The sequence below is a fragment of the Lagenorhynchus albirostris genome, chromosome X (assembly GCF_949774975.1).
Source record: "Lagenorhynchus albirostris chromosome X, mLagAlb1.1, whole genome shotgun sequence".
NCBI classification, from domain to species: Eukaryota; Metazoa; Chordata; class Mammalia; order Artiodactyla; family Delphinidae; genus Lagenorhynchus; species Lagenorhynchus albirostris.
Genome location: NC_083116.1, coordinates 88,624,569 through 88,912,926, shown reverse-complemented (window position 1 = coordinate 88,912,926; position 288,358 = coordinate 88,624,569). Strand labels below are relative to the sequence as shown.

Sequence of the window (288,358 nt, the reverse complement as noted above, 5' to 3'; positions counted from 1 at the left end):
GGGGTTAAAGGAGCCGCTGATTCGGGGCCTCTGGCTCACTCATGCCCGGGGTGGGGCGGGGGGGAGGGAGGGGCGCGGAGTGCGGGGTGAGCCTGCGGCGGTAGAGGCCCTCGTGACGTTGCACCAGCCTGGGGCTCGCCGTGCGTTCTCCAGGTGAAGTTGTCCCTGGAACCTGGGAACCTGGCAGTGGCGGGCTGCACAGGCTTCCCGGAAGAGGGGTGTGGATAGTGACCTGTGCTCGCACACAGGTCCCTTGGTGGCGGCAGCAGCAGCCTTAGCGTCTCCCGCCCGTCTCTGGGGTCCGTGCTTTTAGCCGCGGCTCGTGCCCTTCTCTGGGGTCCGCACTTTTAGCCGCGGCTCCTGCCGGTCTCTGGAGTTCCTTTAAGCAGCGCTCTTAATCCCCTCTCCTCGTGCACCAGGAAACAAAGAGGGAAGAAAAAGTCTCTTCCCTCTTCGGCAGCTCCAGACCTTTTCCCGGACTCCCTCCCGGCTAGCCATGGTGCGCTAACCCCTTCAGACTGTGTTCACTCAGTCAACCCCAGTCCCCTCCCTGCGCTCCGACCAAAGCCCTAGCCTCAGCTCGTAGCCCCGCCCGCCCCGGCGGGTGAGCAGACAAGCCTCTCGGGCTGGTGAGTGCTGGTCGGCACCGATCCTCTGTGCGGGAATCTCTCCGCTTTGCCCTCCGCACCCCTGTTGCTGTGCTCTCCTCCGCGGCTCCGAAGCTCCCCCCTCCGCCACCCGCAGTCTCCGCCACCCGCAGTCTCCGCCACCCGCAGTCTCCGCCCGCGAAGGGGCTTCCTAGTGTGTGGAAACTTTTCCTCCTTCACAGCTCCCTCCCACTGGTGCAGGTCCCGTCCCTATTCTTTTGTCTCTGTTTTTTCTTTTTTCTTTTTGCCCTACCCAGGTACATGGGGAGTTTCTTGCCTTTTGGGAGGTCTGAGGTCTTCTGCGAGCATTCAGTAGGTGTTCTGTAGGAGTTGTTCCACGTGTAGATGTATTTCTGGTGTATCAGTGGGGAGGAAGGTGATCTCCGCGTCTTACTCTTCCACCATCTTCCTTCTTTTTTCTACTACACATTCTTGCTTACCATATAGGAAATCTTAAAATCAGGCATTGTGATTCCTCTAACTTTATTATTCTATTTCAATATTGTTTTAGCTATTCTAGTTCCTTTGCCTTTTCATATAAGTTTTAGAATAACTTTCCCTACATCTGTAAAAAAAATCTTGCTGGGATCTTCATAGGAATTACATTAAAAATGCTGTATATAAATTTGAGGGAGAATTGACATCTTTATATGTTGAGTCTTCCATCCCATCAACACAGTACATCTCTCCACCTATTTAGAAAGAGAGAACTTTTTCTCTAGGTATTACACATACATAACTTATCATAGTCTACTGGTATCAACATTTTCCCAGTTTGGATGAAATGTAGAAACCTTATTCTAGTTCATTTATAATATAATTGTCTTATATATATCCACTGCATACATTGAAGACCACATCAGATAGTATTTACAATTTTTGCTTCAACCATCAAACATAATTTAGAAAAGTCAATTGGAGAAGGAAAACCTGTTGTATTTATCCATATTTTTACTCTTTCTGTTATGCTTTTTCTCCCTCCTGATGTTCTAAGATTCCCTCTTTGATAATTTCTTTTCTGTTTAGACAACTACTTTTAGCCATCCTTTCAGGGCAGGTTTGCTGGTGGCAAATTCTCTTAGTTTTCCTTTATCTGAGAATGTCTTGATTACCCCTTCATACCTGAAGGATATTTTCACTGGGCATAGAGTTCTCGATTGATAGTTCTTTCCTTCACCTCTTGAAAAATATTGTATCTGTTTCTTCTGAGCTCCATGGTTTCTGATGAGAAATCCTCTGTGATTCAAGTTGTTTTTCCCCTAAAGGCAAGGCATCATCTCCCTTGCTGCCTTTTTATTTATTTATTTATTTTTATTTTTTTGGGTACGCGGGCCTCTCACTGTTGTGGCCTCTCCCGTTGCAGAGCACAGGCTCTGGACGCGCAGGCTCAGCGGCCATGGCTCACGGGCCCAACCGCTCCGCGGCATGTGGGATCTTCCCGGACCGGGGCACAAACCTGTGTCCCCTGCATTGGCAGGCGGACTCTCAACCACTGCGCCACCAGGGAAGCCCTGTGTGGATTTCTTTATGTGTATACAGTTTGGAGTTTGTTCAGCTTCTTGAATTTATTGGTTTACGTCTTTTGGGAATTTTTCAGCCATTATTTCTTTGAATACTTCTTCAGCTCTTTTTCCTCCTCTCCTTTTCTAACTGTGATGACACAGATGTCCAAACTTTTGTTATAGTCCCACACATTCCTTAGGATCTGTTCATTCCATCCTTTCCTGCCCCCAGTCTATTTTCTTTCCATTGTTCACACCGGATAATTTCTATTGTTCTATCTTCAAGTTCACTAATTTTTTTTAACATCTTTATTAGAGTATAATTGCTTTACAATGGCATGTCAGTTTCTGCTTTATAACAAAGTGAATCAGTTATACCTATACATATGTCCCCATATCTCTTCCCTCCTGCATCTCTCTCCCTCCCACCCTCCCTATCCCGCCCCTCTAGGTGGTCACAAAGCACCAAGCTGATCTCCCTGTGCTATGCGGCCGCTTCCCACTAGTTACCTTTTTTACGTTTGGTAGTGTATATATGTCCATGCCATTCTCTCACTTTGTCCCAGCTTACTCTTCCCCCTCCCTGTATCCTCAAGTCCATTCTCTAGTAGGTCTGCATCTTTATTCCTGTCTTGCCCCTAGGTTCTTCTGACCATTTTCTTTCTTTCTTTTTTTTTTTAGATTCCATATATATGTGTTAGCATACAGTATTTGTTTTTCTCTTTCTGACTTACTTCACTCTGTATGAGAGTCTCTAGGTCCATCCAACTCACTACAAATAACTCAGTTTCGTTCCTTTTTATGGCTGAGTAATATTCCATTGTATATATGTGCCACATCTTCTTTACCCATTCATCTGATGATGGACACTTAGGTTGCTTCCATGTCCTGGCTATTGTAAATAGAGCTTCAATGAACATTTTGGTACATGTCTCTTTTTGAATTATGGTTTTCTCAGGGTATATGCCCAGTAGTGGGATTGCTGGGTCGCATAGTAGTTCTCTTTTTAGTTTTTTAAGGAACCTCCATACTGTTCTCCATAGTGGCTGTATCAATTTACATTCCCACCAACAGTGCAAGTGTTCCCTTTTCTCCACACCTTCTCCAGCATTTATTGTTTGTAGATTTTTTGCTGATGGCCATTCTGACCACTGTGAGATGATATCTCATTGTAGTTTTGCTTTGCATTTCTCTAATGATTAATGATGTTGAGCATTCTTTCATGTGCTTGTTGGCAATGTGTATATCTATCTTCTTTGGAGAAATGTCTATTTAGGTCTTCTGCCCATTTTTGGATTGCGTTGTTAGTTTTTTTGACATTGAGGTGCATGTGTTGCTTGTATATTTTGGAGATTAATCCTTTGTCAGTTGCTTCATTTGCAAATATTTTCTCCCATTCTGAGGGTTGTCTTTTCATCTTGTTTATGGTTTCCTTTGCTGTGCAAAAGCTTTTAAATTTCATTAGTTTCCATTTGTTTATTTTTGTTTTTATTTCCATTTCTCTAGGAGGTGGGTCAAAAAGTATCTTGCTGTGATTTATGTCATAGAGTGTTCTGCCTATGTTTTCCTCAAAGAGTTTGATGGTGTCTGGCCTTACACTTAGATCTTTAATCCATTTTGAGTTTATTTTTGTGTATGGTGTTAGGGAGTGTTCTAATTTCATACTTTTACATGTACCTGTCCAGTTTTCCCAGCACCACTTATTGAAGAGGCTGTATTTTCTCCATTGTATATTCTTGTCTCCTTTATCAAAGATAAGGTGACCATATGTGCGTGGGCTTATCTCTGGGCTTTCTTTCCTGTTCCATTGATCTATCTTTCTGTTTTTGTGCCAGTACCATACTGTCTTGATTACTGTAGCTTTGTAGTATAGTCTGAAGTCAGGGAGCCTGATTCTTCCAGCTCCGTTTTTTGTTCTCAAGATTGCTTTGGCTATTCGGGGTCTTTTGTGTTTCCATACAAATTGTGAAATTTTTTGTTCTAGTTCTCTGAAAGTTCACTAATTCTTTCCTCTGTCTCTTCTATTCTGCTGCTGAGCCCATCTACTAATTTCTAAAATTTCAGTTATTGCATTTTTTAGTTTTACAAATTCAATTTACTTCTTTTTTATACATTCTATTTCTTTGATGAGACTTTCTTTTTAAAAATTTGTTTCTATTATGTTTGTAATTGCTTATTGAAGCATCTTAATGAACATCTATGTCATATTGTTTCTGTCTTTTAGTTGTCATTTCTCATCAAGCAGAGATTTTCCTGGCTTTTGATATGATGACTGATTTTTGATTGAAATCTTGACATTTTGGATAATATTTTATGAGACTCTGGATAGCATTTAAATCTCTTATTTTTTTATGCTTCTGACACTGCTCTGGCAGGGGTAGGGGAATGCCACTTCATTGCTGCCAGGTGGAGTGGAGTCCAGGTTCCTAATTCTGCCTCCATTGACACCTGGGGGTGAGGATCTCCTCATTAATACCTGGCAAGGTGGGAGTTCTGGCTCTCCCCTATGCCTCTGCTGATACTCTCTCACCCTGGCTGAGAGGAGCAGGAATGCCTTGTTGTAGCTCTCATGACCGCCACTGGCACCACGGTGGGGGAGTGATACTAGTTACTGCTAGATGGCGGTAAAAGTGCTGATTCTCTACTGGGACTCCTCTGATAGCACTCCAGTGAGGAGAAGAGGAGGGGCCCCTTGTTATCACCAGGTGGGCATGAAGTCCTGGCTTTCCATGTAGTCTCCACAGACACTGCATCAAAGGGGCCTTTTTACTGCCCAGTAGGAATGAACGTTCAGGCTCCCAACTTGTCTTTCTCTGACACCATCCTAGCATATTACAGCCTGCCAAGGGTGGAAGTTTAACCTTTCCATTTGGCCTTTGTTGGCATGGATGGTGGCTCAATTTTTTCTGTGGGATTTGCTTGGAGTAGAGTGGTTATTATCTAAAACTTTTCTGTCTTGCAAGGTTGCCCCTTTCCTGGTCCTCTGCCTAGAGAGAGCAGGCTTTTTTTCTTTGCCTTGTCTTTTCTTTTCCTTTCATTTCCTCTCCTTTTCTTTTCTTTTTTTCCTATACCCATTGATGTTTCCAGGTTTTCAGCTTCTCCAGCACCCAGCATAGGATATATGAAGCAAAACAAAACAGAACAAAACCTCAGGGAACTCACTGCTTTGTCATTCCTTGGGTTCTGAGTTCTAAAGCCAGTCTGCCTTCTTGTCTACTTTTCAGACTCTTTTTACGTTTGTTTTATAACCAGTGTCCAGGGTTTTAAACTGTACTTAGCAGGAGAAATAGGGAGAAGTACACCTACCACATCTTTCTAGAAACAGAAGTCTCACTCGTTTTTTTTTTTTTTCGGTACGCGGGCCTCTCACTGTTGTGGCCTCTCCCGTTGTGAAGCAGAGGCACCGGACGCGCAGGCTCAGCGGCCATGGCTCACGGGCCCAGCCGCTCCACGGCATGTGGGATCTTCCCGGACCGGGGCATGAACCCGTGTCCCCTGCATTGGCAGGAGGACTCTCAGCCACTGCGCCACCAGGGAAGCCCTCACTCGGTTTGTTTTTAAACTTCATTTTATTATGGAAAAATTTAAACATACACAAAGGTAGAGAAATTAGTAGAATGAATCCCCTTTACTCAGCTTCAACAATTTTCAATGTTTTGCCAATCATGTTTTATTTATTTTCTCCACCCCAAGGTTTGTTGCAGTCTTTTAACTCAAATCCTAGATATAATATTACCTCATTCAATGTGAGTGTGTATCTATAACAGAAAATAGTTTTTTTACATAACCACAATGCCATTATCACAATTTACTAATAATAACTCCTTAATGTAATTAAATACTAATTCATATTCAAATTTTCCTGATTGTTTCAAGAAGTATTTTTAAAATTGATTTGTTTCAAAATAGGACCCAAACCAAATGTAATGTTGCATTTGGTCATTATCTCTCTTAAGTCTTTTTTAAAAATCTTTAAATTTCCTAAGCTAGGCACAGAAAGACAAATACTACATGGTGTCACTTATATGTGGAATCTAAAAAAGCCCAACTCATATAGCTGAGAGTAGAAGGGTGGTTTCCAGGGGTTGGAGGGTGGGCGAATGGGGACATGTTGGTCAAAGTGTACAAAGTTTTAATTATGTAGGATGAATAAGTTCTGGGGATCTAATGTACAGCATGGTCACTGTAGTTAATAATGCTGTACTGTATACTTGAAATTTGCTAAGAGAGTAGATCTTAACTGTTTTCACCATTAAAAAAAGGTAACTATGTGAGGTGATGAACATGTTGATTAGCTTCATTGTGGTAATCATTTCACAATGTATACATATATCAAAACATCACATTGTACACCTTAATATATACATTTTTTATTTGTAAATTATACCTCAATAAAGCTAGAAAAGAATTTGTAAGTCTCCCATCTTTCTTTTCCTCATTCTCTGTTATTTTCAATTAAAAATACACTTTAATTTTTAGAGCAGTTTTAAGTTTACAGCAAAATTGAGTGAAAGGTACAGAAAATTTCCATATACCCCCGTCCCTCACATATGCATAACCTCCCCCATTATCAACAACCCCCACCAGAGTGGTACATTTGTTATAATTGATGAACTTACCTTGACACATCATGATCACCCAGAGTTCATAGTTTACATTAAGGTTCATTCTTGGTATTGTACACACTTTGGGTTTGGATAAATTTATAATGACATGTATCCACCATTATAGTATCATACAGAGTATTTTCAGTGCTCTAAAATCCTCTGTGCTCAGCCTATTCATTCCTACCTCTCCCTAACCCCTGGCAACCACTGATATTTTTACTGTCTCCATAGTTTTTCCTTTTCCAGGATGTCATGTAGTGGAATCATACAGTATTAGTTTACCTTGTAGTTGTTTTATTTAAACATTTATTGTTTTCCTCATCTTCTTTTAAATGCCATTTATCATTTAAAAATGGGTCATTTTTCCTATAAAAAATTCCACATTCTGGATTTTGCTGATTGTTTCTTAGTGGTGAGACTGAACTTGTTCTTCTATTTCCCATATTCACCATCAACTGGGAATTAGAGCTAGATACTTGATTAGATTTAGGTTCAGTTTTTATATTTTTGGCATCAATATATAATAGATGATGCTGTATGATTCCTACTGCATCACATCAGAAGGCACATAATATCTAGCTGTCCCACTCTTAGTGATGCTAAAATTGATCAGTGGGTTCAGGTGGTATCAACCTGATCCCTCCATTGTAAAGTTCCCCATCATCATTTGCCTAATCTTTCTTTTCAATCCATTCATGATCATTGCCCTAGATTAGTGGCTCTCAATCAGAGATGATTTTGTCCCCCAGGGGACATTTAACGATGTCTGAAGACATTTTTGATTGTCACAAGTGGGGTTGTGTGTGTGGTACTAATAGCATCTAGGGAGTAGGGACCAGAGATGCTGCTAAAAATCCTACAATGCATAGATAGTCCCCAAATAAGGAATTATCTGGCCCCAAATGTCAATAGCACTGGGGACGAGAAACCATGGCCTAGATTTATTATTTCACTAGGGATTATAAATAGTGATATAGTAATTCTATCATTCCTTCTGCATTTGCTATCTGGAATTATTGCATAAAGAAGAATATCATTAACTATGGGAAAGGTGGGATAAGTTCTTAATTTTTATCTTTATTAATTTTTGCAACAATAATTTGGTGCCCTAGCATCACCCAAGGGTGACCAATGTTTTTTTTTGGTTTTTGGTTTTTTAAAGTTATTTTTGGCTGCGTTGGGTCTTCATTGCTGCATGTGAGATTTCTCTAGTTGCGGCGAGTGGGGGCTACCCTTTATTGCAGTGCGCTGGCTTCTCATTGTAGCAGCTTCTCTTGTTGCGGAGCATGGGCTCTAGGCACGCAGGCTTCAGTAGTTGCAGCACGTGGGCTCAGTAGTTGTGGCTCATGGTCTCTAGAGCGCAGGCTCAGTAATAGTGGTGCATGGGCTTAGTCGCTCCGCGGCATGTGGGATCCTCCCTGAGCAGGGATTGAACCCATGTCCCCTGGACTGGCAGGCAGATTCTTAACCACTGCACCACCAGGGAAGTCCCACCAATGTTTTTTTAATGTCATTATGAACTCATATTTTATACATTTGATGGTTGATTAATTGCAGATTTTTTTATGCTCTAATTGTCCAATATAGGCAAATAGGAACTCCCCTTCATCTTGGATCCTGTGTTCTTTTGACATGACTACTTTAGTCTTTGCTATCTTCCTTGCTCTTTGACAAAAAAAGATGTCCCAGGATCATTTTGTACATTTCCTGTTAAATACCTATAAACAATTATTTCTTCAAGGAAGATTGGTTCCTTTTGGTAGGAAATGAGATTTAGAGACCACAATCTAGGCATTAAATATACACACTGCTAGTAGGTTGTCATTGCTGCTATATCTTTTCAGTGGACAGAGCTAGGAAATATTTATTTTTAGAAAGAGAAAAATAAATAAATCATAAGTTCATAATGTTTCTGTAAATATTTGTATTTCCTCATCTTTCTTACACAAAAGCTAACATACTACTGTATATATAATATTCTATACTTTGCTTTTTCCACTTAACAATATATCCCAAATATTACTCCTAAATATTATATAGAAATCTATCTCATTCCATAGTATTCCATTTCATTTTATTAAAATTTTTTTGCAGCTTTCCATTTTATGGCTCCACTATAATTTATTCAACTGGTTCCCTAGTGGTGGACATTTGTTTTCTCCCAGTCTTTTGTTATTTCACATAGTGTTGCCCTGTGCATATGTCATTTTGCACTTTGTGCATAGTGTTGCACTTTGTGCATAGTGTTGCCTCGTGTATGTGTCATTGTACTTTTGCTGGTGTATGTTTGGTTTAGATTCCTAGAAGTGGGACTACTGAGTCAAATAGTGAGTGCATATGTAATCTTGCTAGACATTGCTAAACTCCCCTCTATTGAGGTTATATAATTTTGTCTATATTGCTTTTTGTGGTTTTAAAAACGAATAATACTTACTTGCAACTAGTAGATAAATAGATCTTGGTGATCTAATGCACAGTGTAGTGAATATAGACAACAATATTGTATTATAATCATCAAACTTTCTAAGAGACTAGATCTTAATTATTCCAACCACAAGAAAGAAATGATAATTATGTGATGTGATAGAGGTGCTAACTATCTCTACAATGGCAATCCTATTACAATATATAAATGCATCAGATCAACACATTGTATACCTCAAATTGACACAATGTGGTATGTCAAATATATTTCAATAAAAATAAATGAAATAAATAAGAATTTAAAAAATAAAAATAGGAATAAGGTTTTGAAAAAGAGGAGAAAGTGTGATTAAGATTTTAAGTACCAGTTTTGGTACAATACTACAAGATCTACCTTTCCCACCCTTTGAACTTGAAAGAGACATTTAGAACAAGCACAGAAAGTCAGATTCCACACTTTGGTGAATAAAATGGGAGAATATGTTCTTCATTGTGCCTCTGTCTAAACTCAGACGCAGGGCCATGCTATATTCCACAGGGCCAACCTCCAGCACTGGAAACAGATTTTGGGATTCCAGTGTTTTTCTAAAAGGCAGAGGTAAGATAGGTGGTTGGCCAGATGTGCACCAGCATGCAGGAGGCTGTTCAGAGCCCATGTTATGAAGCAGAGAGGTAAGGAATCAAAAGTGTAAGTCATTGCAGCAACACGGATGGACCTAGAGATTATCATAACAGGTGAAGTAAGTCAGACAGAGAAAGACAAATATCATATCACTTATATGTGGCACCTAAAAAAAATGATACAAATGAACTGATTTACAAAGCAGAAATAGATTCACAGACATAGAAACCAAATTTATGGTTACCAGAGAGGAGAGGGCAGGGGGAGGGATAATTTAGGAGTTTGGGATTAGTAGATACAAACTCATACAAACTACTATATATAAAATAGATAAATAACAAGGACCTACTGTACAGCACGAGGAACTCTACACAATACCTCATAATAACCTATAATGGAAAAGAATCTGAGAAAATAATACATTATATATATATATAACTGAATCACTTTGCTGTATGCCTGAAACTAACACAACATTGTAAATCAACTATAAATCAATACAAAAAAAGAAAGAAAAAACATATAAGTCAAATGGGGCAGCAGTCTGAAGAGGTATAGTCAGAGTTGCTGAAGACTGAGGGAAGCTAAGAAACAGACTACTGGAAGCAATATGTGGTGAAAACTGGGAAAATGGCTGGTTAGCATATGATGTAGTATATAACCTACATCTTTGCTGTCATCCCTCACACGCCTGACTTTGCTCTCTCTATGAGCCTTTCCTTTCTTTCAGCCAACAAAAGGCCTGGGCCATTGGAATCACATGGGTGAGGCTACCCAGGGCTCTATGTGTGCTTGAAGAAGGCCTTAACTTCCATTCTCTGCCCCCTTCCACACCACTAGGCCTGCTGCTTCCTTTTGTAGGGCTTGCATCTCCCGGAAGCCTGTGGTGGATCCTGATGAGCCCATCACTTAGTTCCCTGGTTGCTGGTATGGCTCTGGGGATGCAGGGTGCAAGGCCCTGTCCTGCTACAACGATGAGCAGGGCTGCTGAGCTGGCTACCTTGGTCATTATGACCAGGCCAGGAGGCTGGCTATTCCTGAACTTAGGGCAGCTTGGCATGGCCCAAATGGGATGGGAAGAGCCCAGCTGACCAGCTCCCAGACCTAAGGGCCTTAGTGCTGAGTGAACTTGCCTTTTTCCCTTTCTTTAGCCCAGTGAAGACTTGCGGACCACTAGTGGGACGTCAGGGGCCTGGACAAAGTAGGTTTCGGATATCTTATTGTTGATGGTAGATATATTCTGAATGGGAACAGGTATAGAAGCAGAGAGTAAGCATGAGCAAATTCAAGGTACTTATTGTTTTTGTGCCTTGGTTTCATTTGTACAGTGAGAATAATATTGGGACCTACCTCATCAGGGTGTTATGAAGTTTAAATAACTTAGTAAAGTACTTATCAAATAGGTGTGCCTGTAGTATCAGAAACAATAAATGTTAGTTACTTTTACTTGATTATAATTATTGTATGTAAATCATAAATTATATCATGTCATTCCCTTGCTAACCCCCCCAATGATTCCCATCATAATTGGGATAATATTCAAATCCTATACAATGGTCTATGAGGCTGCAGGTGATCTTGTCCCTGCCTACATCTCTATACTCATCATCTTGTACCACTCTCCGTCTTCCAAATTCAAGCCAATCTGGCCATATTTTCATTTCTTAAAATCATCAAGCTTCTTGTCTCAGGACCTTGCACTTGCTCTACATGTTTATACTCAGAAAAACAAAACAATACAACAACAAAAAACGTGAGAAACTAAAAATCCAGAATCCATAAAGTTTGTGAATCTTGACTACATAATAATATTAAACACCATATGTTTAATATCACCAAATGAAATAAAATATAATAGTTAAATGATAATTGGGAAAATAAACATATGACAGCCAAAGGACTAATACCTAGTAATCTAAACTCTAGATTCCAACTGCTGGGTTTGAATCCCAGGTACATCATTTACTAGCTGTGTCACCTTGGGTTTCATTCAATCTCTCTATGCCTCAGTTTCCTCATCTGTAAAATGGGGATTTTAACAACACCTACTTCTTAATATTGTAGTGAGGGTTAAGCAATTTAGTAGAATGACTCTTGGTATACTTCAAGCATCATGTAAGTTTTACTTATTATTAGGGTTACTAAGAAGCCAAAAGAAAACTAGGCAAAGGATGTAAGCAGGCATTTCACACAAAAAAAGGTAATACAAAATAATCAATAAACCTGAAAATATGGTTGACTTCACTCATGATGAAAAGCATTAATTTGTTTATTTCACATGTATTTACATATGTTTTAAGTGCCAAAGAGGCATTGGGAATAGAATAGTGAACATCTTACTCTCATGGAGTTTACATTATAGTAATTGTGTGTGTGTGTGTGTGTGTGTGTGTAATATTTAATACATCATGTGGTAATAGTGTTTTGAAGAAAAATAAAGCAGGGATGGGGTATCATTTTATATAGAGGCCAAGGAAGGGCTCTGAGATAAGGTGATAGTTAAGCAGTGATCTGAAGAAGTGAGGGAGAAAGCCATGAGGATTTCTAGGGCTAGAGCTTTCCAAGCAGAGTGAACAATAAGGGCACAGGCTTGGAAGCAGGAGCCAGCTTAGCTTATTCAAGGAACAACAGTACGCATAGTTTGTTTGAGGCAAGGCTGAGTTGATAGAAAATGAAGTCTAAGAGACTGAGGCCAGATTCTACAGGGCTTTACAGAACAGGATAAGGACTTGGGACTTCACTAAGAGTGAAATGGAAAGCCTGCTCACTTGGGAAATGTATTCAGCTACGCATAACAGGAATCCAAATAACAAAGGCTTAAATAGGATGATGTTTCAAGTGTTATATTGATTCCAGGACACATCATTATTTGATGTACCAAGAAAGAGGAAAAAAATGCTGGCAAATATAATCCACAAGCTGTCATTCAAAGATTTCAGAGATGTTGAAGCATGAAGAGATGTACCTTTTAGAGTTGGTAACATACGGCATTTTTTTCTCATGTAAGATTAGGTCCTGAGGTAATCAGTTTTTTGGTTGCAAGATGGCTACTCAGCTATAGCCATTAAATCCTCATTTCCAGGAGGAAGAAGGAGAAATGAAGAAAGGGGAAATGCCTTTTATTCTTCCATATTAATTTTGTAAAATTCTCCTCCAAAAATCTCATTGGAATTTTTATTGGCATTGCCTTGGTTGTGTAGATCAACTTAGAGAGTGCTGCCTAATGTCCAGCATATAGTGCTAAGTTGCTGGTCCATACGTATATTACAGTCTCATTTATTTTTCATAAAAAGGATAAATGTATAAAACATGCTTGTATTTGCATAGAAAATTTCCCAAAGGATACATGACAAACTGTTAATAAGTGGTTATTTTAGGGGAATAGAACTGGGTTTGATTGGCAGGGGAGAGAGGGGCTTTAACTTTTCATGTTATGCCTTCTTTTATCCCCCTTTTAAAAACCACAAATATTGTATATATTACTATATATATATATACAATAATATATACAATGTATATATTATTTTATAATAACAAATATAAACCAGCAACCTTAAAAGTGGAGTGTGGGGCTTCCCTGGTGGCGCAGCGGTTGGGAGTCCGCCTGCCGATGCAGGTGACACGGGTTCGTGCCCCGGTCCGGGAGGATTCCGCATGCCGCGGAGCGGCTGGGCCCGTGAGCCATGGCCGCTGAGCCTGCGCGTCCGGAGCCTGTGCTCCGCAACGGGAGTAGGCCACAACGGTGAGAGGCCCGCGTACCGCAAGAAACAAAAACAAAAACAAAAACAAAACAAAACAAAACAAAAAAAAGTGGAGTGTGTATTACCCTGGGGCTATAGGACTTTCCAAGGGGTAAATAAGCACTTACAGTTTTAAGGGGATCGATTTCTACATCCTCAAATTTCATTTTCATATTTCCTAAAATTGATCTGCCAGAGAACACACTAGCCGTGGAAGAATCAAGCTGGATCTCTTTTTCCATCTCCCTTTTCACAATAGTCCTTTTTGCACTTTACAAAAGAAAAGCATATCTTTGAAAAAATCCTCAGGGAACCAGAGAGACAGTTCCAAACACTGCTGCCGATGGTGAAGAAACAAATTGCTCTAACAAATGAATATATTGGTATCAAATCCTTTTGCAATTCAGATGGCTTCCAGTAAAATTGAAAGCGAACCCAATGGAGCTGTCAGCTGGCTAATCATGAAAAATAATTTTGAAGGTAAATCATTGTGTAATTTCCCCCCATATATCTTCAAAGGAGTTCAAATACTTGAGTGATACTGCTAAAACAAAATATTCATTCCCATTTACTTATTTATATAAAAGAGGTTTCTGTGTGCTAACGTTTAACCAAAAAAAAGTAGGAAGAGAATTGATACTGAATCCTGCCTCACTCTAAAAATAAGCAATATTTATCTATGGATACACCAACCTTTAAAAAAAAAGACTTATCTATCTTTAGTAAATTTTTGTTTTTATGTTTAATAATTACCCATCAAAATTTGTAATATGTTTACAATTTTTTGTAATATGTTTACAATTTTTTTGATCTATCATATTGCAATACTAATTGTTATGATAACTTGAGCAAAAGTAAATTCTGAACAACACTTAGAGCTTTAGGATCACAGCAACATTTAAAAAGCATTTAAATAGCAGAATATACACATATTTTTGCTGCAGGGAAGTACGATAGGATAATCAATAAAATCATTTCAAGTGCAAAAATATATATTATAAAGATAAAATTCTATTAGAAGAATAAAATGGAATTGAGAATCCAGGGAGAAAAGGGAAAATGTACACCTTCTAACTATCAAAGAAGAGCTCGGTTATGAATTTTTAAAACATGACGGTGGCTCTCAAATCACTAACGTATTTAGGCTTCACTGCTTTCACGTAAAACTGTCACGTTTTGTTTGTGAATGTTAATATCTGTCAGAAATCACATTATGTGCAGCTTGACATTTTGGATGCAAAATTTGAGATGTCAACCTAAATGTGTGTGAAGGAGCACAACGTTAAAAAGTATTTTAGAGAGCATTTTGATATAAACCAAGTTTTATATAAATATACAAAACAAATATCAGAGGGAGCATCATATACTCTTTTGCCACCTTGTGGCCAGAGTTGTATTCAACCCTAGGTATGGCAGCTGTAATGAGGAGGGGGGTCTCTTCTTAGGTCAGTCCCTCTGGCTAGCCTTCAGTCAGGTCTTTGTGAGGCAGAGATGGTGGCATTCGCCCAGGACTGAATCCAGACCCATACAAGCACGAAGCATTGAAAGGATTATGCTGACCCCCCCACCCGCCCCCGCATGTGATTCAGAGCAAAAGCAACATGCAATCAGGAAAGGAATGTAAGGAAGTACAATAAAATTCTGACTTTTCCCATGAGGACTGTTTAAAAAAAATTGAATGTCAAACTGTTTCTGATATTCTTTTCTTGATTCTTTTGTTTTTGGTGTCTCTTCTCTGCTGGTGACCTAGACACTTCCTCAGTCTGCCTTTTGGGGAACCCAGCCCTGATTCTGGCCCTGGAGCAAGTGTGTTTGGTACAGCTCCTAGTACAACACCTGGTCTGGGTTGGAGCTGAATAGACATTTGTCGAGTGAGTGAATGATGGCAGAGTCGCCCCCTTCCATTCCAGAACATGCTGGACGTGGGGGCTTCTGCAGGAAGATGATCCGTAAAGCAGTCAGGTTGCCATGGTTAGTCTTCAGTGGCAGATAGCCTTGGGTGCACTGAGATGTTTAGGTCTCTTTGACGTCTGTTACTCTGTGGAGGTGGGATGAGAGTATCTCCTGTGCTTCCCCGCCTCCACCCTTGCAGGAGCAGGATTCCTTCAGTGGGTGCTCTAGTTGCAGTTCCTCTTGTTGCAGGCCAAAAAGGGCAGGCATTTATTGGAAGGATGCTGAAAGGGGAGGCACCAGGGCAGCTCTGGGGACCTCAGGTGTATGGGAACCAGCATCCTATCCTCCTTAGGGGCTCCTGATTCCTGACAACCACCTCCTGCTGCTGACCCCAGGAGGCATAGGCGCGTCCCCCTACCTGGAGGAAGGGGCCAGGTGGAGGGGTGATATCCAGCGCTAACCAGGGAGAACTCTGCCACAACGTAATCAGGCAGCACAGCCCCACGGGCCGGGCCGGGCAGTGCAGTGTGTACTGGGCCAAGGCCGGCTTTCACCAGGACTCAGGGGCCAGACTCTTCCTGGAACAGTCTCCCTGGCTCTCGAGCATGGGCTATCTGCTTCTCCTGAGCCTTGTGCTGACGCCTGCCCTGGGCTGCACTCCCTGGGACCAGCACCTGCGGTCGCTTCCCAACATCCCCCAGCTGCCCAAGACCTAAGCCGCTTGTCCTGGGCTCAGTCTTCGTGGGCCCCTTGGTGCTGCTGCCCACTGCCAGCAGCTCTCAGCGCAGCAGCGCTTCCCAGACGCGTGGCCGCCCACTCCCCCCACCGGTAGCTCCACAGATGGAAGCTGCTTCCCCGCCCCTCCCACCTGCTGCCCGACCCGGGTCTCTGCTACGGCTTGAGGGTCTTGGGACAGTGTCCTGTAGTTCAGGCCCCTCTCTCAGCTGTAGGGGAGATGCCAGCAGCAGGCATGGCCTTGTTGTGCCTTGTTCCTCCCACTGCTCCCGGGGCGGCTCAGCGTCTGCTGGGACAAAAGGCTGGCTGCCAAACCCTCAGCCCACCCTTGGCCTTGGGAGCCCGAGGAAGAGGTGAAGAGGAGGCGAGGAGCAGGCACAGACTGTGCAGAGCACCAATAAGATGGGCGTGGGACATGCCTCTTCGGGCCCGGTGGCCTTGGGAGCTCTACCCCTCTGGATCTGGGGTCCAGGCCTGTCCCAGAATGGAGCTGGGGCTTCATCCTTATGGGGCAGAGCAGAACCTAGGGTGGGCGGAGAGCCTGGGACAGGGATGGGGACACGCTCAGTCTCAAAGATGATGGCCTATCACAGCTTCTGCCAGCGCTCCTCAGGACCCGGCCTCTGGGGGCCCATTGCCCAGCCCCAGGGGCGTTTCTGGACTTGGCTACCCTTCCGTCCCTGGCCCCGCAGGGCTGGGGGAGGATACATGGATGAAGGGAAGGACGAGGAGAGGGGAGGAGACGATGAAGGGGGTCAGAGCAGCGATTGGAGCCGAGAACTGGAAGCGCCTTAAAGAGACTGCGCGGTCCCCGCCCCCCTTCCCGCCAGCCTCAATGAATTAGAGCTGTGTTTCCCAAACTTGCCTGATCATAAGAATCCTCTCGGGCCCTAGTTAAAGATACAGGTTCCGGAGCACGTCCCTTCGAGACTCTGATTCAGTGGGGCTGCGGGTGGAGCCAAGGAATCTGTAATTTTAACACGCTCCCCACGTGATTCTCGTGAACAAGCAAGTTTGGGAAATATTGAATTAAAGGAAACGGGGCCTGGCTGCCGAGCGGCCTCCGCTAGAGGGCTACGGCGGGAGGATTCCCGGGGGCGTCGCCTGCTTCCGCCGCCGCCTCCTTCAGTGAAAGTCCCTTTTGGTTCCAGCTGCCACAGCCACCGCGCTCCCTCAGGCCGGGCGGGGGACACCCCAGGTCTGCGTGGCCCCCGCGCCACCACGCCCAGTGGCCGCCCGATCCCTGCGAGCAGGGGGAGGAGCCGCCGCCAGTGGAGGCGGAGGAGCAGAGGAGGCGGAGACGGCGGAGACGGCGGAGAAGGCGGAGAGGAAGGTGGAGGCGGAGGCGAAGGTGGAGGGGAAGGTGGAGGCGGCGGGGAAGGTGGAGGCGGCGGGGAAGGTGGACGCCACCGAGAAGGTGGAGACGGCAGGGAAGGTGGACGCTGCCGGGAAGGTGGAGACGGCGGAGGGTCCGGGCCGCCGGGTAGAGCTCAAGCTGGAGCCCGAACCCGAACCCGAGCCGGCACGGGAGGCGGAGCAGGGGCCGAAGGGGGAACCGAAGCAGGAGCCAGAGGATGAGAACCTGGCGCGGAGCGGCGGTGGCGGCGGCAGCGACGAGGTTCCTCTCCCCACCCTTCCCTCCGACCCCCCGCGGCCCCCCGATCCCTCCCCGCGGCGCAGCCGTGCCCCCCGCCGCCGACCCCGGCCGCGGCCGCAGACCCGGCTCCGTACCCCGCCGCAGCCTAGGCCACGGCCCCCGCCCCGGCCCCGGCCCCGGCGCGGCCCTGGGGGCGGATGCCTGGATGTGGATTTCGCTGTGGGTCCACCAGGCTGTTCCCACGTGAACAGCTTTAAGGTGGGAGAGAACTGGAGGCAGGAACTGCGGGTGATCTACCAGTGCTTCGTCTGGTGTGGAACCCCAGAGACCAGGAAAAGCAAGGCAAAGTCGTGCATCTGCCATGTGTGCGGCACCCATTTGAACAGACTCCACTCTTGCCTTTCCTGTGTCTTCTTTGGCTGCTTCACAGAGAAACACATTCATGAGCACGCCGAGACAAAACAACACAACTTAGCTGTAGACCTTTATTACGGAGGTATATACTGCTTTATGTGTAAGGATTATGTATATGACAAAGACATTGAGCAAATTGCCAAAGAAGAGCAAGGGGAAGCTTTGAAATTACAAGCTTCCACCTCAACCGAGGTTTCTCACCAGCAGTGTTCAATGCCAGGCCTCAGTGAGAAATATCCAACCTGGGAGACAACCAAACCCGAGTTAGAACTGCTGGGCCACAACCCAAGGAGAAGAAGAATTACCTCCAGCTTTACCATCGGTTTAAGAGGACTAATCAATCTTGGCAACACGTGCTTTATGAACTGCATTGTCCAGGCCCTTACCCACACTCCGATCCTGAGAGATTTCTTCCTCTCCGACAGGCACAGATGTGAAATGCCAAGTCCCGAGTTGTGTCTGGTCTGTGAGATGTCTTCGCTTTTTCGGGAGTTGTATTCTGGAAATCCATCTCCTCACGTTCCCTATAAATTACTGCACCTGGTGTGGATACACGCACGGCATTTAGCAGGGTACAGGCAACAGGATGCCCATGAGTTCCTCATCGCAGCATTAGATGTCCTGCACAGGCACTGCAAAGGTGATGATGCCGGGAAGGCAGCCAACAATCCCAACCACTGTAACTGCATCATTGACCAAATCTTCACAGGTGGCCTGCAATCTGATGTTACCTGTCAAGCCTGCCATGGTGTCTCCACCACGATAGACCCATGCTGGGACATCAGTTTGGACTTGCCTGGCTCTTGCACCTCCTTCTGGCCTATGAGCCCAGGGAGGGAGGGCAGTGTGAATGGGGAAAGCCACATACCAGGAATCACCACCCTCACGGACTGCCTGCGAAGGTTTACGAGGCCAGAGCACTTAGGAAGCAGTGCCAAAATCAAGTGCGGTAGTTGCCAAAGCTACCAGGAATCTACCAAACAGCTCACAATGAATAAATTACCTGTCGTTGCCTGTTTTCATTTCAAACGGTTTGAACACTCAGCCAAACAGAGGCGCAAGATCACTACATACATATCCTTTCCTCTGGAGCTGGATATGACACCATTCATGGCCTCGAGTAAAGAGAGCAGGATGAATGGACAGTTGCAGTTGCCAACCAATAGTGGAAACGACGAGAATAAGTATTCCTTGTTTGCTGTGGTTAATCACCAAGGAACCTTGGAGAGTGGCCACTACACCAGCTTCATCCGGCACCACAAGGACCAGTGGTTCAAGTGTGATGATGCCGTCATCACCAAGGCCAGTATTAAGGACGTTCTGGACAGTGAAGGGTATTTACTGTTCTATCACAAACAGGTCCTGGAACATGAGTCAGAAAAAGTGAAAGAAGTGAATACACAAGCCTACTGAAGTGACACACAGACCTACCTACCTGTAATGGAAGATGACAGCACCCATACTACAACTGGCATTGAGATTTAAAGGACCTACTTGCATGGCCCACGGGCCTGACAGAGTAAGAATTGAACAGTTCCCAGTGTCTAAAAGTCCTGATTGGAAGAGAAATAGAAGGGGCGGGAGAAGAGGCTCTAGTCTAAGCAGTCATTTAAAGGAAGATTAAATGGCAGGATGCTCTGGGTGGGGAAGGCAGGAGCAGGGAAATCCTGACACTGGTACATATCCTATATTCCTCCAAAAGATTGTGTGGGAAAGTGTGGGGTGGGAGGGGGGTGGTGTGGGGGGGGGTGTGTGCCCTTGTAACCATAAAACATCTTTCTCCATGGGTGTTTCAGCTTCAACTGACCAATCACATAACAGTTATATGTCTGGGGGGAAAAAGGAAAAGTTCATACAAATGTAGCCCATTACATATATGGGTATGAAAGCGGAAAAGTGGAGGAGGCAGGGATATCTCATTGACAAACACCTTTGCCAGTTTCTTTGTATTCGTGATTTTTTGTGCTATTAAATGCAGTATTAAACAAAGAAAAGCCCACATGGGCCTGTGAAACAAGAAAGAAGGGGGCTTTTGTATAAGGGGAGCAATTGCTCCAAAGGTAGAGAAGACAAGAGACACTGTAAGATAAGCAACCAACACAGACAGGCCTCAGCTAAGAGTATAGTGTGTGAGTGTTTTTTTTTTTAAAGCTGTATGATATACTTGAGCAAATCAATGAACCTCTTTGCGATTGTTTTCTCATCTGTACAATGCAGATAATTCCTACCTTAAAGGGTTACTGTTAAAGATTAAAGGATATAAAATGTGTCAAAGTATAAAGTAAAAAGGCTTGGAACTTTGTAGGGGCTCAGTAAGTGTTCGTTGGATCTGAAACTTCTTTGGACCAGGACCAGAATGCATTAGAGGTGAGGGTCAGCCCTACCTGAGACCCATGGACAGAAGGGACACACATTGTGTCACATGTAGACACACACACACACACACACACACACACACTCTTATAACTCCCTCCCTAGTACTGTCTACTTGGAGCCCCAAGGCAGTGGATCCCACTATTTTCCCTGTGTACAGGGCATCCCAGTCGGTTCCACACCTGGGACTGGGGGGAGAACCACAGCTGTCCCCCCAAAGTCATCATTCTGTCCATTTGGAAAACTGTCATGTTGTTATCATGACTCAGCACCCCAGTGATGGGACTCAGGGCCAGTAGACTGACAGGCTTCCACGTGAGGGTGTTGGTGGTCTTTGCCCTCCAAAAGCATTATGGGCATAGCTATGTTCACCTACAGGCATAGATCAGGAGAAAGACTGTTTTCCAAAGCTCACTGGTCCATCAGCCCAGAGGTAGTGGGGGAGTGGCATGTTGGCCTCCTCTCTTGATTCTCACGGAGGGCAGAGTGGCCTGTGGAGGGCTAAGCTCAAACAGATGGGATGTGCCCAGGATGGGTTAAGCACTGGTGGTGGTTCCTTCTTTTCTCCTCAGCATCAGATACAAAAGGACCTAGTACCTAGAAAATCCTGAGGGGGAGGAGGGGAACTGAATGTTTCAGACCCATGGGGCTTGGATTCACTGGCTCTGGTAAGAGGCTGGGCTCCCCCAGGGCTCCCCAAGTCTACTTCATGGTCAGCTCATTTGGAAATATATATTTATTTGTGTGGTTGTGGATGCATCCCCCGCTAGCTCATAGGCATTTTTAGGACAGGGGTTTTGTCCCCTCTTGTACCCCGGGCTATGTCCTCAGCCCCTAGCACAGACCCTGGCACATAGTATTTGAAACATTTTCCAGATGGATGAATTAACCGAATCACCTTCCTTTCATAACCAAATTTTCATCATCCCCCCACCCCAAGGCTCATAATCCTCAGGAGAAAATGTAAAAAGTGTTATTTTTGATATCTTGTAGGCTGGGGGAGAGCAAGAGGTAAGTGGCCTCAGGTGCCACTTGGCACCTTCATGCAGGTATCTGACTCCCCTTTGGGATGTGCAGGAGCCCTGCCTGGGAAGACCGCCATGTCCTCCTTCCTCATCTCTGCCACAGGAAGAGTTCAGTCGGGCATGTGCCACCAGATCCTGACTGCTTGCACAGATGCTGTCTTTTACATTTGTAAAACGTTTTCATTTGGAAATAATTTCAAACTTACAGGAAAGTTTCAAAAAAACCAAATAGTATAAAGAACAGATTTACCTATTGCTAACATTTTACCCCATTTGCTTTATCGTTTGCATGTATGCACTCCCGTGTGTGTGTGTGTGTCTGTGTGTGTGTGTGTGTGTGTGTGTGTGTGTGTGTGTTTGGACCGACTGAGGACAGATAACATCATGGCCCTTTATGCCCGAGTACCTCAGTGTGCACTTCCTAAGAATAGGCATGTTCCCTACATCACAGTATAGTTAACAGCTTCAGTAAGTTAAACATTGGTATAATACTATTGTTTACCATTTGTACTCCAGTTTTGTCTGGTGACCCAATAATGTCCTTAATAGCATTTTTCCTCTTCATCACAGGATCTGGTCCAGGATGAGGTATTGCTTTTAGCTGTCATGTCTCTTTAGCCTCCTTTAATCAGGAATATTTTCACAGCCTTTCTGCATCTTGTATGGCATTAGCATTTTTAATAGAATATTCTTCATTTTGGGTTTGTCTGATACAGAAACTGTCTTTTAAATACCCTGTACTCAGGAATAGTTCTAAGAGATATGAATGGCGCGAGACTGCTGAAGCTGATCTCCCTGTCTCCACCAGAGGGAGCAGCTGTACCTGGCAGTTCCTGATTGAAGCATTCACCTCTGTCTGGAAAACACCATTGTCCCTCAGCAACAGGGGAGCCATTCAAGCCCAGCCCTATGCCCCTACCCATCACCAACCCCCAAATTGAGCCATGGAGTGTAACAGCAGCAGGGCCTGCTTTCAGATCACATCACTGTGGGAACCAGGGCATCATGTATTTGGCAGGTATGTGGTACCTTGAGCTCAAATGCCATTCAGGCATGTTTGAGCATGTCTTGTACATGGGCGGGCACCTCCATGGTTGGGGCCTTTAGGGGGATCAGGAGGTAGCACCCTTGGCACCTTCATCAATATTCCCATGGTGGGCACAGCAGCAGTGGGGTGGCAGGGAGGGCGTAAATACTCCTGAAGGAGCTTCATGGGCAAAGCACATAAAAGTGGGGCCCAGAATAAGTGAGGAAGAACATGGGAGATGCCCAAAACAGATTGGTTTGTGACATACTGGGGACTTTCAGACACAATTGGGCTATTTTACATGGGGGTTGGAATTCCTGTGTGAGCAGATGTGGGCAAGAGCTGGTGAAATTTAAGCTAGTTCTTTAACTGAGACTCTCTACTTCCACAAGCTGATAAAGCCAGGGAAACCCAGTTCATATGTAGGTTTATGATCTGGGCCCAGAAGGGTACAGGCAAAAGATGGGTGCTCACAATTGGGGGCCTTATCCACCCATAGAGCTCAGGATGAGGGACCAAACAATGGGGTACTTACCTTTTACCCACTACACATGCTTCCCACAGTTTCTTGGCCTAAGAAATTGGAAATCCAATTTCCAATTGGATTTGGAAATCCAGAACCCTATCACTTCCCATTTCCTGGAGTAGCCAGGTGCTAAAACTTACTCTGGCCTATAGTTCACATTTGGTAACTGCCTCACTTCTTCCCCATCCACAGGGAATCCTGATCAGGGATGCCATCAACCAAGAGGTCTTTTCCAATCAAGAAAAAGCACTGTATAGCACATAGAATTCGACTCAACACACTGTAATCACTGTAAGAGAATATATAAGACTGGTAAGAATATGGAAAAGAATATATATATGTCTCTCTGTAAGTGAATCAAGTGGATGTACACCAGAAAGACACAGCATTGTAAATCAGCTTTACTCCGCTATAAAAATAAAGATAAATTACAAACAAACAAACAAACAAAAATGGACCCCATACTACTCATTGTCATAACGCAATAGACCTGGTGCCAGGAACCTATGTTTGCACCAAATGTGTATTTCACACCCAGAAGCAAAGGCCCTGGTCCTCTGAGAGTATGTATCCGAGCACCCACAGTAGTGTGTCATTTACACACTGACCTTCCCCTGCAGGTGACCTAATGCTACTTTTAAACTCTTGCATTGAAGCATATCAAATATACAGGAAATACACATATCATCAGGGTACAACTTCATGAATTTCTACAAAATGAACACACCTCTGTAAACAGCACTCAGATCAAGAAATAGAACATTACCCATAAGTCAGGCCCCCTTTCTGCTTCCTTATAGTCAATAACCCCGAAGGGTAATCCCTATTCTGACTTTTTTCACTGTAGATCAGTGTTGCCTTTAAAGTGCCATCTATAAAAGGAACTGTTCAGTATGTACACTTTTGTGTCTGGCTTCTTTTGCTCAACATTATTTTATGAGCTTCCGATCTGAAGTCTTGTTGTCAAGAAAAATTATGTAGAGTGTCATTATTTCTGCCTAATGAACTAAAAGTAAGGGTTTCCTACTCTTCCTAGTGATTTCTCACTTATTGAACCAATTCAAAGGGACCCAGGCCATTGCAAAGTTGGACCTTGAGAGGGTCTTTAATCACCTTCATGTACAAGAAAACAGTGGATGGAAAACAGCCTGCCAGATAAGTTTGGGCTTATTTAGGCACCCAGAAATGTTAATTTTGGGCAAATACTCCAACCCTGTTCCAATAGCTCCTGAATAGGCTACTCTATTCTAGTGAGGCCTCAAACTTAAACGTGCGTCAGAATCACCTAGAGGGCTTGTTAACATGCAGATGGCTGGGTCCCACCCCCAGAGTTTCTGATTTCAGTAGTCCTGGGATGGGGGCAGTATTGAGAATTTGCATTTCAAACACATTTCCAGTTGATGCTCATGCTTCTGGCTCTGGGACCACACTCTGAGGACCACATTCAATTTCTTTTCACACTGTGGTACTTGGTGCCCAAGGAATCTATGAAGATGGCCCTGGAGAACACCTTGGGGAGCTAGAGGAGGGGCAAATTGGTGAGAATCAGGAACTCTGAAATATAAAATCAATAAGAGGGAGTTATTGATTTTATATTTGGGGGTTCCAAGTAATATCTGAAGAAAGAGTTCTGCTACTAAAATTTTGTGAAGTTGAAAATCACTCTGCTAAGGAACTTTAGACCCCAGGGGAGTGATGTATTTAAACTACATAGGTGGTATATCCAGAGAATGATCCAACATGCTACAGAGACCTGGCCTCATATGTACCCTTAATCTACATGGTCCTGAGGGGGACTTAATTTCCTTGGAACTCAGAGAAGTGCATATTTATGAGGATGGATGTGATAAGAGAAAATGCTTAAGTATAACTACAGTGCAAAATCATATGTATAAAGTATGATTTTCTTCTGGCAATATAGCACACTAAGACGACATGAATAGCGCCCCCCTCAACTACAAACACATAATAACACTAGATAAACTGTAACAAAAATTTTAACTTATAGCTGAGCTTAAAAAAACAAAAGGTAAAATTCCCAGAGAAAAAAGAAAGAGCCAGTCTAGTAATTGTAAACGGACACTGCAATAACCTATTTGTGGTATTGGTTCTAGATATCAGGCCGTAGGGGCTGGGGCTCAGAGCTGCGAATCTAGTGCTCATGCAGGTACTGGCAACACAGCCTCAGGTCCACCAGAGGCAGAGAAGCTGTAATTAAAGCCTCTGGATAAAGCCTTTAGTAGCTTCTCTGTTCATTAAAAAGGGGTTTGGAGAGTAAGCCATGAAAAGTCTTATGCTCTCTCTGGAGCCACAAGAAGAAATAAAAATCCCAGGCCTATGTCATATGTGGATATGGGGTCTAAATTTACCCTACTGTGTATAATGGGAATCACATGCTGAAAAATTAAAACAGAAATTGGAGCAGAACAATTCAAACCTCTAGAACCTCAGCTAAAGCAAACACATTTTTACAATACTGGGCACATAGAATCCCACAGAAAAAGACAATATCTGCCCAAGATGTACTCAGAAACAAACAATAAAAAGATTGTACTTGCAAAGAAATGACATGCCACGAAGGTGAGTCACCAGTTGCCACAAGGAGGAGAATTAGTACTCCGAAGAAATACTGATGAGATGGACTTCTACTCTTTTTTTTTTGAGAGTGGAATAAGGACGTTTTCAGAAAAAATAAACCTAAGAAAGTTCAGCAATAATAGACAACTAAAATAACTACTGAAAGATGTACTTCAGGAAGAATGAAATTGAAATTGGAGAGGAGGAATGAATAGGAGGCAAGGAACAGTGAACAAAAATTGGTAAACATGGAGCAATCTAAATAAGCATTAAGTGCATAAAACAATAATGTTGAATCATATGGAGGTATAAAAAAACTGGCACTAGAGCACAAAAACCTGTAAAACAGCAGGGGGCTATTAACATTTAAAGCATTCTAAGGCTCTTGTATTGTTTGGGAGGAGAGTAGAGATATTGCCTGCGTTTGGACCTTGTTAAGTCAAGTATGAATGTTTAAACATTTAAGAGTGTGGACTTCTAGTTTCTGGCAATGGCAGGCTTGGTTATTTGATTCAACTTTCCTACTGAAATAATGAAATATACTGGATAAAAAGTTTCAAAACCACTGAAGAGCTGAGAGGACAAAGGGAAACTTTCAGGCCAAGTTTTGGATGAAAGCTTGTAACCAGACAGGTTAAGTAGAGTATTGGCACACCAAAGCCAATTTGCTCTGAGGGCATTTGCCTACATTGCCCACCTGAGCTTTGAACCAGTGGCCACACGGGGCTAGAGGGAGAGAAGTTAAGGCTCAGGGCCAGCCCATGGTAGGGGTTTAATAGGAGACCCTCTCCACATTAAGCTGAGACCCCAAAGAACTACATCAGCGGTGTAAGGGCCAACCAGAATGAAATCTGCCCCTGTTCCCAACAGTCCCAGAGAACTGTACAAAAGGCTGTCTAGGCACCAAGCAGAGCTCTCTTGCTAAAAATAAAGGGTATAAAAAAGGGGAGTGGGGGGGCTTCCCTGGTGGTGCAGTGGTTGAGAGTCCGCCTGCCGATGCAGGGGACATGGGTTCGTGCCCTGGTCCGGGAGGATCCCACATGCCGCGGAGCGGCTGGGCCCGTGGGCCATGGCCGCTGAGCCTGCGCGTCCGGAGCCTGTGCTCCACAACGGGAGAGGCCATGACAGTGAGAGGCCCGCGTACAGCAAAAAAAAAAAAATAAAAAAAAATAAAGAAAAAGGGGAAGTGGGATGGAGAACAGTATGGAGTTTCCTTAAGAAACTAAAAATAGAGTTACCACATGATTCAGTGATCCCACTCCTGGGCATATATCTGGGGAAAACTCTAATTCAAAAAGATACATGCACCCCAATATTCATAGCAACACTATTTACAGTAGCCAAGACATGGAAGCACCTAAATGTCCATCAACAGAGGAATGGATAAAGAAGATGTAGTACATATACACAATGGAATATTATTCAGCCATAAAAAGAATGAAATGATGCCATTTGCAGCAACATGACCTAGAGATTATCATACTAAGTGAAGTGAGCCAAACAGAGAAAGACAAATATCATATGATATAGTTTATATGTGGAATCTAAAAAAAAATGATGCAAATGAACTGATTTACAAAACTGATATAGACTCACAGACATAGAAAACAAACTTACGGTTATCAAAGGGGGAAGGGGAGGGATAAATTAGGAGTTTGGGATTAAAATATATACACTACTATATATAAAATAGATAACCAACAAGGGCCTACTGTATAGCACAGGGAACTATACTCAATATCTCATAGTAACCTATAATGGAAAAGAATCTAAAAAGAGAATATATTACATATATATATAGATGTATAACTGAATCACTTTGCTGTACAATTTGCTGTAACTAACACAACATTGTAAATCAACTATATTTCAATAAAAGTAAATAAATAGATTATAAAATTTTTTAAAAGGGGGGAGTGGGTAAAAAAAAGTCATCCCTGAGAAAATGAGGCCACACTCCAGTCCTCAGATTTGCACCCCTATCACCCATGGCCTGAATCAGCCAGGGAACTTCAAGCTATTACTTTGGATTTAAGTGGCTTCCAGACAGGTAGTACTCCATAGTACTCAGTAGAAACAAATACAAAGCCTCTGGAGGAGAATCTATCCATTCCAGGCCTCAGGGAACCCCCACAAATAAGTTTTCAAGGGCACAATGACCAGAAAACAGACTAAAATTGGCATACAAAGAAACAAGGCAACTTGAGTTAGAAACAGCAGGGATGAGAAATAACAGAAACAGACTCACACAGATTTCAGATAAGGGAATTACCAGACCCATATTTTAAAACAACTATGCGTACATGTTTAAAGAAACAAATTGTTAATTTGAAAATATGCACAGGGAAGAGAAATCTATAAAAAGTGATATCGCATATTGGGAAAAAATGAAAAATAACTTCTAGAAGTGAAAAATACCAACTCAGTAAATGTATCTGGCAGAAATGTGGACATAAGTGAAGAGAGCATTAATGAATTAGAAGATAAACCCGAAGACATGATCAAGAATGCTTTATGGAGAGACGAAATGAAATAGAAAATACAGGAAAGAGAGTAAGAGACGTGGAGGATACAATGAGAAAATCTAGCACACATCTGATTATAGTGTGAGAGAAAGAGAATATGAATATTGATAGGGCAGAGTCAATATTTGAAGAGATAAAGGCTGAGAATATTTCTCATCCTAATAAAAGAAATCAACCCACACATTCAAGAAGCCCAACAAATCCTAGGTAGGATAAATAAAAAGAGGTCTAACCCAGACTCTGCAAAAAAACAAAGAGAGAGAAAATGAAGTCAGAGAAAGATGACAGATCATGTCATAGGAACAGTCATTAGACTGACAGCTGACGTCTCAACAATCAGAAGATAGTGGAATGATCTTCAATTTGCTGATTGTTAACTTAGTATTCTATGCTCAGCAAAATTTTTTTTAAAGAATGAGAGTGAAATAAAGACATTTTCACACAAACATTGAGATAGTTCCTCACCAGCAGATACTCACTGAAGGAAATTCAAAGGAGTGTATTGTGAGTAAAAAGTAGAAGGAAAATTATCCCAGATGGAAGATATGGGATGAATGAAAGAATGAAAAGTAAAGATGATGGTAAACATGTGGACAAATGTAAATAAATATGAGGTATTAATAATCATTGGTAGTCTAGACTTGAAATACTAGACAATAATAAGCATGTGAGTTGGGACAGTCAATGGAGTTAAAATGTTCTAAACTCTTGTATTATGTGGAAGGAATTTTTTTTCATTTTAGACTTTTGTAAGTTAATTATGCATGTCATTATTTCTGAGGTAATCATTAAAAAATAGAAACATAGTGCAGTGCATAATTTCCTAATTTACACACTAAGGGAGGGAGAAAATGGAATAATTTTTTTTACTTTTTTTTTTTTTGAGGTAAGTGGGCGTCTCACTGTTGTGGCCTCTCCCGTTGCAGAGCACAGGCTCCGGATGCACAGGCTCAGCGGCCATGGCTCACGAGCCTAGCCGCTCCATGGCATGTGGGATCTTCCCAGACCGGGGCAAGAACCTGTGTCCCCTGCATTTGCAGGCGGACTCTTAACCACTGCACCACCAGGGAAGCCCTGGAATAATTTTTTAAAGACTATATAGGGCTTCCCTGGTGGCGGAGTGGTTAAGAATCTGTCTGCCAATGCAGGGGACATGGGTTCAAGCCCTGGTCCGGGAAGATCCCACATGTCGTGGAGTAACTAAGCCCACGTGCCACAACTACTGAAGCCCGCGTGCCTATAGCCCATGCTCTGCAACAAGAGAAGCCACCATGGTGAGAAGACTGCGCACTGTAACGAAGAGTAGCCCCCACTCACTGCAACTAGAGAAGGCCCGCGCACAGCAACAAAGACCCAACACGGCCAGAAACAGAAACAAAAACAAACAACAACAACAAAAACTATATAACTTCCAAGCTACTGAACGGGAAAAACCCCATCAATCAAATTGAAGGCAAGAAAGGAGAAGAAACATAAAGAAGTGCTGAAAAATTAGGGTAAATAGAAAGCGCAAATAAAAATGGTGGTAACAAATCCAAATACAATAATACAAGACAACAATAATCCACATGGATTAAATTCTCCAGTTAATAGTGTCAGATTAGATTTTGAAAAATCTAGCCATGTGCTCTTTAAAAGAGACACATCTAAAACAGAAGGTCACAGATTGGAAGTATTAAGGAATGAAAAAAGATATTCAGGAAAATCCTAAATGAAAGAAAGCTGGCGTAGCTCTGTTTATAACATACAAAATAGATTATAAGACCAAAACCATTATTAGTGATAGAGAGCATCAGTGTGTAATGATGAAAGAAACAGTTCAGTAGGAAGATATAAAAATTCTAAATTTTATATATTTTGTAACATAGCTTCAAAATATATAAAGGAAAAACGATCAGAATTATGAGGATAAACTGACAAATCTATAATCATAGTGGGAGATTTTAGCATACCTTCCTTAGAGACTGTTAGATTAATCAGACAAAAAAGCCAATAAGAACATATATCTGAACTGTACAATTATCAAGTTCAATCTAATGGATGGATATATATATATACACACACACAATAATATATATTACAGACATATATATATATACATACACAAACACACACACACTCACAAATACATTGCCATGCACATAAGAGGTAATACATACACTTTGTTTTCAAGCACACTTGGGATATTGACCACATTCTTGGCTATAAATTAAGTCTCAATAAATACCACAGAATTGGTTTCATCCAGATCACTTTCCCTGAACTAACTTAATTACAAATAAACAACAACAACAAGCTTTAAAAATTGTTTGGAATGTTTAAAAAACACTTTTAATTAGCTCATGGGTTAAAGAAAAATCATAATGTAAATTAGAAAGTATTTAGAACTGAATGATAACATTGATATTGAAACTTGTGAGAGATCGCTTAAGCAGAACTTAGGGGGAACTGTATGGCCTTTAATACTTTTTATTAGAAAGAAGGCTGAATTTTAAGGACTTAATCATCTAATTCAGGAAGTTAGAAAACTGACAACAAATTAAATGTAATGAAAGCACAACAAAGGTATAAGCTATGTAAGATCATAAATCAATGAAATAGAAAACAAGAAAGCAATAGAGAAGATCAATAAAACCCAAATCTGGTTCTTAGAAAAGATAAACCTCTAGCAAGACTGAACAAGAAAACAAGAGGCACAAGTGAATAATATTAAGAATGAATAGGGGGCTTCCCTGGTGGCGCAGTGGTTAAGAATACACCTGCCAATGCAGGGGACACGGGTTCGAGCCCTGGTCCGGGAAGATCCCACATGCCACAGAGGAACTAAGCCTGTGCGCCACAACTACTGAGCCTGTGCTCTAGAGCGCATGAGCCACAACTACTGCGCCTACGTGCCACAACTACTGAAGCCCGTGCACCTAGAGCCTGTGCTCCACAACAAGAGAAGCTACCGCAATGAGAAGCCCGCGCACCGCAACAAAGGGTGGGAGGGAGATGCAAGAGGGAGGAGATATGGGGATGTATGTTTATGTATAGCTGATTCACTTTGTTATACAGCAGAAACTAACACGCCATTGTAAAGCAATTTATACTCTAATAAAGATGTTAAAAAAAAGAAATAATAAAGAGTAGCCCCCACTCACAACTAGAGAAAGCCTGCATGCAGCAATGAAGACTCAATGCAGCCAAACATAAATACATGAATAAATTTATTTAAAAAAAAGAATGGAGTGACAAAATTACAGGTACAATGGATTTTAAAAATAATTTTAAAATACTACAAACAACTTTCTACCAATAAATGTAAAATTGTAGATGAAACGAGCAATCTTCTAAAAAAATATAACTTTGCAAAACTTATTTAAGGAGAATAGAAAGCCTAAAAGTTATATAAATATTTTAAAAATTTGAATCAATAGTTAGTAAAAATCTTCTCTCCCCTAAGCTAAATTAAAAAATATGTTTCTAAGGTGAGATCTATCAAATCTACCTAATAGAAACTGTTCCAGGAAATATAAAAGGACGGAATACTTTCACATCATTATGTGCAACAAATATATAATCTTTATGGATAATAACCAACTTCACTTAGAAACCTAGACACAAGAATCCCCAAAATGCTAGCAAACTAGCAATGTATAGCAATGTATATGAAAAAGGTATATCATGTCCAAAGGATGCAAGGATGGGTTAATACTAAAAAATCTATTGAGACATTTGGCTAAAGATGGAGGGTTGAATCCCGCATTAGCTCTTCCTCTCTCCCAAGACCCCACTAAATTAATAGTAAAGGAATTTTATTTATTTGTTTGTTTATTTAGTATTTATTTATTTTGGCTGCACCGGGTCTTAGTTGCGGCACGCAGGATCTTTTAGTTGCTGCACATGGGCTTCTTAGTCGCAGCATGTGGACTCTTGTGGCATGCATGCAGGATCTAGTCCCCTAACCAGGGATCAAACCCGGGACCCCTGCATTGGGAGTGCGGAGTCTTATCCACTGGACCACCAGGGAAATCCCTAAAGGAATTTTAAAAAGCAACAAATCCACAAAGATAAGGAGAATGAGAGAGTATATAACAGCAATAAAGTTGGGAGATCTAGAAAGTAGCTTTGGTTTCAGCTCCAATATGTAAAAAGCTTAGAAGTTATTACTCCCATTCTTACAACAAGAAAGCTGGGTGAACTGAAAATAGATTATTTTCTTATACCGTCAGAGAACTGAAGTCACAGGGCAAACTACCATCTTGAAATCTAGAGAGACAGGCAGATTCAAAGAGATTCAGCACCCAAGATGTGCTTACCTGGAATAGAAGCCAGTGGAAGCCATAGCAGTAAGGCCACTTACTTAACGAGTAATTTTGACATATTGCTGAAAACTGAGTTTGGAGAGGGAGAGAGAATATATATATATATATATATATATATATATATATATATATATATATATATACAGAAGAAATATTTGAAGCAATAATGGTCCAAAATTATTTACATACACAAAACTGCAGATCCAGGAAGCTCAGAGAACACCAAACAAAACAAAATAAAACATAAAAAAACCCACACCTAGGCATATTCAAACTTCAGAAAACCAAAGGCAGAGAAAGTCTTGAAAGAAGCCAGAGAAAGCAGATGGATGAATGACAACTGACTTAGCAGACCCAATGAAAGCTGAATCCTAAAATGGCAGTGGAGCAAATAGAGAGCCAACCCAATTTATGCCAAGAAATTCTCAAAACTCTCAGGAATTGATGTCGCCAAGAACCTCTGAAATTAGGGGTGATGGTGAGACCAAAAATAGAGGGCTTATTTGAAAATTTAAGAAGCAGTTAGTACTCAAAGAAAAGCCCAGGAGCAAATGGTTTCGCTGGTAAATTCTACCAAGTGTTTACAGTAGAATTAACAACAATCCTTCATAACTCTCCCCCAAAATACAGGAGGATGGAACACTTCCCAACTCATTCTATGAGGTCTGTATTACAACTCATACCAATGCCAGACAAAAATATTACAAAACTATAGACCAGTAATATACTTTATGAAAGTAGATGTGAAAATCCTCAACAAAATACTAGTAGACCAAGTCCAGCAGCATATAAAAAGGATTATACACCATGACAAAGTGGGATATATCCCATGATGCAAAGTTGGGTCGACATATGAAAATCAATCAATGTAATATACCCTATTAATAGAATGAAGGAAAACAGGTGATTCTCTCAATAGATGTAGAAAAAGGATTTGACAAGAAAAAAAAGACAATAACAAGAGTTGACAAGGATGTGGAGAAATTGGAACCCTCGTACATTGCTGGTGGGAATGTAAAATGATGCAGTTCCTTGGAAAACAGTTTGGCAGTTCCTCAAAAAGTTAAACACAGAGTTATCATATGACCCAGCAATTCCACCCCTAAGAATATACCCAAGAAAGGTGAAAACATATGTTCATACAAAAACTTGTACATGAGTGTTCAAGGCAGTATTATTCCTCATAGCCCAAATATAGAAACAAGCCAAATGACCCTAAACTGATGAATGGAAAAACAAAATGTGGTATACCTATAAAATAGTATATTATTTAGCTATAAAAAGAATGAAGTACCAATACCTGTTACAACATGGGTGAATCTTGAAAACATTATGCTAAGTGAAAGAAGCCAGACACAAAAGGTCACTTATTGTATGATTCCATTTATGTGAAATGTACAGAATAGGCAAATCCACAGAGACAGAGATTAATGATTGCTGGGGGCTGGGGGAGGGGAGAGTGGGAGTAACTGCTAGTGGTTGCAGGGTTTCATTTGGGGATGATGAAAATGTTCTGGAATTAGATAATGGTAATTGTTGCACACAATCCTGTGAATATAGTAAAACCCACCAAATTGTACACTTTAAAAGGGTAAATTTTATAGCCTGTGAATTGTACCTCAAATTTAAAATGTAGATTATAATAACAGAATATTTCTCAAAGAGTTGTTGTGAAGGTTCAAAGAGATAATGCATGTTTAGTCTTTAGCAGAATTCCTGGCACCATCACACTATCATAAGTATTCAATAAATTAAAGGTGCAATTCTTTCAAAAAAAAAAAAAAAGAAGCAGCAGCAGCAGTAGTGATACCAAGCAGGACCCTGTGGAGCTCCTTGGCACAAAAGCCTTCCTGTGTCCCCCATTTCTTTGATTACAGGAAATAGGCTTCATTCAGCCTCCATGAGCTTCCCTGAGTTCCAATGGGCAGGTTCAAACAGTTGCTAATTAGGGAAGGGAGGAGATGCAAAACCAAACAGAAATAGTCAAGAGAAACAATAGTGCAGGCTTGGGGCAACGTCTTGGTTCCCCACCGATGGAGACACACAACAATATCTTTGAGCCCTTTTGCAGATACTGAAACCTCCACCAGGTGAGAGAAGTTAACGGTTAACGATGGTATGCTGCCCAAAGCTGCCCACAAGCACGTAGACCCCTGACAGGTTGGAACCAAAAGGTTAATGATGCCGACTCCCACTTACCTCACCACCAACCAACCATAAGACTGCCCACGAGCTGATCATGCCCCCTTTGAACCATTACTATAAAACTTCTCACTACCCTTTCCAGGTTGGGACACACAGTTTTGAGGGCATTAGCTTGCCGTGGCCCCCTTTGCCTGGCAAAGCAATAAAGCTATCTTTTCTGCCTCATCCAAAACTCTGTGTCTGAGATTTAATTCGGTGTCGGGGTACAGAGGCCGGATTCGGCTTCGTTAGTTATACCCCAGAACCTGTCCCCTCTTCCTGTCTTCAACCATATAACTTCCTCTCTCCCATCTAAGCTGAGAAGGAGATTTATTCTTTGGAGAGGGTAAAAAAGGATCTCCATACCAGGGGACAAAAAACATAGTTGAAGATGGGGGTGATATCCTGAAAACAGGGGGTTAAGTGAAATTTTACAGAACAAATGACCCACCTAATTGCAAGGGAAGCTGCAGAAATGCTGTGTGCCCAGATAGATTTGGATGAACAAAACTAACAATCTCTGCCACAAGGTAAAAACTGACAAAGATTTTCTCCTTGACCAAACTTTAGTCAGGCTCCTCTGAGACCTCTTTTGGACTAGATCTCATCCTTGGGCCCTGTCATCTGCCTGCCTAGTCCAGTTTTACCAGGAATCCTGCTAAGTTATTTTAGAGAGAATCCCCCACTTTGATGTCTGATCACCCTGGCTTGCCTTCAGCAAGAATCCTGTTAGGTCAGTTTAACAAGAATCCCCCTACCGCGATGTCTCCTCTTAGTAATTTCTCATCCACTGACCCCCTTATTCTGCCCACTGGCTATAAATCCCCACTTATCCTTGTTGTATTCAGAGTTGAGTCCAATCTCTCTCCCCTATTGTGATAGTCTTGACACCTATCACAAAAGTCCTGAATACAGTCTTCCTTACCATTTTAACAAGTGTCAGAATATTCTTTTTAAAAATAATATCAAAATAAAATAACATGAGTTGGAAGTTGTTGCCTCTGGGGAGTGAGAAATGGGGGAAGGCTAGAGGGGAATGTAGTTTTTCATAAAAAGCCTTGTAGAATTATTTGACTCTAAATGCTTATGTAACTTTGATAAGATGCAAATCTAAATTTAAAAATTATTTAAAGGAAATCTATAAAATTTATCACATTAACAAATTAAAGAAAATGATATTAATAAATACATTTAAAACATTTAATAAAATACCCATTCATGATTTTTAAAATATTTCAAACTAAGAGTAGAGAAATTTTTCTTAACCTGATAGAGAACCAAAACTCTACAGCAGACATCATACTTGAAAATAAAATATTAGAAGCATTCCCTTTAATTTCAGAAATAAGACTAGGGTGCCTTTATCACTTGACTTTACATTCTATTTTATATTTAGTCTGTACTGGCGGTGGGGGAGTTCCTAACCAGTGTAAGACCAGGAGAAAAAGGTATAGGAATTGGAAAAGACTCATTATTTAAAGATGATAAGATTAACTAGATAAACCATTTATTTTAGTTAGGATTCTCCTAAGAGCAGACCCTTAGACAGTAGGATTTGGGGACAGGTAGTTTATTTGAGAGGTGATCCAAATAAGCACAAGTGAGGGAGTGAGGAAGTTATATGGGAATGGGAGAAAAAACAATACAAGATATATTAATGAGCTGGTTAGCACTATGCGTATCTGGGAATCAACCTCACTAGGACCCCCTGTGTGCCACACATGTGGCACATGTGTCAGAGCCACTCCGCTGAAGGACAGGGAGATAGGAGCATTTATCCACTGACTCTCCCCACCCCCATTGGTTGAATATTACCCCAGAGGTGTTAGCTCCCCCACAGCCTTCCCGGTGGTGTCTCCAAGCTCTTGTTTTGCTGGACAAAGCCCTCAAGGAAAGAAGCAGAGACACTCATGCCTTTTAGGAGGAAAGTAGTCAGCTTGACAAATACCTTCTACCACAGCTGTAGATGAACACAGAGATGAGTCAAGGGGTATGGGACAGGGCATCAACAGTACCCCATTCGAGAGAGTTTACAACAAACTATTAGAACCAACAAGAGAGTTCAGCTGTGTTGCTGGAGACAAGATCAGTGTACAGAAATCGAACATTCCTATGTGCCAGCAACAACCTATTAGAAAATGTTTTTTTAAAAAAACTTTCAGGGGCTTCCCTGGTGGCACAGTGGTTAAGAATCTGCCTGCGAGTGCAGGGGACACGGGTTCAAGACCTGGTCTGGAAAGATCCTACATGCTGTGGAGCAACTAAGCCCGTGCGCCACAACTACTGAGGCTGCGCTCTAGAGCCCGCGAGCCACAACTACTGAGCCCACGTGCCACAACTACTGAAGCCCGTGCGCCTAGAGCCCGTGCTCCGCAACAAGAGAAGCCACTGCAATGAGAAGCCTGCGCACGGCAACGAAGAGTAGCCCCTGATCTAGAGAAAGCCGGCGCGCAGCAACCAAGACCCAACGCAGCCAAAAATAAATTAATTAAATAAATAAATAAAAAATAAAAATAAAAGACTTTCACAATAGCAACTAAACATATAGTGTTCCTAGGAATATCTAACCAACAATGCAAAACTTACATGGAATATGTTAAAAATTTCATTGTAACACATAAATATGACCTAGATAAATGGAGAGATAGAGCATGTTCATGGAATTTTTAAAAATCTCACTAATTTAAAATTCAACACAAATCCAATTAAAATACCCAAAGATTTTTTCATGTAACTGGGAAAACAAATTTTAGAATTTATATGAAAAAACAAAGGGCCAAGGACAGCCAAAATAATTTTGAAGGAGAAGAAGGTATAGATAAATAGATCAATGGAGCAGAATAGAGAATCCAGAAAAAAAAATCCACACGCATATGGAAACTTTGTATTCAACAGAGGGAGCATTACAAATTAGTGGGTAAAGATAGAAAATTTAATAAATCTGCTGGGACAATTGATTACTCACATGGAAAAATTAAATTAAGCCAGTACTTGACATCGTAACCCTGAAAAAAATTTCAGATAGGTTAAAGTCTTATATGTGAAAAACAGAACTTTAAAACCTTCATAAGAAAATACAGGAGAATATAATAATTTCAGGATTTCTTATACAGAACATAAACAGCAAAAGGCATGAAGGAAAATATTCCAGATGTAACTTGAAGCCAAAAAAATTTGTTTTATATATTGAAATTCTATCAGTCCCTTGAAGAATAAAGTTTTATTTATTATTGCAAGAGCAAATTCTGCAATAATTAATGATTGGGCAAGCTGTTAATTTTATATCAAAAAGTGATTAAGAGATTTCAAATAGTTAAATAGGGACATAGGTTGACCTTTAATGCCAATATTAAGAGACAGTATGTTAGCTAGACAATTTTAGGAAAGGCATTATATGCTTTTTGAACTAACAGATGTTTATGTTATTTTATATAATAATCCAAGGCAGAGTAATAGATATTTGATTATACAATAATTTTATTGTTTGTAAGAGTTGTTTCCACACAGAGCATTCATAACGTTAAACAAAATAAAATTTAAGAATTACATTTAATTTTTAGTTGCTTAGTTCCATTTAGACTATAAGCCTTATTTGAGAATTCCTCATAGCTTGTGAAGATGGATTAAGAGCAATATGTCATCTTTTCCATGTCAAAATTTCGTGTGGTAGAAAAACTCCAAAATCATGTATAACAACATTTATTATAAATCACCTTTAGTTCAGACTTAAAGATTATAAAGAGTTCAAAAGAAAAAAGTTTTAGAGAAAAATGAGAAGTGCCCTAAGTATCTTATTCTTTTTTAAAAATTTTATTTTATTCAAATATAATTTGCATGTTGTGTTAATTTCTACTGTACAGCAAAGTGATTCATATATTCACAATATACATATATATATATACACATTCTTTTTCATATTCTTTTCCATTATGTTTTATCACGGGATATTGAATATAGTTCCCTGTGCTGTAGAGTAGGACCTTGTTGTTTATCCATCCTATATAAAATAGTTTGCATCTGCTAACCCCAAATTCCCAGTCCGTCCCTTCCCCTCCCCCGGCCCCTGGCAACCACAAGTCCGTTCCTACATCTGTGAGTCTGCTTCTGTTTCATAGATAAGTTCATTTGTGTCATATTTTAGATTCCACATATAAGTGTAAATATCTTATTTTTCCACTGATCTCAGTGGAAGGTGAGTAGTGTTTAGTACTAAAAATGTGCACTCTAGTAAGCACAGGAGGAGTCTAGCTGCTGACAGCACTGAGAAGTTCATATTCCTGCATTATAATGTCAAATTGTTAAAAGTTTGTTAATAAAATTGTAATTGTAAAAACACTTACTGATAAAATTTCAGAATTATTCTTGTAATTCAGGAGTTCATGCTATGATAATGATATTCAGCTTTGGCCTTGACTTTGACTGAACATGGACGTCATTCATGTGTGTTCCGTGTACCTCTATTATCCAGAATATAGAAATCACTCTTATAAAGCAATAAGAAGTATATACAAACCAATGGGAAAAACGAGCAAACAGATATGAACTGGCAATTCACAGAAGGGGAAACCCAGATGGATGACATTCAATTTGACTAGCAATTAGGAAATGCAAATTAAACAATATTGAGACACATTTTCATACTCATCAGACTGGAAAATTTTTAAAGTCTGAGAATATCAAGTTGGCATCAGCAAGGATGATAGAATAACTGGGATTTTCATATACTGCTGGCTGGAGTATATATTGGTACCACTTTAGAGAACAGTTTGGAGTTTGGTTGTTTTATTTTGTTTTCTCACAGGTTTTGAAAGGGACGTGGTACTAGCCAGCCACTGGGCTTCTAGGTATAAACCCTAGAGAACTCTTGCACACAGAGTGTTGCTTTTTTTTTTTTTTGTGGTACACTGGCCTCTCACTGTTGTGGCCTCTCCCGTTGCGGAGCACAGGCTCTGGACGCGCAGGCTCAGCGGCCATGGCTCACGGGCCCAGCCGCTCCGCGGCATGTGGGATCTTCCCAGACCGGGGCACGAACCCGCGTCCCCTGCATCAGCAGGCTACTCTCAACCACTGCGCTACCAGGGAAGCCCAGGGTGTTGCTTTTTATAGTAAAATTTCCACCAGTGAGAGATGAGATGACTAAATGTTGGTATATTAATATGTGGAATGCTTTATAAAAATAAAAATCAGTTAATTTGGTCTATATGTAGCCACAAGGATAAATCCTACAAACATAATATTGAGTAAAAAACAAACTTGAAAGTTATACATACAGTTTGATATTATTTATATAGAATTTAAAAAATACACCAAACAGTACTAAGTACTGTTTTTATGGACACATACCTATAAGTGAAAGTATAGAAACATTGATGGGAAGAATACAGATAAATTTCAGAATAGTAATTACCTTGGGGGAGGGAGAGAGGGGAGTGGATCTGGAAGGAGAACAAAAAGGGGCTTCATCTGTAGTATCTTATTTCTTTAAAAAGACAAATAGGGACTTCCCTGGCGGTCCAGTGGTTAAGATTCGATGCAGGGGATGCGGGTTTGATCCCTCGTTGGGGAACTAACATCCCACATGCCGCACAGTGAGGCCAAAAAAAAAAAAAGTATGTAAGCATGCCCAAATAACAAAATTTAGGGTACATGAGTATTTGATATATTATTCTGTGCACTTTTCCATATGTTTGTAATATTTTATAATAAAAGTGTGATTTATTGCTCTAACCCACCATAAGCAACACCAAAAGACTGATAACAAACTGTAAAAAATAGTTACAATTCATATCACACAAGGCTTATTTTCCTAAAATACAAAGAACTCCTAAAAATCCATATGAAAAAGACCACAGTAAAAAATGTGGGCAAAGAATATTGACAGTTCACAGAAAAAGAAATAAAAGTCTCCTACATGTAAATGTTTCTCAACTTCAGTCATAATAAGAGAAAGGCAAATTAAGACTAAGTTGAGTTGCCATATTTTCTATATTAGATTGGCAAGGATTAAAAAAGATTACTAACCCACCATAGTGGTGAGGATGACAGAGAGATATTGTTGGTAGCTATTAAATGGATACAGCCTCTGTGTAGAGCAATTAGTCAAAATCCATTGTCCTAATAACTGTAATTTATGGTAAGTCCTGAAGTCAGAAAATATAAGCACTCCAACTTTGTTCTTTTTTTTAAATATTTGTCCTGGCTGTTTTATATCATTTGTATTTCTACCTAAATTTTAGAATCAGGGAATTCCCTGGCAGTTCAGTGGTTAGGATTTGGTGCTTTCACTGCGGTGGCCCATGTTCAGTCCCTAGTTGGGGAACTAAGATCCCGCAAGCTGTGCAGGGCGGCCAAGAAAAAATTTTTTAGAATCAACTTGTCAATTTCTACCACAAGGGCTTCTGGGATTTTGATTGAGATTTCATTGAATCTATGAGAAAAAGTTTGAGGAAATTCCTTTCTATGCCTAATTTGATGAGAGTTTTTGGTTGTCGTTGTTGTTCCTGTGTAGGTGTTAAATTTTATCAAGTGCTTTTTCTGAATCTATTTAGAGAACCACGTGGATTTCCTTTTTTAGTTTGTTAACATGGTGAATTTCGTTGATTATTTTTAAAAGGTTAGACCAACTTTCTGTTACTGGGGTAAATCCCACTTGGTCATGATGCATTATCCTTTTTATATGTTGCTAAGTTAGATTTGATAATATTTCGTTAGGAACTTTTCCAAGTAGGCTCAGGAGAGAGATTGGTTTTTAATTTTCTTTTCTTGTGATAGCTATACTTTTGGTGTCAGAGTAATGGTAGACTCATGATAAGTTGAGAAGTATTCCCGCTATTTTCTGAAACTTTCTGTAAGACAACTATTATATCTTCCTCGAATGTTGGATAAAATTCACCAGTGAATGCATATGGAATTAGGGTATTTTTTGTTGGAAGATTTTAAGTTATTTCTTTTATTCAGATGATATAGGGCTATTCAGGTATTTAATGTTTTTTTTTTTTGCCGGTTTTGGTTTTGTAAATTTTTTTAACATCTTTATGGGAGTATAATTACTTTACAGTGGTGTGTTAGTTTCTGCGTTATAACAAAGTGAATCAGTTATGCATATACATATGTTCTCATATCTCTTCCCTCTTGCGTCTCCCTCCTACCCTCCCGATCCCACCCCTCTAGGTGGTCACAAAGCACCGAGCTGATCTCCCTGTGCTATGTGGCTGCTTCCCACTAGCTATCTATTTTACGTTTGGTAGTGTATATGTCCATGCCACTCTCTCACTTTGTCACAGCTTACCCTTCCCCCTCCCCATATCCTCAAGTCCATTCTCTAGTAGGTCTGTGTTTTTATTCCCGTCTTACCCCTAGGTTCTTCATGACCTTTTTTTTGTTTCCCTTAGATTCCATATATATGTATTAGCATACGGTATTTGTTTTTCTCCTTCTGACTTACTTCACTCTGTATGACAGACTCTAGGTCCATCCACCTTACTACAAATAACTCAATTTCGTTTCTTTATGGCTGAGTAATATTCCGTTGTACATATGTTTTGTTTTTGTTTTTTGGGTTTTTTTTTTTGCGGTACGCGGGCCTCTCTCTGTTGTGGCCTCTCCCGTTGCGGAGCACAGGCTCCGGACGCACATGCTCAGCGGCCATGGCTCACGGGCTCAGCCGCTCTGCGGCATGTGGAATCTTCCCGCACCGGGGCACGAACCTGTGTCCCCTGCATCGGCAGGCAGACTCTCAACCACTGCGCCACCAGGGAAACCCTCCATTGTATATATGTGCCACATCTTCTAGGACTTGGTCTGTTTCTTATAAGTTGTCAAATTTATTGCAATAAATATGTTTAAAACAAAACAAAACAAAAGCATATATTTATACTAAGCAAATTCACTTGTAGGAATTTATCCTATAGACATACTTGCATACAGGCAAAATGATATATAAGGTTATTTATTGCAATGTTGGAGACAACTAAACGTCTATCAATAGAGAACTGGTTAAATAAATTATGGTATCTCTAGGCAATGGACTAAAATGCAGATGTTAAAAAGACAACTCTTTATGTACTCAGATGGAATAATTGTCAAGATATGTTAAGTGAAAAAAAAGCAAAGTACAGAACAGTAAATATGAAATGCCACCATCACATGTGAATGTACTATCTATTCCAAAGATATGGTTTCAATTATGTTAGCTATATATATGTGTATGTAGTATTAACCTGTTGTCCACAAACTTGAGTGAAATAAATACAACTTTATTTCAATAATTCAACCTAATTTCTGCCCCTGAGCCCCCATTTCAGTTATACTATCTCAGACCTATCCCTATCTACCACCAAGTTGGTGCTATAATCCTGATATTTTATTTACTTGTTTGTTTGTTTATTTATTTAGAATTATTATTCTATTTTTTAGAGAACAAAAAGATCTATTTTTACTTTATACTTATTTTTCCAATAAAGGCAGAATTAATAATTAATACACTGTAAATAGAGAATGCTCATTTTATATATAGTAGTGTGTATATGGTAATCCCAACCTCCTAATTTATCCCTCCCTGCCTGATATTTTATTTATTTATTTATTTATTTTATTAATTAATTTATTTTTGCTCTGTTGGGTCTTCGTTTCTGTGTGAGGGCTTTCTCTGGTTGTGGCAAGCGGGGGCCACTCTTCATCGTGGTGCGCGGGCCTCTCACTGTCGTGGCCTCTCTTGTTGCAGAGCACAAGCTCCAGACGCGCGGGCTCAGTAGTTGTGGCTCACGGGCACAGTTGCTCCGCGGCATGTGGGATCCTCCCAGACCAGGGCTCGAACCCGTGTCCCCTGCATTGGCAGGCAGATTCTCAACCACTGCGCCACCAGGGAAGCCCCTCTGCCTGATATTTTAGACACTGCCAGGATATCGGAGATTGGCAGCTAGTCCTCAATCATCTGTCCCCATAGTTTGCTGCTGAGTAAATCTTGGACCTTACAGCCCCATGAAGTCTGGTGGCTATCTGATGAGTCCATACCACAGTGGGACATGTAAATCTTTCATAATGCTGCTTATTGTACCATCTGCTGAGATGCACCACACAGCAATACAGATAAACATATGACCATGGTCAAGTAGATAGATAGATGATAGATAGATAGATAATCACCTACTACATGTCAGGCACTTTACTGGACACTGGGAAAATAGCAGTGTCCCTGCTATCTGTGAACAAAACAGAAAAAAACCCCTGACTTCATGGAGCCCATATTCGAGTGGAAGAGGAGAAGCCTAACTCCAGAGTACTTCTTTTTTTTTTTTTTTTTTGCGGTACACGAGCTTCTCACTGTTGTGGCCTCTCCCCTTGCGGAGCACAGGCTCCAGACGTGCAGGCTCAGCGGCCATGGCTCACTGGCCTAGCCGCTCCGTGGCACGTGGGATCTTCCCAGACCGGGGCACAAACCCACGTCTCCTGCATTGGCAGGTGGATTCCCAACCACTGCGCCACCAGGGAAGCCCCCAGAGTACTTTTATGAGGATGCTGGAGTAGAGGTTGAAGCCCATCTTGCCAGTGGAGTCCTAGAGAGGATTTGGAGGTTTGTAGGAATGAGAAGTGGGACTGAAAACAGGGGAATAGAGTATAGATCTGCAATGGAAGTAAACATAAGCAGCCCAGCAAAAACTGGAAGGCCCCTTTGTGAAGATATTGTGTCACTAAAGGGCTTGACTCACATGGATCTGATGAATCAGAGGCATGGGCAGGGAGGGGAGCGGGGGGAGGGCCATGGGAGCATTCCCCGGGTGTTGGGGAGGAGTATTTTATCACTGATATTTATTTACAATTTCTGATGTTTGGTGATAATAAAAATCAGATTGAGTTTTAGTTGTTTTTTATTATTATTTTTAAATTATCTGAAGACAATACACTCCTTTATTGCCTTGCCACCCAGTGCAGAAAGCTGTTCCCACTACCCTTGCCCTTGGTAGGGCATGACAAAGATAGAGATGTTCTCCTAGAACAAATAAATTAATATGATTTGAGACAAGGTATTTGATACAATAAACCTATATCAAGGATGTGGACTGCTTTATAGTATTTTGCAACAGGTAGCTGACCCATCAAAATATGAGTGGTAACCAATTCAAGGCCTATGCATAGAAACTAGGGGGAAATGAGGAAAAGAGAAAGGAACATAAGCAAAAGGCAAATGAAGAGCATACACAGTGAGAAAGGGTACCAAAGAAACACTGGAAGTATTATAGATATCATGATGGTATATAGATACCATAGGTTATCATGATGGTATATAGTTATTATATATCATGGTATATGATGGCTATCATGGTATCATGATGGCTCTTTAAAAAGAGAACAACTGAAAAATACTAGGGTCAAAAGAAGATATTGAAGACGGTAGGAAATTAAGAAAACAAGCTTTAAATCTCAAAACAAAATAGAAAAGAAAAATAAATTACAAAGCCACATTAGAAGCAAACAAGAAAAGAAACCCCACAACTGAAAAGGTAGAAACACTGTGAAAAGGCACAAGGAAATCACACCAAACAAAACAGAAAAGATCAATAGCACAATGATTCTATATAGAGAGAACTACAGCTGATAAAGAAGATGAAGTTGGTGTGATATGTATCCCACTTCAGATACATAAATGCTGGATACATGTAATGGAAACAGAATACATATAGCCATGTTTAGAATCAAGAAAAGGAAATTCCCAAGCACCATAAACAAAGAGGGAAGGCCAAGTTAGATCAGTGACGCTGAGCTGAAGCTGAAAATGACCTAAGCAGGTAACAGATTTTGGCATACACTAGCAGTGATAATGAAAGGGAGGTCTAGGGACACCTCGGGGTCCCCAAGATCCTTTTAGGGGTCCACAAAGTCAAAAGTATTTTCACAGGAATGCTGAGATTCTCTTTGCATTTATCACTCTCATTTATCACTCTCTCCATCAAGTGTTTAGCAGTTTTCCCGAAGCTACATGACCTATGATACTGCAACAGATTGATGCAGAGCAGATATGAGAATCCAGCTGTCTTCTATTCAGCCAGACATGAAAGAGATTTGCAAAGATGTAAAACAATGAGATTACATTTTTTGCATATTTTGGAATATATAGTCACTTTTCATTACAAGTATGTTATTTATGTAACATGTATCCAGCATTGTTTTAAATGAATTAACAAATTAATATTTAATTTTTAAATCACTTGTAACTTCTATAATGGCAAATACTGATAGATATAAACCACATAAACAAAAGCTCTTTAGGATGTTCAATAATTTTTAATTTTTGTTTTTAAATGAATGTATAGTAAAATTGATTTTGTTGGCATACAGTTTGGTGAATTTTAACACTTGTATAGGGTCATTCAACGATCACCACAAACAGAATAATAAAAAAAAGTTCTATTACCCCCCAAACTCCCTTGTGCTATCCCTTTATCATACCATCCCCCCACCCCTAAGCCCTGACAACCACTGATCCGTTCTCTGTCACTATAGTTACATCCTTCTGATAATGTCATATAAATGAATCATACAATATATAACCTTTTGAGACTCGCTTCTTTCCTTCAGCATAATGCCTTTGAGATCCATTCCAGTTGTTGGGCGAATCAATAGTTCATTCCTTTTTATTGCTGAGTAGTACCACAGTTTGTTTATCCATTCACTCACTGAAGAACATTTGGGTTATTTCCACTTTGGGGCTGTTAAAAATAAAGCTACTGTGAACATTCCATGTACAGGTTTCATGTGAACATTTCTCTAAGGTAAATACCCAGGAATGGGATTGCTGGACCATATGGTAAGTGTATGTTTATAAGAAACTCTAAACTGTTTTCCAAAGTGGCTGCAACATTTTGCATTTAGAAGAGCAATGTAAAAGCATTCCAGGTGCTCTGCATCTTTGCTAGCAATTGGTTTTGTCTGTTTCATTTTAGCCATTCTAATATATATGTAGTGGTTTTAATGTATATTTTCCTAATGGTTAATGATGTTGAAAATCTTTTCATGTGTTTATTTTCATCCATAAATCCTCTTCGTTGATGTGATTGTTCAAGCGTTTTGGCCATTTTGTTTTTTGGGGGGGAATTTTTTTTTATTCAAACAAAAATTCACAAAAATTATAATCATCCTCATCAGTTCACTCAGTCCCATGTAATTAATTTTTTTTCATCTTGATCTTTTGTTAGCACTTTTATGAATTCATCAGTTTTCCATTAGAGTTCTGAAAATGCTTATTCATTCAGTTCAGCAGTATAGTCAGTTATCAGAAACCTGTACTTGTCAGAGTCTTTTCCATGAATTCCTTGAAGATGAAACCCTTTTATAGGAACATTTTTGCAAAAGCATCAGAGTACACCCAGAACTGTCTGTAAATGACAAAATACTTAAAAGTGACCACGGTTAAAGATTTGATGAACGTTCATAATAATGCAATTGACAAGGAAATTCAGTTATTTCTGATATACATTTTAAAGTAATAACTAGAATTGTGACTTATAACATTATACCAGAACATATAAGATTTTTAGAAATTTCATGTAATGTCTGAAATATTTATATTAACATATTTCCATACAATGGCCATTTTTTAATGGAGTTTTTATTTTCTATCTGTTGAGTTACGAAAGTTCTTTATGTGTGCTGGATACAAGTCCTTTGTCAGATGTGGGAATTGCAAATATTCTCTCCCAGTCTGTAGCTCCTCTTATCATTCCCTTAACAGTGTCTTTCACAGAACAAAAAGTTTCTGTTTTGACAAAGTCCAATTTAGCATTTTTTTCTTTTATGGATCATGTTTCAGTGTCATGTGAAAAAAGCTCTTTACCTAACCTCAGGTCATGAAGCTAGTTTTCCTACGTTTTCTGTTTAAAGTTTCATAGTTTTATGTTTTACATATAGATCTATTTTGATTTTGAGTTAATTTTTCTGTAAGGTATAAGGTTAAGGTTGAAATTCATTTTTTTGTACATCTAATTCCAGTTGTTCCAATGCCATTTATTGAAAAGACTACCTTTCCTCCATTTTAGGAAGGTATGAAGGTGCCTTTACACCTTTATAAAAAATCAATTGGTCATATTGGTGTGGTTCTGCTTCTGGACTCTCTATCCTGCATTGATCTATGTGTGTGTCCCTTCACCAATACCACACTGCCTTGATTTCTGTAAGTTCAAAGTAAAGTTCACAGTTAGTCTTAAAATCAGATAGTGTGATTACTTTGACTTTATTCTTTTCAAAATTGTTTTAACTATTTTCATTCCTTTGTCTTTTCATAGAAATTTTGGTATCAGCTTGTCAATATTTTTTTAATATCTTTTTTGGAGTATAATTGCTTTACAATGGTGTGTTAGTTTCTGCTTTATAACAAAGTGAATCAGCTATACATATACATATATCCGCATATCTCCTCCTTCTTGCATCTCCCTCCCACCCTCCCTATCCCACCCATCTAGGTCACAAAGCACCGAGCTGATCTCCCTGTGCTATGCGGCTGCTTCTCACTAGTTATTTATTTTACATTTGGTAGTATTTATAAGTCCATGCCACTCTCTCACTTCATCCCAGCTTACCCTTCCCCCTCCCTGTGTCCTCAAGTCCATTCTCTATGTCTGCGTCTTTATTGCTGTCCTGCCCCTAGGTTCTTCATAAAAATAGAACTACCATACGACCCAGCAATCCCACTCCTGGGCATATACCCTAAGAAAGCCATAATTCAAATAGAGTCATGTACCAAAATGTTCATTGCAGCTCTATTTACAATAGCCAGGACATGGAAGCAACCTTAAGTGTCCATCAACAGATGAATGGATAAAGAAGATGTGGCACATATATACAATGGAATCTTACTCAGCCATAAAAAGAAACGAAATTGAGTTATTTGTAGTGAGGCGGATGGACCTAGAGTCTGTCATACAGAGTGAAGTAAGTCAGAAAGAGAAAAACAAATACCGTATGCTAACACATATATGTGGAATCTAAAAAAAAAAAAAAAAAGCTTGTCAATATTGACAAAAAAATATTGCTGGGACTTTGATTGGAGTTGTGTTAAATGTATAGATTAATTTGGGGAGAACTGGCATATTTACTATGTCGAGTCTTCCAATCGATGAGCATGATATGTACCTCCATTTATTTAGGCCTTTTCTGATTTCTTCCATCAGCATTTAGTAATTTTCAGCATACACTTTTGGGTTTTGGACTTCCATGAGTCCAACCAGGTTACACCAGAAGAAATAAAATGGTAAACTTACTGATAATTCAATAATACTACAAAATCTAGTCTTCTTCCCCTATCTACTCTATTATTTACTTTCAGAGTACTCAAACAGCTGTTCCATGCATTCTGTCCAGGTTTTACAGCTATATTTAGTGGGAGAGACAGTTTGGAATTTGTTTACTCTAACTCAGCAAAACAGAACAATAATTTTTAAGTGTAAATAGGTTCTGAGATGAAAAAGTTTGAGAATCGCTGCATTTTAGGTACTGGAGTTATAATACCCTTCCAGAGATGGAAGATGTGGCCACAAAGCAGAAACTGAGTTCTATCCATTAAGCCCTGAGCCCTTTCACACAAAGGGAACTAGTAAAATTTCACCTACAGGGCCTGAAATACAGCAAAGAAGCTCATCATTTGTCCAAGACAATAGGTGGGAAATGGTCACCTATAAAAGAAAGGGCATATAGTGAATAACTTCAAAATCATTAGGGATTTTTAAAAAAGTGATTAATCCAAGAGAGGCAGGAAAAGAGGGGGAAAAAGAAGAAACTATGATTCAAAGATAACGCAGGGACTTTCTCTTCCAGTCATGATGGAGTAAAAGGAACTGGGCTTACCTTCTTGCCTTAAACAACTAAAAAGAATGGATAAATTAATAAAACAATGTTTTTCAGACATTGGACATAAGGCAGCAAAGGACACTGATCCTTGAGAGAAAGGAAACAAACAAAGTGAGCCCTATGATTACCTCAGCTTACTGCCTGGAGAGTTTTCAGGTCATAGCACAGGCAGGGGGAATCTAAACAGAGCTTGGCAGTCTTCCTGAGTCAAGAAGACTGAGCTGAAAATTCAAGGAGTACAAGGTGATTAGATTCACAGGGCATAGTATTGGGTTGGGGGGAAGGGGAGAGGGAGAGAGAGAGACAGAGACACAGAGAGAGAGACCAAGAGTGAGAGAGAGAGCATACTTGAGAGCTCTGGAAATATGCAGTGGGTTCTCCTAGAGTCTTCAGCTGAGTACTGATCAGCACATGTATGTGAGGAAACTACCCAAGGCCAGGAAACGAATTACAAGAAATGAGAATAGAGAACAAGTTTATGAGCTCAAACTGGATTGGGAAGATTTCATATCCCCAATATCCAGAGTAGAGAGATCTTGTAATACATAGAGTTTTGGGTAGAGTACTCAGAAGAATAGTGCCACAGTAGAGGACAATATTAGCCTTAAACTGCTGTCTGATCTGCTGGAGAAAAACTAAAAGTACAATTTTCTGCCAATCCAGGAAATCCTCTCCATGAATCTAGACAAGAGAGAAAAAGTTTTATTATTGAATAGGCATTAAACCAGACTGTGATGCATTACAGGCAGTCTGCTAATGAGATTGGAAAGAAAGAAATAAATCCCATTCTTATGTATGCCATGTATCTATTACATACATGTTTTTAAATTATAACGTGTCCTTATGTAAGAGGACTTGAAAGTACTGTTTGCTACACATTCTTTCATAGTTCATCCTAAGTTCACCTGGTAATTGGAGTAGCCCTCTGTGCTAGTTAATTGCCTTTATCTGAAGGAAAAATACAGCTTCTCATATCTCTGTAACAAGCAGGTGCTTACAGCTTAGGGCAAAGCACCTAGGCTAAACTCCCAGGATGCCAGAGAAATATAGGGGTGCTATCTTCCTTGATGTTTATTTATTTATTTATTATAAATTTATTTATTTATCTATTTATTTTTGGCTGTGTTGGGTCTTCGTTGCTGCCCACGGGCTTTCTTTAGTTGTGGTGAGTAAGGGCTACTCTTCGTTGCAGTGTGTGGGCTTCTCATTGAGGTGGCTTCTCTTGTTACAGAGCACGGGCTCTAGGTGTGGGCTTCAGTAGTTGTGGCATGTGGGCTCAGTAGTTGTGACTCGTGGGCTCTGGAGTGCAGGCTCAGTAGTTGTGGCACACTGGCTTAATTGCTCCACAGCATGTGGGATCTTCCCGGACCAGGGCTTGAACCCGTGTGCGCTGCATTGGCAGGTGGATTCTTAACCACTGTGCCACCAGGGAAGCCCCTTCCTTGATGTTTACATTTCAGAGAGATGGCTCCCAGTCCCTTCATAAAAACATTTCTGGATTATAAGGCTGGCAAGAAGCTTATTTAGTCCTTAAAAAAGATTTACATACATATCAAAGCAACAGAGGATGAATTCACAAATACAAATAGGTTTCTCAAGGAAAAAACTCTAAGAAAAGGGAGAGAAAAAAAGATATCTTTCCTTTTTGGCAATAGGGAAAGTTCAATTTTATTTTTATTTACTCTTCCAGATTTTACCTTACAAAGATTAAAAGCAACCCTCAAAAGGATCAAATTCTTTCCAAGTAAGTTAACTGTATCCCAGAGAAAGCTAAAAATCATTAAGAGAAATACAGAAAATTTAGTACCAAACAAGATAAAATTCACAATGTTTGGCATCCATTAAGAAATTACCAGGTATGCAAAGAAGTAGGAAAATATGACTCATATTAAGGAAAATATAATCAATAGTAACAGACCCAGAAATGGCACAGATGATATAGTTTCTAGATAAGGCCATTAGAACAACTGCTATAAATACATTCCATATATGTAGAGGAAAGTAGGGGTATGTTAAGGAGAGAAAAGGAAGATATAAATAAAGATCCATATTGAATTTGTAGATATGAAAATATATGTCTATGATATAAAATACAGTGGATGGGATTAAGAGCAGATTAGACATGACAATAAAAAAGACTAGTGAACTTGAGGACATAGCACTTAAAATGATTCAAAAAAGAAACACAAAAATGAAAAGTCTGAAAATAAATGAACAGAACACTAGTGAGCTATGGGATGACTGCAAGTAGCCTAATATATATATATGATTCCCAGGAGAGGAGAGGGAAGAGGGCAAAGAAAAATAATTAGGAGAAATAATGGCCCCAAATTTCCCCTAAATGATAACTCTATAAACCTATAAATCTAAGAAATTCAATAGACTGTGAGCACAGGAAACATAAAGAAAACTATATTAAGGCATATCAAAATCAAATATCTCAAAAAACAGTGATAAAGAAAAAAAATACTAAAACAGACCAGAGAAAAGACACATTATATACAGAGGAGTAAATATCAAAATTATACATATTTTTCACCAGAAACCATGAAAGGCAGGAAACAGTGAAGCAACATCTTTAAAGGATTGAAAGAAAAAACTGTCAACATTGAATTCTATACTCAGTAAAAATATTTTTAAAAATGAAGGAAAAATGAAGACCTCTGCTGACACATAGAAGCTGAAAGAATTAACCACCAGCAGACCAGTACTATGAGAAAGGCTAAAGGAAGTCTTTCAGGCAGAAAGAAAATACCCAGTGGAAACCTGGATCTACATAAAGAAATGAAGAGATTGAAAAAGGAAACTATGTGGGTAAATACTGTTTCTTGTCCATATATTACAAATTTCTAGAATAGATCATAGGTAGCTTAAAGCAAAAAGGATACAATGTATTATGAGGCTTATATGTAGAAACAAAATGTATGAAAACAATTGCACAAAGGCAAGGAGAGGGAAAGTGGAAGGATGTTGATGTAAGGTTCTTATACTGTACATGAACTGTTATTACCTCAAGGTTGATTGTGATAGGTTAAAGTATACTGTAAATCCTAATACAATCAGTAAAGTAACACAACAAAAAGTTATATTTAATAAGCCAAAAAGGAGATAATGTGGGATCCAAAAAAAAACTCATTAATCCAGAAAGAAGACAATAAAAGAATAAAAGCGGGGGGACTTCCCTGGTGGTACAGTGGTTAAAAATCTGCCTTCCAATGCAGGGGACACGGGTTCAAGCCCTGGTCCGGGATGATCCCACATGCCGTGGAGCAACTAAGCCCGTGCGCCACAACTACTGAGCCTGCGCTCTTGAGCCTGCAAGCCACAACTACTGAGCCCATGTGCCACAACCACTGAAGCCCACACCTAGAGCCCATGCTCTGCAACAAGAGAAGCCACTGCAGTGAGAAGCCCGTGCACTGCAACAAAGAGTAGACCCCACTTGCCGCAACTAGAGAAAGCCAGCACGCAGCAACAAAGACCCAACGGAGCCTAAATAAATAAATAAATAAATAAAAGAATAAAATGGGAACAAGAACAGATGGGATAAAGAGAAAATCAATAGCAAGATGGCAGAGTTAAATATGATTATATCAACAGTCACATTAAAGACGTGTGGTTTAAATACCCCAATTAAAAGGCAGAGATTGCCAGATTGGATGAAAAAGCATGACCCAAATATAGGCTGCCTACAAGATACTCACTTTAAATATAAAAAGATAGGACTTCCCTGGTGGTACAGTGGTAAAGAATGCACCTTACAATGCAGGGGACAGGGGGTTCGATCCTTGGTCAGGGAACTAAGATCCCACATGCTGCAGGGCAGCTGAGCCCACTTGCCACAACTATTGAGCTCACGCACCTCAACTAGCGCCCATAGGCTGCAAACTACAGAGCCCATGCACCCTGGAGCCTGCACACCACAACTAGAGAAGAGAAAACCCTGCATGCCTCAACTACAGAGAAGCCCGTGCACCACAACAAAGAGCCTGCATGCCTCAATGAAGATCCCACATGCTGCAACTAAGACCCGATGCAGCCAAAAATAAATAAAATAAATAAATAAGTAGTAAATAAATCTTAAAAAAATAAAACTGCTGCACACTTAAACAATAAATATAAAACCACAACTATATTAAAAATAAAGGGATAGAATATGATATTCTGTGCTAATCAGAAGGAAGCTGGAGTGGGTATATTAGTGCAGGACAAAATAGATTTCAGGGCAAAGAATTTTACCACAGATAGAGTGTCATTCATAATGATAAAATGGTCAATTCATCAAATAACTGAACTTCAAAATGCATGAAATAAAACCTGAGATCTTCAAGGAGAAACAGATAAATTCACAGGTATGAGATTCCAACATCCCTCTCTCAATAAATGATAGAGGGCTTCCCTGGTGGTGCAGTAGTTAAGAATCCACCTGCCAATGCAGGGGACCCGGGTTTGAGCCTTGGTCTGGGAAGACCCCACATGCCGCGGAGCAACTAAGCCCATGCGCCACAACTACTGAGCCTGCACTTTAGAGGTCGTGAGCCACAACTACTGAGGCCATGCACCTCATCTACTGAAGCCCACATACTTAGAGCCTGTGCTCCGCAACAAGAGAATCCACCACAATGAGAAGCCCGCACACCACAACAAAGAGTAGCCCCTGCTTGCTGCAACTAGAGATAGTCCGCACACTGCAACAAAGACCCAACACAGCCAAAAATAATAAATAAATAAAAATAAATTAATTTAAAGAAATGATAGAACAAGGAGACAGAAAATCAATAAAGGTATAGAAGACAAACAAAACTATCAACCAACATGACCTAATTAACATTTATAGAACACTTCACCCAAAACAGCAGAATATACATTATTAAGGGTCATACAGAATATGACCAAGACACCAAATTCTGAGCTATAAAAAGTATCAATAATTTTAAATGGCTTCAAGTAATACAAAGTATGTTCTCTGACCATAAAATAATTAAATTACAAATCAATAACAGAAAGATATCTGGAAAATCCCAAGATATCTGGAAACTAATTAATGCACCTATAAATAACCCATGGGTCAGAGAATAGGAATCACAGGGGGGACTAGAAAGCATTTTGGGCTGAATGAAAATGAAAATATGACTTACCAAATGTAAGGGCAACAACAAAGCAGTGCTTAGAGGGAAATTATAGCACTAAACATTTACATTATAAAAGAATAAAGGTCTCAAATAAATGACCCAGGCTTTCATCTTAGGAAACTGGAAAAAGAGAAGCAAATCAAACACACATTAAACAGAAGGATAAAAATAGTAAATATTAGATCAGAAATCACTGTAATATAAAATGGGAAAAAAATCAATAAAACCAAAAGCAGTTTCCTTGAGAAAAATCAATATAATAAATAAATATCCACTCAGACTGAGTAGGGAAAAAAAGAGAAGATACAATTTACTTGTATCAGATATAACACAAGGGAACATCACTACAGGTCCTAGACATATTAAAAGGATAATGAGGGAATATTATGGACAATATTATAGACATATTAAAAGGATAATGAGGGAATATTACGAACAATAGTTCACTCTAGAAGAAATAGATAACATACACAGACCCATAACTAATAAAGAAATTAAAATTTTATTTACAAACCTTCCCACAAAGTAAACTCGTGGCAAGATGGCTTCACTGACAAATTCTACCAAACATTTAAGATGAAGGAACACTTTCTAACTAATGCTATGTGGCCAGCATTACTCTGATACCCAAAGGAGACAAATAAATTTGAAAGAAAAGAAAACTACAGACCAATATCTCTAACAAACATAGATGCAAAAATTCTTAAGATTTTAGAAAATAATCTAAAATATCATGAACAAGTGACTTATTCCAAGACTACAAAGAGGATTTAATATCTGAAAACCAACCAATGTCTTTCACAATATTAAAAGATGAAAAAATAACAAACCATATGATCACTTCAGCAGATTCAGAAAAAGTACTTTACAAAATCCAAGATCCTTTCATGATAAAAATTCTCAGCAAACTAGGAAAAGAAAGGAATCTCTTCAATCCATTAAAGAAAACCCACAAAAAAACTCTATATGTAACATCATATTTATGGTGAAAGATGGAATGCTTTGAGTCCAATCAGGAACAAGGGAAGAATATCTACTCTCTGCTTATATTTGTTATTCTACTGGAGGTCCTAGCCAATACAATAGAGCAAGACAAAGAAATAAAAAGTATACAGAGTAGAAAGGAAGAGTTAAAATTCTATAGTCAGATGACATGATAGTCTACATAGAGAATGCTAAGGAATTCACAAAAGAAGCTACTAGGACTAATAAATGAGTTTAGCAACACTGTAGGGTACAAGATCAATAAACAAAAATCAATTGCATTTTTATATACAAGTTGCATACTATTGGAAGTTGAATTAAAAAACTATGCCATAAAATACTTGGAGATAAAAATCTAACAAAATATGTGCAAGATCTATGCATTGAAAACTAGAAAACATTGCTGAAAGAGATTACAAAAGATGTAAATAAATCAAGAGGTATATCCTCATCGTGGATCTGAAGACTCAATATTGTTATAATGTCAGTTGTCCTCAAATTGATTTAAAGATTCAATGTATTCTCAATAAAAACCCTAAAAGAATTTTGTACAAACTGACAAGCAAATTCTAAAATTCATGTTAATTCCAAGAAGTTAGAATAGTCAAATACAATTTTTTAAGGGGCATGCAATTGATTCCAGGGTCAGATTGTATCTTCATTTAAAATTTTATATTTTATTCAATATGGATTTTTACATTAATTTTGATTTTTTAAAATACTGAAATAAAGCACTATTTATTACTGAGTTATCTTGGTGTCTGCTTAAATTTATTTCCAACTTTTTTGAGATACAATTGACATATAACATTGTGTAAGTTTAAGGTGTACAATGTGATGATTTGATACACATATTCAAATACAATTTTGAAAAAGGAGAATAATGTTGGAATGCTTACAACAACTGACTTCAAGACTTATTATAAAGGTACAGTAATCAAGACAGTGTGGTATCGGCATGAATATTGGTAAATAGATCAATGGAACAGAATAGAGAGTCCAAAAATAGGCCCACAGGATTGATTTTTGACAAAGATGCAAAGGCAATTCATTTGGAAAGGATAGCATTTTCAACAACTGGTGCTCAAATGATTAGATATCCACCTGCAAAAAAGTAAACTTTGATGCATGCCTCTCCCCATTTATAAAAATTAACTCAAAATGGTCATAAATCTGAAGCTATAAAACTTCTGGGAAAAAACATAGTAGAAAATCTTTTTTTTAAACCTTGAGTTAGGCACATATTTCTCATAAATAATGCCGAAAGCATGGCCTATAAAATAATAAATTGGTAAATTGAACTTTATCAAATCGAAATCTGTTCTTAGAAAGATGTTGTTAAGAGAATGAAAAGACAAACATCAGATTGGGATAAAATATATGCAAATCCATACTTAACAAAGGACTTGTATCCAAAGTGTATATAGAACTTTCAAAAGCTGAATAGACCTTTAACAATTAAATAAGTCAAAATGGTAGTAAAAAATCCACTTAAGGAAAGGCATGAGGCCAAAATGACTTTACCATAGCTTTTTTTTTTAAAGCCAACCTTCAACAATTATATAACGTCAAATTTCCTGGTGAATAGGACACTCATTTTTTGAGGCTAGAATAACCTTAGTGTCCAAACCTGACCAAGACAGGGCATGAAAAAAATTTTAGAGGCCAATCTTGATTATAAACATAAATGAAAACCTAACTGAAATACAAGCAGATTTATTCCCTCATGTATATTTTAAAAATATGAACAAGTAGGGTTTTCCCATTGTTCAAAAGTGATTTAATTAGAGAAACTGTTAATATAATTCACCACACTAATAGTTAAAAAAGAGAAAAACCATATGATCATCTTAGTTGTAGAAAAAGTAACTGTTAAAATTGAACACCCATTCATTATTTAAAAACAAACAACAAAACATAAGAGATATAGAGTTGAAAAAGGATACCTGCCCAAAATCTACATGAAACCCAGTGCCATTATCATCCAACATTAAATTGGAGGTTCTAAGAATGCACTAAGATGATAAAAGGAAATAAAAACAGGAATAGAGACTGAAAAAGAAGATAAAATATATATAATTCACAGATGACATGGCTCTCTATGTAAAACAGCTACGAGGATCTATAAAACTATTAGAATAAGAGAATTCAACAAGGTTGCTAGATATAAGAATTTCTCATAAATGTCAATAGAGTTCCTGTATGGTAGCAATTAACAGTTAAAATGTAATTTTAAAGAAGGATTTCATTTGCAATATAAAAAAAACTTATAAGGTATCTAGGAATAAATCTAAAACCAGTATTTTACTTAAAATAACATATATACATATAATACCACTTAAAATTTATTTCTATCTATTTAATTATTTATACCTTTGTCTCCATTCAATCAAAATTTTGAGTACCTACTATGTACCAGGCACTGTTTTTAGGGCCGTAGATATAGTGATAAATGAGACAAAATTCTAGCCTTCATGAAACTTATATTCTAGTGGGAGGAAGTGATAATAAATGAAATGAGTAAAATATATAGCCTTGTAAAAAGTGCTTGAAGAAAAATAAATCAAGGGAATTGATGACAAAGGAGGTGGCATTTTAGGAGTGGTAGAAGGGAAGGATAAGACATGTGACTAGAGACCCAAATGAAGTGAGGAGCTTGCCAAGGGGATATCTGGTAGGGGTGAGGGTGAGGGTGAGGGTGAGGAAGGGCTTTCTAGGCAGAGAGAGCAGCAAGTGCAGAGGCCCTGTGGTTGAAGAGTATGGCAAATCCAAAACAGCAATACAAAGTTAGTGTGTCTAGAGGAGAGTTGTGCAGGGAACAGATCATAGGGCCTTTCTTGCATGCCATGATAAGGTGTATGGATTTTTGTTTGAGTAAGATGGGGAAGCTATTGGAGGGTTTTGAACACAGGAGTAGCACAATTTGATTTGTGTTATGAAAGGATCACCTTGACTTCTGTGTTGTGAACAGAATATAGGGTGGCAAGAGTAGAATCAAGGAGACCAGTCAGGAGAATATTATGGTAATCCAGGTGAGAGATCATGGTGTTTAGGAACGGTAAGGTAGTGGTGGAGAAGGTGAGAAGTGTATAATTCTGGGTACATTTTGAAGAGAAAACCAAAAGGATTTGCTAATACATTGGATGCGGGGTGTGAGAAAAAGAGACAAACCAAACAGAATTGGGGATACAATTAGAGTTAAAGCTATGGCCAATGTATTTTGGCCTGAGTAACTGGAAGGATAGTTTTCTATCAACTGAGATGAGGCATGGTGGGGGTGGAACATATTTTTAAGGAAAAAATCAGGGGTTCAGTGTTGAACATATTAAGTTTGAGACACCTATTAAACATCCAAGTTGAGATTTCAATAAGGCAGTTGTATGATCTGAGATTTAGGGGAGATATTAGGTCTAGAGTAATAAGTTTGAAAGTCATAAGCATATTTTTAAAATTTTATTTTATTGAAGTATAGTTGATTTACAATGTTGTGTTAGTTTCTGGTTACAGCAAAGTTATTCAGTTATATGTATATATAGTAGTTTGCATCTGCTAATCCCAAACTGCCAATCCATCCTCCCCAACCCCCATTCCTCTTGGCAACCACAAGTCTGTTCTCTATATCTGCGAGTCTGTTTCTGTTTTGTAGGTAAATTTATTTGTGCCATATTTTAGATTCCACATACAAGTGATATCATATGGTATTTGTCTTTGTCTTTCTGACTTACTTCACTTAGTATGATAACCTCTAGGTGTATCCATGTTGCTGCAAATGGCATTATTTCATTCTTTTTTATGACTGAGTAGTATTCCATTGTATATATATATATATATACCACATCTTTATCCATTCATCTGTTGATTGACATTTAAGTGGCTTCCATGTCTTGGCTATTGTAAATAGTGCTTCTATGAACATAGGGGTGCATGTATCATTTTGAATTATAGTTTTGTCCAGATATATGCCCAGGAGTGGGATTGCTGGATCATATGGCAACTTTATTTTTAGTTTCTGAGCAACCTCCATACTGTTTTCCATAGTGGCTGCACCAATCTACATTCCCACCAACAGTGTAGGAGGTTCCCTTTTCTCTACACCCTCTCCAGCATTTGGTATATGTAGGGAAGTCACCAGCATATTAATGGTAATTAAAACCATGAGACTAGATGAACTCACCTAGGGAATGAACATAGAAAAGAGGAATAAGAGACCTTATTAGCCATTAATAAGCAGCGTATTAGCCATTCTGTTCTTGTGCAGTTAGGTTTTTAGATCTAAGTGGTGGATTCTATATTTTTTCCTATTCAGCATGGTATTTTCTACTTTTGTCAACGTTAGTGTCTTTCCCTGTAGTTTCTGTTGGAAATACCACTGAGTACCTTGTCTCTCCCATCCTCACCTTTTCACAGCTAGGTCTATTAATTTCCTTAGCTGCAGTCAGTCCAGTCCCAGTTGCCCAAATAATTCATACTGGAAGCACAAAGAGTTTCAGAAATATCAAGGTATTCCTCAGTGGGGCTTAGGATCCAGCTGCTGTCTGGCTGGGAATAGAACTCCCGTATCCAGGACTCTATCTCCATTGGTAGGAGTGAAGGGCAGGCCCTGAACACCCACCCTTTTCTCCCTCTAAACACTCACAGACTTGCCACCACAATTTGCCTTAGTATCACCAGAACTAAGCTCTTTATGCCTTTCAACTTTGTTTATGTCAGTCATCACAAAAACCCTGGGACTCCTTGCTCACTATCTGAATATTTCATGTTCTATCCCCATCTCTTAGCCCTGAAATCCTTCCACTTTGTCCTCTAGAATCATGGTTCTGGTTTGCGCAGGACAATTCCAGTTTACACACGGTGTGCCACCATCCTGCCCAGTTTAACACTTGTCATTCTCATAAGTATCCCAGATTGGATGATAAATTATATAGTCATCTTAACTAGTACTCAAAGTCTTCAGCAAAATCCTCTATATTCTTTCCTGGTTTGCTGAATGCTTCCCTCACCTTCTTAATCTGATTGAAATCTAGATCTACCCAAGGACCTTACAGCCCTCTCGAGCAGTGGTTATTTTTATTGCCACAGCTTGAGGTCCCTCACTGCTATTTTCAAGTCATCCTCCCTTTCTCCTCCCTAAAAATCCCCATCTTTGAATTTCTGTCACAGAGTATGTTAAATATATTATACATGCTATATAATATTTTAGTTTCTGTCTCACTGTAACTCTCTGCAGTTAATCCTGTCTTAATTCTTTGTGATTTCAGTATCACAATACCTGATCCTTCTAACACCCTAGCCTCTCAGTCCCTTGAAATCCTCTCTTCCAGTTTTCTCCTCCACCTAATTGCAGTCTCTTGCCTCCATTTTGTCATTACCAATGACTCCTATCCCTCTCCTATATCACTGGAGCTGAACATGGCTGGAGAAAAACACAAAATGACACTCTCGCTTTAAATTCAAGACCACGAACCTCAAGTGGGCACTTAATGTTGCCAGGAAATCACATAATATTATCCCAGTCCATTTACTCTCCCTGTTTCCTAGACAACTATTTCATACCTTCTCCCTTTAAACCTCTAACACCTCCGCACCCGTCCTCACTCTCAGCTCATGACCTTGCTTCCAATTTCACTGAGAAAACAGAGGCAATCAGAAAACAGAGCTCACAAATTTCTACCACTGCATCTACTTACCTACCTAAATCTATGTATATATTCTACCCTTTCTCCTATGACTATGGATGAACTTTCCCTGCTCTTAGCTGAGGCCAACCCCTCCACTCCTCTTTTGGCAATTTTCTCCTCTCTTGCCCCTCAAGCATAATTTTTTTTCCTTCTATAGTGTCTTTCCCATTAGCTTCAACCATGCTGTTATTGCTCCCATTAAAAAATTTTAAACATCTTCTGTTGAGCCACCCTCCCTTGTTCTCTACCCACTTGATTTCTCTGTTCCCCTTTACAGCAAAATTCCTCATTAGAATTGTCTATACTCGATGTCTACAATTCCTCTCTTCCCATTCTTTAAAAAAACTTTTAATTTTGAAATAATTATAGATTCACCAGAAGTTGTGAAAATACTACGGAGGTCCTTTGTAAACTTCACCCAGATTTCCCCCACAGTTACATGTTACAAACTATAGTATAATATCCAGTCCAGGAAATTGACAGTGGTACAAGTGTGTGAATACTTCTATGCCATTTTTATCACATGTGTAGATTTGTGTAGCCACCACTGCAATCAAGATACAGAACTGTTCCATCACCATGGAGATCTCCTTCATGCTATTCCTTTCTAGTCACTCCCCTCCCTTCACTATTCCTGATCCATGGCAACCACTAATTTATTCTCCATCTCTACAATTTTCTCGTTTTGAAAATCTGAAGTAAATGGAATCCTATAATATGTGACCTTTTGAGATTGCTTTTGTACACTCACCATCCTTGAGATCCATTTAAGTTATTGCATGTATCAATCATTCCCCGCTTACCCATTTCCCCGTGTTTTATACAAAAAGGGGGTAGAAAGCAGTGCATGGGGACAGTGGCAGCGTCCCTGGGTCTAGAAGCGGGTGGTGATGCCATAGGTCTCAATCAGGTCATCCACGACAATGCCAGGCATGGTGCTGATCTTGGCCAGCTCACAGTGCTCCTCCGTTCTGAAGTGAAGACAGCAGTTGAGAAGCTGTGGTGAGGAAGGTCAACACCACATTCTGTAGGACATAGTCCACACGCTGCATCCACCCGTTGCAGGACTTGTGGCCAGCGCAGGTGTGGCAGCACAGTGGTCAGCCTGTTTTGCAGCTTCAGCAGCTGCTGAAGCCCGATGCCACTATCCAGTGTGACAAACCACGTGAAATGCTTGTTCTCCCACACTACTGACTTTTTGCTGGGCCCCTAGGTGACCCTCCACCTGGGGTCCTCCAGATCATGTTCACTTGGGTGCCCACGTGGACGTCTGCCCACTGCAGCAGGCATATGCCCCCAGAACTCTCCTTGGCTTTCAGCAGGTACAGGTAGACCATGAGCTTGTGGTCTTGGACAGACACGCTGAAGCCCAGCTGAGCATTGTCCACCATGAGGTCCACGTTGTACACTTTGAGGGGTCTTGTCATCCCAGAACCTGAGGCTTAGAGTCTTGCTGTCCTACTGGTAGCATAGCAGTGAGATGCTCTTCGGGACAGCCATGGCCAAGATGAAATGCTTCACAGTGATTACCTGGTGGAAGTACAGTTGGGCGCTAATGGAGACCATGCCCCTCAGCTTGCTGGCCCACAGGCTTCACAGGAAGCTCTTCTGGCTGATGGCTGATACCAGATGGCAGTTTCAGTGACACAGGGTGGTCATAGGCCTCTTCTGTTCCGTCTCATATAGCACCTTGAGCTTGTTCTTGGTTATATGCTAAGTATATATTTAGTTTATTAAGAAAATGCTAAACTGTTTTCCAGAGTGGCTGTACCGTTTTACATCCCCACCAGAAATTTATGAAACATCCAGTTTCTCCACATCCTTGCCAGCATTTAGTATTATCACTGTTTTTTTTTTTTAGCTTAGCAGTTCTAGGAAGTGTCTAGTGATATCTCACCATAGTCCTAATTTGCATTTCCTTAAACGCTAGTGACATTGAGCATCTTTTTAGGTGTTTATTTCCTTCCGTTTATCTTCTTCAGTGAAATGCTTCTTCATGTCTTTTGCTCATTTTCTAGTTGGATTATTTGTTTTATTTTACTGTTCAATTTCAAGTGTTCTTTATATATTCAATTCTTTTAGCCCTTGAAAAATGTTGTGCCATTTCATTCTGGCTTCCATGGTTTCTGATGAGAACCATGCCTTCATTCAAATAGTTCCCCTCCCCCTAAGTAAGGTGTCATTTCTCACTTGGTGCTTTCAAGATTTTTTCTTTGCCTTTAGTTTTCAAAAGTTTGATTATGATGTATCTTGGTGTGGATTTCTTTGCATTTATTCTGTTTGTGATTTGCTCAGCCATTGGATCTGTAGGTTCTTTCCCCAAATTTTGGAAAATTTCAGTCATTGTATTTTGCAGTTCTAAAATTTCCATTTGGCAGTCCCTATCAAAATACTCATGACATTTTGAGAAATCAATCTTGAGAAAAAAGAACAAATCTGGAGGTATAACCCTCCCAGACCTCAGATTATAGTACAAAGCTGCAGTAATCAAAACAGCGTGGTACTGGCACAAAACAGACACATAGCTTGATGGAACAGAATAGAGATCCCAGAAATAAAACCACACACCTATGGTCAACTAATCCATGACAAAAGAGGCAAGAATATACAATGGAGAAAAGACAGTCTCTTCAACAAGTGGTCCTGGGAAAACTGGACAGCTACGTGTAAAACAGCAAGAACATGTGCTCACATTATATACAAAAATAAACTCAAAATGGTTTAAAGACCTAAATGTAAGAATGGAAACCATAAAATGCCTAGAAGAAAACATAGGCAGAAATAAGAGCAAAAATAAATAAATGGGACCTAATTAAACTTAAAAGCTTTTGCACAGCAAAGGAAACCATCAACAAAACAAAAAGACAACATACTGAATGGGAGAAAATATTTGCAAATGATGTGACCGACAAGGGGTTAATATCCAAAATATACGAACAGCTTATACAACTCAATATAAAACAAACAATCCAATAAAAAAAAATGGGCAGAAGACCTGAATAGAAATTTTCCAAAAAAACATACAGATGGCTAACAGGCACATGAAAAATTGCTAATTGTTAGAGAAATGCAAATCAAAACAACAATGAGATGTCACCTCACACCTGTCAGAATGGCTATCACCAAAAAGTCTACAAATAAGAAATGTTGGAGAAGATATGCAGAAAAGGGAACTCTTATATACTGTTGGTGGGAATGTAAATTGTTGTAGCCACTATGGAAAACAGTATGGAGGTTCCTCAAAAAATTAAAACTAGAACTACCATATGATCCAGCAATTCCATTGCTGGGTATATATCCAGGAAAAAATGAAAATACTAATTTGAAAGGATACATGCACCCCAATGTTCATAGCAGCCCTGTTTACAATAGCCAAGACATGGAAGCAACCCAAGTGCCCATCAACAGACGATTGGATTAAGAAGATGTGGTGTGCGTGCATGTACTGTAATATTACTCAGCCATAAGAAAGAATGAAATTCTGCCATGTGCAGCAATGTGAATGGACCTAGAGAATATTATGCTTACTGAAATAAGTCAGACAAACACTGTATAATATCACTTATATGTGGAATCTAAAAAAATACAAATGCACGTATATGCGAAACAGGAACTGACTCACAGATGTAGAAAACAAACTTGTGGCTAGTAAAGGGAAGAGGGACGAGGGGAGTGACAAATGAGGGGTATGGGATTAACAGACACAAACTACTATTTATAAAATAGATAAGCAACAAGGGTATACTGTATAGCACGGGGAGTTATAGCCATTAGCTTGTAATAGCCTATAATGAAGTATAATCTGCAAAAATACTGAATCACTATGCTGTATACATGAAACTAATATAATATTGTAAATCAACTATATTTCTATTTAAAAAACTGTACTAAGGATACAATTTCCATTTGGTTCTCCTTTATGTCATCTATTTCTTTGCTGAGACTTTTTCATTCACTTCAAACCTGTTCAGAACTGCTCTTTGAAGCACTTTTATGTTGAATGTTTTAAAATCCTTGTCATATAATTCCAACATCTGTGTGACATAGGTCTTGGTATCTGTTGGTTGATTTTTCTTATTTGAGATTTTCCTGTTTCTTGTTATGACAAGTTATTTTCATTTGTATCCTGGACAGTTTTGACATTATGTGATGGGACTCTGGATCTTACTTAAATCGTCTGTTGAGCTGACCTCCTCTGATACCATGTCAGAAAGGGGATGCGGCCTTGTTACTACCAGTTAGAGGTGGAAGACCATATTTCCTACCTTGTTTTCACTGTGAGGCAGGAGAGGCACTTGTTACTATTGGGAAGGAGTAAAAAGAAAGACAAGAAGGGCACAGTTTACTGATCCCATTCTTAGCAGAGAGCAACGTTCTCTTCTCAGAGCCATGTTCTTTACTCCACCAGTAGATGGCGCACATTTCCACGTGATTAGATTACAGAGCGCGTCGTTCAATGGGGCCCTTCTAAACCGAGCCTGATTTTAATAATAACCATTCTTTCTGAACTATGTACCTGGCTATTTACATTCACCATTTAGTTCTTAGCGCAGCGTTGTGGAGAAGCTATCATTATCCCCACTTTAGAGATAAGGAGTCAGGCTCAGAGGTAAAATCTCTTGCTCAAGCCTGGATTCCAAACTACCTCTCTGATTCCAGAATCTCTGTTCTTTCCATCACACCATCACGCCAAGCGGTCTTTTGGAAAGCCTAAGGCAAGTTTTTCTAATTGGTGGAATTCTTGGGAGGCTCTCTTTGACTGGAGGGCTTTCTTAGTGCAGCTGCCGCAAAATGCAATAGGAGTCAGAGACTAATTTGGGCTGTTTCAGACCAGGCAAATCACTTAATCTGCATGCCTCATCTTCCTCATCTGTCAAATGGGAATGATAAAATCTGCTCTACTTAATTCCGAAGGTGGTGTTATGGTAGAAGCGGGAGAGAGATGTGAAAACACTCTGCAAAATAGGAAACACTAGAAGTATGATGTATTCAACAGTTTATTGCTGGTCCATGACAAGAAATTGAGATTAAATGTTTCAAAACCTTAACAGAAAATTGACAGAGTAATTTTATGTCTGTTGAATACAATCAGAAAAGAATTGGGCTTGTATTTCTCTTTTGTTTTGATTTCATTTTTCTAGTCATTCATTTTTATTGTGTTATATAAAATTATTGGTACACAATGGATTTGGGGGAAAAGGGTCCTTCACCATAAATGGTTTGAGAAGCTCTGCTGATGAATATAAAGGAAGTATAGGACATGGACCGTGTCCTCAAGGAGCTCTCACGGTAGTAGGTGAAAAGGCATCACAGTGGTTCTGAGAAAACACCACCACTACTCTGTGGGCTTGCACTGCTGCATGGAAAAGAAGGCAATACAGACCTGGATGGAATACAGAGTAGAGACCTGCACATCCTCAAAACCACTCTCTAAATGAACTCTCTTATTTGCGCCCTTAGAGCTTAGCAGCTCTAATCTAAATAGAATTGGACTTCTCTCAAATAGAGGGCAACCTGATATGGGATTTATACAAAGTAAAATTTCTCATGAAAACCATCTGTCAAAAATTCTGCTGGGCCCAATTAGAGAACTATAAAGACTGAGTTTTTGCACAACATAGACTTTCTAGTATATGCTCACAGGCTAACAGGATCTTTCTTTAGCTGACACTAAGGCAGGAAGCTGACCAACTCTCTCTTCAATCTAAATATCATCCTTGACAGGCTATTCAAAAATTTTTCTATATTACTTTTTAAGATACATAATTGAATAGGTAATACACTTCCATGGCACAAAATTGAGAAAGTACACAGCTCCACACCTTCCTTTTTTTCATAGAATTTTACATATAAGCACATAAAGAGCATATATAAAATAGAAACTGAATCACTGTGCTATACAGCTATACACCTGAAACTAACACAACATTGTGAACCAACTATACTTCAATAAAAAAGTTAAAAATTACGTTATTTGATCAATCCTCTTCTGATGGAGATCTTGTTGTTTTTTATTTTTATTACTACAAACAATTGCACACAATAGTTTACACCTATGCAAACATAACTGACAGAGAGATTCTTAGAAATGGAATTTTTGGATCAAAGCCTCATGTATTTAAAATTTTTATTGCTATTTCAAAGTTGCCCTCAATTGACTAATTGCACTCCCACCAGCAATTTGAGAGGACTCCTCCCACCTCCAGCTTTGTCAACACAGTATATTACCAACATTTTTATGCTTTACTGAGGGTAACTCACTGTGGTTTTCATTAGTGTTTCTCCAATCATGAGGTTAGCTACCATTATGTCCTAGAAACCATTTGTTAATTTTGATACTCAGCTCTCTAGGTACAAGGTGATTGGTTTTTTTGCTTTTTATTTTTTAATTAATTAATTAATTTATTTATTTTTGGCTGCGTTGGGTCTTCGTTGCTGCACACAGGCTTTCTCTAGTTGCAGTGAGTGGGGGCTACTCTTCGTTGTGGTGTGCGGGCTTCTCATTGTGGTGGCTTCTCGTGTTGCAGAGCATGGGCTCTAGGCGTGTGGGCTTCAGTAGTTGTGGTGCATGGGCTTAGTTGCTCCGTGGCATGTGGGATCTTCCTGGACCAGGGCTCAAACCCGTGTCCCCTGCATTGGCAGACGGATTCTTAACCACTGCACCACCAGGGAAGTCCAGTACAAGGTGACTGCAAATGATCTTAGATCACTCTATTTTCAGACTTAACCTACTGTCTTGATAGATTCCCTGAGCTACAGAACTTTGTTCATTTCCTTTTATTCTGCCCCATTTTTTTAGAACTATTCCAGGCATCCCTTGGGCACCCCAGATATTTTATTTTATTTATGCATGGTATTTTATTTTCTTTTTTAATTGAAGTATAGTTGATTTACAATGTTGTGTTACTTTCTGGAGTACAGCAAAGTGATTCAGTTATACATACATACATATATTTCATATTCTTTTCTATTATAGGTTATTACAAGATATTGAATATAGTTCCCTGTGCTATGCAGTAGGACCTTGTTTATCTATTTTATATATAGTAGCCTGTACCACTTATTTTATTTTAAAACTAGTATCCCTAGGGGCTAACACGTGCCTGGCACAATAGTAAAGACTCAAACAAAATGTGGAACAAATAAAGAACAATACCAGAAACATTCACTTACTACTTTACATGGCTATGTACTCATGTAACTATTTCACTCTGGATTTGCAATGACAATTTCAAAATTAAAGATAAAGCTGCTTTATTATTTACAATAGCCAAAACATGGAAGCAACCTAAATGTCCATCAACAGATGAATGGATAAAGAGGATGTGGTATGGAATACCACACACAATGGAATATTACTCAGCCATAAAAAAGAATAAAATAATGCCATTTGCAGCAACATGGATAGACCTAGAGATTATCATATTAAGTGAAGTAAGTCAGGCAGAGAAAGACAAATATTATATGATACCACTTATATGTGGACTCTAAAAAAAGATACACATGAACTTATTTACAAAACAGAAAAAAGACTCACAGACATAGATAACAAACTTATGGTTAACAAAGGGGAAACGGGGGGGGGAGATAAATTAGGAGTTTGCGATGAACATATATACACTACTATATATAAAATAAACAACAAGGATCTACTGTATAGCACAGGGAACTATATCCAACATCTTGTAATAATCCCTAATGGAAAAGAATCTGAAACATTATATATATATATATATATATATATATATATCTGAATCACTTTGCTGTTCACCTGAAACTAACACAACATTGTAAATTAACTGTACCTCAATTTTAAAAAATGGTTAAAAAAAGATAAAGCTGCTTTAGATATGACAGTTTAGGTGCCACTGTGACCTATTGCTCTAAAGGTTTTTCTTTTGCAAAATTAACTCTAAAATGCTACATTTTATTATACAGAGAAATCCACTGTTTTACTGTATCTTTATAATTAACTTTTAAGATCACATTGTGTTTACTCTTTACTTTGTAAGACCTGAAATGGCTCTTGACCGAAAGTCTGCTGACCACTGTGGGGGGTTGGGCGGGAACATTTTTTCAAGTTTTTCCAAGGATGGGGGAGGAGAACAGAGGGTCTCATTTATGTTGATCTATCTACACTCTTTTGGCCAGATCCACTTGTGACCGTGTACACACACTTGTGGGGCACCTGGCTAAGGTTCTCATGGGGAAGAGAACAGAGTTAACAGAATCCATACCTCCTGATTAAATTATTAACTTTGCCTCATTAGCACCACACTCTAACCATTTCACTTGGGAAGGTATTGTTGTATAGGCATTTATTACTCACCACATAAATAACTCCTGCAAAACTTGTGGATCCAAAGGAGGCTTATTAATCATCATCACCATTAATAGTAATACTAGCTCACATTTATTGAGCACTTAACATTTTCCAACTATTTAAAATCTATTAATACATTTTATCCTATTATTCATGTTACAGATAAGAAACCTGAAGGAGAGTGAAACTTGAACGACGTGACACAGCTAATAAGTGTCTGAGTCTGGTTGGTTCTGAGCCCAGGCAGTCTGGCTCCAGAGTCGATTCACGTAACTGGTTTTGTTTTGCAATTCGCAAAAGATAGAATGTTCTTTTATGAAGTGTACTCCTAAAACAGGAGCCCTCCGAGCTGTCAGCGGTCAGTGGCGACACCACGTGGTCATCTGGTTGTACTGCAGCCCTCATACTCTCCATAAATCACTCCTGCCCAAGCTCTCCCAAATAAACCCGTATTCCACGTAAAGCCAATATTTGCTCGCTCTACAGTGGTGGCTTCCAACCAGATTGCCATCCTGCAACCATCTTTTTCTTGTCTCATAGGGAAAGGCATCTTTTCCAAGCTTAGCTTGTATTTTGCATCTCATTTCTATTTCATGTATTTTACTCCACTATTTATCCCCTCCTTTTCTTGCCTCTTCAATTTCTGTTTCACTAGTGTCTTTTCCTGCTCAACCTACAGGTAAGCTCTGGTTTCTCCTATCCTGCAACGACAAAAGCCAAGCAACCAACCAACCTCTCCTTGAACAATTACTCCAAATTCACCTTCTTAAAGAAGAGTGACAGATATTAACTAGACTTATTGTGGTAATGATAGCGAGTCAGCACACCTGAAACTAATATAATGTTATATGTCAATTATACCTCAACTACAAAAAAAGAATTGTCTCAATAAAGGGATTACCTTGCTCAAAAACCTTCTTTTTCAATCATTTTCTGAATTAAGTACAAATCTCAGTCCAACATTCAGGATTCTCCAAAATTGGGCCTGAATTTACCTTCTGGTTACATCGCCTACAACTTCCATACACTTCTTTACCCTAAGCTTCAACCATGGAGGACTACTCACAGGTCCTCATATGTGATTTCTTGCCTGCATACCTTTGTACAAGGTGTTACCTCTGCTTGCATTTACCATCATCAGAGGACTCAGCACAACCTGCCCTGATTCTTTCTAGTCGCTTGTGGCTATCCCCCACCCATGCACCCACCCACCTATATACTGCCAGTGCCTGAAAGCAGAGAATAAATGTTCTCAGGTGAGAAAGTAAAAATTAGCTTGGACTGAGAAAGCAAAAACCTGGCCTTTCATCAGGCTGGAATAACAGACACAAACAAAACCAGCTGTAAATTTAATGGGGAACAATATTTCTCCCAGAGACATGCTGCAGCTGTAAGAGGATAACAGTCGCCTTATCTGAGTGACCACCATGTTTTTTACTCACTGAGAAACTTTGTTTTCTACAATCATAGACTATCAGGAACTTTGCTGCTTGAAATCATATCAGTGAGAATAAAACATTCCACATCTGTCTGGAGTACATACGTTTCTTGGATCCAGAGAAGCAGCCTCAATTTCCAATCCAGGTGCAGAGCTTCAGATAAGGGGTATCTGGACACAACATTCCACATCTATCTTTACTTTGTGGTTCCCAAGGAAACAGGACTCTGGGTTCACTTCGAAGTCCAGACCTGATGTTGACTCCCTCACACAGCCCTGCTTTGAGCTTACTAAAACAATGCTTCGTTTAAAATTCACTTAAACTCCACCCTTCCCCCCAACACCATAATGACTTTTTTTTTGTTTGGTAAGATGTCCCATGGTTTCTCTGGTGTGCCGTCTCCCTTGTTGCAATAGGTCCAAAAGCCGGACTTTTTTGATTATAGATTTGTCCTTGGTGGCCTAGTGCTGACTGGTCTAGGATACAGGTTTTGTATCCCACACCACTTAGCTTGCCCAAAGCAGGCGTTCAAAATTGTTCACTACAGTGGACTCTGAATTAGCGTACTGGGGTTCTACTTAGATTACCTGGATTGATTATATAAATTCTAGTCTCAGTTCTGCCAGTAAATAATTAGCTGGATCATGTTAAGTAGGTCAACAAACCCCAAGGGCCTGTTTTCTCTTTTGTAAAATGAGGGGCTGTTTCTTCCAAACCTAGGCCAAAGGGCTTTGGAGTCAGGTAGACCTAGGTTGGAATCCCAGTTCTACCCCTTACCAGTCCTGTAATTTTTGCTTTCCTGAGCCTCTGTTTTGTAATTATTAAAATGGAGACAATACCAAAAACCGCAGTGTAGATTTTCCAGTGTTAACTATGAGGATCGAGTTGGCTGTTACAAGCATCACTATATTTGATCACTATTCATACTACCACTATTATGTGAGCTCGGACAACCTTTCTGTGCCTCTGTTTTCTTATGAATAAAAGTGGAGAAATAATAGTACGTACCCCAGTGGGGTTATTGTGCACGTTAAATGAGATGAAAAAAGTAAAGGGCTTAGAACAGTACCCGGCATATAATTAGAGGCTCAAAATACGTGAGCTAATGTAATTAGTATTAGATTTCTACCACTAACTATTCTGTGGGCCAGAAGCTCAGGATAAACAGTTTCGTTTTAAGAACAAAACCAAAAAAACATACCGTAGGCTCGAAAGAGTGAAACATAAAGGAGCATTTCTTTTTCAAAAGCAATTGACACGCCCAGCACTGGGTTAGGACCCGCCCAGTCCTCATTAAATATGGCAGCGAGCAGGGCCGACCTATTGCGGCTGCGCGCGCGGAAACTCCTCTGAGCACCGCCTTCTCCGCGGATCTCCCCGCCCTGCTGCCTCCTGGGCGGGCATCACCTCCTCCGCGCTTCGGCAGAGGTGTGGGGAGAGGGCTGGACGGGGCGCGCACGCGCAGGCAGCGGCCGTGTTTGGCAGATCCTTGCGAGGCGTCTGTCACATGAGCCGCGCGCCCGCTCCGTTCCCCCTCCTCCCGGCTGGGCTGTGAATGAAGCTCTGCAGGCTACGTGGGGCGCTAGCTCAACTTAGTGTCCCGGACGCCAGAGCCGACTGAGCGCTCGGCCCGCCGGCGGCGGGCACGGGCTCTGCCGCTCCGGACCTCGGCGACAGGTAAAGACGAATGGGCTGTTCCTACCCCAGCAGGTCCTTGGCGGGCCGCTGGCCCCCGGCCCACCTCCGGAGCACTCCCTTGGGCTCAGCGACACAGGGGAAGCGCTCCCCCGCTGGCTCCGTACCCGGGAGATGGGGGTTCCCCGTGCCCGGCCGCTGCTGCTTGGCACTCGGAGGAGTTAGACCGGCCAGTTCTAGCCAGTGCAGGGCGGCATCTTCCAGGGAGCCCAGCCCTATTCTCCGAGCCAGGGTCCCTGCGCTGTCCCAGCGAAGTTTCCTAGCGGAGCCGCGCCAAGCCCGCCCCGCTTTTGAATGGGGGAGGTTAGCTGCAGGCGTCCCCTTTCCAGGACTGGGGCAGGGTGGCTTTGGCTGGTAAAGCCCTGTCGAGGCCCCGTTCTTATCCATCCTGCTCTGGACTGGCAGGTTCGTGTGGGTCGTAGCGAAGCCGAGTCCACACTCTCGGAAAAGTAGTTGCTCCGTTTTCCTTTTCCCACTTAACGCGGGGAGCTGGTTCTCTCTAGACTTTACAGGCTTGCGCTTGAGCGCCTTCACCCACCCCAAGGGCAAAACTTTACCTTCACATTGATGCGCGTGTACTTTATTAATATTTCAGAGCAAATCAGTTTCCAGGAGTGCCAAGTGAAGTTGTACGTGTGCCCGTGTGATAACGTCAGTGTAAGCTACCCCGAATAAGTGAGGGAAATCCAGAAGTGTGGAGTACAAAAAGCCAGTAAGAATCTGCTTTATGAACGCTTCATACATTTATTAGCAACTACCCGGGTTTGACTACGGAGATGTTAAATTCTCCTGGTCCCACGAGGCGCGGAGCAGTACTATTTAACTGCGCGCTAAATAAGAGGGAAAAAAAGGCAAACCAAAACAAACTGTCCTGGGTGCCAGATAAGTCATCAGAGCGCTTTTTCCTGGTGAATTCATCCTGGGACTTTGTGAGTTCCTAGTTTTCTTGGACTTCACAAGCCTTTCCTTATCCAAAGCGTTGTCTTTTCTCTATCGGCTTTTTGGGATTAGTGTACACATTCACACTTTAGTCCTTTAAAAAAAGGTATTTAAAAAAGGCCAAAATGATGGCTCTCAAGTTCGTATTAGTCTTCAGTATGTATACGTTAGCGTTTTCACTTAAGGGGTGGAGGTGTTGCTTGTATGAAAGCTATGGAAATAGCAATCTGCTTTGAAGTTCCCCAGGTCAAAAAGGTGAGGACTTTTTCTTAGAAAAAGCAGATTGGCTTGTATGCTACAAAAGGAAGACTTAATGAAGAACTTGTTTAAATGGACAAGAAAAGCATTTAATATATTCACCTTCTGAATCAAATGAAGTAGTCAGACCTTTCATTTTTTTCTCCCATTCCTAGCGCCTTTCATATCCTTCCAAGTAGTACTGTCCTAAGACTGAATTTGACATTTTAAAAATAGGAATTATCTGAATTAATTTGGTTTTACTTAAATTAGTATTTTTTTTTACATTTTTCTTTTCCTTTGGTTCTTTTCTTTCCTGATTTTAAAAGCAGTCTATGCTCTCTACAGGACATTGGCAAAATGTGGGAAAATATAATGAAGCGGAGAGGAAGCACCACGACCTCGAGGGCATCGCTCTTCAGTTTTTATTATGCCTTCTTTTCTTTTCCTATACGAGATCTGTTTTAAAACTTTTAGTCACAAAATTTCCTCTCCTTTCTACAAATTTTTTGTTGCAGAGTTGGGTGTTTTGGGGAGGTTGGGGAGGGCATCGGATATTATGCTGTTCTTCATTCCCCCAAAGTGTGGAACTTTGAGATAGGAGAGACACTTAATGGTTATCTCATCCAACCACCCATCCTTTGAGATTCTGAAACCCACTTACTGAAGATCCAGTGATTCATGCAGAATTGGACAGCACTCAAGGGCAATATTAACTGACTCCAGATCTCCCCATTTTTTTTTTTGGTGAGATCTTGTTGCTTAGGTGGAAACTTAACACTGTCCATGTCTGCTTATCTTTGAAAGAGAGGTCCAGAGAGGGACAGGAGATGATTTTCAAGGATTTGAATGTTTTTCATTTAGGTATTTGTTTTCCTGTTGATATTTTCAGGTTCTGGGCTTGAGCATCTTGCAGAAAACGAGACGACACAGCTGCTGTTCCATCTACATCCCAGTCGAGTCTCCCTACAAAACTGGGGGGTCCGGGAAACTCTGAGCCTGTGACCCCAGCGTGGGAGAGAATAGGATCAAGATGGCCATGTGGCAGGGTAAGAAGTTAGCACTTATGCCTTCAACTGGTTTTTCCTCCTCTATTCTCTATCCCAGCCCAACCCTCCAAGCCAGTGGCAGGCAGCCAGGCAGCGGTTTCTTTAATTTAACCCTTTGTCTTCGCCAGGACAAAGCATATTGGTTTAAAAGGAGTTGCTGCTAGCTGGAAGTTCAGATTATTTTAAAGTAGGGGTGGAGGGGGGTGTGTGTTTGGGGGGGTAGGAGTAGCAGGAAAATGTAGTGCCAGGAGCATTTTCAAAGAACTCCCTTCATTTTAACATGTGCTCGTGGGGGTTGTAGGTGAAGAGATGGAGGATATCTTTTCATATTTCTGTTTTTTATTTGGTTCCGGCAAATTTCTATCATAAGGTTTTCAAAGGTCAGGGAGACAGATGTCAGCACCTCCTTGACTTCCTCTTCGCAGTAAAGACTTGAAAGCATATTTAGCGTTGTAATGATTATATTTGGTGATAGAAGGGAAATGCCTATTTTAATATTATGGAACGACTTGAGAGCAAAGCTCAGTGATGTCTTGCCTGATAGACTATATCTCTTGTGAACCTGTGAATTCTTACCACATATAAAGTTACTTTTTATTTTGGTGGGGTTGGGGATGGTGCCCTTTGGGAGAGTATCAGAATCTCCAGGGGTGTGTGGGATTTTTATGTTTATCAGAAGGGAATGTGGGTTTAAGAAATGGTAGACAAACACTACCCAAATTGGTCTGTGACCCACAGAAGGTTAAGGGCCACTTATATGCAGTAGAATGAAAGGAGCTTGAATGTCCATAAATATTCAATAGGTAGGTTTGTTGGTGGTCTAATGTATCTTTTAAAACCGTCTCCAGTTGGTTACAGCCGTAAGAAGAATTTTTGATGTGTGAGGGTTGTCAATTTAAAGATACTTTTTGATGTGAGATTCGGCCTGTATCCCTGCTTTGACTCACACAATGGGCATTTATCAGGAGGAGTTTGAATATTCTTGTTTAAATCCTGAGACATTCTTTCATTCAACAAGTAGAATACAGAGATGAGTAAGATGCAGAACCCTAGAGGGTTCCTTGTCTTATGGGGGAGACAAACATACAAACAAATAATTGTGTCAGGTTGAATAAGTGTTATAATAGGGAGAGATGCAAAATGTGATGGACGTCCAGAGAAAAGCATGATGAACTGTGAGTTTTGAGCTGGGCTAAAAAAAATGAGTGGGAGTTTGCCAGATGGGCAACTGAGAGAATTGCATTCTGGGCAGACAGAGAAGCACTGTTTGGGAACTTCCAAGTTGCTCTGTTGGACTCGTGTGAGATGTGTGGGCCACAACCTCAGATGAAGCAGGGAAGGTAGTAGGAGGCTGGATAACAAAGAACCTTGTATGTCCTAGGAAGGATTTTACACTTTATCCCGAAGACAAAGATTCTAAACAGGGAAGTAACATAATCAGATTTTGTTTTAGAAAGATTACTTTGGCAGCAATGTTGAGGTGGGGTTGGAGCCGGAGAGAATGAAAGCCAAGAGGCAGTTGGGAGGTTTCTGTTATAGTGGTTTAGGGAAGAGATGGTGAGGGTCTGAGAAGAAGCAGGGGCAGCAAGGATAGAGAGAATGGGATGAATTCTAGAAACGTCCTGTGACTAGATGCAGGGAGACACCGAGCCTGGGTTGACAGCCAGTTTGGGTGCCTGAGGCCGGTGGTGCCGTTCACTGAGATGGGGAACATGGGAGGTAATGAGAGGGGCATGGGGACTGTGGGAAGTTACTGTGCAGCATTTGGTTTGGCCTGTTTTGTTTGAGACACCTGTGAGCTGTCGGGTCAATGTTTAAAAGACAGTCCTGAAAGTATAGAATTAGAGTTTGTGTTAAGTGGGGAGCTAAAGTTTCCTAATGATGCATAAAGAGCTTGGGTGTTTTCTCTCTTTTTGATGGAAATGTCATCAGTAGTTAATGATTTATAATAAAAACATTTTAATGGATAACAATTCTTAATAAAAATGTCATAATTTCTTAATAAGTAATATATTTTGCTATCTCAGGCCCTGAAATCCGATCTGCTTAAGATTACATTGGAGGAAAACAATTTTCCTAGCATTAGTGAAGAGGGGAGTATTCCACAGAAATAACTGCAATCATTCCTTGTTTTCTGCAACCTCTGAAGTGACAAGCATAGTACAATGATAGTTTGGGTGGCAGTATGGTAGAGTAGTTAAAAGTATGGGTCTAGGTTCAACTCCGTTGGTTCTGTCACTTGGTAGCTGTGAGACCTTGGGCAAGTCCCTTAATCTTTCTGTCTCAGTTTTCTCTTTTGTAAAATGGGGATAACAATAGAACTCACCTTATAAGGCTGTTGTGATGATTAGTTAATATTAAACAAAACACTTGGAACATAGTAAGTGTCATATAAATGTGTGCCATTATTATTAGTAGTAAGACATTTAGAATATTGTCTATCATATAAGTGCTTAGTAAAATTTAGCAATAGCTGTTATTGTTACTACTACTACTTCTACTGCTGTCATTATTATTTGCTATAGCCTGGAGTGGGCCTGGCACCCTGTTCTGTGGAGGGAATTTCAGGTTGTCCTTGGAAGGCCTGCCCTGTAGTCATCTGTTTGGGTCTTTATGTAGAGGTTTAGATATGAAGAGATCCTTAGAAAACATCTAGCCCAACCCCTAGAGGTTAAGTGACATACCCACAGTCAAACAGGTTAATAGTAGTGATAGGACTAAAACCCAGGCCTCCTGATTCCCTATTCCAATTTTCTTTCCATGGACTCGTGGAAGAGGGAATGTGTGGGTCTGTCCCCAGCTCAAGGGAGCTCTGAGTCAATCTCTGGATCTAGTAGAGGAACTCTAAAAGCTAGAGGAAGCCAAGTGTCGTTAGTCTCTTGGGTCAGTCCTGTCTAGTTCCTTCATGGAGAATTGGATCCGAATTCCCATGCCTCTTTAACATGGCCAACATTATTATTTTTGACTTCGTTTGATGGAGTCCTCTAAGACATTTCCTGGCCATTTTAAACAGAGTGTACTGGGCATAATTTAATATCTTTGATAACTCAGGGTCATCATTAATAACATCGGTTTCATTGGTCTAATGGTCAAGGAAATATTGAAGAGAATACTAGCCAGTTTAGGGCGGGATGAGAGTGGAGACTTGTGTTGTCAGATCTGATTTATTTATTCAACTAACATCAAGCACCAGTTGTGCACCAGGCACTGTGCTGAGCTCTAGAGATGCAGTGGTCAGTAAAAACAGGTATGGGCTCTGCTCTCACGGAACTTACCAACGAGGATAAAAGTAGAATTTCAAGCTTATGAAATGCTTTATTTAACAAATGTGCTGAAGTAACTTGGAAAAATGACACCAACGTAAATTTAGAAGGATTAAAATAGGGTTTCTTAATAAAGGAGGCTGGTGCATCGGAATTGCCTTTTAAAAATATTCCTGCTCAGCTCTATTTACAATAGCCAGGACATGGAAGCAACCTAAGTGTCCATCGACAGATGAATGGATAAAGAAGGTGTGGCACATATATACAATGGAATATTACTCAGCCATAAAAAGAAACGAAATTGAGTTATTTGTAGTGAGATGGATGGACCTAGAGTCTGTCATACAGAGTGAAGTAAGTCATAAAGAGAAAAACAAATACCGTATGCTGACACATATATATGGAATCTAAATAAATAAAAAATATATATATATATGGTTCTGAAGAACCTAGGGGCAGGACAGGAATAAAGACACAGACGTAGAGAATGGACTTGAGGACACAGGGAGGGGGAAGGGTAAGCTGGGACGAAGTGAGAGAGTGGCATGGGCATATATACACTACCAAGTGTAAAATAGATAGCTAGTGGGAAGCAGCCACATAGCACAGGGAGATCAGCTCGGTGCTTTGTGTCCACCTAGAGGGGTGGGATAGGGAGGGTGGGAGGGAGACGCAGCGGGAGGAGATATGGGGATATATGTATACGTATAGCGGATTCACTTTGTTATAAAGAAGAAACTAACACACCATTGTAAAGCAATTATACTCCAATAAAGATGTTAAAAAAAAATTCCTGCTCAGTTCTCATCCCCCCCAGTTGTGATTCAGTCTTAAGACCTGAGCATTTAAAGAAGTGCTGTAAGCAATTCTGATGTGTAATCCTGTTTGGGAACTGCTGCATTAAAGAATTAAAAGTTAAAAAAAAATTATAAAGAAACTGAAAAAATACAGAATACTCATATAATCGTGGGATAGGGAAGATCTTTGTATGCATAATATGAAAGGTAGAATAATACAGTTTTAACTGTGTGAAAATTTAAAATTTCTGCACAAAACCATAAAATTAATGAGAAAACTGGAAACAGTTGCAAAAAGACTCATTATCCTTAATATGTAAAGACTTAACAGCTCAGTGAGAAAAATACAAGTATTTTACTAGAAAAAATGTGCAAAGCATGGGAGTAGGAAAATACATACTCAGAAATCCAAATGGCCAATAAACATGAAAAAATGTTCTATCTCAGTAGTAGTCAAAGAAAGGGGGAATTAAAATAGCATACTATTTTCTCCAATATAATTTGCAGTGATTGAAAAGGAATGACAAAACGCAGCTTTGGCAAGGACCCGAGGGAGCAGGCATTTGCATACACTTCTGGTGGGGATGTCAATTTGGCAATATTCATCAAAAGCTTTAAAAACCGTGTTTACCTTTTCACCCTGCAATTCCTTTTCTTGGAACTCATCCTAAGGAAATAATGAAGGATGTGCACAAAGATGTATCAATAAGGATATCGATTGCAGCATTTTCTATACTAGGGAAAATTGATAACACTTGCATTCTGATGCATTGATACAATGCAATACTATAGTTACTAAAAATGATACTGTGGAGTTATTATACTTATTAACGTAGAAATAGGTTCATGATATGGTGTTAAATGGTGGAGTTGGGAAGCACATCCCAAATTATCAGTAGTTAACAGTGTGGCCTCTGGGCTTAAGAGCTGGATGGAAATCCCAGCTTTATGAGCTTCGTGATTTTGTGAAGTTACTTACCTTAGTGTTCCTCAAACTTCCACATCTGTTAAAAGAGGGATAAAATAGCAGCGAACCTAACAGTTCTTAACTTGTACGTCCATTAGGATCACCTGGGGATCTTTTAAGCCCACCCAAGCCCAGGCCTCACACAGGCCGATTAAATCTGAATCTCTGGGAATGAGATGCAGCACTCCGGGAATTTTGAAGCCCCTGGTGACTCCAGTGTGCAGACAAGTTAGGGAACTGCTGAGCTAATATATAGGATGGTTGAAAGGATTAAATCAGAAAATCACGGTGCCTGGCATGTGGTAAGTACTTAATACATGATAACTATTATTAGTAACTGTTACTTTTTCTTATTAATAGTATGGTCCCATATTAATATATGTGGTGTGTCCATGTATGTTTTGTACAAAGAAAAGTCTAAGAGGATAGACACACGAGTATTTTAAAAAGAAATTACGGTTGACTTTATTTTTACTTATTTGTATCTTCCATTTTTTCTGTACATAACATGGGTTCCTTGTTAATTTTTAAAGGTATAATTTCTGAAGGAAATATCAGATATATGTACACAGCTTTATATACTAAGGTATTTATAAGTGGTGAAAAACTGAAGACAATTTCCATAGTAGGGGAATGTTAGTAAATTATGGCAGGTCCACAGATTAAAAATCCAGACCAGTGCTGAGGAAAATCTTCATGACATAATGGAAGAGTATTGGGATTATTCCTTTTCTGTCTTCAATTTAAGTGGGGCTTTGTGTATATCTCTGTCTTTACATGTTATGTATATACCTGTGAATATATATATCCACCTTTGCCAGCGTGGATCCCTCAAGTTGGGACTGCATAACTAAAGCAGTTGCAGTTTTATTTTTTTACAGCTTTTTTTCCCCAAAATGATTTGTAGTTGTGTGTGTAGCACTTTGCCCTGCTATGTGTGCTCTGCAGTAAAAACCAAATCTAATATATTTCAAAAAAGAAAATACCTATGAATGTGACAATAAATACAGAATAGATGGGAATTATCCGAAGTTGTTGACATGGCTATCCCTAGGTAGTAGGATGCATTTATATTTTTCCCTTTTATTTTTACTTTCCAAATTTTATGTAATAAATGTATTACTTTTAATAATTTGGAAGTGAGGTATAAAATAGCAGTGCCTCCAACAAAGAGTGAATTGTGTGGGCTTCTGTACAACTGTTTCAGCCTCTCTGTGCCCCCCTGCCTCCAAATTAAAGGAAAAAAAACAACCAAACTCCTGAGGGTTTGGTTAGAGCAGTTTTTTGCTACTAATACTTCCTCAAGTACTCTTGTAACTTTTAGCTGTCTCTCCTACTGACTCCAAAAACTCTTTTGAGAGTGAGATTGGGGACAGGGAAAGTGTACAAAAATGGAGAAATTACACTTAATTTAGTGTGGAAGTTACATAATAAGGTGGAGTGGCAAAATATGTCAGGTAAGTGTGAAAATAAAACAGTTGCAATGAGAAACTGTTCTGTTGGCTTCAGATCCAAAGGAAGTAAGTTTCAACTTTGCAGTTTTTTTTTAAGCACATCACAGTGTATTTGTAAACACTCTGGTGATTTAGCTAACACTTGGGGGCCAAGGGGAGCATCACAAAGCAGTCAGTGAGTTGATAACAGAACTTCAGTGTGAAATCTAGATGGCTGTGTGGCTTGATAGTTGGACCACCATCACCTAGGAAAAGCCATCTGGTTCTGTTCTGTTGATCAAAACGTTAGTATCTGTGTGTCTCATCTCCGACAGGTACAAGAAATGACTTCTTTGTCTCTCTGCATTATTGCCCTTCCACAACTCCTCAGCGGGGCAGAAATGGGGCAGGGGAGAAGGATTATGATGAAAAACATTGAATAGGGGGTAACTAAAACCAGTCTTTCAGAAATTTTTTCTGTAAGAGCCAGTCATTCCTTCCCAAGCGTACACTGTGGAAGGAACATGGGCCTTGGAATCCGATACACCTGGATCTGAACCCAGCTCTGCCAGTTGGTAGCCAGAGTTCCCTAAGCTCCAAAAGCCTCAATTGTCTCCTCTGGGGTCAAGTGTAGTCTCTGGAGACAGACTCCCTGGGTTTGTATCCTGGCTGTGTCACTGATAGCTATGGGCAAGTTATTTCATCTGTGGGCCTCACCCTCTTCATCTGTAGAATGGGGTTAATAATAATCATACTTCATGGGGTATATGGCCTTACTCTGTACTATTTACAATTGCCTGTGAATCTACAAATAAAGTTTTTACCTCAATATAAAATTTTAATTAAAAAAAGAACAGGGGAACAAGGACTTTCTCCTACATAACAATAATAGTGTTCACACGCGGGGAATTATCATCTATACAATAATTTTATCTAGTTTATAGCCTATAATTACATTTTTCTCAATTATCCTAAAATATCTTTTATAGCATTTCTTGAGGGGGCATTTAGTATCCAATCAAGGAGGAGGTATTTGATTATCTCTCCCTTTAATCCCCTGTTCCTTTTCCTTTGTTTGTTTCAATACATTGACAGTTTTGAAGAGTCCAGGACAGTTGTCATGTAAAACATTCCTCAGTCTGGCTTTGTGTGATTGTTTTCTTGAGATTAGATTCCAGTTCTGTGCTTTTGGCAAGAAAATTACATAGATGATGTTGTGTATGTCCCACTGCATTACATTTTGGTTGAAGACATGTAATGTCAGTTTATCCCATTATTGGTGATGCTAAGGTAATCGCTTATTAAGGAGGTGTCTGCCATATCTCTTCATTGCTGAGGTTCTGTTTTTCATAGATAATTAATTAAAAAATCTATGGTATGGTACTTTAAGACCTTGTGAATATCCTGTTTCCCAAATCATTCATCCAGTAATTTTAGCATTAATTGGCAATCTTTACCTGAATTGTTGAAAAATGATAATTTTTCTAATTTTATCATCCCTCTTTTTTAAAGCTAGAATTCATTTATAATGAAAAGTTCCCCCACATTTTATTTTATTTTATTAAATTAATTAATTTATTTTTATTTTTGGCTGTGTTGGGTCTTCGTTGCCGCATGCAGGCTTTCTCTGGTTGCGGCGAGCGGGGGGCTACTCTTCGTTGCGGTGCACAGGCTTCCATTGCAGTGGCTTCTCTTATTGAAGAACACGGGCTCTAGGTGCGCAGGCTTCAGTAGTTGTGGCACGTGGGCTCAGTAGCTGTGGCATGTGGGCTCTAGAGTGCAGGCTCAGTAGTTGCGGTGCACAGGCTTAGTTGCTCCGCGGCATGTGGGATCTTTCCGGGCCAGGGCTTGAACCTGTGTCCCCTGCATTGGCAGGCGGATTCTTAACCACTGCGCCACCAGGGATGCCCCCCCACATTTTATTTTATTTTATTTTCTATTTAACTATAGTGGATTTACATTATTGTGTTAGTTTCAGGTATACAGCGTCAGATTCTTTTCCATTATAGGTTATTATAAGATATTGAATATAGTTCCTTGCACCATACGGTAAATCCTTATTGTTTATCTATTTTATATATAGTAGCATATATCTATTAATCCCATACTCCTAATTTATCCCCCCCTCTTTGGTAACTGTAAGTTTGTTTTCTGTGTCTGTGAGTCTGTTTTGTAAATAAGTTGATTTGTATTATTTTTTAGATTCCACGAATAAGTGATATCATATAATATTTGTCTTTGACTTACTTCACTTAGTATGATAATCTCTAGGTCCATCCATGTTGCTGCAAATGGCTTTATTTCATTCTTTTTTATGGCTGAGTAATATTTGTGTGTGTGTGTGTGTGTGTGTATTTCTTTATCCATGCATCTGTTGATGCACACTTACGTTACTTGTGTGTCTTGGCTATTGTAAACAGTGCTGCTATGAGCGTTGGGGTGCATGTATCTTTTTGAATTAGAGTTTTCATCTTTCAACTGGAAAGGATCTTTTGAGGTGATCTGTTTCCAGTGTCTCATCTTGCAAAGGAAGAAACTGAGGCCCAGGGAGACTCATTCTGGGTCATACAGCTGTCTCGTGGGAATGCCAGTCTGTTAGCTCTACTGCATTACACTGCCCCCCATTCCCCCAGGCTTGACTATTTTATAATTTTCTATAATTGTTAGTCTTTCCCTACTATTGCTTTTCCTACTTTATTGCTGCTTTGGAAAGTTTAGGGTTTTTTCCCCCAAAGCATTGTTTTGTCATTGAGGTTTCCAGGATGTGTTTTTCTTTTTCCTGTGCCTCTGTTAGCATTTTTGAAATAAACTATAGGTTCCTTAGGTTTTAACCGGGATTATGATTCAGAGCTTCCTGTTTCATGTAACGCTGTTCTGTGTGTGGTGGGGCAGGGGGAGGGGGGCACTATGGGTGGCAACAAATGCCAGATTCTTCTTCTTCCTACCTTCTGTTAACACGCAGGTATTTATAGCCCTGTGGTCAGACCAGAGAAGCTGTTGAGGAGTTAATAGGATGAAGTAACCCCCGTAGTAATGACATATTTTCATGCTTTTCAACCCAATACCATTCAGGGGTGAGGTAGCATTTTACTGTATTTATTTAGGATTTCTGCCCTGACTACTTCCATGAAGAGCATCACAGAAATTGCAACATAGAAATAAATCCAGGACAGGGACGATCTAGTGGCAATGAAATAGATGTTATCAGGTGTGTGAGATATTCTGGGCACTGAAAATTTTTTTTTCCTTTTTTCCCCACCTCTTCTTTTCTTCTTCTGGCCCCCACACAAAAAGATAAGCACACTAAATTACATCACTGACATCTCCTGGCCATAAAAAGTGTTCAGATATAGAGGAACCCCCTGGCCCTGTCTGTACTGGGTCTTATGGTCCTTCCACTGCCCTTCCTTGGCCTGGCCTGCTGTGTGGCCACCTATGACTAAGCACTGAATATTCCCAGGTTGAAATCATGATCTTTCCTGTTTAGTTTGAGAGTGATGAGAAGCAGGTTGGCAGGGGAATGGCCACCATCCAAATGCCCAACTCTGCCAAGGGCTTGTTTTCCTTGGGTTCTGGACCCTGGTAATAAATAATAATAGTAGAACCCCTCTTCTTACATTCGCTGTATTAATTGAACTACCATCTACCCAGATATCAAAGCCAAAATTCTGTGTGGCATCACATGGTTCTTGCTCTTCCCCACGTGCAGTCCACCTTTGGTGGCCTAGAGCATTTCAGTAGGTCACATTCCTGGCAAATGTCTACTTATCTTTCAGCTATCAGCTCAGAGGTCATCTCTTCTCTATAGCCTTTCCTGAAACCTTGCACATCCTCTGGTAAAATTCACCTTTCCTCTCTTTGTGTGTTTCCACACTATATTGTATATCCCTTGAAGACATTGACTATTTTTGTTTAGTACTTTTGTTTTTGTGTCTGCCATGTGCCAGGCACTGCGTTAGGTGGGTGCTGGGGGTATAGTAGTGGCCACAAAAGTCATGATTCTTGTTCTCCTAAGTCTTACAGTCATATGGGGGAGTTGGAATGCAAACAAATAAATACAGAAATATTTCATTGTGAAGTGTCATGAGTGCTATAATGTCCTCTGAAAAAGAATAATAAATGAGACATAATTTATTGGGAGGGAGGGTCTGGGAGGAAGTGACAAGTTCGGCTGAGACTGAAAGATAAGCAGCAGTCATCCAGGTGAAGAGTTGGGGGAAGAGCATCCCAGGCAGAGGAAACAAAGTGGAAATCCCTGAGGTGGAAAGAACCTGAATTCTTCCCTAGCATGGCCCAGTGGGGCTGTACCATAGTGAAGGAGGTATAAAGGGGCACGGGATGAAATTGGAAGAGTGGGGACTTCCTTGGTGGTCCAGTGGTTAAGACTCCACGATTCCACTGCAGGGAGCACAGGTTTGATCCCTGGTCAGGGAACTAAGATCTTGCAAGCCGCGTGGCACAGCCAAAGGGAAAAAGAAAGAAAGAAAGAAAGAAAGAAAGAAATTGGAAGGGTGGGCAGGGGCTGGTACACAGGGTTTTGTAGGCCATGTAACGAAGTATCCTAAGTGCAGTGTGGAGGCTTTGCAGATAGATTGGACAGGGCAGGATATCAGTGAAGGAGAGGGTAGTGTCTCGTTCACCTTTGCATACCAGCTGTCTAGTAGAGAGTGCCTGCCACATACTATGGGTTCATTGAGTCTTTGTTTAATGAGTAATACTTGCCTGGCCTTCCTGCCACGATTGCCATGAAGATTAAAGAAGGTAAGATATGCTAAAGTGCTTTGCAAAATGTAAAATGTTAAACAAGTGTTATTCTAGATGCGATTCACTAGATTCTGTGCAGTGATGCTTACAGATGTTCACTACCACTGGGGGAAAAAAACCCCAAATTGTTAAACTAGCAAAATCTCTCTGGTGTTAGAGATAATTGTGTTGCCAGGAGAAGTATAGGTTTCTCTTCTGTGCTGAATTCACTCAATAAAATCTCCGAGCCTAAAGAGCCTAAAGAATTCGTTATTGAAGAGCTGGATGAATTGTGAGGAACAGTACCTCTGAATTTGCATTTGGATGGGGCAAGGCTAATCAGGCTAATCACAGCAAGGTGTGGCTGCCACCAGCCATGGCACCTGGTTTTCTAGACTGTGTTAAATAAAGTAAAAGATGTAACAAAATCATCAGTGTGCTGCTATTTTTTTTTTTTTTTTTTTTTTTGCGGTACGCGGGCCTCTCACTGTTGTGGCCTCTCCCGTTATGGAGCACAGGCTCCGGATGCACAGGCCCAGCAGCCATGGCCCACGGGCCCAGCTGCTTCGCGGCATGTGGGACCCTCCTGGACTGGGGCACGAACCCGTGTCCCCTGCATCGGCAGGCGGACTCTCAACCACTGCGCCACCAGGGAAGCCCATTGTGCTTCTATTTTTGTGTTAAATATTTAGTTCCCTATTTGAGCTGCAGGAACTTCAGACCAGGTGATTGATTTTAAAAAGCCCACCCTCTGTGCAGTGTTGGTGGGAGTATAAATTGTTAGAGCCCATTTGGAGGGCAGCTTGGAAGTCCTTATCAAAATGTAAAATTCACCTTTTGTCCCGGTGAATGTAGTCTAAAAAGGAACTGCACAAAAGTATATGTTACAAAGATGTTAGTTGCCTCGTTGTTGCCATTTTTTCACTGTCGATAATCATGATGTCCATCATGAGAGACTGGTTATATTAATAATGGTGTATACGCACTATGGAATGTATTTCATTAAGAAGAGTGAGATAGCTCTCTATATAATGACAGAGGTTGATGTCCGAGATACATTTTAAGTGGGAAAAGAAAGGTGCAGAATGGTATTGTATGATCCCATCTGTACAGCATAAAGAAGGGGAGAGTTATAGGATAGATAGATCTAACTTTGTAAATATATATACTTACATATGCATAGACATTTTCTGGAATGATGCACATGAAACAATTATCAGTTGTTACTTGTGGATTAGGGATGGCTAGGGTTTTTTCATGTTCACTTGACACTTTTCTGTACTGCTTGACTTGCTTACAACAAGCTATAATGCCTTTAAATAATAAACTTTAAATAAAACCTGTATTCCACACAATTCTTTTCTTGACACTATTATACTAAGAAATAAAAGGTGTAATAGTGGTTGAGGTGAGAGGTCAGGTCTGAAGCACCAGAGGCAGAGTTTGGGCAAATCTAAGGCCTCAGAAAGCTACCAGGGAATCATCATGACCAGGAGGCTTGGGGGGTGGTGTGGGGTGGGTGTGGCTCTGTTTAAAGCTTAATGCTAAGAAAGTGAGATAAAAATCAGGATTTTGTTAGGGTTTTTTTTTTTTTTTTTTTTTTTGCGGGACATGGGCCTCTCACTGTTGTGGCCTCTCCTGTTGCGGAGCGCAGGCTCAGTGGCCATGACTCACGGGCCCAACCGCTCCGCGGCATGTGGGATCTTCCCGGACCGGGGCACGAACCCGTGTCCCCTGCATCGGCAGGCGGACTCTCAACCACTGCACCACCAGGGAAGCTCAGGTTTTTTGTTTTTTTTTTTTGATGAAGCAATTTTAATTATGTCATTAGTTTTGATCTGTGGGTATTTTAATACCTAAGTTGCATAGTAATTGTATTTTAGGACACAGTTAAACAATTACGTGTCTCAGTGTCTGGATAAATAGTTCTTGTTCTTGTTCAACTTGTTTAAATATTGTAAGTGAATGCTAGGCTACAGTTTCTCGAGCTTTTTGCTTAAGGACCCGAGGAGGAATGCAGGTATAGTCTTAAGTTTGAAGCGGAGAAGATTTAAGTTGACTATATTTACGTAATAAAGTTTTGATTAAATTAAATCCTCAAATGCTTCAGGTTCATTTTAGCCCACTCTCCCCCCACCAAAAGAAGGCTTTTGCCTGAGCTACAAGAGGTAAATGGAATTTCTAGCTGAATGTCCTCTTGATTTGGTGTAATGAATATTTCCTTCACTCAACTGTGTGCACGTAGAGGTGAGTCACTAGCCAGTCTTAACTGACCCTGGTTCTCTAATATTTGGAATTTTAGCCAGGTGATGGATGGTAGAAGACTTAAAAATGGGTTAAGAAGCAAGACATGTTTTACTCTAGGATGTATAATTGTATGTGTAATTGGGCAGGTGGCAGAGGCTGGAGTGAGAAAGGCTAAGCAATTTCAGGCTGTAGATTGGTGTAGAAGGACTGGAATCATAAAGAGTGCAACTTTTGAGAGATGTTTCTGGTTGGTGAAACCGTAGAGCATGAGGAGTTGCCTGGAGTGTGGCTTTAGACTGAACCTGAACCTGGACCTGGAAGTTATGCTTAGAGAACCAGACAGGAAGATTCTTGTCTTTGCTAGTGATCAGAGAAGCTGTAAGAAACAGCCCCACCTTGGACTAGGCATAAAGGAGGGGGAAACTGGGACAAGAAACAGAAATCCTAGAAAGACAGAGAAGGTCCTGAGCGACAAATGGGCTGAACTTTGTATCTGCTGAGAGCCAGAAGTTGACTGCCCTGTGTAGAAAATGTTGCTGAGAGGCCTAACTCCATAGTAAAGTGTTCTGATTTGACTGAGGTCGAGGAAGAGAAGAGAACAAATAATAACGGCTATCATTTATCCAGTACTTGCTGTGTGCTTCTTCCAAGTGCCTTACATGCATTAAAAAAATAAATTTATTTTATTTATTTATTTTTGGCTGCACTGGGTCTTCGTTGCTGCATATGGGCTTCCTATAGTTGTGGCGAGTGAGGGCTACTCTTCATTGCGGTGTGTGGGCTTCTCATTGTGGTGGCTTCTCTTGTTGCAGAACATGGGCTCTAGGCACGTGGGCTTCAGTAGTTGTGCTCATGGGCTCTAGAACGCAGGTTCAGTAGTTGTGGCGCATGGGCTTAGTTGCTCCACGGCATGTGGGATCTTCCTGGACCAGGGCTCGAACCCGTGTCCTCTGCCTCGGCAGGCGGATTCTTAACCACTGTGCCACCAGGGAAGTCCTGTTACATGCATTTTTAACTGGTAACTGATAGAGCCTAGATCCAAGGCAGTCTGGCTCTAATGACCTTGCTGTGGTACTAATGAGGAAGTGAAACGATCTCAAGGCAGTTAAGAAGGCAGAAGACTTGAATAAACAGTTGATGGATAAGTGAAATGGAATTTTGTGGCCAAAATTCTGGATTCTTCCTAAATTTAAGTAATTTAGTGAGTATCTTTTGTGTGAAAGACACTGCTAGGTGTCACAAGTGGGACTAAGAGGAATCAGAAGTAAACACTGTCCTCCCCACAGCTAATCTCTGAGTAAGTTAAAACGTGTAGAAATAACTGTGACCCAAGCTAGTGTTAGATACACATGATAAGAGAGGTTTAGAATACCATAGGGGTTAGGCAAAGGTGAGGAGGTGGCACCTGAGGTAGACCGGGTAGTATGGGGTAGGTTCTTCTATAGTTGTTGATGTTAGAGATATGATTTCAGGCAGCAAAGTACAAGGTACATTTGAGAAAATGAGAAAAAGTGTCATGCCAGGCCTGTTATATGCATTATATGCATTGTCTCATTAAATCCTCATAACAACCCTTTATTGACCAAATGATTTAATGTCAAAACCAGGACACTTTTAATCAAATGGCATTAGTCTAGACAGAGACTGATCCAGGAAAACCAAGACATATGAGGCAGTTGGTATCCTCATTTAACAAACAAGGAAAACGAGGCTCTTAAGTCACATAGCAGGACGTGGTAGAGCCAGGACTTGAATCCAGCTCTGGCTCACAAACTAAAAGGTCCATACTTCATTCTGCAAGCAGTGGGGGCGGGGGGGGCAATTGAAGGGCTTTTTGCAGAGAATGTCATGGTTAGAACTATGTAAGGCAGATGGGAAGGAGATACTGGAATTGCAGAGATTAGTTAGGAGATCGCTGAAAGAGATTCAGGTAGAACAGTGTGAGGGCCTGGATATAAGAAGTTAATTTGGGGGAATTAAAGGAAGGGATAAATGTGAGAGCCATCACAAAGGAAAACATGACAAAGCTTGATTACTGGTCAACTTTGGAGGGAGAAGAGTAAAGGACAACTCAGGATTTCAAATTATTTAGTGAAAACGTTGTTAACCAAAAGTAGCCATTGTAATGTAGAAAGGTAATGTGAGTTTTCATTAGCATTCTAGACTAAGAGGAAATCTGCTTCTCAGTACAGTTGACTTACTGGGTTATAATCAACAAATTATTTAACCCTCCTTTGCCAATATTTACTCACCTGTAAAATGTATTGTTATCTGTCACTAAAAAGCCCCTGAAATAGCACAGCTTGTCTGAATGGATTTTTTTACCTCCATCTTTTCAAAATTTGAGAGCTTGTGCTCAGTAATGTGAACTTGAATCCCAGTGTTGAATACATTCATTTTTATATTATATCAGCAAAACAATAATCATAATATTGATAATGATGTGTTGTCTCCCTCTTCTGAACTTCTGCTTCTGTTACCGCCTTTAACTAACTGCCAGATGAATTCTAATGCCCGCCTTATAATATCTTTTCTATCATTGTCTTAAACTGTTTCTTAAAATCTTTATTATGGTTTAACTTATTGAAATGTTTATCTTAGCTCCCCAGATAGAGTGTAAAATACTTGAGGGACAGGAACATACATGTTCCTAATGCCTTAAATAGAAGCACCCGGGAAATAGTTATTGATTTGATTTGACCAGTTCATATGGTACAATATGACTGCCCTCCTTTTGTTTTGTCCATTATACTTTATTAATATGGCCTCAAATAGTATTGAGTTTTTGGCAGCTACATCTTACTATGAGCTTGTAATGAGCCTAAGGCCTACTTCTTACTCCAAGTATGTCTATGTCTGTCTGTCTCTTTCTCTCTTTTTAATTATTTTTATTTACAAAAACCTTTCTATCTAGGCTTTTACTTAAACATTAATGTAGTTAAATTTTTATTTGTTTGTCTTGTTAGTTTTTGCATTATTATTATATATATTTTATGAATATCTTTATCCAAGTAATTAATAAAATTTTGCTTGGTGTATTAGTTTTCTATTGCTGCATAATAAATTACCACAAACTTCGCGGCTCAAAACAATACCCATTTATTATCTCACAGTTTCTGTGAGTCAAGTCTTTCATGGCTTGGCTGGGTCCTTTGCTCAGTCTCTCAGGCTGCAATCAGTGTGTTGGTTGGGACCACAAGTCTCATCTGAGGCCTTGGGGTTTTCTTCCAAGCCTACATGGCTGTTGGCAGAATTTAGTTCTTTAGTTGGTTGTAGGATTGAGGCCTTCAGATCCTAGGGGCCACCTGTAGTTCCCTGCCACATGGCGTCTCCAAAGGCACTTTACAAGATATCAGCTTAGTTCTTCAAGGCCAGCAAACCATAAAGTCTTTATGTCACCACAGCAAGAAGGAATTATAATAATCATGGGAGTGACATCCATCATCCTTGCTGTGTTCTGTTGGCTAGAAGCTACTCACAGGTCCCACCCACACTGAAGGCAAAGGCATGAACACCAGGAGGTACGAATGATTGGAGGTGGTCTACAAGTGACTGCTACACTTGGCATAGAGCTGAATGAGGCTAATTGAAGACGTGCAACTTACCATTAAGACATTAAGGGACACTTACTGAGTAAGGCTGCTCTAACAGCTGTGACTCTAACTTTATTGTCATCCAGTGAATGTTTTTTTTTTCATCTTGCTTACAAAGATATAATGAGAGGTGATGTTCAGTTATTCGCCTAATATCATTCATCATGTGGGGCCTTCCACTGAGGCAAAGAGCACTGGAGCAGGAGTAGACTTGTGGAGACAGAGATTCCGGTTTGGATGCCTATAGGTATCCAAGTAGAGATTCATCTCCCCCAGGTCTGGGCCTTACGAGAGGGTTTGGGCTGTGTAATAGAGATTTGGGAGTCTTTCATATAAAGATGGTAAATGGAGTCTAGGGTGTGTGTATAGTTTGAGAGGGGAAAGGTGCCAAGGGTGAAGTTCTGGGGAAACCCAAGTACTTTGAGTGAGTCCCCTGACCTCCCAATCTAACAACCCAAATGAAAAAGGAAACAAGTTATGCTGCTTCAGAGGAAAAGTTGTATTATTTTTGTTTGCTTCTGTCTTCAGTCCCGTCTCTTCCTGTCTATTCTAGGTAGCATGTATCCAATTATCCCCCCTTTTCTTCTGGTATCTTTTCTTTCTTTCCACTGGACCCATTCGCTAGACTATCCATAAATGTTGTGGTCTCCCTTTGCTGTGCCCTCTAGCTACTAATACCTATTTGGCAAGCAGCCTAACCTTTCTGGGCCTCAATTTTCTCAAAGATTGAGTGGCAAAATATAGGCAGAAGGTTATGATTTTTAAGAAGCCTCTTTCAGATCTAAATTCTGTTCTGCCATCTTATTTTTCTCCCCCTTTCCCTTTTTGGTCCTGTTGACAGTTCAGTTCCTTTTTGAAACTTCCCTCCCTTGGCCACAGAGTTGTTGTACCCTGCTAGTTCTCTTTCTGCCTGCCTCTCCTGCTGTTGCTTCCTTCTGCCCCCTAATTATATCCATATTTGGGAGTGTCCTTTGCCTTTTCTCCCTTTATATTCTCTCCCTGTGAAATTTTGTCTTCTCTTCTGGCTTTACCTCTTTTGGTTTTTAATTATAGAAGTAACACATGATTACATGTTTATCTTAAAAAAATAATACAGAAGCATCGTGAGTAAAAAGTGAAAGTTCTCTTTCAACCTCCTCCTTAGAGGTAACCACCATTATCATGTTGGTGTCCTACCTTCCAGGTGTTGAGTCACAAACCCATAAACTTAGCTCTAAACTCTACTTTTTCACCTATAACTGCAGTCTGAATACCCTTAACTTGAATGCTCTACTATCAGCCTATCAAATGAGTTAGCTGAATGACTTTGGGCATGTGGTTGATGTGATTCTTTCTGTGGTTGTTTCTATTCTGTGGTTCTTTCATTGTCTAATATGTATTTATTTTTGTGTCCCCATCGCATTAAAGATATTCCTTATATGTTTGGTTGATCCTATCATTTTATGGCTGATAAGCTCTCATTAGTACTCCTTCCCAGTTCTAATCCCAAAGAAGTAGAATAACCCTCTGTCAAAACTTTAGATGAAAAGGTGGATGACTGGGTATAGGGCCCAGTCACTGGGAACCAGAACTTGTGAGCGGTTAGGTGAGTAAGAGGAAGCATGGGGATTTGTTGGAGGAGAATAAAGTGATGGATAGTTTATTGGAAACTTGGATCAGTAAATTAAAGCCAGGGTTCTAACATTAAAGAAAAATATCATGGGCTCTAAAACTTAAATATCTTAATCTAAAATATTAGCTACCAGAATCACTATTTGTGTGAAAACATTGTTTTGGCTCTGAAAAAGATATATGGATAAGCTCTGCAGTGTAATGGGTCACTTTACAAAAGTATTTTCCGCTGTATGTTTATTAAACGCAAATTTACTGGTAAGGTCATGCCTTTTGAGAATCCAGATTGCCAGTGGAAGTTGATTACTCCATGTCATTTTTTTTTTTTTTTTTTTTTTTTTTTTTGCGGTACGCGGGCCTCTCACTGTTGTGGCCTCTCCCGTTGCGGAGCACAGGCTCTGGACGCACAGGCTCAGTGGCCATGGCTCACGGGCCTAGCCGCTCCGCGGCATGTGGGATCTTCCCAGACCGGGGCATGAACCCGTGTCCCCTGCATCGGCAGGCGGACTCTCAACCACTGTGCCACCAGGGAAGCCCACTCCATGTCATATTAATGAAGCTGTGTCATAAGCAGATGACACGCTGAAAATTGCAGGTCTCGGTATAAGCTTAATTACAAAGGAATTGAGGGTCACCTCAATGTCTGGAGGCATTTCTGGTTTTCACAACTGCGGGGGATGTTACTGGCATCTAGTGGGTAGAAGTCAGAAAAACTGCTAAATATCCTATAATGCCCCCCACAGCAAAGGTCAGCCCCCTACAACAAAGAATGATCTGACCCAAGATGTCAGCAGTGCTGAAGTTGAGAAACCAGGGAATTTGGGGTTGAGAGAGATCCATGGAGGTGGTCATTGATGCCCCTTTGTATTTATGCTGATGTCCTGTAATTCTTAACCTTGGAAGATAATGATGATTGTTTGGATTCCAGTGATAGTAGCATAAATATCAGATAAAAGACCCTTATTTGCTTTTCTAGCTATTCTAATTATTTGGATACTAAAGGAAATTATTCCCAAACTTTGTCAATACTCATTTTTTCAAGGGAAACTTATTGCCAGAACACTTAAAGAGAGGTAAACAAGAATGCTAAGACCTGATGCAGTTTTCAGTTATTGCTCTGGTGTTCTAATTCTTAATCCTGAATACTGCAGGTGACCTTATCTTAAACTGAGATATAGCTCAGGAGTTTAAGTTGCGTTGCCCAAGGTCACATAGTGATTTAATCAACCCTGGGCCAGAAATCAGGTCTCCTGATTTCTAGGCTATTGTTCCTTCAGTTCTGCCATCTCTTCTGTGTTGCTGCTTTTCCTGAAGAGCACAGTCAAGTATGTCAAGATTGGATAGTCTTAGGTGCTGGGCATTTTGCAGATTTTTGCAAGAATATTCAACCTCACCAACAAAAATAACCTAAAATACTGCAGAGTAAAACTCAAGGAGTTATACTTCTCCACCAATTAACATGGATGCAATATTACACAAATGGGGGGTGGAGCTTACAGGAAGTGGTAGGGTAAAAGGACTGTTAGTATAATATAGTTGGATGGCATTTCTCTAAGCTACCATTTTGAAAAATGTTGCCTTTTGGACTGACTCCCAAGCTCCATTTGGCTAGCACTTTGGAATTTTAAATGGGTAAAAAATATGATTTTCCATTGCTCCCAGCTGCCCTGCATGGTTTAATAGATGAGTATTTATTTATTTATTTATTTAACATCTTTATTGGAGTATAATTGCTTTACAAGTGTGTGTTAGTTTCTGCTTTATAACAAAGTGAATCAGTTATACATATACATATGTTCCCATATCTCTTCCCTCTTGCATCTCCCTCCCTCCCACCCTCCCTATCCCACCCCTCTAGGTGGTCACAAAGCACAGAGCTGATCTCCCTGTGCTATGGGGCTGCTTCCCCCTAGCTATCTATTTTACGTTTGGTAGTGTATATATGTCCATGCCACTCTCTCACTTTGTCACAGCTTAGCCTTCCCCCTCTCCATATCCTCAAGTCCATTCTCTAGTAGGTCTGTGTCTTTATTCCCATCTTGCCCCTAGGCTCTTCATGACCTTTTTTTCCCCCTTAGATTCCATATATATGTGTTAGCATACAGTATTTGTTTTTCTCTTTCTGACTTACTTCACTATGTATGACAGACTCTAGGTCCATCCACCTTACTACGAATAACTCAATTTCATTTCTTTTTATGGCTGAGTAATATTCCATTGTATATGTGTGCCACATCTTCTTTATCCATTCATCCGATGATGGGCACTTAGGTTGCTTCCATGTCCTGGCTATTGTAAATAGAGCTGCAATGAACATTTTGGTACATGACTCTTTTTGAATTATGGTTTTCTCAGGATATATGCCCAGTAGTGGGATTTCTGGGTCATATGGTAGTTCTATTTGTAGTTTTTTAAGGAACCTCCATACTGTTCTCCATAGTGGCTATATCAATTTACATTCCCACCAGCAAAGCAAGAGTGTTCCCTTTTCTCCACACCCTCTCCAACATTTATTGTTTCTAGATTTTTTGATGATGGCCATTCTGACCAGTGTGAGATGATATCTCATTGTAGTTTTGCTTTGCATTTCTCTAATGATTAATGATGTTGAGCATTCTTTCATGTGTTTGTTGGCAATCTGTATATCTTCTTTGGAGAAATGTCTATTTAGGTCTTCTGCCCATTTTTGGATTGGGTTGTTTGTTTTTTGATATTGAGCTGCATGAGCTGCTTGTAAATTTTGGAGATTAATCCTTTGTCAGTTGCTTCATTTGCAAATATTTTCTTCCATTCTGAGGGTTGTCTTTTGGTCTTGTTTATGGTTTCCTTTGCTGTGCAAAAGCTTTGAAGTTTCATTAGGTCCCATTTGTTTATTTTTGTTTTTATTTCCATTTCTCTAGGAGGTGGGTCAAAAAGGATCTTGCTGTGATTTATGTCGTAGAGTGTTCTGCCTGTTTTCCTCTAAGAGTTTGATAGTTTCTGGACTTACATTTAGATCTTTAATCCATTTTGAGCTTATTTTTGTGTATGGTGTTAGGGAGTGATCTAATCTCATACTTTTACATGTAGCTGTCCAGTTTTCCTAGCACCACTTATTGAAGAGGCTGTCTTTTCTCCACTGTTTATTCTTGCCTCCTTTATCAAAGATAAGGTGACCATGTGTGCATGGGTTTATCTCTGGGCTCTGTATCCTGTTCCATTGATCTATATTTCTGTTTTTGGGCCAGTACCATACTGTAATAGACGAGTATTTAAAAGGGAATAGGGCTTCCCTGGTGGCGCAGTGGTTGAGAGTCTGCCTGCCGATGCAGGGGACGTGGGTTCATGCCCCGGTCCGGGAGGATCCCACATGCTGCGAAGCGGCTGGGCCTGTGAGCCATGGCCGCTGAGCCTGCGTGTCCAGAGCCTGTGCTCCGCAACGGGAGGGGCCACAGCAGTGCGAGGCCCTCATACCACCAAAAAAAAAAAAAAAAAAAAAACGTAAAGGAATAGAACCAACATTGATTTGCATTATGAACTTAGGAAATATACTTAGTTTCTTCATATGCTCAGTTCCTTCATAAAGTAAATGGAGGATGTTAATGATAAAAGTAGTTAAGTTTTAAAAATATTACAGGTATCTTTTACTGAGGATTAAGAACATCCAAAGGTACAATGCTATTGATAGAACCACAAAGGTTGGAAGGGTATGAGGTTTGTAAATTGTCATAACAACAACAACATAAGAAGTTCTTTACACACATTATCTCAAATTATCATAATTACCTTACAAAGTGGGCCATGTTATGTTATTTTACAGATAAGAGAAATGAAACTCACAGAGTTATTCTGGGTGGAATGTAGAACTATTTATTTAACTTCCTACAGGTAGTTAATATTTATTGAGTCCTTACAATTTGCCAGGTACTGTTCTAAGCCCTTTACACATATTATTAAACTTCAGTACAGTACTATACATATTATTAAACTTCACATATTATTATTACATATTATTAAACTTCATATTATTAAAGTTCAGTACACATATTATTAAACATATTATTACACATATTATTAAACTTATTACACATATTATTAAACTTCAGTACAGTGCTATAAGGTGAATATTGTTATTCCCGTTTTGAAATTGAGGAACCTGAGGTAAAGAGAGGTTAAATAACTAGCTTTTATAGCTAATAAGAAGTGCCTGATACGGATCGAGATATGCTCTAAGTGGAAAATACCCACTGGATTTCAAAGAATTAGTATGATAAAAAAATATAAAGCATTTCAGTAATTTTTAATATTGATTACATGTTGAAGTGATAACATTTTGGATATATTGGGTTAAATAAAATCTATTATTAAAATTAACTTCATCCTATTTCTTTTTACTTTTCTTAACATGGCTTCTAGAAAATTTAAAGTTAACATATGTGGCTGGCATAAAGTTAAAATTTAAAGTTGACATAAAGTTAACATGTTTTTTTGTTTGGTTTTTTTTTTTTGCGATACGCAGGCCTCTCACTGCTGTGGCCTCTCCCGTTGCGGAGCACAGGCTCCGGACACGCAGGCTCAGAGGCCATGGCTCACGGGCCCAGCCGCTCTGCGGCATGTGGGATCTTCCTGGACCGGGTCACGAACCCGCGTCCCCTGCATCGGCAGGCGGACTCTCAACCACTGCGCCACCAGGGAAGCCCAACATATGTTTTTATATTTCTGTTAGATGACACTGCTCTAGAGAGTTTTATCAGGCTAGCTCCTGTGGGTGGGTGATATCTTACCCTATTATGTACATGAAGCTAAAAGCTGAGGAAGGCAAAAATATTAAATACCTTGGGCTAAAGTTTGCTGCGGTCACCAGTAAGTCTCTAAGGGGGAACTTCAGGGCTATTCTCTAATGCTTGCATTAAGGGGTGGGGAGGGAAGATGCTTTTAAACTTATGTAAGTTCTAAAGTTTTAGTCCTGTGCACATCTAATGAATAACTGTGGAAGACACTGTGTTGACAGTATGGCTCAGATAAAAATCAGTGACTTGGACCTTGCCACCAAGAAGCTTATTATCTACTGATAGTGAAAGAACCTGTACCCACGAGACTCTACATAAAGTCATATGTAATGAGTGGTAGAATAGAAACAAAGGGCTTAAAATCTTACGAGGACAAGAAGTAATTTGCAGCTGTGGTGAGGAAGAGGGAAGGCTCAGGAAGGAGGTGACATTTGAGCTGGTTGGAGAAAGATGGATAGGATTTTAATAGATGTCCCCTCTGTACTCCCAATGACATGCAGAAATTGGTGACAGTTCATTGAGCTGGCATGGTTTTCTGCTCACCAGACGGAAGCTCTGTGTGGCACAAGATGGAGAGAGGTCCTGTACATTGAAATGGGGATTTGTTAAGGACCCGTTTGTGTTGCTGTGCCTTCCTTTGGCAGATCCTTTTCTTGCACAGACATGGAAACTTCCGCTTACGGAACAGCCTACTTATCTAAGTCTTTTGATTTCTAATCTCCTGGATTAGCCAGAGAGCAAGTGTTGCTTAAGCACGTATCTCGTGCCCGTGCATATATTTTTAAGTATGTATAGATGGATGGGCAGGCAGATAAATTGTTTTTAAACTGTGGTTACAATGGACCAACCTTGAAATTTACATTTAACACCAATTTGTTCTTATAAATTGTTGTCTAATCTCTCAAGAAAATAATTGTAGCTCTTTCCATGGGGAGGAGTAAGTAAGGGGGTAGAAAGAGGCCAGAAATGTTATTCTAACAGAAGCTTCTCTACCTTGAAATGGAAGAAGTAGAAAATAAAATCATCCCCTCTCCCCCCACCAATACCACTGTGTTTAATTCTCTCCTGTCCTTCCACCTACCAATTGTGCATCATATTGACTGGTTTTGGTTTTGTGTGGAAGTCATTTGGCATTAAAAGACTGTAAAACTCTATAGCTTTAAGCGGTGGGGAGTCTCCACCCTATACTTGCAGGGCCTTTGTCTTCTAGGAAGGTTTTGTTTGTTTGTTTGTTTGTTTTATGCTAATAGAGTTTTGCTGCATTAATGTACAAGATGCTGCAGTGACCCCTTCCTGCTCTCCAGAGGATACCATACAGTTCATTAGTTTTTCCTTTCAGAGTCCAAAATGGTGAAGCTACAAAGGGATGCTGTTGTAGAATGTTAGTGTAACTAAGTCCCTTAAAAATGATAATCCATCTCTTCTCTTAAAAATATTAGTGTCATTCATTTTTATTGTAACCAGTTTTTAAAAACTAGAAAATACAAATAAGGGACAAAGAAAAATTTTAACATCCCAAATTTTAAAAAAAGAGAACATTTTTAACACCCATGTGTGTAGGCTTCTAGGTTGTGTGTATAACTTTAACAATAAAATGAATTGTACCACTTTATAAACCACCTTTTTTCGTTTTTACATCATGGACCTATTTCTCTATTGTCATCTCTTCATTTACAATAACACTTCTGAATGCCCCATTGTATTGTTGTACCATGATTGATTTAACCAATCCCTTGTACATTTGTTTCCAGTTGTTGTCTATCATTACCAGTGTCACCATGAACATCCTGAGAGTTAAATCGCTGGTCATGTCCTTCACTGATGAATACTTTTATTTTACAGAATTGGCATGGTTTTGTTTTTCTTAAGGCTTCTAATGAGCTATTCAGTCACCCCAGCCCTTAATTCCCTTGAAATGCTGTAAGCATAGCCATTGGCTGCTTCTGAATGCAGGTTGCTTATTGTGACGACCTTGGTTTATTTTTCTCTAACTTTTTTTCAGAAATTCATCTGGATTTGACTCAACTTTTTATCTTCTTTCTCTACTTTTAATCATATACTCCATACCCCAAAGACAGTTCAGCCTACCAACTATTAAACTGACTTTCAACACGGCAGGTTTCTTTCTTTTTTTAATCTTTAATGAAGGAAAACCCTACTTTTATTTCCCCAGAGATAGAAATCTCAATTTATGTTCAAGCAGAGAAAACTTGTTAATTAAAACTGTCAAAGTGGAGTGAGCTTTGCGAATTTAATATATGTTGCATCAGTTGATGGGGGCAGGGGTTGAAATAGGAAATAATTCCCAGGTACTTTTGTGATTCAGTTATGATGACACTAATCTTCTGTTAGATCTTCAAACTGCAGATTTTGATGAAACCAAAACTGATCTGAATGTGTGGAGAACTGTACCACTACTTCCAAGGTGTCTTAGCTCTTTGGGCCTTATCCTGTTGCCTTCACTCTCAGACAACCTGCTTTAGAGCTAGTATTTTTTTGTTTGCTTGTTTTGCTTTTTTTAAAAATATCTTTATTGGAGTATAATTGCTTTACAATGTTGTGTTAGTTTCTGTTGTACAACAGAGTGAATCAGCTATAAGTATACATATATCCCCATATCCCTTCCCTCTTGTTTTACTGTGTTTGTTTGTTTGTTTTCAGTTTAGGGGCAATGTGGACATAACACACAATAGCATTGCTCTTTTAGTTACTATGCACATTGCATTATGCTGTTTTCCTCACTCATAAATCTAGGATAAGACTGAAATTATAGAATTATGGTCAAAATACTCTGCAAAAAAACAAAGGAGAGCAGATGTATAAGGAAATAACATAAACAACCATTACAAGATTAAAAATATATGTGTAAGAAATATTTTGACAGCAATGTCCCTTACCTTCCTAGTAAACTATATATTTCTTTTAAAAATGTTACTTTTTTTTTTTTGTACTAGAGCCATACCACTTTCAGAAGGGCACCACTTTGTATTTCCAGTCCAAATTAGCCTGTCATCTAAGATTCCTAGAATCCTGTTGGCTTACATTTGATTTAGTCCAGCCTCTGACTCAGGCTAGCAGTCCACTCACCCTGCAGTGGCCTCAGCGGGTGATTGTTCCAAATACCCCACATGTAGTAGTTCTGGAGTGGGGCTGCCTGAATTTGAATTCTAGTTTTGATACTTCACTAGCTGTGGTTATAGCCTTGGGCAGATTATTTAACCCCTGTGTACATTACTTCTCTCATCTGTGACATGGGGATAATGGTACCTACCTCACGAGACTGTTGTGACAGTACTTATATCTTCTAGCACTTTCTTGTTGCTCTTACCGCTATTGGTATTTCACTGTCATGAAGATTGAAATGTTTGAAAATCCTTCTTTATTTTGATCTGAAATATCTATCTTTGTAATCTCTAACCACTGTGCTGCACAGAAAGAAAAAAATCTAACCCTTTCCCTACTTGCCAGACATTCAGATATTGGACAGGTAGGGACACAGTGTGAAAGCACGTTGTAAATTGTAAAATGCCATGCTACCTCCAAAGGAGTATTTAATATTATCATTATATCATGGTCTACACTATAATTATTACTTTAAAATTTATTTTATTTATTTATTTATGGCTTTGTTGGGTCTTCATTGATGTGCAGGGGATTTCTCTAGTTGCGGCGAGCGGGGGCTACTCTTCTTTGCGGTGTGCGGGCTTCTCATTATGGTGGCTTGTCTTTGTTGTGGAGCACTGGCTCTAGGCATGTGGGCTTCAGTAGTTATGGCACATGGGTTCAGTAGTTGTGGCTCGTGGGCTGTGGAGCGCAAGCTCAGTAGTTATGGCGCATGGGCTTATTTGCTCCACGTCATGTGGGGTCTTCCCAGACCAGGGCTCAAACCTGTGTCCCCTGCATTGGCAGGCAGATTCTTAACCACTGTGCTACTAGGGAATTCCCTACACTATAATTATTATCTAATGTGTCCCTTGCATCTGCCACATTGTATGTTCTCCAGGCTAAGTGTTTTGTGCTCCTTCTAGTGTTATTCCTATAACAAGATTTCTAGATATTTAATCATCTTAGTTGCCTTACTTGGGATATACTCTAGTTTATTCATGTGTCCTTTAAAACATGGCCCCTAGGACTTGAACTTGGTCCTCTATATGCAGTCAGATTAGTGCAGAGCACAATGATAATATTTACCTCCACCTGCCCTTAAAAAATATATACTTCGTCATGAAGTGGAAAATTGTATTGGTTTGAGGGAATATTATCATTGTGTTGGCTAAAGGGCCTTTTCTTTTTAATTAATTAATTAATTTGGCTGTGTCGGGTCTTAGTTGCAGCATGCAGGATCTTCATTGCGGCATGCGGGATCTTTTAGTTGTGATGCATGGGCTCCAAAGCACGCGGGATCTTTCATTGTGGCACGTGGGCTCTAGAGCACGCGGGCTCAGTAGTTGCAGTGCATGGGCTTAGTTGCCCCATGCATGTGGGATCTTAGTTCCCTGACCAGGGATTGAACCCACGCCACCTGCACTGGAAGGTGGATTCTTAACCACTGGACCACCAGGGAAGTCCCTAAGGGCCTTCTCAAGTGAACTCCCATTAAACCTGTTGAATATTTTAAAACTTGCCTTCACTTACTTTTTCACCATTTTTTGAGCCCTTTTCTTTGTGCCAGGCATGGTGCTGTGTGCTTGGGATACAATATGGTGGGCTCCACCTTTGTCTCTATTGTATTTCAGTCCCTAGCACAGCCTGTTGATATTTTTGGATTCCAGTTTTGTTTGAAACCAGATTAGCTGAGTCTCTATGTTTTATATCATTCATAAACTTGATCAACATGCTTCCTCTGTGTTCCCTAACTTGTTGGGTTAAAAATGGTGTCTCAGTTGTGTCAGTACAGAGCCCTGAGATGAGCAGCTAGATCTCCTTTTGTGAGGTGGACATTGATTCGTTAATTAGTGCTCTTTAAAAAAAAACCTTGGGACTTCCCTGGTGGTGCAGTGGTTAAGAATCCGCCTGCCAATGCAGGGGACACGGGTTCAAGCCCTGGTCTGGAAGATCCTGCATGCTGCGGAGCAACTAAGCCCGTGCGCCACAACTACTGAGCCTGCGCTCTAGAGCCCACATGCCACAACTGCTGAGCCTGCGCGCCACAACTACTGAAGCCCGTGTGCCTAGAGCCCATGCTCCGCAACAAGAGAAGCCACCACAATGAGAAGCCCGTGTACCGCAACGAAGAGTAGCCCCTGCTTGCTGCAACTAGAGAAAGCCCACACACAGCAAAGAAGACCCAGTGCAGCCAAAAATAAATAAATAAGTAAATTTATAAAAACAAACCAATAAAAAGACTTTTTTTTTTTTGCCTGCACTATGCGGCTTGCGGGATCTTAGTTCCCCAACCAGGGATCGAGCCTGGGACCCAGCAGTGAAAGCGCCGAGTCCTAACCACTGGATCACCAGGGAATTCCCGTAAAAAATCTTTTTAATTTGAAATAATTATGGATTCAGAGGATGTTGCAAAGAAATGTATAGAGAAGTCCGTGCACACTTCCTTCCAGCTTCTCCCAGTGTTACCGTCTCACCCAACTATAGTACAGTATCAAAATCAAGAAATTGAACTTGGTACGATCTGTAGAGCTTAATTCAGATTGTGTGTGTGTGTGTGCGTGTGCATGTGTGTGTGTGTGTGCGTTTAGCCCTATGAAATTTTATCATACGTGTGGCCTTGTGTAACCACCACCACGATCAAGATACTTAACTCTGGCATCAGTGCAAGACTCCCTTGTTCTACCCCTTTATGGCCACATCTCTTCCCCCTCCCGCATGTCTACCCCCTTGGCAACTGTTCTCCTTCTCTATAATTATGTTGTTTCATGAATGTCACATAAATGGAATTGTGCAGTGTGTATCCTTTTGAGATTGTTTTATTTTTACTCAGTGCAATTTCCTTGTGGTTCATCCAAGTTGTTGCATGTATCGATAGTTTGTTCCTTTTTGTTGCTGAATAACATTCCATTAGCATTCTTTTTGAGTATTCCATTAGTATTCTTTTTGAGTAAGGTTATTCAATCAATCATAAATCAACCTATCTGTATAACAGTGCAGAGCACATCTCGCTGTCTCATGTGAATGTATTCTACAGGGGAAAACACTTGGTGGCATTACCTCAATCTACCAGTCTCACTACCTACCCATTGCTCATAACCATAAGTTTAATACCCCATTGTAGACTGTTTTTCATCAAGATCAGCAGTCTTTGATTTCTGAGCTGTTTTAGAAATATCTGACTTTTGAAAATTGGGCTGTTAGTTGTCCAGTTATAGTCTTCCTTCATTTTTGTAGTTGGCTGTGATTTTTCAGAGATACCAGTAGTGGCTTCTCAATCAGGAATGTTGGGTATCTCAGTAGCATGCGGTATTCTTTTTTTTTTTTTTTTTTGCGGTATGCGGGCCTCTCACTGCTGTGGCCTCTCCCGCTGCGGAGCACAGGCTCCGGACGCGCAGGCTCAGCGGCCATGGCCCACGGGCCCAGCCGCTCCATGGCACGTGGGATCTTCCCGGACCGGGGCACGAACCCGCGTCCCCTGCATCGGCAGGCGGACTCTCAACCACTGCGCCACCAGGGAAGCCCCGGTATTCTTTATGTGGGCCAACAGACCCAAACTGATTTGAAACTGTTTGCTTGTCTCAATATTTCAATATCTGTTGGGCTCTGACAAACTATTGTTCACATTTGTGCCACCATTTTCAATTTGAAAATGATCCTTATCGTTTAAGACGGAATCAGTCTTAATTGATGACTGATGACTTAATGACTGAGTCAGTCATCCCACTGGTGTTCTTGCTCCCTCACTTGCTCTCTTTGTCACCTGTTCACATATATCTTCTATTTAGGGTTGATGATCTTACCTCGAAAAATCTGAGCTTGCTATAGCTACATTAGTTCCTGTAGCCTACCAGCATGTTTCCTGTGTAGCTACATTGGGTTCTTTACTCATTTCTCCTTTGTTCCTTTCAGGATCATGGACGATTGATATTATGAGAACTTTCCCCTTGAAATCTTTTATTCCTCTTAAACAGTAGTCCACTTAAGAGTCACTATGGTCTCTTGTAGAAATGTCCATCCTTAATATCTGGGGAATATCTTGGTACCTATCACACTTTTTTGTTCTTGGTCATTACCCAACAGTGCTTAAGATGATATCATGGCTGTATCTCCTAAAGTTTCTTTAACTTCTACTTTTACCAATCAGTTCTTCTTTCTTGGTCAAACTTACAGAGTTGTAGTTCCCTTGCTGCTTCCTCAGCCTCCTAAAGGATGAAATTTCCCTCTTATAAGTTCAGTACAGCCCTTCCCCTTCCATAGACATATTGTTCCCTGGCTGACACTCCCTTCTCAGGTCCCTTGTGGCCTCCAGAACTCCTGTTCTTTGGTCAGGAAATGTCCGTATATTCTCAACTATTTTTCTGGAACTCTTTGCCTTGATGACACTATTTTCTTCACTACCCTCTTAAATGGAAGCTGCTCATTCTCTCATAGTTCCTCAATCTCAAAGCTGGCTTCTGCTGCCAGGATGTTGTTCAACACCATCCTTTTCCTTATTCTTGAATGCACATGCCATTGGGTAGTGTACCAACTCTCTTCATTGGCATAATCTGATCCCTGGCTTACTTGCTCAAATTCTTTGAGACCTCTGGCACCTAGCTTAGTGTTCTGTGCTATCCTGACTCCTGGCATAATCCTAGACCATGTCAGTGGCCACACTGATGCATCATCAAATGCTCCAGCATAACACTTCCTTGACCTCCAATACTGTGACCCTCATTTTTGGTCTGCCTCAGTAACTTCATCTTATGGCCACACTTTGGGCCTTGTCACCAGCTGGTACTGTCCTACCTCTGATATTTCAAACGCTGAAGTTCAGTTTTTTTTTTACAATTTTTTACAATTTTTTTTTTTTTTTTTTTTTTTTTTTTGCGGTATGCGGGCCTCTCACTGCTGTGGCCTCTCCCGCTGCGGAGCACAGGCTCCGGACACGCAGGCCCAGCGGCCATGGCTCACGGGCCCAGCCGCTCCGCGGCATGTGGGATCCTCCCAGACCGGGGCACGAACCCGTGTCCCCTGCATCGGCAGGCGGACTCCCAACCACCGCACCACCAGGGAAGCCCTGAAGTTCAGTTTTTTGACTAGTACCTTTAGCCTTCCACATCCCATATTCCCTTCCTCTCACAGAACCTTTCTGACCTCATCGTCCCTTTTCTTTTCTTCCTGACTTTCAGTCCTCTCCTACTTCTACGGTCTTTCCCACTCAGTCAGCCATTTCTCACCCCTGCTAAACCCTGCCAGCCATTTGATATCAATTCCCACCAGTATCCTCAATTACCTCACGTCCCTCTTGTTCCCCTGCACCTGCCCTGCCAATCCTTGAACCTCGATGGACTTTAGCATATGTTTTCTTCCGTCCTGTTCCCAGGCTGCTGAGTTGTCCTCGGGAAAATCACCTCACCATGCTGATTATATCCATGACCAAACTGTGATTTCTGACCACAGCTGGATCCTCAACGGCTGCTCACTAATCCTTTTTTACACATTCCTAGTTGGTTCCTTTTCCAATTTCCCACAGCATCTGTTCCATTTTCTTACTGCACCCCTCCATTGCCCTAATTTAGCCTTCCCTATCCCCAATTCCTTTCAGCAGATAATCTAGTTACGTACTTCCCTGAAAAGATAGAGCCCACTGGTCACAGACTCTCTTTCCCTTGAAACATTTATTTCCATGGCTACTTTTATCTTCATTCTTCTCATATCGTCTTTTCCAATGCTTTTTACTTATCCCCCGATGCCTCCTTAATGATATTCTCTGTTCCATTCATCTCTTCCTTCTGTCTCTTTAGTATTTTCCTCAAAGAACTCTTTTTCTTCTACTTGCACATATCCAAGAATCCCTCTTTCACTTACTTCCCCCAAATTCCATCCCTACAGACTAATGGGAAATCTTTTTTGTTTATTTTATCTGAAAATTTCTTGAAAGAGCCATCTATGCTTCCTCATTTTTCAGCCTTCAACTCATAAAATCTGGCTTGTGCACCCTTCCCTCTAGTAAAAACTGACCTCTCATAGGTTAGCATTGACTTTGAAATTCAGACTGTGTGGATTCGATGTCCCGAGGTACAGAAAACAGAGGAGGGAAGGAAGGAGTGTGTGTGTGTGTGTGCGTGTGTGTGTGTGTGTGTACATACAAGATTGCCCATGCTTGTTTAGAGGGGAAAAGAAGTATCAGGGAGAGGGGATAGAATTCAATACTATACATTTCTTCTGTTCCAGAAAAGTTCATAAATAACACGATGTAATAACATCACTTCTTTCTCTTTGCTTTATTCTCAGCTGTTGTTCACTGTGTTTCCACCATCTGGTTTATTAAATTCCATAAGAAAGTACTACTGCCTTTTTACTACAAATGATGATGAGAATGATGATGGTGATGATGATGATGGTGATGATGATGATAATGGCCACCTTTGGGGTGCTTACTCTGTGCCACATACTGTGATAGATACTTGAATGTATTAAATAGCCTTTGGTTTTCATAAGAGCTTAGTGAAGTAAGTATTCTAATACCCATTTTATGGATGGGCCAGTGATGGTTCAGAGAGGGTAAGTGTTTTAACCAAGATTACGTGACAAGCAAGAGCCAGCACCCTGGTCGGCCTGACTTCAAACCTCTCCTTAACCATTATACTTTACTGCCTTCTGTGATCTAGTGCCAGATGCCATCTCACTCCTTCTTGATGATGGTAGCTGTGAGGTCATTGCTTTCTGGTGTTTGAAGTGCCCCAGTGACTTTGTGTATTACTACTACTCTTTAAATCAGTCTGAGGACTTCTAAAGCCCTAGGCATGATTCTAGCTCTTTTTTTTAAAAAAAAAATCTTTATTAGAGCATAACTGCTCTACAATGGTGTGTCAGTTTCGATTCTAGCTCTTTTGTCTGGTTATCTCTTGAAGAGCAGAGGGTGTCTCTTCCACTGTGGTTTTTCTTTCTACGTCACATTTTTGGTGGTGTTTTTTTCTTTTCCTTAACATTTTCTTTTAAGTCCATATTCATCATGTTAATGAATCTCCAGCAAAATCATTTCTTCCTTGTCTGTGTGAAATTTCCCCCTCCCTTGCCAGAAGTTCATCATTCTGAGATCTTAAGTGATTATCCAGAGAACTACATCCTATTCTTTGACATCATCTAAGTAGCAATACTCATTTCCCATATCTTCCCTTCTGGTCAAGAGTCATGACCTTCAACAAGGAAGAAGAGGTAGAAAGCTCCCACATGCCCCTAAAGTCTTCAGTTTTCTGCCTAAACTTACAAAGTCAGTAGATATAGTCCAGGTTCTTCTTGGTTGTATAATTTGTTGCCAGATCTAGACATTTTCAGGACTGAAAATAAACTGGAAGATGCATGGCATCCATGTCCATCTCACTGAAAGAGTCAAAAAAGTCCAGGATGGGAGAATTAGCTGGGACTGAAAAAAAAAGTCAGCTCTTTCTGTTAATTGGGCTGGAAGGACAGACACCAATGAAGACAACTGCAAAGTTAACAGGAAACATTGTTTCTCCCAAAGTCAGGCAGCAGCTGTAAAAAGCCATAAAGATATACTCTTTCAGTGAATACTGCTTTCTTGTTAATGGTGCCCGAGATCCACTTTGCTGTTCCCATCCGTTACTGGGGATTCCCAATTGCTGAGCTGCCCTTGCCTCAGAAGAGCACCCAACCCTTAGTTTATCGCCGCTTCTCCTAATCCTGCCTCAAAAATAATAACCAATCCAGAACTGATCCCCACTTTCCTTAGGCCCTTCTCAGAATCATTCAGAAACATCTCTGAAAGATGTTTCCCTTCTTCTCGTTGAGCAGCATCCCATGGTTCCTCTGGAGTGCCCTCCCTTATGATGCATGAATAAATCTGACTTTGTCAGACTATAGGCTTGACCTTGGTGATCTCTAGGTGATTAAGCTTGAAACGTCATTCTCACCTTGAACTTACCCCAAATGAGAGCTTGGCCTATTTAAAAAGTTCAAGCCTGGCCCAGTTCCATATTTTCTGCCTTGAGAATGAAGGTCCCCACCCCCTTCCTGGCCCAACCAGGTATAGTGCCGATAACAGATTGATAGGGTGCCATCTTAGCCTAGAGGCAATAGCATGAGCTGAAAATCCAGTACTGGAACGAGATTAGGGACCTGACATACCTGGGCCAGTACTACAAGTGATGGTAAAAGGGGTGCAGACTTAATGAACAGCCAGCCAGTGACTCCAGAAAGAGGTGGGTGGTGAAAGAAGTGAGAGACATACGTTGGTTTTAAAATTTTTTTTAAGGAAGTGTTTGACTTGAGGTGGGGGCAAGAGCAAGTGATTCTGGGTAGAGCAGAATGACTTGTGTAAGAGGATGGAAGCCGGAATGAACAAGTCATGTTGGAGCAGTAACCCTTCCCTTGAGACTGGAGAGGCAAAGAACAAGAAAGCTGTGTTTGATCTCTCTTCCCAGTGAAGTACATGGTTTGAGGACTGGGGAGAGGCTGATTAAGATTTAAGAAGAGACTATTGCAACAGGTGGCCATCACAGTAATGTAAAAGTAGTCTAGAAAGGAGGAGGAACAGAAATGTCTGGCAGTACCCAGGACAAAGTGGTAACCACTTGGCTGCTTCTTTGAGGACACTTTACTTGCTACCTGTGGAGATGATGCTTTCAACTTCTGCTCACCTGGGCCACTCAAAGCAAGGAAATATTTCTTCCTGCTTGATTCCAGCCTTTCGTTAGGAAAAAGGGAATTTGATTTCCCACCTTAGAAGGTATCTCAGGACAAACGTTACAAACCAGCTCAGTATTCCCTGCAAAAGAGGGATAACAGGTGAATTCCATGTCATTTACTTTGTTTTTGTTTTTTTTTAAACATATTTATTTATTTGGCTGCACCAGGTCTTAGTTGCAGCACGTGAGATCTTCGTTGCCGTGCACAGGATCTTTGTTGCAGTCTGCGGGATCTTTAGTTGCAGCATGTGGGATCTTTTAGTTGCGGCATGTGGGACCTAGTCCCAGGGATTGAACCCGGGCCCCCTTCATTGGTAACGTGGAGTCTTAGCCACTGGACCACCAGGGATGTCCCCATGTCAGTTACTTTGAAGACCTGTGCTGTTTCCCAGTGAGGCCATTTAGGGTACAGTCCATGTTCTTGCTGTTTGTGGACCATTAAGTCTGTCTTTTTTTCTTGTTCTCACCAAAAAGTGCTAAGGAATGCCTGCATTGCATCATCATTTTGGCTTAAACCAAAGCCTTAATTCTGCTGCTTTTGCAGTGAACTAGCACCTTTCTTATCTTGGGCAACTTCATTGAAGTTGGTTAACCGGTTAGGTGGTAACTCTACCTCTTTTGGGTTATTTCCTATTTGGATGGGATGCATGTTGCATTTTTAACTCTGACTATAAAAACAGTAATGTTACTTTTGGTACATTTGCTTTGGTCTGGAAGAATATTTGTTCAGCAACCATTTATTGAACACCAACTGTGTGTCAGAAAATATCAAGCAATGTTTTGAATAATAGAGCTGTTTTTGTTGAAATTAGAGCAGCAAACAAGGTATGTTCTTTTGAAAGAACTGTTACAGGAGGAGTAGGTGAGAGATTACTTCTTGAAAAAAACTTCATTAATTCCATCCAATTGTAGGTAAAGTCACTGTATTTTAGCAAAAAGTGTAGCTTGAAACAAACTTTTGCCAGTTACAGCTTTAATGAACAAGTAGCAGTGTAGTGCCAGACTTTGTTCTAAGCACCTTACAAATAAGAACTCATTAATCCCCAACAACCCTGTGAGGTAAATACTCTTTTCACCTCCATTTTATAAGTGAAGAAACATGGAGGTTTGACATCTTATTCAAGGTTACAAGATATTAAGTCATGATGTTAGGATTTGAAATGCAGGCAGTTTGTGCTACCTGTATTAAGCTGCAAGTAGATTCTTTCTGAAGGACGTGTAAGTTTAATTTGCTTAATTGAATTTGTCATGCCCCCGAAATCCTGCTTATGCTGTTGATCTGTTTATTGAACTTTCTCCCTTTTAGAAGATATTTTTCTACCTAGCTATAATCCAGTTTATGACAGATTCTGAATTAATAGTATTTATTTTTAATTTTTTTTATTTTTATTTTTTTTGCGATACGCGGGCCTCTCACTGTTGCGGCCTCTCCTGTCGCGGAGCAACAGGCTCCGGACACGCAGGCCCAGCGGCCATGGCCCACGGGCCCAGCCGCTCCGCGGCATGTGGGACCCCCCCGGACCGGGGCACGAACCCGTGTCCCCTGCATCGGCAGGCGGACTCCCAACCACTGCGCCACCAGGGAAGCCCTAATTTTGTTATTTTTATTATTTTTTGCTTATTTTTTGAGTATCTACTATGTGCCGGGCACTTGTCTCCAAGGCTCATTCTTTCAGCCATCAAGAGTGTTCAGTTCCACAAGCCGTCTCTTCCATTGCTCCCTCAATAGCAGATTCCTACAGACCCCACATGGGACAATTTTTATCCTGCCTTAGTCTGTTAGTGACTGAGTGTCCCAAGTTCAAGGAAAAACCTTTCTTGAACTTCATCAATATCTACATGACTGAAAATTGTGTCACATACAACAAAGCATATGTGCTTCCAGGGCAGCCAGCAGGGGGATTGAAATAGGTCTGTCTTGTGTTGTCTCGTGCTGCTCATTCCACTTGGAAGTTGAACGCACAGGCTCATACTCCTCAGCTTAAACCAGGAACATCAAAGTGACAGAGGGGCCGAAGGATCTGCCCAGGATTGGTTTAATGATTTGTAAGAATCTGTTCGGCCTTGAGAATGTGTGATTTTTATCTTTTTTTTTTTTTTTTTTTGGCGGTACGAGCAGCCATGGCTCACGGGCCCAGCCGCTCCGCGGCATGTGGGATCTTCCCGGACCGGGGCACGAACCCGTGTCCCCTGCATCAGCAGGCGGACTCTCAACCACTGCACCACCAGGGAAGCCCTTTATCTATTTTTTAATCAGCTTTATTGAGACATAATGACACGCAATAAACGGCACATATTTAAAGTGTACAATGTGATAAGTTTTGAAATATGTATACACCTATGAAGCCATCACCACAATCAAGACAATGAAAATATCCATTACCTCCAAAAGTTTCCCTTTGTTAATTCCTCCCTTCTCAGCCAGTGGAGACACCGCCCTGCCACCGACCCCCCCACCAATCTGCTTTCTATCACTACGTGTTAATTTGCATTTCCTAGAGTTTTATGTAAATGGAATCATACAGTACGTAGTCTCTTTTGTTTGGCTCCTTTTGTTCAGCATAATTATTTTGAGGTACAGCCGTGTTGTACATACCAACAGCCCATTGCTTTTTATTATCCTATTGTGTGGACATACTACAGTTTATTTATCCATTCCCCTGCTGATGGACATTGGAGTTATTTATGGTTTTTAGCTACTGTGAATAATGCTGCTATGAACATTTGTGAGCAAATCTTTCTATGGACATATGCTTTCATTTCTCTTGAGTAAATAGCTAAGATTGGAATGACTGCGTCATATGGTAGGTGTATGTTTAACTTCTAAGAAACTGCCAACTTGTTATCCACAGTGGTTGCTGATGGTAATGTAAAATGGTAGAGTCAGTGAGTTTCAGATGCTCCACGTCTGTCCCAATACTTGATATGGTCACGTATTTGACTTTGGCCATTCTAGTAGGTGCATGGTGGTATCTCATTGTAGCCTTAAATTGTCTCTTACTTTTAACTCATTTGTGTCATTATATGTATATATTTTTTAAAATAAATTTATTTATTTATTTATTTATTTTTGGCTGCGTTGGGTCTTCATTGCTGCGCATGGGCTTTCTCTAGCTGTGGCGAGTGGGGGCTACTCTTTGTTGTGGTGCGTGGGCTTCTCATTGTGGTGGCTTCTCGTTGTGGAGCATGGGCTCTGGGCGCGTGTGGGCTTCAGTAGTTGCAGCACATGGGCTCAGTAGTTGTGGCTCGTGGGCTGTAGAGTGCAGGCTCAGTAGTTGTAGCGCACGGGCTTAGTTGCTCTGCGGCATGTGGGATCTTCCCGGACCAGGGATGGAACCCGTGTCTCCTGCATTGGCAGGCGGATTCTTAAACACTGCACCACCAGGGAAGTCTCTATTTATTTATTTTTTAATTGAAGTGTAGTTGATTTACAATGTTGTGTTAGTTTCAGGTGACAGCAAAATGATTGTTATACATACATATATTCTTTTTCAGATTCTTTTCTGAATGTTTTTCTACTGATAGACCTGTGCAATAAAAAGATTTGTGAAGCAGCCCATCCAGAGTTTGACAAAATGCTTTCACTACCAGCTCAGCTGATCCTACCACCACTCTGTGACGCAGGCAAGATGTATTTTCCCACCCCTATCAAATATGGAGAAACACTGAGGAATTTACTAAAGATATAAAGCTTAGCGATTGTTAGACCTGGGCCTCAACCCCAGGATTTCTGACCCCAGAGTTCATATGTTTCCACACCAAGTGACCTTGCTGAATAAGCTCTCAGCTGTCTACATGTGACTTTTCTACTTAGGAATTTTAAAGCCATTTAAAATCATATGATTCTACAGCCTGTGCCGGCTGCTTGCAACATACAGATTTGAAGACGTTGTGGCTCAGTGAGGTTAAGTGGCTGTTAACTTCCTTAAGCAAAGTAGGAAAAAGGAAACCTTACTGCCATTTCCCTTCCTCCTCTCACAAGGACCCCCCCCACATCCTCAGAAATGTTTGACTTGACTAACAGCAACATTTATATGGTGCTTTACCAATTATAATGCATTTTAATACATTCTTTCATTTTAGATCCACACCAACCCTGGGAAAACAAGTCCCCAGGTGATGCATGTGTACCTTCAAGTCTGAGAAGCACTGGTCTAGGGCACTGACCCTTCACTTCTACTCAAGCCTGGCTCTCACCAACCTCTCTGGCAGTGCCTTGTCATGGCCTTGTCATGGCCGGTGCCAGAGAAACTTTCTCTGTAGTCAGACAGTTTCTCTTTAGTCAAAGGTGGCAGTCTTCAGAGTGGGATATACAAGATAATCTACTAGGATGTAGGAAGGAAATAATTAGGAAAAAACTTTTTGGACATTTCTCCAGCTGTTCTTCTATCTTCTTTTTTAGCAGCTTTATTAAGATATAATTCACACACCATCAGCTCACCCATTTAGAGTATATGATTCAATGGTTTTAATTATATTCACCCCCAACCCTAGGAGACCACTGCGCTACTTTCTGTGCCTATTCTAGACATTTCATATACATGGAATCATACAATATGTGGTCTTTTGCGTCTGGCTTCGTTCAGTCAGCATAATGTTTTCAAGGTCCATCCATGTAACTGTACTCCATTCCTTTTATTACCTAATAATATTCCATTGTATGGATGTACCATATTTTGTCTATCCATTCACCAGTTCACGGACATTAGGGTTGTTTCCACTTGTATACTATTATGAATAATGCTGCTATGAACAGTTGCATACAAGTTTCTTGGTGGACATATATTTTCATTTCTCTTGGATATTAACTGTGTTCCTTGATCAACATAAACGTTATGTGTTACATTTTGAGAAAAGAAAACAATAGAAAAGTGAACATGATTCTTTAAGGGAATTAAATTTTTATTTCTTATTTGGCTTTCCATGTTATCCCTCTCACTCTCTCCCATTTTATTGACCTTTTATTTAGCTCTTTACATGTCTTCCTGACCGCTGCTTACTCCTGTCAGGGATGCTGTGAGGAGAAATGAAACATTTATTATTGAGTAACATTGAAGTGCTAAGTACTTCACGTTTAACTTCATAAAAACCTATGTAAGGTTGGTGCTGTTAAACCCACTTAAGGATAAGGAAACTAAGGCTCTGAGATTATAACTTGTTCAAAATCACCTAGTGATTAATAGGCAGATGTGAGATGAGCCCACTTCTATTTGATTCCAAAGCCCATGCTCTTTCCATAGATTGTCTACCAGATGAATATTTATTGAGGTTTAGAGGACAGATCTTGCTTCTCACTGAAGACACCAAAATGGATGTATGGAGTGAGAAAAATAAGAAGTGAGGGATTATGCCAAGATTTTGATGAGAATACATGAATGGGGTATGTGGGAGGTGGAAGGGATGGTAGAGGAATATAGAAGTAGAACCTAGTTTGTGGAAGGAAGGTGTTGGCGAGTGTTCAGTCTGGGACATACAGAATTTGAGGACATCATTCATTCAGGTGATACTTAATTTGAGTGGCTTGTCTGTGCCTGGCATAGTTCAGGATTCTGGAGATACATTGAAGAAAGGCCTAGTCATGGTTCCTGCCCTAATGGAGATTGTGGGCTTAGTAGGGCAGACAGACAAAAACAATTATAACTAAGTGTAATGGGTGTCATGATAGAAGTGAGGAGAAGGATTTAATTCAGGCGCCTGGAGAAAGTGATTCTATGAGGCTCCGGGGTTAGTAGAAAGAAGTTTAAAATGGCTATAGCTTGGATAAACAGTAAGGTCCTACTGTATAGCACAGGGAACTATATTCAATATCCTGTGATAAACCATAATGGAAAAGAATATGAAAAAGAATGTGTGTGTGTGTGTGTGTGTGTGTATATACATATATATGTGTGTATAACTGAGTCACTTTGCTGTACAGGAGAAATTAACACAACATTTGTGAATCAACTATACTTCAATAAAACAAATTTAAAAAAATAAAATGGCTATAGCTTAAGGTACAAATGGGGGAAGGACAGAGAATTACCAGAGACGGATATAGGAGATAAAAAGATTGAAGGGTTGATAATGTTGTTTTCCCCTAACTAACCCCTTCCTACACGGGGGGGGGGGGGGTGGGGGGGGTGGGGGTGGGGTGGGGGGGGAAGATGGTTGCCTACAGCTACAAGGAACAACTAGTAGTTCCCTGACTCTCATGCTTGGTTGCCTCCATGCCTTTGAGTGTGCCATGACCTCTGCCTGGAATTTTCCTACCCCATCCCTTTTGTCTAGCCAACTCCTGCCCATCTTTATCGTAATCTTTCAGAAAGTCTGCTGTGACCCCTTGTTCCGTGTCCCCACAGTTTCTTGGGTCTACTGATCACACTGGCTCTTCTATTAATTGTAAGTGCCTTAAGAGCAGGGACCTGTTCATCGACCTGAGTAGCCCCCCAGTGCTTGACACATAGTAGGATAGATGCATGGATGAATTAAACAAAAATGATCACATCTGGAGAAAAATCTGCATTTTATGAACAAGAGGAGGAGGCTTCATTACTTCATTAAAAAGAGAGCTTGGCTGTCAGTCTAACTCAGTGGTTCTTAACCTGGGGTGATTTTGCCTACCCCGGCCTCCCCAGCCCAGAACACTTGAAAATGTATGGGGACATTTTTGGTTGTGACAGTTGACTGGGGGGAGGGGGCAAGTGTCTACTGGCATCGAGTAGAGGCCGAGGATGCTGCTAAGCATTCTGTAGTGTACAAGGCAACCCACCACAAGTTACCCAGCCCAAAATGTCAGTAGTGCTGAGGTTGAGAAACCCGGGTCTAACCAAGTTTAGCTCTCTTCTATGTAAAGCAGTGGTTCTCAAAGTGTGGTCCCCACCCCCGGCAGTGGCAGCATCCACCTGGGAACTGATAGAAAGGCAAATTCTAGGGTGCCATCCCAAAGCCACTGAAGGAGGAACTCCAGGGATCAGCCCACTCTGTTTGAACAAGCCCTCCAGGGGGTTCTGGTACAGGCTGACATTTGAGAACCACTTCTAAAGTCAAAAAGTGGGTTAGCAGGAATTCCCTGATGGTCCAGTGGTTAGGACTCTGTGCTTTCACTGCGGGTGGGGGGTGGGGAGGTGGGGGGGGAGCGGGTTGGTAACAGAGCCAGAACCAAAACCCCAAGAGACTCCCAGCATGGGAGTGGTGGTTAAGGAATAATGGTAGAACAATCCACAGGAGGTAATGGTTTCCAGGGTGAAGTGGTCCTTGGTATCAGATATTCCTGAAGAACTGCTAAATATGAGAACAGGCAAAGGGAGTTGAGACTGCTGCTGATAGTTAAGACTCCTGAAATGGAGGGCGGCGAGGATAATGTCATTCAGAAGTGACAGGTTTGAGTAGGGGGGACCTGAAAGCTTTCAGTTTGCAGTCATCTATGCAAAAGAACTGCTTGTTAAAATTTGTATTTAATGTTAGGCTTCTGGAAATAACTTGCCAGGACTCTCATCCTTCTAACACAGCAGCTCTTATTCTTTTTCTGTTTTCTTTCAGGCTTTGTCTATGTACATAAGTATTTTTACAGTGGAGTGTTGCTGTAACAGTACATAAAAAGGTGTTTTCAAAGGTTATGCCAGAGCGGTAGGCAGCAAAGGTAAACTGGATCCCATGACCAGTTTGTTCTGCTTGGGGGAAGGGTGGTTTGGTGGACTTGGAGGTCCTAGGAAAAGCTAAGCAGGTGCCTTAGGCTAATTTTGGTTCTCTGGGAAGAAACCAATAAAAAAGCCAACTTCAGAACAGAAATTTTTCTCAAGCCTCATTAAGGAAGTCAAGGATATAGATAAGACAATGGGAGAGGAAAAGTCTCCTTCAGGGGAAAAGCTTGTATCGTAAATAGTAGATACCCAGAGCGATTTGGATTGGATAGTTTTCTAAAGAAGCTTTTTATTGAGTGGGCGTGAGGGTAGAAAAGAATTTTAGAGCCTTGTCTATGTTGGGGGAGGGAGAGTTAAAATAGGTGCTGGTATTAGGGATTTGTTTCCCTAACAAGTTGAGTATGTTAGAGAAATGCTGACATTGAATATAATTTTTTAAAGCAGTTATTTTCCATACAAGGCTTTAAAAAAATTCTCTTTAAAAAGAAACTTCATGACTATATGTGTGTCAGGCACAGTGCAGTGAATCTTTAAGCACACTTCATAAGCCAGGGAAATTAATGGTGGTATCCCCAGTTTGTAGGATGAGGAAATTGAGGCTATAAGAAGTAAAATGATGGGCCTGGAGTCAGGCAGCAAGTAAGTGTCAGGGCTAGAATTCTAAACCCTGGTATGTTTTTCTGCAAGTCTACTGTAATTAGCATAGCAACAGAGTTGCTATAGTGATCAGTTTCCTAGAGGTATCTGATATATCTTCATACCTCTCCTTATTGGACTACAGTCAGTACCCAAGGTTGAACATCAGGACCACAAGGGGAGTTTTCAAAATATGTGTGTCTAGACTTCCCCCAAAGAGGATCTATGGAGGGAGACTGAAAAAAAAAAAAAAAAAAAGAACCACTTTCCCCCCACCCCCATTTCCTCCTAGTGCCTCCTCTTTCCCAGAAGCCAGGCTGTACAAAGGCTGATTTTAGAGTGTGGAGCAGGTGGCGGGCAGGGCTGGGCCAGCCAGCCTCAAGCCAATTCAGCTGTGATGGTGACAGCTGCTCCTCTCCAGTTGCCCATAACTAGCAGATCTCAATCACCTGGAAGAGGGACAGGGAGCAAAAGGGTCTTTTGTGGCCATGGGCAACGGGCGTCAAGCTTTCTGGATTCCAGTTTTCTCTCTGTTGCAAATCAACGGTGTGACATTGGGTAAGCTGATCCCTTAACTACTTTTTTTTAAAGCAGTTATTTTGCATAGAAGACCAGGAGACAGGATAAAGTAGTGGTTGGGTAGGTTTGGTCTGTAGACTCTCCCAAAAGGATGGACATTTTTTCCAACCAAGGTGGAAGATAAAGGTAGGAGCAAAGTATCTATGGATGGAGTGGGGTGTATATTACTTGAGGGGACAGCAAGATTGAAGGAGTGTCTGTGGTTCTGTTTTAAATGGAAGGAGTGGACCACGTGTCACTGGAGATATAGGGGTCCCTTGGAGGCAGTTGAACCAAAGGCCCGCACAAAGGTGAGGAAGAAGGTAGTCAAAATGCAGGTTAGGGGGCCAACTTTGCAGAGGATGGGGGGAATTTCATCCTCTGAAACAAGGAAAAAGGTTGAATATAATATGTTTTTCTTTACTGTATACTAATATACCTGAAAAGAGGGCAATATCTTCCCCACAACTCTTACCTCTGTGTCCTTATGATTTTTAGTGAAAGACAGATGTTTTGTGTTTTATCTTCATTTTATTTTATTAAAGTCTTGCCTACAGCCCACTTCTCTTCACACCCTCCACCACGGGCCACACATTTATCATTTTTCATTTTTGATGGCTAGATTTTAGTCCGTCACTAATATACCACAGTTTATTTAAGCATTTACCGATTTTAAAACTTTTGGGAAGCAGATGATTTCTTTGAAAGAATGAACTTGTCCACAGTTTTCTCACATTGCTCATTTCTGTGTATCACAGGATAGTTCTGAAGCTTTGCATCTGCCTTGAATTATTTCTGTCCATTCTTCAGACTCAACAAAATATAATTCACTTTCAGCCCATCATACATATCTACTCGTTTGGCCGTGTCTTTGTGAATTTAAAAAATATCCTCCATTATTAGGTAAGCGTTAGGTGACTTTTTAGCTCCTCTGCTTGCTTCACTTCTTTGGCTATGCTTTCTCTACTTTTTGTTCCCTATAATTTTTTTGTATTGAAGCAACTTTACTTTTATAAATTCTAATTAGTCACATTAAAGGTCTAGTACTGTCTAATGTATTTAGGATTAAAGATATAAATATTCTTATGATTATTGGGATGCCGAATTAATTATATATCTGTATGTATCTCTTAGTTTTATATTACAGAGTTAAAATAACATTTATTTTTATTGATATAATTAACATATAACATTAAGATGTACAGCATGTTGGTTTGACACATTTATATATTGCAATATGGTTACCACGGTAGTGTTAGCTAACACCTCTATCATAAAATAATATTTAACATCTAATGCCACTTTTAGAATAAATTCAGCCAGTCCTTCACTGTTGAAAGCTTTGTTTCTCTTCATAATATAGGCTTTAATGAAACAAAATGATTAAAATAGCCCAAAATGCCTTTTTAGAAGTATGTTTTAAATGTAAAATCACCAGAAAGTGTATATAAAAGTTATTTATTGATAAAGAAGCTTGTGACTGGAAATATTTTCAACCAAATTTGCAAAAGCAGTTTCAGTTAATGGCAGAAATAAACTGGAGAAATATTTATGAAAGATTGCCAAACAGATTTAGGCATAAAAGGCTAAAAATCTGAAATTAAAAAAAAATCTGAAAGGAACTGAAATGCTAAAAACATGCCCTAAAGGTTACAGAACTATCCTAGTGGTGCATGGAAATAGTATAAAAAATGCCAGGGACCAAAAAATACGGATTTTTTTCCTGTTTGTTGCTTTAACTAATTCATCTGGAGCCAATAGAGTACTGTAACCTTAAAAACTAGTATCATTTGTCAGGAGAATAAAATGTGGCTGTAGCATTGAATTTTATTACAGAGTTAATAGGTAGTGCTTTAATCGCCGATGAGGCTAAACAGTTTTCAGTGTTCCTTTCTTGGTGACTGACGTAAGATTTTTATATTTTTTAGCTACTTACCCAAAGGAAAGTAGTATTAACTATCAGGTTGTATCAGATCTTTATTATTTTCTGTATTAAGTTCTTTTTCCATCAAAATCATGGCTGCTTTTATCTGTATTGCTTTCTTTTTAAACTTTGTAATTTTTTAATGTATGAAAAGCTTTATTTTTATTTAGTCATATTTCATCACCCATAGGTGATAATTTCTTCTTTTGCTTTGGTATTAATAAAATTCTTTCACACATTGATTATAAATGTACCTTTCCATTTTGTTATAGTGTCTCATAATTTAAAAAAAAACTGAATCCTTGACTCATCTGGAATGAATTTTAATTGTTTTCCCAAAAGCATTTATCAAAAGTTCCTTTCCCCAATGAACCGTCATTTCTCACACTGTAATTCAAAGACATTGTGTGAATTCTTTTTCTGCTATCCATTCTCCCACATAGTTGAAGTTGCTTGAATCCTATTCTAATTTCAGATTTCATGGTAAATGCATTCCTCCATCTGTGAGCCTTATACATATCTTTCCCTACTTAAAAAAAAATATTTCCCTACTTTTTATTCTGGAAACTCAACCCTATACTACACCCTAACCAAAAGAAAAACAGTGATAAAACAAACAAAAAACTGCATCTTGAAATTGCATGGAAAGATACCATAGGTATTTTATTTTATTTTTCCATGCCTCAGCATCTCAGTTTTAGCAGATTTTTATTCCATTTATTTACTTATTTTTTAAGTCAAGTTTTCAAGTACAGAAGTCAGGCCTTTCAAGATTCAGGATTTAAATCCAAATATTACTAAATTCATTTCTTTCTGTTACTAGTAGCCAGAGAGCAGCAGCTGTTGAGCTTTTGAGAGAATAGCAAAGAACACAGAGAATGTATTTGGACTACCGTTAATTGTGTTCAAGGTAAAATATGAAGCTGAAACCAATAGAATAAACCTTCTAAAGATTAAATTCACCAAACTCTCAGTGGCATCATTAAGGAAATTAGTCTAAGTCCTCGGGTCCTGTGTTGAAGGCTTTGTGATGCTTCTAACTGGAGCCAGTGGCCATACGTCTTCGGGAATGGCGGGGGGGGGGGGGGGGGGGGGGCTGGGAATTATCTTGGCTTTTGCTGCCGTTCCTCTTTTCCCTTTGACTGCCATTATCATCCGTGCTCATTTCTTTCTGTGTTTTTGATCTCCTAATTTTGAGCTGTTTTTCAAAGTGGCAACAGAGACAAAACATTGTTTTCAATGCAGGTGACATTTAGGAACAAAATAAGTTGGAAGTTTTAAGACTAAATATAAAATCCCTTTAAATGTCCTGAAGGGCCAGGGGGAGCCTAAATGTAGAGGAGCCCCTTGTCCCCTGGTGGGAAACTTGTAATGTCGACTTTCAGGATTCCTTTTTACATTCCAACAAGTAGCATCATATAAAAGAGGATGGGGGAACTTGTATTTTATTTTTTCTATCAAGGGTCACTGACCCACTGAAAGATTTCATTTAAGGATCACAAGTTTAAAAAAGCAACTTTTTAAAAGTAAAGAAATATAACATGTTCCGTTCATCTGTTTTTAAAATTAGAAAAAGGGAACATAAAACCCCCTATTCAGTAAATGCAGCAAGTACAATAATTTACAAGAAGTACTTGGGTTTTACGTTATTGGCAGTTAGAAGAGAAACAGAGGAGAAGGAAAAAGCGGGGAATACTGAGTTACATTTACATAAAGGCTGGTCTCCCTGTAAAAAAATAGAAACAGAAGCAGCTAGATAATGCCAAACTTTGCCATTGAAAGCATTATAGAAGTTGCAGTGCAAGTTTGTATGCATGTGTGATTTAAAACACCAACTGTTTATATTATTGTACATTTCTTACACATTCTTGTCTCTCTCCTTTGTTTCTATTTGTGTGTACAGAGAGAAAATCTTTCCACATTGCTTTTACCATTGGTTATGCAGTTTTTTGTTTTTGTCATTGATAGACCTTTTCAGCTAACATTAGTTTTTACACTTCCATGTATCATGATATAACACTTATTTAAATGGTTGAATTAAATAATATCACCCAAGTTCCTTGATATTAGAGAGTGCATGTTTCGTTCATGTGTGTATCACTTGAACAATCAGTGAGTGAGGGGAATAAGTGCTATATTGGAGTTGGTTTAATCACATCTCTGGGATTTTTAAAAAAGATTATGAATGCAATTGTGACAATTATCTTTTGTGCAAAGCACCCTTTATAAATGGGAGAGGAGAGATTTACTTTGGGGAGGGGGGAGACCTGTTCCTGAACTGAGAGTACTGGGTCAGACAGTTGGTTTATGGGGTAATATAGTCAATAGCATCTTGAGTGTGTCTTCATTATCCCAATAGCCCACAGTCATTTGGCTTTATTGTTTTACTAACACAGTGGGTGAATATGGTACTAAGTAATCATTTACTTGTGGTTTGTACATCATACTGTCACATTACAGAAGTAAACTTGACAGGATTCAGCAAACGTCTATGCAGAAATGAAGGCCTAAACATTTCTGTATTGTATTAAACTGTTGTCATCTTTGCCATAGTTAGTCCCCACAAAGTATATGTGGCCCAGTTAGGATAACTCTTGGGTTAACTTTTTTTGGTGGCTGTTGCTGTGGTAAAACAAATTTCTGTAGATGTTTATTATTGGCATGCAATAGATTTTTGAGATTTTATCTTATAATTTGCCCCTTTGTTGAAGTCATTACTTTTAATTTTGTTTCTTGAATATCTTGGTCTTTCAGGTTATATAACTACATAATGTGCAAAAACTGCTGTTTTAATTTTATCTCCTTATACTACTTGCTCATTTTTCATGTGCCGTTACAATGGTCCAGTTTTCTAACATGATTAATTAGGAATGGTGACTAGATATCTTTGTGTTTTTCTGCTTTTTTTTTTGGATGAATACCTCCAGTGTGTCTGCTTTAAGAATAGTGTTGACTTCTTTCAGACATATCATATTTATAGTTAAAAGAAAATCCTTTTTTAAAAATCAGAAATGAATTTTCAGATTATTTAAACCATATTTATTCACTTAATTTTGTGTTTATTATTTTTCTCGTGAATCGCTGGTCTTATTTAGAAATCAGCCTTGCAACCTCAGGCTAAAACCTGAATGCCCATGAAGATCAATTCTTATAAAGTGTTGGTATATGGTTTGCTAAAATTTCATTTAGAATTTTGCATCTACGTTCACAGATAAGACAAAACTATAATTTTCCTTTTCAGGGTTTAGCCATAAATGAGGTTTAGTAATCAAGCTGATGTTCACCTCATGAAAATGAATTTGATACAACACTTTTAGGAAACATTTGTGTAATAGGATTATTATTCATTTACTATTTAGACATTTAAGTGCCATTTTTGTTTCTTTTGAAGTTTGTTGATAATGTAGCTTATTTCTCTGGTCTATTTAGAGTCCTTATTTCACTCTGGGTACTTGGGCTTTTCTTTTGAAGAAAGTTATTCCTTTTCTTTTTAAAAAAAAACATATTTGCATATGGAATGCCCTAATAATGTAAATCATCTTTGCATGAATTATATATCTTTAAAGTCAGTAATTTGTGTGCTTTTCTCTTTCGTTGAATTGTACTACCAATTTCTCAATTTTATTAGTTATTTTAAACCGCTCTTTTCTTAAGAGTGGCATGTAGAGCTATGAATCTATTTTGATTCATATTTGAATTTTAAATAGTCCCTTACTTTCTTGGTTTAGTTGTCATTTAAGAAAGATATATTTTATAATTTCCATGTGGTTTGTGTTCTTTTATCCCACTTTTATCTTACTGCTTTGTGCTGTGTAAAAATCCTGCCACTTCATATTTATTGAGAATGTTTTTGTGTCTGAGTATATGATAAATATTTTGTGAAAAAAATTTTCTCAAAATTTTCCAGTTGAATATTATGATAAACCTGATAGTTGTATTGATTGTTTTGTTTAGATATATTGAATTCTTTCATTGTTTTTGTTGCTAATTCGATTTCTCACATTCAAATAATGGAGCAGTTCTCCAACTAGAATTGTGTTTGTCATGTTAAATTGATCAATTTTTTGTTTTGTAAAAAAACATTAGATTTTCTTTTATTTCCAGGATATTTAAAAAATCATTATCTAGAGCTTTAAAAAATCGTTTTATGGGCTTCCCTGGTGGCACAGTGGTTGAGAGTCCGCCTGCCGATGCAGGGGACACGGGTTCGTGCCCCGGTCCGGGAAGATTCCACATGCCGCGGAGCGGCTGGGCCCGTGAGCCATGGCCGCTGAGCCTGCGCGTCCGGAACCTGTGCTCCGCAACGGGAGAGGCCACAACAGTGAGAGGCCCGCATACCGCAAAAAAAAAAAAAAAATCATTTTAAAATGTCTGTTTTTGGTTTAAAATTTGCTTTTTTTTTAAAAAAATTCTGTGACTAATATCTTTTAAATTACATTAGCAAACCTAAAAGGAGTAGCCTTTTTAAAAAGAATGAAGTATAGTTGATTTACAATATTGTATTAGTTTCAGGTGTACAGCATAGTGATTCAGTATTTTTGCAGATTATACTCCATTATAGGCTGTTACAAGATGATGGCTGTAATTCCCTGTGTTGTACATTGTATCCTTGTTGCTTATCTATTTTATACACAGTCATTTGTATCTGTTAATTCCGTACCCTTAATCTGCCCCTCCTCCCTTCCCTTCTCCCTTTGGTAACCACAAGTTTGTTTTCCATATCTGTGAGTCTGTTTCTGTTGCCATTTGCAGGAGTAGACATTTTTTAAATGTATTTTATAGGGACTTCCCTGGTGGTCCAGTGGTTAATACTCTGCACTCCCAACGCAGGGGGCACAGGTTTGATCCCTGGTTGGGGAGCTAAGATCCCACATGCCACATGGCGCGGCCTAAAAAAAAAGTATTTTTGTAATCAGTTAGGGTCAGATTTTATTTAAACCAATCTATAATTATTTTTATTGGATTTACTGCATAAAATTTAGCATTGTGATTATCCTGTATTTTTCACTTAACAATGAACTGTTTTTCTTTTTAAATTCATGCTCTAATAGATTTACTAGATGGTTCAATGATGTGGAAGGATAGCCTTAATTCCTTAATTTATAATATTGCCTCAGTTTCTTATAGACGTGCTCAGTGATTTTTTTATTTTTAATAATCTAATGGCTATTTGCCATCGAATGGTAGTCTTTCTTATATACTTGTTAGGCCATCTATCTTATATTTGTTTTTCTTATACTATCTTAATTGCTACTGTTTTCACCCTGTCCTTGTGACTTTGCATATTTGCTTTTAGTGTTGTGAAACTTTTTACTTGGACCTGGCTTGCTTTTTAAATAATGGCTGAAAATTTCCCTAACCTGGGGAAGGAAACAGACATCCATATCCAGGAAGTCCAGAGAGTTCCAAATAAGAGGAACCTAAAGAGACCCACACCAAGACACGTAATTAAAATGTTAAAAGTTAAAGACAAATAATATTAAAAGCAGCAAGAGAAAAACAACTTGTTACACAGAAGAGAACCCCCAAAAGACTATCTGCAGATTTTTCAGCAGAAACTTTGAAGGCAAGGAGGGAGTGGTGCAATATGTTCAAAGTTCTGAAAGGAAAAAAAACTTCCAACCCAGAATACTACCTGGAAAAGTTATCATTCAGAAGTGAAGGAGAGAGAGAATTTTCCAGAAAAGCAAACGATAAAGGAGTTCATCACCACTAAACTGGCCTTATAAGAAATGTTAAAGGGACTTCTTTAAGCTGAAAAGAAAGGGTGTTAATTAGTAACACATGTGAAAGACTAAATCTCACTGGAAGGGTAAATATATAGTAAAGGTAGTAGTTTAATCACTTATAAAGCTAGTATGAAGCTTAAAAAAAAACAAAGTAGTAAAAATAACTATGATTACAGCAATTAGTTAAGGGATATACAAGGTAAAAGATGTAAAATGTGACATATAAAACATAGTGGGGGGAGAGTAACAATGTTGAGTTTTAAAATGGGATCAAACTTAAGTTGTTATCAAGTTAAAATAGACTGTTATAGATATAAGTTATTATATGTAAGCCTTATGGTAACCATAAAGCAAAAACCTATAGTAAATACACAAAAGGTAAAGAGAAAGGAATATAAGCATACCACTAAAGAAAGTCATCAAACCACAAAGGAAGAGAGCAAGAAAAGAAGAAAGGAACATAGAGGAACTACAGAAACAGACAAAAAACAACTACAAAATGGCAATACACACATACCTATCAATAATTAATTTAAATGGACTAAATTCCCTAATCCAAAGAGAGAGAGTGGCTGAATGGATTAAAAAAAAAAACAAAAACAAACCAAAAAAACCCACGACCCATCTATATGTTGCCTACAGGAGACTCACTATAAATATAAGGACACACACAGACTGAAAATCAGGGAATGAAAAAAGATATTCCATGCAAATGGAAACTAAAAGAAAGCTGGAGCATCTAGAAAAAGAAAAACAAAGCCCAAATTTAATAGAAGGAAGGAAATACCAAAAATTTAAACAGCAATAAATGAAATCGAGACTAAAAAGACAGTAGAAAAGATCAGTGAAACTAAGAGCTTATTCATTGAAAAGATAAATAAAATTAACAAACCTTTAGCTAGACTCACCAACAAAAAAAGAGAGAGGTCAAATAAAAACAAGTGAAAGAGGAGATGTTACACCTGGTGCCATAGAAATACAAAGGATCACTACCATGAACCAATTACATGCTAATAAATTGGACAACCTGGAAGAAATGGATACATCCCTAGAAAAGTACAGCCTACCAAGACTGATGAAAGAGAAAATCTGAACAGACCTATTACTAGCAAGGAGATTGACTTAGTAATCAAAAACCTCCCAACAAATGAAAGTCCAGGACCAGAGGCTTCACTGGTCATTCAAAGAAGACAGCTTCATTTCATTCAAAGAAGAATTAATACCAATGCTTGTCAAATTCTTCCAAAAAACAGGAGAGGAGGGAACTCTTTCAAGCTCATTTTACAAGGCCAGCATGACCCTGATACCAAAACCAGATAAGGATGCCACAAGAAAAGAAAATTAGAAGCCAATGTTCCTGATGAACATAGATGCAAAAATCCTCAGCAAGGTATTAGCAAACTGAATTCAACACTTATATTAAAAGGATCATAATAGGATTTATTCCAGGGACCCAAGGATGGTTCATCATCAACAAATCAGTCAATGTGATGTACCACATTAACAAAATGAAGGATAGAAATCATATAATCATCTCAATAGATGGAGAAAAAGCATTTGGCAAAATTCAACATCCATTTATGATAAAAACTCTCAACAAAGCAGATATAGAGGGAATGTACCTCCACATAATAAAGGCCATATATGACAAGACCACAGCTAACATCATACTCAACAGTGAAAAATTGAAAACTTCTTCTAAGATCAGGGACAAGATAATGATGCCCATTCTCACCATTTTTATTCAGCATAGTACAGGCATACCTTGTTTTATTGCACTTTGCTTTATTGTGCTTCGCAGATATTGTGATTTTTACAGATTGAAGGTTTGTGGCAACCCTGCATCAAGTAAGCCTCTTGGTGCCATTTTTCTAACAGCATTTGCTCACTTCATGTTGCTGTCACATTTTGGTAATTCTCACAATATTTCAAACTTTTTAATTATTATTTGTCATGGTGATCTGTGATCAGTGATCTTTGATGTTACTATTGTAATTTGGGGAGATGCCATGAATCGTGCCCATATAAGACCGCGAACTTAACTGATAAATTGTGTATGTTCTGACTGCTCCACTGACCAGCTGTTCCCCTGTCTCTCTCCTTTTCCTCGGCCTCCCTATTCCCTGAGACATAGCAGTATTGAAATTAGGCCAGTTAATAACCCTACAATAGCCTCTAGGTGTTCAAAAGGAAAAGTCAGTTGATGGGGCAAACTTCACTGTTGTTTTGTTTTAAGAAATTGCCACGGCCACCCCAACCTTCAGCAGCCACCACCCTGATCAGTCAGCAGCCATCAGCATTGAGGCAGGAGCCTCCACTGGCAAAAGGGTAATGACTCGCTGAAGGCTCACACGATGGTGAGCGATTTTTAACAATAAAGTATTTTTAAAATTAAGGTATGTACGTTTTTTTAGATATAAGGTTATTGCATACTTAATAGACTACAGTACAGTGTAAATGTAACTTTCTTATGTGCTGGGAAAGCAAAAGATTCATGTGACTTGCTTTATTTTGATATTTGCTCTATTGCTGTGGTCTGGAACTGAACTCACAATATCTCCGAGGTATGCTTGTATTGGAAGTCCTCGCCAGAGCAGTTAGGCAAGAAAAAGAAATAAAAGCATCCAAATTGGAAAGGAAGACGTAAAACTGTCACTATTTTCAAATGACATATTATATGTAGAAAACCCTAAAGTCTCCATCAAAAAACTGTTAGAACTAATAAACAAATTCAGTAAAGTTGCAGGGTACAAAATCAACACTCAAAATCTGTTGCTTTTCTATAAATTAATAATGAACTATCAGGAAGAGAAGTTAAAACAATCCCATTTACAATTGCATCAAAAAGAATAAAACACCTAGGAATAAACTTAAACAAGGTGGTGAGAGACCTGTATATTGAAAACTATTAAGACATTAATGAAAGAAATGGAAGATGACACACAAATAAATGGAAAGATATTCCATGCTCATGGATGGGAAGACTTAATATTTTTAAAATGTCCATATTACCCAAAGTGATCCACAGATTCAGTGCAATCCCTATCAAAATACCAATGGCGTTTTTCAAATAAATAGAACAAACAATCCTAAAATTTGTGTGGAACTATGAAAGACCCCCAATAGCCAGGGCAGTCTTGAGAAAGAAGAACAAAGCTAGAGGCATCAGGCTTGCTGATTTCACACTATATTACAAGGCTAGAGAAATAAAAACAATATGGTATTGGCATAAAAACACACACACATAGATCAATGGGACCTAATAGAGAGCCTGGAAGTAAACTCATGCATATACGATCAATTTATGACAAAGGAACCAGGAATATTCAATGGGGAAAGGATGGCCTCTTCAATAAGTGGTATTGGGAAAATTGGATAGGCACATGCAAAAGAATGAAACTGGACCACCATCTTATACCATACACAAAAATTAACCCAAAATGGATTAAAGGCTTGTACATATGACCTGAAACCATAAAACTTCTAGAAGAAAACATAGGCAGTAAGCTTCTTGACATAGGTCGTAGCAGTGATTTTTTGAACCTGACACCGAAAGGAAAAGCAACAGAAGCAAAACTAAACATATGGGACTACACCAAACTAAAAAGCTTCAGTTCAGCAAAGAAAACCACCAACAAAATGAAAAGGCAATGTACTGCTTGGGAGAAAGTATTTGCAAATCATATATCTGATAATGGGTTAATATTCAAAATATATTAAGAACTCATACAACTCAATAGCAAAGACCAAACAATCCAATTAAAAAATGGGCAGAAGATCTGAATAGACATTTATGCAAAGAAGTCATACAGATCGCCAACAGGTACATGAAAAGATGCTCTACATCATTAATCATCAGAGAAATGCAAATCAAAACCACAATGAGGTATCGCCCCATTCTGGTCAGAATGGCCATCATCAAAAAGTAATAATAAATGCTGGGGAGAGTGTGGAGAGAAAGGAACCCTCCTACACCGTTGGTGGGAATGTAAATTGGTACAGCCACTATGGAGAACAGTATGGAGGTTCCTTAAAAAACTAAAAATAGAGTTGTCATATGATCCTTCAGTCCCACTCCTGGGCATATATCTGGATAAAACTCTAATTCGAAAAGATACATGCACCCCAATGTTCATTGTAGCACTATTTACAGTAGCCAAGACATGGAAGCAACCCAAATGTCTATCGACAGATGACTCAATAAAGAAGATGTGGTATATATATACAATGGAATATTACTCAACCATAAAAAAGAATGGAATAATGCCATTTGCAGCACATGAATGGACCTAGAGATTATCATACTAAATGAACTAAGCCAGACAAAGACAGATATCATATGATATCGCTTATATGTGGAATGCAAAAAAAAAGATACAAATGAACTTATATACAAAAAAGAGTTAGACCCACAGACATAGAAAGCAAACTTATGGTTACCAAAGGGGAAAGGGGGGTGAGGGATAAATTAGGAGCTTGGGATCAATGTGTACACACTACTATATATAAAATAGATAACCAACAAAGGTCTTTTGTATAGCATAGGGAACTCTACTCAATATTTTATAATAACCTATAAGTGGAATAATCTGAAAAAGATATATATATATATATTTATATTTATATATCTGAATCACTGTGCTGTACACCTGAAACTAACACAACATTGTAAATCAACTATACTTCAAAAAAAACACACAATGAGATATCTCACACCTGTTAGAATGGCTATTATCGAAAAGACTAGAAATAACAAGTGTAGGGGAGGATGTAGAGAAAAGGGAACCCTCCTACACTGTTGGTGGGAATGTAAATTGGTGCAGCCATTATGGAAGACAGTATGGAGATTCCTCAGAAAAGTAAAAATAGAGCTACCATATGATCCAGCAATCCCACTTCTGGGTATTTATCTGAAGAAAATGAAAACACTAGCTTGGAAAGATATTTGCACCTTCACATTCATTGCAGCATTATTTACAAGAGCCAAGATATAGAAACAATTTAAGCGTCCATTGGTGGATGAATGGATAAAGAAATTGTGGTGTGTGTGTATGTGAGTGTGTATACACATATACATACATACACATGATAGAATATTGTTCAGCCATTAAAAAAAATGAAATCTTGCCATTTGCAACAACATGGATGGATCTCAAAGGTATTATGCTAAGTGAAATAAGTCAGAGAAAGACATCATATGGTCTTTGTTATATGTGGAATCTAATATATATAATATATATATATATATTATAGCTTATAGATACAGAGAATAGATTGGTGGTTGCTAGAGGCAGGGGGTGTGAGGTGGAAAAATCGGTGAACTGATTTTTGGGTTTTAGTTTAAATAAATAAAAATAATTAAAAATAATATGTATTAAACATTGTAGTTATGAGCTTTATTAGGTGTGGTGCTAAGAGGTTTACATATTATCCCCTCCTCAACCCAAGAAATAAATACTTTTATTATCTCCATTTTATATATGAGGAGAAAAGATATCATAGTAGTTGCATCGTATCTTGATTAGTTTTTAATTAATAATATTCATTATTCTTTGAGATTTGAAAAAAATTTAATGTGTTTAATTTCAGAGGAGTTGTTGTTTTGCCATATCTGCTGAGATATCTGGCTTCTTGTACAGCTTTAGTTATTCATTTTCTCTACTATTAAGAATTAGTATGTTTTTAAAACATCTGTAGAATTTTTTTCTAAGGACATGAAAATAAATTGCTTTTTCCTTAAGTCAAATGTATGTAAGGATTTGTTTAAATTAAAAAAATATTTATCTTAGGTGTGATATTTAGCACATTCATATGTGGCAAACCTTTAAAGATGATTGTTTTCCTTTGCATTCATGGTTTAATTTTCCATCTTTTCTCATCATTTTTAATTTAGAAAAATGTCAGTTATTGAAGAAAACATTAGAAATCAACCTTCCTCTCTGCACTAGCAGCTCTAATAAACTGTCTTAAAATTTAGCAGTGTATAATACAGCAGGTTTTTTTCCGAAAAGCAAAGTGACTATATTGTCTTCTAGCTTGCTTATTACACTGTATCTTAACATTTAAAAATACAATTATGTAATATATATGTAATACTAATATCATAAATATATATATATTTATAAACTTTAAAAATATATCCTCAGTCAGGTCTTTCTGTGAATGAACCAGTGTGTGGCTACATTTACATCCCACCTGCCTTCCTCCTGCCGCCTGTCTGATGTTTTGGCAAATGCTCTCCGTCAGTGTCAGGAATAAAAATGAAAAGTATGGAAAGTACAGCTGGGAAAGTAAATATACTTTAAAAATGTGAAATGAATTGTGATACCTAGTATAATGACTTTTAAATACTGATTTTAAAATACTGTGCTTAGGCAAGGCAGCACTTCCTACACAAAACAATGTTTTCCAGGAGGTTCAGAAGCTTTCTAAGAGGGGGAGAAAAGGTTTTTAAAGACCATAGAGCAATCATACTTAAAAAAAATTTTTGAGGTAACATCTCATGTAACCAGGTGTTCCATAATTCACAGTTTAGAGAATGCTGGTCTAAGGAATATATACTTGCACTCATTCAAAAGAAGCTGCTGGACTTGATAATCTTCAAAAACAGAAGGTTATGTAATAAGGAATAATGCAAGACACGCTCAACAGTTAACACAGGTGTAGACTAGGTCAAAAGCTTGAGTGCTGACAGGAGACCCAGCTTATGTTACCCAACACATTTTTGAAATGACATTCTCATCCTCACCCCACCTTGTGTCTCTAAACTATTTCATTGGCAAAAGTTCATTGACATTGCCTGTTTATTGAAGTTTCAAGAAGTTTGACCCCTTAGGAGACTGTAGCCCCGTAATGCTTTCTTATCTTCTGAACCTGTCCAAGGTTGTTTGTGGTCCACCCTACCCTTACCCCCTTGGTGGGTGGTGTAAACAACACATTTCTTGTACAAGATAGGTGATATCTGATAAGACTTCTCTCAGCCAGATTCTGGGAGCAATTTGTCTGTATATCCTTTTGGAAAGTTACTAACAGTAATATATTTATATAGAAGCAGTCTATTAAATATTGCTTATTAAATCCGTTAGAATCAACCCCTGACAGGTACATGGGTTGATACTTATGGCAAGGGGGGAAAATCACTGCCCTTTATATAAGACCAAATGTTAACAGACCAGTGGTGTTGTAATTGTAAACTTTGTATGAAGATGTTTTCAAGTCATTATAAAACTTTTTTTTTTTTTTGGTGGTGGTACACGGGCCTCTCACTGTTGTGGCCTCTCCCGTTGCGGAGCACAGGCTCTGGACGCACAGGCTCAGTGGCCATGGCTCACGGGCCAAGCCGCTCCGTGGCATGTGGGATCTTCCCGTACTGGGGCACGAACCCGTATCCCCTGCATCGGCAGGCGGACTCTCAACCACTGCGCCACCAGGGAAGCCCTATAAAACATTTTTCCTGGAAGTCCTCAAGCAGAGGCCATCTTAATTAGACTCCTGTTAAATCTCAGGTAACATTCTCTTGCCTGTGCCTGTGAGAAGAAGCTCAGGGAAGGTCTGCTATTTAGGCCTTTACAGAAAGGCCCCTGCCCCAAATTGCAGCCATTTTAACATACACTAACTCCAGTGTGGAGGAATCTCAGAGTAGAAACTGTATAGGTTAGTTTATAGATTATACAGATTTGATGAGGTACAGATACATAGTCTCAGTGTTTATAGTGTTACTCTTCTAGACCTTTCTTTCTTCCCATGGTTATACCCCTTGCCTTCCCCCACTCCCAGAAAAAGCCCTCCATCTTCCAAGTAAGTGTTTTGGGCCTCCCACGTTCCTTACTAGTCTGTCTTTACCTGTCATCCTTGTTCAAGGCTTAGCTTCTTCTTTTAGAGAAGTGAGGTCCCTTTGTGTCTGGCCTCCAGCAAGAAACCTTGGAGTCCTGTTTCACCTTTTTCACCCCCAGATAGCTAGTGTACTAAACTTTACCCCTTGTTCCACAGTGCGATTGTCCATCACCCCAGGCTAGGGGAGAATCAAGTTCAGCTTCTTCACCAGGTTTCCAAATTACTCCAATCCCTTTATTTCCCAAGAGATTGAGCTCCTTTCCAATCCAACCCAACCAATGGACTCTGCCCTACAAAATAACTGCTTTCTTCATGTCACTTCCTTATTGATGAACCTAGGGTGATTTTCCAATGCTTATTGTCTCCAGTGTAAACTCTTCCATGTGTTTGGGTTTCAAGGTCTTTATTATCTTGCCTCACCTCATTTATCCATCTTTGTCTTCCTTTACCTCTCCTCCACACCCCAGCCCCTTGAGTCAGACGTACCATCAATCTTAACCAGTGCTTCTCAAGGAGCCGTGCTGAGAGACCCACTGTTTTTTTTGCTTTTGTTTTTGTTTTAACTTCTAACCCATCGTGAATTGATACTTTTGCATAATACAATAAAAATCGTTCAGAGAATCAAATTATAAAGACATGGAAAATAAAGACATACAAAGCTTCATATTTATTATTAGTCATGAAACATAAAATTACTCTGTCAAACAAAGTTTCTAAATGCTTATTAATTTCTGGACTTGCCTTGGTGAACACTGGTAATAAAGTTTGGGGCCTGGCACTAGGCTTTGAATTATACTTTGAGTACCACAGCTCTGCCTCCTGCTGATTTACACTGCCTTGCCCTTTGCTTAGCTGTACCTGCCCTGGCTCAGAACGCCCTATTTTTCAGTAATCTTACCTGCCCATGCTAGAAGATCCAGACTGTGTGCCCCCTCCTTCCTCCACTTCTGCAGCTATACTAAGCCATACTGAATATACCCCTTCCTTAATCTGCTGCTCTACTTACAGTTAATACTGCACTGCTTAGCACCTGATTACACACCATATTTTATTTTTCTACAATTGTTCCATCTCTGTTAATACCGCCCACCCTCCTGCCTTCCCAAGTAGCCTGAGATGCTAAAGAGTATAAAATGTGTCTTCCAAAAAAAATTGTATCCTGGCACCTAGCCATGTAAGTTCTTTAATATATATTGGTTGAACAAATGAATGAATCTTCTTTTATCCAAATAAAAATAACATTTTCTCCCCCTAAAATGTGTCTTCCACAATGCAGAGTAGGCACTTGATTAAAACATGTATTTTAAAAGTATATTAAATTGACTATAGTCTGGGTACATGCAGAGTACTCACTTTCCAATACTGCCCTGTTACATAACCTGTGGGCCACTGTATAGGGTTGACTATGGCACAGGTTTTGGTTAGGTGTACCGCCTCACATAGGCATTTTCTGCTGCTTCAGACTGGTTATTCTCAGCCCTGATTCGATGATTCCATGGAGTGTCACATGTTAAGAATGTTGTGAAACTTCAAAAATTGATTCCTATTTACCCAATTTCTATTAATTTTTGTTACACATTTACACACCATGCAGTGCTTTTTTCCTTTAAAAGTTAGAGGAAACTTTAAACTGAGAGAGTATTACAGTTGCCCCAAATTTGGAAATTGTTGGATTGCCCTGTTCTAGGTTAAGTGGCCCAGTCTGCACACCCCTTAATCAGTGAATAATTTCTCCCCTATGCCTTTATTTATTTATTAATAAATTTATTTATTTATGTATTTATTTTTGGCTGCATTGGGTCCTCGTTGCTGCACACAGGCTTTCTCTAGTTGCGGCAAGCAGGGGCTACTCTTCATTGTGGTGCGCGGGCTTCTCATTGCGGTGGCTTGTCTTTGTTGTGGAGCACAGCCTCTAGGCACGCAGGCTTCAGTAGTTGTAGCACGTGGGCTCAGTAGTTGTGGCTCGCGGGCTCTAGAGCGCAGGCTCAGTAGTTGTGGCGCCCGGGCTTAGTTGCTCCATGGCATGTGGGATCTTCCCAGACCAGGGCTCGAACCCGTGTCCCTTGCATTGGCAGGTCGATTCTTTTTTTTTTTTTTTTTTTTGCGGTACGTGGGCCTCTCACTGTTGTGGCCTCTCCCGTTGTGGAGCACCGGGAGCACAGGTTCCGGACGCGCAGGCTCAGCGGCCATGGCTCACGGGCCCAGCCACTCCGCGGCATGTGGGATCTTCCCGGACCGGGGCACGAACCCGTGTCCCCTGCATCGTTGGCAGGCAGACTCTCAACCACTGCGCCACCAGGGAAGCCCCTGCAGGTGGATTCTTAACCACTGCACCACCAGGGAAGTCCTCCCCTATGCATTTAGATGCAGGGTTGGTTCTTATCGTCCATGTGCCAGTAGTCCACAAGTGCTTATGTTTCTATCTCAACCAGCGAGTCTATTCCAAATGATTGGAATGCTATGCCATTTAAGTGTTTCTGCAGCAAGGTGTTTAATGATGCTACTAGTTTAGTCAGAGGATGCTGGGAAGGGTTTATTTTTTTTAACTTTTATAACACACCTACAAAATAGTGTGCACTCCTTTCACAAACCCAATGATGGTTCCTTAAACATGTGGTGTTAGTTGGAGTGTACATTATGAAGTGTAAGTTGTAATCCATGTGCAGAGGTGCTGCTCAGTTGACTAAATTAAGCCTTTGACTTGTATCATTGTCCTGAGAGTATTGACGCCATCTGTCTGGCAGCACAAATTCTGACAACTGCCCAAATCTATAGGGTCTTTCAGTTCACTTCTTTAAAAAAAAAAAAAAAAAAGCTTTCCAGGTGTTTTGAATTATATTTAGTTGTGGTTAGTGGCAAATTTATGAGCTGGCTGGCTACATCTTCTTGACTTGTGCTGTAGAATCTGCAAAAGGTACAAAAAGATATTGGGGTCGGTCTCTACACCGTGCCCCACCCCAGTCTATTTTTTTTCTCTTTTGCCTTCTGCATTTCAGCTTGGAAAAATTATAAAAAGTTTCCCACATCCTTATCTTTCCATGGTTACTATTTTCTTCGGGCTTTCAAACGATGAATTCTGACATACTACTGGGTTGGCCAAAAAGTTCCTTCGGTTTTTAAGTAAAAAGACACATTTTTCATTTTCACTAAAAACTTTATTGAACAGTGTATTCACCATTTTGTTCCACTACCTTCTGCCATTTTTCAGGCAACTTCGTAACTCCATCTTCCTGAAACTTTTTATCTTTTTGAGCAAGGAACTGTTCCAGATGCCTTTTACAGTCTTCCAAGGAATAGAAACTTTTCCCATTAAGAGAATTTTGTAAAGACCAAAATAAATGGAAATCCGAAGGTGCAATGTCTGGTGAATACGGTGGATAAATCAGAACTTCCCAGCCAAGCTGTAACAGTTTTTTCCTGGTCATCAAAGAAACATGCGGTTTTGCGTTACCCTGATGGAAGATTATGGGTTTTCTGTTGACTAATTCCGGGTGCTTTTAGTTGAGTGCTGCTTTCAGTTGGTCTAATTGGGAGTAGTATTTTTTGTAATTAATCGTTTCGTTTTCTGGAAAGAGCTCATAATAGAGGACTCCCTTCCAATCCCACCATATACACAATATCACCTTCTTTGGATGAAGACCAGCCTTTGGTGTGGTTGGTGGTGGTTCATTTCACTTGCCCCACGATCTCTTCCGTTCCACATTGTTGTACAGTATCCACTTTTCATCGCCCGTCACAATGTTTTAAAAATGGAATGGTTTTGTTACATTTAAGTAGAGAATCGCATGCTGAAATATGGCCAAGAAGATTTTTTTTGCTTACCTTATGTGGAACCCAAACATCAAAGCGATTCACGTAACCAAGCTGGTGCAGATGACTTTCAACGCTTGACTTGGATATTTTGAGTATGTCGGCTATCTCCCGCATGGTATAACTTTGATTGTTCTCAATTAATATCTTGATTTGATCTCTGTCAACTTCAACTGGTCTGCCCAACTGTGGGGCATCATCCAGTGAGAAATCTCCAGCACGAAACATCGCAAACCACTTTTGACACGTTCGATCAGTCACAGAACCTTCTCCATACACTGTGCAAATCTTTTTTTGTGTGTTTCAGTTGCGTTTTTACCTTTTTTGAAATAATAATGCATAATATGCTGAAAATATTGCTTTTCCTTTAATATTCAATATTAAAATGGCTACACAAAAATTCACCAATTTTGATGTTTTTTAAAAATGCATGCTGATGTGACAGCTGTCACAGTACAATCTAACAAAATTGTTTTGAATGTAGTTAAAGACAACTAAGTGCTACTAGAGCCATTTTACAGAAAAAACCGAATGAACATTTTGGCCAAGCCAGTATTTTATGTGTCCTACCGTGGGATTAGACACAGCGCTCATAAAGTACCTGTGCTGGGAAACCTGCCTGTTTTCTTCTTCGAGGTCCTGTGTGGTTTGTGGGGTTGGCATTTTAATCAGTACCCACATTAAAATACCCAGTTACCATCCAGGTGCATCACTGGCAGAATCTCCAAGACCTCTGTTTAGGAATAAAAAAGGAACAAAGAGAAGAAATACTTAAATATTGCGATTTGTGTCAAGGAAAAAAAAGGGCCACATTCCTAAAATCTATTGCAACAAAACTCGCACTTTGCTACTACAATATGCTAATATGCACGTTATTTTCTTCATTCTCCCCCTTGCAATAATTTCTTTACTCAATGATATATTAATTTTGCAGCAAGCCAGCAACCTTTTTTTTTTTTTTTTTTTTGCGGTACGCGGGCCTCTCACTGTTGTGGCCTCTCCCGTTGCGGAGCACAGGCTCCGGATGCACAGGCTCAGTAGCCATGGCTCACGGGCCCAGCTGCTCCGCGGCATGTGGGATCTTCCCGGACCGGGGCACGAACCCGTGTCCCCTGCATAGGCAGGCACACTCTCAACCACTGCGCCACCAGGGAAGCCCCAGCAGCAACCTTTTTTAAAGATTGTTTTTAATGCAAGTAATTTGCTTGCTCTTATGGTTAATTGAGGAACATATTGAAAATCTAAAGGTTTGCATATATGTGGAGCTATAATTTTTCCTTGGTTTATAATGTAGTTAAGTAAGTTCTGCTGGCCCACAAAAAACTAATTGTTGCAGTTACTCTTAGGCAGAGTACAGAAGGGTGTGTGACTGGTGTGCTGTTGTTTCCTTCAGCTAACTAGAAAGGGCTTGTTACTTGGTGGCTGGTGGGTGATGCAATAAGCAGTACAATAACTTAAAGAGATTTAAGCGTACAGCAAGACAAATTAGGAAATGAGACCCCCGCCCTTGAACTTCTGGTGTTAGAGAAAGATGTTCTGGGCCCCAGTGGATTTGGGTCTCTTCCTCTCTTGGCTTGAGCCCTAGATTCTAGTTTCTTCCCCACACCCACCTTCTCCACTACCAATGTCAGCTTCAGAGCAGCATTTCCCCAGGGACCTGAAGAGGAAAGGTTTCCGGTTGTCCTTGCTTTTTAATTTAAGGGCTTTGTTTAACCTGACTCCTGTGGGCGGGAAAGCAGTTTTTCACATTTAAGGGAAGTATCTAGCGTTATTTTGTGGTCCTTTGTTACTAAAGTTCTCAAATTACAGACTTTTAGTACCATATGTATGTTTTTCGTGTGTTATGTTTCATGTGTTAAAGGCAAGGAGAGGAGTAGGGAGGTGGACCAGAGTGTCATGACTCTCTTGGGCCCTTCTAGATTCAATATGTGATCACTGAGGAGAGAAATTAGAGCAGAGGCTTTCAAATTAAATAATATAGTTTGAACGTTAATCATTGCATAACCAAAAAGCACTTCTTGAGTACTCGTTATGTGTCTAGCACTGTGGAAGAGGATATAAGAGAAAAATGCCCCCAACCCGGCTTCTCTTGGCCTTATTATTCAAGAAACAACAAGGGGGGGTGGAGGATGAGAATATTGTCAACAAGTGAGTAGCATTGTCCAGTGGGAGTTTGGGAAAAGCAGAGTGTCTTGAAAGTGAGTCTTGAGCTGGGCTTTTAAAACAGTTAGCATTTGGACATGCAGAAAGGGGAGGTGACAGGCCAGTCTGGCCCAGTAACACAAGTTTGGTTGGGGGTGGGTAGGGGTTGACCATGAGGAAATTGTCTTGACTGAGCAAGAGGATTGTAGAGATTCTGAGTAGGAGGGCAGGGGAGTCTGAGATTGAATGTGGCAGTGGGGACGGTCTTGGAGAGGAATAACAGATCATGAAGGGTGTAAAGCAGCCAGGGCCAGACTCCTGTGAGAAAGGTGGGGATAGAAAGTAAAGGAACAAATATGAAACACTGCAAACCAGAAAGTTTGGACTTGGTAACTAATTAAATATAGAGATGACAGTAGGAGGGAGCAAAAGATAACTAACATTCTAAATTGGTAAGCTCAAAATAGCAATAGCAACTGCAGGCAACTTGGGGGTTAAGGAAATTTGCTTTGGGGAAAAGTAGTGAGTTTAGCTTTAGGTATGTTTTTTAGGTGTCAACCTTTTTATTTTGTGATAAATGCTTTGTGATAAATGCTTTGAAATATCCTGTGGCTTGAATGGGAGAGCAGGAATAGATACTTAGAATTTGTTTGAGAACAATGACGTCTGAAACCTGAAATAGAACTCAGAGAGATGATTAGAAAGCCAAGGATGTATTTTTGCCAGGGGGTAGGAGGGGTGGGGGAGGAGGGAAGACAAACAGTAGGAACCCTGAAGAAGGAAGAGGTGGCAACAAAGATTGAAAAGAAGGAAAGCTCAGAGAAGCAGTAGGAGAACCATACTACAGTACAGGATAACACAAACGAAGATGAGGGCATTTCAAGGATTGGGGAGTCACCTTATGTCAGATGCTTAAAAGAAAAAAATGAGAAGAGTAGGAAGTGTAAAAAATTCCCTTTAGCTGCGTTAGGTTCTGGAAGATATTAAGCTTCCAGATAAAGTTAGAAATCTCACTATAGCACAACTTTTTTTTTTTTTTTTTGTGATACGCGGGCCTCTCACTGTTGTGGCCTCTCCTGTTGCAGAGCACAGGCTCCAGACGCACAGGCTCATCAGCCATGGCTCACGGGCCCAGCCGCTCCGCGGCATGTGGGATCTTCCCGGACTGGGGCACGAACCCGTGTCCCCTGCATCGGCAGGCGGACTCTCAACCACTGCACCACCAGGGAAGCCCTAACACAACTTTTAATAGTGCAGAATTTGATACAGTCTTGGACTCCATTCTAAGAAGGAGAATTTGATACAGTCTTGGACTCCATTCTAAGAAGGGATATATTTCTAGAAGAATCTTACCCATGACTCCATTCTGCTGCATAAACCTTAGGGACAGCATAAAATACAGGCTTATGCATGTTATCTTCAAATATATATGATAGGTCACAAAAGTTAAACAAGATTGGGTGAATTTTTCCACAAAGTTTCAGCAGACTATTTTCTCCCCAAAACAAATGTTTAGTCATATCACCATGAGTAGCTGAGATGGAGACATCAGTGACAGGGTTGGAGCTAGAATCCAGTTCCCCAGATTGGTTAATATGTTTTTTGTTCCTCTAGCCCATTGAGAAAATAAGGATTAACCTTCAACTCTATATATCTTATCTCTTGGAACTAAATTCAGATCAAGACTTATTCATAAGCTTACATTTAAGAATTACAGAGTGAGGTGTAGGCGGTAATTTGTCAGACTAGTAGTTGCCATGCCTTGCGTGGGCTGTTAGGCAGAACAGTGACTGAAGAATGGAGTATGTGTGTGTCCCCAAACCTGACATACCCTGAAATCTTCCTGAATGAGTAAGTCATTTTATCCATATCTTCTTGCACAATAATGGGGAAGGGGAAGTAATTTGAAGAGCCGCTGATATGACCTTTGTGGGGCCTTGTAATGGCAGTACTTCAAACAGAATCAGAGCAGCTGTACTTAGGTTAAAAGCAAACGGATTCATCTCACAGTTAGTTATGGAGCTTCTACCCTGTATCTGAGGCCTCCAAGTGAAGTTAAGGTCAGTCTCTTCCCTTCGGGAGAGATAAGACACAGTGCAAATAACTGGAACGCAAGGCCGAGTGTGTGTACGTGCTATGGGAGCCAGTCAGAGGAGAGACAGTGCAAAGGCCTGACAGCTACTAAGAAAAGCATAAATGAAGACATAATGACTCTATTCATCCTGCCAGTCCTCCAAGTTGTAAGACGTAATAAGTTTATGTACCAAATGAATGGTGTAACTGTGTCTATTTTTAGAGGGGACTTCAGCTCATGAGTCAAGTCCTTCCAAGTTGTCGTTTTTTGTTTAAATTTCCCTTGAGTAATAAAATAAAATCCACTCAACTGCCAGTTTTATCACATGTTATATCTTGGCTTTCGAGCTACAGGGGTTGGGAAATGAGAGGAAAAATTAGTGTTTCACCTTGGGAACACCGTCACAGATAGGTAGCTTGCCCAGAATTCAGAGTAGCAAAAGTATATTAAATGCATTGGTATCTGTGCAGCAAACGGCATTCTGTTGTTTAGTGCTTTGCAATACAACATGATCATTTCAGTGAAGGATGCTAAGACCCCAAATACCTAATGCTTAGCCCAAAGCCATTATCTGTGTGTTAACGCTGGAATCCTTGGCATTTTCTGATGTAATCATGCCCCAGCTTAATCATCCAAGTTCTGTACATTGTTTAAAGCATCCTTCATGCCCATCACATTTATACTGACTCAGCTACCACCCTCATCAAGCCTTGTTTTGAACACTGTCACAAGACTCATGTTCATAAAACACCGCATAGTGTGAGTTGCCAATTCCTGCTCTTGAAATCTACCGAATCTCTCACCACCCTGCTCAGCATCACTTCCTCTCACAACTGTCAGTCATGAGAGCTGAGCTTTTAAATTGATCCCCCTCGTGCCAATCCATATTTCCACTTGCTGCTAGACTAAACTTCCTGAAGGAGCATTTTGTTCTCCAACTTATAAAACGTTGGAAACTGCCCATTGCCTATAGCTGTGTTTCGCAGGCATCCTAGTCATTTGCATCCTGCCTTCACAATCTTCATGTCCATCCGGACTTGTTATCTTCCTTTGAATCAGCTTATTTTAAAAATTAAATCTTTTGGGCTTCCCTGGTGGCGCAGTGGTTGAGAGTCCGCCTGCCGATGCAGGGGACACGGGTTCGTGCCCCGGTCCGGGAGGATCCCACATGCCGCGGAGCGGCTAGGCCCGTGAGCCATGGCCGCTGAGCCTGCGCGTTGGGAGCCTGTGCTCCGCAACGGGAGAGGCTACAATAGTGAGAGGCCCGCGTACCGCAAAAAAAAATTTTTTTAAATAATAAAATGAAAAAAAAGAAATTAAATCTTTTAGTCTCATCTCAAGCAGTAAACTCCATAGAAATGCAAGTTGGAGTTAGTTTTAGTTTATTCCTCTGTGACACTAAAGTGGACGCGTTAAGAGTTCCCTCTCCAGAGTGGTTGCTCACTGCATGGATAGTCCAACTCGTTATTGTTCTTGCAGCATTTAAGGACCACAGCATGGCCTTGGCCTTATCCACCCTCATCTTCCTGGCAGAACTTTCCACTCCAGCTAAACTGGTTTATTTGTAGCCTCTTAAGTAGCACCTTAACATATTCTCCTCCACCTTCTGGAATACCCTCCTCCACCTCCTCTTCCTCTTGACCTGTCAGCATCTTTCCCATCCTCTTTGGTCACTCTTCAAGCCAACCCATGTGGTCTACAGCAGTGTCTCTCCTCTCTAAACTCCTGCATTTTACCCCTGCTGCCTTGTGTCACTAGTTCAGCATTTCATTTGATCTGGCTTAAGTCTGTCCTTAGGGCATCACAAAGTCTCAGAGCTGGGATGGCGCTTAAAGAACTTTGCCTAGGACTTTCTTACTTGATGTAAAGACTGCAAGCTCCTTGAGGAAAGCAGTCACATTATACATATCAAGCCTCGAACATATGGCTGCTTTTTAGGGTTTTCTGCACTCTGGATGCCATTAAATGTGTCATTATCTCATGATTTTTCAGGAGCTCATTATCTAGCCTATCCTGTTGATCACCAATGTTTCCCGCAGAGCCATCAGAGTCACCACTTTATTATCTTGCCTCCCATGTGTCATGTCCCCATTGTACAGTGTCCGTCCTTCACCCCTTACCTCAGTAGCTCCTTCCTCTCCTCCAGAACACATACATACAGCCATTTCGGTCTCCAGTCCATTTTGCCAGCTCCTTTACTTCAAAATTAAAACAGTGAACATTTTTATGGCAGATTCCACCCCTGGGTCTATCTTCTTAGTTCTCTCTTTCTCCCTCTCTCTGAGCCCCAGGTTGTTGAGCACAGAGTGGAGTCTGGGCCTCCCCTTCTTTAGCAGCTCCTTTCTGGCCCCAGACAAGGGAGGAGGTGAACGGTTGGGATGTGCAGGTGCCCTACCGCCTGCCACTGAGCGGGCACCTGCACATCCCTGCACAGAGGGATGGACTGTCTCATGAGCAGCCCCCCAAAAAAGGTGCAGAGAAACAAGGCTTCTCACCTCAGATGTATAAGCACATGCACTCTCTGACCTGCTTGCTACCTCACAGGGCTTATATATGTCAGAGTGTGAATTAAAAAAAAATTTTAATTCACCAAAAATTTAAAAAAAATTTTGAACACTGTGAACTTTCTCATTCCGCTTCCCACACCAAAGGTTTGCAGGCAAACGAGCCTTTCCCCGTCTCCTCACACAGAGAGCCCAAGAGAAGAGCCTTCTGACCCCATCACCCTTTTATATGGCTTCACCCGAGGAGAGTGAACTTTCCGAATTCCACCCCCAGCTGTGGAGTTTGCAGAAGTGAGCCTTCGCCCAGCAGGCAGGACGGAGATTTCTTCATGCCCTTCTCATAGGCACGCTGCACAAGACTGAGCTTTATTACAGTGACACCCTCCCTGCCCCAACACACACACAGAGATGATGCACACCGGTGGTGAGAGGAGGAGGCTCCTGATTATCCCCCCACCTCCCTGTACCTGTGTCGGTGCACGTTCTCTGTCTGAGGACCAGCAGCCTTCTGACCTGTTTGGGCTCTAGTGCCTCACATGTTGGGTGTGAGCTGTCTCAGGTCCCCTCCCACACACAAGCTTTATAGGTATACATGCTTTCTGAGCTGTGCCCTGTCTCTTACACCTAGCATGCCTTAAAGTTCCCTTCTTATAAGCATGCTTTGTAGAACAGCAGTGAACTTAAAAAAAAATTGCCTCAGACTCACAGGCACATATGTATTTAGATGTGTACACAAACACACACACACGAAGCGAGGGAGAAGAATCCTTCTGCCTGTTAGTATTTGTCTTGGATGGTGGAGTGTGTGGAAGAATAAAAACTATCTGCCCCTCTTAACTTAGTGGGGACAACAGAAGGATCAGAAACTGGAGTTTATCCTTCAAGGATGGCATGGAACTTCTAAGCTTTCATCTGTTGACCAACAAGATTGAAAACTAAAGAAAAAGTGCCAAGGTGAATATACATTGGGCTCTTTACACTATAATTAGCGTTGTCGAGCAACTGACATGTAAGGAAAAGAGTATGAGAATCATCCTACAGCTGATAAGTTTGCTTGCTTAGTCTATACATTAAAAGCCCTTTATCTTTTAGTTGTTTCAAAGGTTTTGGAACTTTGTTCAAATAAGTATTTACATCATAAAAATAGTGTGACTATTTCTGTTTTAACATTTTTATAAGATTCATCAGTAAGCATTCTTCTTCTTTTTCTTTTTTAACATCTTTATTGGGGTATAATTGCTTTACAGTGGTGTGTTAGTTTCTGCTTTATAACAAAGTGAATCAGTTAGACATATACATATGTTCCCATATCTCTTCCCTCTTGCGTCTCCCTCCCTCCCACCCTCCCTATCCCACCCCTCCAGGCGGTCACAAAGCACCGAGCCGATATCCCTGTGCCATGCGGCTGCTTCCCACTAGCTATCTACCTTACGTTTGGTAGTGTATATATGTCCAAAGCATTCTTCTTATACCTGTCCCATCTCTGCCTCTTCTTTCCCCTCAGCCACCCCGCACTGTCAATGCAAGAGTGCAAGCCTCTTGAATTGTCCCATCTTTTCTACCTTGAACATGTAGGACTATGAGCTTGTTCTTTCTTTAAGCTTACCCAAACACATACATACACACACACACACCGAGTGACCCTGCTGACAATGTATTCTCTCTCTTACGTGTCCTGTCTGTTGGTGTGTGTTTTCCCACCCCCGTCCCACTAGCCTCTCTCTCTTATCCCGCAGTCCTCTTTCTTTCTTTCCCATGCACACGTGCGTAGTCCGCATTGCTTGTGCTACAGTGTCAGTCTCCCTATTACTCCTTTCTCTGTGCCCACCCCCACACATCTATGACAGCAGCTTGAGCCTTCTTAGGACACATCCTTCATCTTTTTCCCTTCTATTTCCCCGCTCCCTCTCCCATACATGTGTGCCCAGGATGCACCGAAAGTGAGTCCTTATTACCTGTGGTTCTTGTATGCGCATGGGCACACACAGCTTGGGGTTTGGTGGTTGGGTGTGCTGTCTCGGCAGTCAGACTACCTGTGGTGGAATCCTGGTATGATCCCTTACCAGCTTCGCGATCCTGGACAAGCGACTTTTCTTCTTGTTGTCTCAATTTCCACAATATATATATTAAAAACTGAAAAAAAAATTAAATTGAAAAAAATTAAAGAACTAAAAGGCACTACCTCCTTCCTTGACCCTAAAAGCTCCTCCAGTTTCTCCCCATTTTGTTGTTCCACTTTACAGAAAAACTCCTTCAAGGAGCTAACTCCATTTATGCTTCTCCCATTGTCTCTTGAACGCCCTCCAATTAAGGCCTTAATCCTCACCACACCACTAAAATCACTCTTGTCAAGGTCCCTGATGCCTTTAGCACCCCCCAGTTCATTGGACAATCTTGTCGTCTTTTTTGACAGATCCACACACAGTTGCTCATTGCCTCTCTCTGGTTTGCAGGACTCCATTGTCTCTCAGTTTATTGTCCTCTTACCTCAGCAGCCTCTCTTTCTCAGTCTCTCTTTTTTTTTTTTCTTTGCAGTACGCGGGCCTCTCACTGTCGCGGCCTCTCCCGTTGCGGAGCACAGGCTCCGGACGCGCAGGCCCAGCGGCCATGGCTCACGGGCCCAGCCGCTCTGCGGCATGTGGGATCTTCCCGGACCAGGGCACGAACCCGTGTCCCCTGCATCGTCAGGCGGACTCTCAACCACTGCGCCACCAGGGAAGTCCTCTCAGTCTCTTTTGATAGCTCCTCTTCTTCTTCCTGAATTCTAAACCTTAGAGAGACACAGGGCTTAGTCTTTGGATGACTTCTTTCTACTTCTCATTAGTCCTCAGCAGTTCTTATGTTGTCCTGTGGTTCTTAACACCATCCTATGTGGATGACTTCCCTATTGATATTTCCAGGCTGGGCCTCTCTCCCTTTCTCCCCCTCCTTTATCCCTCCCCCTCCCCCCTCCCCCTCTCCCATTTTGTCTGGTTCTGTCTTTTTCCTCTCACTGTTCCCTTTTCCCAAACTCAGCTTTCCTCTGACCCTGCCCCCATATGCAGTCTGAACAAAAGGGAGGCTTATTGCAGTCCCTCCCCTGCCTTTCAGCCATCACCACACATGCATAGTGCAGGGACACAGACCTGCAGGAAAATGAGCCACCTTATTTGGCCCAGGCCCTGGCTTTGCTTTTCTACCTGCCTACCCATGGCTTACACACTCCACATTCTTTCTGCATCTTGTTTGGGGCATGTACACACACACATCCATACATACAGGTATTCAGGAGAGTGAATCATCTCACCTCCTTTGCTTGCATCTTTTGCCCAGTGGAGGGTGAGCTTTCTGAAACCACTGCCGATATGCAGGAGAGGGAACCTTGGCTTACCTTGCTCACATGCCAGTAAATAAGGCTTTTCTTCTGTTCCCTTTCCATCTCACATCCTTTGCCTGCAGAAAGTGGTACTTTTTAAAAAAATTAATTAATTATATTTTTGGCTGTGTTGGGTCTTCGTTGCTGCACGCGGGCTTTCTCTAGTTGCGGCGAGCAGGGGCTACCCTTCGGTGCGGTGTATGAGCTTCTCATTGCAGTGGCTTCTCTTGTTGTGGAGCATGGGATCTAGGCACGCGGGCTTCAGTAGTTGTGGCATGCGGGCTCAGTAGTTGTGGCTCGGGGGCTCTAGAGTGTGGGCTCAGTAGTTGTGGTGCATGGGCTTAGTTGCTCTGCGGCATGTGGGATCTTCCTGGACCAGGGCTCGAACCCGTGTCCCCTCCATTGGCAGGTGGATTCTTAACCACTGCCCCACTAAGGAAGTCCCAAAAGCTGTACTTTTTGAATCTCCCTCTTATGATCTGGCACCAAAGGGAAACTTCTTAGCAAATTGATCACCTTGTCTCTCCCTCTGACACTCTTGTGCTTTGTTTTCCCACACCCAGACCCTATCATTTTTCATGCCATGTGTGTAGGGTTGTGGACTTTAACACCTACTATAAGCAGGAGAATGAACCTCCCTGTTGCATACAGCACACACGGAACACAGATCTCCTCCACCTCATTTTCTCACACTCACACGTCCTTCCCTCCATGCAGCACAAGGGGAATATGAGACGCTCGCCTATGCCTTGCACAGCCTAGGATTCCTGCCATCTCACTCCCTCATATGCATACAGTTGTCAGCAGGTTGCGCCGCCTTTGTGGGGCCTCTTTCTAAACAGCAGCATCTAAGATTCTGAGGTTTCTTATCATGTGTCCTCTCTGAATGGTCCAGTGTTGTTTCATACATAAAATAGAGTGATGATTACCTTGTATATATTTTATGGGGATATAATAAGTTAATATATGAAAAGCACTTGGAACAGTGCCCTCTAAATAGTGAATGCCATACTGGTGTTTGGAATAAAAAGAAAGAGAAAGAAAATGGAAAAAAATAGGCAATAGTGAACATTCTTGAAGGTACATATTGTGCATGGACACACAGACACACAGTCTCATTAAATGGGAAACATTTTATATATGGGGCACAGTCACATACATACCTGTCCAAAGTATCTGGGGCACACACACACACACACACACACACACACACACACACACACACAGTGTACAGGAGAGCGAATCTCCTGACTTGCTTTCTCTCTTACATGCCTTGAGTGTAGGACCGTTGGCATCTCAATTACCCTCCCACACCCAAGGCTTGCAGGAGGGCCAGCCTTCTCCTCCCTCTGCAGTGCACAAACATGAGCACAAACACATAGACACTGTAGGTGATCCGGGTCTTGATGTACCCCTCCCTCCTAAGCCGTGTGTGCGCTACACCAAACCCCCCACCGTGGCTGTCCCGCTCCATGTGTGCCCCTCCTGGCTTACCCCCCAACACTCCTCCCTCACTCCTTTGCTGCCCATGGGCAACCCCCAGGCTGCTGTATCTCACTTTCTAGAGGGTACCCACACCTTGTGCCAAGAGAGTGAGCCTTTCCCTGCTCCCTCTCTCACATCCCTTGCATGGTGGAGGGTGAGCTTTCTGAAAACCCCTCCCACATGCAGGGTTTGCAGGATGGTGAGCCTTGGCTTTCCTTGCTCTCTTGTGCCTTTACGCCTACACATACACACACCTTCAGAAAAGACGGACATATCCACCGGCAGTGGGAAGGAGGACAACCCTCTGCCCTATGTCCTTTCTCCCATCTCAGTCATATGTAGATCTTGCAGGAGAGGGAGTTTTCTCTTACCTTTATCTTGTACAAAGTGCAGGTCCTCATACTCAGGGATGAGGACAACTTAGAAGGAGGGTGAGTCTTTTGACCTGTTGCTTCCTTGTCAGCACCTGGCGGGGAGAAGAGAGAGCCTTTTCAGTATTCCCATACATGGGGTATGATGGAAAGGGAGCCTTCTAGCTCATTCTCACAAACCCAAGGTGTGAGGGAAATTAAGAAGTGTCTGTTCCTTAACACATATGGAAGTGTGCATACACGCACACATCCATATAGGGTGCAAGAAGTGGGGTTCCTCACTATCCCATGCCTTACCCAATGCACATTTATTTGCACAAGAGGGCGTGTGAAGGTCTGTTTTCTTAGGCGTTTCCATAGACATGAATCAGAGTGTGAGCCTTCTCTGTTCTCTTCCCAGATGCAGAATTTGCAGCTTATTCAGTGAGCCATTCATTCATTCATTCAACAAATATTTATTGAACATCTAGTATGTATCGGACAGTCTCCTACGCACTGGGGAAACATCAGTGATGGAAAGAAAAGAATTCCTTCCCTAGTGGGAGGGAGACAGGCAGTGAACAAAGTGAGCAGGGAAAACGCATAGTGTGTCAATTAGTGATAAGTGCCAAACGAAATAATGCCATATGCAGCTACATGGGTGGACCTAGAGACTGTTATACTGAGTGAGGTAAGTCAGACTGAGAAGGACAAATATCATATAATATCGCTTATATATGGCATCTAGAAAAATGGTACAAATGACCTTATCTACAAAAGAGAAATAGAGTTACAGATGTAGAAAATAAACTTATGGTTACCAGGGTGTAAGGGAGGGGGAGGGATAAATTGGGAGATTAGGATTGACATATATACACTACTATATATAAAATAGATAACCAATAAGGACCTACTGTAGAGCACAGGGAACTCTACTCGAGACTCTGTAATGGCCTATATCGGAAAAGAATCTAAAAAAGAGTGGATATATGTATATGTATAAATGATTCACTTTGCTGTACACTTGAAACTAACATAACATTGTAAATCAACTATACTCTAGTAAAAATTAAAAAAAAAAAGAGAGGGCTACTGTGTTCTAGGAACAACAAAGAGGCCATTGTGGCATGGGAAGTAGTAAGATCCGATGGAGGAAATGGAAAGCTGATGATTAGTATGTATCTCTAGAAGATGAGAACTCTTGTTTAAAAAATCATAACCATAATACCATTATCACACAATAATAGTTAATAAGTTCTTAATATCATCAAATACTCATTGTTCAAATTTCTAGTTTTCTCAAGAATATCATAAATTAGGATCCAGGGAATTCCCTGGTGGTCCAGTGGTTGGAACTCCGCACTCTCACTGCCAAGGGCCTGGGTTCGATCCCTGGTTGGGGAACTAAGATCCCACAAGCCATGTGGAGTGGCCAAAAAAAAAAAAATTAGGATCTAAATAAAGTCCATACACTGCATTTGGTTGATAGAGATCTGAAGTCTCTGAATTATACCTTTTCCCACCATCTGTCTTTTTTCTCTGATTGTAATTTATTTGTTGGAAGAAAGTGGGCTATTTGTTCTGCAGTCTCCCACAGGCTGGATTTTTCCGATTGCATCCCTGTGGTGTAGTTTACATGTTGCTTTTCCTTGTTTGTGTTTCCCGTAAATTGTTAATTGTATCTAGAAGCCTGATCAGATTCAGGCTTAATTTTGGGAAAGGGGGCAGAAGTACTTCTGTCAAGAGGCACATAATGATGGGTTGTCCCTCCTTTTGTGATGTTAGTTGCCATTGATGCTCAATTCCTAGAGCCATTATTTCATTAGGTTTGCAAAATGATGATATATTCTCTCTTATTTATTAGCTGAAATACTTCTGTAAAGAAAAACTTCCCCTCAACTACTGTTTGATTACCCAGTGGTACAGTTTTTATAGAAAAGGCAGGATAAATGCTTGATTCTCTTTATCAGTGCTCAAAATAATGAGTTGTCTCACTAGCTTACTCCAAAGAGAATCTTTAAAAAAATTATTATGATAAACTCATGGATTTAAATATACTTGATCTTTCCATTGCAGTTCTTGTCCTCAGTAAAGCTAAAATGTCCCATGTTTAGCCAGGAGACCTTCAACTTGGTTCCTGAGTTCTTTTGACATGGCCCCAGTATTGATTCAATAGCTTCTCTGCTTTCTGGATTGAAAAATTGTTCCAGGCTTATCTCAGACATCTCCTTCCCCAGACCTGGAATCTGCCATGTCTTCAGTAAGCCTTGGTTCCTTTTATTAGACGTGGTATTTGGAGACCACATTCTAGGCCCTAGGGGTGCTCACTGCCTCTGGATTAGTCATTGTTTTCAGGCTTCTTTAATGACCAGAACAAAAAAAAGGTTTTGTTATTGTTGCTTTGTCTTGTTTCTAGATAAAACATGAGATCAGGGAGTTCCCTGGCCGTCCAGTGGTTAGGACTCTGTGCTTTCACTGCCGAGGGTGTGGGTTCAGTTTCTGGTCAGGGAACTAAGATCCTGTAAGCCACGTGGTACGGCCAAAAACAAAAACAAAAACATGAGATCATTCTTACACTTCCAATTCAGAATCATAACAGGGGTTTTACATGCCTTTGTTTCAAAAGTATCATGCTGACTGTTGTGTGGTGAATAGACTATAAGTGCAGAAACAGGGAGAACGATTGAAATAATTCAGGTGAAAGATTGATGGAGACATGGTGGTATTGGTGGTAGTGGTGAAGGTGGTGAAAACTGGTCAGATTCGGATCTATTTTAAAGTTAGGGCCAATTGGATTTACCAATATATTGGATGTGAGGTATGAGAGAAAGAGGGGTCAAAGATTGTTCTTTTTCCTCTTTTTCATGTGTCAGTTGGGCACCTGTGCCGACACTGCTTGTGTGAGTGCCTGAGTTTTCTGCTCTGTTTCCCCCTCTCTAATCTTAATACCCAGATGGAGGTACTGTCTTGGTGCAATGTACCTGAACAAGGATTCAGAGGGTGAGTGTCTTCTACACAGAGAGAACAGTGCCTATCTATCACCTCTCCTCATTCCTTTCACAGATCTTTTTGAACATCTCTTGGATTTGGGAATCTAAGCAAAGCATCAGGGGCCCTGGGCTTACTGTCCTGTGAGCTTGTGCCACAGAATAAAATTCCTCACTCCCGTTAAGCCTGCCTTCACGTGTTCAAGGGGCTGGGAAAAGTGAGATTTTTCTGTCCTTCTTCCCACACCACCCTTGGGAGCCCTCTCACTTGCTCCTTCTCTCTAATCCTTGTTAGCTGGTTGCTAGTGCTTTGTACACGCAATGCACCTGGGCAGGAATTTCGAGCAGGCTGAGCCTCATCTGCAAATGGAAGCACAGAGTGCCTGTATGTCACCTCTCTCTCCTTCCTGCCTGCCATTATTTCGTTACCTCCTACTATGTGCCAGACAGTCCACTGGCTGTAGGGAGCCAGCAGCAAACAGGACACTCATATTCCCCTGAGCATACTGGCTAGTGGGCACATAAAGGAGGATGAACCTCATTTGTACCCACTGCGCAGGTGTGCACACACGCTAGTGAATGAGTTTTTACTCTTTAGACTCCACTCGCCAAGCACCCTGCCTCACCCCCAGGACAGCCGGGCATCTACGTAGGGGTGTGGACCTGCATGCACAGAGTCCCACTGGCGGGGTGAGCAGGGATGGAGCCTTCCTGCCCTTGACCCTGCTCTCTCATACTTCCCAGGGAGAGCAGTGAGCTGTCTCAGGGTTCTTCCCTTGAGAAGTTACTGAATGAAGGTGCACTCGCTTGTTAGTGCTTGCTCTCACGTTCACAGATACACAGATACCAGCATTCTCATACACACCAGCAAGATAGACGGGAGGGTGAGCGTGCACAGGAGGCCCACGCATGGCCAAGTTTCCAGCGTAGACAGGCAGGTGAGCTTTCAGAGATGGGAGACAGCTGGTGCCTTTGGTTTTATACTCACAGGGGCAAATGCCCCATTCTCATTCATCCACTTGTATGTTTTCTCTATTTTTCTCTCTCTCTCCCCACCCCTTCCCTCCCCACCCCTCACCACAGGCACATACGGACTCTCACTCAAAGAGTTCACTTTCTGACTTCTTCTCCTCACCTGCTCCTTCTCACATCCCTTGCCTGGGAGGGTGAGCTGTCTAAAACGCCCTCCAACATGCAGGGTTTTCAGGAGGGCAAGCCTCATCTGCCCCATTCTGGTGTGTGGGCGTATGTGCTGCCCCCGCCCCCCACGCCTGCATGCAGAACTTCATGCATAATGGATCCCCAGTACAAAGGCACAGGCCCTCTGGTTCCACTGTTCTTGCAGTTGAACAGTGAGCTCTCTAAACCCCATTCCTATGTTCTACGTTTGCACAAGGGTGCCAGGGTGCATCTTGTTGCAGTGGTTCCCCACTGCGCCCCCCCACACACACGCACACGCACACGCACACAGAGTAGAGGAAACTTCTGATGTTTTCCTTCATATTCTTTATATATGATGGGGTGTGAACTTTGTTGATAAGGGAGATTGAGGGAGAGACAGACTCGTCAACTCACGCACACAAGGAATTCAAGAGAATGAATCTGTTCATCCCCCACCCTTGCAGGTACTCAGTCTCACAGGTATTCAGGCCTCTTCCCTCTCATGTGTCCCTTGCTTGCAGGAGTGTGACCCCCACCCTTAAAAATGCACACTCATTCAAATACACAGACACATATAAGTGGAGGGTAAGAAGTACAAGTGACGACAGACGCGTGACAGGTGCGGCACTCCACTTTGCGTTTATTTGTCATCCTATTTCGTTTTCTTGGCACCGTAAGGAGGTAGGCTTTATTGACCCCATTTTTCAGAAAGTGTTGATTCTCTAAGCTCATTCGTGGTGGAGCTTGAATTCGAACAAGGGTAATGTGAATACCCTGAGTATTCACAGGGTCCATAGTTTTCCCAGCACACCACTGTAGTCCCAGACACTAGCAGTGGCAGCAGCTCCTGGGAACCTGTTAAAAATGCAAATTCTTGGGCCCTTCCCCAGGCCTGTGGAGTCAGAAACCCCTATAACCTGTGTATTACCAAGCTTTCCAGGTGATCCTGATGCATGTTGCAGTTTGAGAACAACTGTGCTCGACTGTATGTGGTCACATTCACACAAAGGATTTGGGGGATAATGAGCCTCAGTGATATTCATTTGTTTTCTCTTTCCTCTCACACTCTTCTCTCCTTCTGGTCTCTTTGTCCTAACAGGTTTATACTTCTTTGTTGTTGTTATCTGAGAGAACAGACAAAATATCTGTTCAACTGGACATCTTCAATGTGAAGCTCCAGAACCTTGTCTTTACTTCTGTGCCACAACTAAGCAGCTTCTGTGAAGAAGAGTGAGCCCTCTGATTAAGTCCACGCGGGGCCTTCTGTTCTGGTTCCCCTCTCTAATCCTTGCTACCTGGGTGAGAGTGCTGTCCGAATGCAATGCACCTGGGCAAGGATTCTGAGAGTGAGAGCTTCATCTTCATACAGGACAGAGCACCTTTCCAGCCACCCCACCAATGTTTATTGATCACCTCTTCTATACATGGTACTAAGCTGGGCATTGAGCCTACAGTCGTCAACAAGGCACACCGCTTTCCTACCCTCATGTTGCTTACAGTTGAGGGAGGAGAATGGAATTCCTCATCAGCCATTACCCCTACCTGCCCCGAGAATGGGTGGTCACAGAGTGGCCTTCTCATTGCTGCTGTCACCCACAAGTACACAAAATCAGGAACCTTCTCTGATCTCACATGGAACATTCTCTGCCGCTCTATACCATCACTCATCAATGTGTATACATGAGGCCAAGACTCTTTGTCATAGCTACACACACACACACACACACACACACACACACACACACACACACACACACACACACACACACACACACACACACTGCAGGTGCCTGAGCCTTCTTGTCTGCTCCCCCTCTCGAATCCTTGGAACCTAGGTGTGAGTGCTGCTCTAGTGCAACACACCTATTCAAGGATTCAAAGAGGCTGAGCCTGGTCTGCATGGAGAAGGACCGAGCACCTCTATATCACCTTTCCACCATCCCACCGTCTTTATAATATTTGCATTTGCTATGAGGTGCGCTGCACTGGGTGTTAGAGATTCACTGGTGAATAAGATGGACTGGCCCAGAGTCCTCATCCCTGGGTTCTCTGGAGGGCACATGTGGGAGAATGGGCATCATTCCCCGTGGGCAGGCTTATACCTATGTCAGGGCATGAGCTCTCTCTTTATTCTGGCTTCCTACGTTCAGACACTGTAATGGAGAAATATCCAGTGGGTGACGAGGCTCCCACAACCAGTTGTTGCCCTCCCTGAGCTTATAGTTTAGCAGAGGAATGGAAGGGGGCAAAGTAGCCTCTTTACTGTACCATCCTACAGCATGTGCATGTACATTGGTGATCATCCCAGCTTTCTCGTTAACCCACACACACAGCCAACACGCATAAACTCTCATGTACGATCTGAAAAAGATGCTGCTCACGGTCTTTATTCAGAGGCTGTCTGAGAGAGAATGGCCATGGGACCTCGTGCATGGAGATGAGTACACATGCACATGCTGGGGAAAGGGATCAGTCTCATTACATGCACATAGTGATACTTCGTGGGAATGGGACCGTGAGAGTTAACTATGTACATATGCACACATATAGGGTGCCAGCACCAGTACTTTCTGCTCTGTTCCCCCCTCTTCTTTTTTGTCCGTGGGTGAGAGCGCTTTCTGAATGCAGTGCACCGGCGCAGAGATTCTTGAGGGCGAGCCTGCTCTGCATGGAGCAGGACAGAGGATATGGACATCACCTCTCTGCTGCTTGCTGCATGCTTGCCTGCCGTCTGTCCCTCATTCATTCTTTCATTTTACAAAAATATTTATTAGGCACCGTGCTGGACATGGGACACAGAAGTTGGACAAGACCGACTTGGCCCCTGCCCTCCTGGATCTTACAGTCCAGGGAGGAGAGTGGACTTTGTCATCACCCATCACCCCTGCATGTACCCAGGGTGAGTGGGCCACGTCAGGGACTTATCTACCCCACCCCCCAACATACAGACAAGTATGACATTTCTCGTTGCCGCTTTCACACTGATCTGTGTAGGAGAACCTTCTCTTAGCTTTAGTTCAATCCTACATAAATGCACTGGGCAAGAATGGTGAGCCTCCTTGTTAAATACACATGCAAGGCATGCAGGTTCTGGAATCTTCTGTTCTGGCTCCCCCTCTCTAATCCTTGCTACCTGGGTGAGAGTGCTTTCTGAATGCAATGCACCTGGGCAAGGATTCTGAGAGAGGGAGCACCACCTTCGCATAGGACAGAGCACCTCTGTGTCCTCCTCCCCTCCTTTCTACAGCTACCTACTGAGTACCTGCTCTAGCTCAGTTGCTGTGCTGGGCAACCGGCCCACGAGAGAATGAGCCGCGTCTGGTCCCTCCCTGCAGGTTGGAGAATGGACCCCTTTTCGTTCATCATGCCCACATGTCCTGAGGGTGGGCAGGCTGCACACTGGGACTTGACACGGCCACCACCACCCCCAATCCTGGTCACAGCCAGATGTGTGTAGGAGAATCTTCTAAGCCTCAGTACAGTCCTACATAAATGCGCTGTGTGCAGGAGAAGGGCCCGACTGGTTGCACACACACAGACATGTGCCCAGGCTGGGTGCACCACCCTCCCTCGTTCAGTCTAGGAGCCCATGCTGTCTTGAGTCACTGCCCCTGTTTAGGACTCCAAGGGAAGGAGCCATGTCTACATTTAGAAGGACAGAGCTCCTGTGCAGCAACTTTCCTTCCTTCTTTCCCTTCCTTGCGCAGATATTTGAGTGTCTACTAAATGCCAGTTACTATGTCATCACAGAGGATGTAGCAGGGATCAAAACGGACATGTTTGCTACCCTTACATTCTGGTGGGGGACTAATAAACACACTATGACACATGGATGCTGTGCACGAATAGGCCACTGTTCAGAGGAATGAAGGAGATCTCTATGTTCCTTCCTGCCCATTCTGCAGACACAAACATGTGCAGGATATGCCACAGTGCGATTTCTCAACACCCCAGCCTCCAGAAATGCTCAGCAATGTGGACCTGTGTGCAGAGACTCCCGCTTACAGCAAGGGCAGGAGATGGAGCCTGTTGTGCCTTCCCACTGCCATCCCAGCGTGCAGACCCATCAGCTTTCCTAACCCTCCCATGGATAGGAGTCAGTGAGGGAGGCCTTCCCACTGCCCCCCCAGCGTGCAGACCCATCAGCTTTCCTAACCCTCCCATGGATAGGAGTCAGTGAGGGAGGCCTTCTCACTGCTGCTCCCATTCATGCTGCTGTGTGCAGGAGAGAGCCTTGTCTTTCCCTCTCTGTACGATTACATGTGAACACACTGGATGCAGAAAAGTGAGCCTTCCCTGTAAACACACACACACACAGAGCACTCAGGCATAGAAACACAGAAGGTGTGTCCCCTGTACCCAGAACTGCATCCACGGAGTGTGCAGGATACTAAGTGTCACTGGCAGTGTGCTCTCGCCCGTATCCAGTGTGCAAGACAGTGAGCTTTCTGCACGCTTCTTCCACAGCCAGAGCCTGGGTGGAAGTCACCCTTATTTATTGCTTATCCCACACATGCATATGCAGAAAGGGCATGTCATCTTCGCACAATCATAGGAAAATCACCTGTGAGCAGGAGAGTGATGTTTCTTGTACCTGCGTGCGCACACACACACACACGAGTGATAGACTAAGTCTGAAGAACCCTGAGCCTTCTATTCGGGTCCCTCTCTCATTCTTGGTACTTGGAGACAAATACTGTCCCAGTCCATTGCCCTTGTACAAAATTTCCTAGAAAATGAATCTCATCCATGTTTAAAATAGTAGAGAGTCTTTACATCACCCGTCCCAGTCTTTCATTTCTTTCATGTCCGTGTAGAGTGGTGGCTCTTGGGACTTCCCTGGCGGGGTCCAGTGGTTAAGACTTCGCCTTCCAGTGCAGGGGGTGCAGGTTCGATCCCTGGTCGGGGAGTTAAGATCCCATATACCTCATGGCCAAAAAAACAAAACATAAAACAGAAGCAGTATCGTAACAAATTCAATAAAGACTTTAAAAATGATTCACATAAAAAAAATCTTTAAGAGTGGTGGCTCTCAAAGCATGGTCACTGGACCAGCACCATTAGTATCACCTGGGAAGCTGTTAGAAATGCAAATTCTTGGGCCCCACCCCTGACCTACTAAATGATGGACCACAGCCATCTGTATTCTAACAAGCCTTCCCGCTGACTCTGATGTTCGCTCAAGTTTGAGAGTCACTGATTTAGTGGAAGTGCTGGGGATGCAGTGACAAGCAAATCAGCCTCCGAGTGACTTAGCCCATAGAGGGTGGAAGGGAACACGTTTCCTCATTTGTCATGTATGTGCCCAGTGCTGTGTCCCCGCAAGCTGTGGCAGAGGGTACGTGTGCTCATGACTAGAGCCACACACGTGGTGAGCAGAGGAGGTTATGTGAAGTCACAGCCAAGACTCTATCAAGGAAGAGCCTTATCATTACTTTTCAGGGTATGCACTTAACATTAGACACGCACACACACACACACACACACACACACACACACGGTGTGCAGAAGAACGAACTGCTCCTTCTCCCATACCCATTGCATATCGGAGTTGTGAATTCTCAAAGCACCTCCTATGTGCATGGATTACAGGAGGGCGAGCCCTGTCATCGTGCACCTTCTGCTGAACGATCCAGTCATTACATGTGTATTGATCCCTTTCTGTGTTCCATGAACTGGGCTGGGAGCATCCTGCTGAATACGGGATAGCTTCTCTCTTTACAGGACTTCCTGTCAGGTGGAGGTGTGTGGTGAATGAACTCCCCCAAGCCTAGAACACAGGCATGCAGGGTGTGCCAGGAATTGAAGCCTCTCATTGTGCTGTGCGTACCCATGTGCCCCCGTGCACATGCACACAGATACACCTAAGTAGAGACAACATTTCTGCCCCAAACTGAAAGGCAGGAGAGAGACTTTGTTAGTATTTACACTTGTTTGTAGAAGCTCGAACTTCCTTGTTGTGCACACACGCTCAAAAGCACGTATGGCGTTGCCTGGACCGTGATTTTCACTTCTGCTCCCCTCTCCTTGCAACCTAGGCTCAGTGCCAGCTTTGTGCCGTGAGCTTGCGCAAGGATGCAAGATGGGGAGCCTGGTCTCCGTGTAGGACGAAGCCTGTACAGCACTTGCTTTGCTGTGCTTGATGCTCTTTCAGTCAGTTATTTGTGTGTGCATTTTTTTGTTCATCCATTTAACACATTTACTGAGCTCCTGCTATTTGGGGGTGCCACGGTGAGCTAGCTGGTCAGGCACGCCAACCTCACTGTCTAGAGGGCCCTGGGACAGTTGGTTTTCTCACGACAGTGCCTGTGGATACACAGGCTCAGCGTGTGGGGCCTGGGCTTCTCTTTATCCCCTCACACAGATGCGCCTGTGGTGTGCACGTTCCAAGCCTTCTGCTCTGCTCCCACTTCCCTTGAGCCCCAGATGTGAGTGCTAGCACCTACTCCAGGACCCCAGTGCACCTACTCCAGGACCCCAAGCGGGACCCTTTTCTACAGGTGGAAGGACAAAGCGCCTGTGAATCACCTCTCCTCCCTTTCCCCTCCCCCTCCCTTCCTCAAGTACTTATTGAGCAAGTGTGCTGACATTGGGCTGAGAAGATGGATGTGGTCCTTATCTCAAAGGATATGTGTAGGTGAGTGGACTTCTGTGGCACCTAATATCCTGCATGTGCTGAGTTTGGGTGAGCTGCGGAATGGGGCTTCTTAGGAATTCCCCTCCCAGGGCACACAGTGTGCAGACTTCTGCTTCCTGCTCTTGCAAAGACTTAGGTAATAGAGAGCCTTCTCCGTGTTGAGCTTGAGCCTTCTGCCCTGCTCCCCCTCTCTAATCCTTGCTATCTGGGTGCTAGTGCTGTCTTGATGCAATGCATCTGAGCAAGGATTCAGAGAGGGTGGGCTGAACTGCACCAAGGACAGTCTATAAATCACCCCTCCCTCCCTCCTTCTCTCCTTCCTCCCCTCTCTTCTCCCCTCCCTCTTCCCCTTCCTCCCCTCCTCCTCCCCTCCCTCCTTCCTTCCCTCCCTCTCTCCTTCTCTTCTTCCCTTCTTCCCTCCTTCCATCCCCTCTTCCTTTCCAGTAAGAGTTTTTGAGTGACTGGTGGATATTGGGAAAGCACAGGAAAACAGAATAATCAGGGATTTGGGGCTCTCTGTCTAGTGGGCTTGCCAGTGTTCTAGAAGAGATGTCCTATTAAATAATGTCTATGTGCTCAGATGTGCAGAGTGCTAGAGAGTGAGCTTCCCTTTTACTCCCTTCCTGCCTTCTCCACCTGGGGTGGCGGGCGGAGACCAGAGCCTTCCCACCCCCTCCCTCCCTCCTTCCCTCCCTTTCAGCCCAGAAGTGAGCACTATCTCAAGTGTTGTCTCCAGTCAGGGCTTCAGATAGCTGGAGCTTTGCCTACATAGGGCAGGACTGAGTTCGTTCTGTCTCCCTTTTTGCCTTCCTGAATATGTACAGAGTTTCTGCCACATGTCAGGCACTGTGTTGAGTGTTAAGGATACAGTAAGGAATGAGACAGGCAGAATCACTGGACTTGCCCTCTGGTGAGCAGCTTTAGGAGAATGAACTTCAGATCCACAGTGCAGATGGGCATGAATGTTGGGGGTGCCAAAGAGTGAGTCTTGATATTCCCCCAAATCAAGAGGGCACCCTCACCCCCTCTCCTCTGATGATGGAGAGGTGCGCACAATTGTGGAGAAACTTCCTGCCTATAGGATGTGTAGGATTTTGCACTCATAAGCTGTCCCTTATCTCCCAGGACCTGCAGACAGGACTGTGAGCTTCCTTAAGATGCCTACCACAGACTCTTCTTGAACTCGGTGGGGGATAAGGGCAGGGGGCCCATCTTATTGCTCATCTTATATGCATACCACACACTATGGAGATGAGAACACCCTAGATTTTTATGTTACCATACTGTCTATTTACATCTCTCTCTGTCTCTGTCAGTGTGTCCCTGTCTGACTCACCTAGGGCATGCAGGTGCATGTGCGGATTTACTCCGTCTCTCCTGTCCTTGGTACCTGGGAGCGAGTACTCTCAGTGCAATGCCCCAGTAAAAGGACTCTAGGAGGGTGAGCCTTGCCTGACATGGAAAAGTGTAGAGTGCCCTTAGATTACCTGTCTCTCCCATCATTTCTTTCTTTTTTAAAAAATTTTTTATTTATTTTACATCTTTATTGGAGTATATTTACAAGGGTGTGTTAGTTTCTGCTTTATAACAAAGTGAATCAGTTATACATATGTTCCCATATCTCTTCACTCTTGCATCTCCCTCCCTCCCACCCACCCTATCCCACCCCTCTAGGTGGTCACAAAGCACCCAGCTGATCTCCCTGTGCTATGCGGCTGCTTCCCACTAGCTATCTGTTTTACGTTTGGTAGTGTATATATGTCCATGCCACTCTCTCACTTTGTCACAGCTTACCCTTCCCCCTCCCCATATCCTCAAGTCCATTCTCTAGTAGGTCTGTGTCTTTATTCCTGTCTTACCCCTAGGTGCTTTATGACCTTTTTTTTTTCTTAAATTCCATATATATGTGTTAGCATTACAGTATTTGTCTTTCTCTTTCTGACATACTTCACTCTGTATGACAGACTCTAGGTCCATCCACCTCATTACAAATAGCTCAATTTCGTTTCTTTTTATGGCTGAGTAATATTCCATTGTATATATGTGCCACATCTTCTTTATCCATTCATCTGTCAGTGGACACTTAGCTTGCTTCCATGTCCTGGCTATTGTAAATAGAGCTGCAATGAACATTGTGGTACCTGACTCTTTTTGAATTATGGTTTTCTCAGGATATATGCCCAGTAGTGGGATTGCTGGGTCGTATGGTAGTTCTATTTGTAGTTTTTTAAGGAACCTCCATACTGTTCTCCATAATGGCTGTACCATTTCACATTCCCACCAGCAATGCAAGAGTGTTCCCTTTTCTCCACACCCTCTCCAGCATTTATTGTTTCTAGATTTTTTGATGATGGCCATTCTGACCGGTGTGAGATGATATCTCATTGTAGTTTTGATTTGCATTTCTCTAATGATTAATGATGTTGAGCATTCTTTCATGTGTTTGTTGGCAGTCTGTATATCATCTTTGGAGAAATGTCTATTTAGGTCTTCTGCCCATTTTCGGATTGGGTTGTTTTTTTGTTATTGAGCTGCATGAGCTGCTTGCGAAGTTTGGAGATTAAACCTTTGTCAGTTGCTTCATTTGCAAATATTTTCTCCCATTCTGAGGGTTGTCTTTTGGTCTTGTTTATGGTTTCCTTTGCTGTGCAAAAGCTTTGAAGTTCCATTAGGTCCCATTTGATTATTTTTGTTTTTATTTCCATTTCTCTAGGAGGTGGGTCAAAAAGGATCTTGCTGTGATTTATGTCATAGAGTGTTCTGCCTATGTTTTCCTCTAAGAGTTTGATAGTTTCTGGCCTAACATTTAGGTCTTTAATCCATTTTGAGCTTATTTTTGTGTATGGTGTTAGGGAGTGATCTAGTCTCATACTTTTACATGTAGCTGTCCAGTTTTCCCAGCACCACTTATTGAAGAGGCTGTTGTTTCTCCACTGTACATTCCTGCCTCCTTTATCAAAGATAAGGTGACCATATGTGTGTGGGTTTATCTCTGGGCTTTCTATCCTGTTCCACTGATCTATATTTCTGTTTCTGTGCCAGTACCATACTGTCTTGATTTCTGTAGCTTTGTAGTATAGTCTGAAGTCAGGGAGCCTGATTCTTCCAGCTCCATTTCTCGTTCTCAAGATTGCTTTGGCTATTCGGGGTCTTTTGTGTTTCCATACAAATTGTGAATTTTTTTGTTCTAGTTCTGTGAAAAATGCCAGTGGTAGTTTGATAGGGATTGCATTGAATCTGTAGATTGCTTTGGGGAGTAGATTCATTTTCACAATGTTGATTCTTCCAATCCAAGAACATGGTATATCTCTCCATCTATTTGTATCATCTTTAACTTCTTTCATCAGTGTCTTATAATTTTCTGCATACAGGTCTTTTGTCTCCTTAGGTAGGTTTATTCCTAGATATTTTATTCCTTTTGTTGCAATGGTAAATGGGTGTGTTTTCTTGATTTCACTTTCAGATTTTTCATCATTAGTGTATAGGAATGCCAGAGATTTCTGTGCATTAACTTTGTATCCTGCTACTTTACCAAATTCATTGATTAGCTCTAGTTGTTTTCTGGTAGCATCCTTAGGATTCTCTATGTATAGTATCATGTCATCTGCAAACAGTGACAGCTTTACTTCTTCTTTTCCGATTTGGATTCCTTTTATTTCCTTTTCTTCTCTGATTGCTGTGGCTAAAACTTCCAAAACTATGTTGAATAAGAGTGCTGAGAGTGGGCAACCTTGTCTTCTTCCTGATCTTAGTGGAAGTGCTTTCAGTTTTTCACCATTGAGGACGATGTTGGCTGTGTGTTTGTCATATATGGCCTTTATTATGTTGAGGAAAGTTCCCTCTATGCCTACTTTCTACAGGGATTTTATCATAAATGGGTGTTGAATTTTGTCGAAAGCTTTTTCTGCATCTATTGAGATGACCATATGGTTTTTCTCCTTCAATTTGTTAATATGGTGTATCACATTGATTTGCGTATATTGAAGCATCCTTGCATTCCTGGAATAATCCCCACTTGATCATGGTGTATGATCCTTTTAATGTGCTGTTGGACTCTGTTTGCTAGTATTTTGTTGAGGATTTTTGCATCTATGTTCATCAGTGTTATTGGCCTGTACTTTTCTTTCTTTGTGACATCCTTGTCTGGTTTTGGTATCAGGGTGATGGTGGCCTCGTAGGAGTTTGGGAGTGTTCCTCCTTCTGCTATATTTTGGAAGAGTTTGAGAAGGATAGGTATTAGCTCTTCTCTAAATGTTTGGTAGAATTCACCTGTGAAGCCATCTGGTCCTGGGCTTTTGTTTGTTGGAAGAATTTTTTTTTTTTTTTGCGGTACGTGGGCCTCTCACTGTTGTGGCCTCTCCCGTTGTGGAGCACAGGCTTCGGATGCGTAGGCTCAGCGGCCATGGTTCATGGGCCCAGCCACTCCGTGGCATGTGGGATCTTCCTGGACTGGGGCACGAACCCGTGTCCCCTGCATCGGCAGGCGGACTCTCAACCATTGTGCCACCAGGGAAGCCTTGTTGGAAGATTTTTAATCACAGTTTCAATTTCAGTGCTTGTGACTGGTCTGTTCATATTTTCTAATTCTTCCTGATTCAGTCTTGGCAGGTTGTGCCTTTTTAAGAATTTGTCCATTTCTTCCAGGTTGTCCATTTTATTGGCATAGAGTTGCTTGTAGTAATCTCTCATGATCTTTTGTATTTCTGCAGTGTAAGTTGTTACTTCTCCTTTTTCATTTCTAATTCTATTGATTTGAGTCTTCTCCCTTTTTTTCTTGATGAATCTGGCTAATGGTTTATCAATTTTGTTTATCTTCTCAAAGAACCAGCTTTTAGTTTTATTGATCTTTGCTATCGTTTCCTTCATTTCTTTTTCATTTATTTCTGATCTGATCTTTATGATTTCTTTCCTTCTGCTAACTTTGGGTTTTTTTTTTGTTCTTCTTTCTCTAATTGCTTTAGGTGCAAGGTTAGGATGTTTATTTGAGATGTTTCTTGTTTCTTAAGGTAGGATTGTATTGCTATAAACTTTCCTCTTTGATCTGCTTTTGCTGCATCCCATAGGTTTTGGGTCGTCATGTCTCCATTGTCATTTGTTTCTAGATATTTTTTTATGTCCTCTTTGATTTCTTCAGTATTCACTTCGTTATTAAGTAGTGTATTGTTTAACCTCCATGTGTTTGTATTTCTTACAGATCTTTTCCTGTAATTGATATCTAGTCTCATAGAGTTGTGGTTGGAAAAGATAGTTGATACAATTTCAATTTTCTTAAATTTACTAAGGCTTGATTTGTGACCCAAGATATGATCTCTCCTGGAGAACGTTCCATGAGCACTTGAGAAAATGTGTATTCTGTTGTTTTTTGGATGGAATGTCTTATAAATATCAATTGAGTCCATCTTGTTTAATGTATCATTTAAAGCTTGTGTTTCCTTATTTATTTTCATTTTGGATGATCTGTCCATTGGTGAAAGTGGGGTGTTAAAGTCCCCTACTATGAATGTGTTACTGTCGATTTCCCCTTTTATGGCTGTTAGTATTTGCCTTATGTATTGAGGTGCTCCTGTGTTGGGTGCATAAAGATTTACAATTGTTATATCTTCTTCTTGGATCGATCTCTTGATCATTATGTAGTGTCCTTTGTCTCTTCTAATAGTCTTTATTTTAAAGTCTATTTTGTCTGATATGAGAATTGCTACTCCAGCTTTCTTTTGGTTTCCATTTGCATGGAATATCTTTTTCCATCCCTTCACTTTCAGTCGGTATGTGTCTCTAGATCAGAAGTGGGTCTCTTGTAGACAGCATATATATGGGTCTTGTTTTTGTATCCATTCAGCCAGTCTGTGTCTTTTAGTGGGAGCATTTAATCCATTTACATTTAAGGTAATTATCGAGATGTATGTTCCTATTGCCATTTTCTTAATTGTTTTGGGTTTGTTATTGTAGGTCTTTTCCTTCTCTTGTGTTTCCTGCCTGGAGAAGATCCTTTAGCATTTGTTGTAAAGCTGGTTTTGTGGTGCTGAACTCTCTCAGCTTTTGCTTGTCTATAATGGTTTTAATTTCTCCATCAAATCTGTATGAGATCCTTGCTGGGTAGAGTAATCTTGGTTGTGGTTGTTTTTCCTTCATCACTTTAAATATGTCCTGCCAGTCTCTTCTGGCTTGCAGAGTTTCTGCTGAAAGATCTGCTGTTAACCTCATGGGGATTCCCTTGTATGTTATTTTTCCCTTGATGCTTTTAATATGTTTTCTTTGTATTTAATTTTTGACAGTTTGATTAATATGTGCCTTGGCATGTTTCTCCTTGGATTTATCCTGTATGGGATTCTCTGTGCTTCCTGGACTTGAATAACTATTTCCTTTCCCATATTAGGGAAGTTTTCAACTATAATCTCTTCAAATATTTCCTCAGTCCCTTTCTTTTTCTTCTTCTTCTGGAACCCCGATAATTCGAATGTTGGTGCGTTTAATGTTGTCCCAGAGGTCTCTGAGACTGTCCTCAGTTCTTTTCATTCTTTTTTCTTTATTCTGCTCTGCAGTAGTTATTTCCACCATTTTATCTTCCAGGTCACTTATCGGTTCTTCTGCCTCAGTTATTCTGCTATCGATCCCTTCTAAAGTATTTTTAATTTCATTTATTGTGTTGTTCATCGTTGCTTGTTTCATCTTTAGTTCTTCTAGGTCCTTGTTAAATGTTTATTGCATTTTCTATATTCTATTTCCAAGATTTTGGATCATCTTTACTATCATTATTCTGAATTCTTTTTCAGGTAGACTGACTATTTCCTCTTCATTTGTTAGGTCTGGTGGGTTTTTATCTTGCTCCTTCATCTGCTGTGTGGTTTTCTGTCTTCTCATTTTGCTTATGTTACTGTGTTTGGGGTCTCCTTTTTGCAGGCTGCAGGTTCGTAGTTCCCGTTGTTTTTGGTGTCTGTCCCCAGTGGCTAAAGTTGGTTCAGTGGGTTGTATAGGCTTCCTGGTGGAGGAGACTAGTGCCTGTGTTCTGGTGAATGAGGCTGGATCTTGTCTTTGTGGTGGGCAGGTCCACGTCTGGTGGTGTGTTTTGGGGTGTCTGTGGACTTATTATTATTTTAGGCAGCCTCTCTGCTAATGGGTGGGGTTGTGTTCCTGTCTTGCTAGTTGTTTGGCATCGGGTGTCTAGCACTGTAGCTTGCTGGTCGTTTAGTGAAGCTGGGTGTTGGTGTTGAGTTGGAGATCTCTGGGAGATTTTCGGCGTTTGATATTACATGGAGCTGGGAGGTCTCTTGTGGACCAGTGTCCTGAAGTTGGCTCTCCCACCTCAGAGGCACAGCACTGACTCCTGGCTGCAGCACCAAGAGCCTTTCATCCACACGGCTCAGAATAAAAGGGAGAAAAAGTAGAAAGAAAGAGGATAAAAGAAAATAAAATAAAGTAAGGTAAAATAAAATAAAGTTATTAAAATAATTATTAAGGAAAAAAAAATTTTTAAGTAAAAACAAAGAAAAAAAACGGACGGATAGAACCCTAGGACGAATGGTGGAAGCAAAGCTGTACACACAAAATCTCACACAGAAGCATACACATACACACTCACAAAAAAGAGGAAAAGGGGAAAAAATCGTAAATCTTGCTCTCAAAGTCCACCTCCTCAATTTGGGATGATTCGTTGTCTATTCGGGTATTCCACAGTTGCAGGGTACATCAAGTTGATTGTGGAGCTTTAATCCGCTGCTTTTGAGGCTGCTGGGAGAGATTTCCCTTTCTCTTCTTCATTCTCACAGCTCCCAGGGGCTCAGCTTTGGATTTGGCCCCGCCTCTGCGCTGAAGGGCATCTTTTCTTCGCTCAGACAGGACGGGGTTAAAGGAGCTGCTGATTCGGGGGCTCTGGCTCACTCAGGCCAGGGGGAGGGAGGGGTACGGAGTGCGGGGCAAGCCTGCGGTGGCAGAGGCCAGCGTGACGTTACACCAGCCTGAGGCGCGCCGTGCGTTCTCCCAGAGGAGTTGTCCCTGGATCCCGGGACCCTGGCAGTGGTGGGCTGTACAGGCTCCCTGGAAGGGGGTTGTGGATAGTGACCTGTGCTCGCACACAAGCTTCTTGGTGGCGGCAGCAGCAGTCTTAGCGTCTCCCGCCCGTCTCTGGGGTCCACGCTTTTAGCCGCGGCCTGCGCCCGTCTCTGGATCTCCTTTAAGCAGGGCTCTTAATCCCCTCTCCTCGCGCACCAGGAAACAATGAGGGAAGAACAAGTCTCTTGCCTCTTCGTAGGTCCAGACTTTTCCCCGGACTCCCTCAGGGGAGTGGTGCTAGCCGTGGTGCACTAACCCCCTGCAGGCTGTGTTCATGCCGCCAACCCCAGTCCTCTCCCTGCGCTCCAACCGAATCCCAAGCCTCAGCTTCCAGCCCCGCCTGCCCCGGCGGGTGAGCAGACAAGCCTCTCGGGCTGGTGAGTGCCGGTCGGCACCGATCCTCTGTGTGGGAATCTCCCCACTTTGCCCTCCGCACCCCTTTTGCTGTGCTCTCCTCCGCGGCCCCCAAGCTTCCCCCCTCCGCCACCCGCAGTCTCCGCCCATGAAGGGGCTTCCTAGTGTGTGGAAACCTTTCCTCCTTCACAGCTCTCTCTCAGTGGTGCAGGTCCCGTCCCTATTATTTTGTCTCTGTTTATTCTTTTTTCTTTTGCCCTACCCAGGTACGTGGGGAGTTTCTTGCCTTTTGGGAGGTCTGACATCTTCTACCAGCGTTCAGTAGGTGTTCTGTAGGAGTTGTTCCACGTGTAGATGTATTTCTAATGTATCTGTGGGGAGGAAGTTGATCTCCGCGTCTTAGTCTTCCGCCGTCTTCCCCCCTCCTCCTCATTTATTTCTTTGATAAATATTTATTGAGTGGCTTTTGGGGGGGTGCAGTGGCCTTACTGTCTAGGGGATTTGTGTGAGAATAAACATCTTTATTATCATCGTGTCTGCATGTTCAGTGTGCACGGAAATAAGCCTTGTGTTTCATCCTCTCAGTGCACAGAAAGGCAAATCTTCTTTTTAGCAGACCATTGGAAGCATATGGAAGAGTAGATTTCATCATTATCTATTATGTACACGTGTAGTGTGTCGGGATGGGCCTTGTCATTGCAGGTAGGTGGAAGTGCTTGCACATGTATGTACACACACTTTTCCCATACCTGAGCCTTCTGATTGGCTCCCTCCCTCATATTCATTACATGTAGGTGCTGGGCTTTCTGAACCCATCATCTATATGCCTGGGTCTAAGGAAAGTATGCATTGTGATCATATAGGAGGACCGTTCAGATTTACATCACTTCCCTCAGATTTGGTCACTCTTCCAGCAATTATTTAGGGAGCATTTACTATGCGCCAGCCACTATGCTGGTTGCTAGAAAAACTGAGGTGAACGTAATAGACAGCATTGGATGTTTGGCTTTGTGGGCACATTTAGGAGTTTCTTAGAAACTCTTCTTATGTTCTCCATCCACCTTTTGACTACGTACATGTTTGGGTGTAGAGAGTGGCAGAGGATATTGTGCCAGAGTTCAGAGTTGCTTATCAGCAGCCTGTTTTGTCTCCTGGAAATGAGGGATAGTCCAATGAGTTATGCTATCTAGGATCAATCTTTAAGAGAAAAGAGAGAGGGGATGGAGAATGCAGATTTAGTCTAGCATTTTTAGCTAGACTGCCTTAGCAGTATTCTCCAGTGCACTCTCCATTTCAGCTAGGCTGATCTGTTCATTCCTACCTTTCTTAGTGCCTTTGCCCATTGCCCATTACAGATTTATGATTTCAGGTCAGTATAGCAATACAGTATTACAGATGGTGAGAGAGACACAGAGAGAGAAAGAGTGTGATAGGAAAAGACAAACAACTTTTCAATCTTTTCTCAAGTTCTTAAATAAGTGGGACTTGTTCTCTCCCAACTTCGCCTAATGTACTCTGCAAAAAGAGACTCAACTTGTTTAATATGTGCCTTTTAACTTTTTGTGTACTCTAAAACCCCATTTTGGTGGCTGCTCGGCCTTGCTCTTATTTTTCTCAGACTTTACATCTTTCTTGATGCACAGGGCCAGCAGCACCAGCATTCCCAGGGACCTTGTTAGAACATCAAATGGTCAGGTCCCACCTCAGACTTAGGGAATCAGAAAATCGGGGGTGGGCTCCGGTAGGCAGCCCAGCAGTCTGTGTAATAAGCCCTTCAGGGGATTCTGATGCACGGTGCGCTTGGAGAACCACTGGTTTAAATAACTTTAATACAGATTTCTGTGTTCCACAGGATGATTTTTAAGAGTCAGAATTTCCTTATGTGTAAACTCTTTTAAGAGTTCTTGGGAATTCCCTGGTGGTCCAGTGGTTAGGACTCTGCAGTTTCATTGCTGAGGGCCCGGGTTCAATATCTGGCCGGGGAACTAAGATCCCATAAGCTGCGCAGCGCGCCCAAAAGAAAAAAAAAACTTCTTTAAGAGTTATTTGTATGTTTTGGGTACCAGTCCCTTATCAGGTGTGTCTTTTGCAAATATTTTCTCCCATATGTGCCTTGTTTTTTTCATTCTTTTAGCAGTGGCTTTTGCAGAGCAGAAGTTTTTAATTTTAATAAAGTCCAATTTATCAACTTTTTTCTTTCATAGATCATACTTTTGGTGTTGTAGCTAAAAAGTTATCTCCAAACCCAAGGTCACCTAGGTTTTCTTGCAGGAGTTTTATAGTTTTGCACTTTACATTTAGGTCTATGATCCATTTTGAGTTAATTTTTGTGAAAGTTGCAGATCTTTGTCTAGATTCATTTTCTCTTTTGCATGTGGATGTCCAGTTCCAGTACCGTTTGTTGAAAAGACTGTCCTTTCTCCATTGAATTGCCTCTTGTTCTTTCTCAAAGATCAGTTGACTATGTTTGTGTGGGTTTATTTCTGGGCTCTCTAGTCTGTTTTATTGATCAATTTGTCTATTCTTCCACCAACACCACATTGTCTTAATTACTGTAGCTTTTTAATAAGTCTTGAAGTTGGGTAATGTCAGTGCTCCGACTTTGTTCTTCTCCTTCAATATTGTGTGAGGTTTTCTGACTTTTTTGCCCTTCCATATAAACTTTAGTATCAGTTTGTTGATATCCACAAAATAACTTTCTGGTATTTTGATTAGGATTGCATTGAATCTATAGATCAAGCTGGGAAGAACTGACGTCTTTGACAGTATTGAGTCTTCCTGTCCATGTGCATGAAATATGTCTCCATTTATTTAGATCTTTGATTTCTTTAATCATATAGATCTTGTACACATTTTATTAGATTTATACCTAATTATTTCATATTTTTGGTGCTAATGTAAATGGCACTGTGTTTAATTTTTTTTTTTTATTTTACAGTTTTATTCTTGGCCAAACCTAGATGTGTGATTCTGGAGCTAAGACTTACCACTGCCCTCAAAGAGTTTATGATCCTTGGTGGGTGGGGTGAGGGAGCACATTTTACAAATGTGAAAACTGATATTTAGAGAGGCAGAGGAGGAAGGGACACAGGACTGGGTTTCCTGACAACCAGTCCTGAACTCTTTCCTTCTCTCCAGTCCTTTATGTGTATTTTCCTACTATGTTAGGGGTTTACATCTCATTCCATCAGTTGAGCTTTTGATACTAGGGCATCTGTTTAGGAAAACACTGCCAGGTTCTCTGTAAGAGTGGTGTAGAAAGAGATTTCATGACATGATCTATTCCGAGATGACATGCATCGTGGAGAGGCTTCCTGCCCTCCAAGCCCGATGACTTTCTGGGAATCACTGACGTTGTTATAGTTCTCTGATGAGTATCTCTATAGCCACAATCTCCAATTGAAAAACTTTATTATAAACTCTTTCAAATACCCCAGAGTGGCTGTTCATGATACAGGCAAAAAAGATTGTTTCCTATGGTGTAAACTAATGTTGGAGATTTTCCAGGCTAGAAGGAGTAATGATTTCTGGTTCATTTAGTCCTCCCCACAGCAGCACATTTTACAGCTCTAATGGCATTGTGCTTTTAATTTGAAATTCCATTTGTTCATTGCTGATATACAAGAAAGTAGTTGACTTTTGTATATTAACCTTGTATCCTGCAACCTTGCTAGAGTTAATCATTAGTTCAGGAGTTTTTTTCTGTGTAGACAATCATGTTGTCTGTGAACAAAGACAGTTTTATTGCTTCCTTCCCAAACTGTATACCTTTTGTTTCCTTTCATTGTTATTGCATTAGTTGGGACTTCTAGTATGATGCTGAGTAGGAGTCGTGAGCACAGACATCCTTGTCTTATTCCTGGTCTTAGCAGGAAGGCATCTAGGTCCTTACCATTATGTTTAAAATGTTAGCTCTAGTTGAGGAAGTTCCCCTTCATTCCTGGTTTGTTGAGAGATTTTATCATGAATGGATGTTGGATTTTTGTCAAATGCTTTTTTTCTTTTTGCATCGATTGATATGTTCTTACGATTTTTCTTCTTTAGGCTTGTTGATGTAATGCATTATACTAATTGATTTTTTAATGGTGGACCTGCCTTGCATGCCTGAAATAAATCATACTTGGTTATGGCATATAACTCTTTTATACATTGTTGGATTTGATCTGCTAATATTTTGTTGAGGCTTTTTGCAACTGTGCTCATGTGAAATATTGTAGTTTTCTATTCTTGTCTTTGTCTTGTTTTGGTATTAAGATAATGCTAGTCTCATAAAATGAGTTAGGAAATAATCTTTCTGCTTCTATTTTTTGAAAGAGATTGTGGAGAATTGATATAATTTCTTTAAATGTTTGGTAGGATTCACTAGTGATTCCATCTGGGTCTGGTGCTTTCTGTTTTGGAAGGTTATTAGTGATTCAACTTATTTAATAGATATAAGCATATTCACTGATCTGTTTCTCTTTGTGTGAGTTTTGGTAGACTGTATTTTTCAAGGTATTAGTCCATTTCATCTAGGTTATCAAATTTGTGAGCATAGATTTTCTAATAATATTCCTTTATTATCTTTTTAATGTCCATAAGATGAATAGTGATGGTTCCTGTTTCATTTTTGACATTATTAATTTGTATCTTCTCTCTCTTTTTCTTAGTTAACCTGGCTATAGGTTTATTAATTTTATCGATCTGTTAAAAGAACCAACTCTTGGTTTTGTTGATTTATTTTATTAATTTCCTGTCTTCAGTTTCATCGATTTCTGCTCTAATTTTTATTATTTATTTTCTTGTGCTTACTTTGGGTTTAATTTGCCCTTCTTTTCCTAGTTTCCTAAGGTGGAAACTTAGAGGGTTGATTTTAGACCTTTCTTCTTTTCTAATATATGCATTGAATGCTATAAATTTCCCTCTAAGTGCTGGTTTTGCTGCTTCTCACAAATTTTGATTTTAAATTTTCATTTACTTCAAAATGTTTAATTTCTCTTGTGACTTATTCTTTGACCCATGTGTTGTTTAGAAGTGTGTCCTTTAATCTCTAAGTATTTTCGGTTTTTCCAGCTACCTTTCTGTTGTTGATTTCTAGTTTAATTCCATTACGATCTGAGAGCAAACTTTGCATGATTTCTGTTTTTTTTTTAATTGTTAAGGTGTATTTCAGGGCCCAGAATGTCATCTGTCTTTGTGAATGATCCATGTGAGCTTAAGAAGAAAGTGTAAAAAAAAAAAGTGTATTCTGCTGCTGCTGTTAGATGAAGGATTCTATATTTGCCAACTTGATTCAGTTGGTTGATGCTATTTAGTTCAGCTATGTATTTACTGATTTTCTGGTTCTGGATCTGTCCATTTCCAGTAGAGGGCTGTTGAAGTCTCCAACTATAATGGTGGGTTCATCTGTTTCTCTTTGCCATTCTGTCAGTTTTCGCCTCATGTATTTTTATGCTCTGTTGTTAGGCACATACACATTAAGGATTCCTATGGCTTCTTAGAGAATTGACCCGTTTATCATTTTGTAATGTACCTCTTTATCCCTGATAATTTGCCTTGCTCTGAAGTTAGCTTTTTCTGAAATTAATATAGCTACTCTAGCTTCATTTTAATTAGTGTTAGCATGGTTTCTTATAGACAACGTAGTTGGGTGTTGTATTTTTATCCACTATGGCAGTCTCTGCCTTTTAATTGGTATATTTAATAGACTATTGATGTGTAAAGTGATTACTGATATGTTGAGTCCACATTATCTGCCATATTTGTTACTGTTTCCTATTTGTTGCCCTTGTTGTTTTCTTATTTTATCTTCCACTCTTTCTTTGCCTTCTAGTTTTAATTGAACATTTTGTGTGAGTCCATTTTTCCTCCTTTCTTAGCATATTAATCATACTTTTTCCTTTCCTTTTTATCTTTTTACTTTTTTTAGTGGTTGCCCTTATGTTTGCAATATACATTTACAGCTAATCTAAGTCTTCTTTCAAATAACACAATTCTACTTAATGAGTAATAATGCAAGTACCTTATTTTCAGAGTATTCCCACTTCCTCCCTCTGTCCCTTATAATATTCCTGTCTTTCATTTCACTTATCCATAAGATAGCATCACTGAATATTGTTGCTGTTATTATTTTGCACAAACTGTTGTCTGTAGCTCAATTAAGAATTAAAAAATATTTTATTTTACTTTATTCTTTCTCTAGCACTCTTCCTTTCTTTACATAGATATGAGTTTCTGACCTCTATCATTTTTCTTTTTCCTAAAGAATATCTTTTAACATTTCCTGAAAGGCAGGTCTACTGCTGACAAATTACCTCAATTTTTGCTTTTCTGAGAAAAGTCTTTATTTCTCATTCAGTTTTGAAGGATAATTTCTCTGGATTCAGAATTCTTGATCCATGGTTTTTTTCAATACTTCATATTTTTCACTCTTCTCTCTTCTTGATTGCATGGTTTCTGAAGAGAAGTCTGGTGTATTTCTTATCTTTGCTCTTCTATAGGTAAGGTGTTTATTCCTCTGGCTACTTTCAAGACTTTGATTTTCTGCAGTTTGGGTATTATATGCCTAGTTGTAGTATGTATGTATGTATATATTTATCCTCCTTCATGTTCTCTGAGCTTTCTGGACCTGTGGTTTTTATTGCTTCATTATTGCTTCATTATTATTGCTTCAAATATTTCTTTTGCAGCATTTCTTCTTGTTATTGCCGTTATGTGTATGTTACACCTTTTGTAATTGTCCCACAGCTCTTGATATTCTTTTCATTTTTTTCATTCTTCTTTTCTCTTGGCATTTCAGTTTTAGAGGTTTCTATTGACATTTCTTCAAACTTGCTGATCCTTTTCCTCTGCTGTGTTCAGTCTGTTGATGCATCTATCAAAGACATTCTTCACCTTTTTTTTTTACAGCATTTTTCATTTCTAGTATTTCCTTTTGATTTTTTCTTTTAGTTTCCATCTCTCTGTTTACATTACCCATCTGTTCTTGCATGTTGTCCACCTTTTCCAAGGCCCTTAGAATATTAATCATAGTTACTTTAAATTGCTGTTCTGAAAATTCCAACATTCCTTCCACATCTGACTCTGGTTCTGATGCTTGCTCTGTCTCTACATGCTGTTTTTGTTTTTTTTTCCTGGTCTTTTAGTATGCCTTGGAATTTTTTTTGAAAGCTGGACAATGATATACTGGGTAAAAATAACTAAAGTAAATAGGCCTTTAGTGTGAGATTTTATGTTTATCTGGATGGGGGTTAGGATATGTTTACTGTTTGCTGTATCTGTATGTGTCAGAGGCTAAAATTTTCTCTAATGTCTTTGTTTTTGTCCCTCATATGTATTTGGGTTTTGCAGTTCTTATAGTTATATTCTCCTATTGTTATTCATGAGCCCTGTTGATGTGTTAGTAAGGCATGGAGGAAGGGATGTGTTCTATAGTCCTATGATTAGGTTTCAGTCTTTTAGCAAGCCTGTGCCCCCTTGACTGTGAACTTCACAGGTGCTTCTCAGTTTTATTTTCTTTTGTTTTTTCTCCTTTATGTGAGACAGGAAGGCTGGAGGGAGCTAGACTTCAGTTTTCCTTTCCGCTAAGTTGGTTAGGCGTTGGTAAAATAGTTTCTCCTGAGGACCAGCCTTGTAAAAAGAAGAGAATGCCCTGTTCATTTTCCTGCCCCTACCGGAAGCACGAGGGGATTTTTCTCTGGTCTTCACTGGGCCTTTTCGAGTTCTTAACTCTCAAATTTGTCCACACTAAGCCTCTAGCTATTCTTCAATTACAGTTTAGGTTCTCCTACCCTGACACTGGTTCTCAAAGAGGGTTCCGCTAGTGTAAGCTATGATTCTCTGTATCCGCCTGTCTGTCTCCCTAAGTTTGGAGACAGTAGTTTGTCCTGTAATCTGAGTTCTCTGATGGATCTAAGGAGAGTTGTTGATTTTCAGTTTGTTCAGTTTTTTCTCATTGTGAGGATGAGAATGAGAACTTCCAAGCTCCTTATTACATTCTTGACCAGAAATCCTCCTTTAATCTTTACTTGAATATGTGCATCCACCTTTTTTATTACCTTTATCAATGATGACACAGATTTGTTCCTCTGTTCTTTTCACTTCATTTTATTACATACATTCCCTGATGCAAAATGTTATTTATTTTACTACATATTAATTAATCCATTTTGTATGTGTCCATGGTCAGAAATAACTTTGCCTGTCCACCACATCTGGAATGAATATACTATTCTGTGTTATTTTAAAAATCAACCCTAAAAAAACCCATTTGGAATTTATCACAATGTGGTATATGTTGTAATTGTACATTGTTTTCCATTTTGATATCTAGCAATCCCTCAACTATTTACTAAAAAGTGGTTGATCCTTTCCTTATAGTTGTGTTGCTTCTGGTTTATCAGCTATTAAGTTCGTAAAATAGTGCGTGTCCACTGCTAGAATCTCTATTCTTAATCCAGTGCCATAAGGTTTTGATGATTGTTTCTTTGTAGAAGATTAAAATCTGACAGGTTATGTTTGCCATATTTACTTAAGAAAATATATACACTAGTATCCTTGCCTACTTATTCTTCCAGGTAAAGTTCACTATCAATCTTTCAAGTTATCTAAAGGATGCCATAGGGACTCTAGATTAATATATAGTTGTAATACAATTCAGATTGGTGTCTGTTTTGTTCTTACTATATTTAGACTTTCTATCCATGAGCATGATACTTCTTTGTTGATTTATGTCATTCTTTTTTCCTCCTACTTGGATTTTATAAATTTTACAGTAATATTGTGTTTCAAGTGTATGTCTCTATCATAAATAAATTATTGTATTTTCTAGTTCTGTGATAGTACATGGGAATGCAGTTGTTTTTTTGTCTATTTGCCTTATAATTTCTGAATTCATTTATTACCTTTAGTTATTTTTAGTTAATATTTTTAGAGCTGTATAGATATGTATTCATGCAATCCAAACATCAAAATATATTTCTTCCTTTCCTATATGCATTCTTCACTTTTTTCCTCTTAAAGTTTTCTTTTACCATGTTAAATATAACAGGCAACAGGAGGCATCATTATCTTCCTGTATTAAGGGGAATGAGATTTTGCTTCTTGGTTTTAATTTAAATTTTCTGTATCATGTCAAGAAACAAATTTTCCACCTGGAATATTTTTAAAATATTTTAATCTGGAATAAATATAAACTTTTAAAATCTGTTCTTGACATCTATTGAGATAATTATGGCTTTTAAAATTTTATCTGTTAGTCTGATAAATGATGTCGACAATTTCCCTTGTGATATCAGTCTTGTGTTCTTGGAATAAACTCTCCTTATTTATAGTAGGCAAATCTTTCAATGTAATGCTATATTTCAGTTTCTTAAAGTTTATTTTGGTGTTTTACTCATATATTCCAAAGTGAAAGTGATCTATAAAATATGAGTGGTGTCTTTGTCAGGCCTGGCAGGCTCTTGTCCTTGAACTTCAGGGTGCTTCTCTAGCCATCTTATTTGTCACTCTTGAAAGCCTTTCTATCAGAGTGTTACCATATTTGAAGAATCTCTGAGGGAATTCCCTGGTGGTCTAGTGGTTAGGACTTGGCACTTTCACTGCAGGGGCCTGGGTTCGATCCCTGGTTGGGGAACTAAGATCCCACAATCTATGTGGCACAGCCAAAAAAAAAAGAAAGAAAGAAAGAAAGAATTTCTGAGATAAAACCAAAGAAATGCTAAGGGACAATAGCATATTATTGTTTCAATTTTAATTTCTCTGAATTTTTAAAACCCCTTTCCCCGTTTTCTTTAATAAATTATCTACTTACCAATATCTTTTGCCCTTTCATCTGTTGGGATTCAGTTTTAATGATTTGAACAATCTCTTTATATATCAAGGCTATTTCTCCTTTGGAAAAATATTTATAGGAAATATTAGTTTGCTTCACTTCCACTTCCTTCATCTGTCAACACGGTCTCATCTGACTGGTTTGTCCTCTTCCTCCTTCTTACCAGTCATGAGTGTTGCCCAAGTATGGTTTCTCCATTCTGTGTTCTTTCTCTCCTTTAACAATTCTCAAAGAGTGGTCTGTGCTTCCTGAGACCCTGTCATGGGGTCTGCAAAATCAAAACTATTTTCATATTAATATTAAGATTTTCTTTGCCTTTTTCATTCTCATTTTCTCATGAATATGCAGTGGAGTTTTCTAGAGGCTGTATGACAGGTGCTGATGTCATTGCTCTGATGGCTAATGGAATATGTGTCCTCTTAAGGCAGACATTAAAAAGATTTGTGGGAATTCTCTGGTGGTCCAGTGGTTAGGACTCTGAGCTTCCACTGCAGGGGGCCCGGGTTCGAACCCTGGTCAGGTAACTAAGATCTTGCAAGCAGCGTGGTGAGGCCAATAAATAAATAAAAGTAAGAATAAAAAATTTAAAAATCTAAAAAATTAAAAAATAAAAAGATTTGCAAAATGCCTCTCACTAATTTTTTTTGGAAAATATAGATTTTTTTTCCAAAAGTTAACATAAACATATAATGGGATGAGTATTATTATATTTAAATACATTAATAAATATTTATTTTGAACATTTCTGGGGTTTGATTTCTAATTCAGTAAATATCTATAGATAGAACCCCTATAAATACAAGCTCTTTAGGTCCCTCAATAATTTTGAGGACTAAAGGGATCCTGAGACCAAAAAATTTGAGAACTGCTGTTCTCGTACTGCCTGCTCTGAGTTCTGTTTTTTCTCATAACCCCTACTTGTCTGTGAGGATGACTCCCAGATGAAGACCACACTGTGAGAAGAAGCATTGTTACTTCCTCCTGGAACTTTTTACTTGAAATTTTGACAGGTAGAGAAGGTGACTTGGGTTAGGATTGGCCCAAACCTCTGAAATAAGGCACCTCAGAGACTACTGTCCAAGATTTGCATTTCATTTCTGCCTCTCAAAATAAAGCAACTAAAACTGGAATCGGAGTATAATCTAGATTATTTACTGAGCTCTCTTTGTGTCAGGCACTTAGGAATACAGATTTAAGGTACCCTGTCCTCAAGTAGCTCAAAGTATAGTGGGTAGAAAAAGGGTGATTTTATGTATGTGCCAGTTCTTGTCACCTTCAATGTTATACTTAGGATTGACTTAATGTTCTTTCTTTTAAATGATAAGACAATACTTGTATCTTGGTAGGTTGTATAATGCCTCTCTTACCCTTTTTTCCTTTTGCATCCTCCCTTTTCCACATTTGTGGTATCTGGCATATTACGTACATGGAATGCCATGTTCAGGTCAACAGTTATCGTTCTTGAACCAAAATAAGAAATAGAAAAGTTTATTGCTTCTTTGTGTTTGTTAGCATTGGAATATGTGACATACTTTATATTTTTATTTGAAGGGTTGTGTGTATCAGCCTGCCCATTGGTTTATACATTTGCTTTTGCCAAATGGGCTAGTTGAGATGGAGGTATTAATTTGTTTGTACCAACATGTGTTGCTGTCACTAGTTAAACAAGATGCTAGTATGCCATACCACAAATTAGCACCATCCCACCCCATCCCCACCTGGCTCTTTCAGTACAGCTGTTGGGAATATGCACTCCTCCTCCCCTTTTCCCCCTTCTTCCTCCATCCTAAATGACCTACGTTGAAACTGGAAGTGGTGAACTGCCTTCCTAGCCTTTTCATCCTCTCTCTTCCAGTCCACTGCTGCCACACTTACCTCCTAAAGTTATGTTTTTATCATGTTGCTCCTCAAAAACTACAGCGACTCCATTGGCTTCCCAACCATTTGCTCACATACAGCTACCCTGTCCTCTAGTCAAGCACAGATGCCAGCCTCATTCTCATCTCAAGCCTTTGGCCATTTTGTTTCCTGGTCCTCGAATACCTTCTTTCCTCCATGAAGGCTTCTCTAGCTTACAATCTCCCTTCCATTTTCTAAATGCCAGTTTCACTTTTATTCTAGCAGTTTAACACTTAGCTGTTGTATAATTACATTATGTGGAAGTTTCCTCCCCAACTAGATAATAAATTCTTGAGAGCAGTGACAGGGTAACAGATGTTTTTTGTATCCTTAATCCTCTACCCTCATAGTGCAAGGCATAGATTTATTGAGTATTGGCTATGTAAATATGTTGACTGGCTATTAACCATTCCTCCCCAACTAGAATCCTCCTCAATAAGCATTTATTGAATACCTTCTCTGGAACAACACTAGAGTTGTTAAGACCACAAAAATGAGAAGGATACGGTGTAGTCACAAGACTCAAGTGGAAGAGATTATGCAATCAGCATAGATGTCTGAACAAAGGGGGTGTTGAGGAAAAGCTTGTATGAGCTGGCCCGAGATGGATTGAAGGGGATTTCACCAGGCTAAAAAGAGGATGGGGGCTGGGTGGGATTTCAGATAGAATATATGGCCTGAGCAAAGGTATGGAGGTGTTAAAGTACATGGCCTATGTGGAGTATAACAAATCTATGGCAGGAGATAAGTCTGTCTGGGTAGATGGGATCTAGATTTGATAGGGCTCTGAATACCATACAAAGAAATGTAAACTTGACCCAAAAGGCAATGGGGAACCAGCTTATGATTTTAAGCAAGAAGGTGACAAAAGGCACTGAAAGTGTCAGCTATGTAATGCAGATATCAACCAAACATTTTTCCCTATTTGCCCTCCCCCCATAACCCTTCCTTGTATGACGAGCCCTATAGTAATCCACTAGTTGGGATAATAAATCCTGTTACTTTGTTCCTGGTCTACCCTAAATTCTGGCTGACCTCAGGCTTGTGACCATCTAGAGGTTTGATTTATTCCAGATGTGCCATTCTCTGGACTGACATGTCATAGGGAAGCCCCAGAGTGTTATGGAAAGAGCAATAGGCTTGGAGTTCAACTAAATGCAGGATCAAATCTCAACTTGGAGGAACTTTAAATTATTTCCTCATTATTCTGCTGCTTTAACTTTTTGTCTGGAACTTTTTTATATCTGCAAAATAAAACCAACTACTACCAGAATGGATTATCCACGGGCAAAATATCACTTTGAGTTTTACTGATTATGTTCTTTTTCTTTGTTGAACTCCAGTTTGTTGCATCTGTTTTGCTTGATCTGCTTGCTGCTTCTAATTTTCTTTTGTTGACCCTTTATTTCTATGTACTTATTAAGGAAGCACTTTATAACCCAAACACTGAACCAGATATCTATTCCATGAAATGTTTGAAATGAGGCAGCTCAATTTAGCTGGGTTGTTCTGTGTCAGTGGGTTACAGGAAGGAGTTTGTAAGGTCCTAATGGGGAAATGGAAGAGTTTTCCAGCTTCTCCTTTGTTGAGTCTTCATCTTGTAGCGTCATTATTTTGTTTTAATGAATTCCCAGAACAATAGGTACACCTTCTGAAAATATGACTACAGGACATATTCCAAAGCCAAATATAAATTATTTTTGGACTCCCCATACTTTTTCTTCCTATGATTTGTGTGGCTAATGTAGAGTTGCTGAAACTGTGTATTTTAAATCATTTCCTGAATGAAGCACATAACCAGTGAAGAGAGAGGGAAAGGATTCTGCATCATTTTGCAAATTTTCTTGCCTACTTTCAGTGCTAGTCACTGGAATTCACAGGCGTTGGATGAATTTAAACAGAAAATCTCTCAAGTTCTTCTCATCAGCTAAAATGGTGCTCGTTTTCCGTTAAGATTTCTAGAAACCTGGAATACCTACTTTTGAGATTGCTTTTATAGGTTCGTTGAACGTAGTAAATCCCAGAGTTAGACAAATATTAAGTGCAACTATTGACTCTGATGCCACCCACCTACATTTAAAAGGGAAAGTTCATGTGAGGGGTGAGGGCAGGAAACATGCTTTGTTTGGATTTTGTTATTTGTGTTTAGGCTAATGTTATTTCTGCTTGTTTTTCATTTTCATCCTGTTGAGTTTGAAGAAGCAACGGAAGTGTCAAATGGAATTCTTGGGAATTAAGGACTGGAGCTTGAGATAGAGATGAGGGCTAGAGATAGTAGGTTTCCTTAAAGGATAAGATAAAGTAACTTAGAGTAAGGCAGGTAAGGATCTGCTATCTCAGTCAGATCAAGAACAAAATAGAGAGACTAATTTTTTTCTTAAATAAAGATTAAAGACACTTCTTCCTGGATGACAGGAGGGAAGACTGAGAGATTCAGAATTTCCTGTGTGTCGTTGGTAATAGGAAAAACCTGCTAAGGATCCGTGGTAGTCAGGTTAGACTTGGAAGCAGCGGCAGAGTCCGCTTTTTCACCCTCTTGCTTAGAATCATAATTCAGAGGAATTCGTGTAAGTGCATTTTTGCAGGTGGGCTCAGAGAAGGGGCGTGAAGGAAGCAGGATAGAGCAGGAGGAAGAGTCTAGCGAGGATGAAGGATTGGCTGGCAGCGAGGGAGCTGGGCTGAAGATGCAAAGCATGGATTCTTAGTATCCTAGGAAACATTTGATCCACATAGGAAGGTTAGAGGTTTTGTAGCTGAGGGAATGGTTTTATGATAGATAATTTTCTAAATTATTAGTACCTCTGGGTAAATGACCCTACCGTCTCCACCTGACCATATGTCACCATGGAAGCATGGTAATGTTCCTGGAGAACCTGTTGTTTAGATTCATGTCTGCACAGAGTTCAAGCTATTGGTGTATACTAAAGAATGTTGTTGAGAATGTGTTTCTTTTATTTATATTCATCCTTATCCATAAGTGAATGGCAGATTTCCCTTAGAATATCTGTTCTCTTGATTTCAGTCATCACCTTGATGTTGATAACTCCCAAGTCTTTGCCTCTCAATCTTCATCTCATCTGGCCTACCCAGCATCATTTCTGTATCTGTCCCACTATCCCACAATGCTTCATACATAATAGGTGGTTCATAAATGTCACTCATGCTGACCTCCTCCTTCAGGCTGACCTCTTTATCATAAGTGAGATGTTGTGAAATTGAACACATGATTTGGAGCTTACCGTCTTTTAAAAACACTAACTGGGCAAGTTACTTAGTCTCTCTGAGCTTTGGTTTCCTCATCTGCACTAGGAGTGCTAATGCCACAGCTTAGGAACGCTGGAAAAATTAAGTGAAAGCGTTCACTTTAAGCGCATGGCCCAGGGCCTGAAAATTAATTGAAGTCCTGGTAAATGTTGCTTATTTCTCCTTTATGCTCAATGTTTAAAATATTTAATTTAACTGCTGTGATTCCAATTTTTTTAGGCCTAACATTTAATTAATTAATTTTAAATTAATTAATTAATTAACTATGGCTGCTCAGGGTCATCATTGCAGTGCACAGGCTTCTCTAGTTGTGGCGTACGGGCTCTCCAGTTGCAGTATGTGGGATCTTAGTTCCCCGACCAGGGATCAAACCCGGGCTCCCTGCATTGGGAGCACAGAGTCTTAACCACTGGACCACCAGGGAAGTCCCCCTAAAGTTTAATTTAACGTATTTGGTATTTACCACATTCTTGCACATAATTCTGATAACCCAGAGTAAGAAGTTTCTTAAAAGAGTATTATTTAGGGCTTCCCTGGTGGTGCAGTGGTTAAGAATCCGCCTGCCAATGCAGGGGACACGGGTTCGAGCCCTGGTCCGGGAAGATCCCACGTGCCATAGAGCAGCTAAGCCTGTGCACCACAACTACTGAGCCTGTGTCTGGAGCCCGTGAGCCACAACTACCGAGCCCGCTTGCCACAACTTCTGAAGCCCGCGCGCCTGAAGCCCGTGCTCCAGAACAAGAGAAGCCACCACAATGAGAAGCCCACACACCACGATGAAGAGGCACCCCCGCTCACTGCAACTAGAGAAAGCCTGCACACAGCAACAAAGACCCAATGCAGCCAAAAATAAAATGAATGAATGAAATTTAAAAAAATAGTATTATTTGCCTAATCGAATAGAACTTTGCTGGCTATGAAACTTGATCAAGATTTCATCAAAAACTGGGGTGATGGTGGTGCAGGGCTAGATAAAGTTGGCTGTAATGCTGTTTTTTTTTTAAATGATCAATATACTAAGATTTTTTTGAATAAAATTTTATGATCTGAAGATTCCCACTTGGGATGTGGAAAGTGTTTCATCTTTAATATTAAATTCTTGAGCAGAGAACAACATTGAACAGCACAGTATGCCTCTTTTTCCCAGTATTTCTGTGCATCTATATTGTGTTAAGAACTCTGGGAGAGCCGGAGGCATAAAATAATATTTTTCCACTCCCAGATGGCTAGCACATTTCTGAATACTGCTGTCTAGTTTTTATTTCAGATTTTTATTGTGAACTCCCATGAGTTTTGTATGCATGTCCTCATTTGATTTGCTTATTTGCAATGGTTCTCAAAAAACCAATATCAACTACATTGTAAGGGTAGTGGTATGTTATATCTGGAGGGTAACTGACTATGCTAAGTAGTTTGTGTGTCTATACTGTCAAAATAAGAGCATGAAAGAGGACATACGAATAAGTGGTAACCCAAAAGGTGAAAACTACCCAGATGTCCATCAACTGATAAATGGATAAATAAAATGTGGTATATCCATACAATGGGTGTTATTCAGTTCTAAAAAGGAATGTCATACTGATACATGCTACAGCATGGATGAGCCTTGAGAAAATTATGAGAAGTGAAAGAAGCCAGACACAAAAGCCCACATCTTATATGATTACATTTATATGAAATATCCAGAATCAGCAAATCACAGACACAGAAAGAGAATAGAGGTTATAAGGGGCTGGGGTGGGAGGGAGATGGGGAGTTATGTTTACTGGGTAGCAAGTTTCTGTTTGAGATAATGAAAAATTTCTGGAAATGGATAGTGATGATTGCACATCATTGTAAATGTGCTAAATGCTACTGAATTGCCAGTTTAAAATGGTTTAAATGGTAAATTTTATGTTATGTGTATTTACCACAATAAAAAAAGAATAAGTGGTAAGGGGCTTGGAAATCATTGTAATAAGCCTCCTGTTTTTTTTTCTGTACAGGAGCCATGGATAACAGAGGCTTTCAGCAGGGGAGTTTCAATAGCTTCCAGAGCAGCTCCAGTGATGAGGACTTGATGGACATACCAGGGACAGCTATGGATTTCTCCATGAGAGATGATGTTCCTCCCTTAGATGGAGAAATAGAAGGTATCATTACTGCTGATGACAATTTATCTTTTTAAAAATTATTTCCAATGTACATACAATAACATTTATTTATCTCCTGGCACACAGTCCTATGAATTTTAACACATGTGTAGATACTTGTAATCACCACCACTGACAGGATAAGAACAGTTCAACACCCCCAAAGCATTCCTTCTTATTACCCTTTGCAGTCAGTCCTCCCTGACCCCCAAGCCCTGGTAACCACTGATTTGTTCTCTGTCCCATAGTTTTTCCTTTCTGAGAATGTCATATACATGGAGTCACATAGTTTCAACTTTTGAGACTGACTTCATTCACTCAGCTTAATGCCTTGGAGATTCATTTAAGTTGTTCATTCCTTTCTCTTGCTGAGTAGTATACCCCGGAGTGGGATCACTGGATTGTGTGATAAATGTATGCTGAACTTTGTAAGTAACTGCCAAACCATTTTTCAGAGTGGCTGTACCATTTTGCATCTGAACTAGCCATGTATGGTAGTTCTTCCACTTGTTCTGCTCTTAGTATTTTCAGTAATTTTAATTTTAACCGTTCTAACAGCTATGTAGTGTTATCTCATCATGGTTTTAATTTCATTTCCCTAACGGTTTATGATGTTGAACATCATTTCATGTGCTCATCTGCCAACCTTATATCCTCTTCGATGAAGTGTCTGTTCAAATCCTTTCCCCTTTTTATAATTGTTTTCTTATTATCTGGAATATATTTATAAAATGAGAATTCCCCTTATCTATTATTTGGTTATGCAGTAACATCATTCTCTTCATTGGCTGCATACAATTTCATGGTATAGCTGTACCATAGTTTACTTAACCAAGCTTCTATTGTTGCACATTTCAGTTGCTTCCAATCTCTTGCTATTACAAACAATGCCACAATGGACAAACATGTGCGTGTGTGTGTGTGTGTGTGTGTATCTTTTAAGTGTATGAGAGCATTTCTGTAGCATGAGTGTGTAAGAGTGCTTATTTCCCCTTTCACCAGCCTTGCTGGTGCTAAATATTATAATTCTTTTTTCATCTTTACAATATGATAAATAAATACATCCCTATTATTGTTTTAATTTTCAATTTTTAAAATTAATGAGCTTGAGCATATTTTCATGTTTATTAACCATTTAAATTTCTTTTTCTGGGGAATTCCCTGGTGGTCCAGTGGTTAGGACTTTGCACTGTCACTGCCGAGGGCTTGAGTTCAATCCCTGGTCAGGGAACTAAAACCCCACAAGCTGTGCTGTCTGGCCAAAAAAAATTCTTTTTCTGGAAGTTTCCTGTTCATATGATGTTCCTATTTTTCTAATGGGCTGATTATCTTTTCTTATTTTCTCTCACACTTTTTTTTTGTTGTTGCGGTATGCAGGCCTCTCACTGTTGTGGCCTCTACCATTGCAGAGCACAGGCTCCGGACGCGCAGGCTCAGCGGCCATGGCTCACGGGCCCAGCCGCTCCACGGCATGTGGGATCTTCCCGGACCGGGGCACGAACCCGTGTCCCCTGCATCGGCAGGCGGACTCTCAACCACTGTGCCACCAGGGAAGCCCTTTTCTTATTTTTTTATAAGAGCCCTTTATATTATTATTATTAATCTTTTGTCTAATGTAGGTTGAATATGTATATTTTCTATTTCTGGTTTGCTTTTGTTAACTTTGTTTTTTTAATCTACAAATATTTTAAAATTTTTGTATTAGCTAGGTATATAACCCTTTTATGACTTCTGAGTTTCTTGTTGTAATTAGAAAGGACTGTATCACTTTAAGATTAAATTTATATACTTTATTGTCTGGTTCTTTAAGTGATTGGGATTGCCATTCTCAAAGTGAAATCAGGGGACAAGAAACTACTGTCAGAATTCATTATTTAGCAAATTTGTATTAAGGGCCTATGACATTACAGATATTTTGCTAGGTTCTGGGAATTAGCAAGGCTTTAAGGCACCATCCCTGCCTTCATGAAGTTGATTCTAGCTAGCCTAACAGACACATGAGTACTTATGATAGTACCTACCTACCTACCTACCTCTTAAGAGTTGTTTTCAGGATTAAATGAGATAATAACATATAAAGTGCTTATGTACCCAGCATAGAGTTAATGCTCAATAAAATGTTAGCTATCATAATCATCAGCATTATTATGTCTATTATAACCCTATATTACAAGGACTTAGCAGAGGACGCATTCTCTCTCTCTCTCTCTCTCTCTCTTTCTCTCTCTCTCTCTCTCTCTCTGTGTGTGTGTGTGTGTGTGTGTGTGTGTGTGTGTGTGTGTGTGTGTAGGATTGGAAAAAATTTCACAGAAAAGGTGTGTTTGAGAAGGGCCTTGAAAGGTAAATTATTTGGTAGGAGGAAGAGCATTTGAGGCAGAAAGCAAGCTTTTACAGAGATAGCAACAGGCATAATATACAGAGGTATAAAAAGACAGACTATAAGCCCAAATAAGTAAATTGGGGCCTGAATGTCATGCTGAGAAGTTTGAATTAACCTTATTGTCACTGTGAGGACAAAACTCCTTCACATACTCATTCAACAAATACTTTTCGAGCACCTGGTATGAACCAGGTACTGCTATAGGCACCGGGAATACAGTGGCAGGATTAACATAGATAAGATGCAAGCTGATCTGGAATTTAGATCTAGTTGGGTAAATAAACAGATTCTCTAGTTAATTACACATTGTGATAAGTTTGAGGATGGAAATAAACTGAATGATAATAGATGATAACTGGGGAATACCACAATAGTTGGAAAGGTCAGGGAAGGCTCCTCTGAGGGGAGGTGCCCAACTTGGGATGAATATACAGGTAAGAAAACCACAGGTTCAAAAGGATAACAAGAAATTTGCCTGGTAAAGGTACCTCAGGGCAGTGACAGTAGAAGAGAGCCCCTGAATTTAAAGTTCATAAAAGAAAGGTACTCATGGTTTGGTATTTAGTGGGTTTTCCTATTTGCCTACTAATATAAAAGGGACATGTGTGTGTCATGTCCATTTATGAGTACTTACAACCACAGTGAGTCAGTCATACCAATTACTGGCTCTAGTGAAGTGGTCAGTTAGGGTATCCATTAGCTTAAACTGGCTACCTCTACTTAAGCCTTCTGGCTAAACCAGAGTGGTTTAGCATAGTTACCATCATTGCTTCTAATGAAAAATGATTTCATATGGCATCTGTATGACCAAAGTAGTTTTTCTGTGTTCACGTTGCTCTGGGTAGGTGATTGGGGCAAGTATCCATTATTCCTATTTAATAAACTAGAAAACTGAGGCAGACAAGATTTTGACATTGCTTATGATTGTGGAATATAGTTTTAGGTGAGTAGTCCTTCATCACTTATCACTAGCCTTTACAGGAGAATTACTACTTGTGGCTTCCAATGTCTGACCGTATAATAATGAGGCTGTTTTCCATGAGCCACACACAAAAATCAGTCCACTTACAATACTCCGTAGTGTTATAATTTTCTTGCTTTGCTTTTTAATTGTTCTTATTTTATTTAATGTTTTCACATGGGATTTCCTAGTGAACACAACAACAGAAAAAAAAGGTCATAAAGTCCTTGGTATTTGGTGGTGAAACTGTGCATAAAATATTACACTTTGTACCAGGCACAATGGCACGTACTAAAAAGATTAGTTAAAAGGAGCTTGAAAGGCAGTAGAAGTGGTCCTTGTTTTCCAGATGGCTGGAGTGATTGATTTATGAGTAATGAATAAATAAATTATGCATGTCATGGTTAAATGCATCTGAGGTAGTGTTATAGTAGTCTGTAAATTAGAAGAAACATAAACACAGAGATCTGAAAGAAGGGGAGGAGGAGGCAAATAGAAAAAGGGTTTGAGTAACAGGAAGAAATTCAGAGCTATTCTCATAGTCCATCTGTTCTCACTTGCCTGCCTCCGCAGCCTGGAACTCCTGGTCAGCAATTCAGCGATTCATTCATTTATGGAACACCCAGATACGAACTGTGTTGTTTTGGTAACGTTCTTCGATTCTCTTTTCCCCCTCGCTTCCTTGTCTTTCTACCTAGCATGCCTTGCTGCTACTCCCTAACTGTAGAATGAGGAGACATTCCTGGCAGAAAGAGCAGCACAGGTAAAGGCACATAGCAGCATGAGAGAGCGTCCTCTGCTCAAGAAACAGAGTCTGTATGTCTGAGGCCTGAGACTCCAAGGGTGGGGATGGTGAGAGTTGGAGCAGGATATAGGCTGGGTGATCTAGTTAGAAATCTAGGTGGGGTCCAGATTGTCTGTGCTTTTGGACCTCATCTTGTAACCAAGGAGTCACCAAATGATTTAAAAGCAGAGGAATGATGTGATCAGATTGGTGTTTTAGAGAATTATGGCAGTGTGGAAGATAGGTTCAGGGGAAGAGTATGCTGGAGACTGGAAGACCAGTTAAACTGTTAGTTTTGAACAATCTAGGCAAAAGAGCAAAGGCCTGAATTAAGACAGCAGGAAATGGAGAGGGGGAAAGAATAAGTTCTGGAGAAATTTCAGAGTGGGGATCAATAGGACCAATTAGACATGGAGAATAAACCAGAAGAGACACAGATGACTTCAAAGCCCAGGTGGAGTATGAGCAGGCCATTTCCCGCTCACGTGTGAGAACATGCCCAGACCACCCCTGCCAGCCTCAGCATAACCTCCCGATGTCCCAGGGAAGGGAAAAATCTTTTAAAATGAAAAACATGACAGTGCATGAAATCCACCATGGAAGCTGTGAAACAGTTCTGTTTGTTCTGCCCCGCTGTAAAGGAAGATCATAGTATTCCTTCAGAGAGAAACAGAAAACATCTTAGGCTTCAGCTCATGGAGAATCCTCCCTTCATCATCTCAGTTAGGCTCTCCCAAACTGACTCATTTGTGTGGATGGTGCCAGGAGGAGAAGGAAAGGGAATTTGGGAACCGTCACCCTCATAATATTCAAACTTCCCTAAACGCTTAGCCTAGGAGAATGGCAATTGTTATCGCTGCTTTTTGAGCTTGAAAAAAAGAAAAAGTAGCCCTTATCAAAAGCTCCGTGGGGCCATAAACCTCACCTGTTTTAATATGCTGACCCCATAAAATGAGGCCTATGGTTATGGTCCATAGGCTTTAAAGGCTTCCTTTAGGTTCTTTAATGGGAAAATACCCGGTCAGATTTCAGAATGTATGCCCTCTAATCTCTCCCCCATTTATATATTTATATTTTTGTCTTAAGTATATGTTTTATTCAGGTCTACTGAGTTTTTACCGAATGTCCCATCCAGGACACCGCATTACATTTAGTTGTCGTGTCTCCTCGGGCTCCTCTTGGCTGTGTTGGTTTCTTAGACTTTCTTTGTATTTGGTGACCTTTGACAGTTTTGAGGATTACTGGCCAGGTATTTGTAGAATGTTGCTAAGTTGGGATTTGTTTGATGTTTTTCTCATAATTGGACTGGGGCCTGGGGGAAGACTAGAGGTAAAGTGTCATTCTTACCACATCATATCAAAGGTATATACCATCAATATGACTCATCACTGCTGATGTTCACCTTGATCACGTGGCTGAGGTAGTGTTTGTCAGTTTTCTCCCCTGTGAAGTTACTCTTTTTTCATCCTTTCCATAATGTGTTCTTTGATTAAGGAAGTCACTGCGTAGCTGACACTTAAGAATAAGGAAGTTATTCTCTACCTCCTTGAGGGTGAAGTATCTACAAACACTATTTGGAATTGTTCTTCATCGGAGATTTCTCTATTCTCAGTTATTTATTCATTCACTTATTTATATCAGTAGGGACTCATCTGTTTAATACTTTGGGCTATAATCCATTATTACTTTATTTTATTCAAATTTTTCTAACTTTGCATTTGGAGCTCTTTCAATTGGCTCTGTCTCCCTTTGATGTATCCCTGTCACTGTGCAGGTTTCTTAAGCACTTATTTACTTTCTGGTACTACAATATGCTCCAGGCCCATGTTATATACTTCCTGCCTCAGTCCTAGAATCAGCCATTTCTCCAAGGAGCCCTAGTTCCTTTCAGCGGAGATTGGTATTAGAAAGCAAGATCTGGGCAGGAGTTGTGCTTTTTTCTGTTGGGGCGTTGTTGCTTCTAGGTCCTCTCAGTAAGGAAATATAAATATATGTGTATTCTGACCCATGTATTTACACATACCTGTAAATAGATTATCTGTATGTAACTATCTGCATCTATATTAAGCTAAACATGAGATCATACTGGTGTCTCTAACTGTAATCCGTTACCACATGGATCATTCTTGCCTCCTCCCCTTGCTTGTCTGTAACCTTCCCCTCCAGGTAGTGAGAAACGTGGCTCCCACCATCCACCATCCAGTATTTAACTGTTCATTTCCAGTGTATGTGCATGGTTTCAAATTGTTAACCCATACCCTCCATGGGAAACTACTTTATCAACTACACTAAAGTGCTTATACAAAATTCTTTTACCTTTAGTCTTACAAACTCCACTCATTTCCAGTTACTTGGGTCAGCATCTTTTTCCTTTAGTGAGGCTGTTTCACAAATTTGTGATATAATTGGATTCTTTTGCCACATTCTGCATTCCATCCTGAGATTTTCTTTTTAATTGCATACATTAAGGTTCACTCTTTGTGCTGTAAAACTCTATAGATTTTGGCAAATGCATAGTGACATGTATCCACTATTACAGTATCATGCAGAATAGTTTCACTGCCCTAAAAAATCTCCTGTGTCTTACCTATTCAGCATCCTTTCTTCTGAGTCCCTGGCAACCATTGATCCGTTTTCATCTTTATAAATTTGTCTTTTCCAGAATGTCTTTATAAATGGAATCATACAGTACATAGACTTTTCAGATTGGCTTCCTTCACTTAGCAGTATGCATTTAAGGTTCTTTCATGTCTTTGTGTGGATTGATAGCTCGTTCCTTTTCATCCCTAAATAATATTCCATTGTCTGGATATACCACAGTTTGTCTATTCATTCACCTACCTACTATAGGACATCTTGGTTTCTTCCAACTTTTGGCAATTATGACTAAAGATGCTACAAACATCTGTGTGTAGTTTTTCCTGTGGGCGTTAAGTTTTCAAGTCAGTTGGGTAAATATATAAATGCAATTTCTGGATTATATGGTAAGACTATGTTTGGTTTTATAAGAAATTGCCTAACTGTCTTCTAAAGTGGCTGTACCATCTTGTATTCCCAGCAGCAATGAATGAGAGTTCCTGTAATTCCACATCCTTGTGAGCAATTGGTATTGTCAGTGTTTTAGGTTTTAGCCATTCTAATAGGTGTGTAGTGGGAACTTGTTGTTAATTTGCATTACCCTAATGACAAATGATGTTGAGCATCTTTTCATTTGCTATTTGCCATCTGTATGTTTTCTCTGGTGATGTTCAGATCTTTTGATTTTAGCTCTTCTTTTCTAATATACACATTTAATATTATAAATTTCTAAGTACTACTTTTTGCTGTATCCCACAAATTTTGTTATGTTGTATTTTCATTTTCATTTACTTCAAAATGTTTTAAAATTTGTCTTCAGACTTCTTTGACCCATGGGTTATTTGGAAGTATGTTGCTTAATTTCCAGGTATTTAGTCATTTTCCAGCTATTTTTCTGTTACTGGTTTCTAGTTTAATTCCCTTGTGTTAAGATTTATGTTAAACTGGCTAGGAGTTGGGCTTTGTTTAATGTTTGGTGTAATTATTAGTGCCAGGGGTTAAATTCCTGTAGTGTCCTTGTTTTTGTCTTCTCTCTTGATTTTGAGTTTCCTTAAGTACAATTCCTTGAAAGAGATTCTGTGTCTTGCAGCTGTAATCCACTGTTATTAAGATATGGGAGCCCCATTGGTGTGGTTGTATGGTATGGGGGAGCAGGTTATTTTATAATCTTCTGATTAAATTGCATTGTCTGTTGGACCTGTGTCTTGTGTCTTTAACCTTCACAAAGTGTAATCCGGTGTTACAGCTTTTTGTTCTCCCTGCCCCCTACTCCTGTCTCTGACCTCAGCATTCCCAGCCCATTTCCAGGAAGCCCAGAGCCCTACTGACTTTGCTTTTTTCCCTTAAGTGAGACGGGTTAGGGCTGGAGAGGGAAGAATGCCCTTCCCCCAACTGGGATAAGGCTCAGGCAAAGTATTTTCCCCTGGAGCATAGGCCTTTGTTACAGAGACAGGTCTGGCCTATTTCACAATGATAGCTCTTCACTTCTCCTCTGAGCTAGGAGGACATGTTTCTTAGCTCTTCATTTTGAGAACTTGGTAGGGTTCCTGGAGATAAAAGCCACCGAAGTATAGGCTCAGGAGATCCTTACTCTCACACAAGTCCACACACAGCCTTCAGCAATTCATCAAAGTTGCCTTTAAGTAGCCCTACCAGTTATGGTTCTAGCAGTTTCTACTCCAGGTAAGCAGATCTCTCTGTGTCTTTTTGGATAAGCCTGTCTCTTCAGATTTGGGGGTAAGAGTTTCCCTTGCAGCAATTCTCCGGTGGGTCCAAGAAAAGTTATTGATTTTTTAGTTTGTCTAGCTTTTTCTTGCTGTGCGAATGGGAGCAACAACTTTTTTGTTTTTTTAATTGAAGTATAGTTAATTTATAATGTTGTATTAGTTTCAAGTATACAGCAAGACAATTTCTGAGCTTTTTACTTGCCAGAGCTGAATCTGGAAGCTCCCCGTTTATTTTCTAATTAGTGAGACCACTTTGGTCCCCTCTCAAAGGGAGAAAAAAATTAGAGGGCGTTTGGCCTCTAATAAATCCTGAGTGGATTATTATGAACCTCACCTTGTTCCAATTTATGGCATTATGTGGTAGATGAGAGGGTTGCTGTGATGTTTCAGGAGTGTGTGCTGGGTGTTTCCGGGGTCTGTGGCTAGCAGGTACTCCAGAGGTACCGTGGCCATGTTGGTATAGTTCTAGTTAGGCACAGACTGGAAGTGTTGGGTCCCAGGTTGTGCTCTACTTCATCTCTCAGCTGAATCTTACTTTCCTAAGGATTGGTAGTACCATTTATTGATCTTGCCAGAAGGGTATTCTGTGATAACTCTGCAATCAAAATACCATTTGGAATTCCTCAAAGCTAATGTCTTCTCAGAAGTCATTCAACACAATGTACGAATAACCCACAAATAATCATTGCTAAAATTATAGAGTACGAGAGTTGGAAAGGACCGTAAAAATCATACATGCTGATATGCCCTCATTTTTACGATGGGGAACCTGAAACCCACAGAGATCAAGACAGTTGCCCAGGGTGACACAGTTAGTGAGTTATGGAGCTAGGGTTGGAATCTGTATCTTCTCACTGCTGGACAATGGATCTGATCACAAAGACTTCCTTCCTTCCTTCCTTCCCTTCCCTTCCCTCCCCTCCCCTCCCCTCTTTCTTTCCTTTCTGCATTGGGTCTTCATTGCTGTGCGTGGGCTTTCTCTAGTTACGGCAAGTGGGGGCTACTCTTCGTTGCAGTGTGCGGGCTTCTCATTGCGGTGGCTTCTCTTGTTGCGGAGCACAGGCTCTAGGTGTGTGGGCTTAAGCAGTTGTGGCACGTGGGCTCAGTAGTGGTGGCTCACAGGCTCTAGAGCACAGGCTCAGTAGTTGTGGTGCACGGGCTTAGTTGCTCCATGGCATGTGGGATTTTCCCAGACCAGGGATGGAACCTGTGTCCCTTGCATTGGCAGGAGGATTCTTAACCCCACTGTGTCACCAGGGAAGTCCTCCCATTGACTTTCATGTAAAAATTTAGTTAAGTCATCTTCCTCTTGGTGCTTTCCTCCTAGTGTTCTACAGAAACTGTCACCTGCTTTGTTTCTAAATACCCCAGTGGTCTGCCTCTCAGAATGGAAGTCTTCCCTTTGCAATGTCTTGTCTCTACTCTTCTAGCTGCATTATCATTATTTTTATTTTTAGAAACACTTATATAACACATAAATACACGTCACTGTTAAAGATTCAAACAATACACATGTATATAAAATGTGAAAGTTCCCTCACTACTTCCCACTCCAGAGATAACCCTTCAAAATAACTCAGTTATGACCCTTTCAATTCTTTTTCTATCAAGTTAACACAGAGACACACACTTTAATTTTTTAAAAAAATCTACTTATTATTTTGTAACTTGCTTTTATCACATAGTAAGTTTGGGAGATTTTTCTATTTCAGTACACATCAGTCTACTTCTATCCTTATGCTATTCCCCCATTACTGGACTCTTTCATTGTTTCCAGTGCTGCAGTGAATAGCATACATACATTGGTGTGCACAGGTACAAGTGTTTCCTTAAGAGCAATTCCTAGGTTATGTGTGTGTGTGTGTGTGTGTGTGTGTGTGTGTTTAACTGTTTTGTTTTTTTTTTGTCCATGACATCACACTATTCCCATGAATCCAAGAAGAATCTCCTACTTGGTATTTCCTCTCTTGAAGTTTTTTCTCCTGCTAAAGAATAGTTGCTAATCTTTTTTCCCCAACTTCCTTTTGGAGATTAATAGAGAGAAACCAATGCAGACTCAATATAGAAGAACTGGAGAAATGCTGCTTCTAAAATAATAAGCACAAGTAGTCACACAGGATCGTGCTAGCCAAAAGCTTTCTCAATACTCTGGTATGGAATGTGCATTTTAGAGCAGGGTTTCCCTACCCATTACATTTACCAGTCTTCTTGTCAGTCCCTTTTATGTATAAATTTGAGAAGGAAGGAATGAAAAACAAGTAATGGAGCAGAGGGCTATTTTCTTTATGTGGACAACCCTCTCAGCAACATTGTCAAACCTATCCCCTCTACTTCTATTTCTACATTGATTTTGTACAGTGGGGGTCTGCAGATATCAAGCCATACTCCTCAAGCTATTTTTCCTAACACTGGTAACTCTGGCAATTAGCACCCTGGCTCCACTGGTAATGAAAGTGATTTGGGTGGGGAACTTCCGCATTAGAGTAGATGCTGGGAATAGAAGGCACAAAAGGTACACTGTCAAGCAAATGTCTACAACCCAGTGGGGGCAGAGCTGTATCCAATGGGAACCAAGGAGTCTGAAGGTGGTATAAGAATCTAGATTCACGCATATCTCGAAAGCCTTTTCCCTATCCCTTTCTCCCATGCCCCACCTTCCTATATACTTCTCATGGCCCTCACACTTCATTTTAATAGTACATATCATAGATTCATTATTGTTTTTGCAGTCCCGTTCCCCACCTCTCTCACCACCTCTCTGATTGTCTAGCTCAGCAGAGCTGGGATAGAGAGTTTCCTCTTTGTTGTCCTTCCTGCCTCTTAGCTTCACATTTTAACGTGCTGTGAGCAGGAACCAAGCAGTCAGTCCCTAAATGAAACGGGTGCAGGGTGACAGTCAAAACAACACAGGCACTGACCCGTCAGATTGGATGTCAGATATAGCTGCGGGTAGTGTTCTGGAGCCTCCTAGTGTTCCAGCTGCTGCATCATGGGAAAGTTCAGGAGCCTCGGGGGGGATGGTTGTGGGGGAGGAGAGTCCTTGGGAAAGAGTAGTTATTTATCTACAGCCACAGGTATTTCACTGTTTAACAACCAGTATGGCTGTACAGATGTGTATCAATGGAATAGTCATCCTGAATAAGTGTCCTGGGGCCGAACTAAGGTAGTATATTAAAACATAACATGGTCCTGTGACATTCTCCAGGGCTTACATAGGAAGACATTTGCTTTTCAGGGCAATCCCCTGGCGGTCCAGTGGTCAGGACTCTGTTATTTCATTGCTGTGGTCCTGGGTTCAATACCGTAAGCCGCAGGGCGGTGTGGCCGGGGCGGGGGGAGGGGGGGAAAGCATTTGCTTTTCAGCCACTGGGTTTCGGTAAGTGGGGAAGCAAAATGGAGGCACAAGTTGATATATAGAAAGGTCCTAAAAATGTTGACTAATTATTGGGGCTTCAACTGTAATGTATTCTCAAACGTAGAGATGAATGGAATGTGAAAGGGTTCATGGCTTATTGGGAGATCTGGAATGGATGAACCAGTACAAGAAGGGAAAAGGGTGCAGGTATGGAAGTGAGAAGTGGCTCATAATAGACCCTTAGTACTTGCTGTTGAGTGAAGGTACAGTTTAAAAGATTGCAGGATGAATATCTGCTGATGTGTGCTAGGTCGAGTGTTGACTTTTTTGTACAGGTGCTTTTAGCCTTGCAAAAATACAATATATCCCTGTAAAAACTGAAATACATTCTAAAAATGGAACTATTTTCAAGTCCTGTGATATGTACCAATAGCCCTGCTCCATTTCTTTGAGTGCTTATTTCTTTCTTTAGGCTGCTGCCAATAAGTGAGCCCTCATGCAGCTGTGGTTATCGCTAAAGCAGTACTTCAGGGTGCACGAGGTTTCCTTCTATCCTCTTTCCCCTTGTGTCTTTGTTAGTGTTTAACTAATTCACTTAATCAGTTACTGTTCAGTTCTCCAGGGAAATGTCTAATGGCATATTGGTTAGGGATTGAAATAAACATTATTCTCAAATTGGAGTTTCTTTTCTTGTATTTTAAGGGGTTTTCCAGTTTTAAGCATCATGTGATTTTTAGAAAAAAATTAGAAAGTGGTTTCCATAAAGGAAAATGAGCTAAATACATTCATTTATATGCCTCCTCATTCAAGCAGTGTGCTTTTAAACACCCATTAATTAAGTTTTTAGACCTAAGTGTAACTTACCGGGAAAGCTGTTTCAAGGTTGACTTATTTTTCTGGCTTGTTTTTTGTACGTTTTTTCCCAGACTCAAGCAATCCAGGTTAGCTCTTGGGTGACTTTTATCATTTAAGAGCTAGATGTACTTTAACCTGAATCATTTTCCTGCTAGAGCATTAAATCATTTTAAATATAACTTACTTTGAAGGGCACACTATGCCTTCAAAAACCTAAGTTTTACTTTTTTTTTTTTTTTGTATAGGGGCAAGAATCTAGAGTTGCCTAATAAGCACCCCAATCTGATATTTAGGGTCGTTGTTTAATTTTACTCTTCTTCCCTTGGTAGAGTATTTACACACCAGAAGCTTAAATCTTTTAATTCCTTTTTTTTTTTTTTTTTTGGTACGCGGGCCTCTCACTGTTGTGGCCTCTCCCGTTGCGGAGCGCAGGCTCAGCGGCCATGGCTCACGGGTCCAGCCGCTCCGTGGCATGTGGGATCTTCCCGGACAGGGGCACAAACCCGTGTCCCCTGCATCGGCAGGCGGACTCTCAACCACTGCGCCACCAGGGAAGCCCGCCTTTTGTGTTTTACTACTCTCTTTGTACCTCAGTAGTTGGTCCTGAATGGAATAATCTCTACTGCCATTCTTGACAGCTTAGTTTTATGACATTAATATTTCTTTCTGCTAAGTAATAAAAATGCTAAGAAAAGAAACCAATTGGATGTGGAATAAGACCCACAGCTTAAGCTGTTTGTCATCAAGTCAGATATAGATACCTCTGTGAAAGAGTGCAAACAGTTTCATCCCTCTCATTGGTAAAACCTTAAAAAATTAGCAGTGTCATTGTCATCATCCTTATTATACATTTAAAAATATTTTTTTCCAAAGTGGTTGGAAAAATATTTCAAAATCTTTTTTTTAAACAACACTGCTCTCTTTTGTAAAAATTTACTTACTTAAAAAAATAAAATAATTTTTTCCTATTCTAAAAATTATAATGAATATCTTACAATTCCTAGTCCACACTTGTGCCAAATGCTCATTAAGTGGTCTTCCTATGTTGAAAGTTTTAAAAACATTGTTGTACGAGCCACTAACGTGTTAGAAACAGAAAATGATCTGATCAGATCTGTGTTCCACAAAGATAACTCTGTTTGTCCCCAAATATTAACTTTATCATTGTGGTTTTATCATAGGATGCATTAAAAATTGGTAAGCATTTCTTTCTTATTTCCATAATAATATGTTGACCTGGCAGTCTGTATAAAGAAACATGTGCTAGAGATTACAAATTTGGCAGAGAAGGGAATAGAGGGGTAGAAAAGAGTAAAAGAAATATGTCAAATTCTGAATACCAGTGCCTCATTTCTTTTTTTTTTAAATTGAAGTATAGTTGATTTACGATGTTGTGTTAGTTTCTACTGTACAGCAAAGTGATTCATATATATTTTGGGGGGGATGGGAGAGAATTTTACTACATTCACCAAGTTAAAGGACAAGAACATACTGTAAACACAACTTAAAACAATTTAGAATCATAAGCAAAACGTGAGGTAGACTGACTACCAAAATTCACCAAATTTTGGTTAAGAAAATTTTACAATAATGAAGTAACACAGGTGCCTCCTTTTCTAAAAAATCACAAAAAGCAATTGCATAAATTACAGCCAAAAAAATACAACAATTCTCATTGTAATTTTAGTGTGTGTGTGTGTGTGTGTGTGTGTGTATTCCTTTTCAGATTCTTTTCCCTTATAGGTTATTACAAAATATTGAGTATAGTTCCCTGTGCTACACAGTAAGTCCGTGTTGGTTATCAATTTTATATATAGTAATTGTGTATCTGCTAATCCCAAACTCCTAATTTATCCCCCTCTCCTTCCCCTTTAGTAACCATAAGTTTGTTTTCTATGTCTGTGAGTCTGTTTTAATTTTGTAAATAAATTCATTTGTATCATTTTTTAGATTCCACATATAAGTGATATCATATGCTATTTGTCTTTCTCTGAGTTACTTCACTTAGTCTGATAATCTCTAGGTCCACCCACGTTGCTACAAATCCAGTGCCTCATTTCTTAATCTGAATTGTAATTAAATCTCATTTTAGTATGAGGACTGTGTCATGGCTATCAGCCCTCTAATTTTCAAAAGAGGTAAATTTACATGGAATAAAAAAGTTCCTCCCCTAGAAGCACTGATGGAGTATTTGAAAAACACATGAACTTTCATCAGAAGTTATTGACATGGTACTGGTTATGCAATCCAATCACTGTACATTGAAGAACTACACACTTTTTAAGTACCAAAAAGATAGTATCTTAAAGTATAAAATAATCTAAAAAGATAATGTAAATCTTATTAAAATAAGTTAATTCTGTAGTGGTCTTCAGATACTATAGGCAGAATCCTATTGAGTAAAGAATAACTTTGAAGGAGGCTTGTGAGGTTGGCCCTGTCATCCTCTCTAAGTAAGATATACATACTTTTCTAAAAGTGTAATTGTATAAGACAGTCACACTTGGGCCATAGGTTTTGCTTTTTAAGCTTTTTAGTTCTTTGCCACAATACTTTCCATTGCCACTTCATTTTACTTCTCATTAGTGCTAGGTTAGTTCATCAAGAGACTGAGATATCATCATATATGGTGATATATGATGGACGGACCAAAAGCATACAGGTTCCATGAAGCGCCTCACATTTCCTAAGGTTTTGTTGTACTGACATTTCAGGATGCATTGGGCCTTAAGAACTGATGAGAATAATCACAACATTTGAAAGCCCTACATTCAGGTCTGATTATTGGAGCACACTGACTAGATTAATGTTCAACAGTGGCTGTTCTGTGGATTCACGTAAGGAGTTCGGAGATGGCAGGTTTTTTCTTTTCTTTTTTCCAGTTCTATTGAGAAATAATTGACATACATCACTGTATAAGTTTAAGGCATACAGCAGGATGCTTTGATTTACATATATTGTGAAATGATTACCACAGTAGGTTCAGCTAACATCCATCTTCTCATATAGATACAATAAAAGGAAAAGAAAGAAAAGAAAAAAGGAAAAAGTTTTCTCCTTGTGATGAGAACTCTTAGGATTTACTCTCTTAACAACTTTCCTATATATCATACAGCAGTGGTAGGTATAGTGAGAGATGGCAATTTCATTCTTCTTTACTGGACTAGCCTTACTGCACAGTTTATTAAAACCTGCTTAAAAATAGCCTTTGGAATAAGGCAAGAGAAGGAAAAGCCTTTGAAACAATGCAACTGTAGTAGTGAATTAATTTTCATGGCTGAAATAGCTACTTTTACTTAGGTTGGATTAATGAGATCAGACTTGATGTTGCTTTCTAGGTAGAGCACTACCACTAACACGCCTCATTTTCTCGACTGCTTTCTGAGTTTTCAAAGTTACTAGGTGGTATTAAAGAACTGACTTTGTATAGTAAGTTCATATGTGGTTCAGTTTTTCATAATTTTCTCTATGATGTGTGCAGAGAAAGACATAAAACATGTGTGTACAGTTTAAAGAATAATTATAATGTGAATACTCAGGTAACCCCTGCCCGGATTAAGAAAAATTGCCAGCCTTCCAGAAGCCCCACCCTCATCATGTGCTCCATCCAGATGGCGACCCCCTCTCTCCTCTGGTTTTACTTCTGGCTTTATTGTCTTTACTTCTGTCATTTTCTTGCTTCTCTTTGGAATGTAGTCACTTACATTTGTGTCCTAAAATGATATAATTTAGGTTTGGCTGACTTTGAACTTACATGAATAGAATCATATTATGTGCTCTCTTGTGTCCAGCATCTGTCACTCATTTCACTTATTTAGCTTGTTACATTTGTGAGATTTTATCTGTTATTGGTATCCAGTGCCCTTTTTTAAAAAGCCTTTCTATATTTGCCTGTCTCCCCTGCCTCGTTTTTTTTTTTTTAAACTTAGGGTCTCTGTAACTCTAAATGCTTTCCGATATTTCTACTTTGCCTTCATAGATTTCCTGCTAAATGAGGTCTGAAAACTAAAACTTCTGGATCCCAGTTTTCTGAACTGACCTGACTGCCCCAAGTTTGATGACATTTGTTTAGATGAGACTACATCTTTAAGGCTTCTGTGCTCGGTTAAAAATCTTCCTTTCTCCAAGGCTGGTCCAAGGGTCTGGTCACGTGATTCCAACGGTGACATCACATTCTGACCGCCAGGGAACACTGGTGGTTCTTTAGGTGGCGTTTGTTCCTGTGAAAGGCAGAGAATGCAGCAAGTGCCCTTCTAAAGCAGTTCAGACAGGGGCTCCTTCTGTAAAAGCTCCTCAACCTAAATGAGCAAATGCGGGCTGCCAAGGTTATTTCTTCCTTGAGGCAGAAAAAAAGAAAGCTGTGATTGAAGGTAAGCAGACTTGAGCCTGGCCAAGGACCGAAGCGTGACCCCAGGGAGAAGGGGATCTGGAGAATCACAAGCAGTCTGTTGTCGGATTCTAATCACTGCCTGCTCTTTTAGAGCTGCCTGACAATTTGCATTTATAATAGGAGACTATCTACAAAGAAGGATGATGCAGTGCTCATGTTACCTAGTGATGTAATAGGATTTTTTCTTTCCTGTTAGGAAGCTTGTTGCAGATCTTCATTTTGTCTTAATATTCTTCCAGCTGGGGGCCTCATTTGATATACAGCGTAACGTTAGGTAACTATTGGGTGCTTTTAAAAATCAGTTTCACAAAATCCTTTGAAAATTTCTCCTGAAAGGAGCACACTTAAACCAGACCAAATTCAATTGAAGCATTAACCTGCTTTAAAAAGTCAGTTTCTGGTTGGTTGGTGTCCTGTGTTCATGTCAGCGTTTGTCTTGAGAATTGAAACAGCTTGGTTCCCCCCTGCCCCACATACTTTAGTCTCTTTCTGCCCTCATTTCCCGGTTGGCTGTTTCCCTCCAAGCTCTCAAACAACGCACCAGCATTAATCTTTATCAGTATGCCACTGACATGATAGGAAATGCTGGGCTGGTGATTAAGCAGCCAACCATTTTATGGCCAGGTATGCTTGAAGATATGGAAAGGACTTTGGTTAGGGGTTTTAAGATTAACTTGTTCATCTCTTCCACTCCACCCTCACCCCACCCCCACCCTTATTATGATTTGGATTCTGCAGAGCTTTTCCTTTCATGTGTGTGTGTTGCTTGGGAAAGGTATGCTGAACTAGGTATTCAGGAGACTTAGACTTTGTAAACCAGGTGCAACTTGGGTGTTAATTCAAACTTATCCTTTGAGGGTGCTCAAGTTGTCTATTAGGAGTTTAGAGTGAAGGTGGGGGTATGGATGGGGGAAGAGGGGGTCAGCTCAGGCCCACTTTGGCCTTCTTCACAGAGGGATTCATCACCAAACAGTCTCGATAGAACTTTGTCCCTGCCAAGGTTGATGCTGCAAATGTGAGCTGTGGCTGGTTGAGTTCATTGATGGCATTACTCTGCATTTTTCCTCATTGTGCATTTGCATGCATTCCTGAATACGGTTTTACATTTTGTGTTTAATAGTGAAATCTTGTTTCACCAGAGGATTGTGGAAATATTTTGAAGAAGTTTGTTAAGCAATACTAAGGAACCTTGTATAAGTGCAACTTCTGAGTTTGAACACTCCTCCCTCATCCCAACTGTTCATCAAACAAACTTGGGTTCAGCTGATATTTATTGGGTCGTAGCCATGTGCTAGACACTGGAGAAGGCAATGGTAAATCAGATAATAGGGCTACCCTCAAAGAGCTTATAGTCTAGAAAAGAAGATAAAGCATTTGCTTAAGTAATTGTAGTAGAAGTGCTAAAAACGAAGCAGGTGAAGGACTGTGATTGTTGGCCAAAAGGATATGTTTCTTCCAGTTGAAGGATCAGGGAGGGACGCGTCATCTCTGAGCCATGCAGTTTTTTTCTTAGACTGTCCTGGTATACTCAGTAAAAGTTTCCACAAACCCATGGCATCAGGAATCAAAGTCTTATATCTATGGAAGGGAAATATGTACATTCCAGCCAGCTTAACTCTAGAAGAGACCTACGTGCTTTCTTTGGAGTCCCCACTCAGGCAAAAGCCACCTCTGAGGATGGAATTACTGCCTTATAAATGTAAAATGGTTTCTGACTTGATTTGTCTGCAAAGACCTTTGACCCTTTTGTCTTCATCCTAGAACAGAAACTGAAATACCTAAGCTGCTGCAAGCTCCTGTTTTTTGTTTCACAAATCCTTTCCCACTGAACTTCAACCCCTGTCAATTCTCCCTTTGTACTGTGGCTCTCATACGTCCCTTTCCATTCACACTGCCTGGAGATGCTCATCGTTTTGTGCCTAAGCCACAGAAACTTCTGAATGTGATGGATGTTCCGACCAGGTGATTATTCTGCTTTATCAGCACACCCTAACAGTAGTCATCTGATAGTTTAAGGGCTCACCTCTTGGTGCTCAGAAAAGAGGTATTAAAAATGTCCAGAGTGTCTGAAGTACTAATGTCTGTTTTCTGTTCAATCCAGAGGACAAGTCATACAATGGTGGAGGAATAGGTTCTTCAAATAGGATGATGGACTTCTTGGAGGAGCCAATCCCTGGTGTGGGGACCTATGATGATTTCAATACAATTGATTGGGTGAGAGAGAAGTCTCGAGACCGGGATAGGCACCGAGAGGTAAGACGAAAGACGCTTTGTGAGTGAGTGTTAGAAAACTTCAGGAGAAGAAGTTGAAGATATAGATTCTTTATATGTATTCTTTCCCTCAACACTGGATGTGGCTGAATCTGTTGGACATGTAGGGTTTTATTTTTAATATATTTTTATTTTTAAGGTATCTTGTATATGATTTTGAAAAGAATTTATATTTAATGATGATTTATCTCCCGATAGTAAGTGGTTGAAAAGGATCCTTGGGTATAAATGCCTGTGCAGAGAGGTGAAAACAAAGTTGGTGGGAGGAACCAAATTAAATTTCAAAGATCTTCCTTCCCCATCTCATCTCTCTTTTATGGTTTTCCCTTGAAGCAGGATTTTTACACCTAAGAAAAGTAAATGGGCTCTTTTTAAAGGAATAAAAGAAAAAAAATCTCAGAGCTGTAGTGTTTACTGAAGCTTACAGGGTAAACCCGTGATTATAGCTCTTGTACAACCATAAAACCAAAGCAAATTTACGCATTCAACTCACACAAAACCACAAGACCAATCAAATTCAAATCAATGATATTAATATGATAGGTGATAGATGGTACTTATAGCTATGGCCCAGTTTTGTTTTGAATATGACGAGAGAGTCTCCCTACTTTTCTCTTTTCAAAGTACTGTGAAAACTTTTCAGAGCAGTCCACCAAGGTCATTTGCCTTTAACTTATTGCTGTGTATCATTTAAATCAGGGAATCACAATTTCTAGTTTGTGTCAGGAGCACATAGAGAGCTTATTCAAAAGGTAGGGCCCCAGCCTCAGTCATCCTGATTCAGTAGGGAACATTTCTTCAGCCAACAGTAAGTATGATTATTTTTTCTTCCTTACTATTTCTGCTTTGATTCCAAATTTAAAATTCGATTTTTAAGTTGACTCCATTCTCTCCTAAATTCATGATTTCCTCCTCTTAGACCTGAGTGAATCTCCTGAGCAGTCAGGTTCAGATCACTTTTCATTCCTTTCCGAGCTCCTGACTGGCTTTCTCAAGACCACCTAAACCCAGGAGTCAGGTTGTCCCAGGTACAGGTTTTGAGAAATTTCTTTGTAGTCCTTGGATTTGTCATAATCCCATAGAGTTTTCTTCTCCTAACTCAAAAAGGTGATCTCTGTAAAACATTCGTTTTTTTTTTATAAGATTCCTGCTATTTGGGAACATACACACATATGCTTTCTGTTATATCAATTCATCAGGCAGCCTTTAAAATATAGAATCTTACGGCTTTAGAATTTTTGCTATCTGTATTCAGAGTTCAGTTTGTCACCATTTGCTTATTCAACATGTTACTTAGATTGTGAAAGCCACCTGTGATATGACAAGGGCACATTTCCCGCTATATCAAAATGGTTGCATCTGAGGCACATTATATCAGCTAATAATAATTTAAAATCAATTAAAATGTGTTTATCAAATGTTCAAAGGTGACCTTTTTTAGCATTAACTGTTCATCATCTGAATGGAAACAGTGTCATAGGGAAAAGTATCACCTCATCTACTTTCAGCACTTAAATTGGAAACTTAAAGTCATAAGTCAAAATGAAATTTTAAACTGCTTTTAAAATTTTATAGTAATTTATTACTTGTGATGTTACTGCAGATCAAGATGGGGTAGCTAACTTACATTTTCAAAGATAAGAAATAGAGGTACAGGGCTTCCCTGGTGGCGCAGTGGTTGAGAGTCCACCTGCCAATGCAGGGGACATGGGTTCGAGCCCCAGTCCAGGAAGATCCCACATGCCGCGGAGCAGCTGGGCCCATGAGCCTGTGCGTCCGGAGCCCATGGCTGCTGATCCTGCGCGTCCGGAGCCTGTGCTCCGCAAGGGGAGAGGCCACAACAGTGAGAGGCCCACGTACCGCCAAAAAAAAAAAAAAAAAGAAAGAAAAAAAAGAAACAGGTACAGAGAAGGGGGAAGCACTAATGACAAAGCTGTTAGAATGCTTGGTTTTGAAGTGTGGGCACTGAAGGGTTAAATTAACAAGGCTAGGACCTAAAAGGTAAAAGTTTCTGCACCTCTTGAAAGCTGCAGATATTCCCAGCAGGTTTTTGAAAATGAAAGAGATCATCCCTGATATCATTTAACATCTGTGATCACTGTACAGTAAGAGGTTTGTGGTATCAAGTCTTGGAATTTGCCTGACCTGAAGCACAGCCCCAGGTAGAAAACCACAAATTGTACTTTCAACCCCTCAAATAAGCCCGTGTTTGTTTATTCTTTGAAAAACAGTCAAACTATTTGCTGTGAGTCAAGAGACCATCTTTGGACTATCTGATGTCCAGGCTAGAAAGAGACCGCTGCAATAAGCAAAACAGATTGATGTTATAAGAATTTAGCAGCTAATAGGGAAGTCCTGAATAAGGTACTTGCAGACATTGCAATACTGGAGATGAAGGTGGGTTCAGTAAGACAGGGTTCAATAAAGCTCAAAGTTCGCGGTGGCGTTGGTTCAGCCAAAGATTTGAGAAGTAACTCTAAATTGGAATCTATTTCCAATGAATAGGTTTGTCTTTGTGTTTCTTTATCACACATTTTGAGGTAAAAAAGCAAGAGTGTGTGTAGAATGTATCAATGTTTTCTCATCTCTCCCTAGATTACCAATAAAAGCAAGGAGTCAACATGGGCCTTAATTCACAGTGTGAGCGATGCTTTTTCTGGCTGGTTGTTGATGCTACTTATTGGGCTTTTATCAGGTATGGTAAACCATGTGAGCTTTCTAAACAAATCTCCTAAAATTGTGGTGTGCCCCTCTCCCAAGTCATGAACTGAATTGAATACTGTGCTTTACTATTTTCCTACATGAACGGAATTGTTTGTGGACCTTTGGGAAGCTTGATGTCCCCGTCTATAAAGAGGTAGTAATACCTCATCTCCTTCCTTAAATAAATGAGGTTAAATGAGGAAATGCATTTAAGTGCATTTGTATGCTATAAAATATTGTATCCATTTAAAGGTGCTGTTAGTACTGCCTTTTGGTGCTTGTCTTGAGGAAGAACCTTTCTATTAGAGACAGGGTTTTCTTTTTTTGTTTTTTGTTTTTTTGCCGTGCTGCGTGGCTTGCAGAATCTTGATCCCCGACCAGGGATTGAACCCGTGCCCTAGCAGTGAAAGCACTGAGTCCTAACCACTGGACAGCCAGAGAATTCCCCCCCCTTTTTTTTTAATATGTTAGTAAGCATGGGGTTTAGGAAAGAACATGTAGAAGAGGACTTCCTGAGAGATTTTTGTAGCTATTTCTTAAATATCTGCTCTCTCATTTGGGAGTAAAGAAAAGCATGTAAGATATGGTTCATACCCTTAGGGGGCCTAAATTCTTACTCTTTCATGGTGACCGAGGACTGGGATGGTACCACCTTTTCCTATCTTCTCCATCAACCTTCTAAGCCACTCCAAATAATATATAATCTTAAACACGAATAGCACACTTGCTATGCAATACAGCTTTAAAGCAGGTTCCCAAGCAGGCTTCCCCTCCCATGGGGAAAGCAGAAAGCCAAGAATACCAGGCAGAGATGCTGAGACTTATATCCTTGTGGCATTAGAAGATGGGCCTAGGAAGATTTAGAATATTGAGCTAAAATAAAAGGTGGGAAATTGGATGGCGGTTGGGATGGAATGGTAGTTAATAGCACAGGCTCTAGTTTATGGCTACCTGGATTTGAATCCCAGCCCCACCGCTTGCTAGTTTTGTGACTTCAGGCAAGTTTCTTAACCCTTGGAAGTTTTAGTTTACTGACTTGTAAAATGGGGATAAGAGTACCTATATTACAAGTTTGTTGCGAGAATTGAATGAAATACAGCGATACAGCACTCAACACAGTGCCCAGTTGTTCACAATGCTGCTGTTACCTAGAGATAATTCATGAGCCATGGAGTATAAAATGATTGCAGCAAATGAGAAATGGTTCATCCATAGCAGAGTTTTCAAAGATTATCTGGCCCAGGGGTCAGCAAGCCTTTTCTGTAAAGGGCCAGATAGTAAATATTTTAGGATTTGTGGGCCAAATTGTCTGTATAGCAAGAATGTAGCCATAGAAAGTAGGAAAATAAACTCGCTGGACTGTGACCAAGAAAAACTCTATTTAAAAACACAGAGGCAGATTTGACCCTCGGGCCATAGTTTGCCAACCCATGGTCTAGGGTGTTAATGCTGTCCCTTTTCTGGCTCGCACAGAAGAGAGACGTGGTCTGGACAATTTAGAGCTGGCTCATAATAGACTGAGTGGTCTGTAATGTCGAGTATTGCACAGAAGCTGACAAGAAGGAAGGGGACTGAGAAAAGGTTATGTAGTTTAGCAGTTAGGAGGATACCAGTGACCTTGAAAAAGCATCTCAGATAAATATTAGGAGCCAGATTTCTTTTTTTTTTTTCTTGGCTGCGCTACGCGGCTTACAGAATCTTAGTTCCCCTACCAGGGATCGAACCCAGGCCCCTGCAGTGAAAGCACTGAGTCCTAACCACTGGATCACCAGGGAGTACCCAGGAACCAGATTGCAAGGGAAGGCAACCATTGTAGAAGTTTTGGGGATACTGGGTAGTCACTGGAAGGAGAGAAGGGACAGAAGCTTGAAATGGTAGCATAGACAAGGGGAAGCATTTCATTCTTTAGGGTAGGGGAAACCTGCTAATATTTGTAACCAGGGAGGAAAGAGCCAATTGGGAAAAGAAGGAGAAGGAGATGTAGATGGGAAGATAGGATGAAGGGTACCAGTGTTAGGTAGAATAAGACATGCACACGTGAAACAACCAGAGAATTAGCCAAACTCTTTAACATCGTGTTAGTTTTCTGAATCCAGGCAATAAGTGCAATAGGAGTTAGAAGGAAGAGACAGCGGGAACTGGAGTGGCCAAGAGTAGGTGTCAAACAATTTGTTAGATTTGACTAGGTTATTCAAATATGTAAATAACTAAGAGAGTGTGTTAACACTCTTAGCACCTACCAAAACATACACATGACATGGCCTCCAGCCTGTTGGAACGTAGGCGTAATATCCTCAACTTTTTAATGTATGTCTTGTCACTAGGTGGTCAGTGAATATTTTTCTTTCCCTCATACACACAGGGTATTTTGTTTTTAAGCATTGGAGAGCAACAATAGAAGCAGTGTGTCAGAATGCAGGAACAGTCTGGGAATTCAGGGGCTGTGAATTTTATGATGTCTTTGCTATTTCCCTAAAGCACGATTCTAGACCATTTAATTTCTTTATGCCAGCGTTTCTTCATCTGGACAGCAGAAATGATGAGAAGGGCAGAATTGAAAGTACTATAACTATCTTAACCCTATCAGTCTATTAGTCGCAGTGCATTAGTCCCCATTCATTTTCTCATAATTTTCTTTGAGGAACGTTCTGTATAAAATATTATTTGTTCCTTGTCACTAAGAAAACTTCAGAATGTTCACATCCTAGGCTCAGGAGGCTTCAACCTACCTACAGCTTCATCTAATCTTCCATGTACATCACAGTTTGTGCTTTTATAACTTCAGTTCCCTTAGCCTAGAATGCCTTCCTGCCACCACTCAAATTCCCTCGCTGCTGGAGCCAAATCGGTGTGGAGACTGAGCCCTTTTCCTCATAGTGTTCATCAACTGCCCTTGGCAAGCCATCTCAAATAAATATCATATAATATTCTTCAACGTGGGCAATTCACATTTTCTCAGTTTTATGTATAAAGTGAGAATAAAATAAACTTTAAGAAACTTGACCGTCTTTATGGATCAGTATTCATCAACTCTAAGTCAAAGCAGAGTCTTTGCCGGGGAAGCAGCTAAAAGTCAAATCCACTCGCCCCCTGCTCCCACCCCACCACTTTGCTCTCCTCTAAGTTTCCCATATACAATAAAGATCCTGCACACACAGTGTTTAATGCAGACAATGTTGTTGTTGTTATTTTTTCCCCTCTTGAACAGGCATTTAATAACAGGTAAAGTCCATTAGAGATAAAAGGTGAAAAGCAAGCAGACAGACAATCAGAAGGAGGTTGCAGATGGAATGAGAAAGTATATACTTGTCCATTATTTTGATTTCTTTTCCCTTATTTTCTCTGACAACTGTGGCCTTTCCTTCCCTCCCCTCAAATCAGGTTCCCTAGCTGGCTTGATAGACATCTCTGCTCATTGGATGACAGACTTAAAAGAAGGTATATGCACAGGGGGAATCTGGTTTAACCATGAACACTGTTGCTGGAACTCCCAGCACGTCACCTTTGAAGACAGAGACAAATGCCCAGAGTGGAATAGCTGGTCCCAGCTTATCATCAGCACGAATGAGGTAACACGTAGTGAAGATTTCTGAACCACTGATTTAATTATTCTTACATTTACTTCATTTCTTATACTGTCCCTGTGGCAAATGTGGAAGCTTCCTTTATTTTCCTTTTCATGAAAAGGGGAACCAGTGCCAGCTGCCTTTCTCTGTGGTTTAAGTGCAGTCCTATTTCTATCTCTTCTGACATGTGGAGTTTTTTGATGCTTACACAACAACTTAAAATGTTTTGCTTGTTTTAAACAAGCCTGATGTTTCTTCTTAGTTGTTAGTACACCGTGTGACTGAATCTTTCTCTAGCTATTTCCGTAGAAATGTCAGAGTCAGCCAACAGGTAAGCTATAATTTCTAACAAAGGATGGAATGGGTTAAAAATGTGTTTAAGCGATTTTTCCCTGAGCACTGCATTAGAACATTAAAAAAATTATGATACATTCCATAGCAAAATAACAGAAACCCAGGGATAAAATTGCCCATACATTTTGAGATTAAAATGTTCATTTGTCATTGTCTTTTAGCGTATCTTTTTGGATGTAAAAGTAATTTTGTTTTTTGGTTCCTTACCTTTCTCTTACCATTTGGTTTGTATGTTAGATCTCTCCTACTAAACACGAAAGCACACAAAACAACTGTCAACTCCCAATTCCACTCTGGCTTCCACCAACTAAAACAGGTACTATCTCAGCTCACTCCTCATCTACTCTGTTGGTAAAGTGAGGGGGACAAGACTAGGATGTTTGTTTGTACTTTTAAAATTTATTTTCGTACCTATCTTGGTCCACAAACAATTTGAAATGGCACACACCCCCACAGATTCAGTGAAGGTAAGAGAAGGATAAGAAAATAATAAAGTCAGAAATAAGAGTGTTTATGTACATATATCTGACTGTGCATATTGGCTTGGGTTAGCTACATACTATATGTGTGAGAGGGTTTAAGTCTGTGCTTCTCAGACTGGGGTTAGGTCAGCGTACCAGAGGGTATGTGAAACCTCAGGATACATGCTATGTGCTTTCCCAGAATATCAGTTTTTCCTGATCAGTATTTGGAAGAAAATTTTTTTCAAAAATTAAATGTAAACAATCATTAAAAAGGAATGCAAAAGTCCTATGTTTAAGATAAAACAGAATATCTATTTCAGCTCTGCTCTGGGTACCCCACCCCCTATCCTCTCTCCTAGATTAGGAGTATGTACTTGGGTTGAAAAGTTTGAGAAGCTCCGGATTTAGGGTGAGTCTGTGTGTGTGTGTGTGTGTGTGTGTGTGTGTGTGTGTGTGTGTGTAGTTCTCCACAGTTTTAGCACATGTGTAGATTTGTGTAGCCACCACCACAATCAAGATGTAGAACTACTGTTCCATCACAACAAGGCTCCCCCATGCTACTCCTTAAGCTGTGTGCATGCGTTTAAGTGTTCCAACCATAACTTTCAAACTGGAGCCAGAGATTTGCACAAGTGACAACTTTCTCTGGCCCTCCTTTTAATGAATGAAATTCTTGCCTGGGGAAAGAGTCTTCTAGGTTTTAAGAAGAGTTCTCCTGCCAAGAACTTGACCTCCTGGTCTCTGCCTCTAGTCAGTTTCAGCTACTTCCTCTTTCCCTCCCTTTTCCTCTTTGTCTCCTACTTCTAGAGTATTCTTCCTCCCTAGCTACATTCTAAAGGCCAAGAGAGCAATTATTTGTTCCTCTGAGGGACTAAAATAATGGGAAACCTGTGTCAAAATTATAACTCAGAAAAAACCTGAGCATTTTGGTTCTCCTTGTCTAGGTCAATGAATTATTTTGATAGTGTTTTAGGTTTTAAAAAGTCGAAAGTCCCTTGAGTTTTGTGTTTCATGTAATTTGAGTGAGTTTCAACTTCAAATGTTTCTATGAGCAAGCATCATCTGGTAGTGTTCAAAATATCTTTTTTTGTAAGGCATAGCTATTTTGCGAGCCCTTTAATGTTGGTGAATGCTTGCTAGTGGTCAAAATTAGATTTCTGGCAGATTTCATTATAATAGGGGGATAGTCTCATAAGTATATTCTCTCCATTTTTAAAAATAGCTGTTACTGTTTTATTCTTTGGGATATCTGGCATCTCACTGATTTTGTTTGATGGTCAGAGCCCAAAACTTTCTACTGCATTTTCTTGTTGCCAGTCAGCAACTACACCTTTGCTACGACAGTGGCAAAATTCTCTCAAAGATGTGGTGGTCTCTACAGAATGTCATTGCTTATTTTAAGAAAAATACCAAAGAATTTTAGATACTCTAACCTATGAGAATTTGACACCAAGGTAGGTAGTAGGCAAGGATGAATTTAATGGAACTCTGGAGCCAGTCTTCACTTCAAATGTGTAGTCAAGGTTCAGCCATTCCAATAAAAGGGCTGTTAAGACTCTTAATGAAATTGACATAGTATCATATATATTTGACTACAAAATCTATCAAAGCACTCATATAGAAAGTGAATTTGCTTCTTCGTTCTTGTCCATCCTTAGAAGGCATTGTCAGTGTCCTCTGGGTGTAACAAAGCCTCTCATTTTCAGTAGCAAGTGGGCTGACAGTTGCTTTGCTGACAGTCTGGGAAGGAACATCTTGAGCAATTTAATGTTTTTTTTTCTTTCTGACCTCCTCTCCTGAAAACCCATTCCTCAGAAGAGATGCATGCCTCACTGAGGCTGTCTGGGCTAAAACAAACGTCTTTCTTTTTCCCCTGTTCCAGGGAGCCTTTGCTTACATAGTCAATTACTTCATGTATGTCCTCTGGGCTCTCCTATTTGCCTTCCTTGCCGTATCTCTTGTCAAGGTGTTCGCACCGTACGCCTGTGGCTCCGGAATCCCTGAGGTGAGTCTCTAAAATGGTTTATAAATGGTAACAATAATGAATCCTTTTTAGTTACAACGATTTAATATGTATTCCAGCATATACCACAGTTGAATATCAAGCAGGATCAGATCACGAGGCAATCTAGGGCCTCTCTAGATCTTCCCTTCAGTCTCCTCCCAGGCTGGGCTACCTGGACATTAAAGGGAGTTGAGGGACTTCCTGGTGGGGCAGTGGTTAAAAATCCGCCTGCCAATGCAGGGGACACGGGTTTGATCCCTGGTCTGGGAAGATCCCACATGCCACGGAGTAACTAAGCCCGTGTGCCACAACTACTGAGCCTGCACTCTAGAGCCTGAGAGCCACAACTACTGAAGCCTGCGCGCCTAGAGCCCGTGCTCCGCAGCAAGAGAAGCCACTACAATGCGAAGCCTGTGCACCGCAACAAAGAGTAGCCCCTGCTCGCTGCAACTAGAGAAAGCCTGAGCACAGCAACAAAGACCCTACACAGCCATAAATAAATAAATATTTTAAAAATAAATAAAGGAGTTGATTCCTAGCCTCCTCCGGGTTCCTGGTGAACCAGGCCCCTGAAGACCTCCCCGACTCCCTAACCAAGAAGCTCCTAGGGTAGATCCCAGGCTTCTGGTCTGAAAAAATAGTGGTATTGTTAACTTTGTTAGAGCAGAAGAAATAAAACTGTTTTGCTACATTTCCTGCAATATGATTTGGGCTAGAAGGAGGGTGACTAAAACCCTATTTCTAAGTACTTTTGGTTTAGATTGCTTGACAGTGACTGAAACCACAGAGATTTTAGGTTACCTGGATGACCTTGCCCCCTCTCTGTTTCCTGACCAAGTCATAGTTACAGATTCCTTGGTAGAGAATCAGGGCTATACTAGCCTGTAAGGATTAAGTAAGGGAAACACCCTCCCTCTCTGCCGCCCCTTCTCCATACAATGCACTCTCATACTTACAATACTACCTTGCCCAGCTATCACATGGCCAAAAAGAAAAAAAGGAACATGAAAGTTTAAAGAACATTTCTCACTTTCTTGGGCTGCTGGGCTCCCTCCCAAACTGGGATCACTGTGGGTCAAGCATTTATATATCGGTTGTTTTCAAAAGGTGCAGTTTCTATAACGAGGACCAGATTTATAGCTTCTTAGCCTTGTTTCCTTACTTAGTCTGTATTCAATCTCTCTGTGTTTGACCTGCAGATAAAAACTATCTTGAGTGGTTTCATTATTAGGGGCTATTTGGGTAAGTGGACCCTGATTATCAAAACCATAACACTGGTGCTGGCAGTGTCATCTGGCCTGAGCTTGGGCAAAGAGGGCCCCCTAGTGCACGTGGCTTGCTGCTGTGGGAACATCCTGTGCCACTGCTTCAACAAATACAGGAAGAATGAAGCCAAACGCAGAGAGGTAATAACAAACGGCCTTAATAGTCTCTTTTTTGGTGAGAGCATAAATGGTACAACCTTAGGGATGAGAGTTGGGAGATTCTACCAGTGTTAATGCAAATGCCCTTTGACCCAGAAGTTCCACTTCTAGAAATGTATCCTACAGACATCCTACCATGTGTGCACAAAGATGTATAGGGATGGACAGTGAAGCATCTGTCAACATCGTGAAAAACTGAAGCAATCAAAATGTCCATCAATGGGGGACTGATTAAACAATATTCTGTCCATACTCTAGAATACTGTGCAACTGTTAAAAAGAATGAGATAATGCTATGTATACTCACATGGAATGATGGCTATAAAATACCATTAAACTTTTAGAAGCCAATCTCAGAATAATGTGTATAGTAAAAATCAGTTAATGTTTTTGAAAAGTATGTATATATGCACCTAGAAAGAAAATGACTGGAAAGTGGTTTCACCCCAAACTGTTAAAAAATGTCTACCTCTGGTGAGGGGGAAAGTGAGGGAGAAGTAAGGACGTCAACTTTTTATTATGAATAATTCTATACAAGCATGTGCTATTTCTATTACAAAATAAGTACAAAACTAATGGAAGATTATTTTAAAAGAAAGTTGTTTATCCCTGTGAAAGAATATAAAATTCAGCATGTGTTTAAGATGCCAGCTTTTCCATCTTTTATTTCTACCTAACAGGACGCTGCATTGGTTCCTCTCTGTATTGGATCTCTCTCTCCCTTGTCTTCTGGCTCAACCCCGCTAAATTAACCCCGCTGCAGCATCTCTATAGTTGTTCTCGTGTTTATACAGTTGTTAATGTATGTCATTTTGAGGAGGAAGAACATTTTTTTAAAAGTTCCAAGTCATTGGTTACTTCTGTCCTGCTATAATTAAGGATTTAAGAAAATGGTTCTTGCTCTATTTTCCTTGAATTACAAAGAAATCACATATGGAATGGGTCAAGACCAAGGTCATTTCATTGGAAAGGATTTTTCACAAAATTGGAACCTAATGATTTGTTCTGAAAACAAAACAAAACAAAACAAAATTCACCATAACACTCGGAAGGAAACTCAAACATGTTGAAATTTCAAATATGGAATACATTTTGATAGTTCAAGGGGGAAAGTTCCTGGCAGGAGAGGTAGGCTAGCAGGAGAGAGAGGGGGAAATCTGAGTAGGTTGTTTAGCTATCTGTCAAATGTAGAGGGACATAAAGGCAGTATTAAATTAGTGAGGTTGTTAGACAGGAATAATGTATAACAGAAGCTAAAGACATGAAAAAAAAACATTTTAACTGTCAAGAGTAAAGTGTTGATTGTTGCTGGTTTTGCATAGGTAGAGGTAACTTTGAAACTGTAGATTGCTGGTTACTTTCATTCCATAAAAATTGGCATTTTTGTTCAAATAGTTCTTTATAAAATAAGAGAGGAGTTTCATTTGGCTGGTTCTCTGTACAGATGTCATATATATTTCTAACTAAACTCATGAATATTTGAATGTCATTCACTTCCTGTTGCTTATTCAGACTTTGCAGTTATTTTTTCCTGTTGTTCTCACCATCAGCAGTAACCCTTTTATGTCCCAGGGCCTTGTCAAAGTGGCCAGATGGTTGAGAGTAAAATAGAGATTTGAGAAGGTAGGGTGTAGATAGACCCTACTCTACAACATAATATTAAGGCAAATAGGCCACTTCGATTCTTTCTTCTCCCTCATAATTCAACCTAAACAAAGTCACTGAAATCCCCTTTCTCAAGTTGCATGTTAAATGTCCTCATCCTTCTCAGATGAAAGTCATTCTAGCCTTGAATTTCAAAGTCCTCCCCAGCTAGCACCAGAGATCACTCTTCCCCCCCACCCCCTTCATTTTCTTTGGCCATCCTGCACTCCCAGAGAAACCTGCCTATTTATTTTTGCCAAGAACCATTTTTTCTTCAAAAACTCTTAATTTTATTCAACTTCCTTTTAAAAATAGTTCCTCACTACCACAAATTATATACCACCCCACAGCAACCAGAATCCAATGAAAGGACTTTATCCTTCTATTAATTCTGGTGTGTTTGTCATGCACCTTTTACATACACACGCCAATGCCTATGACATACAAAGATGGTGCTCTCGAAATATCACTTGCTCTCTTTCCCCATCTCCTTGTCCCTTTTAATTTCTCTCTCACAGCTTCTTCCTCTTCCCCTCCCTCCTCACCCTTTTCCTTGCCACACCTAAACACATTTAGGTCTTCTTTTCCTTTCAAAATCTATCCCCAATTTTGCCTCTAGTCGCCCCCCTACTTCTGTTTCCATAGGTCACTAGGCATGGAGTAGGGCACATAGTACAGGAAACTCTAAATACTTATTGTCTGAATATTTTCAACTTCTGACTAGCTGTGAGCCAATCATTACTTCAGTTTTATATCATTAGAACCTTTAAAATCTCATTTTAAAAGCTTTCCTTTATAAAGAAAGTGCTATGTAAATACATCACTGGAAGTATCTCATTTAGGTGATAAATAGGTCTGCAGACTCAAAATCAGTTACGGAATTGGGAGTGTTGGGGATGGGGGCATAATTTGGGATCAAGTACATGCCTAAATTAATTACGAAGGAAGGCCCTCTACATGTACCAGCATGTGAACCATGTGTTCAAAATTCAGCATACAGTGTTTGCTCTCAAAGTAAATATACATTGAACTTCATTTTTGATAAACTGGATATGGAGCATATAAAATTGTTTTTTTATTTAGTAACCACTAACATTCCTTTTTAAAATGTGATTGAAGGTAGGAAAGTGGCCTTGATCTATTCACTAATTTTGGGTTTTGCATCATAGGTCTTGTCAGCTGCAGCTGCAGCCGGTGTATCTGTAGCCTTTGGGGCACCTATTGGCGGAGTATTATTCAGCCTAGAAGAGGTAATACTTTTATCTGTCTGTAGAGCCACGCACATGATTTTGTGCCAGGAATTCTGGCCATTGTCTGTGTACATTGCAGTCCCAAAGTGCTCTGCCCAACTCCAGTGCTTTGCCACGGGGCCAGAGATCTCCAGGCCATTTTCATCCTCAACTCTAATTCCTGCAGCACCAGTTTTCACCCCAGTTTATGCACGTTGACTGAGCTTACTTTCTCATTTTCTCTCTTATAGGTCAGCTACTACTTTCCCCTCAAAACACTGTGGCGTTCGTTTTTTGCTGCTTTAGTGGCAGCATTCACTCTACGCTCCATCAATCCGTTTGGGAACAGCCGCCTGGTTCTATTTTATGTGGAGTTTCACACCCCATGGCATCTCTTTGAGCTCGTGCCCTTCATTCTGTTGGGCATATTTGGTGGTCTGTGGGGAGCTTTGTTTATCCGCACCAATATTGCCTGGTGTCGGAAGCGTAAGACCACCCAGTTGGGCAAGTATCCTGTCATAGAGGTACTCGTCATGACGGCCATCACTGCCATCCTGGCTTTCCCCAATGAGTACACCCGTATGAGCACAAGTGAGCTCATTTCTGAGCTGTTCAATGACTGTGGCCTTCTGGACTCCTCTAAGCTCTGTGATTATGAGAACCGTTTCAACACAAGCAAGGCGGGTGAGCTGCCCGACAGACCAGCTGGTGTGGGAGTCTACAGCGCAATGTGGCAGCTGGCCTTGACACTCATACTGAAAATTGTCATCACTATATTCACTTTTGGCATGAAGGTGAGGAGATTCTTTTGGCCCTTGGTGGATATTTGTGTGGCTGTAAGTTTGGAGGGCAAAGCCAAGATATTGTACGATTCTCATAGTTCGTGTGGCGCATCCAACTTCAAAGACCCAAATCCCTTTTTACCCCCACGTGTTCTCATAACTTCTTAGATGATTGTACCTCTATCTAAAACTGTGCAAGCCCAGTTTTAGGCCAAATGCAAACCTCAGTGATGAGATTTCAAGTAGAAAGATTTTCTCCTTTTCTGTGGAAAACATATTTTGCCTCTCAAAAAGGATGCTGAGGTATTTATTCCAGTGCATTTTATATCAAAACAATATCTGACCAACACATTTTTGGTCCTTATAAAGTGGCTTTCGAGTTACGAATAAAGCAAGATAGTAGGTTGAACCAAAAGAAGTTGCCGACCATTTTGACCACTAAAATACCAATTTCATATGGCTCAACCCAATAGGTAGCTAAATGTATTTTTTACAGTTATCAGTGTCCAATTAGCAAGAACTTCACAGGTGATCCTAAATTAGTATTTAGATTATCAACAGCTGGTATTAGGCCAGCATCTTTTATTTTCAGTACCCATTATCATTTCCGTGTGTCAGAAGAAACCAGGAAGGAAAATTTGTAAAGTATTTTCCTTCTCTTCCTTGGTTTTCATTTGTTTGTTTCTTTTTTTAGCACTCAGCTACCAAGGTATTTCCTCTTCTCTAGGGAAATGGAGATTCAAACCAGAAAATAAGAGCCAGCAAGTCGGTTTAGGCAGTACTGTAATCTCTGAATTGATATGCATCCTCCTCAACACCCTGGACAGATTTTCAGTGCTTCTTGAGTTACTTTTTACCTCGTGGCTTCATTCTTTCATCTAAAGTGAATTTGCAGACCATCAGACCCACCCTGATTCAAATATATTCCAGAATTGAATACAAGCTATTTTAAAATAATCTGCTGTTTGGATTATCTCTGTCATCATTTTCCCTCTCTTAGCACAGAAAATTGAGAATGCACTATTGTATCCTAGGAGTCAAAAAAAGAGTGGGGACAGCTTACCCTTCCCCCTCCCCATATCCTCAAGTCCATTCTCTAGTAGGTCTGTGTCTTTATTCCCATCTTACCCCTAGGTTCTTCATGACCTTTTTTTTTTTCTTAGATTCCATATATATGTGTTAGCATATGGTATTTGTTTTTCTCTTTCTGACTTACTTCACTCTGTATGACAGACTCTAGGTCCATCCACCTCACTACAAATAACTCAATTTCATTTCTTTTTATGGCTGAGTAATATTCCATTGTATATATGTGCCACATCTTCTTTATCCATTCATCCGATGATGGACACTTAGGTTGCTTCCAGTGGCATGGACATATATACACTACCAAACGTAAAATAGATAGCTAGTGGGAAGCAGCCGCATAGCACTGAGAGATCAGCTCAGTGCTTTGTGACCACCTAGAGGGGTGGGATAGGGAGGGTGGGAGGGAGGGAGACGCAAGAGGGAAGAGATATGGGAACATATGTATATGTATAACTGATTCACTTTGTTATAAAGCAGAAACTAACACACCATTGTAAAGCAATTATACTCCAATAAAGGTGTTAAAAAAAAAAAGAATGGGGAGACAGATGGGGGTTCCTTTTTGGGACAGTCATGCAACCATAGTCACTATCTCATTAAGAAAACTTAATCATTTATTCTTTCTTTATACTGTTAAAATAAACTGAAACCTCATGTGCCATCCTTTTTGTGTGAGTAATGGGTCAAGATTCAATACATGAGAGTGGTTACAAGCATTGCATTTAAACCGCAGTACCAGCGTTTACTAAATCTTGGCCTTGGGTGAGTTCCTTAACCTCTCTGCACCTTAGGTCCTTTGCGAGTTGGGAATTATAACACCTGCCTCCTGGGGTGGTTGTAAAGAACCCATGAAATCTGGTCCATAGAGCATCCAGCATTGAACATTGTAGATAGTCAATAAAGGGTAATTGTTGTTGATTAGAATTCAAAATTGGGGAAAATGTCTGCATATATGAGAAACTCCATCTATTTTCCTTTTTCTTTGGGAAAGGCTTAATTTCTGCCTCCAGTTCTGTGTTGGTCTGGAGAGTTCAGGCTCTTGCCTGATGGACCCCGAATCAGGGTAAGCGTCTTTGCAGTCGTCCTTGCCTGCACGTTCCAGAGAACCTCTAGTCCCTGTAGTGTTACACAAATCTTTGCGGCCACTTGCTAGCGTAGTGCATAGTTAAATTGTCATTGGCCTGTTCGCTTCGCAGAGGGTCAGTCCTCTAGCCCTTACCATGTGCCGGACGATCACATCACTTCTCACTGACCATCTTTTGCTTTCTCTTTGCAGATCCCTTCTGGCCTCTTTATCCCTAGCATGGCTGTTGGTGCTATAGCGGGTCGGCTTTTGGGAGTAGGGATGGAACAGCTGGCTTATTACCACCATGACTGGGCCATCTTCAATAGCTGGTGCAGTCAAGGAGCGGATTGTATCACCCCTGGCCTTTATGCGATGGTTGGGGCTGCAGCCTGCTTGGGTGAGTACTGTTTGCATTGATTCCAAAGAGATTGCTACCCAGGTGGCATTATAAAGACGAGTGATATTAAACACAATTGACTGTAGATTTTTTTTTTTTTTTGCGGTACGTGGGCCTCTCACTGTTGTGGCCTCTCCCGTTGCGGAGCACAGGCTCCGGACGTGCAGGCTCAGTGGCCATGGCTCACGGGTACTAGCCGCTCCGCGGCACGTGGGATCTTCCCGGACCGGGGCACGAACCCGTGTCCCCTGCATCGGCAGGCGGACTCTCAACCACTGCGCCACCAGGGAAGCCCGACTGTAGATTTTTTTAAAGATGACTCTCCATTTCTTGTTGGGCTTGCCATTTTCAAGTGCTTTAAGAAAGCATTCTTTACCATATATCTCCATTCCTCCCCTTTGAGAGTAATTCTTCTCTCAAATTCCATCATATTGAGGAAATAATCAGAAATTTGGGCAAAGATGATCTGCACAAGAATGTGCATCATGGTATTATGTGTAATAGCAAATAACTGGAAATCAACCTAAAAGCACAATAAGGGACTGGTTAAATAAATTATGGTATAGTACATCCATATAATGCCATACCATACAGCCACTGAATGTGATGCTAATAGGTTTAATATCTTTAAATACAATGTTAAATACATTTGTACTAATATACAAAGTATTCCTAATATAAAGTTAGGAGAAAAAGCATGGTGGGGAATTTAAACGTATAATATGAGTTCATCTGTATAAAAACATACGTTTTTGAAAAAAGTCATTTGAAATTTTTACTCAGCATATTTCTAGACAGTGAGCTTATGGATAATGGCTTTCTTTTATATACTTTAAAAATATATGTATTTTCTTATCTTTCCACCGTGGGCCTGCACATCCCAGAGAACCTCTCGTATCTGTAGTGTTACACAAATCATAGAGATCTTATGCAATTACTTATATAATTGGGGGGTGGGGAGCAACAGACAAATGAAAAAAAGACGAAGAATGAAGGAGGTATCTTGTACTTTTGTAGAGATTATTTTTAGAAGTCTGACTCATGTTCACTGTAAACTTGCTTGAATGCAGTTGCAGGGGTCTATAGGTGAGGCCTCCTTTTAGTGATGTTTCTGGTAAGTAGCTTTTTCTGGATGGGGCCTGTGACAGGCCCATAACTGTAATGAATCCTATACTTTTGCTCCCTTCAGTAAGTAGCCTGTGTCTGTTTTTTGCAGGCGGGGTGACTCGGATGACTGTTTCTCTTGTTGTCATAATGTTTGAACTAACTGGTGGCTTGGAATACATTGTGCCTCTGATGGCCGCAGCCATGACAAGCAAGTGGGTGGCAGATGCTCTTGGGCGGGAGGGCATCTATGATGCCCACATCCGTCTCAATGGATACCCCTTTCTTGAAGCCAAAGAAGAGTTTGCTCACAAGACCCTGGCAATGGATGTGATGAAACCCCGGAGAAATGATCCTTTGTTGACTGTCCTTACTCAGGACAGTATGACCGTGGAAGACGTAGAGACCATAATCAGTGAAACCACTTACAGTGGCTTCCCAGTTGTGGTGTCCCGGGAGTCCCAAAGACTTGTGGGTTTTGTCCTCCGAAGAGACCTCATTATTTCAATTGGTAAGGATTTCAGAAATGGGATAAGGGAATCCACTATGGAAATAAATAAATATGCATGAGGGGAAGGGAGGGATAAATTAGGAGTTTGGGGTTAACAGGTACACACTACTATATATAAAATAGATAAGCAACAAGGCTACTGTATGGCACAGGGAAGTATATTCAGTATCTTGTAATAACCTGTAATGGGAAAGAATCTGAAAAAGAATGTTTATATATATCAATATATATATAATTATATGTATATATACATATATAAAACTGAATCACTTTGCTGTATACCTGAAACTAACACAACATTGTAAATCAACTATACAATCAATCACTAAGCATGCATGCATGCGTGAAAAGGGGAAGGACAGAGTGGAGAGGGGACTGGTTAGGGGCCAGAAGTTTAGAAGTAGTCATTCCTTTTTCAACCTTTTGTTTTCTACTTTTCAAATAGAAAATGCTCGAAAAAAACAGGATGGAGTTGTGAGCACTTCTGTCATTTATTTCACCGAGCATTCTCCTCCAGTGCCACCATACACCCCACCTACCCTCAAGCTTCGGAACATCCTGGATCTCAGCCCCTTCACTGTGACTGACCTTACACCCATGGAGATCGTGGTAGATATCTTCCGCAAGCTGGGACTGCGGCAGTGCCTGGTTACACACAATGGGTGAGAGCTCTTTGGTGAAGGCAAATTGGATTTGGGAGGAAAAGAGAATGTAGAGAGATAAAGAAAGAAGAACCCAACTCACATGAATATTTGTAGCATTTATAGACCTTTTTGAAGCTCTGAGATGAAGATGAATGTGTTTCTTTTTTTGTCATAATTAATAGAAAAGGAGTTTGGGGAAGATAGTGGGTTTGAGAGATGCGAACTGCTGGTTGTACATTATAAATAACTCAGTTTCTCCCCCACAAAGGAAACAACTATGTTCTCATGAACAGGCAGCCCTGAAATTATAATGGTATTAGGTAGTATATGTATAGTATTTGGTGCTTACGATACCTTTGTTGTTATTATTTGAGGGTGAGAAAACCAAGTTCCAGTGAGGTTTAAAGATTTGCACAAGGACCCTCAGTTACTGTCTAGTAGTGGTAGCCTTTATTTATTTATTTATTTTGGTCTCGCCACACAGTTTGCGGGATCTCAGTTCCCAGACCAGGGATTGAACCCAGGACATGCAATGGAAGCCCGGAATCCTAACCATTAGGCCACCAGGGAACTCCCTAAACACAAGTCTTCTGACTTCCAAGGCTAAGGCTCTTTCTTTCTGGGATATTTCTTATCCAGTAAAGGAAGCCATGCTATTTTTATTGGAAAAGAAAGGAGGTTGAGGAGAAGGGTGCGTGTTTTTGTTTTTGTTGTTGTTGTTTTTGACCCTGGTATGTTAATCTAATGATTATATAAGAATTTCGCCCTCTACAGTTTCTGAATAGCGTAGCAGATGTCTTGCAGGATTGAGATCAGTTAGGGGACTTTTCCTAACTGATCCATTCAACCTTTACTGAATCTGTACTTCATGTAAGAAGGCATTCCACTAGATTCTGGGGAGAGGCAAAAAGCAATGAGACCCTTCTCTGCCCTCAAGGAGCATACAGTGTTTATAGGGAAGCTGAGAACACAGCAAATTGGACAAATGCTACGGAAGAGGTGTGCACAGAACATGCTGTTCCCAGGAGGAGGGCACAGTTATTACTGGCTCGTAGGATCAGGGAAGGTGTTCTGGAAGAGGGACATTTGAACTGGGTTGCAAAAGGTAAGATTTGTATATAGAGAGAAGAATATTTAAACCACAGGAAATAGCAGGATTTAAGACCTAGAGGAAGAAGTGCTTAGAGCATGCTTCGGGACCCATGCATTGTCCCATTTACCTGGTACATGTAATCTAGTCCTGTCATCGTTCTGTAAGTACAGATAGTATTCAAAGACAAAGATGAAAAGGACCACAAAAAGTGTCACCTTTGAGAATGTTATTTTAACTACAGATTAATTTTTGTCTTGTTTTATCTTTTAGGCGATTGCTTGGAATCATTACCAAAAAGGATGTGCTAAAGCATATAGCACAGATGGCGAACCAAGATCCTGATTCCATTCTCTTCAACTAGAATCACAGGGTTGTACTGGATATAAAACAGGAAGGACATTGCAGACCATGGATATATTTTATTAACTGGGTACCCAAAAAACATTTCCCACATTTGGATGGTGAAGTTATATTTGTGTGTTGTCTCTTTCCTACAAGTTAACCAGTTGCACTACATAATCTCTGGAAATTAATCTTCTCTTTAGGAGAAAATTCAGTTAGGCTTCTGTGATATTGCATTAGGAAGATTTCATGAAAGAGTAAACAAGATTGCTATGGTTTAATTCTTTTTCTAAAGATTTTTTAAATTTAAAACATAAGTATTAGCCAATATGCAATCACTGAAAACTATGCAAGAAAAATTCCAACCGTCCTGACCTATAGCCTGCAGGAAGCTCATGAAAAAGTCACTTTTTTGGACTCTGTCATTGGTGGAAGATGAAGTGTAAACCAGGGACTTTGCTTTTCCAACCACAGAAAGGAAAACCAGAAGGAAAATAGGAATGGTATTTTTCAGACTGTGAATTCAGTTCAAATGTTATCTTGTTCTTGTTACAATATTTAGCATTATTAGTTTATGTGTGTGTATGTGTATGTTAATTTTAATACCTGATTATAAGACAATGCTGCTTTGGTTAATCTCCTCTAAATGAATGTAGAGAGGTTGACTTTTATAGCTTGCTTGTTCCTGGTACTCTTTTGAGGTGCACAAAAGATAAGTTATAGAATTTTCTCCTTGTCTGCAAAAAGGGTAATTTTCCAGATGGCCTTTGTTAGCTAGTAGACAAGGACTTTGCCACGAATTTGTTAGTAGCAAGGAATGATTTCTCCATCTTCCTTGAAACGAATGATTAGTAAAGTTCTAAGCAAAGTCAATGACCAGGACTTTCACATTTTTGTGAGGTCCCAACTCTTACCCAGATGCCACCTCCATGAGTGATGGTGCTTTTAGCTTCTGGAATATGTAAGAATAGTAAAGGGAACCAAGTCTAGACTGCATACTGGTAAACCAGGGAAGATCCCGAACTGTATCGGCGTTCTCATGCATTCCTTCATAACAACCACCAGTACTAAAATGACTGGGCACTCATGCCTCCTCCCAGTGTTAAGTACATATATATAAACAGGCCAGTGTTGTCCCCGTGATCGTGAATTTAGACTTGGGGTACTTTCAGGTATATTCAAGGCATTGGAACAGGATAGGCAGCTGTGACTCTCTTGAGGCTCCTTAGAATTCTAAATAAAATGCAGAACCTTCCTGAGACCCAGGGGTGTGGACAAGGCCTGGTGACACCAAAGGTGCTTGTATACAATTGAAAAGGTGCCTGTCTCAATTTCCTACCACCTTTACTGCAGTAGAAAATATCACACTCTAGGGACACCTGGTGGAGTTACAGAGCCACCATCATCATTCCGACTACTGTTTCGTTTTCTACAGTTTTACCCACGTGCTGTTGTTCCCCCTCCATTCTCCCTTTCCCACGCCTCAGTCCTGAGTCCTGTCTTTGGGATTGAGTAGTGTGCCCGGTTAATCATTCCTGTTACAAAAAAGTAACTCCCAGGGCTAGTTAAATTGTAAACCCAGCCTCTACAATCTTACAGCCCATGGACGAGAGGTGACGCACAACCATTTGCTTTGCTTTATAGCCCAGTAGCTCCATTTCCATGCTGACGCCCACAGCAGTGAGACTCAAATGCTAGGGGTGGGAGTTGAGCCTTTCCCATTTTACAAGTCTGTTCCCAGCGCTTCCCACCATGCTTCTAGCCTAGAATCAGCAGTCACTCGGCACAGCCTCTCCTCCCACTCCAAGCACCTCAGCGTACCTCATTTTAAAAGTTGTCTATCTCTGATTCTAGGATTTTTTACCCCTAGTTTCTTATCTTTCCAAAATCTGAAATTCTTTTATTGCCTAGAACTGGGGAGCCAGGCTTATTTTGATTTTTATCTTTAAAATATCAAGGCAGTCACCAGAGTTTCTCCTCTTAAGTATATCACTCTAGCATTTTAATGAAAAAGACAAAAACCTTCCTAGGTTATATTATATTATAGTCACGACTCAGTAACTTCACGTCTTTTGTCCCTTCTGTACCACTGATTCCCTCACACGAGATGAGGCTATTTGCCTGACCACCGCGTCTGTTGTGCGCAAATCAAAGTTCTTATGTGTGTACTTCTGGTTCACTACCTGTCTTTTCTTATCAGCCGTCCAACTAAAGTTTGCAAAACAGGAAATGTTAGTATCCCTGGTATTTGGTGATGGTGAAAGGTTTGGTCGCATTTCATAGTACAGCAGTGATATGGAGAGTGTCTAAGTTTGCCTTTGTGTTTCTTCTAGGCTCTGTTTTTGATTTGAGACAGATGAGCCAGTGTTCAGGTGCTACTTCAGAGAATAAATTCAAGAAATCAGATAACACTGTGCCAAGGTATACTTTCTAGATACTAAGCACCGATTGGCCCTCCAGAGAATAATATCCCTTTGATACCTCACTCCTGATAAATCTCATTCATTAACCTCAGCTTCTCAGGAATCCTTGTAACTCATATGCTAGAAGTAGCTGTAGTGTATGGTATCCATTATATGTCCAGTCCGATGGTTTGGCTCCAAGTTTGGCTAATTGTGGTAGAGCTCTCTGCTAGACTGCTAGCTCAGCACCTTAACACTCAGAGTTTCTTGTCTTGAGGCAAAGGAAAATGTTCTTTCTGCCATTGCCAATTCAGCAGTTGGACATACTTAAACCAACAAAGCTGATATAGGGGGGTCTGTCAGTAGTCTCAAATGGCCACATACCTCAATGGCAAAAGACTGGATAATCTGTGATTTAAAAATTAGTATGAGCCGAGACCAGTCGATTCTGGTAATAAGAAAGAAGGTTTCCCGACACACGGAAAGGATTTACAAAAGAATGCCAATAAGTGCTTCGAGAGAGTTAGGGCTTTCCAAGCCAAAATATCTGGTAGGCATCCAGGCCACGAAAGGAATGAGAGTCTATGGATTTGTAAAAGTCTAACTGCTATATTTTGTATCTTCAGATCTGTGATGTAAAGAATTAAAGAAGCCGAAATAGTTAAGGCATGATTAGTTACGCCACTGCCAGAAGCAGGGGACTGAACAAGCAAAATAATGGCCACTTTTAAGATCACTTCTATTTGGATGTACGTTCAGACACTCCCCCTCTTTTCTGGCTCTGGTGTCCTTCAGGCTCAGCCCAGCTGTGGAGTAGAGGTGGTATAATCCACAGAGCAGATATCCTCTGGTGGATAATCTGACATTGATGGTACTTTGGATTTGCCAGCTGGCAGAGCAGTCGATTAATTTGCTGATGGAACTGCAAAGCAGTTCCGTTGTTTTGGCACCAGAGGCTGAATCTGAACCCTTTACAGGAAGAGCAGAGAAGAAGCATAAATGTCTCTAGCAAGTCTTCAGTTGTGCTTGAACACAAGAATGATAAAGTAATGGGGACTTTGTGTGGTCTAAGGCTGTGAAGTAATTCTTAACTATGAATTTATGAACCCATTCAGGTGTCGGGGGAGCAAATGTGTTTTTTAAAACAGCGTGCAAGAGAGTCGATCAGGGAATGTAATCACTGCTGTATGTTTTAAGTATTTGGATCACCTGTCCCAGTTGGATCCTGACCTTGATTTGTTTAGTTAGGTGATGAGTAGGAAGGTATACTTGTTACCCCACAGTATCTTTTGGTTTTATTTTTTAATAAATCACAAGGAGTGCAGTTTTTGAAGTTGAGTTTTTAATAAATGATAGTGAAGACAGTTGAAAATTTGACATGACCAGTGTGTTTTATATTGCCAGAGTACTTACTGATGACTGACCACATTGTATTGTGAGGAATCGGTTTACTTTCACTGGATCAGAGCCAAACGCAGGCCACTCATCTGTTCAGAGAAAGCAGGAGAGCATCTTTCATGGTGGTGCATAGAGTATTGAGCTCTTAAAAACTCTGAGAAAAAATGAGGAGTTCAGAAAGTAAAGGGGAGGTGAAATATTGAGTCCTTAAAAAAAAGGTGTCTAAATATGTGGTCTGAACTTCAGTGTCCGACGACCTTGATTTTTTTTTTTAACCACCTCTGGGATAACCTGGATTCCCTTTGGAGAGAGAATGGAAAGTTATGGCAGTGGAAAAAGCCTAGTAAGCAAGTATACGAGTTCTTGTAAGATGGTGGGAGGAAGGCCATTCCATGCCCCAAGCCAAACACCCCGACATTTATAAACTGCTTGATCATGTGCCTCAAGGAGAGAAAAAATTAGTAGTCTACCAAAGACCAGGCTTTCCAAGCAACCAAGAGGCTCAAAGCAGCATTTGGTGGAGGCAGTCTACTTTTGTGGAGAGGGCTGACCCAAGACCAGACCCTCTTGCGGAGGAGGGCAGCGTCTACTGCCATTGCCTAAGTGATAAGCTTTAGGTAGCTTATCTTGAATTTTGATAGCAAAATATTTTAAAAATCTATATTGTTAGCCTCCCTGGTATGTACTTATTGTAGATTAAAAAGAAAAAGGTGAGGCTTTCTCAGAGCTCAGGGAGCTGTGTAAATTTGACCTGTGGTAACCACTGAGCTGTGCTCAGCCTCAATTTTGGTTGCTTGCCCCAAGGGGAAGAGTTCCTGGACTAGTAGGTGTTAGCAACTTCAAGTTACTCCCTAAATGTTTGCTGGTCACAGTCTCATTTCTAAACATCTGCATCTCGGCAAAGTTTTGAAGTGATGTAGGGAGCAAAATCGGTTTTTCCACCTTGTAGTCTGATTTTGCCAAATCACCCAAGAAAGAAAGAAGGTCTATGATGTGCGGAGTTTGCGTTTCTTGGATGGGACCTATCAGGTCATCCAGCCCAATCCCGCAGTCTTAAATTCCTACCTCTAAGTTCCTGCCAAAGGGTCTTCAGCCTCTGGGTGCACACTCGTTGAATGAATGCCTTGCTTAAAGTTTGGCCTTTTAAGGGGAAGAAAGTGTGTGATGGTATAAAAATATGAGGGTTTAAATAAATGATCTCTGCCTCTCCTCCTCTTTCCTCCCCACCCCTGTCTCTCTGTCTCTCCTCACCCCAATACCCTGAATTCAAAAAATTTTCTCAGTTACTCTAAGTGTATTATTTTGAATGTGGACCTTGGGGAGGGAGAGGATCATTCTGAGAGTAGAGAATGGAAGATACTTCTGAGTTGATGGAACCAGTGGGGCTTTGCTCCACTGTAGGGGCTAAAGCCAATGGTATCTGTTGGCAGTGTCCAGGGCTTTAGCATCTTAATGCAGACATGTGAAGTATTCATTGCTAAACCTTGTTATCATCTACTAGTCCAAATCTGTTGAAAGTCAGAGGCGGTCTAGGGTTTGATGAGTGAAATGCCACCTGGCAGAATGGAGATAAGGGAATGGCCCGAGATGGTTTTGTCAGGGTAGGAATGTTTAGCCTCATTATCTTATTGAGTGTACCTCAAATATATGGTCCTTCAAGAGTGTTCCTTTTCCCTCCTCCATTTCACTTTATCCCTTCTCTCTCTTTCCCATTGTCCCGCCTTTTTAGCACTCAGATTTTAATAAATATTTACTTTTTATTATATATTTGGTCCCTTGGGACTATGTAATGATTAAGAATTAATTTCATTCTAGGTAAAAAAAAATGATGTGTTTAATATTTTGTTCTTTTAAACTGTCTTTTGAAGCTATGCTGCTAACCAGGTACAGGCCAGAAAGGAGTTGGGCTTGACGGACAGCACCCTGGTCATGTCACCTAAGGATGCCATTGATGTAATGATGGTGACTCTTCTTCATTTGACCAAGGCCAGCCTCCTGCTCTTACCTCTGTCCATTCATTTCTGGCTGTGGGAAAAATACCACCTGTCAGGTGAGCCAGTGAGGCCAGGAGGATCAGAGGGGCCGCCGGTTCCAGCCCATGGACCACTATATGAATGTCTCTGTAATAAGCTCATTTGTAGGGCCGGCTCCAACTGCAGTAGCCAAAGAAAACCTGTCTGACTCGACATTTTAGTTCCCGAGAGTTGGTAAAAGTTCAACCGAAGCTAAGGTATAGACATTAGCAGTAGCTAGGCGTCCAGAAACTAGAGTCAACTAAAGCTAATAGAGTTTCCACAGGAAACTTGGTGCTGAGCTGTTCAGAGCAATTATTTATCTGAGTGTTGCCAACCCTTTAGTCACGCTTTCTTAGCTTTATTCTAACTTTTAGAGACATTGGTCCCTGTTCATAGGCACAGCCTGTACCAAAGCTGTGGCTCACTGCACAGTTCATTCTGCTCCCTGGTCAAGCATAGGAACATAGTCCAAAAAGGAAGATGTGGGCTGGGGAGTTAGGAGACCTGGTTTCTGTTCCCTATGCTTCTACTAACTAGCCTCGAGATCTTAACCGCTCTGTGCCTCAGTGTTCCCATCTGCAAAATGGGGATAGTGTTAATTGCCCTACCTACCTCACAGGGTTGTTGTGAGGATAAACTGAGACAATGAAAGGAAAGTACTTTGACAAGTAAGTGCTATGCAAATTGTAAGAAAAGGAAACAATCACGTTAAAGGCAATGGAATGGACTTTGGCAGAAAGGTTAATGGGATTGTCCAGCCCTTTCTCTGTGTGGCTTAAACCCAGGTCGCCATTGCTTTATACATTTTTCACTTAGCACAGATTTGTAATTATGCATGTAATAAAGCACAGCCTTATCCAACTTGGTGTCTGGTGTGTTTCTGAAGACTCTCAATTTTGTAGCTATTGATTTCTGATCATAAAAGCTTGGTGTGGAGATTGGGGGAGGGTAGTGTAAAAGGTACCTGCAAATTCCTGCTAGTAGGCTCACTTCTTAAAATGATTTATTAAAGGCTTAATTAGTTTTACAGATCGAGTAATACTTTTTACCATAAGGAGACAAATGAGGAGCACCTTGTATTTTCTGAGAGATTCCAGATACCTCATTCATTATGGCTACTTAAATGTTCCTGTCTCATACATTGGTGATCCTTTCCTGATGAAATGAGGATTAGCTGGAGCTGTGTTTTTTCCCTCTCTTTTTAAGCTTTTGATGATGTAAGATTATGGGCTTTGACAGGCCTCTTGCCTATAGTCAGTTCTTACAAGGAGTAGGATGGGTGATGGAAATGTTCCTCCAATGAATAGTAGGGCTAGTAGTATCCTCGCTATGGTGGGTTGGGATTAAAATGTTTTCTGTGGGAAACACTTTGAAGTAACTGAGGAGTGGGGCTTTTCGGGGAAGTGGTTGAATATGCAAACATTTCCATTTCACACCTCTCTGGAAACCAGAAAACAAAGGAAAGCTATACTATGAAGTATGGTTTTCCTACTTTCTCACTCTATTTTTCCTGTATCTGATTCCTCCTCCCCTCTCCCTCCCTCTCTCTGTTAGCCAGACCACCAGGAAGGCAGTTTACTGTGTGTCCAAGTTTTCATTTAAGAGTTTCTCCCGTTGACATTTGATTACATCTGCACTGGTGTTGACTTGATACCTTGTTGCTACCAAGAACTTTAATGACTTTGGCCTACTTGGTATCATTTCAGGAAGGACACCTCTATGTATAAATAACTCCCTCATAAGCCTGAAATTCCACAAGGAAACTTCAGTTTTTGATGTTATTTATCATTTTACTGGACCCCTTCCACACTTATCATCATCCCTGCCTCTAATCTAAATACCTTCAAAGAAAAAAAACACTGCATCTAGCTGTTACCAGCTCTCAACAACTTGCGAAGAATTAGAGTATCATGTCTAGTTGCTGTAGGGCTCAGATAAAAATGGCTTTGATGGAGTACGAGGTACAGATTAATCCATCATCTAGTACAGGAGCTGCCCAGAGAAGAACCTGGAAATGACCACCAGATGTCAGTGCAATCATTAAAATACTGGTATAGCTCTGGTTTGGTCAGAAAAAAACTGTGTCTGAGGGTAGTAGGCAGGGCAAAAAGCGTTAATTCATACATACAGCTAGATGCTGGGAATACAAAATTCAATCACAAGGTATCCCTTAGTTGATCAGATATTCTCTTTTTAACGTATATAATAAACTGTGTTTTTCTTATTGTTAAAACAAGTCAATCACATGGCAGTCCCTGCCTTTAAGGAGCCTATCGTCCTGGTGTCTGAAAGTTGTAGTTTCTTTTTAGAAGCAGTGCCTCAGATAAAAACAATGAGGAAAGGACTCCAGTTCTTCCTTCATTAGGATCGCCATATAATTTATTGTGTGACTAAGACACTTCTGACAGTGGGATGGTGGTGTTAATAATTACCCAGGGACAATAGGCACAAACTGGGACTATCCCAGGTGTGTTAGTCAGCTCAGGCTGCTATAACAAATGACCATAGACAGAGTGGCTTATAAACAAAAGAAATTGATTTCTCACAGTTCTGGAGGCTGCAAGTCTGAGATCAGGGTGCCAGCATGGTGGGGTTCTGGTGAGGACCCTCTCCCAGGTTGCAGACTACAGAATTGTTGTATCCTCACATGGCAGAAAGAGAGCTAGAGCGCTCTCTGGGGTCCTTTTTATCAGGGCACTAATCCTGTTCATGTTCAGGCTCCACCTTCCTGGCTTCATCACCTCCCAAAGGCCCTACCTCCAAATACATTGAGAGTTAGGATTTCAATGTATGAATTTGGGAGTGACACAAACATCCAGTCGATAACACTGGCAAACCAAGAAGTGTGGTCAACCGCTCTTCCTGAGGGATCTCCAGCTCCTGTCCTTTGGACTCTAGCTCCAGGGCTCCTAAGTTCCTTCCCTAGGATCAAAGCTTCTGCCCTTCCCTTGAGCTCCCAAAGCCCCTCTCCTGGCCTCTCTTCCCTCCTTCATAATAAGCAATCTCATCTTAACTGCTACTGGGACATGGGGTAGAGAGGTGTTCAGACAACCACAAAAAAATTTTATTCTCAAAAATAATAATAGGACTCTGAGCAGAGAGCAACATTCAGGGTAAGAGAAAGACACTTATGGCTTTTGGGTTCCCTTAGGCCTCCTCAAGCTGTTGGGTTGAGGAAGTTCTGTGTCTATACATTGCCCACTGCTAGTGTCTCTAAGTAGACATTTTAGGATCTTGATTCAGGAGGCTGCAGATAGAATAGAAGATGGAGAGAATGGAAAAAGCATAGAATTTGGAGCCAGGGGACCTGGACTTGAGGCTTCCTATAAAGGAATTGCTACCTTTCTCCATCAAACAAAACTCAGGATCTCTGAGATTGGCCTTGGAGGAAGAGTCTTCTCTTGAAAAGGGGCTCCTGGACCACACAGTGCAGCTGTGTGTTCCATAAGACTCTCCTTCCTGTTGAGACAATCTTTCTGGTTACCTCACTGGCCTTGGGGTGTAGTGGAGATCACTCCTTTTTAATATTCTAGTCTGAAAGTGCCTCTATAGCACAGCTGAGATGGAGGTAGAACTTTTAATTTAAAAGTTTGGGGAAAATGAAGCCATCGTGATGTGCAATGAGCTCATCGGGCTGACCCTGACTGTGCAGCAGAATCATCTGAAATGGGTATTAAAATATAGATTCTTGGTGGTTTGGTGCCAGGTCTTGGACTAGTATTTGAAAAACCATATGGGGGATATTACAGGCTTCACCCTGCCCTGAAGCTTTATCAGACTTCTACGTGGTGGGCATCAACTTAGTACCACCTGGGAGAATTCATTGTCCCTCCTCTTGTTCACTCTTGTATCCCAAGTGCCAGATAGAGCGCCCAGCACAGAGCAAGACCTCTGAAAATGCAGTACTGGTAGAATAGCAGCCTGTGTAAAACTTGCCTTCTTAGTTCCTGTTGCCTGCCTGAAGATGTGTCTCTTCCCTAGATGTATACCACCTTCCAGGGACACCAGGCTTACCCACCCCCAAGCAATTCTTATAATTTATACTACAAGTCACAACCTGATAAGCACCATCTCATACAACCTTTGTAAGTGAGGAAGAGCATGTTTATTTCAGGCTCTGCTACTTATTCACCATGTGATTCAACCTCTGTGACCTCAGTAACCTCATCTGTAAAGTAGTAATGATGATAAAACCTGCTAATTGGACTGTTGAAATGAATGAAACTAGGTAAGAAAACAGGGTTTTACAAGTTGGCTATGCAAACATCATTGTTATTCATTTGGTCCTGAGGGCTAAAGGAGGTAATGTATGAGAATAGTCAGTTCGCTCAACCAGTATTTATTGAGCACCACTAGGCAATGGAGATTCAATGAAAGGAAAAAATAGACCCATTCCCGAGATGACAATCCAAAACACAGTCAATTAAGAGTGGCATCAACCAGCAGTCTGTTCTAATGACAAAGAGATTTTTTTCCAAGTCCAATATCTGTGGGCTTAGCAGCCTCTGCTGAGTATTAGCAGAATCTTGGCACCTCCTCTCCCACCAAAATGTTTTCCAATTATTTCTGCCTCTGAGACTCTGGAATCAGGGCATCCCAGCTACACTCAAACCAATCTGTCAGCTATGGTTGTCAAGAGGGATGCACCTATATTTTTTCCCTCTAGCTCCAGCCCCCACTTGACCACAGCTGAAGCGTGCAAAGCCACTCAGAGAACCCTTCCCTACCCCAGGTATCACCCAGCCTGAGAAAATCGATTGTACCCTTTCCTTTCTTGCCTGTCCTCCAGCATAACTTCTCTTTCTAGTTCTAGTTACTCCCTCGTATGTGGGTGAATACCAACAGATGCGGCTGTGTGAATATGGGGAGTGGAGAGGAGGGTTGTCTACACTAGCAGCAATATACTTAGAAATATTTTGTTACACAAATACCCTTGAACTTCACATCAACCCCGTGAGATAGGCAAAATATGAGGATACTAAGACTAAGACTTGTTTGTGATTTGCTCAGTATCTCAGAGGCAGGAAGTGTTGTAACAGAAGCTGGAACTCAGTGTTTTTGACCCCAGATCCAGACTAATCTTATGGCTATGTGCTCCTGTTGATCCTGACTGTTTCTAGGCCAGTTTATGGGAAGAGAGTAACAGGAGCCTGCCTGGTTGGGCAGTTGGCCTAGTGTTAAAAATTTACTGTGGGTAAGAATCTGTATAGAGGCGTGTAGAGGTGATCAGAAGCAATCCTAGGAAGGGAATCGCCAAGGAGATTTTTTTTAAAATGTGCTTGTGTAGAAAAGTGAGAAGTGGGGATGGATTGGGGTTGGGGAGCAGTGTCTGGGGGGCCTGTATTTACTAATTGACTTCCCTTCGTATTATTTGAAGTTTTTACCGGGAGCATATGTCACTTTTATATTTTTTTAAAAGTAAACATCCAGGAAAGAAAACAATATTTTTATATGTGGCTATAAATATGTGTTTATCTCATCAGTTGGAAGCTAAATTTGTTTTTCTTGCAAACTAATGATAAATAAAGAAAATTAAAGCCTCAGGTCCAGTAGATGGTTGTTATGATGAGAATTCCCATCCCCAGTAGGGGAGCCATATGACTCATGCAGGCACAGGGGCTGTTTTCTTTCATATTCTAACACAGCAGACAGAATGATCCTTTTCAAAGATAGATCATGTCAGTTGCCTGATTTGAAACCCTTTGGTAGCTTCCCATTACATCCAGAGCAAACCCAAACCCCCTACCCTGGCCTCTGAGGCCTTCCATGACCTTCATCTGGCCTATCTTGCTAACCTCATGTTATGCGTTGAATTGTGTCCACCTAAAATTCATGTGTTAAAGTCCTAACCCCCAGAATGTGACCTTATTTGGAAATAGGGCCCTTGCAGATGTGATTAAATTAGGATGAGGTCATACTGGAGTAGGTCGGGCCTTAATCCAATATGACTGATGTCCTTATAAGAAGGAGAAATTTAGAAGCAAGTGCGCGCGCACGCGCACACACACACACAGAATGCCAGGTAAAGATGAAGGTGGAGATTGAGGTGATGTGTCTACAAGCCAAGGAAGACCAAAGTTTGCCAGCAAACCACCAGAATCTAGGAGAGAGGCACAAACAGATTCTCCCTCACAGCCATAGAAGGAACCAACCCTGCCAACACCTTAATCTTGGACTTCTAGCCTCCAGAACTGAGGCAATAAACATTTCTCTTGTTTAAACCACCTGGTTTGTGGCACTTTGTTATGGCAGCCCCAACAACCTAATACACCTCATCTCTTAGTGTTCAGCCTCTCTCTCACTTGCTACCAGCACACTCCCTTTTTTTTTCTTCAGTTCCTCACACACCCAGTTTATTCCTGCCTCAGGATCTTTGCACTAGCTGTTTCATTTTCCTCAGATGTACCTCCCTCAGACTTTTGCATGATTAGTACCTTCTTATTATTCAGTTTAAATGACCTCTCTTATAGAAGCCTTCCCTCACCTCCCAGTCATTCTTAATTACTTCATGCCCTTTTTTCTTCAGAGTAGTCATCGTCATCTGAGGTTTTCTTAGTTATGTGTTTATAGTATATTTCCCCCAATTAGAATGTAAGTTCCATAGGGATTTTTGTCCACCACTATATGCCCAGCTTCTACCTAGACGTACCTGGCACACTATAGGCACTCAATAAATATTTATTGAATGAATGATCGAATGAATGAGAAGAGTTCTTCACTGATAGATTTGTTTATTAAGCATTTATTGAATCTCTACTACTTGACAGCCACTCTGACAGAACTCGAGGCACAAAGGCAAATAAGATAGGGTCCCTGCCCGCTGTCTTTCTAAAAGTCTGTGGCTACTGCCAGATCCCAATACTGCTGTAGTAGAAAGAGCATAGGCTTTGGAGTCTGACAGGCCTGAGTTCATGTCCTAACTCTCAGTTACTAGCTGTGTGATCCTGGGCAAGGCACCTAACCTCTCTGTACCTCGGTAATCTTTTCTGCCAAAGGGGGATAATGTTAATACCTAACCTAGAGAGTTGTGGTAAGAAATAAATGAGACAGATAATGTGTGTAAAAACCTCAGCAGTGCCTGGTAAATGCTTTAAAAAATGGCATTCTAGGGGCTTCCCTGGTGGCGCAGTGGTTGAGAGTCCGCCTGCCGATGCAGGGGACACGGGTTTGTGCCCTGGTCCGGGAAGATCCCACATGCCGCGGAGCGGCTAGGCCCGTGAGCCATGGCCGCTGAGCCTGCACGTCCGGAGCCTGTGCTCCACAACGGGTGAGGCCACAACAGTGAGAGGCCCGCGTACCGCAAAAAAAAAAAAAAAAAAAAAAAATGGCATTCTACTTCTATTTTGCTCTAATAACCAGGGCCCTTCTGCTCACAGTTATTTGCCTCTTTGGGGGAAATTAACTATTCCCCAAGACAGTAGTAGAAATAATTTGGTCTAAAGGGAGTCCCTGGATGGCCCCAGTACTTGTATCAGGGATCTCCAGGGAGCCATTCAAGTGGAGAAGACACATGTTGGAAATAAACACCCAACCTACTTCCCTTCATGCCCCATTATGAGGTAGTCATTCATTCATTCATTCGTTCATTCATTCAGCAACTATTTATTGAACATCAATTCTGTCCCAAGCACTGTGTTGAGTGCTGGATGTACAGCGGCCAACAACACAGACATGGTCCTTGTCTTCACAGGGCTTACAGGCTAGTAGAGGCTTTTTGTTTCTTTTCCTTGTACTCTTTCAGCAAATATTTATTGGGCCTGGTACTTCCAGGCTTTTGCTATCTAGAGAGAATGGTGACATCATGCCACTACCAGTTGTTACCCGAGATGACCAAGTAGCCCTGGATCTGGGGCAGCCATAGGCAATGGTGTTCATCCTTGGGGTTTTGCAGGCTTAGGAACCCTCCACGAATTAGCATTTACAAAAGTTCCACGTATTGAGTGCTTGCTTTGTTTGAAGTGGTAGATTCCATGCTTTACATCTATTATTTTGTTTAATCCCCACAACCACCTTGAGAAACAGATACTGTTATTAAACCCTATGTCAGCTGAGGAAAGGGATGCTCATGCTGGTGGGAGGGTGAAGTGACTTGTCCTAGGTTATACAGTTAGGAAGTGGTGGAGGTGGAATTCAAGTCCAGGTCTGTATGACTCCCGAGCCTCTTTCTATAATACCACGACACTTCAATATTTCCATAGGCTATTGGCTATTTTTGCTAAGGAAGCATTACACAGGACTGACTTACTGAAAGCTAGGAGAGCTCTTTTTTTTTTTTTCTGTACATGGGCCTCTCACCGTTGTGGCCTCTCCCGTTGCGGAGCACAGGCTCCGGACACTCAGGCTCAGCGGCCATGGCTCACGGGCCCAGCTGCTCCGCGGCATGTGGGATCTTCCTGGACCGGGGCACGAACCCGTGTCCCCTGCATTGGCAGGCAGACTCTCAACCACTGCGCCACCAGGGAAGCCCCCTAGGAGAGCTCTTGAAAGAAAAAATAGGACATTAAATAGAAAGGAATCTCCAAGTTTCCATACCTTCTTTTATTAGTTGTCTATTGCTGTGTAACACTATTACCACAGACTTAGTGGCTTCAAACAATACACATTTATTATCTCACAGTTTCTGTGGATCAGGAGTCTTGGCAAAGCTTAGCTGGGTTGTTTGCAAGGCTGAAATCAAGGTATTGGCCAGGGCTGTGCTCTCATCTGAGGCTCACCTGGGGAAGAATCCACATCCAAGCTCACATGATTATTGGTAACATTCAATTCCTTGTGGGCTGCCCCACTGAAGGCATCAGTTCCTAGCTTAGTGTCAGCCAGAGGTCACTCTTGCTTCTTTGCTGTATTAGTTAGGGTTTGCCACAGAAACAAAACCAATTGTGTGTGTGTGTGTGTACAGATATGGAGAGTGAGAGGGAGGCGGGGGAGAGAGAGAGAGGAGGTTATGAGGAATTTGCTCATGTGATAAGGGAGGTGGCAAATTCAAAGTCCACAGGGTGGGCCAGCAGGCTGAAGACCCAGGGAAGAGCCAATGTGGTAGTTTAAGTCCAGGAATTCCCTATTGCTCTGGGGAGGTCAGTCGTTTGTTCTACTCAGGCCTTCAGCTGATTGGATGGAGCCCACCCACAGTATGGAGGGCAATCTGCCTTGCTCAAAGGCATCAATTTAAATATTAATCTCATACAAAACCACCAGAAACATCCAGAATAATGTTTGACTAAATATCTGGGCACCATGGTCCAGCCAAGTTGACACTTAAAACTAACCATTACACCTGCCATTGTGGGCCTCCCCAACATGACCACTTGCTTCATCAAAGCCAGTAAGGAAGAGAGTGTCCTAGCAGGAAGGTCCTTACAAGATTATGCAACATAACCACAGAAGTGCTAACCTGCTACTAGTGCCATATTCTGTTAGAAGAAAGTCACAGGTCCTGCCCACATTCAAAGGGATGGTGATGATGGGGGTTCTGGGGGCCATGTTAGAGCCTTTCTGCCACAGTCCACCTCTTGACTTCCAATGATTCACATCCCTCACACATTCAAAATACATTCACTCCCTCCCAAAATTCCCCGAGGTCTCGTCCCATTATAGTATCTGCTTAAAGTCCAGAGTATCATCACTTAAATCAGGTCCAGGTGTGGATGTGGTCCTTTAAGTATAATTCCTCTCAATATGATGATCTATAAAACTAAAGAGACAAATAATCTACCCCTATACAACCAACAGAAAATGGTGGGGAGGCATAGAATACCCACTATAGACATTTCCATTTGAAAAGGGTGCAGGGGGTCTTGGGAGGCATCGAAGAGTCCATGGCAATTTTGAAATCCAGCTGGGCAAATGTTAAATATTCCCTGATTAGTTCTGAATCACTTGGTTCTGCCCTCTGACTTATCCTTCCTTTTTCATGAAAGGTGGCACAAGTTTGCAGCTGAGTAGTTTTATCAGCCTGCTTCCTGCCAATAGAATTTTGGGGGGTCCAAAATTTCTTTAATTTTTTACTCTCTGTCTCAGTCCAAGCTAACAGTGTCTCTGCTGAAATAACTTTCTCAAAAACTTTAGGAGTCTTCAGTGGATTTAATTGAGGTTCACTCCATTAGAAAAAATACATACACACAGATCTGTTCAAGATAAGCTCTTCTCTACCTTGGACTCCTGAGATGGCTAGGTACAGAGCTCTTAAGCTTCCTAGAGGCCCTATTGTTTGAAAGGTTCCGGGAGGCATACCCTTAATCTCTTGAAAGGGCCCATTGTATGAGTGAATACCACTCTGATCCTTTGATCTTTCAGAGGTTTTAACAGAAGGTTGTACAGCCACTCTCTCAGCCTTTTCTCAATGCCATGCTTTCTTAAGAGTGCTTGGAAGCCATTTCCTTCTTTCTTTCTTTCTTTCTTTTTTTTCGCCACACCGCGTGGCTTGTGGATCTTCCCCGACCAGGGACTGAACCTGGGGCCACAGCAGTGAAAGTGCTGAGTCCTAACCACTGGACCACTAGGGAAGTCTGCCATTTCTTAATTTTTGCATCTTCTGCCATCTGGAGCGGCTGAGAATCAATCATGTACTGGTTTCTTCTAGTTTTAACAGTTTTTTTTCTTAATTTATTTCTCCCCTCACATTTTATTATGGGTAGCAAGAAAATACCAGGCCACACCTTCAACACTTTGCTTGGAAGTCTTGTTGAGTAAATATGCAAATTTATCACTTTCGTGTTCTACTTTCCACATTAACTTCAGGCAACAATTTCAATAAGCTTTTTTTCCACTACTTAACAGGGATTCCCCCATAACCCTGTGCCTGTCACACGGTAAATGCTTAATAAATTTTACTGTTGTTATTATTACATATACAAGAGGAAAAACAACACTTGTCTTCCAAGATTGTTGTGAGAATTTCGTAAGATTATTTGTTAAACTGCCTGGTCTTTAGTAGTTATGTAGACCCCTTCCCTTTACTTCTGTTATGGACTGACTATTTGTGTCCCTCTAAAATTCATATGCTGAAGCCCTAGACCCCCCAGTATGGCTGTAATTGGAATAAGGACATAATGAGTTAAATAAGGTTGCAAAGGTGGGGCCCAGACCCAACCCAATAGGATTAGTGTCCCTTTAAGAAGAGACACCAGAGAGCTCACCCTCTCTTGCTCCCTCTGTGTGTACTTACTGAGGAAAAGCCATCCATGTGAGGACACAATGAGAAGGTGGTTGTCTACAAACCAGGAAGGGAGCTTTCATCAGAAACTGACCATGTTGGCACCCTGATCTCATACTTCAGCCTCTAGAACAATGAGAAAATAAATTTCTCTTGTTTAGGCCACCCATTCTATGGTATTTTTTGTTATGGCTGCCTGAGCTGACTAATACACCTTCCTTGGGTAAAGTTCTTAGAATCTAGCGATCAGAACCCACCTCCCTCAGTTCCCAACTGCTCAACAGATGACACTGGGACATGAGAAAAGCAACAGTCTGCTTTTTAAAACTATAATGTTCCATTTTCTCTGATTATAAAATGTAGGATCATTGTCAAAAAATACAGAAAATCATAGTGAAGAAAGTAAAATTACCTATAATTCCTTCTCTCTGAGATACCACTGTTAAGGTTTTAGTGAATTTATTTTTAGTATTTGTTCTATATATTACAGTTTGTACATACACACACAGAATTAGAGTGATGCTGATTCATAGTGCCTTATATTTCTTTCTCCCATTTAATATTTATTAGAGCAGATTGCTTTTCACAGATGTCTTTTCCTCCAGAATGATCTCTCTCCTGGGCTTTTGACTTCCTGTTCTCCAGCCTATTCTGAGCCAGCTTCAGCCTGTATCAGGCTCTGGCTCCAAGCCCAAAGGAAGTTTGCCCCCTGTGGACTTGCCTCAGGTCATATGACTGTTCAATAACTATGTTTTCACCTGCAACCTCACTGGGGAAAATGAGAAATGGCAGCTCTGGGAACAGGTAGAAGGAGTGAACCAGAATCTGTGACTCCCTTAAGTCACAGATTCAAGCCCTTTTTTACTAAAGCACAGCAATAGCACGAGAGCCATAGGCTATGATTTGTGGCATGGGAGCAAGAGAATGCAAATGGGCACTGGGTGATAAGTAAGACCCAAGGTTAATAATGAGCCAATGATCAATACCAAAAGTGAAGAACGGAGCTTTCAGTAAAGTCTGCTACATACACAGATGTCTTTTGTGAGTGATTTTGGAGGAAATTAAGGAAAAGGGACTGAGTCTCATGGAGGGGTTGCTTCAGAGAAAGGAGAAGAGATCAGCCACAGGAGGTAAGATACAAGTGAGATGCAGAGTACTTCAGTAACAGTGGGTTCTTCGAGCCAAAAGGGATCAAGTGACATTGAGAATATAGACATCTTGGAGAGACAGTCGAACTCCCAGGTCTGGGATAGGGGAAAATTTGTCAACTGACATATGGAATTTAAGCCTGTGGCCTCTGGAGTCAGACATACTGGTTTGAAAATGTGGCTCCAATACTAATTAGCTATGTGAACTCGGGCAAGTCAATTAAATACCCTGTACTTCAGTTTCCTCATCTGTTAAATGGGGATGATCACAGTACCTGTCTCATAGGTTTGTTGTGAGGCATAAAATTATTTTGAAGGTTAAATGAGAAGCTATCTGGAAATTACTTAGAATAGTACCTAAAACAAGGTAAGTGCTCAATGAAAGTTAATGTTAACTGCTAATATCATCATCTAGCTGGGTTACAGAAGTAATAATATATTTATTGAATATATAACTACCACATTTCCTCAATTCTATGAATTGGTATCTTTTTCAAATTTCTGAAATTGGGACTCATCACACCATTATTTTACATTTGCATTCAAAGTCATTTTCTCCCCATCCTGCCCCAAAAGAATCCAAAACCTGTCAGACTCCCAAAACCATGCTCTAGGTCAGTGTTTCTCAGACTTTCATGTGGGGACCTTGTTAAAATGCAGATTCTGATTCAGCAGGTCTGGGGTGGAGCCTGAGATTCTACAGTTCTAATGAGCTCCCAGGTAATACCATTGCTCCTGGTCCTTGGATCACACTTGAAATAGCAAGGGTCTAGATCTCTGGACCATAACCAGTCTGAGGCCAGAGAAACCATAGGTTGGAATGGGCACCATTTTGGAGTCAGGCCTCAAAGCAGCCTTCTTGATGTAGCAAACCCCTGGTCCACCAGGCCTGGGACTGAGGTTTTGGAATAGTGCTGAAATCTGCAGGTGAAAAACAATGTCTGAGGAGGATAGTGAGTGTTTCTAAATTAGCAACCTTGGTTACATGTAATAGTCGTGTCAGCCATTCTGAATTGGAACTGTTTAGAGGCCAGAAATTTCGGAAAGGAGATCTGAAGACCTTGGCCTTGTTGATTTTACCTCTAGGTAAACCTTACTAATTGGAGTCTTCTGCAGTCACTGCACACATACCCAATATGAAGGAAACAGACTGCTGGCCTCAATTCTCCACCTAGAGTAAAACCAGCCCTCTAGCCATTCAGCAAACAAGTATAGTTTTCTCTTCTCCCTTCTTTCCTAATACCTTAAATAGTTAGGCATCAGGGTCTGGGGATTCTTTCTTTTCTTAAATTTTATTTTTAAAAACTTATTGTGATAGCATGTAACATGATAGCTACTCATAAATTTTCAAGTGTATGATATTGTTGTAATGTATGTATGTATTGTTGACTATAGGTACAATGTTGTACAGCAGATCTCTACAGCCTATTCATCTTACTTAACTGAAATTTTATGCCTGATTAATAGCTCCCCATTTCCTCATCCCCCCAGCCCCTGACAACCACCATTCCGCTCTTTATCAATTTGACTATTTTAGATACCTCATATAAGTGGAATCATGCACTTATTTTTGTCTTTCTGTGAGTGGCTAATTTCATTTAGCATAATGTCCTCAAGTTTCATCCATGTTGTTGCAAGTGACAGGATTCCCTTCTTTTTTAAGGCTGAATAGTATTCTGTTGTATGTATATACCACATTTTCTTTGTCCATTCATCTTAATTCACAAAATTTCTGCCATCTGGTTCCTCCTGTGTTAGTATATCCCTGACCTGTCTTCTGTACTGCCACAGCCTCCTACTGCACCCCCGCTCCACTGACTTCCCCATCCCAAACTGTTCTGCCCACTTCTCACAGTGATTTTTGCCTAAAATGTCTCCATTTTCCCCACTGCTTTAATACTTTTCCTCCCCAATCATTCCTTTCCTGCACAAATTTTCCACTTCTGGTCAGGTCTCATCATTGTCCTAAGAACATTATCCCCAGTACTGAATCCAAGCTTTGATTCATTCCGTGCTTCCTATCCACAATACCTTCCCCCTTCCAGGAAAGGTTTTAGGAATAGCTAAGTGTCGCTACAATTTATTGAGTACTTACTCTATGCCTAACTCTGTGCTAGGCACTTTACATAGATTATTATTTACTATAATAGCCCTATGAGCTAGATATTTTCTAATTATTCCCATCGGATGTGAGGAAATTAAGGGTCAAATAATTTACCCCAGTCTGTCTCTATACATGTAGACTATGCCTTTGTCTTTTCTTACTAATTCCCCCCCTCTCTCCCTCTCTGTTTAAATAATCATCTCACTACTTTCAAAGCATATAGGAAATAAATTAACTAAGCTTTGGTTTCTTGAAGTGCTTCTGGATTCTGCTTTCATGAACACATTATTTATGGTTTGCTGTAGGGAAATGGTGCCTCTAAAGCTTTTGAAGGACTTTTAAGCCATTTTGTTCACATACATTGTTTAGCCATTCTCTGCAGTCTTTATTAGTATTGAAGTGCTCAGCACCCCCCCTTCTTTCTGGATATTATAAAGCTGAACCTCAGCCATGCCCCGGCACAAGCATTCCAGTCCCAAATGAGAGGACTCAGAATGAGTGCTGGTGCATTGGCATCTAGCAGAGTGAAACTCATGGGCACACAGCAGTGTCTCTGCAGCTCTGAGGACAGAGTGGGACTGATGGGGTTGGGGAGGAGAAAAGGGATTTTCCCTTTTACTCTCTATACTTCTTTATTGTTTGATTTGTCTTTATACAATGAATGTTATTTAGTACTTGTCTAACAAAAAGAGATACAATTATTTAATTAAAAATAAAGGACAACAGACAAAGAGGGAAGTTCGGAGAAAGACTGAAGAAGAATCATAATCATCCAAAGCTAGTTATCTCCAGGAATAAACAAGTGATGCCATTTGTGGTCTATCAGAATGACAACAAATATTTTAAAGTTTGATAATGCTCATGGTCGGCAAGCATAAGGGGAAATAGGTGCTACCCTCCACTGTTGATGGATGATTGGTACAGGTTCTCTGGAGGCAATTTTGCAGCGTGCATCAGCATTTACCATTTATGTATCTTTGACCCAGCAAGACTACTGCTAAGAATTTACCATATGTATATATACTCAAAAGCATGTCATGGTGTAAGTATATAAAGATACTGCAGAATTTTTCATAATGGCAAAACACAAAGTGTCCATCATTGAAGTTGGTTAAATAAACTGTGGTTCATCTATTAATTCTGAGAACATTAAGCAGCTATGTAAAACCAAGAGGTAGAGCTGTAGTGCTGATGTGGAATGATCTTTTTTAAAAATTTATTTTTTTGAAGTATAGTTTATTTACAATGTGTTAATTCCTACTGTACAGCAAAGTGATTCAGTTATACAGATATATTAATTCCTTTTCATATTCTTTTCCATTATGGTTTATCACAGGATATCGAATATAGTTCCCTGTGCTATACAGTAGGACCTTATTGTTTTCTCTTTCTCTATATAATAGTTTGCACCTGCTAATCCCAAACTCCCAATCCATCCCTTCCCCACTCCCCCCTTGGCAACCACAAGTCTGTTTCTGTTTCATAGATAAATTCATTTGTGTTCATTAGATTCCACATATAAGTGACATAATATGGTATTTGTCTTTCTCTGTCTGACTTACTTCACTTAGTATGATAATCTCTAGGTCCATCTATGTTGCTACAAAGGTCATTATTTTATTCTTTTTAATGGCTGAGTAATATTCCATTGTGTATACGTACCACATCTTCTTTATCTATTCATCTGTCGATGGACATTTAGGTTGCTTCCATGTCTTGGCTATTGTAAATAGTGCTACTATGAACATAGGGGTGCATGTATCTTTTCGTATCAGAGTTTTGTCTGGATATATGCCCAAGAGTGTGATTGCAGGATCATATGGCAACTCTGCTTTTAGTTTTTTGAGGAAACTCCATACTGGTTCCATAGTGGCTGTACCAGTTTACAATGATGTGGAATTATCTCAATGATTTGTTCTTAAGTGTGAAAAGTAGGAACTGTGACTATAGTATGCTACCACTTGTATCTTTCTTTTTCCTGGAAGAATACACAAAATTGTCAAAAGTAAAATTACATTTGGATAGAAGGACTAGGGTTCTGAGGCTGGGAGTTGGGTTTTTTTGGCCATGCCCCATGGCATGTAGGATCTTAGTTCCCTGACCAGGGATCGAACCCATGCCCCCTGCATTGTAAGCGTGGAGTCTTAACCACAGGACTACCAGGGAAGTCCCCTGGAGAGCTTTTAATCTAAGATTTTAACTATTCGTACATTACAAATATTTTATCATGTGTGTATAGCTTCTAAAGAAACAAAAATACCATTCTAAAATATCAAAGAGGGCACTGACAGACTTGAAAAGCTTGGTCCATGGACTCCAGGTTAAGAACATTTGTTTTAGAGGAAAGAGCCTGCCCAAATATTTAATGTTCCATCTCTTCAGTCTGGTAGTTCCCCAAGATCAAGGGCTCTATAGAGACACTGGTGGCAAGGTTTATATCCTGGAAAGTCACCCCTGGGCAAATAGTCTTTAGCAAACAAGGGCCATGTGAGTGTTAGAAAATTAGGGCATAGCTTTAACTACCAACTCTAGGTTTCTTTCTTTTAAAAAAACTTTTCATTTCTTAATTATTATAAACTCACAAGAAATTGCAACAACACAGAGAGGTCCTGTGTCCCCTTACCCAGTTTCCCCTAGCAGTAACATCTCACATAATTAAAGTGCATATCAAAAACAGGAAATTAACTGGTTCAATACAATTATCTAGACTTAGCTCTTACTCAGATTTTACTAGTTTTTGCATGCACTCATTTTTGGGGTATGTCTTTGTGTATAATTCTATTACATTTCATCACACGTGCAGATGGATATAACCCTCACCACAATCAAGAGACAGAAGTGTTCTGTCACAACAAAGGAACTCCCAATGTTGCTACTTTATAATTATATATTTCTTCTCATTCCCTATATATTCTTAGCTGTTCTCCATCTCTATATATAATATTGTCATTTTTTGAGAATTTTATATTCTCAGAAGGGAATGGAATCACAAGGGATTAGCTTTCTTTCACTCAGCATAAGCCCCGGGGGATCCATCCCTGTTGCTGCCTGTATCAGCAGCTTGTTTCTCTTTATTACTGAGTTGTAATTCATTGGGTAGATGTATTACAATTTGTTTAATCGTTCACCCACTGAAGGATGTTAGGGTTGTTTCCAGTTTTGTGTAATTACACATAAAGCTGCTTTGAATATTCATGTACACGTTTTTTTGTGTGAACATAAGTTTACATTTCTCTAGGATAAATACCCACGAGTGCAATTGTTGAATCCCATAGTACAAAATTGCCAGAGTGTTTTCCAGGGTAGCTTTACCAGTTTTTGTTCCCACCAGGAATGTTATGAGAGTTCAAATAACTCCATTCTGGTCAGCACTTAGTATCTTCAGTATTCTTCATGTTAGCCATTCTAATAGGTGTGTAGTGATATTTCATTATGATTTTACTTTGCATTTCACTAATGGCTAGTGATGTTGAACATGTTTTCATGTGTTTTTAGATCCATATCATCTTCTTTGGTAAAGTGTCTGTTCAAGTCTTTTGCCAATTTTTGAATCAGATTCTTTGTTTTCTTATTGTTCAATTTTAGAGCGTTCTTTATATATTTATATATTCCGTGTACAAGTTTCTTGTTGGATCTGGGATTTGCAAATATTTTCTCACAGTTTATGGCTTGTCTTGTCATTCTTTTAACAAGGTTTTCCCACTGATAAACAGTTTTAATTTAAAAAAAGTTTTAAAATGATGGGAATACAATAGGAGACTTAAAAAAAAATCTCTTAAGTTCCTTCAATTAAAGACCCATTGGATGTGTGTGTGTGTATATTTTTTAAAAAAATAAAAAAGTTTAATGTATCTATTTTTAATGGATTCTGCTGGCACCAATCACTGGTCAAGGAAAAGAGTGTTGCTGTAACTGTCATAAACCAATCATGGGCTCATCTCCTAGTGCTGGCCCACCCCTCCCTGAGGTCAAGAGTTCTCTGTTGGAGACTTGATCAGTGTTGGGGTTCTGTTAGCAAAAAGATAGGAGAATGCCTGCCAAAAGTGTCTGTCACAGAGTGTGAACTCACAGAGGATAGGCTTCTTGTGGTTTACTCCGTCTGATGCTGGCTTCCTTCAACTTGCAGGCCACCTCATCCAGACCTTCATTTTCTTCCTCTGTTTTCCTCCTGTTGCATGGTATTGGACCAGTTTGTGGCTTCTAGCCCATCTCCTAGAAGGGGAACAGCTCTGGTGAAAAGGAACAGATGTGGCAAAGAAAGGTGAGTGAAAAGTTTCAAGTTACTATTTGCATGTTCTGTCTGCCTTCTTGCAGGAAGCATTAGGTAGGAAATATCTAACATACAAGGCCACATAGCATAGGGGTAGGCGCTGGACTCCAGAGGCAGAATTTCTGCATTCAAACTACAGTGTCAATAGTTAATTGTTGTGGTAACTTTGGCCAAGTAAGTAGACTCTCTGTGCCTCAGTTTATTATGTACCTCATAGGGTTGTTGTGAATACTGAAATGAGATAATAAATACAAAACCCTTAGTATAGTGCTTGCACATAGTAAGTACTCACTAAATATTACTAGTTATTACTCTATTATTCACACTACTAGAAAAGTCTGGAAGGAAACAGTGCTGTGTCTGAATGGTGGCTTTCAGGGGATTTTTAATTTTCTTCCTTACACTGTTCTGTATTTTCCAAGTATCCTACAATGAAGCATATATTTCTTTGACAATCAGAATATGACACATCAAATTTCATTAAAATTAATAAACCTACCTATGGAGACAAAAGAGCTGCATGCAGAAAACTATAAGACACTGATGAAAGAAATTAAATATGATACAAACAGAGAGAGAGATATACCATGTTATTGGATTGGAAGAATCAACATTGTGAAAAGGACCCAAAGCAATCTACAGATTCAATGCAATCCCTATCAAATTACCAATGGCATGTTTCACAGAACTAGAACAAAAAATTTTCACAATTTATATGGAAACACAAAAGACCCCGAATAGCCAAAGCAATCTTGAGAAAGAAAAATGGAGCTGGAGGAATCAGGCCCCCTGACTTCAGACTATACTACAAAGCTACGGTAATCAAGACAGTATGGTACTGGCACAAAAACAGAAATATAGGTCAATGGAACAGGATATAAAGCCCAGAGATATACCCACACACATACAGTCACCTTATCTTTGATAAAGGAGGCAAGGATATACAATGGAGAAAAGTCAGCCTCTTCAATAAGTGGTGCTGGGAAAACTGGACAGCTACCTGGAAAAGAATGAAATTAGAACACTTCCTAACACCATATACAAAAATAAACTCAAAATGGATTAAAGACCTAAATGTAAGGCCAGACACTATAAAACTCTTAGAGGAAAACATAGGCAGAACACTCTATGACATAAATCACAGCAAGATCCTTTTTGACCCACCCCCTAGAGAAATGGAAATAAAAACAAAAATAAACAAATGGGACCTAATGAAACTTAAAAGCTTCTTCACAGCAAAGGAAACCATAAACAAGATGAAATGACAACCCTCAGAATGGGGAAAATATTTGCAAATGAAGCAACTGACAAAGGATTAATCTCCAAAATATACAAGCAGCTCATGCAGCTCAATATCAAAAAAACAAACAACCCAATCCAAAAATGGGCAGAAGACCTAACTAGACATTTCTCCAAAGAAGATATACAGATTACCAACAAACACATGAAAGGATGTTCAACATCACTAATCATTAGAGAAATGCAAATCAAAACTACAATGAGGTATCACCTTACACCAGTCAGAATGGTCATCATCAAAAAATCTAGAAACAGTAAATGCTGGAGAGGGTGTGGAGAAAAGGCAACCGAGTCTCCTTTTGCCTGGCCAAACTCAAAGGATCTGAGGCTAATTATCATGATCCTATCTGCACATATGTGCTTCCAGTCTTGCAAAATATTTTCTCATCCAACATTTCATCACTTTCTCCCAGGAATCCTGTGAAATACTGGCCCAGGATTTTGTAGTCATGCTGATAGGCAGTAACATGTATTCTTTTTGATGGTTTCAGATGTCCCTATTTAAGACCATTCTTGAGTATCATGGTGAGTTAAGGGTAGGAATACTGATTTAATTTTAATGAAAAAACATTTAACATCTTTATTGGAGTATAATTGCTTTACAATGGTGTGTTAGTTTCTGGTTTATAACAGAGTGAATCAGTGATACATATACATATATCCCCATCTCTCCTCCCTCTTGTGTCTCCCTCCTACCCTCCCTCTCCACCCCTTTAGGTGGTCACAAAGCATCAAGCTGGGACGAAGTGAGAGAGTGGCATGGACATATAGTGATGAAATGTTGGATGAGAAAATATTTTGCAAGACTGGAAGCACATATGGGCAGATAGGATCATGATAATTAGCCTCAGATCCTTTGAGTTTGGCCAGGCAAAAGGAGACTGGGTTGCTAACAGCTGAGCTTTCTGAATGGGCAGGACTTGGGCCCAGAGTTATGAGGCTGGAGGCCAGTTGGGCATTTTGAGTTGAGACTGGGGCTTGGAGAGACAGTGGTACTGGGGCCCTGTCCTGAGGGCATAGGGAAAATAGGAGTAAGGGAACTAGCATTTGTTAGCCACCTGGAGCTGTCAGCTACTTTACATAAAATTTCAAGGAACTTAATCCTCACCCACAATTCTGTGAAGTGGATTTTTCGGTCTGCAATTGAAGATGTGTGAATTAAATCTCAGAAAGGCAAAATGATTTTCCCAAGGTCCCAGGAGACAAGAGCATGGATTTATGGATTCAAACCATATGGATTTTATCTTTACAATGTTGGGGCCTTTATCTTATGTTATACCATGTTCCTTGTGGGTAGAGTGACCATACAACTTGGTTTGCCCTGGGCCAGTCCCAGTTTATACCTGTATTCATGGTATAATAATGAATAGCATCTTTTTACTTTCAAAAGTGTCCCAGCTTGGATGATACATTGTATGGTTACCTTACCAATGGGGAACAGCAATGGGGGACAACCAGGTCAGAGGGGTTCACTCTCTGGTCCCTCTGTCTTCCTTGAAATGCAGTATAACTTATACGCTTTCTCCTTTGATCAACAGACTCAGTTCAGCTTTGTCTTCTTGTTATGAGTAACAGCTACCATTTTTGAATTCTCATTTAATCCTCACAACTCTATCATTAGTCCCAATTTAAAGATGAAGAAGCAGGTACAGAAGGACAAGTGACTTGCCTAAGGGTCCAAAGCTAGTAAGTAGTAGAGGCGGGGCTTCAACACAGGTCTGTTTGACTCCATAATCCAGGACCCACTGGAGAATCTCCATGTGAACCTGCCCAAGCCACAGGGCTTAGGATCTATGATAATGTCATACTAGGACACTGGACAACACTCTGATTTCACTCCCTTTTCTGTAGCAGAGGGAGGAAAAGTTCATGGTATCCCTGTTCTCTTCCAGATGGTCTCAAAGTCCCCCAACATAGTCCATACTACAAATTTCAGAGAGACATCATATCATTGGAGTATGTCCTTCAGACATTGTGCTCAAGTCATCAACCATCTTTTCATTCTTTTACTCTTAGATGTCTCTTACCATGGTTTTCGTACATGAAAATCCCATGAAGCAACTATCCTGGTGGACTTGGGATTTTGAATAATTGGTCCATTCACAGGAGAGCCCCGGGAAAATACAAGCAGGAGTCTTCCCATTAAGGAAGAATTTGATCAGAGCCAGGCAGAGGGTCAATGACAAACTCAAAGGCCTGTGTGAAGTTCCAAGAGGACCCCAATCCCAACAAATTGCTAGAGTTTTGAGAGGAGAAACTGAGGCAAAAGACTGGGCCTTTGTAGCTAGTTGATACCTGGAGCCTGGAGAGAATTACAGAAGAAAGAAAGGAAAGAAATAGGAATGGTTACAACTTGGAGGCCAGTCTCAGGTGTACTAGGAAAGACTAGAATAAGGAGAAGGAAGTGACGGATGACAAAAAGCCTCTTTAGCAGCCTTACATATTTATTTAATAGAAATAATCAACAGGAACAGATATAAACACAAGGGACTGCACAATTCTCAAGTTCAGGGGCAGCAAGAACCTACTTCTCTCCTTCCTTCAGCAACAGCATTTTTATCCAGTAGGTTAGCCTTCCCCACTTCCTTCATGCTCTGAAGAAAAAGTAGGTGCTGCTTGTCCTAACAAGAGCCGTCAGGAAGTGCTCAGTGGAGTCACTGTCTCATAAGCCACTCTCAGAGAATTCAGCTCTCAGTCCCTGGCTATACTCTGCCAGCCCCAAGGGTGATGGCACGGAGGTGGGCAACTGCTGTTTTCCTCTGAAAAGGTCTCCTGCTTCTCTTCATCCTCAGCTCTCTCCTCAGCCTTGTTCACTTTGGCCATCAGGCTCTACATAGGCAGAAGGGATGATGTCAGGCCTTCAGGCATCTCATGGACTAGGTTCTTGAGAAGGAGAGGGGGAAGGGGACCCAAAAGGCCAGACCTAGCTGCTTGGCCACAGTACTGGCATCTGAGTATCTGGTTATTTTTAGTTCTCATGCTGAGGGTTCACAAGTCAAGAAAAATGTGTGATCTAGTCTAGCTACTCCCTAACTCCAGGCCACGAGCTTGGTCACATGGCCAGATGGAAAGTCCCCAAATAATTGGGTGTCCTGTCAGTGTAATCTACAGAGAGGGATGATAAGACACAAAGAGCTCTCCCTACTCCTCAACTCAAAGATGCCCAGCTAGAATAGAGCCTGTAGGCTACACTTGATCTTGAGTGACCAGCACTTGGTGGCCATACCCTTGAGGAGCAGAATGGGATGGTGGTAATCAGTGTAGCAGTTGATACCTTGTATCAGTACTGGATTGTGAGGAAGGGCTCCTTGTCTTTAGCCCTGTTACTGAAGCAAAGGTAGACCTAGGTGTACACATGGTACTTGCCACCCTGACTGAGCCAAAGTGCCTCTGCCTGGTAGGTGAGGTTGTGCAGGGAAGACAGCAGATCTCAGGGCTTCCAGTTGTGTAGGAGTGATGACTGGGGCAGCTCCTCAGGATGGATTGGAGTTTCTGGAAGGAAAAGAGTAGCGGGTGGCTGTTAAGGATGAAGGAGACCTTCAGCTTAGAGTTCCATCAGCTCTTCGGACTCAACTCACCTCTATCCCAGCCTTCCAAAGGACCTGAAGGTTTTTTAAATGGGAGAGCAACTTGTTTAAATTGTCTAAAGAGCCACAGACTTAGGTTTGCGGCTGGGCTATACCACTCACTAGCCAGGTAACCTTGAGCAAGGGATTTTAACTTCTCTAAGACTCCACTTCCTCAAAACGTAAAACAGGGTAAATATTTTCTACTTTAATGTGGAGATTATATTAGACAATGTAGGAAAAGTACCTGGGACAGTTTGGCACATAGGGGACGTTCAACAAACAGAAGTTATTACTCTTATTACTGAAAGGAAGACCAAATGAATTAGCTAAATTTTCAAGCCCCTCTATTACATGGCCCTAACCTGTGTGACTTGGTCTCCTACTGCTTCTCTATTGTGGCTTTCAGCTCCAATTGCATGGGATAAATTCCTGTCTCCTCGTCCTGTCCATGTGTGCTTCCACTTCTATGTCTTTGATCATGCTCTTCCCCAGCTCAGATTGTCATCACTCTCCTCTCTGCCTAAGCAAATCCAGCCCATCCTTCACATTCCCATCCATCCAGGAGGCAGAGCTGCAGGGCAACAGAGTGAGGTGAGCAGAGGTGAGTGAGGAAGGGGTGGTCAGCTGCCCCTCAGATGCACTGGCAGTGTCCATCCTGGCTCTTGTTGGGGAAGTGGAAAAATAAGCCTCGTTGGTAAAGAGCATGGGACAGAGGTGGGACAATGGTGCAGAAAAACACCATTTGAAATTTCTGAGACCTCTGTGTCCTTAGATTGACACAGAGGGAAGGGATTGCAGGCCACTCCAGTTAATTAGCCCACACCATCCCAATAAGAATCTAAGTTCTCAAGGTCCATAGACCAAGTGCTTCTGGGCCACAGAGCTGAGACCAATTAGAGTTAAAATTTCTGGAAATTTACTTTTAAATACTTTAACAAAGAGAGTGGGATCCATGTGTGTGTATCTGGTTAGTGTTGATCAACATCCTAGGAGCTTTTGGTTAACATCTGAAGTATCTTAATTAGAAATGCACAAGCCATGTGTTAGTTTTCATTTGAAGAAGCCCACACTCCAGAGGGCTGTCACCAATACTTAAGTTTTCTCCAGTTGATACCAGAGATTGTGAAATAGCATAATGCAAATTAGAAATGATTTTTTCATTGGTGAAATGAATGCTGCTCAAGACATGTAGACTGGCTAGAAATACACAGGCTCTCCCACCTCTTATGTACAGGCTACAAGAATTTAGCCAGCCCAGTAGCATAATTCCTGTGGAATGGTGCCTCTAGGCTTGCAAGTCCCAACTGGTCCAGTGTTCTGAGGCTTACTGCAACATTTGTCACCTGAATCCTACCATTAAAAGATGTGACATGTCCTTTGCCTCCTTCTGCTACAGGAGGACACAGCAAAAAGACAGCTATCTATGAACCAGGAAGCAGTCCTCACCAGACACTGAATCTGTTAGCACCTTGATCTTGGACTTTCAGCCTCTAGAACTCTTTTCTTGCAGCCACCTTCTTCCCTGTATATGAACTGGTGCCTTGCTGGGAGTAGAAGCAACAGTAGCCAGCAGCATCTCACCATGTTGCCCACAGATAGCAGCGCTTCCACAAAGGAGACAACGTATGACGACCACAAACAACTTCCTGCCCATAGTCCTCCAGATCCAAGCCATCAGTAAAGTCCAGGATATTCACAGCTGTTTTGTTCACTGATGTAGCCCCAGTGTCCAGGACACAATCTGGCATGTAGAATACCTTGAGAATATTTGTTGAATGAGAAAGCAAACCAGTCTTAAGTCTGACCTTACAGGTGAGTTACCCCTTGGAATTAGCGACACTGCCTCTGGAAACACCTGTTAGAAGTAGTATATTTTCTATGAACACCACACAACAGAAGGGAAACTCTTAGTCTCCATCATCCTAAGTGTCTGCATGAAATAACACATGATCCTGAAACTCAGTTTAACAGAATTTTCGTAAAGACTACAGATTCTCAGTTTCTCTAGTCTCTTAGATGAAGGTACCAATTCAGGTCAATCAACATTTTCTAAACGCCTACAGTGTTCAGTATGGGCTGTATATTACTGGCCCATCTTTTTAAAACCAACAATCATCAGCATGATACATTCATTTACATTTATATTAAATTGTTTTTCTCAGATCTAACCAAAAATGTTGAAAGTCAAGGTTGACAAAAATTAAAACAGTAAACACAGAGATAACCTTTTCAATTAAGATAAGTAGGATGTGAATTTTCTTTTTCATACTGGAAGTAAGTAAAACACACGTACACACACAATTACCAAAATAAAATAGAACCTCTGGGGGAAAAAAATACAACAAAACGATGTCACATGAAAAGCACTAACAGGGAATCTAAAGGGATCTGAGATTTTAGTGAACTTATAGAAGAGGCCGTATTTTTGTGCCTGCTTATTCTCTCCCTTATACTCTACATCTAGTCTGTCAGCACATCCTGGTGGTTTGACCTTGGAGATATTTATCCAGAATGCAACCACTTTTCACCATGCCCACTGCCATCATTCTGGTGCAAGCCGCCAGGAATCACCTTTAACATGATTGCAAGAGTCTGCCAACTGGACTTCCTGTTCTGCCTTAGACTCCCTTAAATCTTTCTTTCTCCATAGAGCAGCCAGAATGTTCCTTTTAAAATAGACATCACATAAGTCAGGTCATATCACTTCTCTGCTCAAAACCCTCCAATGGCTTCCTGTCTCATTCAGAAGAAAAGCCAAACTGCTAACCATGGATCCCAAGAACATAGGGGATCTGGTGCTCCGCTCACCCACCAATCTCCATAGTTAGTCTTACTTTATTACTCTCTCTCCTCATTCGCTCCCCTCCAGCCTCATTGGCCTCCTCACTGTTCCTCAAGTATTCCAGGCACCAGGCACCAGGCACCCTCTCTTCTCAGGCCCTTCTCACTTGCTTTTTTCTTTGCCTGGAGTGTTTGCCCCCAGAGAGGTGAATGGCTATTTCCCTCACTTTCTTCAGCTCTTTACCCAAAAGTCTTTTTCTTCTTCTTTTTAAAAATAATAACAGCTGCTGTTTTTTAAAGAAATCAACTAATTAGGCTGCGTTGGGTCTTCATTGCTGTGCGTGGGCTTTCTCTAGTTGTGGAGAGCGGGGGCTACTCTTTGTTGCGGTGCGTGGGCTTATTGTGGTGGCTTCTCTTGTTGCAGAGCACGGGCTCTAGGTGCGCAGGCTTCAGTAGTTGTGGCACGTGGGCTCAGTAATTGTGGCACGTGGGCTCTAGAACGCAGGCTCAGTAGTTGTGGCACACGGGCTTAGTTGCTCTGCGGCATGCGGGATCTTCCCGGACCAGGGCTCGAACCCGTGTCCCCTGCATTGGCAGGCAGATTCTTAACCACTGTGCCACCAGGGAAGTCCCAAAGGTCGTCTTCTTAATGAGGCTTTCTCTAGCCACACTACCTCCATTCCAATGCTTCTTATTCCCCTACCCTGTTTTCTCTCCTTAAAACTTGCAAGAATCTAACATACTATATATTTTACTAATTTCTTTTTTTTGTTGCTGTTGGGGATAGGTGTTTATTAATTAATTAATTTATTTTTGCTGTGTTGGGTCTTCATTTCTGTGTGAGGGCTTTCTCTAGTTGTGGTAAGCGGGGGCCACTCTTCATCGCGGTGCACAGGCCTCTCACTATCGTGGCCTCTCTTGTTGTGGAGCACAGGCTCCACACGCGCAGACTCAGTAGTTGTGGCTCACGGTCCTAGTTGCTCCGCGGCATGTGGGATCCTCCCAGACCAGGGCTCGAACCTGTGTCCCCTGCATTAGCAGGCAGATTCTCAACCACTGCGCCACCAGGGAAGCCCCTATTTTACTAATTTCTTATTTGTTGTTTACCTCCCCTGGGAAGATGTAAGCTCCACAAGTGCAGGAAGTTTTGTGTCTGCTTTATTTCCCACTATTGTCTTTAGTGACTAGGGTATGCATGTAGTAGACATTCAATAAATATTTGTTGAGTGAATGAATGAATGTTTCTATAAGACTGGTATGGCAGATTAAGGTTAATAGCAAATCTTTTGCTACCCTTCTCCCTGAGAGGTAGAGTCTAATTCCCCTTGCCTTAAATCTGGGCTAGACTCAGTGATTTGCTTTGCCAAAAGAATTCAGCAAAACTGACATTCTGGAACTTCTGAAGTTAAGTCATAAGTCTTGTAGCTTTCACACAGGTTTCTTATAACACTCACTCTGGAAGCCTTAAGCTGCCATGTAAGAAATCCAACTACCCTGAGACTGTCACGCCACAGAGTTCCCATGTAGGCACCTTGCACAACAGTGTCATCTGAGCCCAGCCTTCCAGTCATCCCTACTAAGGTGCCAGATATATGAGTGAAGCCATCTTGGACGCTCCAGACCATCCCAGTCCACCAGCTGAGAGCAATCTCAGTCATATGGGACACAAGAATCATCCAGCCAAACCCTGATGGAATTCCTGACTCACACAATTATGAGATATAAGAAAATGGTTGTTTTAATCCACTGAGTTCTTTTTTAAAATTTTATTGGGGTATAGTTGATTTACAATGTTGTGTTAGTTTCAGGTGTACAGCAAAGTGAATCGGTTATACATATACATATACCCACTCTTTTTTAGATTCTTTTCCCATATAGGTCATTAAAGAGTACTGACTAGAGTTCCCTGTGCTACACAGCAGGTTCTTATTAGTTATGTATTTTATATACAGTAGTGTGTATATGTCAATCCCAATCTCCCAATTTTATCCTTCCCTCCCTTTCCCCCCTGGTAACCATAAGTTTGTTTTCTACATCTATGACTCTATTTCTGTTTTGTAAGTATGTTCATTTGTATCACTTTTTTGATTCCACATATAAACAATATCACATGGTATCTGTCTTTGTCTGACTCTCTTAGTATGATAATCTCTAGGCCGTCCATGTTGCTGCAAATGGCATTATTTCATTCTTATTATTTACTTATTTAATTTTTTGGCTGCATTGGGTCTTCGTTGCTGCACACAGGCTTTCTCTAGTTACGGTGGGCAGGGGCTACTCTTCGTTGAGGTGAGTGGGCTTCTCATTGTGGTGGCTTCACTTGTTGCGGAGCATGGGCTCTAGGCACACAGGCTTCAGTAGTTGTAGCACGTGGGCTCAGTAGTTGTGGCTCGTGGGCTCTAGAGTGCAGGCTCAGTAGCTGTGGTGCACGGGCTTAGTTGCTCCACGGCATGTGGGATCTTCCTGGACCAGGGATCAAACCCATGTCCCCTGCATTGGCAGGCGGATTCTTAACCACTGCGCCACCAGGGAAGTCCATATTTCATTCTTTTTTATGTCAGGCATTAAGTTCTGGGGAGGCTTGTTACACAGCCATAGATAATTAGGACCCCCAGGAAATATGAACCTATCTTTCTCAAAAGTCCTTCCTGGGTCCCTGGGGAAGCAACTGACGTTTCTGGATACTGTGCTAGAGAATATTATCAGTCCCTTGAAGGAAAGCTAGACAACTCTGAGAAGACCAACTTCTGGTACGCCCCACCCCATCCCCACATTAGGGGCAGAGGACAGAGGCTAGAAGGAGGAGGCTGTCGTCACTGGACAGCCTGTCAACCTTCTCACTCGCTCACTGAGGACACATATTTCTTAATACTGTCAGCCAGCTTGAGGCACATCTGGTCAGAAGTCAGGGGACACTGGCAGGCCCTTGAGCAACTGTAAGTATTTCAATTCTTCAGGACTTCCAAGTGGTTGGCTCTTTAAGAGAAAACATAACAAACCGATGACTTAACCTTCCAGATGGTAGGAAGCTGAGCCTGAATTACAACAGTGTTATCTGTCCCTGACCTTGTTCCAAAGGAACCTGAAGAGGAAAGAGAGGCCCGTTCACTAGTTACACTTTCTAGTCAGGTCTAATTCCCTTTTAAAAGTGGAAGATTCATCATGATGATCATTTTGTAATATGTAGAAGTATTGAATCACCATGTTGTGTACCTGGAACTAGCATAGTGTTATAGGTCAATTTTACTTCAATTAAAAAAAGAAAGAGAAAAAAAATCAGTGCTTAACATCCTTGAGTGTATTTCAAGCTTTAACCTGAAAAAAGTCATATGTATAACATTTATTTATTACTGATAAATAAATATATTTTTACATTTTCTTGTTAGCTTTGAGGCGAACCTTATGTCTACTCACCAAGTGGCAGTTATAATCTGGAATGTAGAGTGTGATCCATTTAAACCAGATCAATTTGAAGTAGGTCCAGGCCTAGAGTCCTTGGTCCAGCACTAGAAACTGACCAGATGCCTATTATTAAAATAAATTCTTTTTTTTTAAATTTGGCTGGGCAAGACTTTTATTGCGTACAAGATGATCTTTTTTTTTTTTTTTTTGCAGTACGTGGGCCTCTCACTGTTGTGGCCTCTCAGGCTCCGGACGCGCAGGCTCAGTGGCCATGGCTCACGGGCCCAGCTGCTCCGCGGCATGTGGGATCTTCCTGGACCGGGGCATGAACCCGTGTCCCCTGCATTGGCAGGCAGACTCTCAACCACTGCGCCACCAGGGAAGCCCCAAGATGATCATTTTTGATAAAGAATTATAGTAAAGATCTTAAATGAAGATAACAAAGCTCAAAGAAGTTTGGTCAAAAGACCAAAGCAGATCCAGACTTGCCACCTGCCTTGGAATATGGGATTACTACCTGTTACCATTTCTCTGCAGTGCTTCAAAATGCTACTTGTTACAGGGCTTAAGAAGCAACTATCCCCTAAATAATGGTACCTGCCTCAGAGGATTCTTATGGAGACTGAATAAATACTACCTGGCATATAATAAGCTATTATTAAAGGCCCCAGGAATCCTATACTGTCGCTCATAGTTCTTGCTTGTCTGAATACTGGAGGAGTAGGTAGGCTGGGGTAGCCGTGTCTGGAAGGTGTCTAGAAGGGCACCACATGATATACAGAAGGATTCTCAGTCCTGAATCTGCCCTAGCCTCAAGAGCCCAGGAGGAATCCACCTTTGCCCCACTGACAACCCTCCCTCAGGACAATGATATGAGGGCAAGAAAGAACTACCCTTAAATCAAGGATAGAAACCCAGGGAAGCCAAGAGGTGCCCAGCACTGTGCTTTTGACACAGAAAGCCCTACCCTATAAACACCAGTGCTTGTGTTTGTGTCCCCCTCTCCCTTTTAGTTCCAAAGGTACTGAAGCCTCTAACTCTGATCTTTTACAGAACCAGTACCAGGCATTTATCAGAAGAGGCCAAGCCTCAGGTTTTCATATAGCCCTCCCAGTAGTGTAAAAGTAAATGTCAGTAATCTCATTGGGCTCTTAACCTGCAACGCAGCCTATAGCATAAATTGCAGTGCCTTGGCCAATAGTGTAGTAGGTCTTGCTCTTCTCCAGATATGGTGAAATGAAACACCTTGCTTCAGGTCCATTCCCTGTATCTCCTTGCATTTCCCCTCAATATAATTTCCTGATTCTGAGGCAGCTCTCACACCTCATTTTCCCCTAAAGAGGGAAAGCAAAAAGTAAATTTCTCTTATACTCAAAGGCTAATGCCTCCCTAAAATGAAGAATCAACAAGGTCTCAGCTCAAGTTTAATAAAACTACAAAAGACCAAAAGCGATAACCTAGTACTATACACATCAGTTTGCCTGCCGCATAATACAGCTCAGGCCATTCCCTCCAGAGGAAGAAAGGCTGGCCTCCCCAACCCCTGCAGGAAAGGCCTGTCCTGTTCCACACCACATCTGGGCTGAGTGTAAGGTCCTGTGTTTTAAGCATTACAATAGTACAAAATACAATAGTTTTGTTCTCATGGCCACCTACTGCAACCTGGCCCTAAAATGGCCCAGTGCTCACTTCTGCTTAGAGAAATATTCTTTGCTCTTCTGGACATCAGGCTTGATGGTATCACTGCCAGGCTTCCAGCCAGCTGGGCACACTTCCCCATGTTTGTCAGTAAACTGGAAGGCCTGAACTAGTCTCAGTGTCTCATCCACAGAACGGCCAACAGGAAGGTCATTTATGGTGATCTGTTGAATGATACCTTTATCATCAATAATAAAAAGGCCCCTGAATGAGATGCCTTCATGGGCCTTTAAGACCCCATATTCCTGAGCAATGGTGTGCTTGGGGTCTGATATCAAGGGAATGTTCATGGGTCCCAGTCCTCCTTGTTTCTTGGGTGTGTTGATCCATGCCAGGAGACAGAAGTGAGAATCCACAGAAGCACCAATCACTTGGCAGTTGAGTTTCTTAAATTCTTCTGCCCTATCTCTGAAAGCAATGATCTCTGTGGGGCACACAAAGGTGAAATCAAGAGGGTAAAAGAAGAACACAGCATATTTTCCTTTGTAGTCAGATAGACTGATATCTTTGAACTGACCATCTGGCATTACAGCAGTTGCTTTGAACTGGGGGGCATTGTGCCCAATTTTGGCATTTCCTGAAGACATATTGCTATCAGCAGTTCTCACAGACAAACCACAGAAGACAGTCAGGAAAGAGACACGCCAAAATAAATTCTTTGTATCCTCAAAAAGAAAAGAAAAAGTACTCTTGTGGAAAGATCCTCACCTCCCCCAGCTCAGCCATCAACTTGCTGTGGGGACCTCCTGTAAGGCATTTCATCTCTCTGGGCCTCAGTCTTCTCATATGTAAAATAGAGATGTCTTTCAGCATTTTAGAAGCTCCAGTTAGTCTGGGCTCAAAGAAAGGGAAAGAAAGAAAGGTATGAGGTAGTGTCTAAAATGGTAAGGTGACTTCAGCAAAAGTGCAATAGTAGTCCTAAGTCCTATTAGCTCAGAGTCCACAAGTCCTGGCCTTTTCTTCTACCCCCCTCTCCATCTTCCCTCTTGTCCCTGGTGTAAGGTTGTGTTTGGTTCTGAGACCTTCATTCCATCAATAAATATGTATGGCGATGGAAGCCCCAAGATTCAGATTGCCTCATTTCCTGTTCTCAAGTACCCCTCACAACCATACCCCTCCACTTCTCATTTCCTTCCACTGCCTACACATACCTTCCCTCTCTTCGGTAAGTGGTCCTCAGTGGGGGCGGGAGTGAGGGTGGGGGTCCATATTGCTCCCTAGAAGGCATTTTGGGAAATATACGGTGGTACTTTTGGTTGTCACAACAACCGGGGGGGGGGGCGGAGGGTGGGCAGGGTTCAGGGTTGCTAAAGTCCTGCAGTGCACATGATGGTCTTATCTCATGTAACTTTTGAATGTCTGCTAGACATTCATGTAGGTGAAAAGACTGTTTACGATTATCCAAGCTTATAGCCCAACTCCATATTAAACAAAAACACCAAGTATTTTTAAACAGTTTAAATTAACACTGAAGTTTTCAAAAATGCAACAATCATGTAAATCAAGGGAAGATTGTGCGTTGTTTTATTCAGAATTTTACCAAGAGTTGTTCATCATTTGGAAAACCACATTGTAACCAAAAGTAAGGTCCAGCTGCTCGCCTCTCAAAAGCCAATAAAGAGGCAAGTTGGTGGAAAGGAAAATTTGCTTTATTTTGGATGCTGGCAACCCGGGAGGAGGGCGAACTCCTGTCCAAAGGCCAGCTACCCCCGACCCCCAACAACCAGTGTGCAAGAGCTTTTATAGACAGAGGGAGGGGGCTACATGCAGAAGCAAGAGTCAGCTCTGACAGTCCTCTTGAAATTGGTCATGTGGTGGTCTGACCAGCATCATCTTGATTGTTTTAAGTACAGTTAATCTTCAGTTCCAGGGTCGGTTTGTTCCCATTTCCTTGAGCCCAATTCTCAGAATTGTGGCCGCTTATGTCATGGTTATAGTCTGGTCATCCTGTAGTTAACTTCTTCTACCTGGTGGGGGTTTCAATATCTACAAGATAGCTCACAGAATATGGCTCAGAATATTACCTATAGCCCATGAAGAGGAACTAAAGGTCCTTGATTATGCTTAGTGACTATTATTATTTAGTCTTGGACTGTTTTCCTTTGTTTCTGAATTTTCTCACTCTCTGATTAAATTTATTCTTTAAGAAAAGTTTTTCCACAGACAAAAGGCAGGCAGAGGACATTGTGGGGAGGACCATAGGGTTCTGCTCCATTTCAACATCACTATGGCAATGCCATCTGTGGTATTTGAGTGACCAATACAACACACCTGTATCAGTTAGCATTTTCAGGTGGAGGTCACTGACTTCATTATGTCTTCCAGTATAATCATGATTAAGCATTTAGATATTGAAATATGTTTTATTTTGTTAAAAAATATAATTTTATGTCCTTAATATTACAGTTAGGACATTATGCTCATCTTTTCAAATTAGGTATATAGGTAAGTTACTTATCCACAAACTCCATTTCAGGAAAATAAAAGGGTATTACAAAATATTTGTTATAAAGTCATTATTGAGTTTGGTGGTCGAGAATAACTATCTTAGAGATTCATTTTTTAATAATCCTCAATTCTTGTTCATGAGCCTGTCTCCTGGCTTCAAGTTGTCTATGCTTCACAGCTGACATCCTCTACTTTCATTCTTTAAAATTCCCTCAAAATTCCTGTATAGTTTGTGGTATCCAACCTTCAAGATGGCCCCTGATGGGGTAAGGGGAGGGAGGGATGAATTGGGAGATTGGGACTGACATGTACACACTACTATATATAAAACAGAAAACTAATAGGGACCTACAGTACAGCATAGGGAACTCTACTCAGTACTCTGTAATGGCCTATATGGGGAAAGAATCTAAAAAAAAGTTGATATATGTATATGTATAATGGATTCACTTTGCTGTATACCTGAAACTAACACAATATTGTAAATCAACTATACTCCAATAAAAATAAATAAAGATGGCCCCCAGTGATCCCTGCCTGCTGGTATTCATACCTTTGTGTAGTCCCCTCCCACACTGAATAAGGTTGACCTGTGTAATCAATAGTATATTGTGAAAATGATGGAATACTGTTAAGGCTAGGTCATAAACGACTTTACAGCTTCTGCCTGTCTCTCCATCTTGGATGACTCTTCCTGGGAACAGCCTGCTGCCACATGATGAGGACACTTAAGCGGCCCTATGGAGATGAGGAACTGAGGCCTCCCGCCAACAACCAGAACCTTGCCAGCCATGTAAGTAAGCTATCTTGGTAATGAATCCTCCCGTCCCAGCCAAATCTTCAGATGATGGCAAGCCCAGCTGACATCTTGACTACAATCTCAGGAAAGACCCCGAGTCATCAACAAGCTATTACCAGATTCACGACCAGTATCAACTGTGTGAGATAAATATTTATTGTTTTTTCTTTCTGATTTCAGAGCCTATGCCTTTTTTAAAAGAATTGGAGTATGGTTGATTTACATTGTGTTAGTTTCAGGTGTACAGCACAGTGATTCATATATATATATATATATATATATAAAATTAGTTATATATATATATATTCTTTTTCAGATTCCTTTCCCTTATAGTTTATTACAAAATATTGAATATAGTTAGTTCCCTGTGCTATACAGTAGGTCCCTGTTGTTTATCTTATTTTATATATAGTTGTTATTTATTTTATATATAGTAGTGTGTATCTGCTAATTCCAACCTCCTAAATTATCCCTTCCCCTTTATTGTTATTTTAAGCCACTAAGTTTGGGGATATTTTGCCAGTGATGACTGACTTTTTTTTTTATTATTGAAGTGTAGTTGATTTACAATGTTGTGTTAGTTTCAGGTGTGCAGCAAAGTTATTCAGATATATATATATATGTATATTTATATACATGTATATATTCATTCCTTTTCATATTATTTTCCATTATAGGTTATTATAAGTTACTGAATATACTTCCCTGTGCTATACAGTAGGTCCTTGTTGTTTATCTATTTTATATATAGTAGTGCGTATCTGTTAATCCCAAACTCTTAGTTTATCCCTCCACCCCCTTCCCCTTTGGTAACCATAAGATTGTTTTCTATGTCCATGAGTCTGTTTCTGTTTTGTAAATAAGTTCATTTGTATTCTTTTTTAGTTTCCACAAATAAGTGATATCATATGATATTTGTCTTTCTCTTTCTGACGGACTTCGCTTAGTATGATAATCTCTAGGTCCATCCATGTAGCTGCAAATGGCTTTATTTCATTCTTTTTATGGCCGAGTAATAATACATTGTATACATAAACCACATCTTCTTTATCCATTTGTCTGTCAGTGGACATTTAGGCTGTTTCCATGTCTTGGCTATTGTGAATAGTGCTGCTATGAACATTGGGGTGCATGTATCTTTTCGAATTATAGTTTTGTCTGGATATACGTCCAGGAGTGGGATTGCTGGATTGTATGGCAACTCTATTTTTAGTTTTCTCCATAGTGGCCGCACCAAATTTACATTCCCACCAACAGTGTAGGAGGGTTCCATTTTCTCCACACCCTCTCCAGAATTTGTTATCTGTAGACTTTTTAATGATAGCCATTCTGACCAGTGTGAGGTGATACCTCATTGTAGTTTTGATTTGCCTTTCTCTAATAATTACCAATGAGGAGCATCTTTTCATGTGCCCATTGCCCATCTGTATGTCTTCTTTGGAGAAAGGTCTATTTAGATCTTCTCCCCATTTTTTGATTGGGTTGTTTGTTTTTTTAATATTGAGTTGTATGGGCTGTTCGTATATTTTGGAAATTAAGCCCTTGTTGGTTGCATCATTTGCGAATATCTACTCCCAGTCTGTAGGTTTTCTTTTCATTTTGTTTATGGTTTCCTTTGTTGTGCAAAGCTTATAAGTTTCATTAGGTCTCATTTGTTTATTTTTGCTTTTATTTCTTCTTTCTTGGGAGACCGATCTAAGAAAACATTGCTACGATTTATGTCAAAGAATGTTTTGCCTATGTTCTCTTCTAGGAGTTTTATGGTATCATGTTGTATATTTAAATCTTTAAGCCATTTTGAGTTTATTTTTGTGTATGCTGTTAGGGAGTGTTCTAACTTCCTTGATTTACATGCAGCTAGGTGACTGACCTTTTTATGCCTTTCCTAAATTGTCAATGCCTCCTGAATAGAATATAAGCACTAGAGGGCATAAACCTGTCTGTTTTGTCCATTACTGTATCCCCCAAGTGTAGAACAATGCCTGGCACATGGCAGCTGCCCTGGCACATAAACAGCTGCCAAATATTAATTGAATGAATGAATTAACTTTGGCAAAAGAGATATAAATAATAAAAAGGGAAATATGACTATCATTATTTGTAAGCAATATAATTGTCTACATAAAAAATCCAAGACAGTCAATCGAGAAACCATTAGAACCAGTACAAATAATTTAGCAAAGTGGCAAAATACAAGAGCAACATACAAAAAGCAATAATATTTTCATACACCAACAATAATCTACTGGGCATTGTAATAGATTTTAAAAAGATCCCAGTCACAACAACTCCCAGAACTATAAATTACCCAGGGGAAAAAAATCTATAATAAATGTACAAAATCTAGATGAAAAAACCCCAAACTTTACAGATGGAAATGGAAGAATATCTGAGTGAAGTGATAGATATGTTGTATTTCACTATGGTAAAACTCAATATTGTAAAGATGTCAATGACCTATAAAAGTCTATAAATTTAATCCCAATCAAAATCCTAGTGAAAAGTTTTACAGAACTCAACAATTGATTCTAAAAATCACTTGGAAGAGAAAAAGTGCAAAAATAGCCGAGACAATTTTGAAAAAGAACAGTGGGTTGAGACTTAACTTGCCCTATCAAATATCAAAACACACCATAGAGGTGTAGTAATTAAAATGATGTGGTAATGGAAGAAACACTGACAAATGAATCAATGGATCAGAATGAAGAGTCCAAAACAGATCCAACTGTATAAGGGAATTCAGTTTTTGACAAAGGAGAAAGGATAGGGGGCTTCCCTGGTGGCGCAGTGGTTGAGAGTCCGCCTGCTGATGCAGGGGACGCGGGTTCGTGCCCCGGTCCAGGAAGATCCCACATGCCGCGGAGCAGCTAGGCCCGTGAGCCATGGCCGCTGAGCCTGCCTGTCTGGAGCCTGTGCTCCGCAACGGGAGAGACCACGCAGTGAGAGGCCCGTGTACAGCAAAAAAAAAAAAAAAAGGATAAAGTACTCAATAAATGGTCTTAGGAACACTTGTTATCCACTTAGGATAAATAAAGTTAGATCTTTGGTTCACAACTTTCATGAGAGTAAATTTCATATAAAAGCCCTGAACATAAAATATAAAATTATAAAAGGAAATATAGGGTAGGGTAGGCATAAAACATAGAGATACAAGTAAATAAATTTGATTGCATCAAAAGCACAAAATACCTCTAAGACAAAACAGGAAAACAAAAGTACCTCATAATGGCCAAGGGCCATCAGATTACCTAATATATGTTATTTTATGAGTTGAATATTAAAAATGATTTTGACAGATTTTGCTTTGTTTTGTGCTTTTGGGCAGTGAAGAAGCTATCTTTGCCTTATGTTTCAAGACAGCAATGCCTCTTTATCTTGGGCTATTTATAGTATCTATTCTCATGGATAGAGAATGTTGTACAACAATTAATAAATAATTGTGGGGATTTTCAGAATGGCTGAGTGAGGAGCTTGGAAGACACACTCCCCCCAAAAAAATCAATACTAAAACTTGGAAAAATGATCAAAAACCCCTTGGGTTTTTGGAAGTAACTGTTTGGCACCTCTAGAAGATGATGTCAAACAGTTATTTCCAGGAGCCATCAATGTAGAAGGCTCAGTAAATGATTCATGTAGACCGGTTTTCCCTGCCATAATTCAGCATTTGATTACGCTTTCCATTTATTTTATTTAATTTTTTTGTATCTTTTCAATTTAGATTTTGCCTCTTTGTACTGCAGGCACAGGTCAGGGTACATTTATTGACTGTATTTATTGATATAGTCAATAAATGTATCTTATATAAATGAATTTTATACCAGCTCTATATTCTAGGGTAATGGGGGTGCTCAGAAAATAAATGCTGTCAGTTGGACAGAGCCAGTTTGGGATTTAGCCAACATAGGCAGGCTTATAATGCAGTTGTAGTACAAGGGCACCAGCGAGGGAAGACTTTAATAGCTGGCCCTAATAAAATCCCATCATTCATTCAAAAAATGTCACCAAGTACCAATCACAAAGCACTGATGATGCAGAAATGAACAAGGCACCATTCTTCTCTCAAGGAGTTCAGTGTAATGTTGGCAGACACATAATAAACACCTAATTTCAATTAATTGTGATCAGCACTGACACAAAGTGCAGTGGAAAGGAACCATTAACTCTACCTGAAAGAGTGATAAAAAGCAAAAGGTCACATGGGGCTAGTGTCAGAAGGCCTGCCAATGTTGTGTCTGGTAATGTGATGTCATTCATTGAGGGCAATACCAGGTTGTTTAAATAAACAGGTACCTAAGACACCAGCAAAGTAGGGCATCACAAAAAGTGGAATCAATTTTACATTATATATATACCATGGAAAAATCAGAAATTGGTTAGATTTTGTTCTGTTTTATGATTTAGTATCATTTTATTTTGAATTACATATGGGATGGGAAGCGAGGGGGCATAACTTTTTCTTAAATATATTGAAAAACAAATACACTAACATAAAAATGCATAAAACATAAATGTACAGCTAAAAGTTATTATAAAGTACATCATGTGACCATCACCCAGGCAAGAAATAGAACATAGCCAGTGGCATCCCAGGAGCACCACTTAGGATGGCCAACTGTCTTGGTTTGCCTTGAACTATTACAGTTTTAGCACTGAAAGTCCTGAATCCCAGAAAACCCCTTCCTGGGATATCAAAAGTCTTAATTTTCACTGGTGGGTGCTAAATATTGTTGAGGGGGGAGTATAAAACCTGTATGGTGGCCCCCAAAATAGGGGGTGAAAACAACACAGTTTTTAGTGTGAAACAAGTATGGTATAGATTATCTGCCTTCTGCAGTTGTTGTAGCTGTTTTTTCCCCTGGATACTGATATTGACAACCATGATTTTGGTTCACAGTAATGGCTCATTCATTATTGCATCATTCTGAATGAATAATGGATGATTCATTGTTGCATCACTCTGAATGATGCCACTTCAGTGTGCAACTTAAGTGTATTGTAATCATGAGCATTAACAGTCTGTGACTTTGCCTATACTTTGCAGTAATTGTATTGAAATAGTGCTAGTTTAACCTTTAACATTGTAAATATTGTCACCATGTGTCTTAGTCTGCTTAGGCGGCAGTAACAAAATACCATAGACTGGGTGGCTTAAACAACAGAAATTTATTTCTCACAATTCTGGAGCCTAGGAAGTCCAAGATCAAGATGTTGGCAGGTTTAGTTTCTTTGGATGCCTCTCTCCTGGCTTGTAGATTGCTGCCTTCTCCCTGTGTCCTCACATGGTCTTTCCACTGCATAGCGTGCACTCCTTGTGTCTCCCTGTGTGTCCAAATTTCCTCTTCTTATAAGGACACAGTCAGATTGGATCAGGGCCCACCCTAACAGCCTTAAATCACCTCTTTAAAGGCCCTATCTCCAAATAGAGCCACATTCTTTGATACTGCGGGTTGGGGCTTCAACATATGAATTTTGGAGGGACACAGTTCAGCCCATAACACCATGTTCTGCAAGAATGCAGATAATGAAAATGAGAACGATTACAATACCAATACTAGCATCATTGAAAAAGAAGGCTAAACTACTGTGTTATTTTAGACAGGTGAAGACCATATACAACTGGATTAGGGAGGTAAATAACGCAAACAGGACCTATTACACAATATAAAGAATTTGGGATTGGGCATGGTGAAGAACGGTATGTGAAAGCACATATAGAGACTGAATCTTACAAGTCCTGGATAAGACTGGCAAGTACTTCTAAATCAATCAAAAGTCTCCACAAAAGACGCCACTGCTTGGTTGAAAATAACAGCCACTGAATTAGCTTGGGCATACCACACAAATGAACATGCATTATCATGTTATTCCTTTGATTACTCTATGAAACTGACTAAAGTTACATATCCTGATTACGAGGTTGCAAATCTAGGCAAACAAAAGGGGGAAATTTTGATAACAGATATGTAGGTCCCTTATAGCATAGATCTGATTCTGTCATATCTTACCAATGATCATGCTTTTTACGGTGTGTCAAATGATGAGTCTGATCTCAGCAAGAAAAAACTTAGTTATTAGGTACTTCAATTTTTTTTAAAAAAGGTAGAGTTTCATATTGCTTTCTTGATACCTATGAAGATGTTAATGAAACCACAGAAAGCAGAACAATACAAACTAGATTTTGCTCATCTATCTGCATATTCAGCAGACAGTACACACATAAATTTTGAAAATTCCATTCAGTCTATAAACGTACTAAAGAAAATGAAAATATTTTGCCCGTTAAATGTCCTGCACACCTTGTACACAATGCTGCTTAAAAGGAGTGTGTTTTGCTTACCTGTGAAATTAGAGCTTTGATAATGAAAGTTTGGGGTCATTTTCAACTTCCTCAAAACATGCAGAAGCACATAATGAGATTTCTTAGTTTATAGAAATGGAAGGAGACAGCATCCTTAGACATGTGCCTACAAGATGCCTATCATTATTGCTGGCCATAGAAAAGGTGTTAAAATGTCAGCCTGTCATAACATCATAATTTCAAAGTGTAGTACAAGAACTATGTCCTTCTCTAATTTAGAAAGACATTGAGAATGTGAATGGAGAAAAGGATTATAATAAAACATAAATTTATCTGCGCTTTCTCTGAAAATGTCTTTGAAGATCTCTGTAGAGGTCATATGAAGCCTAGAAAAGGGTGAACTCCCTGCACCCGAGCTGTTTGATGTTATGTGTACATTGCAACAAAAATTCATATGGCAAAAAAGACTCATGTTTTTGAAATAACTTTAAAAAAAGTTCCCCAAAAGGGCAGCCACATTAAACAGACTTTCTCAATTTCTTTAATAAAACTATAACTTATCTGGAATCCAACTTCAGTTTCACAAGTTCAAATTACCTCATGCTTTAGAACCATTTTTCCTGAGAAAGAGAAGTTTATGACATCTAATTTGTTTCAGAGGATTTAAAAATGATAGGCATGTTACACGTGAATAGTCCATATATGAATTTAAAGATGCAAAAGACTTGATTGACAAATAGCTGATTTCCCCCAAACAATTTCTTTTTTAGTCCTTATGCTCCCGAAGTCTTAATTCAGCTTTGAGCTAGAGTGTGAGGGTGGAGGGTGAAGTGTGTACTAAAATTTGGCTGGCTGGTAATCTGAGGAGGCAAGTTTATACCTCTGTTTAGGGAGAGTCCTAGTTGTGAGGGGGATAAAACCAGGAGATGGGACTCAGTGGTTATAGGCTTGGATTCTGTTACTCTCCATCTGAGCTAACCTCTGAACTTTGGTTGACTCCATTCTTACAGTAGTCAAAGGCAAATTCTCTACCTCCTTCTAAGAGTAGTAGAGAGGGCTCAGAAATGGAGAGGAATGTGGCGATGGGAAAACAAGGTCACTGTTCTCCCTTGTTCTTGATCTCTTCCTTCTGAAAATTATTTCTTCTGCTTTGGGAATCACTAGATATTTATTCAACAAATCTGGAGCGGAGTCAGAGGTTTCTTCACTCCTTAGAAATCAAAGTTCTTGGGACTTCCCTGGCAGTCCAGTGGCTAAGGCTCTGCACTCCCAATGCAGGGGGCCTGGGTTCGATCCCTAGTCCGGAAACAAGATTCCATGTGCCACAACTAAAAGATCCCACATGCAGCAACGAACATCCTGAATGCCTCAACTAAGACCCGGCGCAGCCAAATAAATAAATAAATAAATAAATAAAAAGGTCAAAGTTCTCATTGGGCCAGGAGCCAAGTGTTTCAAGTTTTTGTTTGTTGATTTGTAAGGGGTGGGAGGGATGAGGTAGCTGGAGTTGGTGATTAATGAAGACCTAGTTTCTTTCTTTGGAGAGTACTCAGGTTAGCTTATAGGAAAGTAGGCTTGTTTCCTGGGTTCTGCCTATAGAAGGGAAATAAGTTCCCTCTTCAGAGGAAACTAACAACCCCCAGGAACCAGGAGTCAAAACATGGCTCAGGGTCCAAGCAGGAAGCCCTTCTCTGTTGGCAGTTCTTCCCTCTAAGCCATTTTACTCTGATTTCATAGAACAACTTTTCTATCCTGCTGTCCAGGAATTGTTTTTTCCTCAGCTGTCTGTTGCAGATTGTGAAGTGAAGAGGGCACTGTAGGAGAAGTCAGAAGACTGAGCTTTTCACACACTCACTCACTCCCTCTTACTTTAACCCTAACCTTTTCCTTGCCTTGCTAAGAGATATATCTGCAAAATGGGACTGATGATACATTACTGGGTTGTTGAGAGGATTAACCACGAGTGTAGGTGAAGTGCCCACGCCCCAGATTCTCAGTGCCTATCAGCTCTATGGGAATCAAGAGTTGCCAGGCCTAGGCCCTTGAAAACCAAGGCATTTGCCCTCTTTCCATCCACAATGAAAATAACAGTAAACACATCACTTTACATATATTAACACATGTTAGTCCCCCCAACAACCTTATGAGTTAGGAACTGTTATCCTCATTTATGGAACTCGAGACTCAGAGAGGTGAAGTAACTTTCTTAGAGTCACACAACTAGTAAGTGATGGAGTCGCTATTCGGACCCAGGTAGTCTGGCTGCAGCATCTGTTCCCTGGGAGGCTCCCAGGCTGAAAGTACCTTCTGCTCTTGCCCATATCTGCGGAGTTCATTCCCAGTATGTGACAGTACCTACTGTTCCCACCTCAGGGACAGGAGCATACAGACTGCCTGAAGGTCCCACTTTGCCTGCTCTGGTCCTTTCTGAGCAAAACAAACAAGCTTAGCCCCACTCTCACCACTGTCTATCCATGTGACCACAATTAAGCCAAGATATGGACCTCAGACCTACCCAAATTTGTATTTGGGTGATAGGGAAGGAACCTCAGAAACCCAGGTCCTTTAGGAGTGAAGTACAGAGGGAGTGAGGTTATGGCTGGGGCTAATGAGCCCCAATAATGTGGAGATTAACCCCTGCTGGTGCCAGACCCTCCCCAGGGGTGCCAGTGGTCCACCCTCTAGGGCTCCCAGCTTCCCTTACCTGGGAAATGGGCATGGCAAAAGAGACAAAGAGGTGAGTGGTGGAGACATCCTGCAGCACCAAATGGGCTTTGGTTGTTCTGATGAATCCTAAGGACTTACACGACTTTGCCCCCCTCCCCCACCAGGCCTGAGCTGCCTCTTCCTGGCCCTTGGCAGTGCAGCCTGCAGGCAGATGAGTCTTTGCTGTGGGACCCATAATACTGCTAGCAGCCAGCCGCCATAAGGTGGGGCAGGGGCACGCCAGCCGGGAGGGGTGTGGGGCAGGCTACAGTTTGAAAGGGGCCCTGGAGGCTGCCTAGCAACCATCAGACCACCCAATAGCCTTGAGGAGTGTTTGTCTCCCTTGACCGTCTACTCATAGGGAAGCAGACAGGGAAAATGTACGGGAGTTGGGGTGGGGGACTAGTGTCGAAGAGTCTCTCCTTGACCAAACTTTAGTCAGTCTCCAACTACCTTCTCAACTAGGCCCTGACTTTTGAGCTTCTGTGTTCCTCTCTGCATTGTCCAATTTTAGCGAGACTCCTAAGTCTCTTTAATGAGAATGCCCCCCATCTGATCACTCTCAATATTTGATCGAATTCCTCACCTTTTACCATCCCCTAGGTGATGTCTAATCACTCTGACTGCCTTCAGTTAGAATCCTGTTAGGTCAGTTTAGCCAGAATCCCCCCTTACCCCTGTTGCTTCCTCTTAGTAGTCTTTCATACACTGATATACCCACCCTAAACCTGTTCCTTGATTACAAATCCTTACCCTTCCTTGTTGTATTCCAAGTTAAGCCCCATCTCTTTCCCCATGGTAAACCCCATTGTAGTACTCCCCCAAATAAAGTCTGCCTTGCTGTCTTTAACAAGTGTCATGAATAAGATTTTTATGAACACTGGCATAATTATTCCAAGACAAGGAGCTGAAATTACCAAGCACAGAGTGAGGCTTTCCTCAGAAAGGGCATCATTTAGTGAAGTTTGTATATGGTCAAATAATTTTTAACAGCTACCTGGAGTAGCATTGCTAACCTGCTAGCTAGGTGTAGCCAGCTCCCCTTGGCCTAGGATCCCCTCCATGGGCTGCCAGACTTCTAGAAAATCCAGAAACAGGCTGGGCCCTTTCTCCACATGTACAGCTTTTTCTGTTTGAGGCTCTTTCCTGCCTTTTTACACCATCATCTTGACTACAAGGTCTGCCTTGGGCACTTTCCTACCAGACATGGATCTCAGCCAAGTGATGGGAAAAAGAATAAGGGATTTGTGTCTAGAATATATAAAGAACCCTTACAACTCAATAATAAAAAGATAACTAACCCAGTTAAAACATGGGCAAAGAATTTGAATATACAGTTCTCTAAATGAGATATATGAATGGCCAAAAAGCAAATTAAAAGATGCTCAGACATCATTAGTCATCAAGGAAATGCTGCAAATCAAAATCACAATGAGATACTACTTCACATCTACTAGGATGACTAGAACAAAAAAAGTCAGATAAGTGTTGATGTGGAGGATGTGGAGAAGTAGAAACCTTCATACACTGCTGGCGGGAACATATAAAATGGTGCAGCCACTTTGAAAAATAGTCTGGTGGTTCCTTAATGATTAAACATAGAGTTACCATATGACCCAGCAATCCCACTTCTAGGTATCTACCCAAAAGAAATGAAAACATACGCCCACAGAGAAACTTGTACGTGAATATTTACAACAGCATTATTCACAATAACCAAAAGGTGGAAACAACCCAAATGTCCATCAACAGACAAATGGATAAACAAAATATGGTATCCATACAATGGAATATTATTCAGCTATAAAAAGGAATGAAGTACTGAAACATATGCTACAACATGGATGAACCTTGAAAACATTATGCTAAGTAAAGGAAGCCAGTCACAAAAGACTATATACTATATGATTCCACTCATATGAAAATTCAGAAAAGGGAAACATATAGAGACAGAAAGTAGATTAGTAGATGCTTAGGGCTGGGAGGAGGGACTGAGGAAATAGAGGGATGATAGCTAAATGGTTTCTTCTTGATGTGATGAAAATGTTTTAAAATTAACTGTGATGTTTACACATATCTGTGAATATACTAAAAACCATTGAACTGTACATACACTTTATATATATATATATACTTTTATTATTAACCCATTAACTCCATAATATGCCAATCATGAGCTAGTTTTCAGCAGTTACATTCCCTTGATCACGGCTGCATAATGATGTGATTAATTGAAAAACAGGGAGACCAGAGACATGGCCAGAGGTGACATCACACAGCCTATGCCATTGCAAAACAATTGTCAAATTCAGTGGTGGTTTGTAAAGCCAGTTCAGTTCTGCTCCCCTTGCCAGAGATTCTCACGTTTGTGAAAATTGGACCAACAAGTGGTGGGGCTCCATTTCCTGGTTTGAATTCTCAGTGGCTTTATCCAGAATCTCACTGGCAACTGGTTACTGTAACACCAGCCCAACCTTCTCTGCCCGCATGCTGGGCACTTCCAATTGTTAAGATAATACTGTAGGTTGCTGTCCCCTATGCTGAACTTGAGCTTCTTCAGGAAGGTTTTGTTCTCCATAAGATCCACTGCATTGAACATGTCAAACCCTTTCATGTTGGTGAGAACGAGGGCATTGCTCATAAGGTCTAGAGGAGGGGTCTGGATATGAATATTGTAGAAAGAATAAGCAGCCTTTAGACTCTTGTGGGTTGGGTGGTTTATGATGGTAGACAGAAGTGTATAAAAGCTCCGCTCACCTGTCACCTCACCGTTTGCACTCTCCACCACAAAAGTGTCAGTGATATTCTCCTGGAGGTAGAACCAATGTTCCACCTCCTCCTGGCTCCTGACTGGCATGTGGTGAAACTGCTTCAGGTACCAGGTGAGGAGCCGGTGCACTACTGGAATGTCCTTTTTTCCCATTGGTTGTGGCCCAGCTGTCTTGGGAATCTCTGGCAGTTGGTAGAACTTCATGGTGTGTTGCATGGTCATATTTCTGCTCAAGTGGGAGAACTTCACTTCATTCAGCTTCCGTGGGTTTAGGGACCGATGCTAGTACCTGCAGGTGCCAACAGGCTTTGGTAATACCATCCCAGCAGTGTAAACAGCTTGGAAGATGCCCTCCAGGTGAACCCTCTGGGTTATCTCACGCATCAGGACTGGAGCCACCCTCTTGGAGTGCAGCTTCTTATGGACACACAAGAAGTTGATCTCTACCATCTTCTTCTCTGTGTCATAGATACGGATGTTTTCTGGGATGGCGATGATGAATCCGACCAGTTTCTGACTTGAGACCACTACAACACCACAGTGCCACTGGGGGAGCCAGGCAGGCAGCCGGAGAGCCCACAGAAGAAATTCTGGGGAATAATCAAATTGGAACATGTTGTCATCACCTTCCACATAATTCTCGTTCAGGAGGATGTATAGTTCTTTCAGCACACCACGGTCCCCCTGATCCAAGGCGTCCCAGGTGAAGCCCTGGGGCAGGGTGTAGGGCTCTTGGCGGATGTTGTCTTTGTCAGGCTCCACAGGACCATGCATGTTCACAACTTCTCCCAGTTTGGGGACGGGCTGCATGTCCCAGAACTGGTAGCCTCACTTGCTAGCCTCCTCCATGGTTTTTGCAGGTCCCTTGAGCCACCAAAAAAAGTTCAGTGGCCTTCTGTATTTCCTGGATCCCCTCTGCTGGCAAAGAGTTCATCTTAACAGGCTGATCCTGGGCTGAATCTGTCTCACGGCCTTTTTCTTTCGTCTTTTTTTGTTTCTTTTTCTTCTTTTTGGCTCCAGTGTCATTGGCTGGACTCAAATCACCTCATTGTAGCTGTTGTCCTCCTCATTCTTGCAATCGCTGCAGTGCTCATGGCCATTTCCATTGCATTTCTGGCTGCATTTCTGGAATGCACTGGAGGTGCCCGGGGCTTCACTGCTGTATCACTCTCGTCCGCCATCTTGAGTTGCCTGTACATACACTTTAAATGGGTGAATTGTATGATATGTGACACGTGAATTACATCTCAAAGATTTTAAAAAATCATATCAGGGATAGAAGGAATGAGAAATAATTTAATCCAAATAAAAGAGAGCAATAGAAGGGCTTGCTTCACCTCCTACACACATGCACGCACACACTACCCTTCCAACTCATCTGTGGTACCTAGAATATTTCCTGTGGCATATATAGTAGGTGCTCAAGAAATATTTGTTGAATTAACGAATATAGTTTATATCTAAGAATGGATGTATTGGGGATGGGCAAAGGAGTAATACAATAACTGAAGGTTGTCCACTGGGGGAGAAGAATAGGGTCTAGATGGGCATGGGGTGTGGAGGAGTAGTCACTACAAGTTCTCTCTGTATATATTTTGTCAGCCTGGTAGACAACTATTGGTTGGCCAAAAAGTAACATGGAAAACCCGAACGAACTTTTTTGCCAGCCCAATACTTCCCTGAAATCCAGGGAGACACATCAGTCTTTTTTAAATTAATTAATTAATTAATTTTTGGCTGCATTGGGTCTTCGTTGCTGCATGCAGGCTTTCTCTAGTTGCGGCGAGCAGGGGCTACTCTTCGTTGCGGTGCGTGGGCTTCTCATTGAGGTGGCTTCTCTTGTTGTGGAGCACAGGCTCTAGGCTCACGGGCTTCAGTAGTTGTGGGATGCAGGCTCAGCAGTTGTGGCTCACGGGCTCTAGAGCACAGGCTCAGTAGCTGTGGTGTACAGGCTTAGTGGCTCCGCGGCATGTGGGATCCTCCTGGCCCAGGGATTAAACCTGTGTCCCCTGCATTGGCAGGCGGATTCTTAACCACTGTGCCACCAGGGAAGTCCCGAGACACATCAGTTTTTAGCCGCTTCATCCTAGACTCAGTCACCACTTCCTCTAATCAAATCCCTTTTCTTGCCAACTGCTCTGTCATATTCTGCTCTTCCCATGGCCATCATTTCCCTTCCTCTCTTGCAATCCCACTACCTGGATGACTGCAATCCCACTAGGAGTAGAGCAGACTCAACATCAAAAGAGCTGTCTTATGAGGTAATGAGCTTCATGTCACAAGAGGTGCTTAAGCAGAGGATGGAGACCTACTATTAGGATTCTGTAGACACCATTCCTGTATGAGATTCCATCACATACTATATAAGCATGGTCAATTTACATAACATCACTTAATTTCCTCATCTGCATGCACACATACACTCCCTCAAACTTAATTCAGATAGTCCCTACTTCAAACAAATCCACAATAAGGAATTCTGGATTTTCAAGTCAATAACCTTTTAAAGGTACAGGAAGGATATATATTTTAAAAATAGTCAATAATAATCCAAATAAAAACCCAAAGTATGAAACACACGAGTCCATACTGATAAAAATAAATGATTTAACAAATAAATAAATAGAGGAGAAGGGAAAAAATCTTTCATACAGAATGATTCCAAATAATATATGTATTCCCTTCCTCTAGGTGGTGGAGCTTAACACCCTCCCCCTCGACTATGGGCTGGACTTAATAACTCACTTCTAACCAGTATGTGTACAGAATAGAGATGTGTATAGAAATGGAAACGTAGTAACTTTCTGATGGAGAAATCTGGTAGACACTAACTAGAAAGGTGATGAAAGTTCACACCACCAGTGATGTCATGTGGATGTCATGCCCTCCCTGATACCATGAAATGAGAAGGGCACTTCACCTCGGTGGTGTTCTTCCTCCAAACCAGTCACCCCCAGTCTACTTATAAGGAAAACATCAGGCAAACCCAAATTGAGGGACATTCTACAAAAATACCTGTCCAGTACTCTTCAAAACTGTCAAGGTCATGAGAACCAAGGAGAATGACAAACTGACATACCAGAGGGGATTAAGAAGACATGATAACTAAATACAAAATAGTAGCCTGTATTGAAGCCTGGAACAGAAAAGAACATAAGTGGAAAAACTGGTATAATACAAATAAATTCTGTAGTTTAGTTTACAGCAATGTAACAATGTTGGTTTCTTAATTTTGACACAAGGGCCACAGTTACGTAACATGCTAATATAAGGGGAAACAGGGTGAATTTTTGGTACTATCTTTGCAGCTTCTAGACTTAAAGGATCTTAATTCAACCATCCATCCAGGATTTTTATAGAGAGAGGCACTAGAGCATAATGGTTAAGAATTGATTGAGGGCGCGCCGCACAGATGGGGGCAGTTGTCTATGACGTCAGCTCGAGCTCTCCAGGCCCGGCGGCTCCAGGTTAAGCGCCCGCCACGCCCCGCGCCGCCGTCCCCCGCCCCGCGCCGCGCACCTGGGACCCCGCCGCGCCCCGATACGGGCGGCGTCCTGCAGCAGATCATGGCCATCACCGACCGGAGCCTGGAGGAGGCGCGGGCCAGAAAGCATGCTCTGAATTGCCATGGGATGAAAAGCCTGCTCTCTTCATTGTGCTCTGTGAGATCAAGGAAAAGACAGGTGAGCAGAGTAAAGTTCCGGAGAGAGAAGATTGCAAGCCAGTAACCCACATTCAGGCTCCATGCTGCCCCTCCACACCCTGTCCTGGCTCAGGGAGGAAACCCTGCACCCACAGCCCCCGGGCGGGGGCACTGTCTGTGCGGCTGCTGCTCTCACTGCATCCATGATGGCTCCTGGCCTCTGCCATCTGTCTATTCCTGTGAGTGCAGGGTCTAGGACTCACCGTGTCCTAGGACTGCCCTGGTACCTGGCACACAGTGTACACACCTTATATTTTTGTTGAATGAAGAACTGTATCTAGTGACTGATACCTTTTAGGTGAAATCCTTTTTATCCTGTACACCTTATGGGAGTTCAGGAAGATTGAGTGTCTGGGGCCTGACTTAGAACACAAGGCTTATCATTCATATCATCCTGAAAAGAAAGCCACCCTGCATGTAAACCTAGCATTGGCGGATGTTCCTGGAAGCACTACCCTATGAGTTCCAAGAATTGCCTTCCCATGCCTCCTCTGGCCTGTGGGAGGCACGCAGGTGCATCTTCCAGGGTTGATATGCAGGCGCTCCACCTGTGTTCTTCTCCGTGGTGTCTGCCTGCAGCAGTCTCTGAAGGCCAAGGATACCCTAGGAGTACACCCCCTTCCCGAATCCTTCCATTGAAACAGCAGTCCTTCTTGGTATCTGGAGGAGCTGTCCTGAAAAAAACAAATAAACCCTTTTTGGAGAGCTTTGAATGTAGCTGGGAGGACCCGATACTGGCCTAGTCCCTTTCCTGAAAACCTTGGGGCTGGGTACATTACAGAACTCAGAATTTTGGGTTTTAGGTATGTGGTGTTGACAAGGGCTGAGTCAGAGCCTGCGTTCAGTGACTTTTAGCGTCAGAGCGGTAACAGTCACACACGCTGGTGTGGGTCAGGTTTGCCTCCAAGTGAACTTGAGTGCCAACTTGCGTAAACACCTTTGGATCTTGGATTGCAGATGGGTATCCCCTTGAAGAGCTGCCAGGCTCCCTGGGCACTTCATACCGAGGGGCTTGTTCTGTCTTCTCTGAGCCGTGACTGTCCCCTGTGCTGGCCTCAGGTGCGCATCTGTGCCTCACTTTGGTCAGTTCTGGGTTCGCTTTGTCTCTGAGGAACAAGAAGTCCCAGCTCCACCAACCTTGTTCTCAGGCCAAGGATCCCTTGCTGTGCTGTGGGAGCACAGGCAGCTGCTGTTGGGGGAGTGGATGTAAATAACTCATCACACAAGGGAATGCCCTCCTATTTCCTCACCACTGTTCCTGAGCCTGGCCTGGAGTCAGGCATAAGTAATCCAGCAGTTTTTTACCTCTGTTTCCCTTCCTCCTCAGCCACTCAGTTCTGTAGCAATTGCAACATCATGATAGGTAGTTTCAGCCTTCTGGTTAGGGCCAATGTGTGACTTCTTCCAGAATTTGGATCCCTTTTGCGATTGGCTGGACCAGGGGCCGAGACCCCTGTGCAGTATTTCATCATGACCGTGCAGGGAGCAGACCTCCTAGAGCTGGGGGGGTTATTTTTCAGGTTGCTTGGAGTGTCCTTTCTTGGCCGCACAGTCTCAGAGTGACTCGTGAATCGAGCCTCTGATTCTGATCAATCTATCATAGCTCCTCTGCAGCTATAGACTGTGGTCCATCCCACAGGGTTTGAAGTAATTAAACTCAAGTATAATTAAATAAGGTGCTTTTCAGCCACACTAGCCACATCTCAAGTGCTCAGTAGCCACATGTAGCTGGTGGCTCCCACATTAGACAGTGCAGATCTAGAACGTTCCAACATTGGAAAGTTCTATTGGACAGACAGGTGGATTAGTATAGAAAAATAGACAAATCAAGGATTATGAAAAACTAACGTCCATGATGACTAGAGAAACAAAATGTGGTCCCTATGTACAATGGACTGTTGTTCAGCCATAAAAAGGAATGAAGATTTATGGCATAAGCTACAATATGGATGAACCTTAAAAACTTTATGCTAACAAGGCCCTACTGTCAGGGAACTATATTCAATATCTTGTAATAACCTATAATGGAAAAGAATCTGAAAAAGGAATACATATATATATAACCGAATCACTTTGCTGTACACCTGAAACATTGCAAATCAATTGTACTTCAGTTAAAAAAAAAAAACAACTCTATGCTGAGTGAAAGAAGCCAGACACAAAAGTTCACAATAGTGTGTGGTTCCATTTATGTGAAACGTCCAGAAGAGGTAGAAAGAGATCAGCAGTTGCCAGGGGCTGGGGTCGGGGAATGGGGAGTGATTGTAACGGGGACAGGGTCTCTTTTTGAGGTGGTGAAGAAGTTAGGTGGTGGTTGTACAACCTGGTGAATGAACTGAAAACCACTGAATTATTCACTGGAAAGGGGTGAATTGTATGTCACATGAGTTATATCTCCAAAAAGCTGTTGTATAAACCAAAAAAGAAAAAAAAGAGAAAGGATTGAATCCCAGCTCTGCTGCTTATCAGCTGTGTGACCATGAGTAAGTGACTTAACCTCTCTGTGCCTCAGTTTACTCATCTCTGAAATGAGGATAGTAATAGCACTTACCTCATAGGTCAATATGAGGTTGGTATCTGTTAATGAGTTAATATTTTAAACTGCTTAGCACAATGCCTAGCACTAGTAAATGCTATATGTTTGTTAAATAAAATATAAAGTAATACTTATGAAAACTTCTGTATAGGCCCTACCAGTGCAGCAGCCCATCTTATACCTCAGTGCACACCCACTGGATTCATATAACATATCCATATTATAATTTAGGGCTACTTATGAAACTAGTAACCTGTAAGATGGCATTCACAAATCCTCAAAAGGTGACCAGAGAAGCTGCTTTAGAATAACAGGCTGCCCTGGGGACTCCAGCTGCAGACTGGCAGCTAATGGTAGATGATGGTATGTCAGGAAGAAACCTACTAGACACTGGTGTGCCCAGGGAGGTATTTATTTTCCTTACCTCACAGATTCACTTGGGTTGCTTTCTTCTCCTAATGTTCTCCCCACTCACTCTCTGATTAATTAAGACCTTCTTTTCTTTAACACCCAACTTAAATCCTACTTTAGCTCTGAGGCCTCCAGGGTAGTCTTTCCTCTGAACTCCAACAATGCTAGTTGGTTTCTTCATTTGACCTGGAGAATATGCTATCTTATGCATTCTTTTCTCTCCTCATTCAGATCATAAGTACCTGAAGGGTAGGCACTGCCCTTGTGTCCCTCACAGGGCAGCTTCCCTCTCCTTGGGAAGTCAATCAATAATTAGTGTTCAAGACAGAACAGAAAGTCCACTCCTCCTTTCATTCCTCAAATACGTTCTGAGCCCTGTGCTTGGGGCAGAGGATCTGGAGGATGAAAGAGTGGTCATTGTCCTGAGGAAGACCACAATCTTGAATCAAAACTTTACACGTTAAATTCATAATACCATTAGCTTCTAGTGGGTGTTGGGAAAAATGGGATGGGGGCCGGGGGAAGCAACAAAGCAACCTTCTCAGTAATGTCCTTTTATACATAATTTAATTACCTGCAGAAAAAGAAAGTCTCCTGAGGGCATCAAACTGAGACAAAGGTAGAGGAGAGAGAGCAATTCTGATAGTAGACAGAGAGGAATTTAGAGTGTGGGGAAAACAGAGGACAGGGCTTGGGAGAGATAGGAAAATATGACCCTTCCCTTAGTTTCTCCACATCTTCAGTAGATTCTGTTCTCCGCCTCTAATTTTTTAAAAATAAAAGCCTTGATGCAACTGGATTGCTTGTGAGAACCAGAGAAAGCACAGGTAATACAAAATGCCCTCCCAGAGTTCAGCCACAGTAGTTTTGCGTGAATAACTACCATCTCTATATAGGTACCCAAACAGGGAACAAGGCATACGGTGCCAGCCTTCCTAAGGCTCCCAGTCTAGGGATGAGACAGATAATAAATAAGCAGAAAAGTAAATACATAATTTCAAATTGTGATAACTAACAGGAAGAAGAAATATCAAGAGAAAATAATGAGCAGAGGGCCTACTTTAGATTTGGTATACAGAGAAGGCCTGTCTCAGGAGGCATTACCTCAGCTGAGACCTAAAGATTAAGCTGCCAGCAGTACAAAGCCTGGGTGGGAGTTGGGGAGAGTGCTCCAGGTGAGGGGAGCAATGAGACCGAGAAAGATTAAAAAGAAGAAGAAAAAGAAAAAAAAAGAAAAGAAAAACAAAAGAAGAAGAAAGCATAAGGGGAAATATTAGTAGGAGATATTACATCCCCTGAGGCTCAGGGTAAATGACCTGCTCAATACCACACAGCTAGTCAGCGACAAATGAGAGGATTGCTGAGCTCTATCCTGAGAGATAAAACTGAACAGAAGGCTTCTGGGGCTTCAAGGAAGCATCTAGCAAGAGACGTAGGGACAAAACAACAGGGACAGGGACTCGGAGTACTTTCTAAGATTCTGGAAATTTTGTCAATATTCCAGTTTTAGTGATTTTTGTTAACCCCTCTGTTTCCCTGAAGGGGCTGACAGCAAAACCTTTGAATGAAAATCATGAGTATCAAATTAGTAAAAGTTTCCCAGGTGCCAGGCCATGGCCCCTTGTCTCTGGGGGCAGCAAAGAAGCGGGGACTGCAGGCCTGGATTCCACATCTCAGTCAATCCTGCAAAAGCTGAACCTCAAGACAAAGAGCAAAGGCTGACAGCTCCTGAAGGAAAGAAAAGCAAGCTGAATGCCTGGGTTTGTGGAAGAATCCAAAGCAGGAGGGCTAGATGGTTGGATACATGGTGGAGGATTGAAGGGATGGAGGGGGCTCAACAGTTTATCAGAAGACTCGGACAGAGGTTATCTTGCTGAAGGTCACATAGCAAAGCCAGGAGCAGAACCCAGGTCTGACACATTCCACAGCCTTTCTATTAAATCACTTCAGATGATTTCTCCCACAACTCCTCTTTAATGTTGCTGTTAGGTTGTTTTTAGAATGATTTTTTTAAAAAGTGTGTGTGAGTGAGAAGAGTGAGTGTGTGTTGAAGAGAGACCCGATTAGATGAATGTGCTTCTGCTCTTTTATTTGCACATTTCCTCTGTGTTTACCTGTGACTTCGTGGGATTATTCGATAAATGCATTTCTTGCTGATGAGGCAACCTAATTCCAGAGAATTCAGGGAAATCCCTGAACCTAAAGAGAGGGGCCTGAAAAATATTGAGAATCCCCTTCTGACCAGACCGTTTGGACTCTTGGGACAGCTGAGCAAGGGCAGAGAGGAAGCGTCCAATGGTGTACATGGGCAGCCATCCTGAGCTGTAGGCTGGGCCTCCATGATTGAGGTTCTGTGGGAATATAAACCTGGAAGGAAAGTCAGACAGTGACAGGTAGAGACACCAGTCTTCCAGTGTTAGAGAAGGACGAGGCAGCTGAATGTTGAAAGAGCAAGAACAGGATAAGAGATCTGGGCAGCTTGTCATCTTTTCCTGATCATTTCTTTCACTGTGTAGATTCCTTCAGCTGAAATTGCTATCAATTCCCAGCTTCTCAAACACAGTATAGATGTTAAGAGCAGAAACTCTGAAGTCTCCAGTATCCTTGGCAAATCACTTAACTTCTCTGAACCTGGTTTTCCCCATGTGTAAAACAGGAATAATGATGGTACTCATCTCATAGGATTGCTAATGAGGTTAAGTGGTATGGAAAGCAATTGGAACAGAGCCTGGAACACAGTGGGCCTCTAGTGCACAGTATATATTATTATTTCTTACATTGAATACAAACGTCAATGACTATTGAATTATCTATACCGCTGTGTACTACTTTGAGGCCAAGTTGCAGAACCACTGGCCTGGAAGGAATGCTAGAGATTATCTATGGCTCTTAAAATTTGAGACACAAGGAACCTAAGACCCAGGGGAGACAAGTGCATCTGAGGAAAAGGAAAGAGCTTGTGCAAAAGCAAAAGGTAGGAAAAGGAATGAAAACGTATTTAAAGTGGTTGTAAGCCAGATGAAAGAGTGTGTGTATGCATGTGTTGGAGGGGTGGGGAGAAAGGAGGAAGACTGGAGGGTGTATAAGGCTATAGAAGAAGCAAAGACGAGAATATGATGTGCTTTTGTGTCAAAGTCAGGAGTTTGGACTTTACCTAGACCAGTA

The 288,358-nt window shown here is 40.8% G+C and overlaps 3 protein-coding genes and 2 pseudogenes across 3 annotated transcripts; 2 read left to right on the top strand and 3 right to left on the bottom strand.

The window, feature by feature from the left end:
- Nucleotides 1-16,878: 16,878 nt before the first annotated feature.
- On the top strand, nucleotides 16,879-23,532 carry USP27X (ubiquitin specific peptidase 27 X-linked). The gene is made up of 4 exons (XM_060137348.1): nucleotides 16,879-16,924; nucleotides 17,322-19,700; nucleotides 22,325-22,597; nucleotides 23,325-23,532. Exons 1-2 carry the CDS (start codon nucleotides 16,879-16,881, stop codon nucleotides 19,592-19,594), a joined length of 2,319 nt encoding a protein of 772 aa, XP_059993331.1. The 3' UTR covers nucleotides 19,595-19,700; nucleotides 22,325-22,597; nucleotides 23,325-23,532.
- A 38,699-nt stretch (nucleotides 23,533-62,231) lies between these two features.
- Nucleotides 62,232-62,923, bottom strand: LOC132513164 (cleavage and polyadenylation specificity factor subunit 1-like; annotated as a pseudogene).
- Nucleotides 62,924-72,696: 9,773 nt separating this feature from the next.
- On the top strand, nucleotides 72,697-232,963 carry CLCN5 (chloride voltage-gated channel 5). Its single transcript, XM_060136931.1, has 17 exons — nucleotides 72,697-72,796; nucleotides 73,410-73,526; nucleotides 74,883-75,039; nucleotides 186,424-186,570; nucleotides 205,701-205,852; nucleotides 208,466-208,565; nucleotides 211,955-212,142; nucleotides 214,840-214,962; nucleotides 216,162-216,368; nucleotides 219,200-219,280; nucleotides 219,511-220,053; nucleotides 222,407-222,593; nucleotides 223,810-224,208; nucleotides 224,654-224,870; nucleotides 226,216-226,375; nucleotides 228,621-228,708; nucleotides 229,316-232,963. Exons 3-15 carry the CDS (start codon nucleotides 75,024-75,026, stop codon nucleotides 226,304-226,306), a joined length of 2,451 nt encoding a protein of 816 aa, XP_059992914.1. The 5' UTR covers nucleotides 72,697-72,796; nucleotides 73,410-73,526; nucleotides 74,883-75,023; the 3' UTR covers nucleotides 226,307-226,375; nucleotides 228,621-228,708; nucleotides 229,316-232,963.
- A 30,500-nt stretch (nucleotides 232,964-263,463) lies between these two features.
- On the bottom strand, nucleotides 263,464-264,125 carry LOC132513287 (peroxiredoxin-1-like). Its single transcript, XM_060137468.1, has one exon. The coding sequence runs from the start codon at nucleotides 264,107-264,109 to the stop codon at nucleotides 263,510-263,512; it is 600 nt and encodes a 199-aa protein (XP_059993451.1). The 5' UTR covers nucleotides 264,110-264,125; the 3' UTR covers nucleotides 263,464-263,509.
- A 13,799-nt stretch (nucleotides 264,126-277,924) lies between these two features.
- Nucleotides 277,925-279,724, bottom strand: LOC132513788 (glycylpeptide N-tetradecanoyltransferase 1-like; annotated as a pseudogene).
- Nucleotides 279,725-288,358: the final 8,634 nt, after the last annotated feature.

What these genes read in the sequence shown, in the direction of transcription:
- CLCN5 (XM_060136931.1), top strand. An exon ending in CTTAGATGGAGAAATAGAAG is followed by an intron (nt 186,571 to 205,700) that starts GTATCATTACTG and finishes TGTTCAATCCAG; the next exon opens with AGGACAAGTCATACAATGGT. An exon ending in ACCGGGATAGGCACCGAGAG is followed by an intron (nt 205,853 to 208,465) that starts GTAAGACGAAAG and finishes ATCTCTCCCTAG; the next exon opens with ATTACCAATAAAAGCAAGGA.
- LOC132513287 (XM_060137468.1), bottom strand. Translation starts at nt 264,109, where the DNA reads ATGTCTTCAGGAAATGCCAAAATTGGGCACAATGCCCCCCAGTTCAAA.
- USP27X (XM_060137348.1), top strand. Translation starts at nt 16,879, where the DNA reads ATGGATGAAGGGAAGGACGAGGAGAGGGGAGGAGACGATGAAGGGG. An exon ending in GGGAGGAGACGATGAAGGGG is followed by an intron (nt 16,925 to 17,321) that starts GTCAGAGCAGCG and finishes TTTTGGTTCCAG; the next exon opens with CTGCCACAGCCACCGCGCTC.